The sequence below is a fragment of the Filicampus tigris genome, chromosome 18, assembly GCF_054856515.1.
Source record: "Filicampus tigris isolate MCC_2025a chromosome 18, RoL_Ftig_1.0, whole genome shotgun sequence".
Taxonomy (NCBI): Eukaryota; Metazoa; Chordata; class Actinopteri; order Syngnathiformes; family Syngnathidae; genus Filicampus; species Filicampus tigris.
In genome coordinates, this window is record NC_141234.1 from 12379157 (window position 1) to 12622949 (window position 243793).

At 39.0% G+C, this 243793-nt stretch overlaps 19 protein-coding genes, 2 long non-coding RNA genes and 2 other non-coding genes across 38 annotated transcripts in view; 17 read left to right on the forward strand and 6 right to left on the reverse strand.

Moving 5' to 3' along the window:
• scamp3 (secretory carrier membrane protein 3) overlaps positions 1-2884 on the reverse strand; it is a 7866-nt gene extending 4982 nt beyond the window's left edge. The window contains exons 1-3 of one of the 2 annotated variants that reach the window (XM_086014675.1): positions 2726-2884; positions 2504-2646; positions 2157-2237 (exon numbers count right to left, since the gene is read on the reverse strand). In XM_086014675.1, the coding sequence (XP_085870801.1) occupies positions 2157-2237; positions 2504-2557 (135 nt within the window). In that variant the 5' untranslated portion in view covers positions 2558-2646; positions 2726-2884. The remainder of the gene's footprint in view (positions 1-2156; positions 2238-2503; positions 2647-2725) is intronic. The other variant, XM_086014676.1, reaches the window with a different exon arrangement.
• A 3681-nt stretch (positions 2885-6565) lies between these two features.
• On the reverse strand, positions 6566-10894 carry LOC147132581 (cellular retinoic acid-binding protein 2-like). The gene is made up of 4 exons (XM_086013646.1): positions 10321-10894; positions 8579-8757; positions 7118-7234; positions 6566-7032 (listed from the first exon to the last, which is right to left on the reverse strand). The coding sequence occupies exons 1-4, from the start codon at positions 10601-10603 to the stop codon at positions 6982-6984; spliced, it is 630 nt and encodes a 209-aa protein (XP_085869772.1). The 5' UTR covers positions 10604-10894; the 3' UTR covers positions 6566-6981.
• A 1764-nt stretch (positions 10895-12658) lies between these two features.
• Positions 12659-13747, forward strand: mrps21 (mitochondrial ribosomal protein S21). Its single transcript, XM_086013647.1, has 2 exons — positions 12659-12809; positions 13319-13747. The coding sequence occupies exons 1-2, from the start codon at positions 12727-12729 to the stop codon at positions 13497-13499; spliced, it is 264 nt and encodes an 87-aa protein (XP_085869773.1). The 5' UTR covers positions 12659-12726; the 3' UTR covers positions 13500-13747.
• Positions 13748-13887: 140 nt separating this feature from the next.
• On the forward strand, positions 13888-22147 carry ciarta (circadian associated repressor of transcription a). Its single transcript, XM_086013645.1, has 6 exons — positions 13888-14442; positions 16777-17099; positions 17183-17258; positions 18268-18346; positions 18431-18584; positions 19859-22147. The coding sequence occupies exons 2-6, from the start codon at positions 16779-16781 to the stop codon at positions 20240-20242; spliced, it is 1014 nt and encodes a 337-aa protein (XP_085869771.1). The 5' UTR covers positions 13888-14442; positions 16777-16778; the 3' UTR covers positions 20243-22147.
• Positions 22148-23337: 1190 nt separating this feature from the next.
• rprd2a (regulation of nuclear pre-mRNA domain containing 2a) lies at positions 23338-41837 on the forward strand. 2 transcript variants are annotated; one of them, XR_015081965.1, is made up of 11 exons: positions 23338-23987; positions 33741-33870; positions 34296-34447; positions 34522-34574; positions 34715-34841; positions 34936-35111; positions 35538-35883; positions 36795-36998; positions 39170-39340; positions 39426-41269; positions 41599-41837. XR_015081965.1 is itself a non-coding variant. In XM_086013642.1 (10 exons), exons 1-10 carry the CDS (start codon positions 23813-23815, stop codon positions 41039-41041), a joined length of 3150 nt encoding a protein of 1049 aa, XP_085869768.1. In that variant the 5' UTR covers positions 23338-23812; the 3' UTR covers positions 41042-41837. The 2 variants fall into 2 exon arrangements, 1 of the variants encoding a protein (XP_085869768.1); XM_086013642.1 differs by having other exon boundaries at positions 39426-41837.
• Positions 41838-47800: 5963 nt separating this feature from the next.
• LOC147132585 (uncharacterized) lies at positions 47801-63429 on the reverse strand. Its single transcript, XR_015081967.1, has 3 exons — positions 63324-63429; positions 61423-61638; positions 47801-48788 (listed from the first exon to the last, which is right to left on the reverse strand). It is a non-coding gene; the product is annotated as an uncharacterized LOC147132585 (long non-coding RNA).
• celf3a (cugbp, Elav-like family member 3a) lies at positions 48244-80230 on the forward strand. 3 transcript variants are annotated; one of them, XR_015081966.1, is made up of 15 exons: positions 48244-48654; positions 49511-49662; positions 52444-52526; positions 67621-67669; positions 69856-69984; positions 71057-71136; positions 71407-71550; positions 72099-72243; positions 74103-74252; positions 74456-74515; positions 75707-75811; positions 76119-76262; positions 77040-77172; positions 77579-77676; positions 79813-80230. XR_015081966.1 is itself a non-coding variant. In XM_086013643.1 (14 exons), exons 2-13 carry the CDS (start codon positions 49518-49520, stop codon positions 77165-77167), a joined length of 1362 nt encoding a protein of 453 aa, XP_085869769.1. In that variant the 5' UTR covers positions 48244-48654; positions 49511-49517; the 3' UTR covers positions 77168-77172; positions 79813-80230. The 3 variants fall into 3 exon arrangements, 2 of the variants coding, with proteins under 2 accessions (XP_085869769.1, XP_085869770.1); XM_086013643.1 differs by lacking the exon at positions 77579-77676; XM_086013644.1 differs by lacking the exon at positions 77579-77676 and having other exon boundaries at positions 69859-69984.
• A 2494-nt stretch (positions 80231-82724) lies between these two features.
• cers2a (ceramide synthase 2a) lies at positions 82725-99771 on the forward strand. 3 transcript variants are annotated; one of them, XM_086014930.1, is made up of 11 exons: positions 82725-83162; positions 89726-89896; positions 89966-90083; positions 90672-90790; positions 92535-92592; positions 92731-92781; positions 92908-93000; positions 95963-96091; positions 96625-96731; positions 97315-97468; positions 98378-99771. In XM_086014930.1, the coding sequence occupies exons 2-11, from the start codon at positions 89727-89729 to the stop codon at positions 98522-98524; spliced, it is 1146 nt and encodes a 381-aa protein (XP_085871056.1). In that variant the 5' UTR covers positions 82725-83162; position 89726; the 3' UTR covers positions 98525-99771. The 3 variants fall into 3 exon arrangements, with proteins under 3 accessions (XP_085871056.1, XP_085871055.1, XP_085871057.1); XM_086014929.1 differs by lacking the exon at positions 82725-83162 and adding an exon at positions 83216-83236; XM_086014931.1 differs by lacking the exon at positions 82725-83162 and adding an exon at positions 88965-89072.
• A 1954-nt stretch (positions 99772-101725) lies between these two features.
• Positions 101726-103931, forward strand: LOC147132588 (cortexin domain-containing 1 protein). Its single transcript, XM_086015178.1, has 2 exons — positions 101726-101870; positions 103407-103931. The coding sequence occupies exon 2, from the start codon at positions 103471-103473 to the stop codon at positions 103651-103653; it is 183 nt and encodes a 60-aa protein (XP_085871304.1). The 5' UTR covers positions 101726-101870; positions 103407-103470; the 3' UTR covers positions 103654-103931.
• Positions 103932-105927: 1996 nt separating this feature from the next.
• LOC147132589 (histone-lysine N-methyltransferase SETDB1-B-like) lies at positions 105928-113689 on the forward strand. The gene is made up of 8 exons (XM_086015237.1): positions 105928-106161; positions 107650-107736; positions 107876-108166; positions 108509-108676; positions 109494-109695; positions 110883-110956; positions 112135-112325; positions 112425-113689. The coding sequence occupies exons 1-8, from the start codon at positions 106098-106100 to the stop codon at positions 112530-112532; spliced, it is 1185 nt and encodes a 394-aa protein (XP_085871363.1). The 5' UTR covers positions 105928-106097; the 3' UTR covers positions 112533-113689.
• A 156-nt stretch (positions 113690-113845) lies between these two features.
• On the forward strand, positions 113846-119877 carry setdb1a (SET domain bifurcated histone lysine methyltransferase 1a). Its single transcript, XM_086015236.1, has 9 exons — positions 113846-114047; positions 115557-115731; positions 116356-116462; positions 116571-117248; positions 117324-117491; positions 118303-118501; positions 118583-118656; positions 119095-119285; positions 119749-119877. Exons 2-9 carry the CDS (start codon positions 115562-115564, stop codon positions 119833-119835), a joined length of 1674 nt encoding a protein of 557 aa, XP_085871362.1. The 5' UTR covers positions 113846-114047; positions 115557-115561; the 3' UTR covers positions 119836-119877.
• Positions 119878-122714: 2837 nt separating this feature from the next.
• Positions 122715-122850, forward strand: LOC147132591 (U11 spliceosomal RNA). Its single transcript, XR_015082330.1, has one exon. It is a non-coding gene; the product is annotated as a U11 spliceosomal RNA (small nuclear RNA).
• Positions 122851-124014: 1164 nt separating this feature from the next.
• Positions 124015-127553, reverse strand: LOC147132592 (tRNA selenocysteine 1-associated protein 1-like). The gene is made up of 9 exons (XM_086015436.1): positions 127379-127553; positions 126821-126918; positions 126635-126749; positions 126511-126560; positions 126243-126374; positions 125070-125186; positions 124747-124945; positions 124609-124639; positions 124015-124492 (listed from the first exon to the last, which is right to left on the reverse strand). Exons 1-9 carry the CDS (start codon positions 127400-127402, stop codon positions 124332-124334), a joined length of 927 nt encoding a protein of 308 aa, XP_085871562.1. The 5' UTR covers positions 127403-127553; the 3' UTR covers positions 124015-124331.
• Positions 127554-129518: 1965 nt separating this feature from the next.
• sacm1la (SAC1 like phosphatidylinositide phosphatase a) lies at positions 129519-143969 on the reverse strand. Its single transcript, XM_086014800.1, has 20 exons — positions 143816-143969; positions 142103-142200; positions 141560-141634; positions 141346-141473; positions 139336-139485; positions 138805-138864; positions 138253-138286; positions 138043-138144; positions 137723-137808; positions 137525-137611; positions 137376-137444; positions 137219-137298; positions 135525-135623; positions 135263-135401; positions 135121-135190; positions 134966-135038; positions 134743-134836; positions 134302-134394; positions 134167-134224; positions 129519-132141 (listed from the first exon to the last, which is right to left on the reverse strand). Exons 1-20 carry the CDS (start codon positions 143842-143844, stop codon positions 132005-132007), a joined length of 1761 nt encoding a protein of 586 aa, XP_085870926.1. The 5' UTR covers positions 143845-143969; the 3' UTR covers positions 129519-132004.
• Positions 143970-144322: 353 nt separating this feature from the next.
• LOC147132594 (uncharacterized) lies at positions 144323-146870 on the forward strand. The gene is made up of 7 exons (XR_015082122.1): positions 144323-144474; positions 144611-144692; positions 144836-144930; positions 145627-145696; positions 145895-145933; positions 146652-146706; positions 146778-146870. It is a non-coding gene; the product is annotated as an uncharacterized LOC147132594 (long non-coding RNA).
• LOC147132595 (small nucleolar RNA SNORD52) lies at positions 145746-145814 on the forward strand. Its single transcript, XR_015082323.1, has one exon. It is a non-coding gene; the product is annotated as a small nucleolar RNA SNORD52 (small nucleolar RNA).
• A 662-nt stretch (positions 146871-147532) lies between the features above and the next one.
• On the forward strand, positions 147533-154412 carry c18h6orf47 (chromosome 18 C6orf47 homolog). Its single transcript, XM_086015372.1, has 3 exons — positions 147533-147770; positions 147997-149263; positions 152130-154412. The coding sequence occupies exon 2, from the start codon at positions 148377-148379 to the stop codon at positions 149253-149255; it is 879 nt and encodes a 292-aa protein (XP_085871498.1). The 5' UTR covers positions 147533-147770; positions 147997-148376; the 3' UTR covers positions 149256-149263; positions 152130-154412.
• A 1327-nt stretch (positions 154413-155739) lies between these two features.
• Positions 155740-163567, reverse strand: ppp1r11 (protein phosphatase 1, regulatory (inhibitor) subunit 11). The gene is made up of 3 exons (XM_086015382.1): positions 163295-163567; positions 161236-161344; positions 155740-158382 (listed from the first exon to the last, which is right to left on the reverse strand). Exons 1-3 carry the CDS (start codon positions 163370-163372, stop codon positions 158198-158200), a joined length of 372 nt encoding a protein of 123 aa, XP_085871508.1. The 5' UTR covers positions 163373-163567; the 3' UTR covers positions 155740-158197.
• A 341-nt stretch (positions 163568-163908) lies between these two features.
• On the forward strand, positions 163909-183710 carry vars2 (valyl-tRNA synthetase 2, mitochondrial). Of its 2 annotated transcripts, none has more exons than XM_086015194.1 (30): positions 163909-164127; positions 164299-164494; positions 164630-164711; positions 164825-164925; positions 165050-165177; positions 165319-165385; positions 166555-166652; positions 166744-166825; positions 167964-168083; positions 168413-168521; positions 168822-168910; positions 169085-169175; positions 169332-169459; positions 169593-169696; positions 170789-170870; positions 170971-171047; positions 171232-171319; positions 172474-172567; positions 173192-173262; positions 173344-173469; positions 174681-174785; positions 175424-175492; positions 176683-176761; positions 177094-177224; positions 178206-178358; positions 178503-178739; positions 179765-179876; positions 180013-180209; positions 181714-181863; positions 182059-183710. In XM_086015194.1, the coding sequence occupies exons 2-30, from the start codon at positions 164312-164314 to the stop codon at positions 182179-182181; spliced, it is 3276 nt and encodes a 1091-aa protein (XP_085871320.1). In that variant the 5' UTR covers positions 163909-164127; positions 164299-164311; the 3' UTR covers positions 182182-183710. The 2 variants fall into 2 exon arrangements, with proteins under 2 accessions (XP_085871320.1, XP_085871321.1); XM_086015195.1 differs by having other exon boundaries at positions 163909-164123.
• A 1576-nt stretch (positions 183711-185286) lies between these two features.
• mgat1b (alpha-1,3-mannosyl-glycoprotein 2-beta-N-acetylglucosaminyltransferase b) lies at positions 185287-194221 on the forward strand. Of its 3 annotated transcripts, none has more exons than XM_086015241.1 (4): positions 185287-185689; positions 186289-186384; positions 190542-191723; positions 192397-194221. In XM_086015241.1, exons 3-4 carry the CDS (start codon positions 190866-190868, stop codon positions 193096-193098), a joined length of 1560 nt encoding a protein of 519 aa, XP_085871367.1. In that variant the 5' UTR covers positions 185287-185689; positions 186289-186384; positions 190542-190865; the 3' UTR covers positions 193099-194221. The 3 variants fall into 3 exon arrangements, with proteins under 3 accessions (XP_085871367.1, XP_085871366.1, XP_085871368.1); XM_086015242.1 differs by lacking the exon at positions 186289-186384 and having other exon boundaries at positions 185312-185379; positions 185464-185689; XM_086015240.1 differs by lacking the exon at positions 186289-186384.
• A 6245-nt stretch (positions 194222-200466) lies between these two features.
• Positions 200467-203220, forward strand: polr1h (RNA polymerase I subunit H). Of its 5 annotated transcripts, XM_086014719.1 has the most exons (6): positions 200467-200716; positions 201068-201158; positions 202247-202366; positions 202444-202547; positions 202879-202988; positions 203057-203220. In XM_086014719.1, exons 3-6 carry the CDS (start codon positions 202249-202251, stop codon positions 203079-203081), a joined length of 357 nt encoding a protein of 118 aa, XP_085870845.1. In that variant the 5' UTR covers positions 200467-200716; positions 201068-201158; positions 202247-202248; the 3' UTR covers positions 203082-203220. The 5 variants fall into 5 exon arrangements, with proteins under 5 accessions (XP_085870845.1, XP_085870842.1, XP_085870843.1 ...); XM_086014716.1 differs by lacking the exon at positions 201068-201158 and having other exon boundaries at positions 200470-200716; XM_086014717.1 differs by lacking the exons at positions 200467-200716; positions 201068-201158 and adding an exon at positions 201871-201974.
• A 682-nt stretch (positions 203221-203902) lies between these two features.
• gtf2h4 (general transcription factor IIH, polypeptide 4) lies at positions 203903-219047 on the forward strand. 3 transcript variants are annotated; one of them, XM_086015362.1, is made up of 14 exons: positions 203903-204059; positions 204176-204331; positions 204441-204545; positions 205573-205704; positions 206930-207115; positions 208359-208467; positions 212503-212571; positions 212712-212795; positions 213704-213863; positions 214064-214194; positions 215775-215822; positions 215904-215982; positions 216674-216735; positions 218652-219047. In XM_086015362.1, the coding sequence occupies exons 2-14, from the start codon at positions 204216-204218 to the stop codon at positions 218760-218762; spliced, it is 1392 nt and encodes a 463-aa protein (XP_085871488.1). In that variant the 5' UTR covers positions 203903-204059; positions 204176-204215; the 3' UTR covers positions 218763-219047. The 3 variants fall into 3 exon arrangements, with proteins under 3 accessions (XP_085871488.1, XP_085871489.1, XP_085871487.1); XM_086015363.1 differs by having other exon boundaries at positions 204222-204331; XM_086015361.1 differs by having other exon boundaries at positions 203908-203981; positions 204222-204331.
• Positions 219048-220892: 1845 nt separating this feature from the next.
• On the forward strand, positions 220893-240090 carry sh3bp5lb (SH3-binding domain protein 5-like, b). The gene is made up of 6 exons (XM_086015366.1): positions 220893-221384; positions 224011-224073; positions 224210-224338; positions 227641-227802; positions 232513-232686; positions 236571-240090. Exons 1-6 carry the CDS (start codon positions 221121-221123, stop codon positions 237183-237185), a joined length of 1407 nt encoding a protein of 468 aa, XP_085871492.1. The 5' UTR covers positions 220893-221120; the 3' UTR covers positions 237186-240090.
• The last annotated feature ends 3703 nt before the right edge of the window (positions 240091-243793 follow it).

Genomic DNA, 243793 nt, shown 5'->3' on the forward strand with positions numbered 1-243793 from the left:
TTCACAATGCTTTAATCTAAACTGATAGTAAGGAAGTCCACATGGAGGATGCCTTGAACAAAATGGGAAGTGAAACACAGCGACTACAAACAAATGATTATGTACATATTCAAGAATCAGTTTAAAAGGTATAAGGGGCAAACAAGTTCATTAAAAAAAAAAATTAACTAATAACAGAGGGGTGAGTGTTTTCATAATGCCACCAGAGCAATCCAGTTTTTAACCTCCGCAATAAATATGGGCCCGTTTCCTGTCCGTTCCAGTGTTTCCTCATACCAAGCTGACGGTAAGCAAGCACAGACCCAAATGGTTCCTAAGCAACAAGCTTAAAAGGAATGCAGAAGTATAGTACAGTAACATGCATTATTTTCAGAATGAAAAATGCACAGGTCTAATGACTTCTGTTTGTACAAGTATATAGCAATGGGAAAAGTATAAAAATTGGAGCGGGGTGGGCGGAATAAGGCTCACTGCACAGCCATTCGAATGAAGCAGTAATGTTACTACTGCTTCCAATCACAATGAGATTGGCGCCCTAATAACTGAACCCAGAGTAATTACCAGATCATATTGTGTTTACAATGTTGACAAACCACCTTCCTTATCCAAGAGATAAGATTCACATATACTCACAGAGACCAATCAATGAATAATCTAATGAGGTGCTGAAGTGTGGAATCAATAATTCCACCTTAACACAGAAGATAATTATTTTGGACATCATCAGAGCAATAATAATTTACTTTACAATACAATTGCTGTATTGTGGTGCTAGCTACTACAACAATGGTCAACATGTCATTCGATTGTGCAATCAGTTGGTGAGTGTACTTACTGTACAGTACTATTCTGTACTGTGTAAAATGCCTTAGGCCACTCTAGTTCTTCGTTAACTGAATTGCCTTTTTTCCACAGCAGTCATTTTGATTATAGTACCGGTAAATAGCAGGATGGATACAGATAAAAGTAAAAATGTAAAATAAATAAAAGTATTTCACAAAAAAATACAATAACGATTTCCTCTAAACAACATTGAGTTGCCAGTAGATACAGGGATTTATTTTCATTCCCCCAAAGAACAATTATGGCACTGCCAGTCTTTATTTGCCATCCTCCATGATCCAGGAATTAGTCTACTCTACAAAACAAAAATGTACAAACACAAATACAGCACTTGACTCCATGGGTGTTTTCACCAGTTCACCTATGGATAACTCCACTGGGTAAACAATGCAGTTATACACCGTATACATATGAATTGCACCATTGCTTGAATAGGAAGTCAAACCAAACATATATTTTTTTATCAATATGTTCTGTGCAGGCCCAGTAGTTGAAACAAGACATTCTAATAAATATTGCGTTTGTGGAATTTGAGTTAAGCAGCAAAATCCACCTGTTTTTAGACATCTCAGGGGGCGGCCATTTTGTCACTTCTGTTGGCTGAAATTGACATCACAAATGCTCAGGGCTGAGACAACGACCAATCATGGCTCAGCTTCAGAAAACAGAAAGCTGTGATTGGTCGTTACCTGAGCCCTGAGACACTGTGATGTCATTCTCAGTTGACAGAAGTGACAAAATGGCCGCAGGCAGAGATGGCTAAAAACGGGTGGAGTAACTCTTATTCCACAAATGCAATATTTATCAGAATACCTTGTTTCAACTCAGAGGCCCGCATAGAACATATTGTTGAAAAAAACATGTTTGGGTTGACTTCCTTTTTTGGGGGAATTTTTTTTTTTTACTGAAAAATAATGATTTTGGATGTGAGAATTCTGCCAAACAGTAACAATATATCATATGGACTGATTAAACACATAGGAAAGTACTTTTCAAAAGGACAATTCATACCTCATTTCAATGTTAAAACTAAATGGATCAGTCACTCACCTGTGGGCCGAATGAGGATAAGCGTGTATAATAATAATGATCAAATATGAGCTTCACTTTTTTAATTGAACTACTGACATAAATCAGATTTTTCAAGAGATGCTAATTTATTGGGATTAAACTAATCTTTTCCCAAGCAGAATAACTAATAATATGCTAATATCATGGTTTCAAGTATAAGCGGTATAGATAATAGATGGATGATGGTTCCACTTAGTCAGTTTGTAATAATTTAATTAATTAGGTAACCCTAATTGTCATACCTCAACCGTGCCCTCAAATGGGTTGTACAGGTCCAAAGTGGCATAGCCGGTGTTGCTGCTGTGTTGGGTCACTGCTGGGTCCTAACAACAACAACAACAACAACAACAACAACAACAACAACTTAAAATGCTGCTTAATCAGAACATCAACCAAATCTCTGTACTGTGATGTCTTTGTTTATTGCTCATAGAAGCTACAACTCGGCCAAAGCTTGGAGAGGAAAAGCAACCACATGGTGTCACATGATGAGCGACAACTCGCCAGCCATTACACTAATGCCAAGTTTTTTTAATATTCCACAAAGTTAAATGAGCTAATCAGAGCTTTTTAATGACATATCACTCACCTGGAAAGGGTTGTGGTCTTCCATTGGCTCAGGAAAGCTGGTGTATTTCGACATAACGGCAAAAAACAGAAAATATACCTCACGGTAAGTGTCAACACCACTTGCTGCTAATGGAACGCCAGTGTCGGTACAGTAATGTAGAACTGGAAAAAAAAATACAGGCCATGCAGCTAGCTAGCCTTTAATTCGCATCGCAATTTGAAGGAAACACCATACACTCACACACGGAAGCTTTTCGTGTATTTTCTTTCTTCGGCCAGCCAAATGTATCCGTTAATTTTCCCTACAGGAGAGCAGGAAGTAATGAGCCAAAGTCATGGTCATGTGATCACTGCGGCGCAAAAAAAAAGGAAAGGAAAAAAAAGAAAGAGAGAAAAAGAAACCCAACTCGAGGGGGCGTGACCACGTCTCATTAGCATTTAACCGTGAAGAAGATTCTTTGGTGGGCATTTTATGCTGATTATTTTGATTATTTATTTATTGCTTTCATTTGTTATATTCACACGTGTTATAAATGCGCTATATAAATAAAGTTATATTTTATTGTATTAAGAATATGATATTGATCAGGCTTTGACTATATCATTTTTAAAATATTTTATGTCATCACATTTTAAATAGAGGCAATTGTGCTCTAAAGTAAAGATCTTAATCTACAAGCAGCCCTGTTCTTATTTGCCATCCAGAGGAAAAGTCATTTAAGAAAACGTTTATTTTTATGATTTAACAGTCTGTCAAAACTTAGTCATTGCAATATGTATTCAACAAGATCATAAATAACATAAAATAAATAACAAACAATAAAATAATAAATAACCCAAAACATTTAAAAAAGCAACAACATTGTACTGTGGTTATGAAAGTGGGAGCACAATTTCAAAGTCTTGGAAGCGTTCTTGTTTCTAGCAGCAGATATTGAGGGAAATATAGAATCTAGTTCTTTCAGAAAGATACAAAAATAGTCTTTATCTTGGCAAATTTACATTTGTTAATATAGAACTTTGCAAGAAGTATAATAAGATTAATTAAATAGTACAGTGAATACCCCACGGGGGATAATACTGACCTGGCCGACCCGCGAATAGTGAAATTCCGTGTACAATTGACACCCATTGAATAGCATTGATTTTTTTTAACCCTTCAGCTTGATCCTCACTCTCTTAATGAGGTGCTCTAAATCATTTGAACACGAAAGCAGTTAGTTACATTATGTTTAAAGTCATAGAGTCATAGTCACTATCAATTATATAGATAATGTGGGTTTTTTTTTAGCAATATATTTCTTTATTATCTTTTAATTCACACAAATTAAGTGTCTGGTGGATGAACAAACAGCAGTTGAGAACTCCTTTTTCGAGGTGAATTCACAGGATTTGAAAACACGTGCACTTTGACTGTTCTTACAGTAGATGTCACTCTTGCGCCTTTTGGGGTTATGGATTTAATATGTATGAGAACGAGCGAGACAAAGAGTGAGTGAGAAAGAAAGAGAAAGAGAGGGAAAGAAAAAGACAGACAGAGAGAGAGAAAGAAAGAGAGCGAATGAAACAAAATAGACATTAAACAAATACAAGTATGTTCTTCCTCTTAGCTGTACACTTTCACCGAGGCCAATGCAATCTCACTTTACAAATCAGCATCAACAAGGTACAGTATTACATAAAAATATATTCCATCTTCAACATGTAGTATGAAATTGTGTAAATTTGACTTGTCTCTAATATTTGTGTTACTTGGGATGGGCAATGAACATAACTTTGAGGGGGGAAAAATACCATCAACCATGGCAAACCATGGTAAGTGCAGAATTTTGACTACAGCTCTTATAGTCGGTCACATTAGATTTTGAAGGTGTACGTATTGTAATCCAAGATGCAACATCTTTCTTTTAGCTAGGGGTTATTGCACAATCATTGTAATCTATGCACTATTCCCCTACAAGTCACATGGGGTCACATGGGTGAGGGCAGTCATATGATTAAGGCACATATGAAGTCCATCCATTTCATATACTACAACGCTTCAGTTTGCAACATCTCAATTTCTTGGTATTTTCTAATTTCTAGAACATCTCGGCTCTCCATGAAAATGCTAAACAGAAAATAAATGAGAGTTGAAGACGTACACATTGAACACATCAGAAACATGGACATTTAAAAAAAATAGAAATCTAATTTCCATCTGAAATAAGGCTGCGCCTTTCCAAGCAATGTGCAAATAATTTGCAGAGAAGAACCACCCTTTCATATTTAAGACGCCAAGACGCTTGTGCATTTAATAGCTGGGCCTTCAGTAGGGACCTGACTAAATCCACCTACTAATACTGCCACGATCACGTCACAATTATAGAAATTATCAATCCCACCCAAAAATGCAGTATAGCTGAACATCTTTCACCTCTCTTTCAACATCAGTGGCCACTGACCTCACAAATATTAATCTGGATGAATGACCAAAAAGACAGATAGTGACTGCTAAGGAATGTGTCCAATCTTCCAATTAGCGTTCAATGCAGCCATTGAGTTTATGAATCACGAAATGGGACTTTTTTTGTCCACTTTGGCCTACTAATCAAGGTCATTTCATGTACTTGTACTGCCTTCTGTACTGATATGTTTGTCAGTTGACTCCTGCAACTCCCCTTTAACAGCCATGATTGTTTCAGATGGCCCCGAATCAAAAGTCGGCCTCCGGTGTCTGCAGGCTTTAAAACCGCAGCATTCCAAAGCTGATCGTGCTACTTGCAAGGCCCCATTACATCACTGCTAGAGGAATGAACTGGCACCACATTTGAGTTTGGAAAATGACCCGGTTAACAAGGAGGGACTGAATGGTTTCAAATTCTCCTCTGAGGATAACTTTTGATCAAGGGGCGTCATGTAGGCAGATTCAATAGGTGCCTGCCAATTTTTTTTTATTGAGCAAACGACTGAGAACTTTTCATCCGCCCCGGAGCGCAGTGGCATATCTGTGTTTTTTCTTCACACAGTGATGTGTGCTTCCGCGAGGCTCCTGAAATCCTTCACTTTAAAAGTGATGAGAAAACTTGCATACATTCAAGATGAAGACTCACACGTTCACTTCTTGAGGTCATTGAGTATAAAGCATTCATCTCAGCATTGTGTGCATGAACTGGAAAGTACGTCACAAGGTTACTTGTCGTCGCACTGTTTTAAAACCTGGAAGCTGTACTCTTCCCAGGAAAAGTCTGACAGTCCATTTTTCACTGCAAGCGAAATGAGTTGAGTTTTTCATTGGTGAACTGAAGGCCATACGGAATACTAAATTCATCACTTATACTTGAGGGCTCCAAATTTTTACACTTCATTTATATCAGGGGTCACCGACCACTGGGCCGCACAGATGAAAGTAAAAAAAAAAAAGGTACAGTACTTCTGGTTTATTTATGATCCGAGGCTGAAAAACTGACCGGATTCTCTCCGTTACATCAGGTTGTCTCCGTCGCGTAATGCTCATATTAAATGCACAAGCTAGCAAATGAGTAAAATAAACAGACGTATTTGAGAGGTTTGTATTGAATTGAATTACATCATTTAATTACCGCATTTCTTTACATGACTATTAATATGGAAAAATGGCTGTAATGTGTATTTTAATGAGGAAAAAACAGCCTTCATATTACTGTACTTTACAAAAACATACAGTAATGACATTGAATTGAAAAGCATTAAACCGTTTTTGTCACACTGCATCACTTGAATGGCTATTGTGCTACTCCTTCTGAAGTGCCTGCCTTAGCCACAGCGGGGCAGTGTAAGACAGGGTTAGGTGCATTGAGATTCTCAATGTCTCTGTCAGATCATCACGTTCCTCACAGAGGATAAATAATATATGACTGTGAGTACCGTTATATTGTCTGTCTTCATGTGTTGCTGCATTATCTGTGTTCAATGAGTTTCTTAAAGTGTTATAAAACTGCAACATAGATAGCATATAGTGTTAGCATTAAGCTAGCTGACTGAAAGACTACGCTAAGGCTAAGAACCACTGTATTTAAACTGGAATTGTCATTGATCTATATAATAAAAACATTGACAATGGTTTTGAAAATAAACGTGTATTTTGTGTGTTTGTTTTGATACATTAAGAATCCATTCAAATTTGGTTATACAAAAGCAGCTACTACACAGAAAAAATATTGGCACACCAGTCTTAATGGGAAATGACAATTGGTGAAAAAAAAAAAATAGAGCTCCACATGTTGAGATGTCCCCATAGCCGATCCAGGAAATAGTCAAATTTGTGAAGTTTCATAAACTGCCCATCCCCACTTCGCATGTCTGATTGAGGAAGTAAAGATATCAAGCAAATTTCTGATTGATTACCTAATTGCAGGTGGAGCTTTATCCAACCAAAATTGTCCTCTCTCAGAGGACAAAAAGAAAGGCATGGCGAGTAAATATGAACTAAGTATGAGGCACAAAGGAAGAGTATTGTATGACAGTCTTGCCATTTCCTTATTCCCTTTCATAAACTCGTGTGCAGACAACATCCCCTGCAGTCATTGTCTGGAAAAAGAAAGAACATTTGTTTGAACGAGAAGCTACGCAGCATCAGACCGAACAATCGTCATTTATCACTGAAATGATTTACCAGTATCAGCTCCCCGTCATTCGTCAGCTCTCGAGTCCAGGCTGTCTTGGGTCCCTCGCCTTTCTGTAAAGTTTGTTCACAGCTGATTTTGCTTTCTGATTCCCATGTAGGAAAACTCTTCAGAAAAAAACAAACAAAACAGAAATACAAATGTACATTAGGATTTTGAAACACACAAAAAAACTAGGGCTGAACAATTTTGAAAAATAATCAAATTGCGGTTTATTTTTTTCTTGCCTCAAAATTGTGATTGTGATTTAATACGCGATTGTTTTTTCAAGTCCTCTTTCCCATGTATTTTTGAACAAACATGCAATAACTTGATCTGTATAACAATAAACAATATCATATTTATTATTAGACAAAAATGTTTCGACGCGTTCACAACAACAAATTTCTACAAAGTTCTAGATTACAACAATAATATAAACAAATCTGTGGCATTATCACTTCAACTTTTCATGTTTCACATTCCATATCAATATATGGAAACGTGTGGACTGCACTTCTTAAAGTGGAAGTCAACCAAACATATTTTTTTCAAGAATATGTTCTATGCAGGGCCACTAGTTGAAACAATTCAAATCAGCATTCTGATTAATATTGCGTTTGTGGAATAAGGGTTAATCTCTGGGGGCGGCCATTTTGTCATTTCTGTCGACTGAAAATGACATCACAGCTACTCAGGGCTCAGGTAACGACCAATCACGGCTGACCTGTTTTCTGAAGCTGAGCCATGGCTAAAAAGGGGTGGATTTTGCTTCTTAACTCATATTCCACAAACGCAATATTAATCAGAATTCTGTGTTTCAACTAGTGGGCCTGCTGGGAACATATCCTTGAAAAAAATGAATGAAACAAATTAATTCACTCTTGATGGTAGCAGCAGAATGAATTCTGATGTCTACAAAACTTTGTCTGGCAATTTACAGAAAAATGCATCCAACTAATTGGGAGAAGGTTCGTGCAACAAACCCTGACCCAAAACACACTGCCAAAACAACAAAGGACTCCATCAGAGGCGGGAACAAATGGCCAAGATAAACACCCAACACCAGACCTTAACCCAAAAAAGTATGCATTTTACCTCCTGCAGAGGAGTCTGAAGGGAGAAACCCCCAGAAACAAACAAGAACTGAAAGAGGCTGCGGAAAAGGCCTGGAAAAGTATTTTAAATTAAGACAAAAACAGTCTAGTACTCAATGAAGCAGAGAGATTTCTGTTTATTTGTTTGTTTGTTTTTCAAATTGCGGCCTTTGCCGTTTGAAAATTGCACTCTACTGCATTGTGAGCCTTACCAAAAGCTCACTTCAAAGTTGACTACTGAATGAAGACCAGAGCCCGGCAAGGTCACACGTCCACTACAATGACTTCCATATGCTTTTTTTTTTCCTCCATGCAAGTGTTAGCAAATTCCCCACTAAGGGAAGAACACGTGCTCTGATGCTCGATGTTGGATACCGTGCAGGGGCGTCCGTCCACTGTGGTCTCATTGAAAGATTGACCCACAGTGAAGGAGACGTGGGTAGTGCGGATGCTGGTGGATGTTTTGATGGACAGACTCTCTCCCTGTTGGGTGATTTCCACTGCAGGACTGGAGGCCGCCGCCACAGCAATTTTCCTCACGAACATATTCACACCTGTGCAGAAAGGAACAAAGACATCTGGTGAAATGGGCCATCTGTGCTTTGCATCACTCCAAATATTGTGATTCCCAGTTCCTGTCTTTTTGCAGATTGTGGTTTTGGCTAACGCAGTGTTGTGTCGCAGTGACGATCAATGAATGTTAGGAAGGTGATCCATCCGTCAGATAAAATAATACAGTGGTACCATGAATGGACTCAGCTCACTTCACAAAAGAAGAAGTTTGGTAGATAGGGAATAATTCTTCTTCTTAAAAAAAGAGGCTTCAAGCTTAATTAATGCCACTCCCAGTTACTGTTTACTGTCATGCTAACATAAACAGAGAATTGAATGATGTGTATTTAAAGGGGAATATATATATATATATATATATATATATATATATATACTCTTCAGTAAAAGTCGATTTGGGGTGCGATACGGTTCAAGTGGAACGATTCAGTTCGATTCAGTAGGATTATAATTTAATTCAATATGGTACAGCTCAGTGTGAGAATGTATGATGCAATGACTTAGTCATTGTCATTTTACATTATGAGTGAACTTGTTGGCACTTTAATGTTCCACAAAGACAATTTGATATGTATCTCGATATATTGTAAAGTGCAACGATTTGATTCGGTTAGATTCAATGCACTCGCGCTTTAATCAAATCGAAACTGATTTTCTGATCTTTTTTTTTTCACCCCTAGCATATGCATGCAATCTATGTATACATCTGAGGTAACTTTGTGAAGCGAAGTTAGAACTTTGATTGCAAGGGGTAATTGACAACATACTTTCAGTGTTCCGTCCTGCTTATGCCATTAAGGGCAGCACTCACATGCCGCATTAGGTTTGGGTTGGGGAGGCCCCGGGTTGTGCAGGGAAGTCTGTCTCATAGCTGCTGACTGGCTGCAGGGGCCCATGTTGAGGCTCAGTTCCGTTTACGCTGACTCTAATTACATCCGCATGAGGAGTACCCTGCTTCAGATGAATCTAACATTCCACCACTGTTTGTTTGCCTTTTGATTTTTAATGGATGCCACTAGTTGGCCCCTCCCTGACCTCTCCTGTGCAGTTCTACCTAACAAGCAGTCTTGGCCTTTAAGTTGATGAGAATCATATTCGCTTTGATGTTATCATGCAGGTAAATGTAAAATTTAGATACGTTGAATTCAACATTATTTGCACAACAAATCTTGTTCAGGAAATTAACACTCATTGTACAAACGTAGCTGCTGATAAGTGATAGTTCACATTTAAAGTGGGACATATGTAGGGAAACTGTCACAGATGACAGTGGCACACAAGATTGCAATATTAACTCACAATTGCCAGTATTATTATTGCCTTTTTCTATCTAGTACGGTTGCAGACATGCAATAACACAATTACGTCCTATCTGAGTTCTCACGGTTTAATTATAATTTTAGATAGTAGGCTGGCTGAATAGATAGTCTGAATAAATTAATATATTGTTTGATTTGATGAAAGCAAGAATGTAACACGATCTGGTCTAGACAGTTTTCGGCGACAGTACACCAAATTAAAGGATCTTTGAAAGGTCTGTTACTCACCCAGCGCTTTCAAGAGCTCCTCAAAACTTTCCGAAGACTTCATTTTCCATTTTCCAGAGAAGTCCGGGATTTTCTTCTCCATCTTGACGATCTGAGTAGATGGTTTCTTTTTGCACAAGTTCTGCGTGTGTACGTGTGTGTCGCCGTTAAGCAGGTCTGCAAAGTCCACTCCTCTTTCTTGCATTTGCGTTTCTTTTCTATTGGCTAATAGCTCGCCTGGATGTGAAGAAGCTCCGGCCAATAAGAAGAGCAAGCAGGGTTTTGCTGCTGCACCCGCCTGCATCAGCGAGGTGAGACATTTGGATACGAGATGGAAAAAAAACCTGCCAGACGGGTAGCGTTCTTAAATATTAAAGAAAAGTGATCTTGATTAGTGTCATGACACCCGCAAACCCCTGAAATTTGAGAGATCTTGAATCCTATACAGAGACTTAATTCTGACGGCTTATAATAAACGCCAGAAGGGATTTCACTACTTGGCAGCAACCGGCAGAGGGCGCTAAAGTATTCTGGCCAAATTTTGTTTCCAAAATAGGATGCTCAAGGTAGTCTAACTTCTAACTAAAAAAAAGAATGTTACCCTGTAATTAGATATGCCAATAAAAGTCTGAACGGGAGTCCGTTTTACACTGTAATCGTGGTGTTACATTGCATTGCTACCCATAACAGTCAGAGGAAATATTGTAGTGCCCTTTAGAATGAAAACAACGTGAAATGATAGCGTCATGTTTCCCAGGCTAGTGTGTTGATGTATACATTATAATGCAAACATCTTAACAGTTAATTCATTCCATTTATTTTTTTGATTGTATTTCCAAAACCTGCTGATAAAGGACTGCCGATCCAGCCTTAAAATAACACTGAACATTTGCAACATCTGGAATGTGAAATCTGATAACCGGTTACGGTATACAGGTGGGGGCTGTTAAGAGCTTTTAATTGACAACTAGCAATAGATAAGACTTGCAGCTGCATTTAACCCACCATGGCTTGTTTGTTTTTGTGTGCTTACAAATTCCATGCCTTTAGGGCCAGATACAAGTCTAATAAAATAAGTAGTCTACATCCTCAGTGAGCCCAAAATGAAAAATATGTTTCTTACATATAAACACACTAGACGAATATCTCATCAGGTTTGGCTCAGGAAGTCTTTGGAAACTCAATGCGGTTGATGCATTTAGTCAACAACAGTCCTGGTGATGTTATCTGTGCAAGGCAATCTCTTAAATCAAGAATTATGTTTGCTTCATGGTGCAAGTCTGACTTAATTGAGAAGGTGGACGATAACTCCAGTCACAGAAGTACATAATCCTTTTCGGACTGGGCTCCTGTTCAATTTTCTTTCCACTACTCAAACAGATGTTTATTATAATGTCCCAACATCTGTGAAACAGCAACCAGAGCATTAGGAATAATGCTTTTGACATTTTTAAACACTCTTACTTCTCCAAGGCTTTGACTCAGTGTTTATCGCCTCAGATTATGGCAGCTGCTGTTTATGTATAGTCAGACCAGGTGGAGTGCAAGACGTTGCTAAGTGCTCAAAGTCATCTTCCTCTTGTGTTAATGGAAAATGCTCATGTCAGAGAGGTTCAGTTTCTGACCCAGCCTGGAGAGGAGAGGTCACCCCGACTTCTACAAAGACCTGAAGTGGAAGAGTGTGTGACGCGTATGCAATATGTGGTTCACAACATCATCAGCTAAACACATTAGAATGCTTCTTACATATTTCATGAAGTCAAGTCAATTTGATTTATATAGTACAAATTCTCAAAACAAGTTGAAGGCACAATACACATATAGATTACCAGCAAGAAAATCAAATGAGCAAGTACTGCCTGCCTTGATCAGTTGAGAGCCACGGGAGCCTGATGCCTAAACGCTCAACTGCGTCATTCTACTTTAATTCCCACCCCAATCGTAACAGCATTTTCCTTCAACAGTTCCTTGCAACTGTAAGCGGGTGAAGCAGTTTTTTAAATGGATGAACAGATGAAATTTAACAGTATATTACTGTATGAAAGATACATTTTCGTGATCATCACACACATCACAGCCGGAATGTGTTTTTTATTTCAATTTAATTGAGTCAGTAGACATATTATACACAAATATTAAGAGAAATAAAACAATCTACTTTTTACGATTAAATTAACGAAAAAAAGCTTTTGGGTGGTATTATTACTCGGCATGCAAGTCGTCACGTTTTAAAATTAAAATCCTGATTAAAATACAAATTCCTAAAAGATATGTAATTATATTAAGAAAAAAAAAACTTAAATTCATCTTTAAATTAAGTACTTAAAGTGTCACTTTAATGACCGTGATTTGTTGGACATGCGGAACTTTGACTAAACACTACCGTGTTTCTACACGGCTATTATTTTCAAGACGATTGGACACATCATGGCGAGACATCTTCGCTTCGTTGCCCGGACAGTGATGGTACAAGATGGCAACGTGGATGCAGCGTACAAACATCTCAACAGGTAATAATGTATCATATTGTAATATTTCTGTACTCTAAAATTGTCTATCGAGCAACAACGAGACGTTTTAGTGGTGTCAAGCTAACGTGAGTTAAGATACCCTTCCGCTCAATGTCACGCAACTGCGCCTGCGCAAAATAGACTCCTCTTGGAGTGGTTCGGCCCATTGAAACAAACGTAAGCGTGTCCGACATATTGAATGTGACAGATCTGCTCCGTAAACGAATGCAAGTCAATGGGGATTGAATTTTACAAAGCGCCTTTCTACTAAGTGCAACAAGTTGATGCCTCTCATTTACCCATTAACACGCACGAGATTGAGGGATAGTATAGATGTCCAACTGCATAAAATGTTGTCTGAGTCAAGATTATGATGAGAAAGTATTCTTAAATTCATTATATTTAGGTTTTTAGTTTTTAAAAAAATTAACTATGCTAGCAGTTTAGTTTCGGTTTAGTTTTTATTGTTTACCTCTAACATTGACACACATGCATATACTGTATTTCAGGGTCCTGACCCAGGATGGGATCATTGAGACGGTGAAGCGCAAGCGCTACTTTGAGAAGCCCTGCAGAGAGCGTCAGCGGAAGAACTATGAGAACTGTAAACGTATCTATGACATTGAAATGGCCCGTAAAATTGCCTTCGTCTCCAGGACAAACAGAACGGATCCCTGGCTTGGTTCTTAGTGAAATGGCAAATGATAAGAGGGATGGTTGAAATGGAATCTGCGTGGTGGAAAAACGAAACTCAGCCCAATAATTGTGTCACCAAATGAAGAGATGGAAAGAATGGGATACATTTTCTGCCATGTAGTCCCATCTTCTTTGTCATGGCACAAATGTTTGTCTTTGTGTGTCCTTGATTAGCAGATTTGTGCATATTTTGTGAATGCCGTCTTACCTGTTGTGTTTATAAAACATTTGTTTTAAATATGTATGGCATGTACTATTTTGTCACAAAAGCTCACAAAGGTTGTTTGTTTTCTTTTAGTTTGTTTTTACTGGCTCCCCAAAAATATTAAAAAAATATTTGAATACTGCTGGATACCAAACTGACAACTCAGTTTTAATAGATTGATTTGTATTGAGTCAATGTAAAAGTAAAAAGGCGCCCGAAAAATACTCAAGTAAAGTAGAGATACTTGAAATTCTACTTAAGTACAATAAGGAAGTATTTGCACTTCGTTGCTTCCCACCGCTTGCAAGCTGCGTTTCAAGCCAACAGAAGCAGGCTGGCTGCCTCGTGATGGTCGCTTCGTAACGAGGCCATACTCACAACACGTGCATGTGCGGGGGTTACAGCCAATCAGCTCCGGGAAGCGTGCTGATTGGTCACGCCTCCCAGCCAATGAAATAGGAGCCAATAATTCTCAGCCAATCGGAGTCGTGTACCCAGACTGCACGTGTATTCCCTGTTGCTCGAGTTGTACTTGAGCATGTTGGCTGTGGAGTATGCCGTAGATGCAACCACGATTAACAAGAAGACAGGACACTACTGCAATTATTTTTTTGGCGATAGTTTTAATTCGTTTATTTTTTATATAAGCCGCTGTGTGTCTTTCGTCTGCCTTGATCGTGTTTTTTAAATTTCATATCCACATTTCCAGAAAACCTCTTGTGCAGTTACAAGGTAAGACTCTCAAATTATATATGAAGTTAAAGTTGACTAATGTATGCAAATGTATCCTTCCTTCTTCCGTGCAATGTTTCTGTGAAATAAATACAACGTGCCTGTGTAATATACATCAGTCACGCCTTTACTGAAGATCTACTGTGTGTCGATTGGCGTTTTGTACATTTTGTAAAGCAAATATTTTGTTAGAATATTGTTAGGCTTGCCTGACATTCGCTTTTTATTAAAAAACATAATGAAAAATGTTATGCCTCCTAAAATAGGTTTAAAAAAAACAAACTGGTGCGCACGCATTTCAGCATGACTCGTGGAACGTGACTCAGAAAGTTTTCGGCACGTGTATAGAAGCGTCATATTCTAAGATTTACAATCACAAATTATTCATATTAATTGTAAACAGACATCATACATTGTAATGTACAGTATTTTACCACATTTTTAAAATGTCTAAATAACATTGCGCTCCTTACAGTGTTCTAACATTAATCCATCCTCACTATTTTTTTATGATAATGTCATGCGTTGGTACCATAAAAGTCAATCAGGTTCTAATAGCTAGGGTAACATTTTTTTAAAGAAACATTTTGGTTTCTTAACATGTCAGTGACATCATTTTGACCACTTGCACAAGTTTGTCTTCACATAGTTTTCTTAAATGTAAAGTTAGATGTGTTTTTTGTGCTTTGACATGTTCCTTTTTTGTTTCTATTCAAACACATTAGTGGTTCTTGCAAATAAATGTCATAACGTTTAGTAATAATACTTAACTCTGCCACCTACAATAAAAACCTATAATTGCTGTAACCTGTTTTGAGTTACATAAACATAAAGGAAAAAATTTCATAGCTTGATTAAAATTAAGCTTTGACTATGATTCAAATAAAGCTATGGCCTGTGTTGTGCACACAACAAATCTGTTGACCCTCCCATTTAAGATGAAACATAATTGATCAGTCAGTCAACACTGTGTATAATGCTCATGAAAAATCAGAAATGTTGAATAAGTTCAGTTTAAAGATAGCACTTGCCAAGAGGCTACCAGGAGCAATCACTTTTGTACTATTTTCCAGAGCTGGGCACTTGACCCTTTTTTGCCCGTCCAGCCGCGACCCTCCACCCTTAACCTGGGTACCCTTCCGGCCGCGACCCCCCGGCCATATTCATAAACATTGTCGGCGTCCGCCCCGTTCCGACATCCCACCGACCCCCCCTCCTCCATCCCCCAAAATAAATAAATAAATAAAACGTGCATGATGCCCCCGCGGGACAGATGCTAACGGAAGAGGTTTATTTAAAGACAATTAGCTGGCTAACTTACTATTCAAACCCACTGTGGACACGCTTCAAACGCGCCACTTACTCACGTACTTACCCAGCTGCGTGTACTAACTTCCATTGCGAGCCCTGGGATTGGTTTTGTCAAATTGTATAATTATTTGGGTCCAACAGACAACAAGTCTGCAAGCATTCAACAAGTTACTTATTTTCCACACTTCCCCTCCTTCACACTTCCCGGCCTTCAAAATAAAAGCATGTCAGCAAATCACTGCACAGCAGTTTTGCTACGGCACATTTCCGGAAGTAGGAAAGTGCCACACTTGAGTGCTGCGCGCATCTTGAATATACTCCCGGACACAAGTTGTTTTGAAAGAAGACTAAAAAGAATCCTTTCATCGAGTAGGCTGAGATGACATTTGACCGCCTCGCGACCAAGTCACACGCATGAGGGCCGATTAGTGGGCCAAACTAAAATCCACTTCCGGCCATGCTTAGTCTAGCCATTTTTTAAAATTGGTCACCCCCCACCCCTTCGCCCCAAAAATGGGCATCCGGCCGGGCTGGAGGGTCCGACCGGTCCGTCCCAGGGACGGACTGCCCAGCTCTGCTATTTTCTATGGGTACTGACTGATTAATCAGCCAGCCGATTTAATTGGCTGATATTAGCGCTTTTAAAATCTGCAAAAATCACCAGATTTTAGCTGGGTTTAACACATTAACACATTACAACATCAGACAAAATGACATTCAAAAACCCAACCCTCCCCCCAAAAATCAGCAGAAAATCAGCCAATTTTTTTTTCCGTTGTAAAGTTAAACAAATACCAAAGGACAAAGTATTCTAGTAGCCTGTAATTCATATCTTTATTGTTGTAAGCATTAAGGGACCAAAAAATAAATTATTTTATTCATTATATATTTTTAAATTAGTCGGGCGATTAATCCGTTATCGTAATTTTCCTGCCAAATATTGGAATCGACTTTGGTCACCAAAAATCCACAACGGTTGGTCCCTAATTTTCTTCTTCACCTCTGCCCGCTATTTGCCTCCAGATATGAATCCATTGGATGCTTCTCCTCAGTGGCCACCCTATGACCTGCATCCATCCACCCTCAACTACATTCTTAGTGAGAGCGAGCTAACCGATGATGAAGCCGACATTTTGTCAGAAGAAGAGGAGGACTTGGGGACTTGTAAGGTGTTATCAGGCTATGAGGGATGTTTCCGAGGTCGTTTGGATAAGATGTACTCAAGGTCCAAGAGAGCCCACCGCGCGGTACATGTTAGTGGTAGAACAAAGTATCACCTTTCTCCTGGTCCCCCCGCTGGTGGTTCATCATCACCTTCAGCAGGAGACCTCGCATTCACTCAGAAAGTTAGTACTCGGAAAATGCGCCTTTTTGTATGATTACTGTTTTCTACTAAGTGGATGATCACCAGTATTTCTCTATTTTCTAGTGTATAGATTTGCACAACTTCATCTGTCCTCTGATGGAGCTTCTTCACGGCCTTAAAACTGGCAGGTTTAATAAAGGTATGTAGTTGAGTTAAATAGTACAATGAGGTTTAAGTCTGCTTTATGGTTGTTTATTGTATATGGAATTTATAGTGGATTTGAAGGAGGCAGGTTGACTCCATACATCACATTTACTTGTAGGACACCCGTAACTGTCATACTAGTGTAAGTATAGTGGTAACTCAGCTTGAGAGTTTTTCAAAATACAAACCACTGTTTGGCCAATTTTTTGCCTCATGTTGAGAGCAGTAATTTGAGTTGCGACTCTTCACCATTAGATGGCGGCAGAAAACTTCACATCAAGCAGCTTGGCAGCTAGCGTAAACTTCCTTCAGTAAGTGTGCTCGCTTCAAGCTGTTTATTGCCACTCCTAGTTGAAGTTTGAAATTAAACAAAACAAACAGAATTTCACATTGTGTCTTTAGCCAAACCACATAACTTAGCTTTACAAAAGCAAGCTAAGATATTGCTAACACATAATGCAAAACATTATAGACCGCTAACAAAATTAGCATCAATGTCATGGTACTTCTAAATCATTAAACAACAAATATTTGAAAGTATATGGTTCAGTAACAAATGCGGATAGACACACTACTCACAGGCATTTATTCTTTATGCTAACAACTTACTGTTCTATTACTGCAGCTCGCTGAGTTTAGTTGTGCCTGTCTTCCTCTATTATTATTATTATTAATATTATTATTATGCATATATTATACTGCCCTCAAGTGGCCAAGGTGCACACTGTCCATTGAGGGGAAGCATGAAATCAAGATGCAAAAACTGTTTAATTCTTAACATTCCATTTAATTATTATCTTATTTTTTAATGAAGAACAATAGAGTAGATTACTATTTTCTTTCTTCAAAACATGTTTTAATTTTGTTGACATTGACAAGAACTATGTATAGGATGACGATAGTTCTGTTTGATTCAGATTTATCATTATCATCACTGATTTCACTAAATCAATTGCAAAAGCAGTTTCCTAGTCTTGACGTTCATTTTTTTTTTCCTGTGGCAGGTTTAACCAGTTTCCAGCAGAGTGTCGCCATGGACAGGCTGCAGAGGATTCTGGGAATTCTTCAGAGGCCTGAAATGGGGTAAGCTCAATAAGACTGTGATTCTGTTATCAGCTGCAGCACTGCAATTAATGTTTTTTCCTTCCTACCCATTTTTCCTTGTAGGGAGCGATATCTTCACAACTTGTTGCAGATAGAGGGGATGCTTAAACTATGGTTCCCTCAGGTAGCACCCCATCCCACGGTCACTTTAACCCAAAGCTTCAGACCCAAATTTATAACTCACTGGCGCCAAAATCAGCTCAGCATGCCAGTTAAGGTGAGTGCCATATTTAATTGTTGTACTACAGACAAAGTAGCACTGTGCAATTTTGGATTTAAAAACTGCGTATTTATTCAACTCGCCAAACCAAACTTTAAACATAACTTAAAATAACAACCAGAAAATAAATAATCAACAAGTAAACTAATATATTAAAATTCCTACTGTGCATACTTTGGCCTCTTACAGAGGCTGTGTGGTGCATGCATGGATATACACTTACATGAAGATAAAAAAAAATAGAGAAAGTGGCAAACTCTATTAATATAACCAATTTTTACAGATTCATTATTATATTATCTGTATGTGTTCCTACAGCATCTGTGTATGAATATTCGTTATTTGAGTAAATCTTGCCCGTTGGTGTCTAATGCTAATTTTTGTCAGCCGGTCAATAGGCTTTCCCATTCAGTGCTAGCACTAAACTGGCAATGTATCTAAAATGAAATATTTATTGTATTTAATTAATGAATAATGGAGGTAATTATTGTTGTTGTAGGTTTAGTTTTACAGTAAACTCCAACTGGGGTGTCAATAAACAGCTTGAAGCATGCTCAGGGAAGGCAGAAAAATGTACATATCACACGCTTGTTGCAAGTAACACGGTGCATTCAGGGTGCAATTACAGTGCGGGAACTTGCAACACTATGGTTATAATAGTTTTTTATTTTTTCCGTTTTTATTTCATTTTCACCTTTTTGTTTGTTATTTTTAGAATTCGGTTAGTTTTAATTCATTTTCTGAGCAGTTTTGTTGGTTTTAGTATTGGCTTTATTTTTTTAATATCTAGTTTAATTAAATTGTATAGTTTATAAAGTATTTTGTAATTAAATGAAGTAAATCAAAAGTCTGAAATAACTTTTTGACCTATTGACGCACAGCAATACCAAAAGGAATACATTTAAAATAACCACGAAAGCTCATGTATGATGTTTATGACAAAGATGAAATTGAAGGACATGTTCGCAGTAATTATAGTTTTATGAACGTAAAATGTAGTTTCAGTTAGTTGTATCTTTTTTTTTTTTCAAGCCCTCGTTTTTATTTCATTTGTCAAGTTTTAGATTGAGTTATTTTCATTGGCATACACACACCGCACCATTTGACACATGAATTGTCGTTTCTTTGATTATGTTTTCATGATCGTGAGAAGCCAAAATTGAAATCAAGAGTAAATTCTATCTGTATCTTTTACCCGCTGCCGTCTTTGTAAGCTTGATCAGTGACACTTTGACGTTTTATTGAGAAGCCACTTTTTTTTAACGTTCTAGAAGCGGAAGTTCACCTGGTCACATTCAGACTACACCGGAATAGATCCACCCAAGAAAAAGATTCACCTACCCGAAAGCTGCCCGTCCGTGATGCCATGCACCTTTTCACCGAGCATATCTGGAACAACGCGGAAGCAGGAACCTCCTGAGGATGGAAGAGTTGCGTCAACTGAAGGCAACTGCAGCAACAGATTTGAGCTGGCTAACAACACATTACGCCGTCTGTCATGTGTACATGTCAAAGAAGAAACACAAGAACATGAAATATCTTCCCCCTCTTTCAAAAGCTGCACAGTTACACAGGACAAGTCAGTATCCTCAAGTGCTGAGGTTAACGCCGCTAACGTCTGCAAAAAGGACACCGCAATGTGCCAGTCTGAGTGAAAATTCAAGGCCTCGATTCCATGCACTTAAGTCAAATCTTTTGAAAAGGGTTAGCAGTCCATGTTTGCTCTTCAAGGTACAGGCTACATTAAAGTACCATGGAGAGGGTGATTGCAGTCCCGGGTATCTATTTGTACATTTTACAGAGTCCAAACATAATGCAGTATAGTTCCCAAGCCTTCGTAATCAGCGCTTCGCATACAAAAGGTGGTATTCTATTCACACTCGACTATTTTCTAGTCATGCGGAATTAGAACCAATGCAGAAAGAAGGCACCCGATTGCTGCCATGCCTCAAGATATCTGCATTTTGGGTGTGTTGCTAGAAAAGTGTCATAGTCCCCATTTCCATATTTTTATTCTACAGCATTCAGTCCAGTCTTAAAGTGGAAGTCAACCCAAAAATGTTATTTACAATAATATGTTCTATGCAGCCCCAGTAGTCGAAACACAACATTCTGATTGATATTGTGTTTGTGGAATATGAGTTAAGTTGTAAAATCCACCCGTTTTTGTCCATCCCAGGGGCGGCCTTCTTGTCACTTGCTAGCAGCTGAAAATGACATCACAGTTGCTCAAAGCGCAACCAATCATGGCTCAGCTTCAGAAAACAGGTGAGCCGTGATTGGTCGTTACCTGAGCAACTGTGATGTCATTTTCAGTCGACAGCAAGAAACAAAATGGCTGCCTCCTGAGATGGCTCATAATGGGTGAATAACTCATATTCCACAAATGCAATATTAATCAGAATGCCGTGTTTAGACTAGTGGAGGCACATAGAACATATTATTGTAAAGAATATTTTGGGTTGACTTCCCACTTTTTTTCCCACTACATGTAACTCCTTGCAGTTGAGTATCTCCAAAACTTCCTGCAATCACACACCGATGACTATTGCACTATTTGACCATGTACAGTGTATTGAATGCCATATACATTTTATATTTTATGTATTTATTTCGAGGAATGCAGCACAAAAGCACTTAATGTGAAGCCAACACTAAGTTGTCTCCTATAAAATTACAAACTGGATTATAAAAGGGCAAAGGGGCGGGAGGGGGGTTGGGATTTTAAGTTGCTGCTGAAAAAGTACATTGCTATATAACATTTTCTATGCACTCCCTTAATAAATCAAAATGAGCACATGAACGCGACAATGAAAAAAACTTGAATGCCTTATTGTTTTGAAAAATATTGAACAGTTGTACTGCATTTCCAAATAGATTAATGAAATGCTATTGCACCTTAAAAGACGACCGTACTAGTACGTATTTATAAAATTTTGGCTTAAGAGAATCGGCACTTACTGATTAGCTGTGACTCAAACTGCAGACTTTTTTGTCATTTTTGTATATTGGTGTTGTACATTCACACTACAAATGATTTATGTTTGTATTTTGCATCACTTTGGCACAACAGATGTTCGGTTTCGCTAACATCCTTTTCCCTTTCCTTTTTATATCTTACCATTTGTGCAGAATTCCTATGAGCATTGCTTTTGTAGATGTTTTTATTGCTGCTGATTTACAATTCGTTATTGTTTTAATTGTAATATTTCACATAGTGTATCTTGAAGATGAAACCAACTCCTTGCTTTGATCAATTTTGTACTGCCGTGATTTAAATTAAAAGTCAACTCATGTTGAAAGGTCTACACATTTGACGAAAAACCTAACTGCTACTTTCATACATGAGCTTTGCGGTCTATTTAAAATGTATGTATTTCTGTATTGCTGTACAGCCTAGGGAGAGTGCGGGTGGTGGTATGCATGATGAGCAGAGAGTGAACATAGGGTGGGGTCTTGCCAGTGAGTTTAATACAACATGGACCAGTGAATTTGTCTGCGTAAGGGACCAGGGAGTACAAACAATCATAAATACTGTACAATAAATATCATTGCCAAATCCTCGTTGTTTCATCCACTTCCACTTAAAATGGTGTCATTTAAACTGATCCAACAACCCAATCGTATTCAATTGTGATATATATATATATATATATATATATATATATATATATATATATATATATATATATATATATATATATATATATATATATATATATATATATATATATATATATATATCAAAAGGTAAAAATATGGGCTGCTACTCGCAGTATGGGCTGCTACTACTAGCACTATGGGCTGCAGAGTTTCCTGAACGCAACATACTCATAGCTGCTCTACCATTGGCTATTACCTAGCATCTTCCTGGCATCCCATTGGCTAAGAGGGACCTCTACCGTATGTGTCTATGTGTGTAGATAGATAGATATCTGATAGATATGTCGATGCAGCATCCTCGTCATTCGCCCCTCGGGCCATGAGGTGTTCCGATAGTTTTACGTGAATTAGAAACGAGGAAAAGAAAAAAAAGGGAACATCGTTTTTTTTCCCCATACAAACAAAGCAAGAGATGTTAGAAATGTACGAAAAAGGTATGCGTTTGGTTGACCTCGCCAAAGAATATGACCGTAATGTATCGTTATTAAATCAGTTCTTTACAAAACGCCCGGCAAAAAACACTTCTGAGAGAGAACATGAACCAAAGAGGGCAAAAAGTGATGAGGACAGCAATTAAAAGGTAAATGACCATTTTTATTCTTTACTCTATTCTTTGTTTTTTACATTATGCATAACTCTCATTTATTGTGCAATAATCTAATTGTGACATGTATTTGTCACATGTTTTGATACATTTATATGCTTTATAAAACATTTATGTCTGAATATTGGGGGCCTTGGAACGTATTACGGCATTTACATGGAAAACACGTCTCTACTTACAAAATTTTCTACTTAAGAAATTTCCTCCAGAACCAATTAATTTCGTAAGTAGAGGTACCGAGGTACCATTGTGTGTGTGTGTGTGGGGGGGGGGGGGGGGGGGGCGTGCGTGCGTGTGTGCGTGTGTGTATATATATAAAATATTTAGTCCACAACAAAGGTGTGAGCAAGCATGCAAAAAACGTTTATGATCATGATGTCATGAAAAACATTCAGTCAGGTCCGAATAACGTCACAGACATCAAAGGATAATAAGAGGTCTTTCCAAACCAGGGTTGACATTATTGCAAGAGGTTGTTTATAGTTTGTCCAGTACTATCCGCATGACTGATTTGACAAGACTTTGACAAAAACTGTGAATGAAAACACATAAACATAACTTTCTTGTACCGTTAAATGTTTTAGGATGTAAACTACGAAAGACGGATATCCGCCTACGGTCGCGTTACAGTGTTTTTTTCCGGTTAGGAACGTGGAATTTCTGACTTCACAGTACAAAGTACTGCAACGCAAGCAATGTCCCTAATTATCTGAGCACGCTGCATTTTTATTTGAACTGATACCACACCCAATCGCTTTGCTTTCATTCACGCGTCGTTAGTGTGCAATTACTAGACGCAGAAAGTGAAATACTAAATATTGTCGCTTTCGTAACATGGCAATGGCCTCCCACCGCGACCGAGTGTATGCAACGGTAAGCTAGCCGGCTAAGCTAGTGCTAGCAATAGCTAACTTTGTTGCGTTTTAGCGAGGACAACGTGAAGCAAGGAACTCTCGACATGGAAGTGGGAAGAGGGCGCGATTCTGGTAGCTCTTTCGAGGCTATACTGGACAAAAAGTTACTAAATGTGACGAACACAATGGATTCCATTCAAGGGCTGTCAACGTGGTGTATCGAGTACAAGAAGTACCACAGCACGATAGTGCGACAGTGGATCAAGTGTTTAAAGAAATGTAAGTATTTTTATCTTTTTTTTTTTTTATCCCAGGATGTTTATGATCAGCTGGTGGCGCAAATTGCTTACCAGTGTAAATCTCAAATAGTATTAGGACTACTGTGATAACTAACTTGCAAAGACGAGTTTACGCTGCTATTAGCTTAGCCGTTTCCAAAGTAACCGCCTTGGTTGACAGTCAAGCACCGACTTTATGCACTTGGCTACTGCTTCTGTTACCTCTTCTGTATTCATAGATTGAGTGTGAAATGATTGCCCCATATTAGTTGCTACAACACGTAATAGCATTATTAAAATGTAACAAAATACTTGAGCTCATGTTTGAAATTAGTACCTCCACGCTATATGATTGTCACAGTGAGGTGGCTGTTTAATATCTAAAAAGAGAAGTGCAATCGAATTTTTACGGTCGAGCACAATCGGTGCTGTGGAACTGCTCAACCTCTGATTTGTCTGGATTTAACAACAGCATTTCCCGTAGTAAACAAGTTAAAGATATATTACGTGTTCCGGTATTAGGGGTGTCTTCATACAAACTTCATTAATTATACAGGCTAGGGCTGAACAATGAATCAAATTCAAATCGACATTACAATGTAGTAGAATGCAATTTTCAAGTTGCAGGGGCTATAATTTGCAGAAAAACCTGCTTTTCGGTCGGTTTGTTTCGGTCTCTAGATAAATTAAAGCAGCACTGGGCAAGAATTTTACCATAATGCATTATTTTCACAACTCTTTTGATGAAACATTGACAACAAGTAGTTGAATGGGACTTTTGTCATGCCCTGGGGGCGGTCTGTATCGTTTTTACTGGCACTAAGCAACTCCATTAAGGAGGATGGGAGCAACCCTGGCACACAAAAAAATACAAACGTCCTGAATTGCTTCACGGCATACTCACCTCCTTTCGCTATAAGGACAGAAGTTGATTAGAACATCTACACGCTATTGCTGGTGTCATGGCAGAAGCACCAAACAAAGAAGAAAAAAAAAAAAAAGATTTGTTCAAACAAAATTAGATTCATTACATCATCGCTATTCCTCTTTCACACAGCCACTGGAAATAGAAATGTGATTCAGTCCAACTTGCAGGCCAGCGAGAGCTCAGGATTTCACGACACTACGCGATGGCGCGTGTGGTTGACTTTTGTCAAAACACTAACGCTTTTGTCCACATGGCGCCGCCATAATCAACAAAAACTGACATGACACAGTGTTGCGTTAAGTGCTTGTATGGAAAGTTCATGTGATAATGCCACATATTTGTTTTCATAATTGTTGCAATCTGACTTGTGATTTGCTGACTTACGTTTATGCCACCCTTGTTTGGTAGAATTATGTCAAGTTGTAGTGAATGCTTAAAAGACTGCTAGTGAAAGTGTGTCGTAAGTTAACAACTCGAATTGAAGTAAATAAACTCTTTCATGATTTTGCCTTTATTTTAGCCTAGACAAAACATTTCAGTATAATAAATCTTAGTTTATTGTAACAGATGAATTTATTGCTTGTGTTTGTTAAAATATACATGGGAAGGGGAAAAATAATCGCATATCAAATCGCAATTGTAATACAGTGGTATCTCTACTTACGAATGTCTCCTCATACGAAATTTTCAAGTTACGAAACGCACAACAGGAAAATATTGCCTCTTGTTACAAAAGAAATTTCAAGATACGAAAGGTAAAAGTATGGGCTGCTACTAGCAGTATGTGCTGCGACTCGCAGCCCCGGAGTTTCCCGAACGCAACATACTCATAGCTGCTCTGCCATTGGCTATTACCTAGCATCTTCCTGGCATCCCATTGGCTAAGAGGGACCTCTACCGTATGTGTCTGTGTGTAGTTAGACAGGTAGATAGATATATATGTGATAGATACTGTATGTCGATGCAGCGTCCTCGTCATTCGCCCCTCGGGCTATGAGGTGTTCCGATAGTTTTACGTGAATTAGAAACGAGGAAAAGAAAAAAAGGAGAAAATCGTTTGTCCATACAAACCAAGCAAGAGATAATAGAAATGTACGAAAAAGGAATGTGTTTGGTTGATCTCGTCAAAGAATATGACCGTAATGTATCGACAGTCGCCACGTTATTAAATCAGTTCTTAACAAAACGCCCGGCGAAAACCACTTCTGAGAGAGAACATGAACCAAAGAGGGCAAAAAGTGATGAGGACAGCAATTAAAAGGTAAAGGACCATCATTTTTATTACTGATAATGATACTGATGCTATTTTGTGCCTTGTCTACAATACTTATGTACCCGGTGTCCATGGCACTCATATTTTAGGCCACTGTGGACTAACCCAGGGGGGTCGGCAACCTTATATACTCAAAAGACCCATTCGGACTGTCTCCCACAAAAAAAATAATAATAAAAAACTATAGCCGAAATTTAATTTCTGTGTGGGGAAAAAAAACAATATTTCCAAAAAAGAGATGCTTTGTTGAAGCTTACTTTCAAATCAAATAGTCACTGTCTGTATGAGCCCTCCACATATTTTGGAAATTAAGGCCAAAATTATATTATACACCTGCAACAAATTAAAATTGCAAATGAAAAAAATACTGCCTACTTTTTTGTTTCGTCATCATTTTATTGTGTATGAAGTCAGTCAGTCAACTGTCACCTTGCGTAACGGACTACTGTATTTCACTTCAATAAAGTGACGTGATTTCACTTATTTGTGAAATATTAGTCAATTAAAATGTATATTTTACCTGGTCAATGTGATTTATTTACTTATTTTTTATTTTTTCTCAGCGCCCAGTGTTGTTTTTTTTTTAAACTTGAGTATATCATAGTATTAAACATTCTGCTTTCTGAACTTTTCTTTTGTTCACATTATCCACGGTTTACCTAACGGGGGTCGAATTGCTCAATAAATCTTGGCGTCAGGTATTGCACATCGGTGACTGTGGCGCATATTTTGAGTGTCCAACAGAATGATTTAATTTAATGTCAAGATACCAGAATCGTCAAATTTAAAAGTATAATTAAAAAACAAACACGCTAAAATACAACGGGGAAAAATAAAATCTATTAAATAGTCATTATTTGTCTCAAGTCGGGCCTGGCATGTGTTTTTTCGTGGCCATAAATGTACGGCGTCCACATTTTCATCTGTTAAAGCCAGACAGATTGTGAAAAACATGTCAGACCTTGATCAGAAAGTGAGAAACTTGAGGGTCCCCATCAGAACATGGCAGGTCTGAAGACAAGTTACTAGCATCCGCTACTGGCAGATGGGACTCCAGTGGTCACCGGCACCACAGTCTAAATGCAGCATAAACATCTCTTGTTGAGGTTGAGCCTTCTTCTAGTTTTCATTAGCGATGGGTGAGTAGGGCCTTATTTGAAGGTATTGAGTACTCACAAAGGTTCCTTTTTTTGGAAACTTCGGTTCGGTATATTTTCGGGTCAAAAAACTAGATTTTTTTTAAAAATGTTTATTTTGAAAAGATGACTAGTAAATGGTACATTTTTTAGAAAAAATAAATAAAAGCGAACCATTCGGGTGATATTCTAAGAAATTACACCATAATAAAAAATACACTAACAATAAAGATCTCTTAATTTAGTAAATAGTAAAAAAATTTAAGACACTGAAATCCTTAAACACTCAGCAGCAAAAGCCTATGACACAGCTAAGTATTCAAGTTAAAGACAAGTTGTCATTACAGTACATGTATACACTTTTTGTGATAAAAAAAAATACATACAATAACAGTTACAATTATTGCTAACTATATTAAAACTCTTTATAATTAAACTTTTTTTAAAAAGTATTTATGAAATTGTATACACTTTTTAGGCATTGAAATCTTTGAATGTTCAACAGCATATTGTAACGAATGTGGGTATCTGTGTTGTGATCGGATTTGTGTGTTGCTGAGTTGTGATGTTTCCGAGGTTCATGAATGCATCGCACGGCAAGCGAGTGGAGCAGCGGAGAAAGAAGAGCGAGAGCAGTTGTACTTCGATTAAAAACGTGATAATTAACCTACGTCTGACAGCGTGTTCCTGGAAGACGCTACACTATGATATAAATCGCTATTTAAGCTTGACATTTTGGGCTAAATAAACTGCTTGCTTCCTCGTATAAGAAACATTCATAGTCGGATGATGCCGTGCACCTTAGACGCGCTAGCCGCAACGTAGCCGCCAATTTCATGTAGCAATGACGGCACACAACTGTCGGACTTATCCACGCACCTTTCCCTGTGTGCGATGGGGAACAGGAAAGCCAGAATGTTCCCAAACAGGAGACCGCAGTGTACGCGGGTACCTTCGAGTTCTGGCTCTCACTGTTGTGCCGCCACTCTCATCTCCCTCACGCAACAGTCAATAGCGTAAGCTCGCGCTAATAAGTGGACCGAACCGAACATGCCATATCGAAACGTATTAATGCACCCAAGTGTACCGTTACACCCCTAGTACGTATGTTTATTAGATTTATATTAATGCTTGAAGTGCATTAGTTTTGTGCTGCTACCAGAATGTGTTATTTACATGACTGACAACGTTTTTCTCTTTTAAATTCTATTCATGTCCATACACGCGTATGTCCATTAAGATGCAAGTTCTATAACTATGTTTCCAAGGTTTTCATTAATACTTAGAGTGCATTATTAGTGTTGCAACCAAAATGTATGTTTATTTGCTAAATGACTTTCTCCATTACGGTATTTCATACATATAGTTAGTTTACAAATTTACCCAGTGTCATCGACTGAACAAAACAGAATGTTATTTAGTGCATTAATAAGGACTACCATATTTTTCGGACTGTAAGGTGCACTTAAAATGCTTTTTTTATTTTCTCAATAATCGCCTCATGTCTTGATGTCGGCTTTTCAGTTCGTCATATTTAACTCATTAACTGACAGGCATTTTCAGACCCTCTTTTACTGTACCGTTTGAAAAAAATCGAGAAAAATATCAATAAATTCCCGGCGATTGAATAGCTGGACTGTGAAAAGACATATAAAAAACGTTTATGGCAGTGAATGAGTTGATCCAAATTCCTTCCTATTTCCATGCATCTAATTGCTAGCATGCATACATATTTTCGTCAAACCCGAACTAGAACTACTTCCTGCTTTTGTGTCTGAGAATCATGGCAAATGTAGTCCTACTAGCCTAATGCTGTTTCCAATGTTACAATTTGGGACGATATCATTGCCGTCTATGGGACCGAGAGGTAAACAATTCAGCCAGCTTCCAATAGCTGTCGGGACTGTCAACCAAATAGCATTTTTCAGCCAAAGTAATAACACAACAGCCGGTCACCAGACTGACTAGCGGTGTTCAAACTTTTTTTTTTCTCAACTGTAGGAAGAGTCCCTCCTCTTCTTTGCTCGAAGCGACCCGCGTGTAGTTAAACAGAGCTACACCTGAACCTAGCGTAATAGCGCTAAATCTATCAAATAAATAATAATGAAATAGTAATATTTATATGGTTTCACAGTCATAATGGCCCTCTGAGGCAAACCATAACAACAAAAATGAGTTTGACACCCCTGCTAAGCTCAGTGGCCCCTTCCCTCTGAGAATATACTGTACCGTTCGAAACCTTGCAATAGCAAGGAGTTGTTGCTATTGCTAGGCGTTGTCTTTGTCACATGATGTTTCAATATGAAGCGTAACATATTGGTTTATTCATGGGTCACCTGTTGAATTTGCTGTTCAGACCTTTGTTAGAACGTGTAGAATAGACCTTGAGGCAGTTAGTGTCTTTTTGTTTGTTTTTTATGGGAATGTTCTGAATATTGTGTTCTCTGATTAAGATAAATGTTTTAACTTTATCAACGTTAGCACGCCATCTAGTGGTTCTCAATCCTCACTTGACTACTTTGACCTTTCTCCTTGTCCTCATGTAGAGAGTTATTTTTGTAATTTTTGTCACAACTAAGCTTTATAACATGCGCTTTGTGGTCCCTTCTGGGATACAATGGAAAGCGTTGATTGTACTAAAATTTTATTTTGCATTAAAGTATATTAGAAAACCATTTTTGCCTCAGATTACTGTTTATTAACCAATTATTGTTTTTTTTTTTAAACAACAACTATTAGGCATTATCATGCGAGAAAGTTGATGCTGTACTTATCAAACTTTTCGAAACTGATTCGGTTATTGGTTAGGTCATTGTTTTCCAAAGTAAAAGCAGATGTTTGCCAATTTCTTACTTTGATTAAACACAAAAGGTAATCAGTTTTTCATTAAGCACTACAGAAATCAGAATAATTTTGACAAGCCGAAATCAGAGCTTTTTAACGATTTCAAGTTAAACAATGGCTCTAAACGATTACTCGATTGTTAAAATTGTTGTCCATATAATTTGCTCATCGATTAGCTGTCGATTTATTGATTAATTTTGACACCTTTAAATATAACGCAATAAAAAATAATCTGAGAGCTGCTGTTAATTAAATTTTACATAATAGTAGACATAGAAGTATGCATCTGGATAACACTTTCAAGTTCAACAAAATATTATAAATGACCACAGTTAGTGTTGCTAGGACAACCTCAATGTACAACCGCAAAATGTAAATAAAAACAGAATACAATAATTGGCAAATCATGTTCAACCTATAGTTAATTGAAAAATACATTTAATGTTGAAACTGATAAACCTGATTGTTTTTAGCAAATAATCATTAACTTAAAATTTTATGGCTACAACACATTCCAAAAAAGCTGGGACAGGTGGCAAAAAAAGACTGAGAAAGTTGAGGATGCTCATCAAACACCTGTCTGGAACATCCCACACGTGAACAGATTAATTGGGAGCTGGCAAGCAAAGATGGGGCGAGCGTCACCTATTTGTGAACAACTACGTGAGAAAATAATCAAACAGTTTAAGGACAATGTTCCTCAACGTACAATTATAGAGCCCGGACTGTTGAACAGCTGAAGCTGTACATCAAGAAAGAATGGGAAAGAATTCCACCTCCAAAGATTCAACAATTAGAGTCCTCACTTCCCAAAGGTTTATTGAATGTTGTTAAGAGAAAAAAATGATCAATATCAGTGGTAAACATGACCCTGTCCCGGTTTTCTTGGAACACGATGCAGCCATAACATTCCAAATTCATAATTATTTGCTAAAAACAATCAGTTTGAACATTAAATATCTTGTCGTTGTTGTGATTTAATTAACTATTGGTTGAACATGATTTTCAAATGATTGTATTCAGTTTTTATTTACATTTTACACAACGTCTTAAGTTTAATGGAATTGAGGTGGTAGTATCAAGCATGTTTTGAATCTCCTAAAACAAGTGTCTTTATAACTGCTATGAGTAGAGAACACTAGTTTGTAGAGATTAGTAGTCTGCCCTATTCTGTTGTGTAATGAGTGAAATTGTCAATTTTACACAGTGAGTCATATTCCAATGTAGACGATAAATGGAAAACAGACTCTGGTATTGAAAGAATAGTTTCTGATTACTGTAACCAGATTAAACTCACATTCATTGCTAACAATAATAACACTATTAAGATGTCTTTTGATGATCTTTTTTCCCCTTTTGTTTTGGTGTTTAATCCCAGAATATCAAATATGAGTCCAAGGCAAGATTTGAGGACAAAAACAAAAAGGACATTTGTTATTTTAAAGGAGATTCTCGGGATGCAATGGGTGACTGTTATGTTATTTTCCGTGTTTGTGACGGCAAACAGTTGACAATCAGCCGAGTAGTTTAATCAGAATATTGATTGATTGGTTAACCACAGAATGTTCCTTAGTCACTTGTGGTTTTTCCCACTGACACAACAATTTAGGGAGTAAATCAGTCAACATTGTCATCATCATCTACTTGTCCCAAATCAATCAATCAATCACATTTTATTTATATAGCACTTTTCATACATAAAAATGCAACTCAAAGTGCTTTAAAACATTCAAAGCAAAACATAGAATTATCTTCAATCAAAAGAAAAGATAAATTATTTAAAAGTTGTTGAAAGCCAAACTAAAAAGGTGTGTCTTGAGCTTCCTCTTAAAAATATCAACAGTCTCTGCAGACCTGACATCCTCTGGCAGGCTATTCCAAAGGTGAGGACCAAAATGGCTGAATGCAGCCTCGCCATGCATTTTGGTCCTCACCCTTGGAATAAATAAAAGGCCGGCGCCAGAGGACCTCAGGATCCGCGAGGGCTGGTATGATAAAAGCAAATCAGATAAATAAGATGGCCCAAGACCATTAACACATTTATAAACTAATAAAAGTACTTTAAAATCGATCCTGAAACACACAGGGAGCCAATGCAGCAATTTCAAAACTGGCGTAATGTGCTCCCGCCCTCTGGTTCTCGTCAGCACCCGAGCGGCTGAATTCTGCAGTAGTTGCAGTGGTGAAATGCTCTTTTTCGGGAGGCCAGAGAGCAGGGCATTACAGTAATCTAAACGACAGGAAATAAAGGCATGCATCAGCACTTCCGTGTTAGCCTGAGAGAGAAACGGGCGGACTCTGGCGATATTCTTAAGGTGATAAAAACCAATCTTGGTTACATTTTTAATATGAGGAATAAAACTGAGCTCAGAGTCAAAAATGACGCCAAGGTTCTTCACACAGTGTGAGGGATTAAAAATGTGTAGTTTTGGTAAAAGCTTCTCTCTCTGACCTTCGGGACCGATAACTAAAACCTCAGTCTTGTCCTCATTGAGCTGTAGGAAATTATCTGCCATCCATGACTTGATATCTAAAATGCAATTTAAAAGGGTATCAATGGGTCCTGTGTCATCAGGAGACACGGCAATATACAGCTGCGTGTCATCAGCATAGCTGTGAAAGCTGATGCCGTGTCCCCTGATGACATCCCCGAGGGGAAGCATATAAAGATTAAAAAGTAAGGGGCCTAAAATCGAACCTTGAGGAACCCCACATTTAATTTCATGAGTTTTAGAGGAACAAGTATCCATACTTACAAAGAAATATCGGTCTGTGAGATAGGAATAAAACCAGTCAAAAACAGTACCAGAGATGCCCACTAGATTTTTAAGTCTATTTAATAAAATTTGGTGATCTACTGTATCAAAAGCAGCGCTTAGATCCAGTAGCACCAAGACTGTGAGTTTTCTCACGTCTGCAGTGCACCTAATATCATTTAAGATCCTTAAAAGAGCAGTCTCCGTACTGTGGTTCATCCTAAAACCAGATTGATATTTCTCCAAAATATTATTTGTATTTAAAAAATGATTCAACTGGATGAAAACCAGTTTTTCTAAAATCTTACTTAAAAACGGTAAGTTGGATACGGGTCTGTAGTTATTAAAAACGCTCGGGTCAGAACCGCTCTTCTTCAGAAGGGGCTTCACCACCGCCGTTTTAAAGGCAGCGGGGAAGACGCCTGTCTGAAGAGAGCAATTGACTATATTTAAAATTTGTTCTTCAAAAAATCCATAAAATGTCTTAAAAAGAAATGTGGGAATTGGATCCAAAAGGCAGGTTGTTGGGTTTACCTGGGAGAAAACTCGAACAAGTGTCCTTGCATCAACCAGGGCAAAACTTTCCAGTGTTTCCTCATGTAAATATGATTGTCCGGGTTTATTAAAACTTGTGTTTTGACGGGCTAAAAGACTGGATCTTATGTCATCGATTTTACTTCTGAAGTGGTCTGCAAAGTCCTACATATGCTACATATTGATTCTCTTATGACCAGTATGAATTCTCATTCCATGCATGGAGTTCTTTCTGCTTTTCTTTCCTTTTTTTTCCCTGATCGTTTTGTCTCTCCTCCGACAGCTGACACGGCACACAAGCTGAACCTGTTTTACCTTGCCAATGATGTCATTCAGAACTGCAAAAGGAAAAACGCTATGGTTTACCGTACTGCATTCGCGGATGTGCTCCCCGAGGCTTTTGTGTTGATAAAGTAAGTACGGAGTTGAGTTGACGGGTCGAATTCCAAAATGGTAAATTCGCATTAAAATCCTCCAATATTTTTTTAGTGACTGTATCTCTGCAGGTGTCAATTTGCTACAAAACTGATTGCACCTTTAGAATTGATTCCAAGAAGCAATATTATTTTAACTGCCTTGTTTACATAAAAGACAGCGAAAGAAAGAAAAGCGCAAACCTCAGTGGATGCGCAGATTAATTCATTGTATCTTCTGCCATCTAGTGGAAGAAAATGTAATTGTTTTCCCTGTTACTATTACTGTATATCACTTGTCATAGGTAAATGAGCAAAGATACACTCATTGAGCGGTCCAAAAATTGTTTGACAAAGCGACTGGTCCACTGTCTTAGGAGTATCCTAAATATTTGTCCTTTCTTTCTTGTTTTTTGGTCACGTAGACAAGAAGGTGATGCAAAGGTGGTGAAATCGGCGGAGAGGATTCTGACCATCTGGCAGGAGAGAAGTGTGTATACAGATGCTCTGATTGCTGAGCTCAGGGGCAGCTTAGTCAAAGAGGAGTCCCCGCCTGTGACACCCGTGGAGCAAAAAAGTGAGCGCGTCAACATTACACCCACCGTCACGAGTGAAATTTAACTCCTAATTGTCATTTGTATTCGTTGAAAGCTCCAATTGAGTCCAAGGCAGATCTCCGATCCAAGATTGTTGCGGAATTTGTGGTAAGAAAGTTTGCGGACTCTAATCTTGTAACACAAACTAATTAACCCAATTGGATGCAAACTAGCGTTATTTAAAATATGATTTTGAATTTTAGATGATCTTTTTGTTTAAAATGTCACTTTTCCTATGATTCTTCAAGCCCCAGTCCTTTATTGAGCACCTGTCTAAATACAAGAGGTCTCTGGAGGATGTGGACCTAAGGGAAAAACAGTTGGCAGCTATGAGGGTCGACATCTGCAGCTCCGAAGCCCTCAAGAAGCTAAAAGGTCCCAAAATGGTTCCACTGCCATTTCATCGAGAGCAACACACAATTGTTTGATTGTAGACTTATTATCCCTTTTCCCCACGTTTGTTTTTCAGACAAGGCAGGAGGAAAGAAATTCTCCAGGGACTTTGAAGAAGGCAATACTCAGCTACAGGAGTTTGTCAAGTTCTTTGACAGACAAATCAAAACGGGACCTCTTCTCCAGGAAGCCCTGAGCAATGCAGATATTTTCTATGAGATGCAGTACAAAGAGGTCAAGATTGTTGCTAATGTAAGTGGAATCGTCAAAAACCCCACTTTTTAATGTGCAAACCTATTGTTCATAATGTAACCGTTATGTAAGATTAATTTTGCAGTCATCTCAGGGGGGGGCCATTTTGTCACCTGCTCTCAATTGAAAATGAAATCACAGTTGCTCAGGCAGGGCTCAACCAATCATGGGCCAGCTTCAGAAAACAGGTTGTGACCTGAGCCCCGAGCAAGTGTGATGTCATTTTCAGTCGACAGCAAGTGACAAAATGGCCCCCCCCCTGAGATAGGAAGAAACGGGTGGATTTAGCTGTTTAACTCATATTCCACAAATGCAATATTGATCAAATACTAGCGGGGCCGCACAGAATATGTTATTGTAAAGAAAATGTTTGACTAGACTCCCCTTTTAAAGCTGTTGCTATATCTTCGTATTTCTTCCCTCAAGGCCTACCAGACTTTTGCTAACCGAGTGTCCAACCTGAAACGCAAGCTGGACAACCTAAAGTCTACCTTACCAGACCTGGACGAGTCGCCTATTCCTTCGCCCTCTGCCGACGCACCGTCCCCAACAGGCTCCGAATCTCCTTTCCACGACCTAGACCTTGCCAAGCCTCACCCAGGCGTGGACATTTCCGCTGCGGATGACGAAACGGAACCTCCCGCTCCAAGTCCCCTGTCTTCAATTGGAAATTCCCCAAAACCAGTGTCAAATCTCCTGGACGATAACGTTAACCGTGAAGTGGAAGACATGGAACTGTCTGACGATGAAATAGTCAGCGGTAGCATCATAGGTGAGCAGTCAGAGCTTGAATTTTTATTTTCATCCATCCATTATGCAAGTTGAATCCAAGGGAGATTTAGAGACCAGCATTTTCTGTTCATTTTTTTTCCTATTTATAAACCAATCTGTGTTTGTATTATATTGGTACAGTAGTGTAGTGCTCTAAATGGAGAGTTTGTTTACCCTGTCAAATGACATCATAAATCTTGGCTTACACAGGATTTTATAGAAGTATATATAATATATAAACGCTTTCACTTTTGTCAGCCAGTGTCAGAAGCCTTAAAGCGGAAGTCAACCCAAACATAATTTTATCAAGAATATGTTCTATCCAAGCCCACTAGTTGAAAGCATTCTGATTGATTTTGCATTTGTGGATTGTAAAATAAGCAGCAAAATGCACCCGTTTTTAGCCATCTCTGGGGGCGGCCATTTTGTCTTCTGTCGACTGAAAATGACATCACAACTGCTCACAACGACCAATCACGGCTGACCTTTTTTCTGAATCTGAGCCGCGATTGGTCGTTGTGAGCAGTTGTGATGTCATTTTCAGTCAACAGAAGTCAAAATGGCCGCCCCCAGAGATGGCTAAAAACAAGTGCATTTTGCTACTTAACTTATATTCCACAAACGCAATATTTATCAGAATGCCCTGTTTCAACTAGTGGGCTTGGATAGAACATATTCATGAAATAATTATGTTTGCGTTGACTTCCCTTTTAATTTAAGGATACACATATGGATGGCATTACATTGTTTTGAAAGTCATAGTGCAATTTGAGCTCTGATGGAAGGCAGGTTTGTCAAGATAACCATTAATAAATACTATCTGCAATTGGGTAGACTGCATAGTCTGTCATCTTTAGCTGACATAACCACATTCAAGTTCACATTGCCGTTTTTTTTTTTTTTTTTCTACAGTTGAGGATCAAACGAAGAGCCCCGGCCCAAAAGTGGACGCGTCCGATCCCGTTCCCAAAAACACGGAGCCGTCAGTAGAAACAGCGCAGCACGCCTCACCTGATGCGGCATCTGTAGCAACCCCGACAGGCAGTTTGGATACTGTTGACCTGGGTAAAATAGGCTCCATCCTCAGCAGTTTAAATGCGGCCATGAAAAACACAGGTGAGAAGACTGGCCATAGTACAAGTCCTAATACAAATGGATAATTGTTTGAAATTGGGATTTGCTGCCATTATCACAATGTACAATACCTTTGGCTATTTATGCTCCAATCAATTACCGTAATGAGATGAGAGTCTGAATGTTCTGCACTTCTATTTACGATAGACTTGCCGTCCGCGTGTAGCCACGGAGCACATGCTGCAGTCACATTAGCATTATGGGAATTGAAGGAATCGTTTGCTTTCCTTTTTTTTTGAGGGGGGGGTGACTTGATGTAATGTGACTCAATTCACTTCACAACAGAGTGCAGTTTGGCATATAGAATGAATATTTTTCAAAAAAGATGCTATTGACACCTGCAGCTCAAGGTTTCCTGATCCTTAGGTTATCTGAACTCAAACACATTTGGACAGATTATATAGAAATATACAGAGGCATGTTTTCCGTATCCATTGTGAAGACCGACTAATAGTGCTGTACTGAGAAGCCAAGAGAGGAGCTAAGTCTCAAGTACTGTATTATATATATGTATGTCTTTCTTGTACTGCCACCAGGTGGCCAGGGCGCGAGATAACAACCATCACGGCTCAACAGTTTACTCCCATCTGTGGTTGGAGTCGGCAAGGTTGTTAAAAAGCTCCTTGGCAACATATTTTAATTGTTTGCAAATGTACAAGTTCTTCCAAATGTGAACTGTGCGGATTGGAGTTGTAGGGAGGAGGGGGTGAGAGGGTAAACGGGGCTTTGGACCGACCAATCGCGCTCATCTTTGCATCTGTAAGGTTATGAAGTGTAACAATATTTGACTGGAATTTAATCCCACTGAAACGTAAAGAAGCATAATGTGGACATTTGTGGCAACAGTAATAATCCTGCCATTCATCAACGAGGTGACCTTACCTCACAGTACAAAAATGGCGTGTTCGCTAGCTAATCACTATGCAGCGTCTTAGCCTTTTATGGTACAGTTCTGTTTACGTTGTGACACAAAACGGCCAGCGTGTTAGCGTTGTTTATGTTCACCATGGAAACCGGTAGCCCACAATGCAGCATGACTTTGGCACTGCATTGTCGGCATCCAGTCGATGAATGTAAACAATGCTGTTGGCCACAAGATGGCACATCTTATTATTGTACAGATAATAGACTTTGGCAACTCAAACTGCGCAGCAGTATCACAAACACAACCGCCTTCCTAGTGTTGTGCCATGATTTCCTTATTTTTTTCAATTGTAGTTAGTTAGCTTTCTAGTTTTACGTTTCTTAGGAGCCATTCTAAGGGCTAATAAAGAGCAAAAAAAAACAAAAAAACAAAACAAGTATAAGGTACCATACAATGTGTGACACACAGAGCCAATAAATGTTTAACTTATTCACTGCCAGACATTTGCAGACCATTTTTTAGCCAAACGTTTTAAAAAATTTGAAAAGAATATGGATAAGTTCCTGGGGTTGAATAGCTGGGCTGAAAAAAACGAATAAATACGTCAATGGCAGTGAATGAGTTAATTGCGCGCGAAAAACCACAATTGATATTTTCACGCGTCCATGTCAATGGAGTTCACGAAAATAGTGCTCAACTCGTGTTTCTACTGTATTCCATTTTGTGGAGTGGAACTGGACAATTTGCTAAGGCCCTCTGATCATTTGTAAGGTACGCAAGAACTGTATTAAGAGTTTTGGTATGTTGACATACTTTGAGACGTAAGTTGTTTTCTTTTTTTCCCCCATCCTAACTCTACATTACAAATTGCGAATACAAACTGGATATGCTGCATCTTCTGGCCAAAGTTGAAGATATTAAAGCAAACAAACCCATATGTGTTATTTCATTCCCTCAGCCACTGAGAATTGATGAGGAATGTTGTTGATAATTTTCCCAATAGGAACTGCCAGATGACCAATTCTCATCCCTAATTGGCGTATAGCGACACAAATCTGATTTTCACCCTGACACTATCCAGTTTCGTGTTTTTAATTTTTTTTTGATTCCATTGCCATGGTTACCGAATTGTTATCTGAATTGTGCCACCTAAAAGGCCCAATTTGTGATTGTGTCACTCAAATCTTTTATTATAATTCTCCGAACGTATTATGATCAGTATCACCCTCCCTTTCTCAATATATTTTTAACAGAGTCGTTATAATTTTGTCCTACGTTTGCGATGCAGGACCACCAGTGGAGAGTCCCTCTGCAGCTCACCCCTACTCATCGGTTGAGATGTTACCTCCTGCCTCTGAGGAGGCCACTTCTTTGGTGGACATCCTGGCAAAGGTGGACATGAGTCCCGCCGAGCTCCTGAGTGCTCTGTCCAAAGTCCAAGCCCAAGGTGGCCTTGATGGTGAGTTTATTTTTAGTTTTACACGAGTAGCCCTATTTTCCATATTTATATACTGATTGCGTGCCCTTCACTTTTCTCTAATCAGGCATCACTTCTCTTCTGAGCAGCCCCACCGCAAATGTCCCAGCAGAGTCCTCCAATACAGGCAAGACTCCTCCCTTACCCTCATTCACATCAGCTTCCGCAGCTCCTAATCAGAGCTCCGCTCCCTCCTCTGCTGCACCGGCGCCCTCGGCACCATCAAACGCCACCGTACAGCAGAGCTCGGCTTTGCAAACGCTCACCGAGGGCAGGCCAACCCCTGCCCCGGCGCACGATGCACCCAGAGAAATGGGTTCGACAGCAGTAACGGCAGAAGTAGCGAAACCAGACAGTTTAGAATCCAAAATTCACAACTTCCTGCATGGCAATCCTGCTTTCAGCAACTTTGACCTTAGTTTTGCCCTCAACCTACCCAATAGGGTGGATAACTTGAGCCCAGTAACAGGGACCGACACACAGGATGGGACACCAGTGCGTGATGAAGGTGGAGGCACCCCAACCCAAGATGAGGCTATGGACGTGACAGTGGGGCTCCCAAAGTCTTTAAGCACAAACCCAGAAACTGGGATGCCAGCTCGCTTTGCCTTCCAGAAAAATACTCCTCAGAACCCAGAGAGCACCTCCTTGCAAGGCCACTTGCAGCCAAGTGCGGCCCAGAATGGGCAGCGGTACCAACCGTACCCATACGGTGAAAACAATCTGTCAGATCCTGCTGCACAATATCAGCCGATTTCTACTCAAGGTGGAGACGCTGGAGCCCCGGGAAGCGCAGGTAGCACACAGACCATTGAAGGCTTTCCGGGGATGGGTGACAGGGGTTGGTATGGGGAGACGTACCCGGAGGGGGGCTTCCAGCAACCCACGGGCTACAATGCGCCGATGGCCGCTAATAACCAGACAGCGGGGCCGTTTGAGTACCAAGCACAACAAACTCCGGAGCCTCAAGGCTTTCAGCAACCTTCGGATTTCTTCAGAAACCTCCTCCCTCCTGTCCCCAAGTTACCGCCCCCTCCGAATATACTCGCACAGGTTTCGGGAACCGGCCACCCGATGACTCCCACAGAACAGCAGCCGGCACCCCGCGCGGACATGGGCGACCCTGATCGGAGCAGAGGTTTGCCCGCCATGGTGGTCCACGACCACGGACACAAGTCAGTCTTTCACCCAGACGAGTCGTCGTACGACGACGACGCCGCCGAAGACCAAGAGCGTTACCCCGATGATGTCCATCCCCACCCCGGCCCTCGCTTTCAGAACAGCCCTTACAACCACCCCCAGCCCCCTTTCTACCAACGGGGCAGCCCTCGACATAACTTCCCCAGAGGCAGGGGGCGCTTCGCTTCTCCTCCCTCATCCTCACAGGATGCTTTTCACAACCAGGATTACCAGACGCGGAGTCCCCCTCGGCCTCACTTTGCCCCCAGGCGTCCGCCGCCGCCGCCGCCCCATTTACAGATGCGTCCCCCCGGCCTGCGACCTCCTCATAGGGTTCCCCGCCCTGGCCCATACCCATTTCCCAGGGGTCCCCCACGTGCACCATTCCCTAATTTTCATGGGCCTGATCCAAGGCTAAGGGGCAAACGACCGGGTCCCATGGGAGGTCTAAATCCTGGTCCCATGTTTGCTCCCAAAAGACCCTTCCCACCCCCACGCTACTGACTGTACTATTGCAACAGAGGTTCCTTCCCTGCAGTGAGAGGTCAAATATGAAATGGCTAAAGGGGGCAGTCACTCAGAGACTGAATAAGTAAGCGCTGGCGAAGCGAAGATTGTGTCCAAATCGGAAAAAAAAAAAAAAAAAAAGACTGGGAATGAGAGCCACAGACTCCAGCGGGAAGAAAAGCAGAAGCTCCCAGAAGAGAAGACAGAAGATTAAAGAAATAAGAGGTGGATATATATATATATATATATACACATATTTCTTTTCACAGTTTGGAGCTTTTCACTAAATATATAATCGATCGTCAGCATTTGGTCCGGTTCAGTGTGTGCGTGAGTGTGCGTGCGGTCAAGCGTCCTAGCCACAGAATGTTCATTTTCGTGAGTAACTTTAGCCTGGAGAGTGACAAAAAGGATGTGTTTGATGCTTTATTTCTGCTGCCATTTGTTTTCTAGTCAGCAGTTCTCACTGCTTCATTTCATACCAGCCATTCTTGCAGATCAAAGCAGCCATTCGAGGTTCCTTTCGGGGTGAAAATGATGTATATTTTTTACAGGTTGTGCTCCACCTACGATACCTTAGCTATTTCACAGTTGGAACTCTGTTTATAGTTGTGAAGCGACGGTCCCTTCGTTCTAGTTTGGCCGCGTTGAGAGCGGCCCCTTTCTACTTAAAAGGATACGAGGAGCGAGAGATTTCTTTCGGCCTCCCACCCGACGCAGAAGCGGTGACGTTTTCGGAAGATACTTCAGTTTCCTTTTATTTGTACTCTCTAATAAAATTTTGATTTTGAAACACGGTGTTGTTTCTGCTTGACCGCCATTCTTGGTTCTCATTGCACCATTCAGCCTGCCATCAACTTTTCAGCAAAAACGAAGAAACGAAAATAGGAGTGTGCTGTTTTCTTTTGAATTTGACACATCATGCAATCAATACCAAACGTTAGCAGGAATATTTTATCAGCGCAAATAACATTTGAAACTCAATTTCAATCTGCTTTATTGTTTTAAAAAAAATGGCAACAGATTGTATGTTTCTGGAAACTATTATAATTTATTCACATCAGTGCTATGCAAACTAAACACTTTATTCAGTCTTGAATAAAATGTGTGCCAAACCCCAATTTATGTATTTATTTATTGATTATACTGAGGTCAAACCATAGTAATATTTTCCTTCAGCCGGTCTGGGACGACCTGGAAAACAGTTTGGCCGCTGTTAAAATAGGACTCTAATGTACTCTTAATTTTGCACATCATTGCTGTCCAAGCACCAATTTGTAATTTTGCTTCTGTTTTATTTGAAATGAGAAGAAACCTTTCAGAGAAATGTCAACTTTTGAAATATGGAGACAAATGTGATTTATTTATATGACCTTATATAGATTATTAGAGCAGGTCCTCATAAAATGCAAACACACCAGTTTCAAGCTAAAGTGCCTTTATCTCTGAATTTTGTACTAGCTTTTAACAACATAGAATATATTTCACTCTTATCTATGAACTTCGGACAGGTCAAACAAGCCACCAAAATAGAATGCTAATTGTGTGCAAAGATTCCTTCTTTTGCATTAAAATTATTTAGACAATATACAGCATTGGAACAACAAGGTCAATTAATTTTTGTTGTATCCTGAAGATTTAGGTTTCAGATCAAAAGATTAATATGAGAATTTATTATTATTATTTTTTTTTTACAATTCCAACTTTTATTTCATGGTATTTACATCTCCATGTGTTAAAACAACTCAGGTCAGAGCACCTTTGAAGTCAACTACTTTTCAAGTGAGCAAAAGTATTGGAACAGATGATTAAATTAAGGTGAATAACATTTAATATTTGGTGGCATTACTTTTACGTGCAAAAATTGCTTCAAGCCTGTGGCTCAATGCCTTCAGTTGAAATGCTTTACTGTAGCCTCTTTCAGTTTTTGTATGTTCCTGGGGGTGTTCTGCTTTCACTTTCCTCTTCAGGTACTAAATTGCATCCTCTATTGGGTTAAGGTCCGGTGTTTGCCAGTCTAAGAATTTCTATTTTTGCTCACTTGAAAAGTGGATGGGTTCAAACAAAAGGTGCTTTGTCCCGAGTTGTTTAACACATCTAGATGTTAATACCATGAAATAAATTTGGAATTATAAACTTTTGTCTCATCTGAAACCCAAATGTCTTCAGTATAAAAGAAAAAAAAAAAGAATTGACTTTGCCGTTCCAGGACTTTTTGAGGGGACTGTACTTAAGAAAATATACCACTGATTAGAACTTGCACCCCTTTTCGTGACAGCTTTCAGTATAATACACGTTAAAAAGCCGAAAAAACATACGAACCAAATATCAAAGTAGCGAAGTTCCTCCCAGATGACATTTCCTTTGCAAATATTTTTTTTTCAGTGATTAACCGACTATAATTTAAAAGTCATTTTAGAGGCTATAGTGTGCTGTAGCCTTCCGAATGAACTTTAAATTATATACAAAAAACACCCATGGATGAAAGTTATATCAATGGGTCAGTCATGAGTAAAAATCTAGCTAGCTTTTATTTTTAGGAGCATTCCTCTTTCATGACGAAAGAAGTCACCTTAAGACCGCTGACAGGGCGATGATGTACATCCTTTGTTGTCTTCTACAATGATGATGTGACCAAGTGGTGTCTCTTCTATGCTGTGTGAAGAATAATATAAGCTTGATTCTGTGTTGTATGACTCCATTTGATCCTGCTTGAATGCCTATTTCCTGTTTCATCACCCTTCCTCCCCTCCTGTTTTCATCCTCAGGGCCCCCACAGCCACACTTTGAAGTGTCACATGTGATGGGAACCTTATTCGGAACATCTTCCCTGATGCAGGTGTGTGTCAGCGGCGCTATAGTGCTTCCTCTTTCAATCCTCAGCCTGTAAGCCTCCATCTTATTGCATCACTTGTCTTGTCAGCAATTGAATCAAAGTGAATTGTTTGTGTGTACTGAAATCGGGAGTGGAGAATTTGGCCACACGTTGAATTGGTTAGTAAGTATAGAAAGGGTCATTTGATTACCTATTTTTTTTTCACTTGTTTTTCTGAAAATGAGCCCCCTTTAAAAAAACAAAAAAAAAACATACAGTAATTGCTTCTTCAAACGTTTTTTTTTCGTTTTTTTTTTTTAAATAAAAAGCGGTCTGCAAGAAGATTTAGCATATTTCATGTTATTTGGTTTACCTCAGCTTGGATCAAATTGGAGGCCACACACCAGACCTAAAAGACTATGCATGTTTTCTCCCAGCCATCCAAAGTGTAGAAAGGCAATGATACAAATTAAACTGGACAGAAACAAATTTACAATAAGATAACACATAGATAAAATGAAATGAATAAATAAATATTAAACGTTTCCAACACTCTTAAAGAGCTATGCTAATATGAACATAGCGTGTGTTTGTGCGTGTGTGCACATACAATACACGTATATACACAAATACATATATACATATGTATATGCATATACTATATATATATATATATATATATATATATATATATACATATATATATATATACACATATATATATATATATCAAATTATGTTTATTGAACACGTATATATTATATACATATGTAGATTTATAATTTATAAATGTATTAAATTATGACTATACTATATATATATGTATAGACAACGTAAGTTTTATTGTTGTTTATTTTTATATATATTTTGATATCTGGTCATAATATACACGTCACTAGGTGACAAGCAGCTTTTCGTCACCAGATGTCGTCGTGGCTCTTAAAAAAAAAAAAAAAGGGAACGATTGTTTAAAGGACACAAACCACGTCCAGTACTTCATGTTCCCTTCCTCAAAGCGGACCGCGATCCACATCCTGATGGGCGGATTCAAGTGTTCGCCTCGCCTATACGCCGTGCAGGCTTATGAGGATTTAGGGAGCAATGGCAGATGGCGGTCTTAACGTTAAAGAGCAGCCGACGTGTTCCCTTGTGGCAAATAAAGGATCGCCCGTGGATCCATGAGAGAGTTGTAAGCCAGCGAGTCCAGATCGTGACTGTGTGCGAGGTGTCGCTGTGCGCATGTCGGCCGTGTGCAGCCTGCAGTCATGTGGCCTCTTTGTTTACATGGAGCCACATTGCATTTAGGGCGTGTGTGGGTGACACGTGAAATCACAACTTTGTGTTTTCAAGATCACACGAGCGCTCTTTGCTGTCTCACTGCATTGGGATGATGAGGGCTAGAAGTAGTTGAAGCTTTTCAGGACCACGGCCAGATCCACGACCAGAACAAAAGACGGATTTGCGTGGCTTTGGGTGTCAGGGAGCGTCCCTAAATGCACAGTCAACCTGAAGCGAAGATGGAGAACTCTCAGCTGCTCCTCATGACGGTTTATTTTCTGCATGTATGGAAATATTTTCTTGATATTGGCACATCAAATTACTGTTTGTATGGGACTGATTGTACATACATGTGTCAGTCTAGAATTGTAGGACTATTTAGGCACCGACCTTTTTGAGAAACGGACAATCATAAAATCATGTGATTAGATTCGACCAACTCAACAATCAATGGTAAAAAAATAATAATAATAATTGACAATTCATTAGCCATAGGTTATGTTGGGTGCAACCTGTTGAACATATTCCATAAATGTTGCTGAATAAATTATAGTTAAATTTGATTTTGATACTAATTTTAGCATTACTCTAATTACAGTAACAAAGCTAATCTTAATTTTCATGCTATCTTTGTTAGCTGCTATCAATTCAGAACAAACATACTGAGACAATAACAAAACAAAAACTTTGGTATTCATATTTTTTTCTGACAACGTGAGTGTCACTGTTGCATTGGTATGAGTGGTACACTCCATTATGGCTCGAAACATACCGTAGGTCAAGCCATGGTCAGAACAATGAGCTTCATGATGTCATTTCAGATGAGTCATGTAGCTCTTTTTTCCCCCTCTTTTCCTTGAGTCTATATGGGTTAAAAGGGTTCAGTATCAGGGTTGGTTGTATGCTGGGAGACAAAACTTCAGGGCACAACTATTACTATATAGAATATGGCTAATATAACAAAATGCTGTAGCAGTTGCAAGAAACACAAAACAAAATCACACCACAAAGTTGATTTAAAATCTTATAACTATTGGACAACCATTATTAACCCCAATTCTCGAATGACCCACACATTGTTCAGTATAATTTCAAGCTGTGTACTTCTATTTCTATACATAATTACAGAATTTGTTTTTGTAGCTTGCTGCATGTTATGTCATATCTATGTATATTTGCTATCTATCTATCTATCTATCTATCTATCTATCTATCTATCTATCTATCTATCTATCTATCTATCTATCTATCTATCTAACTATCTCAAATTTCAATAAGCTGCATAAAAAACTAATTTTAATGTTTTCTTTTTTCCCTTTTTTCTCTTAGGGTGAAGAATTCACTCGGAACGAATATGTTTGAACACTGTCAAACAAGAATGTGCAAAGACATTTATTAAAAATGTGCAAAGCTTTGTGAAAGGTCCATAGAATCTATGTGTGTTTGACTATGTTCTTGGAATATTGATCAATAAATATTTTATTTTTCATCATGAAGCCTCTTTAACAAAGGTGTGAAATCCAGGTCCAGAAAGTAAAAACCCTGCCACAGTTTGGCTTTACCCTCTGGTGCTTCCACTCAACAGCAGTTAAATAGCTGGTTGAGTAGAAGCACCTGTGGCTAAAGGCAAAATGTAGCAAAGATTTTACCTTCTGTACCTGTTAGACTGTTTGCACTATGTTTCAAATACAATGACTTTCTTATGAATTATCTTTAAAGCATAAGTAACCAAGGGGTGCACCTGAAGCTAGCTTGTGAGCTAGCTGGTGGCTAGCGCCTCTCATCGCAGACACAAAAGTTGCTCGACGAAGTAACTCCGATTTGGCCGTTCGGTGTGGTTTCATGTTTTGAAGGGACATGCCCGCAGCATTGGAGAGTGTTGACCATGGCTTGATTTTTCACAATTGGAGATTTTTATTAAACGTTCAAATTTGGCAGGATTATTGACTCCTATGTGATGTGTTGAATTTGCAAGACAATCATTTTATGAACGAGAATTTCTGCACGAGAAACTGCAGTGCTTCTCAATTATTTTCTGTTACGCCCCTTCTAGGAACAAGTAAACATTTTGCGCCCCTACTCTCCACAGTGACTATGAATAATATAATTTGTGTAAGAAATTGTTAAGTACACCTAGGCATAACATTGTGCTTACATTAAAGAAAACAAAAGAAAAAAGACAGAAATATAGATAAACTTTCAACAAAGTATAACTTTATTATGGATGTTTTTTTAGTCTGTAACAGAAAAGGTTTTAATTTCATCAATTTGCCTGCAATTACAAACGTAAAATGAGAGTGCAACTGCCACCTACTGTAGTGGATATGCAACGAGACGGAATGCTATACAGTGACTTTTAAGTACACTTTCCAGTCTGTACTTTTTAACATTTACTGAAGTGTAGGCATTCAATCTTACCACTTGTACTTTTACCAGTCGCTTTTTTTTAACAGATACACAAGTGTAAGTAGGCTACTAATTATACTACTTACTACTTTACTACTTATTATAGTTAGTCAAACAAAATAACTAGAACTAAAATTGAAAAAAACATTTTCATTCACGAAATAAAATAAAAATGAATATGCTTTGGAAAAAACAACAAATTGAAACTACTTACATTTATGAAACAACTTAAAACTAACCATGATTATAGCAAAAATGTATTTTGTTTTCGTCTTTGTCAATTACCATGCATGAGCTTTCAAAGGTCATTATGAATTTATTTCACTCGTATTGTTTACTTTCTTAATAACTTTTTTAAAAATCGACAAATACTCCATGTGTTAAAAAATAGTAAAAACTAAACAAAACCGAATCATTAAAAAAAAATGATACAACTAACAAAGTTGCTATGAAAACTAATGAAAACTAACTGAATTGAAAAAACAAAGCCAAAATCAAAACTTGTTATAATGGAAAAACCCAAACGGTTTAACCCTGCTCTCGAGGTGAGCATTATTACCTTTGTTAGGACCGTCTGCAAAACGTTTTATGCACAGTATCGAAATAATAATCACTGTTAGTAGTTTATTGACGGTCCCTGACGGTTGACTGGCCCCGCCCACTGGAAGGATGGAGTGAGATGGACAGGGAGGGAGACACCGGCTTACGACGTCAAAGGAGTACACAAACGCACACGCTCACACGCACAACCACTACACACTCAACACACGCTCGGAGGATAGGACAGGAGAACCAACAGACTGCCAATTCCCTGCGCTCCACTGAAGGAAACCGAAATACCCATCTGTCCCAACACATTCGCGTTAGCCGGCGAGACATTTGGTTGATTTGTGTCTTTGGAAAGAAGAGGAAAAATCCCGGGAGCGTCACGCAAGAGGGGCGAAAACTCGCTCCTTCCCGAATGAAGGGTTGTTAAATTTGCTTTCAAAAAGGATTTCAAGAGCCACCAGTAGTCAAATGAACTGAATCGTTGAGACTGACCAAGTCTGAGGCGGAAGACAGGAAGACGTCCACTGTTTGCGTCGATTCTTTGCCTAGAGCAGCACCACAGGTAGGATTTCCAACTCTTTCTTTGTTATTGTTTGGTCTCAATTTAGTCCAAACGTGTGAAAAGAAGTCGTCGTTGTTGTCAGCATCTCTTGACAAAGACTCTCCAGCTGTGGTGACACCCACACTGTCATGTTTCTGTTAGGGATTAAATATTGTCATTATTATTACACCGACATCACCATCTGTGAACATGGACGCTCGTATGTTATCAGTATGGATTCCAAATGTTCATATCTTACATTTTCTGCATTTTTATTGCGATAAGTATCAATGCAACATAAATGACAATTGTTGAAGATGTAAATTTCACATTTACATGCAGATATGTTTGTACTATCCCCCCCTAAAATAATGAGACGTTCTCTTTCCACAGATTTGGCAGTAAAGCATCATAAAACATTTCTATATATGGTGCCAATAGGATATGATAGTACCCGACATAATTATAAATCAGTGTTGCTAATGTGGTCTACAGTATAAACAGTGAGTAATATCAGCCCATAGAAATGGAGGTACTGGGTACTCGCCATAAAATGGTTGTAGTTTCTCTATATATTTTTTAAACCTCTTATATCACCCTTCCATCACATGTTGAGTGTTGAAGTTCAAATCCACTGGAATGACAATGTGCATAAATGCAAAATCATAAAAAATATCATTCTCTAGCTACTCCTCCAGCTAATGGCATGAAGGTTTACAATCGCTTTTTTTTTTTTTTTTTTTTTACTGAATCCTCCCATCTGCACCTCCATGCCCAACCTCCTGTTTGCACCTCCTGTGCAGTGTGAAGTCAAGCCCGCAGGCACCTCCTCGCAGCCTCCGCTCAGTGTGTTTGTGTGTTTCTTGCTCCTCCACAGACTCTCAATGAAGGAGCCTGACGCAATCAAGCTCTTCATTGGGCAAATACCCCGAAACCTGGAGGAAAAGGACCTGAAGCCCATCTTTGAGCAATTCGGCAAGATTTATGAGCTGACGGTGATAAAGGACAAATACACAGGGATGCACAAAGGTAAGGGAGGTGGTGAAGTTGAATGTACGGCATTCTGTGTATAAATACGGTCTGTTGGTGGGCTTAGCTGTCATGTCAGATTATATAGATATGACAGTTCACAATATTAGGTACACCTGCGGATTCTAATAATCCATTCAAGATGTGTGTAAAAAAAAAAATATATATATATATATATATATATATTATAGAATCCTATTGCATCATATTCAGAGGTGTTTACTGGAAATTATGTTGCCAGCAGGAATTAAAAAATACGTTTTCACTAAATGTAAAATAGCCATTTAGAATATTTATTTTACCAGGTTGATGTGATTTTTTTTCTCCTGAACCTCAACAGCATCGGCACATGAGGGCGGTTAAACGTCACCTTTATTTTCACACACAATTATAAGCGGTCATCTTTGAGTGGTGAGCGGTGTTTGTTTTTAATAAAATGCATGTGTTTTCTGGTTTTGTCAGAAACTTTTCTCTTTTTTGGGATTTATTCCTGGTTTGTCAACCGGGGCCTATCTAATAGCTTAAAAAATCTTGGTGACGGATGAGGCACACCAGCCCTTGCTATGCACATTTTGAGTGACAAAAAAACCCGGTTATTTTCATTATCATTATTTTCCAAGAGCACTATAATCTTCAAATTTAGAATCACATTAAAAAAAACAAAAAAAACATTTAAATCGAAATAAAATACTCCTGATTTATTTTCCAAACTCACAGAGAGCCCCAGCATGAGGACGATAGAACCACATTTGCCTCTGGAGCCGCAGGTTGCGGACCGCCATCAAAACCGTGCACGATTGTAAATGCGAAGATTTCAACCGTCTTATGAAACACTTCAACAGGTTTCTGGGACCGAACCTAGACAGCCACTCCACCACTTGAGTATAAACCCGTAAAGTACATTCCACAGCTGCTATGATAGACAGAGTAAAGCTGTTAGGTTAATGATTATCCTGGCTGTCATTTCAAATGCAAATCTCAGTGTGGAAAACAGAGGCTTCATATAAATTCACATAAACCATCAGTCACTTGGGAGACTTGTAGGCCAGGTGGTATCGGTCCTCCAACACCTATGACACCTCCTCCGCATATATTTACATATTCATGATTGGTAGGAGCCCGAAAAGGTTAACGAAGGCCGTTTTCTATTATGAGGGACGACATACGTTTAGATCCAGTGGCTTTATATTCAATACCCATAAGTTATTTTGCTCTTAGTTGCAACAGTTTGCCTTATTTCATATGGACAGAAGTATTCAATACACTTATCGATGTATTTATCAATCAATCAGCAGTTGCACAAGAAGCCCTTAATTCCATTGAATCCTAATTTGATGTGGACCAGTCGCTAACTTAAAGAGAAGGAAAGCCCTTTCTGTTTGTTCAACTAGACTGGCCCATTCCTCATTTAGGGTCACCATATTTTGCATGTTTTGGTTTACTGGCGGTATGGACTCTAAAAGAGGAAGTCAACCCAAAACATGTTTTTTTTTTTTTTCCAGAATATGTTCCCAGCAGGCCCACTAGTTGAGACAAGGCATTCGGATTAATATTGTGTTTGTGGAATATGACTTAAGGAGCAAAATCCACACACTTTTAGCCATCTCAAGGGGCGGCCATTTTGTCACTTCTGTTGACTGAAATTGACATCACAGTGTCTCAGGGCTGAGATTGTAGACGTCAGAATTCATTCTACTGCTACCATCAAGAGTTAATTAATTCATTTAATTCATTTTTTGTTTGTTTGTGGAATATGAGTTATGAAGCAAAATCCACCGCTTTTTAGCCATCTCACGGGGCGGCCATTTTGTCACTTCTGTCGACTGACAATGACATCACAACTACTCGGGGCTCAGGTAACGACCAATTACGGCTCAGCTTCAGAGAACACGTCTGCCGAGATTGGTTGTTACCTGAGCCCTGAGACACTGTGATGTCATTTTCAGTTGACAGATGTGACAAAATGGCCGCCCCCTGAGATAGCAAAAAACGGGTGGATTAACTCTACTGATTCCACAAACACAATATTTATGAGAATGCCTGGTTTGGGGAAGTCAACCCAATCATTTTTTTCAAGCTCACTAGTTGAAACAAGGCATTCTGATTAATATTGTGTGTTGTGTTTTGATGTTTACAAAATGGTCCGCCCCCTGAGATGGCTAAAAAGGGGTGGATTTTGCTGCTTAACTCTGATTCCACAAACGCAATATTTATCAGAATGCCGTGGGCCAACCAGTGGGCCTGCTCGGAACATATTCTTGAGAAAATAAATGTTTTGCATGACTTCCTCTTTAAGTGGAATCTTTTAACAAGCCAAATTATTAGTAACATCTTGACCAATCTATGACAGTTGGGAACATTTTGAAATCACAGATGGATAGGAATTATAGGTCCCAAATGGTCTAGACATTTGGTCACCATACATTTTTTATTTATTATTGTCGTCCATTGTCCATTTTTTGTACTGTATGTGGTAAATAAATTAAAAAAAAATAAAACGTGTTGTGTAAGGGGATTTTTACAATATTATTTTTTTTAATGTTTTCCTATGACATTTTACTGCTCATAACAAAATTGCTAAACCGAAAACTCGTCTGATGACGATGACCCTAAGCTACAGTAAGCCTGTATATGCTAACGTCCCGAAGAATGTTTGTGCTCAATCCGTATGACATGACACGCCCAGTACTGACATTACACATTGAGTAGCACACAAATTTGACATTCAAATGACACGAGTTTAACATTTGCTGATCTCCCTCTACTTGTCCTCGTTTCCAGGATGTGCCTTCCTGACATACTGCGCACGTGAGTCGGCCCTCAAAGCCCAGAATGCACTGCACGAGCAGAAGACACTGCCAGGGGTGAGTGGTGCCTTTGTCTTTTTGGGCCGTGCCAGCTCACATACACGTAAAAACAACGACAACAACAAAAAAAAAAAAAAGACTCAGACAGTCCCAGAGTGACGCAAGGGGAAAACTAACCGCGTTTGACTTGGACACCCCCAACTTCCTCTTAAGCAGATAAGCTCCAATCAAAGGTCAAAGGAAGCTGCTCACCCTCTTATGTTTCGCACGGGATGCAGGCAACATGCATCCATGCACTTTTTCGACACGTCAGTGCCGCGAGGCATATTTATGTGTGTCTCTTTCAACATGGCGCCTCCTTCCAAATTGGAATCAAAGTAGCTATATTAGCATAGCCAGGCAGCAGGTGTGCCAACATCTCCAGAGCTAAATATGACATGACAGCCACGTCTCTATAATAAGCCACTATATGAGAGATGAGGCGACAAGGCGAGGGATGACTGAGACTGAGCGCACACCCAACTTGCCGTTGCTTCCTCTTTTACTAACAAGACTTTATAACCCCCCCACACACACACAACTATTTCCTTTTTGTTATTTTGGTGGGAATTGACATCCTTCAGTTCTTTTTTCAACCTTTCCTCCTCTTGAATGTCCGTCTAAAGGCTTGTTCTACTTTTTGTTTTTTCATTTTACCAAAAGCTGATGACTCATTTAAAATAAAAATCAATTTCTATTCATTTATATTGTCATGATCAATTTCTGGTTTAGTAATACTGTATACAGTGGTGCTCCAAGAAGTTTACTGTCAAACTAGCTTTGCCGTTGGAAAGTCCGTTTAGCTTAATGCTAATGGACAATGCAAAACGCCATTGACATGCTAACAATTAGCATCAATATTTGCAGTTTTAGAAGCAACAGATATTTGAACACAAACGGTGGCGCGACACATATAGACAGATAATAAATAAACACTCACTGGCATGGCTAATATTACAGTATCTTACAGAGTCACTTAATGTAAAAGTACAGTCGACCCGTGCTATTCATTCGGGATAGAGATGGGGCCGACCCACGAAAATCTGTGTGTAATTGTTGCACATTGTAATAATGCATTGCGAAAGATTCGTTTATTTAATTCTTTTAACAAACCCAAGAATTCTTCCAAAACCGCTGACAAACTATACATTTTCCACGACAAATGGAGGGTAAATGGTGTGGGGTGGGGAGCCATCAAGGAAAAAATAAAAATACAAAAACATGAAAAAAAACCCCCACAAATTATTGATAATAAAATGTTTTTTTAATTCACGGATATGCAAATCCACGGGTGACGAACCACAAGTATGCGGGGGTTGACTATCCTATTCTTTTTATTTATTTATGCAAGACTGTATTATACTGCCTCCTGGTGGCCAAGGCGGTAACACCAGAAAGAGCAGCACAATGAATTGGATTGTAGCATTAAATCAGGATGCACAAGCTTTTTAATCCTTTACGTTTTACATAATTACTTGTTAATACTCTCTTATATAGAGCACTCTTTTTACTTATTAAAAAACACAAACATTTTTTTGGGGGGGGGTGGGGGGGGGGGGGGGGGGGCCGGAACATATTTATGACTTGACTTCCACTTCAAATGTTATAACAGGTAATAAAGTTCAGGCATATGCAGGTGGTGGGTGTCTACGAAGATGTACAAGAAATGGTTGATCCAAATTAGCATTGTTCAGCCTTGGTGGAGGTCCACTCGTGCAATTGTAGCTGTATCTATTTATTTACTTGTCACTAGGGGAGTGTTATTATAAACGCAGGCCGTTGCCTATTTTGGTATTTTGGGAGCAGTTTGACAGGGCAGGCTGCTAGTATGGTTGTGACAAAACTAATCCCATTGTTAGCGTGACAGTAGTGTGACCTTCCTGACCTCTCGTAGGGGATCAGCAGGTCCCGTGGCTAAAGTCCCCCAACCCCCCCTCCTCTCCCTGCTCGTCTATCTTTTTACTCTACCAGCCCAACATGTCTTCCCTCTCAAATGTCCGGAACAAGCTTCTGTGTTCGCTAACCCACCACCCCTCCCCCTCCCCCTTTTGTCTCTGCTTAAAAAAGAGACTAAACCATCTTATTAGCTCTACACAGGCCAGACCTCCTCACTCCTGCTCCCAGCTGTGGCGTAATTGTCATCTAATTGCACCTACACTGCCTAAGAATAATGGACTCGGGCATCTCATGGCCAGGCCTGTGCAACAACAACAACAACAACAACAACAACAAAAAAAACATGGATGCAATTACAGAACCGAGGGGGAACGCACACCTGAATATAGAATACTGTGAGCTATGTTTTCAAAGCTGTTCTCTTTGCTGGTAAATAATAGAACACGCTCCTCGCTATTTCACTGATTTAGAAACTAATGTCGTAATTTTTTTTTTCCTTTAAAATAAATTAAATGGTACATTAGGTAGTAATTACAAAAGTAATGTGTCTTTCATTAGCTTGGCAATCCTCGGTTACTTACTGCAGTTTGACGCTACTATAATCTACAATCCCAATAATAAACAAATACTGACTGTGTCAATAAAGTATTGGTAGCTTTGCAAAAAAAATGAATTTTCACTTCCATTGCAAGTCATATGGTAAAGAAAGTGTTTTGTTTATCTGTTGATATGGGGAATAGTACAGTATTGTAAAACAAGTACGTCAACAGTCCAGTGCAGAGAGAGAAAATCATTTCCTCTGAAAGAATTGGACAAAGTGTTTTTGTTTGTTTGTCATTGGCCAATGAGCATTGAAGTTCTGCGAGATGGTAGGAATGAATCAAATCAGTGGTATTACGATTCGATTCAATATGGTCCGGCTCAGTCCGAGAGGGTATGACGCAATTACTTTTTTGTTGTCATTTTAATTTGCCATTTTTTTTCTAAGAGATGTATCTCTAATAAAAGATGATTTGATACGTATCTCAGGATATTTCAAAGTTGAACGATTCGTTATGGTTCGATTCGATTCACTCGTATCTTTTAAATTTAAAAACGATTTTACGTTTCAAATCATTATTTGTTGACCCCTAGTATATGTACATATCGTCGCTGTCATGTGAAAAACACCTATCTCCATTTTTTTTCATTTTCTTATTTTTACATGATTAATGTACAGACATCGCATTAAAGTGAAAATTAAAAAAGTTTCCAAAATCGGAGATAAGTGTTTTTCACAGGACAGTGGACGATATATCCATCCATATAGATCTACATATATATAGTGCTTTTTTTTAAAAACTAATTAATCGGAAAATTTTCTATAATTGATCGCAATTAATCGCATTTTTCATCGACTATTTTTTTACGAAGCTTGGACCCGATATTTACTTTACTTGAGTAAAATCTTGAAATTGATGTGGGAAAAAAAAAGTATATTTCGATTCAAAGACTGTTCTAATAGCTTTCTTTGAACCTTGAATACGATGCTTTATCTGTTGAACAATACACCAAAGACGTACAACTAATATGGTATATGAATTTGGCTTTGCAAGATGTGCACATTATTTTGGCATTATCCAAAGAGACACTCAAGCAACTTTTTAAAGCAAAACTACGTAAAAGTCCGACTTTGCAGTGACTCTCCTCTAAGTTTGGCTGCACAGTGAACAGAGGTGCAGAGCTGCTACAGGAAGTAAATAAAAACGGAGTAAATTTTTTTTTAGTGCGTCATGAAATTGAAATGAATCTCCATAGTCTATGGAAATAATTAATCTCTATAGTCAATGGTTTAATTTTGACAGCCCCAATATAAATAAATAAATAAATATAAATATATATATATATATATATATATATATATATATATATATATATTAGGGGTGGGAATCTCTTGGTACGTCACAATTCAATCCAATTCCGATTCAGAGTCCCATGATTCGATTCAATTCACATTTAGAGGCCTGTGATTTGATTGGATTCTGATTCTGATGCATCACTACATTGGCTTACATTTTATTTTTTTATAGATTTAGAATTTATTTTCATATACCGGTATATTTTTTATTTTTTAATTTTTTTATATATTTCATAGTCCATGCAAATCACTGGTACCTTTTTAAAAACAAAAAAATCTCAAGGAAGATCAATGATTTATATTTCACACTTTGACTCTGCGCTCGTATGAGGCTTTGCTTGCTCCGCCATCTTGTCACGTACTAGCTTAGCCTAACACAGACATCTGACGTACAAACGCACTTAATCACTTACGGGTGCTTTTAGTTTTTTAAATTTAAACTTTAAATATTGATTATTAATATGTATGAATCGATTCAGGATCTTTTTAATACGCCGAACGATGCATCGAAAAAACGATTAGCGTTCCCACCACCGTATGTACAGTATATACTGGGGATATATATTTTTAATCTATCCATCATTACCTCCCATAACGTCATTGTATCGTTGCTTAAAAGTCAATTACACTTGAAGGCGGACCCTAGCAGCCAAATAAACCATGCTCATAATCATTCTTTGCACTGCTTTAAATCCAATTTACTTGCCCCACCGCTGGTATTTTATGGCGTTTATCATATGGTGGGGTTTAAGCCTCGTGCTTACAATACATTAGAGAGTCTCAACAACCCCCAACACGAACAAGTCGAGGCTGACAGATGGCAAACAACAGCACCTGGCCTTGTGTTTCATTTCAGGTGAGAGCGTGTGAATCTACAAGTGCGGTTGAGAAAGCCCGAGAGTGGGGAGGTCTCGTCCTATTCTGGACGTTTGTGTCGCGCAAACACATGTTTATCCCACGTTAAGAGAAGCCATTATCGAGCAGCAATGCCATTTGTCACTGTTGGGCGAGCCGGTCGACCACATATTGTCTCTTCTCTGCTCCATTAGAAACGCCATATATTGCCCTCCATCAAAAGTCACTTAACTGAATTAATATTTGCTGCAATGCCCCGCTCTTCATTTTAAATGCAATCACTTTTAAATCATGTGACGAGCGAGAACGCGTTGCGTTTGTGTGCGCGCGTGTGTGTGCGCGAGGGGGGAAGGGAAGGTGGGCAGGTGTTCACACTAACACAGTTTAATGAGGGATGTATCGCTTTTGTGTCTGTGCCCCTTTGCTTTTGTGTAGCGCGCACGCATCCCAAGTGACGAGCACGCTCATTCATAGATAAGGGTAGATGGAGGTTGCATTATGGGATGCCTTTCCTCACGGCGCACTGTGCGAGTGCGTTTGAGCCGTCCATATGAGAGCTAAGCTACATCGGAGTGGAACGTGTGACTAATTGTGACGTAGTCAGCCATAAGCATCCAGACGGAGCAGAGGGGGGGGGGGGGGGGGGGGGGGGGTTATCAATAGTCTAAAATAAATACCTAAGTATAGCACAGCCTTTTTATGGCACGACCACACCATATGACATGATGATTTATTGATTTTTTTTTTCTATACAGGCAAAGGCAAAACACTTTTAGGTTCAACACATCAGCTCCGTAGTACGCGTGAATATTCAGATACAAAGACAAGGCAGGGCTGTGACATCAAGAAAGGTCACTTGTCAATCTGCGGCGACTGTAAAGATGAACGCCGATTGGATTTAAGAAGGCTGAACACGGGCGGGTGTGAACTCGAAGTGAAATTGGGCACACAAAGGGGGCGGGCTACGTGCTGGAAATGATGAAATATTTGACAAAATGAACAGCGGGTTGCAATATGGGTGACGGTGTGGGGGGGGGGACATGCATTGAGGCAGTGTGTTTATCAGCTTAAATACAGACATCTGTTACTGAGAAATAGTGTGTTTTGGGGTTGGTGGGGGTGGGGGGGGGGTTGTGTGCGCGTGCAAGGGATTCACACAAAAGCGGAAGGGGGATGTGGCGGGGCTCTTGGAACGTTGGCATTAGGCTGGTAATCTAAAGTGCGTGTGTCTACGCATTGCACGGTAGAGTTCTCATGGCATAAAGAAGATCCAGTTGAAAATGAGCAGAGTTATCCGTACTCACATACCGGTACTGTACTTTTGTGAGGGAAATCTGTCCAACACTCCTCTCTGCTCCACTGAGTCGAATCAAACAGCAGCTGACATGAATATTTAACAGACTGAAGAGACGATAGTTTTCTTCTATTAAGGAAGTTATTTTTCATTACGGTTTGTTTACAGGCGCACGCTAAGGTTGAGCACAATCTGATACTGAGCCTTCAATTTGTTTGTGTTTCAAAAATGTTTTTTCCCCGTAGTAGGAAATAATGGAAAATAATGGAAATCGACATAAAGGGTTACCAAATTACTATTTGGTCCAGTCGGACAAAAAGACGGACGGCGGAGGGGTGCCCCGGTCGGAAGACGATAAACGGATCGATAAAGCCGCATACACTATTTGTTTGCGTTATTGTTGTAATCTAATGTATGATTTACTGATTCTGTTTACGCCGTACTTGTTTGGGAAAATTTTGTGAAGTTGTCGTAGTGAACGCTTAAAAGACTGCGAGTCAAAGTTGAGTAAGTTAACAACTCTAATTGAAGTAGATAAAAAGTCTTTCAATTCATTTTTTTTTTTTTTTAGCATAAAATAAAATAAAATAGATAAATTAAATCAATCAGACTACATTTATGTTTAATAAATCAGATATATTTTTTTGTGATACAGAGTAATTTATTGCTTGTATTTAAAATAATGAAAAATAATTGTCTATTAAATCACAATATTGATATTATAATTAGGGATTTAACGATTCACTCAAACCCCGATTCGATTTTCGATTTGCAGTTTCCGATTTTCGATTGATTCTTTCAAAATCGCGACCATGCTTGTCTCTGTGCGCTAGTGTGGTGCAGCGGCCATCCACAAACGCAATACGCAAATATGTTTGGTGCAAGCGCACAATTCGATCTACACATTCAAAATGTGCTATGCATCTGGAATGGAAAAAAAAATTAATGACATAATTTTTTTGCTAAATTAGTATATTAATGAAGTAGGTATGTTATTTCTTTTGTTAGGTGTTGCTGTATGGGACTTGCGAGTGCTGAGATGTCCGGGTTCGATTCACCTCGATTCGAATCGATGAATCGGTTTGACAATACAATTATTTTTCAAAATCCTTCAGCCCTAGTCAATGGGTGTATTTTGTAGTGATGTAGAACTGCACTGCATATTGAAAATAGTTTCGACTTTTTGGCATTTGCATCAAAGCAAGAGCAAAAATCGGTGACGATTTCGAGTCACCATATCATGATAACGATCATCATCATCAGCATGAAAAGAAATACTCTCCTGCAGCACTCGGCAAAAATGGGAAGCTAATGTAAGCGCAGAGACCTCCTCTTCGCATATTGCACTTGAGAACGTAAACAGTGAAGAACCTGGGCAGCGTGATGTCATTTGAATATAAATGGCGATATGACGCAGCTCTCATTGTAGCTCTACATCGAAATACAACCAAATGAGTGACGTTGTACAGTCTGGAGCTGCGTGCACAACCATCCAAACTCCGTGGGATTATTGGAGATTCACCCCCCCCCCACAATTGAAAGTTGATCTTTTCCAGTGATATGACTCTTAAACCTCCCGGCTTTGATTGTGATCTGATTTTGACTGGAGAATGAACGTCCATGAGCATTAGACCACAGTGATGCAGCAGATTTGATGCTCCGGACTGACTCGAGTGATTGAATATTATCGAACCGTGCGCTGACGATCTGTCGGTCTGGTTGACATCTGGGCTTTGTCACAGAAGCCCGATTTACGGTACTGCTCTTGCTCCCGCGTGTGTACAACAATAACCGGGGGCACTAATGCATCCCTTGCCCCCCCCCCCTCCGTCTTCCATGCTTCATTCCAATCTTCACACGACCTTCCGCCGGCGTGTTTATCACCTTTTATACTTGCATTTTCCTACGTGAAGATATCAATTTCCACCCGCGCCTTGTCTTTCTCCCTGGAGTGTGTCGACAAGGATGGAGACGCAAAAGCGGCAGGGACAGGGGAGGAAGCGAGCGGGGAGGGAGGGGGAGGTGGCAGGTTGATTATGGTCGCAGGTCTCGTTGCCTGGAGACAGCTGGGACAAGGGATGCCAGGTTGCTAAGCGACCCGCCGCGATGCAATGGCCAGCGCCGCTATGCGATGGAGCAGAGTGGAGGGAGGGCGATGGAAGGAAAAATTGTCTTTGTGCCCCGCAGCCCCACCCCTCTAAACACTCGCCCCAACCCACCTCCCGAGTCTGCCTCCGCGCCGTAAACGCTCTTGAAAGAGCAAAGGCGATCCACCGATATTAGCCATTCAGAGCATCCAGACGCAAAATGGAAGAGAACGGAGGCGAGAAAGATGCGACACAGGCGGAAAGAAGTCCGATTTCCACCCGCTCTCCCCCGTAATAGAAAGGGAAGAAAAACGTGACTGCAAAGTGACGCCCAAGAGGATGAACATTTGCTTGGTGTTGGGCTTTTATGATCAGAAACTGTGATATGATTGGAGAATCTGTGGACGTAATAATCCCGGCAAAATCCCCTGCGCGTCAAAATGATGTCACATGTGGACAGTGCGTACTTAGGAGAGGATGCCAAGGGAAGATGGAGCGGTGTGCGTTGGGCCCTTGTGATCGATGAATATAGAACAACAGCGCGTGTGTAGTGCGCGGTGTGATGCTGACGAGGTCTCGGCACCATATTTTTGTAAACAAGCCGTACAGCGGAGGGGAGGGGGAGGTAGCAACGGGAGGAGGAGGAGGGAAAAGGTTGTAAAATGTGTTAGTGATGAAGGCTCGGAGGGAGATCTGCTCTCAAGGCTAACATTCAACAGGCACAAATCTGTATGCCCCCCCCACCCCCCGCCCCGCAAATGCCATTTTCTTCCCCACCCTCCTTTTCCACACAAATCTAATCCTCCACCTCCCGATTCCCGACCCATAAACACCCTTTGTCCTCTTTCATTTGTTTGTCTCTCATCTCCTTGGCGTGCTGTTTACCTGATGGGCCGGTGGTCCTCATCGCAGGTGTTGTCATGGCGATGGCCAATGCGAGCGAGGTAGTCATCCGAGCCCGGGGGCCGGTTGCCGTGCCGATGTGGAGTGGCTCAGCCTCGATGGCCTCCACTTCTCGCTGTTGTCCCTCTTGTATATTTGGATTTCTATCTTGCGGGGCCATCTGCTGCGCCGGTCTTATCGCTGCCATCGCGGCCGTCACTGTTTGCCACCACCGGCGTTTAAACATGACACTGGAAATGATGATGTTGCACTAATCGGATCCCATTTCGCCCTACTTTTTGGTTGGAATTCTCTTTTTCATGTTAGCTATGGTAATGATGAAAACAAGGTTCGATTCCTATCAAGTCCACCGATATATAGTTGTCTTCAGTTTTGCCAATTTAGAGATATCCTCGCTGTATTTTGTGACTTTTCCAACCATTCTAGAAGCTATTTTTCCCCCCTGAAATAACAAATAGCACCAACGCTAACTCTGCTCCTCATGTTACCAACATTCTTATTTCTTGCATGGCGGAGGTAAGGGTAACTGAATCTTCCCTGGTAATGGTTTGGGAGTCCTAACTAAGAACGACGGAAATGAGTTAGTGGCTTGTGCTCATGATGCCAGCACACTTTAAAAACTTTTATTATGGATTTTTTCTCTCTCTCTCTCTCTCTTTCTCTCTCTCTCTCTCTCTCTCTCTCTCTCTCTCTCTCTCTATATATATATGTATGTATGTGTATGTATATATGTACACATACATATGTATGTATACATACATATATATATACATACATATATATACATACATATATATATATACATACACACACATATATATACATACACATATATATATACATACACATACATATATGTACACATACATATATATACATATACACATATATATATACATATATATACACATATATATATATATATATATATATATATATATATATATATATATATATATATATATATATATATACACACACACTCACACATATATTGATATTTGAAGAGAAATAATGACTCACTGCACTTTGGAAGCTTCACAACCTGGTCCCTCACTCAAACGAATGGCAGACTAAATAAAAGATGGTCTCATTGCCTAGCTATTTTCAAAATTTTCCCGCCATAAGTCAACCGTCAGCAAAACGGGCGTCCATCAGTCACGGAGACGAACCGGTCCGTCACGTGGATGGAATGCCCAACTCTCATATACTGTATAAAACTATATACACTTTATATCAGTGCATATAGTTCATGTACACAATGATCATAAAATATTTGCTTTGTCATCATTGAAAGTCTCTCACTGGCCACAGATTGTACAAAGCAAACATCAGCTAATTAAATCTGCCCCCCAAAACAAATCCAATAACCTTAAATCGGAAGTCAACCCAAACCTTTTTTTTTTTCAAGATTATGTTCCATAAACATTGCGTTTGTGGAATAAGTGTTAATCCACTCGTTTTTAGCCATCTCTGGGGCGGTCGTTTTGTCTTCTATCGAGTGGTGTAACGGTACACGTGGGTGTATTAATACATTTCGGTATGGCATGTTCGGTTCTGTCCACTTATTAGCGCGAGTTTACACACGGGCCCTATTGACTGTTGCGTGCGGGAGACGAGACTGGCGGCACAACAGTGAGAGCCAGAAAAGAGTCAGAACTCGAAGGTCCCCGCGTAAACTGCGGTCTCCTGTTTGGGAACATTCTGGCTGTCCTGTTAAAATCGCAGATGGGGAAATGTACGTGGTTGAGTCCGAAAGTTGTGTGCCGACATTGCTCCATGAGATGGGCGGCAGGTAGCACGTCTAACATGCACGACATCATCCGATTGAATGTTTCTTAGACGAGGGAGCAAAAACGTCAAACTTAAATAGCGAGATTTACCATATTGTAGTGTATTCCAGGAACACGCCGTCAGACGTAGGTTAATTATCACGTTTTTAATCGAAGTACAACTGCTCGCGCTCTTCTTTCTTCGCTGCCCCACTCACTTGCCGTACGATGCATTCATGAACCGCGGAAACATCACAACTAAGCAAAACACAAATCCGACCACAACACAGATAACCCAATTCGTTACAATATGCTGTTGAACATTCAAAGAATTCAATGCCTAACAAGTGTATACAATTTCATAAAGACTTTAAAAAAAAATCATTATAAAAAGAGTTTTAATTAGGTTAGCAATAATTGTACCTGTTATTTTATGTATTTTTTCACCACAAAAAGTGTATATATGTACTGTAATGACAACTTAGCTTTAACTTGAATACTTACATGTGTCATAGGCTGTTGCTACTGAGTGTTTAAAGATTTCAGTGTCTTAATAGTTTACAAAATCAAGAGATCTTTATTGTTAGTGTATTTTTTATTCTGGTGTAATTTCTTAGAATATCACCCGAATGGTTTGCTTTTATTTATTTATTTATTTTTTCGAAAAAAAAAAAAGTACAGTTTACTTGTCATCTTTTCAAAATAAACATATTAAAAAAAAAAAAATCATTTTTTATACCGAAAATATACCGAACCGAAGTTTCCAAAAAAACCGAACTGAACCGAAACGTGATTTAGCGTACCGTTACATCCCTAACAAACCCCAAACAACAACCAATCATGGCTCAGATTCAGAACACAGGTCAGCTGTGATTGGTCGTTGTGAGCAGTTGTGATGTCATTTTCAGTCGACAGAAGACAAAATGGCCACCCCCGGAGATGGCTAAAAATGAGTGCATTTTGCTGCTTAACTTATATTCCACAAACGCTAAATTAATCAGAATGCCGTGTTTCAACTACTGGGCCTGCTGGGAGCATATTCTTGAAAACAGATATTTTGGTGTTGATTTCCGCTTAAAAATGATTTCTGCCTATTTAACTAAGTATAAATTATAGTGACATAGGCCTATGTATCATAGCTGATTGCATCTTCAAATTCATTATTTCAATGTCCTAAATGTGAAAAATACAATGACTGAGTATCGGATAATGTATATTTGCGAAGAAATTTAGCCGGTTGTTCAACAGCACATAGACAGTAGAAATGTTACGTCTGTATTGGGCAGTGGACTTGACAAGTCGCCTACGCGGTAAAGATGGCAGCCACCAGTATTTCCACGTATTACTATAATGTCCTGTTCTGTGACATGGCTTTAAGTGGTCCAGCACGCACAGAATCGGAGGTAATTGATGTCGAAGCAAACAGTGGGCGAGGAGACAATTGGTCGAGGCTTTTAAGATCCCACCAACAACAACACTGCATGGGGCTTAATTGAAATTCACCACATCGGTTTGTGACTATTCAGATGGGCATGAAATAAACACAAAGGCCACAAAGGCAGGTGTCCTCACAAACAATGCTCCCTCTAGGCTGTGCGCGTGTGCGCATGAACAAATAATTCAAACCCTGAGCTGTAATGGCATTTTCCATTTTCATATTTGCCTCATACAAAGAAATTGAACTCTTTATTGGGCACGTGTGGTTGACAGAGCGGGAAGAAAAATGTGTTCAAAAAAGATGGTGAAAAGTGTGGAAGCATTTCAGGCTGAAATACGCACCGTAAAGACACCCACTAGCTTCATTTTGGCTATAATCGGTATAATTGGTTACGCCTGTAGCACATGATGTTGGAAATAAAAAGGGGGAGTCAACCCAGACATATTTTTTTCAAGAATATGTTCTATGCAAGCCCACTAGTTGAAACAAGGTCTATATTGTGTTTGTGGAGAAAGAGTTAATCCACCCGTATTTAGCCATCTCAGGGGGCGGCCATTTTGTCACTTCTGTCCACTGAAAATGACATCACAACATACCCAGGGCTCAAGGAACGACCAATCACAGCTCACCTGTTTTCTGAAGCTAACCCGATCAACTGTGATGTCACTTTTCAATCGACAGCAAGTGACAAAATGGCCGCCGCCTGAGATGGACAAAAACGGTTGATTTTGCTACTTAACTCACATTCCACAAACGCACTATTGATCAGAATGACGTGCTTTGATTAGTGCGTCTACATAGAACATATTCTTGGAAAGAACATTTTGGGGTTGACTTTGACCCCTTTTAAAACGAACAAAAATAGCTACGATGTATTTGACAAACATAGTCAGAGCCCCCGAACCCCCCCCCCCCCCCCCCCCCGCCCCCCAAAATCTAAATTTTGACGAATATATACTTTGAATATTTTGAAATTTAAGAAAATTCACACATTTAATGGACAGGGTATTTTGGGCTAATTCACAACATAAAAAGTGGCATAAAATCCTCAATCCTTGACCAATCCTTAGAAACTCAAGCTCATTTTTTTGGTGCTACAAATCTCTATCCAAAGATATCCTCTATTTTAAGATATTGTTGTGTTGATATTTGTTGTAAAATACCTACATTGTGTAACTTATTTTGAGCTCAAGTTTTGGAAAACTGTGATGTAGTTTTGTCTGATGTTGCTTTACGAATGCTCAAACTCATGGAAAAAAAACGGAGAGAACATTGCTCACAAATACCGCTAAGGATGATGACTTTGTATCCGTGAGCGTAGAAGGGATTAACTCCACAAATTTGGCTTTTGCGTGTGTGTGTTTTTAGAACCAGAATTTGAAGTTAGAATATTGTAGGAAAGTGCTATCCACATCTCTACCCTGGCTTCACAACAAAAGTGACTACGTACATTCGGGACCTTGCTCAAGGGCACCAAGACCATACTGAGGAAGCAGACAAAGATCGCCAACAATCCCTCCTTTAGGTTTTGCAGGTGTTACTAATAAAGTGTCCAGTTCGTAATCGCACGGATGAACAATGACCAATGAGCAATTTCTGTATAATTTGAAGACTTTGCCCCTCCAGCAACTTTCCCCTTCCCGACTAATTGGTGCAATCAATGGGACCCCCCTCAGTGAGGAGACATAGGGGCCCCTTGCAGCAGGTGTTGGTGTTATTTCAGCGTGGAGTCAAGAGCAGTTGTGCATGCAGGTCCTGGAGGCCCAGAGCGATCAATATTGTCTCCTGGTGACCGATCACAGCAGATTAATCAGTGACACAAGATCAGTGAGTGGCTGAAATGTCACCAGCTCCATAATTAAGACCTTCATTAAGCCACAGTTAACAGAGTAGCGCTCCGCTACATGCGCCCCCTCCCCCCTCCCCCACCCCCCCAACACAAACACACTTCACACACATCCCCATCCTCCTTTCCTTGTCTCCATATGCTCCATTCTATCCCTCAATCTGCATTTCTTCCTTTAAAACCCCCTACTGTTTTTTTTTTCTTTTCCTTTTGCGCAACATCCCCTTTGCCTTTTTGGGCTCTCTATATTTGAAAGACACTCATGTGTACAATTTCATATATGGCTCGGCTAAATAAAAGAGGGTGGGGGGGAATCATTTCAGCAGCTTGTCACTTGATGAAAAGCAAGTTTAATCCTGTGTTGTTGTGCTAGACCCCTTTTTGCTCAATCTTTCATTTCCACTTACTCGCCCCCCCCCCCCCACCCTATAACCCCGTACACCTCATCTCTGCCTCTCTGTCAAGCACAGAATATCTTGGCTGTAGTCTGATGCTGCATGCTCCTGTAATCCAGATTAGCCGGCGAGTGTTCTTAATCTCATCACTTGCCCAATCCCCGTGTGGGTGGGTGTGCTTTTCCTGGTTTTGGCGCAATAGGGGCGGAAGCAACGATAGACTCGGGATTAGAGTAGATTCTGAGAGAGAGTCATTGGAGAGAAGGTAAAGCGGAAGAGCCTTCAATAATGCACTCATGGGAACACTTCATTAGGTGCACCTAATAACATCTAATGGGCGAGCTATACCGCTCAAAATTGATTGAAACCATTACAGAGGGAGACCTTTTCTATATTTACCCTTTTCAGATCGCCAAAAGGGGAAATAATAATGGACCGTCTCCATGACTGCCATCTTCAGCCAGATGAATAAATACATACTGTAAATGATCAAATAAACATCACTTTTCTTCGTAAATATAAAATCATGAATATGTCTCATAGATTGGAATCGATGTAGATGTACCTAATGTTGTGGCCAGGAGTGTATTGCTAAGTAAGAAAGAAAAAGGGTGAAAAAAAGAAAAAGGATTTTCTTACATCCAATATGTGTATTTTTCTTATTTTTCTTGGACTCTCATAATCTTCAAGCATTGAAACTGACTGCATCACGTGTTTATTTATTTCCAGATGAACCGCCCAATCCAGGTGAAGCCGGCAGACAGTGAGAGTAGAGGGGGTAAGAGACACTTGTGCACACCCACAACACACACATTCACGCATTTGGTCAAACTGCACAGATGAATGACACTGGCATCTTTTCTATCCATTTATCAGGCTAGCAGCAATAACATAAGATGAGTTAAAACTGGATTTTAATTGAATTTGTTGATCATAAGAAAAATGCAATTGAATATAAAGTGGTACCCAAAGTTACAAAGTAAATTTGTTACGTAAATAGAGGTAACTTTTACCATGGAAATGCAATTAATCCGTTCCACCCCTTTAATTATCGTAATTGTGTGGTTAAAAACCAATAAAGTACAGTATAAAAATAAGTGAAAATATACTTCATTATGGAGAAATAACATACTAAACAAGCATAAGTGAGGAGGGGAAAAGGAGAATAACCATTGAAAAATAGTCTCCTTCCAAATAGGGCTGTTAAAGTTAGTGTTAACTTTGGAGATTAATTTCAATTTTATAGTGTTAAAAAAATTAACTCAGTTAACTCAGTTTTATTTACTTCCTGTGGCAGCTGACCTCTGCTTACTTGGCAGCCAAACTTAGAGGACAGTCACTGTTACAAAGACGGACTTTTATATGGTTTTACTTTAAAAAGTTGTTCGATGGAGAAATCCCAAATAACTTGTGCACTTTGCAAAGCCAAATTCCAAAAACCAACTGTTGTATTTTACAGCAAAAGAATCGTGTTCAAGGATCAAAGAAAGCTAATAGAACAGTCTTTGAATTGAAATACACTTAAAAAAAAAAATCCACATTAATTCCAAAAATTTACTCAAGTAAATATCTATTACAAGCTTGGTAGAAAATTGTAGTTGAAAAATGCAATTAATCGCGATCAATTATGGAAAGTTTTGCGATTATTTAGTTAAAAAATTGTAATCGCTTGACAGCACAAAAAAAGCCCAATCTTATTCAGATGTTTTTTCTTTTGTCTATATTCTAATTGAGTTTTTACTTTACACACAAAAAAAAACGATCCAGGGAATCTTGCCTTTTTTGCGATGGTAATCAGAAATCCAGGCGACCGCTGTTAAAATTGTGAATGGAAAAATTGGGATCAACATTTTCCCCAAAATTTTAGATTTGGTGCCACGGAGGATACACCGAATTTTATGCGGGTTTTTGAGCCGTTTACAGCAACAGTAACCTGTAAATCATTCTGAGGTCTAATTAAGAGTAAAAAAAATTTCAAAAACGGCACAACAAATATAATGAATTACAACAATGCTGGTTAAATGTGCGTCACTTGAGAAAGTTTGTAAAAATGGTCATTCATAACTTAGGTTCCACTGTCATGTGACTATAAAAAATAGAATCTCCCAAAAAAAAGATAGTAGTAGTTATGTAATTAGTACTGTAATATAGTTGCAGTCCTGAAATGCTTTTCCTAGTCAGTGACAGTGTAGTATTGGTAGGTAACTTTTGTATTCACATTGTCACAGAAATCATGTTATCGGTCTTGAGCAACATCTGAATATCCATAATGTGTTTCAGTTTTATCTTCCCTTATGCTGACTCACTGTCACGTTACTGGGATGCCGCCTTCTGCTTTTCCTTGCTTTGACAAAATACCACAACTCAATCTACTGTACTAGTGTGTTTTGTTCGCTCTCAAGGAACCGTTTTCACAATGTTAAATCCAATTTTATGTACTGTACATTAACAATGGCCTTGTGCAGAATGAGCCAAAACATGTAGGCACGTGACGTCAGAGACTGAGCCATTACTGAAAGAAAATGTTCTGCCGAATCTCGAGCCACTGCCAGATGCTGTTAGTGTGTTTTGCTGTGCGTTTGCGTTACTGCACTCTGGTGGTGATTTTAAGTATAGCAGACGGCCACAACATTAGGTCCACTTGCACAATTCAGTATAGTACAAATGTCTGGCTATTATTATTTTCTGTTTTGACACTGATTGAGCCCTTCATAATGACTTATAATAATGAAATGATGACGTACATCAAATCTAGTAATACCAAACAAATAGGTTCCACCTGCACGCTCAAATGAAATCTGTTAGAAGTGCCGAATCAAATATCAAAACGGAGAATTATTTTGTAAATACAAACGTTTACTCTCCCATCTTTTCTCATTGACTATGTCCAGCCTCCACTCATATTATCTAATTTTTGCTTTGTTTTATCTCTTTCCTCCTCTTGATGCTCTCCTTCCTCCTTAGAAGACAGGAAGCTGTTTGTGGGCATGCTGGGCAAGCAGCAGACGGACCCTGATGTGAGAAAGATGTTTGAACCCTTTGGCAGCATCGAGGAGTGCACGGTGCTCCGCGGGCCCGACGGTACCAGCAAAGGTAAACAACTTGAAAATGTGAGAAGGGCACACGCTGAGCAAAGGGAAATCTAATAAGAGAAAATCAGGGGAAGTCAACCCAAACACATATTTTTAAGAATATGTTCTGTGCAGGCCCACTAGTCTACCCGTTTTTAGCTTGCTCAGGGGGCGGCCATTTTGTCACTTCATTTTGTGACATCGAAGTTGCTCAGGGCTCAGTTAATAACCAATCATGGCTCGGTTTCAGAAAACAGGTGAGCCGTGATTGGTCGTTATCTGAGCCCTGAGCAACTTTAATGTCATTTTCAGTCGACAGAAATGACAAAATGGTCGCCCCCGACATATCTAAAAAGGGATGGATTTTGTTGCTTACGGAAGCCAACCCAAACATATTTTTTTCAAGAATATGTTCCCAGAAGGCCCACTAGTTGAAACACGGCATTCTGATGAATTTTGCGTTTGTGGAATATAAGTAAAGCAGCAAAATGCACTCGTTTTTAGCCATCTCCGGGGGCGGCCATTTTGCCTTCTGTCGACTGAAAATGACATCACAACTGCTCACAATGACCAATCACGGCTCAGATTCTGAGAATAGCGCAGCCGTGATTGGGAACATATTCTTGGAAAGAATATCTTTGGGTTGACTTCCACTTGAACTGTTTGCTATTTCAAAACACATACAAGCTAAATCTGATCTCCCTTCAGTTTGCAATGTTAAACAAAATGATGACTATGAACCCACAGCGCTCACATGAATGAGAGTGACTATTGTGCGTAACAACGCTAATGATATTTGCCATGTAAATCAAAGTGTGACGACAGTTCAAACATAGACGTGAGGTTTTCCTGCGTCTGTTGCCTGAGGCATGACTAATGGTGCAATAGGTTTTATGGGTCATTGCTAATGACGCGAGTGGCGCTTTACAGGCTGTGATTGATGAAGCAATGAATGTTTCCCAGACCATGTTTAATGATACCAAGGTTACTGATGAAGCGCTCGAATTAAAGGCGGCGCCAAATGTATTTTTAAATGGAAGTATCCAGTGTGTGCGAGGCCACGCTTTGACGATGTGTCGCGTTGTCCCGTCTAGGGTGCGCGTTTGTAAAGTTCCAGAACAACGTAGAGGCCCAGGCTGCTATCAACGCTCTACATGGGAGTCGTACTCTACCAGTGAGTCCACACACACGCGCACACACATTCACACAATTGACATTTTAGACTTTGTGTGTCAGTGGAACCTCCTTCCTGATGTTTGCTGGGGCTTTATAGAAAAGCTGAAGGAAATAATGAGCACTTCCAAATAGCAGTCAGTGTGGGCACAAAATCTTCCGACTTCTGCTAGAAAGCAAAACAAATGTCAGGGAAATCCTACTCAAACAATTTATCTGGGTCGCATTGGTATCAGCCTGTTCAGATTTTTTTTTCTTCTTTTCCTTCTAGGGAGCTTCATCCAGTCTGGTCGTTAAGTTTGCCGATTCGGAGAAGGAGCGGGGGCTTCGGCGAATGCAGCAGGTTGCCTCTCAGCTGGGAGTCATCAGTCCCATGACCCTGCACCTTGGGGCCTACAACGCCTACACGCAAGCTGTGAGAAACACACTTGCATGCATGCACATACACACCCCCACAAACACTCACCGGTTTCTTTTCACACTTTTCAAAGAATTCAAGTTTTCAAGTGAGAGCGAAAGAGCTCAAGAGGGCCGATACAAGAGCTGGCTGTCTTTTTAAAGACAATAATGCTCAGTTTGGAATTTGGATTGACATTGACAAAGACGTAGTCATTTAATGATATGTGTATTATTAGGGAGGGGGTTTTTTTTTGCTGTAGAATTCCTTTTGAAATTTGAATCTCATTACAATGTGCAAGTGGTAATGATGTTACAATACAATGCGATTTCATTTCAACTTTACTAAATGTTAAGTGAAATTTCAAATTTTGTTCAGGTTGACAATATCATTACACAGTCTAAATTAAATTTTAGGGTTGTGCCCATATTTAACTCTTTTAAAATTGCGAAAAATTGGTTATAATTTTTTTGTCGCACAATTGTTGCTGATTGTTTTTGTTTTTTTTTAACACACAAATTGCCTAATTTTTGCCTCCTGTCAATGCCAACCTCTTCACCCTCCAGTTGATGCAGCAGCAGGCCCTGGTAGCCCAGTCAGCCTACCTCTCTCCTGTTGCCACGGTGGCGGCCGTTCAGATGCAACAGCTGGCTGCCCTCAACCCCAGCAGCATCATCGCCACGCCGATCGCATCCATCACTCCCTCCTCAGGTAACTGGAGACGCCTGGTGCGGCCATTCATGCATGATTAGATTTCTGCTTGAAATATGACAAATGCACAAGAGGGTTGGACCTATGATCACAAGATAAACAAAACAAAGGTCTCATCTCATTTACCATGTAGATGTTTATTATTTCATCGAGCTGTTATGTAGCCAAACTAAAACTACGTAATGTATCAATGTACGGTGCTTAAGAACATTAGTAGAAGTCATAGCTGCCCAACAACATTGGTAATGCATAAAATTATTTACTTTTATTTGATAGTTAATACATACTGGTATTCTGGCTGCTGGTGTATTTTTTTTAAGAGAAATTATTTTTTTTATGGTAATTAGGCTACTAATATTATCCATGGGTTTTCAAATGTTCAAAGAATGCAAATGAATAACGAAGTGCAAGATGGCTTTAAAAAGAATAAATCAGCGATTCAATTATTGATTTCATTAACTCATTCACTGCTAGTGACGAAATTATTCGTCTTTTCACACACCAGCCATTCAATTCCAGGAATTTATTTATATTTTTTTCAATTTTTTTCAAACTTTAGTGTAAAAGGGGGTCTGAAAATGTCTGGCAGTGAATGAGTTGCCCGCTGCATGAAGTAAGCGTTTTGCTTCAATCCAATATTCAGAGCTGAGCAGTCCCTGACCCTCCGGCCGGATGCCCATTTTTGGGGCGGGGGGGGTTTGGGTGACAAATTTTTAAAAATGGCTGGACTAAGCATGGCCGGAAGTGGATTTTAGTCTGGCCCACTAATCGGACCTCATGCGTGTGACGTGGTCGCGACGCGGCCAAATTTCATCTCAGCCTACTCGATGAAAGGCTTCTTTTTAGGCTTCTTTCTACTCCCGCGTCGGCGCGAGCGACAACTGCTGCATTGATTCACGTGACCGACGCGTCTGCAACAGATGCCACACACACATCAGGAATTGTTGCTGCTCTGATCAGTCCATTATGTCACATGTTGCGATGACATACAGTTTTCCACACGGAGAGGAGAGAGAGGATGCAGCGCACAGCTCGTTGCCGCTGCAAAAGCAAACTAGTTTGGCAATAAAATTAAATGCATAGTCCAGCCATCTGGGTCCCTTTACGGTTGTAGCAGTTACGCTATCCATTGTTGTGGCTGTCTTTTTGAAGCGACGCCCCCCGACTTGGAACTTAACTGTTTCAAAACAACTTGTGTCCGGGAGTGTATTAAGATGCGCGCAGCACTCAAGTATGACGCTGCCACATTAAGGTGGAGTTCATGCACTTCATCTGGTGTATTCCCTACTTCCGAAAATATGCCGTAGCAAACCTGCTGTGCATAGTGGTTTGCTGGTATGCTTTTATTTTGAAAGGCCGTGAACGATGGGAAGTGTGGAAAATAAGTAACTTGTTGACTGCGACTTCTGGCCGACTGTTGGATCCAAATAATTATACAATACGACAAAACCAAACCCGGGGCTCGCAATAGAAGTAAGCACACGCAGTTGGGTAAGTAGTAAAGTACTAGTGGTGCATTTTGAAGCGTGTCCACAGCGGGTTCGAATAGTAAATTAGCATGCTAATGATCCTTAAAAAGCTTCTGCCGTTAGCATCTCTCCCGCGGCGGCGTCAATCACGGGCTGGATTGCGGGGGGGCTGGACGGCGGAACGCGCGGGGGGGGGGGATAATTTTTATGAATAAGGGCGGGGGGTCGCGGCCGGAAGGGTACTACCCAGGTCAAGGCAAAAAAGGGTCAAGTGCCCAGCTCTGCCAATATTATTGACTTCCCTTAAACTCACTCCTGACTGCATTTGACGTTTAACTCCACTTTCTTTATGCAAATTAGGCATTTAGATAACTGAATTGCTGTCTGCAGGTACCAGCACTCCACCCTCCATTGCCGCCACACCTGTTCCTGCTCTGCCTCCACCAATCGCAGTGAGCAGCTACCCCACTGTGGCCGCACCACCCAATGGCCAATCAGCAACAGAGGCCTTGTACACCAACGGGGTCCATGCCTATCAAGGTACTGCATGACCAAAGCATCCTAGCCTGTTTTTTTTTTTTTTGGGAATGAAATCCCTCTCCTCCCGACTCACAGGCTCCTGCTGTCATATGCCACAGCGAGAGTGTAATTAAGAGCAAATGTAACGAAGCGACAGAACTGCACGTTATTTGGAGCGTGCTGATGTGCATAAAGCGATTGGTGATGATGTTTTTGTGTCACAGCTCAGAGTCCTGTGCTGGACCCCCTGCAGCAAGCTTACACAGGCATGCAGCACTATACAGGTGAGGCTCGCTCAGCAGTCATTCAACAGGTGCATGATGTGGAACTTAGAATGTTCTCATATCGTGTAATGTGAGCGTACTTCCTGTTCTGCAGTTTTTATAATGCAGCACACCATCATCCATGAAAAGCTAATGGTTGAATGTTTGATTATTTTTTTTTGAAAGGAATACATTTCTAATGACAAAAACAAAAAAGGTTATTTGTGTATTTCAAGTGTACAATGCTCTTCTCTCACAGCCAAATATTAAACATCAACATTCTGGCTCTCCCTTCCATTTACACAGGATGTGTGACCTGAATACAAAAACCTGTTATGTAATGTAAGACTGCCAAACAACCTGTGCATTGCCCCATTTCCAGCAAACTAACTCTTTAAAGTAAACATCACAATTTTCTTTTTATTTTTGCAATTGCTTTTATTGCACAACGAGTCATATTCAAGTGACTGTTAAATGTTGTATTTAGTTGCAATTGTGTGTTGTAGTCATATAAACAAAGTATATATATATATTATATATATTTATTTTATCACATGACAATGTTATAAAATTCAAATATTTTTTTTCCACATTATTAAACATTCCAACTAGGTTAGATAAAGGATTTTAGAAAGATTTTCAGCACAGTAATGTACTATATGTAGGTCATGCTATAGTTCAACGTCTTAAATTTTCCCCCTTGTCATCACACTTGTTGCTAGGCAGAATTCTTCGGACACTGTCGTATTGGTATCATTATCTGCAGTACAGTGAATTTCTTCAAATAGTAGCCATAACATTGATAGGTGACGAGCTGCTTGATTACCAATCGGTTGTCAGCTTTAATGAATACACCGCCGACGAAATCATCCGCAAGGGGAGAGCTTGCAGTTTGCCAGCCAATGTCATGCGCGGACCCCAGAGCTTCTATTTCTGTTTCCGCAATCTCAAGCATGGCGTACTCGGGACTCATTTTGATGCAAATGAGGGATGCCAATTCGGATTGGCCGGGAAAAAGCCAAGTAGTAGTAAAGTAAAAACCGCTCGGTCCGTTCCCATGTACCTTAGTACCGTGTCAGTTGGCCTGCTTTACCATACCGAGATGTCTACCATAACACTCAGAAATGTTACAAATGTTTTTTTTTTAGTAGCAGTTAAGTATGTTCTAATTGCTCGTATTCTTACGTAATGATCTTTCTCTCTTTCCTGCAGCCACTTATCCTGCTGCCTACAGCCTGGTGGGGCAGCCGTTCCCCCACCAGCCCACCCTAGTAGCTCAGCAGCCGCAGCAGCCGCAGCAGCTACAACAACGTGAAGGTAATTTCTAAAAAGTGAATGTAAAATAACCTCAGACGTGTTGGCCGACACGTCATTTGGCACAATTCGGATTACGGATTATCATTGTGCAAACAATGACGCAGTGCCGCTGCTTTGTCGGTTCTTGACTTTATCAGCGTCACTTCTCTACCTTGCTTTACATAATGATTACTTCTGCTTATGTGTCAGTAATGTCATTTACTGAGGTACGATGTCATTGTAAGCACATTATAATACCGTCTCAACCTACACCACATGGAGTGGATTTTAGAAAATGTTTCCTTCTTTTTCCTCTATTTGTGTAAAGGTCCCGAAGGCTGCAACATCTTCATCTACCACCTGCCTCAGGAGTTCACCGACTCTGAGATCCTGCAAATGTTCTTGCCCTTTGGAAATGTCATCTCAGCCAAGGTCTTTGTTGACCGTGCCACCAACCAAAGCAAATGCTTCGGTGAGCCGCAGTCACGCCGATAACTATTATTATGATCGTTTTTACCAGTCGTGTGGTATTTAGAAACAAAAAGATGATTTGACACAAGTCACTTAATACACTAGCTCAGTTTTCCCCAGCCTTTATTGAGCCAAATCATATACTTTATTTTACATTAGAAACATGTATTTATTTTTTTACAATACTTGTTTTTCTTTTTCATATACTCTATTTTACATTAGATACATATCTTTTTTTTTTTTTTTTTTTTTACAATACTTTTTTTTCATATACTTTATTTTACATTAGAAACATTTTTTTTTTTAATCAAAAATGTCAAAATCAAAAATGTCACAAGCAAACAGGTTGCCTGTCACTGCGAGCTCTGTTTTCATGACCAGCACAAATCTGGCATGGCGAGCGGTAAATGATTTTTTTCAGGCCGTTTTTTTCTATTGTTTTTTTTTAAGTTCCTGACCCGATCAGCTTTTTTTTAGACACACAAGCAAAAGATTTTCCATTTACTGGAAAAAGCATTTGTCTGAAAAAAAAGAAACTTTAAACCTCTTTTTAAAAAAAGATAAGATGGTAATCAATGCAAGATGGTATATTTTTTTCAAAAAGGCCAGTTTGCGCCGTTGAGGGCGCGAACACTAGCTACTTCATTTGCTGCCAATCAAACCCAATATAGAATGAGGTGGCAAGAACGGGCAGCAACTTCGATATGTCCATGGACCTCATGCAAGTTGTACTTCAGCAATCTTTTTTTTGTGTTTGTTCGCTTCTCTCTTTCCTTAGGTTTTGTGAGTTTTGACAACCCATCCAGTGCTCAGACTGCCATTCAAGCCATGAATGGCTTCCAGATAGGCATGAAGAGACTGAAAGTGCAACTGAAGAGGCCCAAGGATGCCAACAGACCTTATTGAAGGAGGTGAGCTTCAAATGAGGATATGGGACGGACAGCAGCTAATGCGTGTGAAGATTAGCCATTCAGCAAGTGTATATGAGAGCTCTGTTCATCTTCCGTGGCTGATTTTCATGTGGAACATGTCAATAATCTTCAGTAGATTAACTTTAATGAGGTTGCAACACTTACCGTCTTTTATGGATACATTACAGGCATCCGTTTTAATGTTTGAAAGTGTTGTTTTTACAGTAAGTAGCTGCAATGTTAGTGAATATATTCAGATGGAATATCCTGTTTTAACAAGTGTTCTGTCACAGCTTTGGATGCAACTGCTGTCAGTCATTAATTTTCCTTTGACCTTTCATTTATTGTTTTTGTGCTTTGCCATATGCCATTTTTCCTGAAACAAAATCATCACACCACTCTCAAGACTGTCCCGTCTACATACATAAATCATGGAGATGTGCGTCGCTATGGCTACGGTTGCTTAGCAACCGCTAAAACCTCCCCCTTCCTTCTCACTGCGTTGTAAGTTAATTGGCCTGTGTTGGTTGCTGTGGCGATATTGCCTGTGATGGTTGCCATTAGCAATTTTTCTTTTGGGGCCGTTGCCTTGATTCACCATGCTCAACTGCATGGCGGGTTACTGTGGCGACCGTGAACTGTGTTTGGTGCGTTGTGAGTTTCCTCTTATTATTTTGTCGTGGTTTCAATCCTTGCAAACACTGATCGATAAAAAGTCACTTTTGACCTCAGCATCTGTAAGTAACTGATTATCATGACATGCTTTTTTTTTTTTTTCCCTCCTGTTTTAATCCTCCAAATTTTAAAACAAACTGTCAATTAAATAGTAGAGTCCTGTCCCTTTTTTATTATTATTTATTAGTTGCCTTTTTTTTAATCTGTCATGATTATCATTCTTACACTTTCCCTTTGTTTAGTTGGATGGTGTGGTAGTTTTCCGTGAAGTCGTGAGGGTTTGTTTTGTTTGGTTGTAACTCAATTCCATGTGACTTTGTGCCTGAACTTTGGTTGTTGTTTGTGACACTGGAAATGTAATGAACATATTTAGCTATAAAGTACATAAATAGTGGACACTATAATGTTTGTCTATGATGGTAGGTGTGAAACTAAGTGACATTTTGAGTGTAAATGTCTGTGTGAAAGCTATAATAATAATGATAATAACAATCGGGTGTCTATTTTTGAGACACTAACGTGACTTTCAGAAGTTTTGGGTTAATCTGTTTGGTTCCTGTGACATGTGCTGCTGGCAGAGGAACTATATTCCTCTTTAGGAATTCTGGGGACCAAAAACATAAGAAATTTCCCACTAATGTGTTTATCTGAAATTTGTAATCTACATCAAGCTCATAGAAACAGTTTATCTGCAAAGCACCGGCAAGATGGAAGTAGACGTAAAAGTCTGAGATTTTTATTTTTTACCACTAATTGAATCAGGCCTGTGCAAATAGGCAACCTTTTTATTATTTCAGGCTCATTGCCAAATGGAAATGAATCCTCTTTCCATTTACCGTTAATAAGATACTTCAGCATAAATGCACTCAAATCAAAATAAAATAAATCCATTAAACTTATATTGAAATACAGCAATTACATTTAAATAGGTAATACTTAATCAAAATGAATCTTCCCCTGAGTGAAAAACTCAGCTTTATGGTCCAAATGCCAAATTCATAGTCGATATGTCGATCACAGCTCAATACATTAATTGAGACCTATTATGTAATTTAGTCACAAATTAAACCTATTCCCAGGTGTCTTCATAAAAGGTCTGTGACTTTCCAGCAAAATCCACCCATTTTTAGCCATCTCAGGGGGCGGCCATTTTGTTACTTGGCTGAAAATCATAGTTACTCAGAGCTCCGGTAACGACCAATCACGGCTGACCTGTTTTCTCAAGATGAGCCGTGATTGGTCATTATCCGAGCCCTGAGCAACTGTGATGTCATTTTCAGTCGACAGCAAGTGGCAAAATGGCCGTCCCCTGAGATGGGCAAAAATCACGTACCACAAACATAATACTAATCAGAATGCTGCGTTTCGACTAGTGGGCCTGCATAGAACATATTGTTGTTAAAAAAAAATTCGAGGTTGACTTCAAAGTCACATTTATCTTTGGTCCAAAAATGAATAAATACAATTAATTAAATAAATTGTATGGAACATATAGTGGTGGGATCACAATAGGTGGCAACAAACAACAAGAGGTTTTTACGAAAATTTGCTCCTGATTTAAAAAAAATGATATAATAAATGTCTGCAGATGCTGTTTTGAGCAACCCACTCAAAATGAGACTACCTGGCGGATGATTTTGACTTTAAAAAATCTGAATGTCCATAACATACGGACAAACATTGGAGTCAGTGCCCACCAGAATTCCTATTGTGCATGTTCTGAATTAATTTGCCTGCCAAAAGAGATAAAAAGCTACTTTTGTCCAAACGTGCATACACTTGCAGCACTATGACTGCCACTGTTTGAGTTGCATGGACACTATAAGTGAATAGTGATGCACCCCTGCAGCATCAGTGCAAGCAGTGGGTAATGACTGCAGTTTTTATTTTAATGAAATATATGAATTTGTACTTATTTCATGTGCTTTAAATATTTTGTCTTTTTTTTCTCTTTCTTACCTCCAGGACAATTTAGGAGTTCAATCAAGAAAACCACCTCGGGATGTCCCAGCCTTGTTTGGTTGTTTGACCAACCATAATAGCACATAGGAGCAACACCTCACACACAAAAAAAAAGACAGTATGACATTATTTAAATACACTTGCTAAAACACGAGCAACTGCAGTAATATCATTAACAAATACATCGGCAGCATTAGTATCAGAAGTGCTCCAAGAGTTCCTATCATTCCATAGCTGGATTCATTTATATTATGTACATACTATGTCAGCAACAAGTTCTAATCTACATGTTAAAAAAAAAAGAAGAAGAAGAAGCATATCACTTATGTGATTCTACTGAACAGGGTCCTGCTGTATAGTGTGATTTGTGATCTAGAAGGTCGGCTCTACACAGTCGGGAGGGAAAAGAAAATATATTCTGTATCATTACCACTGGTAATTTTGTTATGTAGAAGTAGTTTGATTATTTATACGTAAATTAAAATAATGGTTCTTTAGCAGGAAGAGAATTGAATGGGTTTCCTCACACTGTACATACCTTAGTTGTGTGTGTGTGGAGGGTGGGGGGGTGGGGGGACGATGGTCAAGAGGGATGAGTAAAAGCATCTTCAAAATATCTGCTGCCACTACTTTTCAACTATATAAAGTGGAAAAAGGGGTTAGGATTTTTCTATCTTAGTTTTTTTTACGTTTAATTTATTTGGTAATGAATTTGATGGGAGGGATGTGATTTGTTTTTATTTATTTTAAGAGTAAAGAGGACTCATTCCTTCAAGACAATGAATACACTTATTATAGAGTTTTTAATTACATAAATGTAAGGAAGTTAAAAAAAAGCATAATGTTTCTTTATTTATTCTCTACAATTGCTGTTTTAAAACATGTCTTTAAAGAAAATAAAGTACAATTTAGAAAAAAAGATGTAAATTGCGTCAGTGTTTTTTTTGTTTTTTTAATGTTTTTTAACAAGGGTACCATTCCCTCCATGAATATAAATGAGTAGAGAGAAAAGCAAGACAGCTAAAATAAAGAAAATAAGACTGTTGTGTATCACGATCCTGAAGCACACCAGTGACTCAACTACTAAAGTCTTGTATTGTGGGTTAATGACTACGCTGTATGAATATGGAGTAGATGGAAAGGTGGAGAGACAGCTGGTGTTTGCAGATCTAGACTGCCAAAGCATTCTGGGTTGGCCTGATGTGTCTAAACATGCTCACTTCTTTGGCATGTCTCAAGTATGGATGATTAGGGCTTCATTTTTTTAGGCTGCAAACTGTTGTGAAAGAAAAATTTGTCACGTATTGTTTGCATTGCTGTTGTTAGGTGAAAGAGGTACACTGTAGAATTATAGAAAACACTCACTAGCAGTAGATTTAAAGTATGTATAAATAAAAGACGGAGAGTAACATTACTACGACAATTAAATGCAACTACAAATCAGAGCTTGTGTTTGCATGGTCAATATGCAATTTGACTTTACATTTACAAATACGCTATTTGACTACATTTCGGCCCAATTGTATGGAACATATATATATATATATATATATATATATATATATATATATATATATATATATATATATATATATATGTATATGTATATATATGTATGTGTGTGTGTACATGTGTATATATATATGTATATGTGTGTATATATATATATATATATGTATACGTGTATATATGTGTGTATATATGTATATATATATGTATATATATGTATATACAGTATTTGTGTGTATATATGTATTTGTATATATATGTATGTATATACAGTATATGTATATACAATGTATATATGTGTATATATGTGTGTATATATGTATATATATATGTATATATGTATGTATATACAGTATTTGTGTGTATATATGTATTTGTATATATATGTATGTATATACAGTATATGTATATACAATGTATATATGTGTATATATATATATACACAGTATATGTATGTATATATGTATATATATACATATGTATATGTATATATGTATGTATGTATATATATATGTATATACAGTATATGTATATACAATGTATATATGTGTATATATATATATATATACACAGTATATGTATGTATATATATATATACATATATGTGTATATATATATATACATATATATGTGTATATATATATATACATATATATGTGTATATATATATATATATATATACATATATATGTGTGTGTATATATATGTATATGTACATATATGTTTGTGTGCGTGTATTGATACACATATTAGAACAACAGTTCTAATGCATATTCTAATTTTAAGAGGAATTAACATATATTGCAATAATTAATCAAAAATGTTAACACAACCAACAGATTAAGATACATTACAGATAAATCATGGTTACATATGTAAATTTGTATAGTACACATGTTATTGTACGTAATATTGATGTACAGAAATATGTATAAAATTATGGCACAGCATCCAGGAAGTATTTATGTTGAACCCAGTGGAGATTTGTATTATAGATTGTTTGTATATTATATTGTTTGTATTATTGTAATACTTGACAACTGATGGTCTTATGGAGAGCTTTTTGAGCATTTATATGGATATAAAGTTGTCTGAATCTGAATATTCTTAAGGTCAATTAGTTACTAGTATGCGCTTTGTCCTCACAAGACAATTTAGTGCACTAGTAGAACTGTGTCTTACTAATAACGTTTTTCTCCACACGACTAGTGCTCTAGCCGTTGTACTAGTGCGATTAATTATCTTATTAGTGAGGGCAAAGAGCGTACAGGTACATTGATATCAATGCTTTCTAAATTACTATATATCAGTGGTGTGTTGAAATTATCCGGTGGTGTAATTGTTTCTGGCGCCCTTTAGAGGCGGAAACGTGAAACCCATCTTCACTGAGACAGTGTTAGCCTTCATACGAGTCTCACGTCATTTTTACCAGCCTGCTACCCGCCCCCCGGCCCACTTTAAACATTCTAATACCAACCGTAATATTGACTACGTCCACACGTTTGCGTCCGACTTGATAGGTATCCGTGGCCACTGTGATATTACACAGAAAGTCAACATATCGTCCCTCTTTCACTTTAATAGGCTTGAAATCCGCACTTCAAAGGAAGACTACTGTGGAGTAAAAAGTGCGACAGATTTCCCCAGAGAATGAGACGAACCTGAGCTGAAGAGCGAAACGGGCTGTTGGCAAATCATTGAATGTTCGCAAGTGCCTCGAATGGGGAAGCGTACATGAAATTCACTCCGCTTGAACAGGGTAAGAGGACGGAGAAGCAGCTGCAGACACCGCCAAACATTAGGGAGACAGCACAACCTGGCCGTACAAAGTAAAGTCTGAGAAGGTAAGTTGGCGGCAGCACCGTTACACGATGGACGCTTTCTCCAATTCTCCCTGGCCACTGATTCCGCTTTTAAAGTTAAGACATGAGTTCCTTTGGAGCATGTTCGCAATTTTAGAAATGATCAGTGGTGTAGTTTTATTAAAAAGATGCGTTAGAACACGCGTGACAGTTAGCTTGCAAACGAACTAGAGGCGGAAAAGAGCTAAACATCAAAGTTGAGCTAGCTAACAGGCCCAAGCTTGTCGTCTTTTCTGTTTGTTCAGGAGAACCGCGATAACGCAAGTACACTAAAGTAATTCTAGGTTATAGTTAATGGCCCCCGCGGCGAGAACGATTTTGTTGGGGTTGGAAAACTGGTCCATTACGTTCATTCGGTTTACGCAAAAAGTTTTATTTTTTAACGTAAAGTGCGACGTACCGCTTCAAAATTACTCGTCTTTTTCGCCTGACATGGCCATTTAGGGCAGACAACTTGTTTTATTGCCGTGTCATTTCTCAATGTCTGGTTCCGCAGTGTCCTGGGATACACCCCGCGGCGCCACGGTCGTGTGTGTGTGCGCGATTGTCTGTCTTGGTTGCTTTGGACGGAACCACTCCCAAATCATTTACGCAAAATGCGTAGAATGCTGTGACTGTCACAGCAACTACTACTACAGTACTACAACTACGTACTAAAAGTCAGAAGTAGGAGGAGGATGCTGCAACCGGGTTGATCTCTAACAAATAATTAGATACAATTACTGGTAGTAAAGTTCAAATTCAGCAAATACTGTGGCTTGCGAGCGTATTCGGCCCCTTGAACTTTTTGACCTTTTGCTATGTACATTTCAGGCTTCAAACAAAAAGATATCAAATAAATAGCAAATAGCATCATGTAGACCAAGGAACACACCGTGCAGGTCCAGGATAGTTTAAAGCAGCATTAGGTTATAAAAAAAGATTTTGCAAGCTTTAAACATCTCATGGAGCACTGTTCAGTCATATTGAAATGGAACTAGTATGACACCACAGCAAACCTACCAAGATTCGGCCGCCCCAATAAACTTTCAGCTCAAACAAGGAGAGCACTGATCAGAGATGCAGCCAAGAGGCCCATTATCACTCTGCAAGAAGTTTACCTCCCCACAAGACAGTGATCCTAAACATAAAGCAAAATCTACAGTGGAATGGTTCAAAGCTAAACATAGTCAGGTGTTAGAATGGCCAAGTCAAAGTCCAGACCCGAATCCAATTGAGAATCTGTGAAAACTGCTGTTCACAAACACTCTCTCTCTAACCTTACTAAGCTTGAGCTGTTTGGCAAGAAAGAATGGGCAAAAATGTCACTCTCTAGATGTGCAAAATTGATAGACATACCCCAGAATACTTGCAGCTGTGATTGCACAAAAGGTGCTTCTACAAACAACTCAGAGGGGACGAATATTTTTACACGCCCCACTTTTCAGTGTTTTATTTCTCAAAAAAAAAAATATATATATATTGTATGAATTTAGTTCCATTTGACATGTCTTACTTGGTGTTGATTCTTCACAAAAAAATCCAATTTTCCAATCTTTTATGTTTGAAGCCTGAAATGTACCAAAGGGCAAAAAGTTGAAGGGTTCCGAATACTTTCGCAGGTCACTGTATTTTCTTTGGGATTTACATCAGTATTTTTTGAGTGTGCTGTGACATTTCTGGTTCTGCACAGCGAGCATCGTTTGCTTCATTTGCGTGAGGTGTAATGTTTTGCATCATCTCTGTCAAAAGTTGTGGTACTACTACAGTCAACCAAATCATGGAGATCTTTTCCAGATCCACCTGTGACAGAAACATGTTATAAAATAGTTTTCAGTCCTCGCATGCACTGAAAACTTATGACAACCCATTTAAAGTATTTCTTAGTGCAAATTCTCACTCTCTTGCTGTCATGAAATGGGAGGCAATCTTATAACATCACTTTGACAAAACGAAAAAAGACTCACTCTGGCAGTCCTCCAAAATAAGAGGCACAGCATGCTTGCATTAAACTATTTGTGAACGAATTCAAGTATAATGTAAAATTGACTCAACCAACCCATGTCATTTCATCTAATGAAAGTCCACAATCCTAATGCTAAATTATAATGTGAGAATCAAACCACTGCTACAAGTTACTGGCATGTCATTGCAACAGGTAGCTGTAACCACAAGAGTGATTTCAAGACAATAGAGAATGCTTTTCACACACTGAAAAGAAAAGTGACAGCGTCAAGACCCACAAAAAAGTAGCAAATCGACTGCAGCGAAAGCCTGACAAATCTTAGAATTTTGAAGTCCATAGGGTCCAGACTTTAATCCATGCAAGTATTCATTGGTTACAAATGATTTGCATCCAATTATTCAAAACAAGTGTATACAAAATATATTAATGTACTCTAATTCCTAAATTGCAAATGGCATATTTTTAGGAAAGCTCACCTATTGATTGCCTAAATTCCAATCCATGGTTGTGGTATATAAAGGCAAAAATCAGTTCAGGACCTGGACTTAGTGTTAGGATCTGCATTTTAGAGCACTACAATACAATGAACTGTTTTCAAAACTGTTCTAAAAATACATAGGTCACCTACGATGTTGGTTTTGGAAGTGAACAAGACCTTAATTTCCAGTAGCACATGAATCATAATAAGATCATGTTTTCAACTACCTAGCATTGTCATCTATATCAGCCCCAAAATTTGAAATTACAAATGAATGAAAAATATTTTTCAAATCAGTTGTTCCAGATTAAACTGTCACCATCATAAACTTTTGAACTGTTCAGGTCACATTTTAAGAATCAAAAAATGATAACCCCTATCTACTGAAAAAACTTGCCCCTAAAGCCCATATCTCACTGAGCGACGAAGGTTGGCGAGTGTTTGCCCATGGCCCGATTTGTTGATTTGCTCAAGGTCATAATGATGTTTCATTGCGACAAGAACTGCGTGTGACCGTTAAAACTGTTGGTGAATGTCTTTGCGACCTTGACCGAAACCTAACAACAACAACAAAAATATCAACATTCGCTACATTTGCTAACACTAGCACACTTTCGCTGCTCAGTGAGATGTATGGGGATTAATGACATATTCATTCTCCTGTTTGCGTGTCAGTCCTTAGCACTTAATGTGGACTTTCCCATCCAGAGTTCTAACACACTCTACAGCGCGTACGTTGGGAAAGCTAGCTAGAAACCACGCTGCTTGTTACAGCCAACGGGAATTTATCTACAGCACCAACGGGTGCAAAAAACAACCTTGGGTTCTATCTTTGGACACGGTTACAGCAAGAGATTCTCATAAAAGTAAGCCATTTTAAACTAAAAAGGGAAACTTTTCCAGAGCTAAAAGCAGCTACCACAACACGTTAGTGGCTCTGATGCAGTAGTTTTGAACTCAGTGGATATGAGGCTTGGTAAAACACTTGAAAGCGGAAGTCAACCCAAGCATAATTTTTTCAAGAATATGTTCCCAGCAGGCCCACTAGTTGAAACACAGCATTCTGATTAATTTTGCATTTGTGGATTATAAACTAAGTAGCAAAATGCACTCGTTTTTAGCCATCTCCGGGGGCGGCCATTTTGTCTTCTGTCGACTGAAAATGACATCACAACTGCTCACAAGGACCAATCGCGGCTGACCTGTTCTCTGAATCTGAGCCGTGATTGGTCGTTGTGAGCAGTTGTGATGTCATTTTCGGATGACAGAAGACAAAATGGCCACCCCCAGAGATGGCTAAAAACGAGTGTATTAACACTTCTTCCACAAACACAATATTTATCAGAATGCCCTGTTTCAACTAGTGGGCTTGCATAAAACATATTCTTGAAAAAAAAATGTTTGCGTTGCCGCTTTAAGCACTCCATTTACTATTTTGCTCAAATTGGATATGTTGGACTATGACTTCTTTCTTATTGTCAATAGCAAATTGAGATTTCGATGGCCATTCCGAGCTTGAGTTTTAACCAAAGAAAGAAAAAATGTGACAGTGGCAGGTCATTTAAATACATTTGATAGCTTTACGGAAGTCTCTGCTAAAACATTTTTTCGTGCGGCTTGTATTATAATTATCCAAAACTTCCTAGCGAGCTTGATTTACTACAACGTCTGAAGCTTGTAAAAGGAAAAACTCTTAAGTCATTGTGCCAGTATGAGGAAATATGACGAGTTCTGAGGACATAACTGCATTTCATGTGTACGGTCTTTCATTTGCTTTTTAGTTTAGATAAGATAACCTGACAGATTGACTTTTTGCGTTCAAAGGGTCCGGTGTGCTTCTTGGGCTCGAAGGTTGCCTCACTGTTCCTTTAGCGCGACAGGAAAACGTTCCGTGTGTACGCCCAGATCCCGTAATTCCCCTCAGGTCTGAATAAAAACACTGCAATCATTTACATGTTGAAATCTAAACAGCAGAGGGACCTTTATCCGCTCTCCTGTTTGGTCACTTGTACCACATCGATGGACCCAGATTATTGATTTGGACGATGACAAATGGGATGCAGTGGGGAGGGGGGGGGGTCAATGAAATCCTCATGATGATTAACTTAATGAGATGAACAGCAAGAGTCAACGGGCAAGGGGTCATCGTGACTTTATAACTGGCATTTAATGGGTTTTAAAGTCCAGACTTTGTTAGGATCCGAATCGGATACTAGGATCTCTGATACCACGACTGTCATTAATTTAATTAATAATTAAAGCGGATCTATCATCAAATTGATAAATCGGAATGCATTTTCATATTTAGGTATTTTTGTGATTTTTTTTTTTTTTTTTTTTTTTTTCACTTTTGAATTATGATTAAAATTAATTCATATACTGGAGAAAAATTTAGCAAGAGTCAACGGGCAAGGGGTCATCGTGACTTTATAACTGGCATTTAATGGGTTTTAAAGTCCAGACTTTGTTAGGATCCGAAGCAGATACTAGGATCTCTGATACCAAGACTGTAATTAATTTAGTTAATAATTAAAGAGGATCTATCATCAAATTGATAAATCGGAATGCATTTTCATGATATTTAGGTATTTTAGTGATTTTTTTTTTTTTGTTCACTTTTGAATTATGATTAAAATTAATTAATGTACTGGAGAAAAATTTAGCAAAGTTTCCTGGTAATAGAACATGATACGTAATTAGTGTAATTGTGACTTTGCTTTATCTTCAAAATTTACCTCACCACCTCTTGAACTACAAACTTGAACTAACATCCGTGTCTGTTGTGCACTGAACTGATAAGATTGAAAAAAAATCATGAACAATATAGAGACCTCTTTTAATATATTACATGTGTTTCGTGGGGATTAAACCTATTCCGTCGGTCTCTGTGCTACTAATATGCATATTAGGAAAAAAAACTATACATGCATAGTAGACAACGTATCTATTATGTTTGTCCTTTTTCTATTTTAAATTATGACAGTTACATTTGAAATGTTATTTTATAAATTGAAAACACTGTTAACAATGCTAATGGATTTCGTTTCGTGAGTGTATGTAAATCGTAATCAAAAGATATCACATGGTACTTTATAGTAATGTGCATGTGGCATGCCGGCGGCAGTTTGTTCAGGGAGTTACTTTTTTTTCAGAGAACGAAATGGTTACAGGCTCACATGACGCCATGCTCATACCAAAGGGCGTCTTTAAAACATTTTTTTTTTAAAGATGATGTTGGAGGCAGTCTTTAAAGGCCATGTGGTGTTCCTGTTTGAATCAGAGGCACTCAGTACAAAAAAAAAGACTGTCTTTCATCTAGAGCAATTGTAGATGAATGCACTGCGCTTCGTCGTGGGTGCAGTCTGTCAAGTGCCAGTATCTGTCCAACTGGTTCGCAATTCAAGCTGCAGAGTGCAGATAGTTAATTAAATGAATGCACAAAAATTGTTGGATTGTCTCCACCAAGGCGGTAATGTTTTCTCCAGATTTTTTCATTTTGTTTGAAGAAATAATCTAGATTAGGGGAATTTGTTTTCAATTATTTGTCTTGGGGGAGATTTGATTTCATTATTAGTTTTGACCCACATACAAACGTGAGGGAAAACCGGGATTGAAAAATATGTGATTCCTATTCAAGTGTTGTCAAATGTGACGCGTTGCACACAAGTGGCAGTTAATGACATTGACACCTGACACCAACCAATCGCCGCTCACCTGTTTTCTGAATCTGAGCCGTGATTGGTTGTTACCTGAACCCCCGAGCGGCTGTGATGTCATTTTCAGTTGTCAGAAAGTGATAAAATGGCTGCCCCCTGAGCTGGACAAAAGCAGGTGGATTCTACAGCTTGACTCATGTATGCATTATTTACATTTCCTTCATTCTGAGAATAAATGTTTGACGAATTCACAATCACATTCACAATTTTTATTGCGAGACCTTTCGGTTTGTTTGAGGAAGAGGAAGGAGCATATTTACACATGCCAGTGTCAGATGGATACTTTAATTATTGCCCTCCAGTCAATCAGGATAATAACAATCCTGTCACAGCATACCTTGCGGGTTGGATAAGAGTCAAGGAAGGGTTCTTTACAATGCAACATTTTGTCTTCTTAAATCTCCAGGATGTTGTCTTGGCTAAGTGAGCATCTATGGGCAGACTGGATTTGGTTTCCTGAAGGCTTTGGTTGGGCCGACCTCAAGGACCCCGATGTGGTCCTACCTCAGTTACCGGACCTTTGGGCTTTCATCCCTATTGCTATCGGTTTCCTGGTCATCAGACCGATATTTGAAAGGTAAGTCGTGGTCGCTGGTCACCGTTTGCCCGCTAATCTTTTCTGACAAGTTTGCGTTTGACTTTTCAGGTGGGTAGCAATTCCTCTGGCATCTCTGCTGGGAGTGAGGGACAAAAAACGCGTTAGTCCTCAATTGAATCCCTTACTGGAGGCCCACTTTTGCAGCATATCGAAGCATCCCACACAGGTAAACGGCTACGTACTAGGAGTGGGCCATATATATCCCACTCGATATTATCGTCAAGGTTGCTTTCACCGTGTGCAATTTTACATTCTCAGCTGGTGAAACTGGATGAAATAAATTGTCAAGAAATGTTCACCACAAATCTATTGAAAATACCATTTCTCATTCCGATAGCTGTAGTAGTTGTCGGTGGGTGGACCGGCGCTTACTGCAGCTCAAATTATGATGATATCTGTCATTAGGGAGTAATAGGAGACATTTAAGTGACATAAATATTCACAAAAATCAATATATAGCCTGAACATAATTTGGAGTTCTTCCTTGTTAAAATTAGTTGTAGAATATCGTTGTACAATGTTTTTGCAGATGTATAAAGACATTTAAAGACGCTGTCTATCCATATTTGTTCTGTGAATCAAGTGCACATTTACAGTATTTGTTTTTTTGTAGAATATCGTAAATTATTGTTAGTTTTTTTTAATTATTATTATTTTTTTAATATCTCCCACCCCTACTAGATACTGTTGTGTTATTAGGCAACAACACAACCACCAAGTGATGTTGACATAGTGTCTAAACCCTTGTTTTCAGAGCTCCTTCGAAAAGTTAAGCAAACAGACAGACTACTCGGTGCGACAGGTCCAACGATGGTTCAAGCAACGGCGGAACCAGGACCGCCCCAGCAAGATCAAAAAGTTTCAGGAAGCCAGGTACCTAGAATCTTCTCCTGTGTCATGTAAAGCAAAAACTTCCATATTTCTGTTTTATCCATTACACTTCAACAGACATTTGAGTGTCATTTCCCCAGTGGTTTTATGTCTCTATGGCTAGGTTCACACCGCACGTCTTAATTAATGCTCAATTCGGATTTTTTGAAAAAAAAAAAAATCTGATTTTTTTGTGTAAGCGTTCATATTACATTATAAATGCGACCTGGGTCTTGTCTGCTGTATGAACACATGATTCGTCAAACACACCCGACGTTGTGTTTGCGGAAGTAAATGTGGTCCAGCGTGTCGGGGCATTTATACAGCCAAGCGATTAGGTAGGAGGCAGAAATGAATACAGTGTTTGGGGGAAATGATGTGACGAGGCTTTGATATCTCATTTCATGGCGACGTCACTAACGACGACGTCACCTCTTAACCGTGCGTAGAAAAAAAGGAATCCATCTGAGCCGCGTGGCTGAATTACGATCGCCATAAATGTACACTTTATGCTTCATGTTTCAAGGTGGATTCAATTAAAGTAACCCATAGTCAATAGTATTACTCAAAACAACTTTGTAGGTTCGATCCCCTGCTGCCAGCAGGTTGCCTCTGCCTGCGCGAGTCCGGATGATGACAATGTCGGATATATGCGACCTGGCCGTTCAGACCGCGGACGTATTGGAATTGATCGGATACGTATTCGATCTAGGACTACATATGAAAGCGACCCAGGTCGCATTTGAAAAAAATCGGAATTGCCGTTCATACTGTCATAAAAAAAATCTGATACAGGTCGCATATGGGCAAAAAAATCGGATCTGGGTCGCGTTTTCCTGCGGTGTGAACCTAGCCTATATGACCTTACGTTAAGAATGTTACAACTTCGGACTGGCATCTTCCATCACTGTCGGGGCCAACACATCAACAGTGGCCGACTATATCGATATACATCTAGTCGGAAACCTCATTCCACGAACCTTGAGGCAGCTTCTGTAGTCGGAAATTGGTGCCCACCTTCAGCCGCCACCCAGCTCACAATGCACCCAACCCTCTTGAAACCAACACAAATGTTTTTAGCAGTCTGAAAGCAATTCATCCTTTTTGGTGCTTTCCATTGGCCCAGAGACAATGTTGGGCTTTGCCAGTCTGACACGTTTTCCTTCTGACGTAAAGTAGAAGGAAGTTATTAGAGGTAAGTCGAGGCGAGGAGTAAGATAGTGTTTCACTTAAAGCGGAAGTCAACGCAAACATATTTTTTTCAAGAATATGTTCGCAGCAGGCCCACTAGTTGAAACACGGCATTCTGATTAATTTTGCGTTTGTGGAATATGCGGGATCAATAAAGGCATTCTTATTCTTAAAATCCACTCATTTTTAGCCATCTCTGGGGGCGGCCATTTTGTGTTCTGTCGACTGAAAATGACATCACAACTGCTCACAACGACCAATCACGGCAGACCTATTTTCTGTATCTGAGCCGCGATTGGTCATTGTGAGCAGTTCCGATCTCATTTTCAGTCGACAGAAGACAAAATGGCCGCCCCCCGAGATGGCTAAAAACGAGTGGAGAACACTCATTCCACAAACGCAATATTTATCAGATTGCCCTGTTTCAACTAGTGGGCTTTCATAGAACCTATTTTTGAAAAAAATATGTTTGCGTTGACTTCCGCTTTAAGTGCTAAGAATGAATTTTTGCCTCAATGTATAAAATGTGTGGTGTGACAACTACTTTCTCTTCCAGTTGGAGATTTACCTTTTACCTTTTTGCTTTCTTTGCTGGCCTGGCAACCCTTATTGATGTGAGTCTAAAGTTATCCTTTTGGAGAAACTGTCGTCATGGCAACACGTATATTGATCGTCACTCAAGTGGAACCTAATGGATACACTTGCCCACAAATGTCCTGGCTGGATCCTAACAGTTGTCTCTCCCCTCTCAGAAACCATGGTTCTATAATATGAAGAGGATGTGGGACAACTTCCCAAAGATGGTATGCTAAGGCTTGGGGTAGTTGGGCTACTTTCTTACTCGATTGGTGTCAACTCTTGAATTGCCTGTGTTTTTATGAGATGATGTTTCTGGCATCCGGAACATGACTGTTTGTCTTTTGTCCTAGCCACTCCTGCCATCTCAGTACTGGTACTACATGATTGAACTGGGCTTCTATGTTTCCCTGCTTGTGAGCGTCGCGTCTGATATCAAGCGGAAGGTAGGCACGCGGACGGTCTCCGAAACTGAACATAACAACCAGGGAGTTTGAGCTCGCATTTGCACAGTGTTGACTGTGAGAATGCCAAACGAATTTCCTGTTCCACAAAGTCTTTTCTGCGCCGCATCAGCCGATTCGAGTCATGAGAGGACACACTTGGCTGCTGATGTGTTTCTCTCACGAGGCGCCCCGTGGGTTAATGTGTGACTGGAGCCAGCGTGGCTGGAAAGCGTCCTGTGGCGCAGACAGCCATTGCCATTTTTGCATACAGGACAGAACCGCTCAAAGCAAATGGGCGGGTCGTCGGCGACAACAATTGTTGCATTACCCAAGAGCGCTACCTCGGAGTGCCTCATTACTACATTAATGAGCGTAAATGGGCTTTAAAAACATGATTACACACTGTTGTATTTTACACAGTGTATTTTACATGAAACCATTCAGGTCCAGTTGAAGTGCAGACTTTAGCTTTAATTCCGTGGGTGCAACAAAAAGATGGCATGAAACTATGAGGATCCTTTCTGTGGTTCAAAAGTAATTGGACAAATAAAATAAATGTGTGTGTTCATTTCTAAAACTTGCTGGCAATGACATGGATGTCACCAGTTGCTTGGTTTCCTCTTTTTTTTTTTTTTTAATTAATTAATTTATTTTAATGCTTTCAGACATTTACTGCAGTAGTTTTCAGTGGCTGTTTATTTGTCTTTTAACAGGTGATACGGTGATTCGCATTAAGTCATTCTCTGCCAGACGTTTTCAGACCATCTTTGACACTACCAATTGGGAAAAAAAAAAAAATGGAAAAAATAGAAATAAATTCCTGGGATTGAATGGCTGGACTGTGAAAAGGCAAATAATTATGTCACTGGCAGTGAATGAGTTAAAAGTAGCGGGATTCGATATTATTTGAGGGCATCCGCTTAATAAATGAGTGGACAAAAGTGTTGGTCCCCCTTTGTTAATGCACATAAAACGACAGTGGTCAAAGAAATGACCTGAATCTGACAAAAATAAAAATGTAAGGAAAATGAACCAATGAAAAACAGACATTGCTTTTGAATTGTGGTTCAACAGAATTATTTTTTTTTTTTAAAACTTGATGGTACCACTAGAACAGATTGAAAATGATGTAGACATAGTCAACCAAGGTGTGTCCTCTTATTTGCACCACAGGGGTCTTCAAACTTTTAAGTGGCGTGTACCACAACATGCGTCAGAGGAAGAGAAAGTTTTCTCAGGAGATAAGAAAATTATACACAAGCACATTGAAGGTGAAGGCTTTAAGATCTCCAGCTTGATGTTCCCGTAATTGCAGGTGGACATAGTCAGAAATGTAAGATCCACGGGACTGGAAACAAACTTCCTTGGACGTGGCTGCAGAAGGAAAATTGATAACAAATGGATGAGGCAGATAATGTGAGAAAAAGAAAGAAAGGGCTTTCAGTTTTGAAAGGCTCCATTTGTATTGAGCTGTAATTAACGAGTGACATCACCGGGCGTTGTGCTCAGACACTGACAGCCTCGGCATGTTGAGAATTTGTCTTTGAGCGTTTGTCACGTGATTTTACTGCACTCGCTCAAAAGTGACATCACTGATACGGATGCGATTTTGTCACACGTGATTTCAACTTAACTGTCTCTGTGGTTTTGCGGGATGCCATTGTGTTGAAACAGGATCGACAACTATTGGGTCAATTGACATTTTCCTAGAGCTGGGTGATATGACTGAAAAGTATATCACGAAATAAGTGTTTCATATTGGTGGATATCGATATATATTGAATTTATTTTCTTTCTTTTTTTTTTAAACGATTGAAAATAATGACCCGAGGAAAAATTTATTTAGGTTATTTTATTTTAACATAATACTTAACCTTTAATAAGAGGTCAATGTAACTATGAAAGGGTGAAATAAATTCCATTTTAAAGATAATGAGCTTGGAAGGGCTGAGAAATGTTTGAGAAACTGTCACTATCTAAGTATTTCATATCAGTCAATATTGATAATTATTGATTTTGTTTCGAACCTTTTCTTTAAATAACAGTTAACTGCTTTTTTTGTACATCGCTATGTAGTGCAATGTGCAGTTTGACCTCCATCAGTGCATTGTAAATGCTTATTTGCCTAAGGTCTACCCCAAAGCAGTTGTTGACACATATATTAGCCTTCATTCAATGTTCATCCAATGTAAGTGAACGAATACGTCATCGTTGACCAATCGTCTTAGGACTACTTTATCTTTTTAGCGGACTCATTATTGCCGTAGTCCATTCATATTTGACTTGCTCGATTTTACCTTGTGCGATGCCGATGTCGGATAAGGCTAACTACTGCTAGCATGTCAAAGACAAAGAACTCCTCTACTTGTACACCATGGCTCCATCCGCTGGTTTTTAATAGGGTTATCATGCATAATATAATTTAATTGTAAGAGTTGTACTGAGTCGAGTGGTCATTTCTTTGAGCAAAGTTACGGCGCTCGCTCGCTGCCCGCGAGCATAGCGCACCGCGAGCGTGCTCAATTGAGTTAACAGCTTCTTCTTGTTGGTTTAAACGCTTCTTCCCCCTTTTGGTTTAAACACTTCTTCTTCATGTTTGGAGGGGGAAGCGCGCTGCCTGCATCACGCACCATGCTGAAATCGGATTTGTTTTTCTTTTTCTTTTTTTCTGTCGAACGTTTTATTTTCTGTTGGTCTTGATCACGTGTCTTTCGCGATACATATCGATATCGAATCGTCGGCGCAGCCCTACATTTTCCCCCATTTCATGTCGATTTGCTGGTGTTCCGCACTGCTGTCCGATCCACGATAAGGCCGAAAAGTGGCAGTTAATCATTTTCAAAAGCAGAACATGAGCGAGCTGCCCATCAGTGACTGATCTTTACAGTTTGACCAATAAGTCACCAAGCGCAGTACAATTAACTTTTTTTTTTTCTTCTTGCTTTCTCTTGTTTCTTTGCAGGATTTTAAAGAACAATTAGTTCACCATATTGCCACCATTGTGCTTGTTGGATTCTCCTGGCTGGTCAACTACATCAGGGGAGGAACTTTGATCATGTTAGCGCATGATGCCTCTGACTATCTCATGGAGGTATTACACCTTGCGCTCACTCATGAGAGTTCACGTCAGCATTTTTGGTTTTCAGTTAATTTAATGGCTCAAAAGATCTCTATAAAGATTTCTATAAACTATCACTCTTCACCTCGCTATGTGGTTTGCATCAATTTAATGTCTTATATCGTCCTGTGGAAAAACAGCTCCATTTTTTTTATTGTTAAAATTTTTACGTGAATATTTTCAACTCATTAACTGCCAGACCTTTTCAGACCCTCTTTTACCCTAACGTTTAAAAAAAATCTAAATAAGTTCCTGGAATTGAATGGCTGGACTGTGAAAAGACATAAAAACGTTTTTTGGCAGTGAATGAGTTAAAAATCCCAAATTGGACATCGGTGTGTAATATTTAAGTGGAGCTAATAAGAGGTCAAGAGTGTTGATTATTTTTCATGACATTTTCGGCCAGAAGCTGTCGCATTGCCCAAAAGAAAAATCAACCGGACAATTCGTCTCTTATTTTGTGTTATGTCTGCCCCGCCATGTGATGCGTCTCCCTATCTTCTCAGTCAGCCAAGATGTTCAACTATGCGGGTTGGAAGAGGACGTGCAACTTCATCTTCGTTGTCTTCGCCGTTGTTTTCATCATCACCCGCCTCGTCATTTTCCCCTTCTGGTAAACATCGTCTCGCTTTTATCAACCACAAACAAGGTTATGATAAAAACTACTGACTTTGTCCGTCTTGCGAAAGGACAGTAGATTGGTTAAAGCAGTCTGTGTACATATTTACATCCATCCATTTTCTGTAGCGATTGTGCTGCTAATGGATTTTTTTGAGGTCGATGCCAATACCCATATTTGGCAGGAAGATTCATCATCGTGTGATTATTTAAAAAAAAAAAAAAAAATGCCTAATGAATATAATAACTTCTTTTTGGGGTCCATTAACGCTTACAGCACCCAAGATATCACTTACGGGCAGAACATTTGACAGTACTTTGGAATTTTCAAGTGCAATTACAAGCCCAAAAAAGCGCCAACTGATGAATTTAAATACCTTGCAGTTACGTGCAAAAACGGATTGAAAAATGAAAAAAAAAAGGCTCATTTCTGCAGCGTGCACTTTAGTTGTGTGCATTCAGCGGAACAATTTCCATCATAACAACAGGCACATTATCCAGCATCCTGGCGTGTCTCAATGGCCTTTTGATGGCGAGTGTGGGCGGTTGTGACTGCGCGCTCTTGTTCTTGTGCGCAGCATCATACACGCGACGTTGGTGTACCCCCTGACCATCTACAAGCCCTTCTTCGGCTTTTACTTCTTCAACGGTCTGCTGTTGTTGCTGCTGGCTCTGCACATCTTCTGGGCGGCGCTCATAGTGCGCATGGTCATCAAGTTCCTCCCCGGCAACGTAAGAAGCACCGCTGTTTACATGCCATAAGTAGGGTTGGGCGATTATGGGGGGGGGGGGGGGGGGGAAATAATAATAATCGGGATTATGTTGGTTGATATTGAAATCACGATTATAAACACGATTATTCAACGATTTTAAAACGTATTTAAATATAACTGGAAAGAGCAATCAGAAAATAAATTGGTAACAAGAAAAATGATAATATATTAAAATAGAAGCAATAAAGAACAGGAAAGAAAAATTGGTTCCCGCTGCCTTGACATTTTAGGGCACAGGTGTCAAACTCACGGTCCGGGGGCCACATCCGGCCCGCCATATCCTTTCATGTCGCCCGCCAAAGCAAATTATGTGCATTGACGATGTTTCCTGCTAAAATACCAAAATTGCAAATTTCCTTCACTTTTAAGTATGTTGAGATATTGCAAGCATGTTTGTTACCAGTTGTCCTTCTAAAATGAATGCAGTATTTAAAAAAAAAAAAACAAGTTTTTATTGGCCTCTGATTTCAAAACTAGCTATTCGTCAATTTGTTGTGTATATAATGGCCGTCCGAAGGAAACCATAACTGATGCGGCCCGTGACAAAAACAAGTTCGACACCTGTTTTAGGGGTACACATGGAGTTACAATAAGATAAGAGAAGAAGAAAGTCACGATTGAACCATATTGATATCATTTATCACAGGTTAGGAAGAATATATGCCTTTGTGTCCTTCAGCAGTTGCGTGTCCATCATTCATTATTTGAAGGAATGTCACTCCCGGAACTCGATGCTAATGTTCGATTAGTGCATCAATTGACTGCCACCATTTTTGTGTCACGAAACTGCTTAAAAGCACGCTCAGTGAGGGCAGAAGAACAGACACGTCACACACACCTTCCGATTCGGTTGTGATTTTCTCCGCAGGACATCGTTGAGGATGAGCGGAGCGACAAAGAAGAGACCGAGTCCGAAGACGAAGACGGCAGCGGCGAGCGGAATCGAACGTTGAAGAACGGTCACGTTCACAACGGCCACGCCCCGCTCAACAACAACCGCCCAAAGATGGACTGAGTGGACACTGAAAGCACTGCAAGGTGGGGAAGCCGGACCCTTGCGTGCGTCCCTCGCTTGAAATCCAAAGAATCGGAGTGTGGCATGCAGAGAGACAACACAACATTTCTTACACGATATCCACATGATTAAATAAGTCCCCATTCTCAACACTGGAAATTGACCAAGGAACAATCGAGACCGTGATTATGTGCCTTTGGTGCTGATGTCTGTTGTTCTCCCTTTTTTTTTTTTTTCTCCACTTCACCACATTTAGTTGTTGCCACACTGTTTGTAGCTTCACGGCTTCTTACTGGAAGTGTTTTGTTCTTTTTGTCGCTGAGGTGCAGACGGGCCCTCCTTGTCTTCCTGCACAGCGTCGGTTAACACTCCTCTTCGTAGTATTGCCTTTCAACCTGACTAATTTCACTCAAGCCAATGGGACAAAGAAGGCAGTTCTTAGTTTGGACCATTTCCTGATTTAAGTCAATTTACTGACACGTAGTTGTAAGTTTGTTGCAATAATGTGCAAAGCAAAGTACTGAATGGCAAATAAGAATATTAACCGTTTGCGAACGTGAGCTGCCAAGGTCGAATTGCGCCTTTATGGAAGCAAGTTGTAGTTGCTTTGCCTTTTCGGCAACAAAACATGCGCGCGCAGTCCAATATCATTTTAACGTTTATTTGTGTTCATGCTAATTATATTTTTAGTTTTGTGATTTTATTTGCTTTATGTTTTAGTTGTTTCCAGTCCTGTTTAAATGAGAAAAGACAGTAGAGGATAACCCAAACCTAAATAAGGTGTTCCTTCTTTATGGGCTGGAACGGAGTCAGCAAAATATATTTTCAGTGTTTTCCGTAACCAAAGATGCACTTTATGGAGCCATTTAAACGTAGTCAGACCGTATGTACATTTGGATCCCAATCTGATTCATTTTCGCCAGAGGTTTGGGTCCTGATTTGCGTTTTCTCTTTTTTTTTTTGTCAGTGTTTTGGTTCAATGTTAACAAAAAGACTTTCATTTGTTGAATCTGATGAAGAGGTGTATAAAGGAACCCGTCACCAAAGTGTGGTTTACAAGTGCCTTTATCATTTGGACTGTGAGTTGTTACTAAACGCCATCTTTGTGCCCCAACATGTCAACCTGCTCTTTCCAAACAGCTTTGCCTCTAAAAAAAAAAAAAAAAAAAAAAAAGTGTTTTATAGTCTGTGTTATGTGTTGCTGATGTGTAATATCATAATGATGATAAAAAAAATGTGGAAAATGATTCTTTTACTGTTTTATTGGGATTTCAGTCTTGATATGTCTTCGGGCTGGGCCTCTCAATGCTCCAAGCCATAATACTGTCACGGTTACAAAAAGGTTAAAAAAAAAAATGTCCGTTTTTATTTATAGCAGAAGCAAGAATGCATACATATTCTTCATTATTCATTGAAAAACTCCTGTTGTTTCTTTGTGCTCAGGCAAAAGCAATACGTTTAGCACCATCTGGTGGCATCTTGGTGTCAAGGAAACAATTTGAAGTTCTTGAGCTTCATTTGGACAAAAGTAGTCATTTCACACCATCCTGCGGTATGTATAGTTTAGGCTACCCGTTCAATGTCAGTTACTTGCTAATTTTCACCGTTTGCAGCAGGGCGGGAGTTCAGTGTATTTCTTTTTTTTGGGGGGGGGGGGATAATTGAAAAAAGTAATGGACACAAATCGAGTATTAAAAAAGTGTTAGGTGCAGCCCTTGTGTATATGAAAAAGTGAGAAAATGTGTACACGCAGCAGTGGATCAAATATTTCCTTCACTATGTACAAATATAAATATTAGAGATAGACCGATATGCTTTTTTTCAGGGCCAATACCGATTATGAGTCGTCAAGGAGGCCGATAACCGATATTTGGAGCCGATATCATCAGCATCAAAATCTAAAGAAAAATTTACTCTTAACTTTGTTGCAACGTCTTTTAGCATGTTTATTGAACAATGTTTCAGGTTTGTATGATGTTGATTTTTTTATTTTATTTATTTATTTTTTTTTATAGAAATGTTTGACAATACAAGTTTTCTACTGTTAATGAAAATTTCAAAATGACAGAAATGGTCAACTTTCACATATCTCTGTTTTGATTTCCACAGTTTTAAATTGATTCATCATCAGCCAACAGAGTTTTAAAAACGGCCGATGCCGATATTCGTCAAAAAGCCAAATATCGGTGCCGATAATCAGTCCATCCCTAATAAAGATCCATCAGTCCTTGCTCACAAAACTGTGGTACTAAGTACTACTTGTAAGTTGTGATATACAATTTCACTCAGTATCTAGCATGTTAATTACGAGTGGTAGAACAAGCAGGCTATTTAAAACTAGCAGAACACACCAATTGTTTTGCATTTTCGATTAATGTCTCATTAGGTTGCTTTGCTGTCACTCTTCCCTCCAGTGAATCCCAAACCAGCTCGATGGGATTTAAGATTGGAAAGTGCCTTTTTATAAAATTCTCAAATTTCCATTGTTCCTCAGTTTTGCGTAACCTTACCTGTTTTTTTTTTTTTTTTTGGACAGACAGTTCACCACTTACCGTGAAATTTCCAACTATTCAGTGGACTTGAACTGATTGACTGTCCAGAAATTGACAGCTGTGGGGAAAAAACTCAAAATAAAAAGTTCGAGAAAGTTGAGCATGTTTATTCTTCGAAAACCAACAACCAGTTTTAATTTCCTCCCGCCTCTCTTGTTTTGGCACGCAACCTAAAATGCCTTCTAGGCTGATTGCCCACAATGGCCGATCACTTTACACGCATGGTCATCAAGGCTGTTCATTTTAATGTCGCGGAGTCAGTTTCTACCCCGCTGACTCCACCACGTCAATTGGGATTGCATCTCTTGTTTCTTCCGTCCGTATTATCTTTACTCCTGGCAAATCTGTGGTACCTAGTTCCTCTTATGTAACACATAAACTCGGCGTCCCCTCAGTGTGAAGTCTAACGGACAAGCCTCCTTTTGACAGGAGAACAAAAGTGTGCGGGGCTCTTGATTCACTTGCGCGCTGTCGACGTATCGAATTCCCACTCACGTATTAATAAGGGTTTACGGGTCCAGAGGAGGCCGCAAGATGTGAGCGCTCGCCATGAATGTTGCAGGAGCGCGAGTACCCAATATCCCTCAAGTTGTAGGGACATAAATCTGTTCACACATGCACCATGTTCTCTCAGTACAGTGTAATGTTCCCCAAGGTGTGTGCGAGCAAGCTTCGGGCCTGCTCGTTTTCCCGCGTCATGATCTTGAGGGGAAGACGGTAAGCGTAAAAAGGCGAGAGACCCAACGCAAGCATGTGAATCTTTTCAAAAGTATGGACACATGCCGAGACACGTGGTAAGTTAGATGTCTTTTCATGCATGTCTTTTTTTGTTTTTGTTTTTGTTTTGGTGCTTCCTGAATACCAAAATGAACGTGTGAATGTATCCTTCAAAATATAAATGCAGTGAAATTATATGTAAAGTAATGCTGTAGAAAATGGTGAACTGAAAAATATATCGTGTCGATAACTGTAGCTCTCCATACATTTAGTCATCTCTATCGCTACCTCTTTATCTCTCTTCGTCTGTTTTCTAGCTATCATATTAGCTATCTCGATTATTGTTATTAGCTGCGGCAACATCAGTGGAGATGGTCACGAGCAGAGGGGTTACGGTTGACGGACGACTGCTAGAGTGTGTCAAGCTGCCAAACTAGATTAGAAAAATGATAAGATCTAAGCTCACTGTCAACGCTCATTGGTTAGTATTCGGGACCTGGGCAGGAGAAACAAAAAAATGTTCGGCTTTCGATTGCATACACCGGGGGGGCATCTCCATCGCAAATTTCCGGATTGAATTTTGAGCCCAGTTACGTCCCTGTTTGTAACAAAAAAAAAAAAAAAGATTTGAATCGGAAAATCTGGTGTGATTCATTTAACCTAATCAAATCGTTACATACTTGAATATACATCAGGTATAAATGAATATAAATCGGCAGAGGTGGGCATTCCGTCAGACTGACGGACCCTCGTTTTGCTGACGATTGATGAGTGACGGGACACCTTTTAAAAATAATGGGCTGATGAATGACGGACGTGGGTTTTCATCGGTGCAATTGTCACTAACATGATTCGTCACTGGCGGACGCCCGTTTTTCTGACATTTTTTGGAGCGACCGACGATTACGATTCAGTTCGCCACGAAAAATAAAGGACTGACGAATGACTGACTAGCAAAATTTTGTAAAATGCCCACCTCTGTAAATTGGCTTCATATTGTTGATGATTTGTTGTTTCCTTGAATTTAATTCAATAATTTGGGCTTTGGATAGCTTTTACGTTATGTAGTAATAAACATGACAAAAGCTACAGCTGTACCAAAACAAATCGTAAGCTTACTGAATCAAACAGAATTATTCCACAAATGAATCACTCTAGAATCGTATTCGTGCCTCATTTATTGAGATACGCATCAAATCATCTTTTATGTGAGAAATGTCCACCCCTTTTATAGGAAAATTATACTACAAAGTTAAATTGAACTTTCAAGTACCACTCACAACTGGTACTAGCACCACACTTTTATTAAAGTCTCCACTTTTCCATATTAGGACAAAGCTCCTCGCGGTTTTGGGCATCGCAAGCAAACGGTGGAAATTCTATATCGAAAGCTTTTCACCGTAAAATAAAATATCACAGCTAAAATACTGTAATAGTGAAAATGATTTAGCACGGGGGCAAAACGAACAATTTATGGAAACGGAGGGTGGAAAAGTTCACCTAAAGGAGAAAGTTAGTGGGGCATTGAAGATTAACCAACAGACAAAAATGTCATCACATCATAAAAAACACTCGTTAACATTCTTCATCTTTGTCTCTTTTGTGGCACGGAGGTCATCGGTGTCTCCTTAGCATACATTTGAGCTGGCACTGGGAGGAATCCGCTTCATCAGCCCCATGGACCACGGGACACTTCCTGCGCCCCCGTTGGAGGTGGATGTGGATCTGGGTTTTGCTCTCTTCTTCCTCTTCTTTCTTTGCTTCTTCCTGCTGGTGACGGTGGTTCGCTGTGCCCAGACGGTGGTCGACCCCTACGGTTCCATCTCCACTTCCACCTATCAGGAGGAGCAGATTACCTGAAGACTGAAGACATTGGCAATTCGCTTTGGACTACACACTAAATGAACTACAAAAGCAAAATCCTGAAAATACTCCTCGTCAATGTGTGTTTTAGTGTTTGAATTAAATATATGGCGCTTAGTAGTTTCAGTTGAGCACCATCTAAAGTAAGATTTCCTTAAAGTGGAAATCAACCCAAACATGTTCCCAGCAGGCCCGCTAATTGAAACACGGCATTCTGATTAATTTTGCGTTTGTGGAATATGAGTTAAGCAGCAAAATCCACCCATTTTTAGCCATCTCAGGGGGCGGCCATTTTGTCACTTCTGTCGACTGAAAATGACATCACAACTGCTCAGGGCTAAGGGCTAACGACCAATCACGGCTCAGCTCCAGAAAACAGGCCCGCCGTGATTGGTCGTTACCTGAGCCCTGAGTAGTTGTGATGTCATTTTCAGTTGACAGAAATGACAAAATGGCAGCCCGCGGAGATGGCTAAAAACGAGTGGATTAACTCTTATTCTACAAACGCAATATATAATAATATAATTCTTAAAAATATATATGTTTGGGTTGACTTCCACCTTAAACCACACCCTAAAATAACAGCATAAGATGGCATAATTGTGGTTGTGTAGGGAAGATCTGAACTTCATATTATTCAGTTTGTCATTTTTGAATAAACGATGTGTCGGGACAGGAGGATAGTGCACAGTGAGAGAAATATTCAGGCCCAGCCTGATTTTTCCAGGCCCTCCCATTAGCCACATTCTGGCTCCGCCCCTGGCTGTAAGTAAGAAACGATGAATAAAAATCAATAGACAAGGCATAGGAGTTAATTTAGCGATGACATTTTTTTTTTTTTTTTTACAATTGTACGGGCACAACATAACCCCCTCATGTGATATGCTTTGCAACAGTATTTTTGTGTTTTGTGTCCATCACACCAGACCAAAGCACGCTCCATTGACCGGTCAGAACATACACCATTTCTCCAGCGAGACTTTAGAGCATATTGATTACTAATCAGGGCACAAATCTTGACCAGGGTCCAGAGAACATTCACCATTGGCTCCTCTGACGTGACCATTGATACATGTGAAATCAGGCCAGTTCCAAACGTTTGATGTCTACTCGCGATAATGCCAATGAAAGTCGTATGTTGTTTTACAGAAATATTTAGGCGATAGTCAAAGAGAGACTAAGCGAACTGACGGGAAAGCATTAGTCAAAGACAGTGCTGTTCCCGATATCTTCACCACACAGTGTGAACAACGATCCCCACGCAAACCCCTGACGCCAACCCTGATGACGGTGCTGCCGCTAAAACCAGGTGCCCGAACATCTTGGAGGACCACAGTTACTGTCAAGCTCCACGGTGCAGTGGGGGACAGAAATGTGCACGGGTAATGCGTGTACTGTCGCATATCGTGCCTCACGCAGGCAAGGCTGCAAGATGGCGCCTGTCGAGCGAGTTGGACAGACTCTTTTTGTATAAGGCGCTAGGAGCTATGTATAATTGAAAAAAAAAAAAAAACTGCAAAAAAAAAGATAAAATCCCATTTCATCTCGTTTTTGAAAGGTGATGATAAATGCTCATGAAAGTTGGTTTCTAACCACCATGGCAGAAGAAGAGGGAGAAGGAAAAGAAGCGGAGCAAGTGAAATGTTAAGTTTTTAGGTTTGTGTTTTGACGAAAGACTAACATGGGCGGAACACATTCAAAGCATTGTCAAGTGTAAAAGAAATATATTTTACAAATGATTGACCAATGTAAAATGTTGAAAATGGCTTGGACTCTTTGGACTCTTTGACGATTCAGTTGTTGAACAACCAGGCCGTTTTGGGGGTTTCCTAGCTGATTTTGGAAGTACGAGGATTCCGCCGCGGACACGAGCGATATAATCGAAAATTTGAAACAATTATATTGAGATTAAGTTTTGGACATTATGGTTTTAACAGCTTGCTATTAGAATGAAAGTACACAAGTTGCAGATGAATACGAAAGAGTAAAATGTATGCATTGTAAAAGATATGAGAGAGAAGGAATACAGTTGTGATCTTAGTAGAGAAGTGTTTAGATTGTATGTTCTACAAACGGATTCAGGAAATAAGTGTTATAGAATATTATTTCAATATCTCAGTTAAACACAGCTGATATGGAGAGTATATTGTTTATTTAATTTTATTTAGTTTTATTACATGCACTACAAGTGATATACTGTATACAAGTTTATATTGTAGTCCATAACCCCTAACCGATAGATGGCGGAAACAGCCTAAAAAAGGTCACAGGTAGAAGACGAGAGAACGAAGAAGACAAATAGCAAAACCACGACGAAGAAGAGTACGACGACGACGACGTAGCATTCCCGCTAACACATTCTTGCCGCTTTATCGCTATTTTATGTTAGTAACTGGTAGTCAAGGCGGCGACGCTTTGATCTTATTTGTAACGTGCTCTTCATGCTCTTAGTGCTACAAAATCGTAGTCCCAAAGACTCTAAAGGCGAGGGCTTCGTTAAATCGGGTAAGCTAGTCACATCTACCGCATTGCTTAATGCATCCTTTTATACTTGACTTGTGAGGTCAATTCAACTTTCGACTACGGCAGCGGTCACAATAAATTCAAATCTGTAATTTTCATCGTGGGAAGATTCCATCCCTTCTGTCGTCACTGTATGTTAAAGCTGATGATGCTAGCCTTTGAACGGCACCGGTCAAATGTAGAAACAGTACGGTTGAGCCTTTATTTGAGAATTTGAGTGTTGGTAGCAACTTGACTTTAATCACACTTTTGAGAGATGCGTCGTTATGCAGTAGCCGTTTATGTTCATTAAAAAATGTCAAATTCGATTCAATTTTGGGGTTCTGTGCGTGACGTTTTTACCGAGTACTTTGTTCCCGCCTTGCTTTTTTGCGTAATATTAATGCAACCAAAATGAAACTACACGCAATATTTTTGTAAAAGTTACCTTTTTTTGACAGAAATAAGTGTTATAATGATGTAAAAAGTATATGTTGTATTTGCAAAAGAAAATAGACCAATAATAATACATAAATATTCTACTCCACGGAAAGAGACTTATCTAGCTCAGGGGTCTCAAACTCCATTCCTCGAAGGCCGCTTTCTTGCATGTTTTAGAAATTTCCCACCTGCAACCCACCCGATTCAAATGATCAGCCCATCAACAGGTTCTGCAGGGGACTGATAACGATCCCGATCATTTGAACCAGGTGTGTTGCTGGAGGAAACATCAAAATCATGCAAGAAAGTGGCTCTCGACGATCGGAGTTGAGACCCCTGATTCGAGTTGCTGCAGCTGCTGACTCCTTCACTAAGTAAAAATAATGTACTTTACTATTTTCCAAAGAAGTAATCCACAATGAAAGCAATTATATTTTATCAATAAAATAAACATAGCTGATACCACATACGTGGACAGTTACTACTATTCTGTTACAATTAACCCCCCCACACACACACAATGGACTCTGGGGGAAAAAAAAGTGAAAAGAGTAATTATAGATACAAATTGTAAGCGCTAACAAGCAGGCATATTCGGGGCTGCTTTTTTTTTTGTTTGTTTTGGGTTGCATTTTTTCGCATCCCAAGTCTGCAGAGTGCAAAGAAATATAAAGGTATTCGGGTGCAAAATGTGCTTCCCTAAAAACACCCAGTCTGGAGAAGGAACTTTTCAAACTTGAGACCACTGAAACATTTTGCTCATTAGGAGTGAGCCAAAATACCTGTCAACATGTACATGTGTCAGTAACAGATACAAGAAATAAGTTGTTGAAATGCACCAATTAACTTACACGAAGGGCACAGTCATTTTTTTTTTCTATTCCAGTTTCATGAATTAGTTGTTTTGAAAATAAATCCTTTGGAAGAAAATATAAAATAAATGCCTGATTTTTAGTAGCGGTAATATTTATTTTTGCTTAATCCGTTTCAAGCTTTTATGATGAGCATTATTCTTTTTATTTACTGGCTCGTTGTTTCTCTGTTTGTTAGTGAGGATGATGGAGATGGATGATCAGCTGGAGGTGACAATGTCACAGTCTGAAGAAACCAGCGCAAAGAGGGGGAGGTTTGAGTTTGGTAAGTTGGGTGGCAATGTTTTACATGAAATTAAAACTACATTTGTGTTTACTTTTCTATATATATTCTGGTATTTTGTTTGTGCGTGTGTTGCATATTCCGATTTTATTCTTATTATTTTTTTAAATTTTCATTTTAGAAAACTTGCCTGAATCCCAATGCGAGCCGGGTCCTTCCACAAGTGGCTCTCCGTGCAAACGGACGCGTTTGGAATACGGGTTATTGAAAAGAGTGGAGGTGTCGTTGGTCAGGCTTCCTGACTACAAGATCAGCGCTCTTCGACCGCCGACGCCGCCGCAGTTTTACAGCGAAGATGAATCGCAAAGCAGTTCGGATTCCGATATGGAGCAATTTGAGGAATCCAGTGATTCCGATAATCAATCAGCAAACCGATCGAAAGCTAAGAAGAAGAAAAAAGTCAACAATATGGGTAAGTACTTCATATCCTATCCTCGAAATAATATAAAGATGATGTAGCCACTTTTTTCTTTATTCCGTCTCAGGGTTGCAGGTTAGCTGTACCCTCTCCAAGCAGACTTTGGATAAAATGTGGGGTGCACCCTGGCGTGGTGCATGGTCACATAGCTATTGGTGGCACTGACTGTACCATATCATTTTCCAAACTTTTCAGCCCTATTGATTGTGGTTGATTCACCTGATTTTCATAGCCACTGTGTATTGGTGTTAATGGTCGATGATGGGCTTCATCTCTCCAACCGGGTCTAGAAAATGGACGGATGTTCACATGTTGTGCTCCTCCCGATGTTCACAGATCACACTCCCATAATTGATTCATCAGCATTTGCCTACGTGCCTCAAGAAACGACTAAAACTCGCCCTGATCTGCCTGAGGAGGAAATCGCCGTAGGCGCGACCGTACTGGCCAGGAAGAAGAACTTAAGGTGGCAGCGGGGACAGATTGTGGAGGTTGTTACTAAAGGTGGGAATAATTTAGCACTCACTTTTGAAAGGTTGATATAATGTATCGCGATCTATCTGTCCCTATGGGAAAATTAAAAAAGAAAAGCCCCTTAACCTGATGACTTTTTGAGTATGTTAGCATCTCAATTCTGCAAAACTGAGTTGTTGTTCGGCAGGGATACCCAAGCATGCTCGAGATTGAGTGCACAACCTGATGGCGTTACGTTTCCTCGCAGGATTTTGTGGTAGACGGCACAATTCATAGTTTCACATCACAGAAAGTTGTCCAGGTCCTGAAGATGCAAAGCAGCCCCAGACCACCACATTGCCGTCAGGCTTGACTGTTGATGTGATCGTTTTATTATTATTATTATTATTTCTTTTTGCCAGATGAAACAGACCATGCATTTTTCAAAAGGTTCCGACTTTCCAAGTCCACGCAATACTTCTCCAAAAAGTCTTTGTATGATCAAGATGTTGACTTTGCAAATTTAAGATGAGCCCATTGTTCGCCCTAGAACTCTCCTGTAGATTAACTTTTTGCCCCCTTTTTTTTTTTTTTTTTTTTTTTTTTTTTTTTTTTGCCTTGATTATGAACACTGACCTCAACTTCGTATAAGGTCTGTCGTTCTTTTCATTTTGGGTTCTTTGTGACCTTCTGGATGAGCCGTCGTTGGAGTCCGGGCAGATTTGGTTGAGCAACCACCCCTGGGAAAAATCACTACTGTTCCCAGTTTTCTCCATTTGTGGATAACGGCTATGAATTGAATAAATCCCGTGCTAATCGGGCCTGATCTGACTGGTATATTGTATTTATGTATTTATTGTCCTTGTAGAAGACGGACGACTGAAGTACAAGATTATGTTTGAAGAAAAGGGAAGGAGCCTGGTGTCAGGACACCACATTGCTTTTGAGGTCACACCGAGGCTGGAGCAGGTGTACGTCGGCGCACGCGTGGTCGTCAACTGTCAGGAGGACACGATTCCATTCCGAGCGGGTATCTTGGCAGAGCTCCCCAGCAGAAAGAACCGCTTAAGGTGTGTGACAGGTGCATTTAGACAAGAATTTGAAAATAAGTTCCAATTATTTTTGGAAAGTATTTGCTAATAGTGCGTTCTTCATGATGACATGTGAACTGTTCTTAATCGGTGTTTCAGTAATTGATTATTTAAAAAAAGCTGTTAGAACAAAAACGCGAAAGACAGAAGTGCAAGTGCCAATTGGACAGGAAATGAGAAGTACAGCCGTGCCTGATCATAGCATCCGCAGTAGTGCCGGTATACGTAATTGTTTTGGACTTTTTATTTCGTGTTGACTTTTGCTTTTTAAATAGTTTAAATTCGTTTTTAGAGCAGGATATTTTCAAAAGTGCTTCGTTTTAGTTGAGTTCTTATTAGTGTTGGTGTTAGTTTTATTTTTGGTTTTGAATACGGCACATTTCGGGTGTGCATGGTTAAAAAATGGTCACTGAGTATTGCGCAATAAAATAAACTACAATTCCCAAACAGCTGTTCGACCTTCGTCCTTTGGGGCCGAACAGTAATACCGAGATTTAAATAAATACATTTAAAATAAACCCCGAAATCATGGATGAAAATGATTTACAAAAATGAAAACAAAGGACATTTTCACTATAATTCCAATTTTTTTATTTTATTTTAAAAATATAAAATCTAGTCTCTTGTTTATTTATTTATTTATTTATTTATTTATTTATTTTAATGAAAAGGTTCTTTCAATTTAATTTTATTTTGTTCATTTTTCTTATCTATAATACCCTTGGAAGAAACATTGGGAACTTAATATTCTTACTAACTTTTGGTGAATGAAAACTGATATGTTTATGACACCATGCGCTCATCTCATAGCTCCTCTCACTAGCACAATGAATACATGATGAGGATAAATGGTTTCAATTTTTTTTAAATATTGGATATACCAATTATTTCATATACTGTTTTGGAATTGGTAATCACACCGTATGTAAAATAACATTTATTGGTAAATATGTCAGACATTGGTAATGGAATTGACGAATAGTGCTCTGAATAGTAATTGAATCAAATCGTGAGGTACATTTTTAGATTTTTAGATAGAATGTTTAGTTTTGCAAATCGGGTTGGGGTGTTAAAGAATGTAGTGCCAAAGAGTTTTAGGTCATGTCTTGTGATTTTACGTAAGAAATGGCATTTTCAGGTAATTAAATCTTTGAATCCGTTTTTAGGTTTTTGGTGTTCCTGGATAACCACAGACCCGTCTATGTTGGCTTAACATTATTTTACCTGGTGTGCAGACCATGTAAGTTTGACACGTTCACACGTTTTTTTTAACCTGACTTTATTCACACATAGAAAACAAGTGTACCAATCCAAGGTTTCATTCAATGATTTCATAGTCGTCTTCTGCTTTTGGTTTCAACTAGAGCTGCCCCCGACTAGTCGGCATAGTCGACGTGGCCGATGACGTAAATACGTCGGGGACGCACAACATACCGTCGACGTCAAGCGCCAAAAAACCTAGAGGAAACACTGGCCTGCTAACCATAGTCCGTGACTGTACTAATATATAATGTGTGCTTTTTCATCGTTATAATACTTTAAGCGGAAGTCAACGCAAACATATTTTTTTCAAGAATATGTTTTATGCAAATCCACTAGTTGAAACAGGGCATTCTGATAAATATTGCGTTTGTGGAATAAGTGTTAATCCACTCATTTTTAGCCGTCTCTGGGGGCGGCCATTTTGTCTTCTGTCGACCGAAAATGACATCACAACAGCTCACAACGACCAATCGCGGCTCAGATTCAGAGAACAGGTCAGCTGTGATTGGTCGTTGTGAGCAGTTGTGATGTCATTTTCGGTCGACAGAAGACAAAATGGCCGCCCCTAGAGATGGCTAAAAACAAGTGCATTTTGCTACTTAACTTATATTCCACAAATGAAAAAATTAATCAGAATGCTGTGTTTCAACTAGTGGGCCTGCTGGGAACATATTCTTGAAAAAAATATGCTTGGGTTGACTTCCGCTTTAAGTATGCACTGCTTTATCTGTTTCAGGATTAAGCAAACTGATGTTATTTATTTTTTAGTTATTTATTTTTGTTAGTTCTTTTACTTGGGCTGTTCACACATGCACGCACACATTGTTTTATCGTTATGTATAGATAAATATACCTCATTCATGTTCACACATCATGATGCCTTCCGAAAAGAGATGTCACTGTTCATTCAATTTCAAGGTTGTTTTTTTTTTACTTAAATAAACAAAGAATTTAAATAAGCTTTCAGAAGTGTTTTTTGGAATTAATAAGCGTCACGTCGAAAATAATCGCTAGATTGGTCGAAAAATTAATTGTTAGACTAATCGTAAAAATAGTCGATAGATTAATCGGGAGAAAAATAATCGTTTGGGACAGCCCTAGTTTCAACTTGGATACTTGAGTGTTTATTACAAGACTGCTTTTGTCACCCATCAGTACCAGACCCCACAGACGACATTCAGGACGACACCCACAAGCGTTTTATGAAGCAGTACATCAAGGACTGGCCGTACCCTCATTTAACTCAGTACAAACCTGGTCAGAGCGCCTCCGTGGAGTTTAACGGAGTCCAGCAGAGGTGCAAGGTGGAGATGGTCGATTCCAGCTTGATAATGGTGGTTTCTGAGGTTGGTGGCAGCTTTTACACGTCTGTTTATCTAATTCTCGTCGTCTTCTTTGCCCGATTGGTTTGGATGACACTTGCGGTTATTTTGTCATGCCCTCAGTGTAATCAGCAGCACAAAGAGTGGATTCACCGTGGCTCCATTCGGCTGTCACATATGCCAAGGTTCTTGGAACTGAGGAGAAGAGAAGCTGAGGCAGGTGAACAGTAATGTGACTCCAGTTACAAGTCCATCATTGTAACAAGACTCAAACTTCTCTGTAAAATACCTTCTTTTCTCTTTTTTTTTTTGGCGGGGCCATAATTGGCTTACTTTTTATATTCTTTAGTTAGATTTCTCTCCAGTGAATTGTACAAATGTGCTTGGTGAATTTTTGGGTGGATTGCGACTTCAATTTAAACAACTATTAAAAACAACTTTTTTTCAGTGTTTAGTGTTTTAGTTTTTCCTGAAAAGTGTAAATTGTGTATATAGTTATTCATTAGCAGCTCTGTTTTAGACATCGACCACATGCATTAGTTTAAATGCAAACTGAGAGAACCCAGTAAGAATAGAGGTTAGTACATCTACAAAAGTGTTTTTTTCCCCTTTTAAATACAGGAGTATAGGTGAAGATGAAGACTAATGTTCTCAAAAAAAAAAAAAATGCTTTTTTTGTCTTTTTTTTGTTTTTAATGTTTTACAGTGAAACCTTGGTTTACAAATGACCCGTCTACGAACATTTTCGGTTTTACGAACATTTTCAAAGAAAAATGACCTCTGTTCGTGTACTGTTTTTGGTTCACAAACACTCTTTGCATGGCTGCAGAGTCTTAGTTGTGCTTCTTGCGCCACATGAACAACAGTAGATGTTTGTTTGACCAATCGCAGATGTTATTTTTGGTCTAAATTAGCCCTCAGTCTACTTCTAAATTCTAAACAGGGAAAACTGCTAGCGACATACATGAACAGCAATCTATATTGCACATTGCACGGCGATTTGCTAGTGCACACTGCATTATTTCTTTATACCGGTAATTGTGTTTTCACATATTTCTATATTGTACAGTATTTATTGTTAACCATACAGTAATAAGGTTAATAATATAAGTTGGCTCTGGGGCTGGAACAGGTGAGTTGCATTTCCATTTATTTCAATGGGAAACATTGCTTTGCGCAAACGGTCACTGAGCGGATTACATTTGTAAACCAAGATTGTACTGTATTTAAATTATTTCATTTTGTTTTAGTTAAATTTTGGAAAGTTGTAAAAAAAAATGTTTAAATTTGAATTGTACGCAGTTCTTATTCCCTTATCCATCAATGCTATGAATATTTAAATGTATGCTGCAGCATTTACAATATCTTAATAAAACGAAGTAAAAGTGTTTTTAATCTTGAAGAAATTGTCATTTCTGGAAACAAAAAACGTCTAAGTAGCGACATCAAATGGTATTGTTTTGGAACACTAAAAAGACGTGTTATTCGTGCGTTTGACCACGGGGAGGCAGCAACGGTTTCAACATGAACGAAGAAGACGAAGACTCACATCCATCACGGTATGTAGTTGTTCGGAAAGAACGTACAAGGTGAGGCGTCTGTCGTGGTTTAATTTGAATGCGTTACTCCTCGTAACTCCGGACTTTGTGAAACCTATCATATCTGGACAACGTATCAACAACAGAAAAATTACTGGGAATACGTACTTGGAACTTTTACGCTGCCTTATCCTACCGCCATTTTAAGGTCAGTTCAGTAGATATGTTGACCGTAATTCAAACAGTCTTAAATATCGTAATATTCGTGACGTTTTCTGGTTTAATTTTATACACATTTGTTTCGTGATGCTGATATTGTGTGAATTTGAAGGAAACGATATGGCTAAACCATGATTGAGTTGAGCCTTTCTGAAAACTCAAAATTGACAAAACTACATTGAGAACATAACAGCGTTTGACACTATAAATGATTGTAAATTCTCCCTTGGCATTTATTTACTATATTTTAAGTAAGTAAGTAAACTCCAAAAGTAATGTGACAGTGATGCCGGACATTTATTTTTGCTACAGACCCAGTACGTTTGAGTTTCACATTAAAAGTTGTCTATGAGATGAAAGCAACATAGACTTTTGACCATTTACATCCAGATCCAACTTGCAAGTGAGCCAAATGATTGCAACACACAGATTTAAATAGATGAACGTGAACAAGACATGGTGAATACTAGTGGTGCACTGAGGGATACTGATCTCTTAATAAATGTTTGTGCATTATCTGCTCTTGTCATTTTTTTTCAATAAAGGGATGTAAATTTGAAGTGAATGTTAAAAAAAAAAAGTCAAGATTCCTCAATGAATCCAAAAAAATACGTGATAGATTAATAGATTATTAAAAATAATTGCTAGTGAGCAGATCTGAAAATGAAAAATGTGCCACTACTCCATGTCATCGGTATCGTCCGATCTCACTCATTGATGATCGTGCCGTCATCGGCAGAATAAAACCCTGATCGGAACACCCCTACTAGATAGATGCACGTCGACAAAATTGTTAGTATCCCTATAGAAGTGAAAGAAAAGCCCACAGTGGTTACAGCAATAACACAAATCTGGCAAAAGTAAATATAAATACTATAATAAATACTTTAATAATTCTGTTTAACCGCATTGTCTGATATAAATACAAGTTTCATGAAAAATAACTAATGAAAATAAGACATTTTGAATTGTGATTGAGGGCTGTTTCTTCTTTTTTTCTTTTTTTTTTGAATAATTCTGTTTAACCGCAATGTCTCATTTTCATTGGTTCATTTTCATTAAAGGTTTATTACTACTTTTGTTAGATTTCAAGTTTCTTCAGTCACCACTAAGTTGTCTTTCATTAACTGAGGGATACTAACTGCTTTTCTGCATTAACAGGCCTGTGACTAACTATAACTTTGTGCCAGAAATTGTCAGGCTCATCCCTGTACTTCTTGAAAATTCAAAGCTTGGCCTCCCTGTGTTTCTTCGTAATGAGTGGTTCACATCTTCTGTTGGATCCTGTACAACAATGATATTCGGAACTATTTATTGTTTGAATAATCACTGTACAAAACACACCTGTCCAGGGTCCATGTTTCAATATTATGCTCAGGCAAAAAAAAAAATGCTGGGTATAAATAAAAGTATCTATATTCTCCTTGGAAATAACAGTTGAAATGTCGTGCTAAAGTCTCAGTTTCGAAATTTGATAACCACAATGTAACATTTGCAGTGATTATGGAGGGGAATGAGTTGGAGATGACACAAGAAGAGCTCCAGAGTTGGATTTTGAAAACTGTGCAAAAAATGGATGTGACCCCTCCTGGGGTACTGGAGCAATGCAATCTTTTGAAGTCTCTACTGGAAAAGTGGGACAAACAAGCTGACCGACTCATGGAACTCAGCAAGTGAGTGGACTGTGACCTGGTGTACTTGCAAATTATTCTTTGACAAATGAATTGGAGCAGCAGTCATTTCCAAAATCTAGAAATGTTTAATAATCATCCTTTGAATGGTGCGCCGTTTTTCCAAACAAATTCTCTGTAAACTTTTCCTAGTTGATCAATGGCTATGCAATGCTTTGTGGCCCTTGTCTTAGATTTGTTGCTTCTTTAAACCGCATCATCTATTAAGAATCAAGATCATTGCAAGATATGTACCCAAATGCAGCGCATGTCATCAAAATGTGATGCGTATTTGGAGGAAAAAAAACAACCAAAAAACACTACGAGCAGCCCCACTTCTCCTAACTCAGCAAATGTATCCTTCTATAATAATATGTCAGAGTTTAATGAGAAAGTCACTGAGGATTCGGGGGGGGAAAATATTCTCACATATGACATCACCATCGCAGAGGAAAACAAATCGGGATTAGATTATTTTCCCAAATTGTTCAGTTTTACTTCTTAGGTGGTGATTAATGCGAAGGGCTACCAGTTTGACTTACACTTTTAAATATCAGATTTGCTCAAATTATTTCAGACTTGTTCTGTTTTCCTCTTTTCTCCCCTTGGCGCATTGGCGCCTCGCAGCTCTGCGGCAGCACATGAAGCCGTTGTGAAGGAACTGTATGGTCTTCTGGGTTGGGAATACACCGACATAGATTCTGATGAGGATGTCATCGAAATCACAAGCGATGGTAAATGAGTTCATGGATCCATCCGAAATCCAAAGCCCACATATCCATCAAGCGAGCTACTTTCATTTGGCTCGGTTTTCAATGCATTTTCGTTGTTTGGCTTTGCAGGAATCTCCGCTTTGTCGTGTGATTCTGAGATCGACGTTTGTGGCACTCCGTCAAGAAGTTGCACCCCCGTACCAAGCAGCAACTTAAATGACACTGCCAGACAAGTTTGTTTAATTAGACAGGCAAAGGTGGTCTTGACCAAACTGAAGAAAGGCGAAATTTGGAGTCTATCTGGAAAAAGTCCTGAGAATCACAGCTGTGCCAACGAACGCTCAAGTCCCGATGCGTCCGAGTCGGACAGCAGCGCAGACGATTCCAATTTTGTCGCGTATGAGTCCGATGTCATTGTGGAGCCGTCACCAAACAAAAGACGACGTATCAGGATTAGGTGGCCTACGAAAACCCGCGCGAGGAAAACATCAGGACCGCCGCCGCCGGACACAAAGACGAAGGACGCCAAACAATCACCGTGTAAAACACGCCCTGTAACAAATGACACTGCGGGCCGCGCTAAGACCGCGGGTACACAAACATCCTCATGCGAAACCAACTCCGCAGGAAATAACCAAGTGCGCAAAACCACCTCAATTGAAAATAACACTGTGAGTAAACCCGAGTCAACTGAAAATAGCACTATGAGCAAAACCAACGCAACGGAAATTAAAACTGTGAGCAAGACCAAGGCAACAGGACCAGATGCCGGAAAAGCCGCGCCCACCGCCCAGCCATCTCGCCCAGGTACAATTATGATCAGAATTGTTTGTTTACCACCGAGTGCACGGACCATTTGAAATGTCCCTTTTGCACTCGCAGCCGATACTGCAGTGTGCATAATATCAACGTGCTGCCAGTCCACCGAGGGTTCCTTCAAGACGCCCATGAAAATGCCAGAAACGAAGATCGAAGTCGGTACGAAGGTCTTGGCCAAGAAGACGACAATGTGTTGGCAGTATGGGAAAGTGAAGAAAGTGATCAAAACGGGTAAAGAGAATTTACATTCTGGGTTTGTACAAGTTATGAGTGGAGCAAGTGACTGAATTGATTGCTTACATGTGTTGCACTGTCAGGGAAAAAAAAAAAAAAAGACTATAATTTTATAACATTTAATTGTAATTATTATCAAAAGTTGAACTGCTCTGCAGCTTCAGTTTTCAGTAGAGATGCTTTATAACCGGCTGTTCTAAAACAATATTAAAAAAATGTGATGATCGAGACTCAGTTTCTATTAAACTATTAAAATAATGAAAGAGCTTTTGACTCATTCTGACATAAGGCAAACCATTCACTCTGCAATACAGAATTTAATTTGGATTTAAAGCGCAAGTCAACCCAAACATATTTTTTTTTCAAGAATATGTTCTATGCAAGCCCACTAATTGAAACAAGGCATTCTAATAAATATTATATTATAATATAATAATATTATCATAAATATATTAAGCAGCAAAATCTTCCCCTTTTTAGCCATCTCTGGGGCGGCCATTTTGTCACTTCTGTCGACTGAAAATGACAACACAACTGCTCAGGTAACAACCAATCACGGCTCAGCTCTAGAAAACAGGTGAGCCGTGATTGGTCCTGAGCAGTTGTGACGTCATTTTCAGTCGATGGAAGTGACAAAATGGCCGCCCCCTGAGATGGCTAAAAAGGGGAAGATTTTGCTACTTAACTCATATTCCACAAACGCAATTGTAATCAAAATGCAGTGTTTAGACTAATGGGAGCACATACAACATATTGTAAAGTCCCTCAATTCTAAATTATTTTGACGTATTTTTTTCCCCCCGCCCAGCCGATGACAAGCTCAAATATTTGGTCCGGTTTAAAGACAAGGCCAAGCGCCTGGTCTCCGCGCACCACCTCGCCTTCAGCACCACATCCCAGTTAGAGCACTTGTACGTCGGCGCGCGAGTGGTGGTCGGCCGCAACGACGACGAGGTCTTCCGCTCCGGCATTTTGGCAGAGCTCCCAACCAGAAAGAACCATCAGAGGTATGTTGTATAAAGAATGCTTGTCGCGCATTCACTTTCAACTACTTGTGTAGGATCAATTCTGATTGAACATATGTTTAGGTTTCTGGTCTTTGTTGACGATCAGACGGCGTTGTATGTCGGCTTACCTCATCTTCACCTGGTGTGTGCACCCTGTAAGTTTTCAAACTTCAACTGCCCCATGGATAATTTATTATTATTATTTTTTTTATTTAAATGCAGATTCGTGTATGTTTTTGTTATATTTTTATAACAAAAGTGGACCTTGAGAAAATAGATTGCGTGTTAAATCGCAAATTTGAAAGGAAAAAAAATATTTTTCGAAAATCGTTCAGTGCTATAAAGTGTGACACCACGAGTTCACTGAATGCTGAACTTTTTCATAGTTTTCTTGGACAGAATTTTGTTTTTATTATCCCTAAGCCATAATAAGCAGAATTACACGAAACAAAGGCTTGAAATATTTGAATTTACTGTTGGCTGTCATGATTCTTCAGTATGACTTTTGACTTTCTGTAATGGCTGACAATAACCGCATGTAAATTTGGAGCGGTTTGACCTGACTTTTGCCCTCTTTGTTTTTCTCGTGACAGTGAGCAACCCTGTTGATGACATCAGCAACACTTCCCACAGGAAATTTGTGAAGGAATATTTAAAGGTCTGGCCTTACCCTCCGCTTGCCCAGTGCAGTCCTGGACAAGCCCTTAATGTGGAGCACGATGGAGTTCAGCGTAACTGCGTGGTTCAGTTGCTCGACTGTAGCCTGATGCAGGTCGTCTTTGTGGTCAGTATAATCAAAATATTGCTCTTCTGAAAGAACCCCAGCCTTGCCACGAGTAGTGAACATGTACAATATCCATTTAAAGTCGAAGTCAACCCCCCCCAAAAAAATCTTTACAAGAATATGTTCTATGCAGACCAATCATGGCTCAGCTTCAGAAAACAGATGAGCCGTGATTGGTCGTTACCTGAGCAACTGTGATGTCATTTTCAGAAGTGATAAAATGGCCGCCCTCTGAGAAAGCTAAAAACGAGTGGATTTTGCAGCTTAACTCATATTCCACAAATGCGATATTAATTAAAATGCTGCGTTTGGACTAGGAAGGCAGAGAGAACATATTATTGTCAAGATCATTTTGGGGTTAACTTAAGGGGGGTTAAGTATTATTTTAGTACTATTATTAGGAAATACAGTTTTTGTTGTTTCATAATTGTACCCTGTAGTCATTTTGCGTTGTTATCTTTAGGAAAGTCAACTTACGGAATGGATCTACAGGGGTACGTGGCGCTTGGAGCACATGGCTAAAATGAAGCAGTTGAAAACGGGATCTTAATGTTGCTGGACAATAAAAGTCATGTGCATCTTGTGACTTATACATCTCTCTCTCTCTGTATGTATGTGTATGTGTGTATATATGTATACATATATATGTATATACATATATATATGTATGTATATATTTTAATTGATTCCCCCATTTATTCAAAAATGTATACTTGATGTTACCAGCATTTTTTGTGATGACATTTATTTATTTTTTTTACATTTCACTGGCCTTTTAACATGCTTTGTGATGTGCGAAGTTATTGTTACGTTTTTTTTTATATAAAAAAAAGTCATGTTCTGTTTTGAATAAAATTATGTTTTCTAGTTTTCCTCATGCCCAGTTTGATGCAACATTAGGTACTCCTGCAGCCTCGCTTGCTTTTTAGGCAGTACATCATTTTCAGTCCAATTAAGTGAAATTGGATAATGACATCTTAGACATCTTAATTTTCTATTTTGTTGCCTGGAACGAGTAAGGAAAAGTCTAAAAACAGTTTTATTTTCAATTTTTAATTCTAAAACGAAAATAGAATACAGCACGTGACACAAATCAAAATACGGCTCGTATATCTGTTTTAGATTCCCGGAGGTTGTCACCGAAAGCATTTCTCCGAGTGATCAGGAGACGGCGACAGCGTAGCGCCTGAAGACGATATCGTGAACTGTATTGTCACCTGGAAAAATGTATCCACTGTTAAAGAAATACTGTAATGATAATATAATATAAGAAAAGTAATAAAAACAAATAAAACTTGAATGAAAACTAACTTATGAAAATCAGAAATAAAAACAAATAAAACTTTAATAAAAAATAACTAATGAAAATCAGAAATAACTATTGAATTATAGTTGAACAGCGTTATTTAAAAAAATAAGAATCATAAACTTTTTGGGAAAAAAACGACCATGTATAGGAAGGGTATAATAAGGCGCTTTTTGTGACAAAAACGTAAGGCGTTTTTTGGGAAAAATATAACCATGTATAATAAGGTGTTTTTGTGTGAAAAAAAAAAACGACCATGCATAGTAAAGCGTTTTGGGGGGAAAAAACAACCATGTACACAGTGTACAGGATAAGCGGTTTGGAAGATGACACGTGACTTTTTTTCCAGGTTACAATAGAGTTCACGATATCGTCCACAGGCGCTACGCTGTCGGCATCTCCTGGTCACTCGGAGAAATGCGCCATCTCCTGGTCACTCAGAGAAATGCTTTCGGTGACAACTTCCGGGAACCTTTTTTTTTTTTTTTTTTTTTTTTTTAACTTTCAGGAATCTAAAACAGATATACGAGCCGTATTTCGATTTGTGTCACATGCTGTATTCTATTTTCTTTTTAGAATTAAAAATGGAAAATAAAACCGTTTTTAGACCTTTCCTTACTCGTTCCAGACAACAAAATAGAAAATTAAGCTGTATTTCAATGTTGGTGTTTGTATTTTAAATTCAAATAGCGAGTTATTTTTCCATTTTTCATATTTGCTTCCAAACATAAAATCCAATGACCAAAAGAGACACGGACCAGATTAGATGTCCCTTCCAATGACTTCACCACTTGCAATGCAAATATCCTCTACCTCCGTTTGATGCCTAAAAGTAGGAGTGTCAAACTCAATTATTCAAAGGGCCGAAATTTAAATCACTAAACCAAGACCAGAGGGATTAACGTGTTGTACGTTAAAGTAATGAGAATGCTATGGATCAACATTTGTGGAAGCCCAAGCATATATATTTTTTCAAGAATATGTTCTATGCAGGCCCACTAGTCGAAACACCGCATTCTGATTATATTGGGTTCGTGGAATATGAGTTAAGCAGCAAAATCCACCCCTTTATAAATTACTTGGTTAACCTCTAAATTGCAAACTGATCTGCAAGATGATGTGACTTAATTTGCAGTCAGTGGTAATAGTCCAATTGATAACAATTTTTATGATCACTGGGAGAGGTGTGGTTTTATGGTTCTCTCCAAGTCAGATTTCCTAGAGCTAGCCGCTAGTTAGCACCAGCGACCCTAGTGAGAATAAGCGGTTCAGAAAATTAAAGATTGAATGAACTGTCAGGAAATGAAAATTTCTTCAGGCACATATTTAAAAGAAGGCTATGGCACCTTTTTTTGGCAATTTGAAGGAAGCATGACGTCAGAATGAATCGCTTTATCGTAACAGCGACAGGAAAAAATAAAACAGTTTTATAATTTTCCTTACGATTTCAAGTAACTCGTGTCATGTTACGGAACTTTGTGGCAGTACATTTCTGACACAACATTGAGCAAAAATATGCGTGATAATTTTACAAATAACGTGATTTTTACAGAAACGTTGCAATGGTCGTTTATTTTTATTTATTTATTTATTAAGAGACTAAATGGGGCTGTGCTAAACCATTCATATATGTATACATATATATATATATATATATATATATATATAAATGTATATATATATAAATGTATATATATATATATATATATATATATAAATGTATATATATATATATATATATATATATATATATATATATTTTTTTTTTTTTTTTTTTTTGAAGTATCCAATTCATGTGCTCCTTGTTCAGAGTATACGTTAACCCATCACCAACCAATCACCGGGCTCCTTATTGTCAGTAAAACTAACCAATCAAAAAACAAGAACAGTGCTTGAATTCTTACCCACAATGCATTGCGGTAGCGTTTTCATCCTACAAATACAATCACATATTAACGATACCGCCATTACTGGTGGAGATTATCCATGTCTTAATATTCATAATACTATCACCAGTGTTATACAATTTTGAATACAGCTGATTAAGTTTTGCCACCGTTGTGACACCGTGACAGAGAGTTGTTTTACCACTACAGATATGTGAAACGGTACCGTATAATCATTAAAAGGGCTTCAACAACGTCAGTGTTTTGGATAACAACCTTAACGGGGCGTTATTCGCGGAATCTTAATCAAGAGATTTCGGAAGCACAATTTTTATAACAGGGAAAGCTGGTAACCGATTGTTCCAGTGTCCCATTTGAAACTGTAAATATCAAAGATTGAGGTAGCACAAAGAATTTACAACCCAAGAGATCCAGTTAATGGCGATGCATGACTTGCGTACGAATCCAAGGATATGTTTTTTTACCACGCAAATATACAGGATCCACTACCCGGGTCTAACGCACACTTCGAGTCAAAATATTTTTGATTCTGTTCTATTCTCTAATGTTCATTGCTTCTTTTGTGTGGATTGCGGAGTCTAATTTCGCCGTTTAACTGCGGACGTGGGCAGAGTATTTACAATAATAATTTTTAAAAAAAGTGTGGATTTCACTAAATTAACTAGTCTTCAGTGAGTGTTGAAAGATTCCCCGTTTCACCTAAACCATGTTGACTGGGCACCTAACTTTAACCTGGATGTTTTCCCGTGATTTCACACGCTTTGCATTAGGTTTCTTGCAGTTTGATATTCACAAATGTAATTGTGGAAAGGGCGGCACGGTGATCGACTGGTTAGAACGTCCGCCTCACAGTTCAGAGGTCGTGGGTTCGATCCCGGCCCCGGCCTCCCTGTGTGGAGCTTGCATGTTCTCCCCGTGCCTGCATGGGTTTTCTCCGGGTGCTCCGGTTTCCTCCCACATTCCAAAAACATGCATGGTAAGTTGATTGGACACCACCCTAGGTGTGAGTGTGGATGTTTGTTTTGTCTCTGTGTGCCTTGCGATTGGCTGGCAACCAATACAGGGTGTCCTCCGTCTACTGCCCGAAGACAGCTGGGATAGGCTCCAGCACGCCCGCGACCCTTGTGAGGATAAGCGGTACAGATAATGGATGGATGGATAATTTTGGAAAAGTCAAATGAACTTTTTGTAAATTTATGAAAGTAGGAGGACTGTGTTTTATGTCTATAAACGCTGCTAAAACCAAGAAAGCTAAGCCTAGAAGTTGTTCTTCCATTTCAATGTTAACTGAACATTTGTCAATGAAAATTCAGAGATTGTTTTAATTATTTTTTTTAGGAAGGCTGTAGTGCGCCATTAAAAATAGATTGTGAAAGAAAATAGTTTTGAAACAAATCTGTTGAGGTGTGTGTTGAGCACTGCAGCCTTTGAGCAAAGCACCGAAAGCCCTCCTTAGCTGAATTCAGCATTCTTTAACAGGTTTGACTGCACATTAGATCACAAAACAGAAACAGAATCCCAATTAAAGATTTAATGAGCACAAAAGAAAAAAACATAAAAAAAATACATGCAACAGAAGTTAATTTTTCAATTTAGTATTTTAACACCAAGCCTAGATTAAGTGGCAAGAACCTTGGAAGCCAACCTAACACTAATAAAAAGATGACAAAGCATTTTCAATTGTCCTACAAAAAAACGTCTGCCCTGCTAGTTTCACTTGCATCTTATGAACAAGTACCACAAAATATGTCCTTTGTTCAAAGAAAAGTCCATCCTGTCGAGGCTCCGGCAGACGGCTGTAAATAAAACCTCAAGGAACGACTGCATCCAGGTTTAGTAGCAAACCGGATCTGGTATGGTTAACATCACTTGGTCCTGCTCTGAGGAGAACTCTGCTGATTTCCACTGACAGTCAATGAGAGCGTCATACAGTTCTTCACTGTTCTGTATGAACCTCTTGTTTGTTTCCACCACATCCAACTCTGCCGATGGATCTGCAACACAGAGAGTTGCTTACTGAAACACACAACTCTTGAAACGCTCATGACACTGCAATTCAAAAGGCTGATCCTGAACAAATATGCTCAGAGTGTGCAAGCAAAATACAAACCTTCAAGTCCATCATCCTGAATATCGATTTCCTGAATAAAATAAAGAAAAATAATGATGCCATGATTTCTTTTTGCAAAATATATATGTTGGATAAAAATAAATCAATAAATAAATAAATAAAATAATGAGAGCTTACTTGTGATTGGGCATACTGGGAGTAATCGTACTGCGGATACGTGTAGCCGTACGTCGCTGCAGTCTGATCGTATCCCCAGGTGGAGTAATAGTTAGGATACGCCTGTTGCTGGTACTGGCTGTACTGGTCGTACGCTGGCGTGTAGGTGGTGCTTGCTGGCCAGGCTTTGGTTTCAGGCTGCAGCGGTCTGTTCCTTAAACTGCACCGGAGAGAACCACATAGGTAACGGTAGGACATTTTGGCAGCAGAGTTGCAAAACTTCTGTTGTAGATTTGACGGATATCCGTTTCTAGTTCCATCATGCAAAAAGTCCCCCAACTTACTTGCTAGCTGCTAAGCTTAGCCGCAGGGGTTTACTCCCCAGTCCCACAGCTCCTTGACACTCGTCCAGTGCTCGCTTTTGCAAGCGCTCGTCGGGAAACTGAACAAAGCCGCAACCCCTACAGCAAAAGATGCAATGTCTCAAACTCAATTGTGCATTTGGATTCAGAAGTATAAAACATGGACTTTTAATAGGTTAGCTCCTGAAATGTAGCAATTTTAATACAACTTTATTTTTCAAAACATTTTTTTTCTGTAATTTATTCTTTTTTGTGTGCGCTAAGGGCTGAACAACTAATTGAATTCAAATCGACATTGCAATGTGATCTCGTGTAATTTTCAAATCACAAAGATTGCAATTTGGAGAAAAAAACCCCTACATTTCGGTCGGTTGGTTTTATAGCATAGTATATCGTCGCTGTCCTGTGAAAAACACATGTTCAATTTAATTTTTTTTTTTAAATGTCCACGTTAATGGAATGTCTGTAATGTCAAAACCAATTCACATAAAAATGAAAACCCAAAAAATGTACATTAAGAACAACTAATTGAATTCAAATCGACATTGCAATGTGATCTCGTGTAATTTTCAAATCACAAAGAGTACAATTTGGAAAAAAAAAACCTACATTTCGGTCGGTTGGTTTTATAGCATAGTATATCGTCGCTGTCCTGTGAAAAACACATGTCCAATTTATTTATTTTTTTATGTCCACGTTAATGGAATGTCTGTAATGTCAAAACCAATTCACATAAAAATGAAAACCCAAAAAATGTACATTAAGTGTTTTTCACAGGACAGCAACGATATACAAGTTAAGTGCATATCCACATGTTTATATATAATTATTTCATGAAACATGAAAAGTGAATTGAAGCAGATAACTGTCGTTCATATTAATTCATTTGCCTTTATTTTAAGATTGAACTATAAGACTAAAACATGTATAATGAATTTGATGTTGTTTATTGTGATACATATTAATTTAATGCTTGGGTTTTGTTAAAAATACATGGGAAGAGGACCTTAAAAAAACAATCACATTAAATAACAATTGCAGTTTTGAGGTGAAAAATAGCGAGATTTTTTTCTCAAAATCATTTTTCTCAAGCGTGGGCCTAATATTTGCTCAAAATATAGCTCCATACTGATCAGCGACATGATAAAAACTTACTTAGAGTTTCCCATGCTGTCCAGCACGACTTTTCCTCCCCGGCACGAAGGGAATCGATTGTAGAAGAACTCGTACAGCATCCCATCATCTACCTCTGGAGTGAGATCGCCCACAAATAAAGAGTACATCTGACTACAAAAGATGAAATGGGATCGATTATGACAACGCACGATGTGGCAACATTAAAATAAGGCTCATAGTAGGCCTCATGTGGTTATCTTTCATATTCAAGTTACAGTTGATACCCTGCTTCTTCACTACGCCTCACCCTGTTTCTTGTTTCCCAAAGGTAGCTCGGTTTAACTTGAATCTTGTAGGCTGTAGGAGAAAAAAATCAAACATGTTACCCAACCAGAAATAATAACGACATACTCCCCAGCAATTCTTCATACTGGACTGGCTCCAGGTAGGGATTTCCCATTGATTTTACGAAGACACCTCTCAGCTGTGGCCTCATCCGCCATTTCCACAAAACAATAACCCAAGGCACTGCTGGACGATGGCGCGCTGTCAAAAGTTAAATTAGAATCACAGGTACAGCAACAACAGCAAAAACTACGCAAAGTTTAGACACTCACCCTGTAACCTTGCTGCGTATGATCCGAACACTGACCGCCTGCTCACCCATGGTAGAAAAGGCTCTGGTGATGAACTTCTCGTCCATATAAGAATCCAGCTACGGAGCAGCATAGCAGTATTCAGAATAGATAGGGAGCGATTCAAAGATCAGATCACATTATCAAAGACATATTAGTTCATAGTGATTTGGCTGATGAGAGCCAATACAGAAGATTTTTTAAAAAATGAAGTTTGTAAATTGTAGTTTTAACAGCGATTATAATTGGATGTTATTGTTAGTGGCGATAACGAAAAAACAGCACATGGAAAACAGCAAATGGTGATACTTGAAACAACCAAACGATAAAAATCATAACGCTATCGTTAGGACTACCTAGTATAATATATTGAAGACAGAGTGAGGTCAAACTAGAAAATAAACCGTTTAAATTGTGTATCGTTAGCTGTTGGAACTATCGCGCGCAGTCCATCGCCGTATTTAGACTAGCTAACATGGCCGCCATGCTGCTTTTCAATTCATTTCTCACAATATTAAAAAAAAACAGATATTAGCTTACATTTCCCATCCATAATGTACTCATGGTTCGGTCAACAATGTGGACTTTAGAACTTGAGTTTACAAGACAAACTAAGTTCGAAATATACGAGTTAGCGTCCACATGCTAACAAGAAGGCGCAGACGTGCTAGGTGTACGTGATGTTAGCAGGAAAGGATGTAGAAATGCGTCACTCGGGTCACTTCTTCCTTTAATTTACTGGCGGGATTACGTTTCTGTGGTGTATACCGCCACCTATTGTACAGGAACTGCAAAAGGACTACCTGCCTATCAAACATAACACAAACGGCGTCATGGAGCCAAAGGAATACACTAGATGGGTCAAGTCTTAAATTGTGGAGAAGTTTAAAACAGGGTTAGGTTATTCCAATTTAAAAAATAAATAAATAAAAAAAGATTGGAACATCTCACAGACAACTAACTACTCAAGCCAACATCTGAAAATGTGAAGAGCGCAACTGCAAATCTACCAGCGAATGGCCTTGCTAGTAGTTGAAGTTACAGCACTAGTGATTATGAAGGCCCCAGGCTTAGCATATGCACACGGAAATGTAATTGTACAAAAACAGGAAGCTTTATTCTCATTTTAACTGGTATAATAGAATTCAAAGTGTTTCCCACCATCAGTGCAAAATGAAGCATAAAAAGGCTAAACTAGGCAAAATAAACAACAAATACTGCAAGAAGAACACGACAGAAACTAAATACATTTGTTGTTAAATCAAGCCAAATCGCACCAACACCTAAAATAGTATGGTTCAATAGCAGCATCAGTTGGTTTGTCTTTGTTCAGTATACTGTGTTTATTACAGTTTATAAAAACCCTCTGAATCTTAAGTATGAAAGTATTAACATCAGGGTGATTGCGACAAACATGATTTGATGTAAAATAAATATGTTTTCTTACTTTGGGATTCCCCCCCCCCACTGAATAAACGCACTCATATTTGGATTTGTCGTTCTTTTGTTTAGGTCCGAAATGATTTAAAAAAAAAAAAATTGAATTCAAGCGAAGCAAAAGAACACGTCTTGACCGGGGGACCAATAATTATGTAGGGCAGTGTACTATACATCCATTTTTTGGAAGACACACATTTTGTAACTCCTCATGCACTTCCAACGAACTGTAGATGGTTCTTGTGGCAAAAAAATGATGTTGTTTGTGTACCTTTGAAATTGGTGCCGTATTGGCGACTTCTGCTAAAATCTTTTACGGCTAATACCATCTCCAAGCAAACTAGGCAGGTAGATTTGCATTTAAATTTGGTTAACATATGGTAGAGGAGTGAAGAGAAATGCAGGAATGAATGAATACAATTTTATGGGAACCAATATAATTTATGTAATAAATGTAGGTCAGTTCTTCTGATAGTGTTTAGGCAGTAACTACTGTAGCTGTCCTATGGACAATCTTCTTGAGAATCCTGGATATACTTTACTAGCAAGGCTGAGGAGCGCGAACCCCTCGTAGTTGGAACAAACCCTTCTTCCAAATGGGGGCCCATCATCTGTACTTGCTGTACCTATCAGCTGCCTAGAGGGCCCCACAGGACAAAATGATTTCTTCTTCAGTTTGACGGCCGCTTCAACAATGAAAGCGTCATAGCACACTTTTGGTCCGCCTCCCCGAGGATGTGGTCCAAGTTCTGCTGAAGGTGGGAGTTGAATTCCCTGCGCCATAAATTAAGCAGACCCTCATAATACATTTGGTTCTGTGGAACTCTACAAATTAAAATAATAAATAAAAAAGCTTGTTTCATTGACACATGGACTGGTGCTGATTAGCGGGTCTGAGACTGTGTATATAATGAATTCTGTATGTATTTAACCTTTTTTCTGAAGATGAGCTAATCGTGGCTCACCTGTTTTCGGAAGCTGAGCCGTGATTGGTTGATACCGGACCCCTGAGCAACTGTGATATCATTTTTAGTTGATAGCAAGTAACAAAATGGCCGCCCGATGAGATGGATAAAAACAAGAGGATTTTGCCGCTTAATTTTTATTCCACAAACACAATATTAAACAGAATATCAAGTTTAGACTAGTGAGGCTGCATAGAACATATTATTGTAAAGTACATTTTTGGGTTTACTTCCCCTTAAAGTAACCGTTTAAAACAAAAGACTGTGCCACAAAGGAAGTCAGTTCACAGTAGTTTATTTAGTCTGCCTGGATTCAAAATATTATGTACTATAAATGCACAGTGAGATTTATTTGTGATACCATAAAATATCCCATGAATGACCAAGTTGACATTTTTAAGTCACTAGCTCCACTGAGCGGATGAGACATTGATTCACAGCAGAAACAAATACATGTATGATCATACAACCGTCTAGCTATATTAATGCTGTATATGAAAATATTTATCACTTATTATTATTATGATATAATTATATAAAGTGTGTATATATATATATATATATATATATATATATATATATATATATATACGTATATATATATATATATATATATATGATATATCAATATTATTACAAAGCACAACACACATTAGAACTGTAAATACAAACCCTAAGTCACACAAAGACATTCTTGACCTGGGAGTCAGTCATATATGCAAAATATGTCAACAAGAAATTATGTACAGAAACCTTCCATTGGGTTTAAACAACATCGTCTGTGCAAATTATAATGGACGAATACGAGTCGTTTTATTCTTTCGTGTTAACAGATTCCATATTCATATAAGTTATCAAGAGAAGGAAATATGCAATTGAGTAGCTTCTTCCAAAAATGACACTATTTTGTTTACAAATAATTACCTTGGACAAAAAAAAAAAAAAAAATCCTGTTAAATTATAACTACTAATAAACTGAGGCCAATGCGACCCAGATCAGATTTTTTTGCCCATATGCAACCTGTATCTGATTTTTTTAAGACAGTCTGAACGGCTCAATTCAGATTTTTTCGAATCCGACCTGGGTCGCTTTCATATGTGGGCCTAGATCGGATACGTATCCAATCTTTTCCAATGCGACGGCGGTCTGAACGGCCAGGTCGTATATATCCGACATTGACATCACCCAGAGCCCAAAATGCGCTGCGCGCAGGCAGAGGGAGAGTGCTGGCAGCAGGGGATCGAATCTGCAAAGTTGTTTTGAGTAACACTATTGACTTGATATTTTTACTTTAATTTAATCCCACTTGAAACATGAAGCATAAAGTGGACATTTATGGCGATCGTAGTAATTCAGCCACGACTCAAATCGATTCATTTTTTACGCACGGCTATGACGTGACGTCATTGTTAGTGATGTCTCCATGAAATGAGACATCATAGCGTCGCCTTGAGATTTTCCCCAAATACTGTATTTATTTCTGCCTCCTAACTAATTGCTTCACTGTATAAATGCCCAAATGCAAAAAAAAAAAAACGATTAAAAAAAAAAAAAAAAAAAATCAGAATTGAGCATTAAGACCGGCGAGGTTAACCTAGCCTTAGAGAAATTAAAATCAAGATTCATGACTTTGTGATAAATGTAGCAGTATAACAAGTCAACTAAAGCTTGTGTAGAGCATGAAAAAAAAAAAAAAGTTCAGTATTGTACTTCTATTGGCTGAATTAATATTTATTGATAGTATATAATGTAAAAGATGCAACAGTTTCATACAAATTTTACATTTAGTAGTGTTCTAGCATTTTTATAATCAACATCGACAGACAGATACACTTCGACACCAAGGAATAAACATTATACAGTATGACAAAATAAACGTACTATCATTTGATTCGTTTCTGGAATCTTGTTAAGGTAACATCAACCACCATTGTAATTTTTTTTTTTTTTTTTAATTTATTAGATTTTACAAAACATCATAAGCTTTACAAATGCCTCAAACGACCAGTGTGCAGTAAGACCCGCAATTTTTAGTTGCAAGATTGACCAAGCACAGTGTGTGAAAGCCGTATATTTGCGTTTCAGCACTGGCAAATTGGCTTACTCGAGAAATTTTTTTTGGGGGGGGGGGCGGTCAGACCTTGTGTTTTCGCTGTTTTGACACCGAAGCAATACTTCTACTGGTTTGGCGTCATCAGGTGGCATCTTGGTGCAAACAGAAGAATGTGACGAAGATCTTGAATCATACAAAAGTAGTAATTTGCCGCCATCGATAAACATGCCGCATGTTGGCGGCAAATGACTACTTTAAGGTAGAGGTGGCAATTTTCAATTTTTTTTCACCATTTGCGGCAAGGCTTCCCCAGTGAATAGTAAGGGTTCATTGCATATAGAAAATTACAATGGAGACCACAGAGTCCTGAAGTATGCACATAAAAAAAAAAGGAGAAGGTGTTTGAAGAATATAGGAACAGTAAAAGTTGACCGCGGACGGTTTCCACTCAACCAAAAGTGTTTTTGTAGTTAAGAAAATCTGTTAAATTAGTAACCGTTAAGCCCGACCGAAATATAACCCTTTTGACCACATGCGTTCTGGAACAGATTAGCCAGAATAAAAAAGAAACATCTTCAGGGAAGTATGGACACATCAGACAGCACATCCTTCATATGTGGATGGAGAATAAGGACAATGATTGACAAGGTATCTTGGTCTGGTACTACAGCTGAATATTGTGTACCCTTACATGTGCAGACACAACTCACTCAGTCCATTTTCTCTTTGTGAACAAGTTTCGGAGCATCCACAAAGTCTTGCCCGTTAAAGAGGATGATGGTGGCTGTAATGGCGCTGCAAGCACCCCAAAACATCACATAAGCAAAAGTCTCTGTCCATGTGTCGCCTGAAAGACAATAAAGCATACAGTAAATAAAATCATTGTGTTTGGTATGCATCTGTGCATGATTTAATATGCACACAGAGAGCATAGGTATTGAAAGATTTTTTTGTTTTTGTTTACAAGAAAATGTTCTATGCAAGCCCCACTAGTCTAAATATATCATTCTGATTAAAAATTGCGTTTGGGGAATAGGAATCAAGTAGGAAAATCCGCCCATTTTTGTCCATCTCAAGGGGCGGCCATTTTGCCACTTGTTGTCGACTAAAAATGACAATTACCAGAGCAGCTGTGATGTCATTTTCAGTCAACAGAAATGACAAAATGGCCACTGAGATGGCTAAAAACGGGTGCATTTTGCTGCTCAGCTCATATTCCAAAAACATAATATTATGTTTAGACGAGGGAAGGCGCATACAACATATTATTGTAAAGAAAATTTTTGGGTTGACTTGTTTAAATGTACTAACTTTCAAATTCAACATTTTACAATTTTATGAGCATTTTTGAGGTTTTGTGTGCCAAAGTTACCATGGCAATTATGCTATTCTCATTTTTACAAGCTGGGGGATACTATCCAAATGATTTTTAAATGCTATACCCACTGAATTCTAAGTATCTAATAGCCCTGATTTACAGCGGAGCACACACATGGTTACAATCAAGCCAAATGAGATTTTTTTTCTCCCCTGCCTTGTGTTCAAAGTCAGCAAAGATGTGATTCTCTGATGTCTCAGAAAGATTAGCTTGATTAGCCGGGGTGCTTGTGGTAGTTGGTCGAAGTTGATCAACAGAAACGCGAATGGAAGCCCGTTTACAATGCTAGGCGGATCGGGCTATAGGCGATTACTATTTGGTCCGGCCGGACAAAAAGGCGGATGGACGGACGGCCGAAGGGTACCCCAGCTGACGGTGGAAGGAGATAAACGGACCAGGAAATTTTAATAGCATGCCCAGCTCTGGTTATATTAGTTTTTGATTTTTCATTATAGTTAGTTTTGATTTCGTTTTGACTTTTGTTTTTTAAATTCAGTTTTAATTCATTTTTATCACAGGTTTGTTCATTTTAGTTAACTGAAAATGCTTTTTTTTTTTTAGTTAAAGCTCCTATCCCACTGAGTGGCCAAAATTTGTGAACATTTGCAAATGTTGTGAACTAATTATTTAACATTAAATCATGTGTGCCACAATTACTAGCCCCCGTGATGCTAATACTTGGTAGAACTGTGCGATTTCTCCCAGCTAATCGATGAAGAAAATTAATATCAATAGTTTAATGAAAAGTCGTACTGATATCAGACATATGTAAAGGTTGAAAAAAATGTACTAACAGAACAAGGGACTTGAAATATATGACAACTATTTCCGAAGGTTAAAATTTAAATTTGACAACTACTTTGATGAGTATATTGATGAGATATGTATTTACACATCTGACTTGTAAGCAGATCGTTTTAACACAGCAAAACATGGCTTTTAGTTTGGGAGTAAAATATTGTCACATGTATGGACTGTAACTTTTTTTTTTTTTTTTGTATTATTATTATTATTATTATTGTTCCGGCGAGTTTGCGCATTGTCAAACAGGAAATGCAACAATCTGTAACTGACACAAGGGTGTGCTTGGTAATAAGTGCTCATGCTAATGGAATGTCATAAGGCAGGCGATGTGATGCATATGAAGAAGTCATACGAAATGTTCCCTTCCTTCCCAAGCGATAGTTTATTTATTACTAGCAGTGACTGTACCATGTATCTTAATTAAACTTTAACCTCTCATTGCTTACTACTGGTATACAGTATGCTGCTGGATCTCATCCACTTCAACTATTGTTATATCCATGAATCTTTTTTTTTACTGCCATTTGCTAGTGAGGTTATTATAGTTTCTTTTTACACTACAAATGTGATGGTCAAGCAATATCGATCCCACTCTTGTCTGGTGATTCACTTGCAATTTCAAAAGATGTAAAAATAAAATAGTCGTTGACATGTTAAATAGTAGAGAATTAACAGAAGTAAAGAACTTACCAGCCATAAGAAGACATACAATGCACATCGAGAACGCCACCAACATTATGATAGGTAGCTGTAAAACAGGATTCAATGATTACATTGAGGTTAATTTACTTCTGTTGCAAACTGACGAAATATTGACCAACTGACCGTGAGGAACTTCCAGTCTTTCTGCACTCTAAGAGGACCCTGGCCGTCTGATTCATCAATGGTAAAATTACCCAGAAACAAGTCAATTGAATCCTGAAACCAAATAAACAGTGTTTTCATATACAAAGACAGATAGAAAATGCTCGTGAGAGTCGGCCGAAGTTTGCAGTCGGAATCGCTAACGGACGCTCCGGATTAGAGCCGAAATGGGCAAGATGAGATCGGTCTAACAAAAAACGAGTTTTTACATTTTTTTTTTCCCGTACAAAAACTGTTATACGGCGTATACACAATTTGAAATGATCAAAAAACGTATAAAATACGGGGAAAACGTACAAGTTGACAGGTATGTAATGATTGTTGTCAACAAAGTTACAAATATGTTCAATTCATTGTTAGCACAGCAAGCCTGCTTATGATGTCACAGGGTACGAAACATACTTGTCGGAAACCATCAGAGAAGTTGTTTTTGTAATAGCGGATCATGGAATTCCAACCGTCCATCAACAACCCAAAGTGTGTTCTTTTCCCGGTCCTGAGAGGGTACAAAAAAAAAAAAAAAAAAGAAACTTCTGTCAAAGAGAAGCTACAAGAATAATTGAAGAATTAGCAACACAGAAAACACCATGTTAGTCACTTATGTGAAACATGAGTGTTACTGTACCTTGTGAAGTCTGTTTTTAATGCACCGGTTCCTGCGTACTGTACGGCACATGCATTGGCATTGTCAGCCCATGCTGATTGGAAAGCACACAAGATGTGAGGGTATGCTCACGTCACACGGGACATGCTAACACTCAGATACTAGTACCACGTTACCGTTTTTGTAGATCTTCTCAAAGTCGGCCTGTTCTTCAAGACGCTGTCCTACATTTAGAACACCCATTCTCTGAAGACACCGTCAGATACATATTGTAAACCTCATTCAGTGGCCTTTTTTTTTTTTTCAGTTGGTGTTTACCTGGAGCTGAGACTGCAAGGAGCGGCGTGCCAAAAGGCTCTGGATGACATTGGTTCTGTCCAAGCAGTCCATACAGTTGCTCCGGAAGACACCTTTCTGCTGGGCTAGTAGCCTTCCCTCCGGGTTCACCATGAAGTAACTTCACAGACAGGGAAAAATAAATAAATAAATAATAATAAAAAAAAAAAAGGAATTGTCCCCTTCTTTGTCGGATTAAACTTCCATATTGCCTTACACACATTCACATAGCTGCCGTGTGTACCTGTATTCATCTTGCGTTTCAGCTACAGCATCCACCAAGATCTGGAGACGATCCCATCTCATGTGGCTACACTCTTTATGGAAGTCAAAGGCTATGTAACTGAGGATGGAGAATAAAACGTTCTGAATAGAAGATGACACTCAAACCTTTTGGGGGGCTTGGTGTGTGTCAAAATTGTTCAGACTTTTCGGGTGAGTATATGGTGATAAGTTACACATTAGATTTGTATGTGGAACTGACAAGTGACAACAAAGCAATTTTGTTTTTATAGGTTATACTGACTTATTGGTCAACACATAACATATTCATCAGATAATTCCTAAGGTGATCAAACGTTCACATACAGTACAAAGATCATGTTAGCTGCAGCCTTTGTGCTCCACATCAGTGTACTTAACAGTTAAGTAAAATTCTTCATAACACATAAATAACATACAATGGATTTAAGGACCATTGTAATTTGAACAAAAGTATGCAGATTAAGATTTACATTATAATTAGGATTATTAAAATTTTCCCATGGTCGAACCCTCACAAATCTGAAAATGTTCCATATAGGATTCCAGTCAACTTTTAGCCGTTGTGAAAGTACAAAATGTTATATAATGTTACTGTAACCAGTAACCAAGTAAGTCTCAAGTCTAAAAGAGGAAATAAACCCCCCAAAAATCTTTGCAATATGTTCAATACGCCTTCACTAGTCTAAACATGTTATTCTGGTTAAGATTGAGTTTGTGGAGTATGAGTTAAGCAGCAACATACAACCGTTTTTAGCAATATCAGAGGGCGGCCATTTTGTTACTTTCTGTCCACTGAAATTGACATCACAGTTGCTCAGGGCTCAGGGAACAGTGTCAAAATGGCCGCCCTCTGAGATATACAAAACCAGGTGGATTTTACTGCTTAACTCATATTCCACAAACACAATATTAATCGGAATGCCGTGTTTTGACTAGTGAGGCTGCATAGCGCATATCATTGTAAAGAAAATGTTTGGGTTGACTTTTGCGTTAACCTTCAAGTAACAAATCAAGCAAGTCTGTTACAGTGGCAAAAATTTAAGTCACTTCCCTTTACATTTCAAGAAAGTTAAGTCATTACGTACTTGGATTAGGCAAGTCATAAGTCAAGCCATACAAGTCACAATTGACTCTAATGAGTCGACCCTGCATGTGTTGCGTTAAGAGTTCAATGAGTGCCAACTGATTTCTGATTGGATGTCCAGGCGTGAGTGTAAGGAGGGAAAAGCACGTATGCATATGAAAGGTAGTAGAAAGTGACAGCAGACAACTAAAATAGCTATGTGCACAGCTTTATTTCGGGGCTGGTACGGATTAATTGCATTTCCATTCATTTCAATGAGAAATATTACAAATTATTCATATTATAATATTGCCTCGCTTTATAAACGTTTCTAGTTACAACTGGGCTCACGGAACCAATTCAGTTCGAAACTAGAGGTTCCACTGTAATGTATTTGGTAAACGCTGCAAAGGTACAGTCCCGTAGGAAGTGAACGTGTTACAGAGTTAATGCTCAGAGCTGAATCATGAACGGACTGACAAAGCACTGAACAAATCGTTTTAATGAACTCATTCTAGTGATTCAGTCCAGTTAAAAGAAGTGCTGTTCGCATCACTATCACTGATGCCATCGTAAAAGTATATTCGCACAAAACAAAGAGTACCACTTACTTGAGCATACCGCTGTTCACACCGGCCACCATCTTGGCAAAAGCCTGTTCAAGAGGCTTTTCAGAGCCTTTCTGATTTACCTGAAAAACAATACACGCGTATATATCCCATTTTGAAGACCTCTACATTTTCTCTCTCCATTTAATTTGAGACTCACCAGGTTAAGAAGAGTTTGTTTCCCATAGATTAGGAGCTGAGAGTCAAAATGTCTCTGGAAACCATCCAACTGAAACATATTTCCAAGTGGTTGGTATCAATTTCCCTCCACCGAAAGAACAACACAATAACGAACAACAATGTCCTTACATGACTGGTTGTTTTGCTGATAATAGGTTTAGGTTTGTATTTAAGGTTGGGCCTTTGACTCCAGTAAAAAGGCATAGAACCTCTTGTCTGTGGGACAAAAATATCATTGTGAAATTATTCATCAACTTTTAATCATGCTCACAATGACTGGCACGATAAAGCCAATCACAGATAACCGGCCACATTTATCATACTTGCCTGCACAAACGAAGCTTTGGCTCCCTCATATAAAACTATCTGCTCGGTTTCAACAAAGTTAGCAGCATGGCCTTCTGAGTCAATGCCTGGAGAGTAGAGCACAGAGAAATTTAATTTGTCTGCAAAAGGCACATTACATATGCATCTTGTGATCGGATCAATGATTGGTTATCCGTTTTTTTAACCTCAGCGATTGGCCCCAAAATCCCAATCGTGTGAAGCCTAAGTCATAGCATGAGACTTGCGAGAGTTTGAAACACTGGACAGACACACACACAAAAAAAAAAAAGAGAAAGGAAAACACTGGACAATTTTGTTACCTCTGACATAGTATCTGACACCAGCCCGGAAGCAGCTTCTCCGAGATATGAGGATCCACTCAAAGATCTTCCCGTTGATACGACACGGTTTCATGACAATGACTGGACCAACAGATCAAGGAAACAAGCCTGTTAAGCATTCCTTTGAAGTATATAAGTGAACATTTCTTACCTCTCTATCTTCAGTTAAATACATTGTAAAAAGGATACAGCCGTGCACAACAGGGAGAGCAAACCTGTGGAGCTATGGGAAGTTTGATTGGAGGTTAAAATGGATTTTGAAAATACAGAGCTATTAAGTTAAAGGGTAAGTCAGCCCCCCAAAAAATCTTTACAATAATAATATGTTCTATGCAGCCCCACTGGTCTAAACTTGATATTCTGATTAATATTGCGTTTGTGGAATACAAATTAAGCAGCAAAATGCACCTGTTTTTATCCATCTCAGGGGCGGCCATTTTGTCACTTGTTGTCGACTGAAAATGACATCACGGTTGATCAGGTAACAACCAATCACGGCTCAGCTTCAGAAAACAAGTGAGCTACAATCGGTTGTTACCTACTGTATTGTCATTTTCAGTCGCCAGAAAGTCACAAAATGGCCGCCCCCTGAGATGGAGAAAAATGGGTGGATTTTGCTTCTTAACTCATATTCCACAAACGCAATTGCAATCAAAATACCGTGTGGGCGCATACAACACAAAGAAAATTCTGGGGTTGACTTCCCTTTTTAATTTTGGCCTCAGATGACAGTCATCTTACCTCTGGCTCTGCTGCCAGCTCTCGGAGGAGATTTGCATTCCAAACAAACCTCTGATCAGCCTGAAAAACATCAGCCACACACTTCTCATCTTTTTTTTTTTATTTATTTTTTTTATCAGCTCTGGTTTGTGAGCTGCGAATTTCCAACTCCCTAAATGTTAGAAGGTTACATTTGATTAACAAGGCAATCACTCGTCATTAGCTTTGCCAAGGAGTTTATCTTCTATTCCACTTAAGTCGTTCAAGGTTGCGTTCAAGGGTCCGCCCTGGACTGGTCACCAGTCAATCGCAGGGTACATATAGAGACAGACAAAGATTCACACACACACGCATTTGCTCCGTCACTGAGTGGGAAGTGAACCCGTACCACTATAACGACAACTCCTTAACCACTTTCCACCATACGCCACATCTGTATAGTTCATCAATTATAACAGGAGTGAGGAACAATCACACTAGCTAAAAGACATCACAGAGAGAAGAAATTCTCTTTGATCAGAGGCATGTTTTTTTTTTTGTTGGATCACTCACCCTCTCCAGCAGGCTCATCTCCTGGAAGTCGGGGCTGGTATTGGCCAGCCGCTGAAGAGTGTGTGTCAGGTCATAATCAGTGCAGAAGTAGAAACCGTCTGTAGTCAGCACATTATTTAGCATGGACAGGAAGGTCTTATTCTCCTGAGACTAGAAAAGGACAGAAAAATAACATTTTACAGGAGTTGATGATATTATGTACTAGCAGTGAAGTTTGACAGACGCACAATGAAGTATATAATAATGTGCACACCTCACTTTTTGTATTGTTTTATCCAAGCTAAGAGCATCACATCTTCAAAACTAGGGATGCGCAATAAGAGTTTTTTTTTCCCCACCAGTGCTGATAATTGATAACTTTCTGCTTCTCCAAACCGATATCTTTTTTCTTTTCGACCCTGTCGTCTGTCTCGCCATCTCAACCCAACCTTTCCAGGTATCTGCAGCGCAACGCACCTAATAGGGCTGGGTAAAAATATCGATGTATCGTGATACATTTTATGCCCATGGCAAGTATCGATACGTTGATGAAGTATCGATACGTTTGATACCTCATGTTATGTTATGTTATGTTTTGCATGTTCTATGACATACTTTTAGAAGATTTGAGGTCCTTAAAGTTGAGCTTTGTGAATGGAGTTTTATTTATTACACTCCTATGTATCAGGAACAGTTACTGGACCAGTTTATGCACTTTTCAATCGTGATACTTGAGTATATTTCAAATGGCACTTGCCTCAGTTTTGTTTTTTGTTTTTTTAGATATATATTTTTATAATATTTAAGTATCGCAAACCATATTGGATCGCAACCCAGGTTTTGGGATCGGTTTTGGATTGTGACAAAAGTGTATCGTCAAATTTGTTGAATTTGCAGCATTAGGAAGTTGCATTTGAGATTTCAAAAGCTATTTCAATCAAAAACATCTTAACAGGTCAAGTCACATTTTAACACGGGACCTCTTATTTGATAGCGGCTTCAAATTTATTTGCAGGCTATCCGAATAGGGAGGTTTGTTTAAAAACATTCAAATGATTTTCTAACAGTTGATGACATGAAAATTATGCTGAGTGATGAGAAAAACATCGTTTGCATAATAACTAGGAACACACTGCACTTTTTATAAAAAGGTAGCATGTTATCATTTGTGTTTGCTGTCTGCTTACCATTTTTAATGGGTGTAGGTTTGGTAAAATTCTAATTCAGGGCTCAAAACAGCTCTGCACCGAGCTGTCATTGTATTCCACACTTGAATATGCACACTCCGCAGTAGAGAGGGCAGTGATAAGTGGCTCACATCGCAGACCATATTCCCAAAGCAGTTTTATTTCAACAAGAGAGTTAAAAGAGGATGATAAGTGTGCTGCAAATCTTGTCCTTGGGTTATTTCAACCGTAGCATGTCACAAACATTCTATTAAGACATCTGAGAAGTGTTTTAATTAATCATGATTACGATTATGTTTTTAAAAGTGAGTAATCAAATCTACGTGCAAAGCTTTAGTAAGTGGCCTTAAGTGTAAGTGCAGTGGTTTAAGCAACAGCAGTGAATATTGTATTAGAATGAGATGCATGCTTTCTGGGCTTTGTGTGTCTCTGTTGGGATAATAGGATAAGACTGCTAAGCCAATTTGCTCAGCAGTGAAACCTGATGTGAACTGCCAATAGACTGTATGCTCTCTGGCATTGTTACCACTTGATGTGCGCTTAAGCGCACTGTTTTACTTTTTTTATTATTGTATATGAATTGTGTTTGATTGAGCACGATATTGTACAGTTACTCATCATTTTTAACGCACATTTTAAACATTTTCACCGAGACAACTACATCTTTAACCGGAGGAAAAAAAAAAACTACCACCATAACTGCAGTTAATAATGACCTGCGACGCTTTGTTTTGCAAACGTTTTCAAACCACTACTGCCTGACAATATCACTCTTCATGATTACAATCCCTGCTTTACTGTGTTATGTTTGCACAGTTTCCTGTCTTTGCATGAGTTTTTATACCTGGATCTCTGACAGATGCAAAATTGTCTTCTTGTAAGAGATGATATCAAAATCCACGGCTTTCCACACCGCATGACCCATGAGGCTGCCCACATTTCTCTTCCTTGTGATGACGATTAGGTACATCCCTATGGAAAGTCAGTTGGCGCGATATTTGTTATACTGAACGACATACTGACCATACTCCAATTAAATACATCTCTACAGTATCTACCAGCAACCAGGCGAATGGTCCCCATGATGCCACAAATTGGCCTGGTCACCGCTGAGGCAGGGATATCCTTTTTACCTGTGACAACACGACAGATGAGATGCTTTAAAAAGAGGTTTCCAACTCTTTTCACTGTGAGAGATGCTTTGACAAAAGAAAAATAGCTGAAAGCCACTCCATGATTATGGATAAATGTGACAATGTCACCTGTCAAGTCAAAATCAAGTAGTCCCTCAACATTAGAATAGCACTGATAGACGCAATTATACAGGACTAGTCATTCATTTTCAATAAGTAAAGCCCCTTGACAGCTTTTTTTTTTTAATTTTTTTTTTTTTTTAAATGGCACCGTAGGAATAGAATGTATATTAAAGGCAACTGAATCGCAGCAGAGTTTAGTAGTTGTGGTAGTAATCTTTGAGTAATCTAAAGATAAAAATGTTTACCTGTGGACAGCAAATATATTTTTAGTTAGAGTAGTTACGCCAGATGTTTTGCTTAGAAACACACATTTGTCTTATGTAGCTTCTGTAAGAGGCTTCTTACTTGTGAGGGTCATCTCATATGACACCCTGTCAATAGCCAGGACGGCATCAGCCCCATCATCACAGGCTTCGATGAAAAATTTTTCTGGGGTGGTGTGTCTGAAAAGAGATTGGGAAACGTACATTTTTTCAGGTATGTGTTCAAAATACAGTAGCTGGCAGCCGCTGCCTCAAATATGCCAATAAACAGCTTTGGAAAACCCATTTTTCGACAATAATCAAATATATATTGTAATTTCCATCCATCATTTTTCTATAGCGCTTATCCTCATTAGGGTCACGGGGAGAGGAGGTAATTTACTTTCAATTTAAGCTTTCATAAAACGGCACAATCATAAAAATGCAGATTCTACTTATGTCTCCTATTCCTACAGCTGGAGTCACTTGAAGGCCTTAAATAAAAACAACAAAGTAAAGGTAGAATTAATTCATGTTCACATAACAGCTCTGTATACTTCTTGTGCGTAAATATTTAATACTGTAATACCCTACAAAGATGAAGAAAGATGTGCAGGTGAAAGTAAGACAAAACATTTTTTTTGCACTTGTTCATTTTGTCAAAATAATTTAATAATAAGCCTCGGTCCACATAAAAGGTATCAGGAGTCCACTGAGGTCACACCCATATGTCCTGAAATCTAAGGGCGCAATGAGCAAGAAAGAACATAGCAGTAAAGACATTATGAAAATGTTTAACTCATTCACTGCCAGACATTTTCAGACCCTCTTTTACCCTAACCGTTAAAGAAAAATGAAAAATATATATAAATAAATTCCTGTGATTGAGTGGCTGAACTGCGAAAAGTCAAATAAATTTGTCAATGGCAGTGAATGAGTTAATAATGATGGCTCCCTTGAAACAAAAAATAATGCTCAAAGAAACAGATCAAGATCCCTGCAGTGGAAAAATGTGACCTGTTGTTTAGCCACAGTGACAAATTGAACTGAAGATATGTACTGCATGTAGTGAAACAGTGTTCTAATGAGAGAGCCGTACAAACAGCCTATTGTTGCCCTTTCATAATCCAAACTAGACTAATGTGACCAAACTAATACTGCCAGACTCTTTCAACTCTTCTAGACTACATCATCGAATAATGACAAAACAGTGTGAGACAAGTAACGATTCCCAACATAGGGATCAATAAAGTATACCTAAACTAAGATTTGCCATTACCCTGACATGGTGCAGTTTGAAGAAAAAAATAAAAAAGAAGAATAATTATATCAAACGTTTCCTGGAATGTTACGAAAGAAAGGCTGTTGCAGGTTATACTGTAGGTCAACAAATAGGCTTGGGATGCCATACATGGAATAAACATTTCTGCCTTACATTTCGTTTACTTTCATGTGACAAGAGATGTTCTCCAAGACCATGATAGTTCCACTGCCACGGGGAAAATAAATATCGGTGCTACTAAATAAATTATAAAACTACATTGACGACAAATATGAATTTGTCTGAAAGATACAGTGAAATAAATTACAGGTCCCTCCTTGTCGTCGTGCATCATTCTTAGGGGTTTTAACTTCAGTACTTCCTGATGAAACAAGACTCACTCAGTGAACTTTAGCTGTCCTGTCACTTCGTTAACAAAAGCAAAATTTCCACCCAGGTTGTAGCTACCACCGCCTTGAGGCTTAGCTTTCTAGATGCAACTCAACCGATGTCGAGATAATGTGTTTCAAATTAAACTGTGTTTAATGTACTTACAAATTGTATCGCTCGTAGGCGGTCGCCATCTTCGCTGCGTCGACCTAACCAAAGCGACCCAAGAGTGACAGCGTCTGAGCTTGTGTTGCCAGCTGTCAGATTAGAAGGCGGAACAAACCTCCGTGTTTAAATCGTTTTTTTCGACGTAAAATCTGGCAACCACGAAAGGCGTGACTACAAGCAGATATCTCCTCCCCAAATTAGCAAACCAAGTGCCTGTATGGGCTCCTGTCATTTTGGTATCTGTGAGGATCTTAACAGTATTTTTCATTGAAATTAAGTCACTATTAAAATTATTTTAAAAACTAAAATTTCTTCTTTCTTTATTTTCCTTAAAACAGCCGATCAAATCAGTAATACCTAATTTACCTTGAATTGATCATTATGTAAATAAATGCAATTCATGCAACATTTTTTTCTCTGTACGCTTTAAATGTGCCCACATATTCTGTGTTTTATGAGTACGGCACTTCCTGTCAGGCACCGATGTCACTACCCATCTCAAACTGGAAGGACCCCGCTTTATAAAGCTCCAAAAGCCGCCAGTTCTTCCTCTTTTCTCTTCCGGACGATGGGTGGGTTAACATGTACCAAGGAGAGCCAGTATGTCAACCTATGCAAGGAATGTAGTGTTTTATACGAGAGCTCTACAATGAACGGTAATTACAGTTTAGCTAATCCTACATTATAATAAATTCTGTCTAAGCGCTGCCTCGTGTTGCTCTTGACTGTAATTTGGGGAAGCACGTGGCGTAGAGTGTTAGCATTCATTTTCTTTGGTTTATTTGATTTCAGAAATTAATCACGAAGATTTCCTGATGGCTTTCAGCTTGTCTATTCAAGACCAAGAATCCCAGATCGGAAATGGGTGACAAAAGTGAGTGAAACTTGCATAATGCGTTCGTTGGTGTCGAGTTTGTCTGTTACAAGTTTGATTTTAGTCTCTTAATTTGTTCAAGATGACGTGTCTTGCTTTTCGCTTTATACATTTCAATACAGAAATGTAATTTCTTTTTTCAGGTTTACTCTGGTGGATGTAATACTCTACCAAAGTGTTGGAATTCCTGTAGTTATACAGAGCAATGTTGCTACAGAGTAATGCAGCTGTGTTAATGGTGAGTGTTTGCTGATATTCCGTGAGTTAAGGCCCTGCTAGACCAAAAAGACGCAGGCCAACAGTGACGGACGCTTACCCCCTCTGGCATCCGGCCGGCTGTCGGCACGTCACACTAGCAAAGCACACCGCAAAGACAGACAGCAACGCTGACCATTAAAGTACCTTCTGCGCATGCATAAGATGTAATACCCTTCCATACCATCTGCGGCGGTAGTCACCATTTCTCATGGTTAGAAAACTCAAACCAGAAAGCTGTTGGCTGGGGGTGGATTATAAAAACGTAAACAATGCATTCAATGCATATTCTTCGCTCACGATGAACTCCCACGCGAAGTAAACCATCAAGTTCTTGACATGGTATTGTGAAATGCTTACATTGTCAACCCTCTTGTAAGAAGATTAAGGCAGTGGAGGCGTAGACGCCCCAAGATGCTTACAGACAGGTTACGACACTGCGAAGGTGGCCACTACACAAAACAGACGGCGCATTCAGACGCAATGACGCTTCACGACCCCCGACGTCGGTTTGGTCTATCAGGGCCTTTACATTCCTTATATTGCTGCAATGATGAGTCACTAGACTAGAGTCTCTGATTATACAATGAAGCTCTTTCACAGTGCACTGACAATGTATGCATTTTATTCTGCAGAATTTGCATAGATGGACCACATTTTTACTCTCCTTTTTCTTCAGGTGTCAAAAGACCTGCAGTTGATGTTGCCAAACCATGTGATCAAAACCCTGCATGTTTGTAATGTTTATGGTGAGTATTGGTTAACGGCCTTTCACCAAATTTTGAATTATCCAATTGCTGCCATGATGATTTACTAGACTAGAGTCTCTGATTTTCAAAATGAAGCTCTTTCACAGTGCACTGAGCATGCCTTTTATACTCTAGTCTGCACATGTATTGTAAGTGAAGCACATTTTTACTTTTTTTTCTTTTTCTTTCTTTCTTCAGGTGTCCAAATCGCTCCAATGTAGCAGGTTCCTCTGCAAGGTATGTGGACTCAATATGGAGTGGTGATTCAATATCTCTGATAATCCTAATGGGTTGCATGTGATAACATGCATGCAGTATGAAGAGTTTTTTTTTTTCTTTTGTGCAGGGTTTGAGTAATAGACAAACCCTAAAGATGTTTTTAAATGGTCTGTTTTGTCAATGATGATTCATATTTGGTTCTACTGATGTAAAACTGAAGTTAACTCGCAGCGCACTGAGACACTCAGACCATTGAAAGTTTGGGAAGTTAACCCAAACATGTTTTTTTTTTTTAACCAGAATATGTTCTATACAGGCACACTAGTTGAACAACGGCATTCTGATTAATGTTGCGTTTGTGGAATATGTTATGGCGGGTGGCCATTTTGTCACTTCTGTCGGTTGAAGTTGATGTTACAGTTGCTCAGGGCTCAGATAATGACTAATCATGGTTCACCTGTTTTCTGAAGCTGAGCCATGATTGGTCATTATCTGAGCCCTGAGCAACTTCGATGTCATCAGTCGACAGAAGTGACAAAATGCCCGCCCTCTAAGATCGCTAAAAACGGGTTGATTTCACATATCCCACAAATCAGAATGCTGTGTCTAGATTAGTGGGCCTGCATAGAAAATATTTTTGAAAAAAACGTTTGGGTTGATTTCCCCTTTAACCCAGGAATTTCATGAAGAGCAAAACTGATCCAACTTTTTTTTTTTTTTTTTTTTTTTTGTACAGCTGATTGTGAGGCACTTAACTTGATGGCTGTTGGACTACAGTCGATGTGAAAAAGGTTGGTATTATTTTGGTGTTCATTCAGTAATTTTGAATTACGTGTCTGAAATGTTAAATTCTGTCTTACAGATGCTGAAGCAAATTTTGGGATGTTTTGTTGAAGCTGCCATCTTGTCTGCTCAAATGAATTTGATAATCAAATAAAAATCTGACTCAAGTGTATTTGGTGTGCTGATTTAAACTTGTAATTACAGTGTTTGAACTTTGATTCATTAGTTTTTGCCATGAATACAGAATTTGTCTGCACCATATTGGTATGTGCTTCAAATTTGTCTATATTCCCCAAAATGGTCCCAATCACTTTTTTTTGATAGGATTGGCACTTTAATTGGTTGATTTAAATGGTATTTTGAACACTATGGTACTGTTACTTAAAATTAAGGTCTATTAACTGGAAAATCCATTTCAAGATAAACCTTACTTGGGACTAGGTGACTAGTGAAACGTGTCATTACAAAAATTAAAATCTGCGAACAATGTGAGTTTTTTTTTTCTAGCACTATGATATGTACTTAAATTATGTTAACTGGACCATCCATTGCAAGATAAACCTTACTTGGAACTTTAGATAGTTGACAAGTGAAACGTCATTACATGCATAAAATCTGCAAACAAGTAATGCGAGTTTTTTTAATTGGTGGTTCAAATAGAGTATTTTTAGCACTAATGTATGTACTTAAAATTCAGGTGTATTTTAACTGGACCACTCGTTTTAAGATATAAACCTAACTTGCAAATAAGTAATACAATGTGAGTGTTTTTTTTTTTTAAACAAAGCATTACAGTCGCACGGCGTTAATTTTATTTTGAAGGAAAACCGGTAGTCCGCCCTCTTTTGTTCTTGTGTTTTGTGATGCACGATACCTTCAATTCACTGGCAAGAATCGCCAACCTGCTACAGGCCGTATTGGGACGACTTGGTATTTTCTCCCAAATTAAATCGTGGCAAGCAAAGGACACGACACCCCACAATCACCGATTGGTGACTTGTCTCGGGGTGAGTTTCGAGGAGTAGAAGCTACCCCAAGAGCTAGCAGTGACACCCAGCCAACGTCGATGAAGGTGATCTTTCATTCTGAGAAGTTACGGATGCTAATTTTTGTGAAAATGTTCGTTTTACCACATACCGTGGCCGACATTTACGTAAGGTGTTTTACAATGGTAGTCAGAAATAGCCTTAGCAAATTACCTAACGTTACCGAGATGTGACTGCAGCATTAGCTACGCTGTGCTGTCTACGTGGACGGAAATTTTCGAGACTGAACATTTCTTCCTTTTACATTTACAGGTAGACGGAGTAAAGCAGGGTCAAAACTCTGGAGAAGTTGGTCAAGCTTGCCGAACAATAACGTTGGCTACATGACGCCTAAAACGCCAAAACAGCGCATTAAACTGGTCTCTATTTACTTCCGCATTTCACGAAACTGAACAGCAAGAGTTGTGAAACCAATATATGAAGACAAGAACCGTGATGAAATCTGCATCACTGCATTTAACTTTCAAGCCACATAAGGGTGTAGCATAATTTTACAGAGCTGCGCCATCGTTTTGAGAACTGTTGGCTGTTAATTTGATTTCCCAATTAGCTTAAACAACTGCCCATACAATTTTAGACAAAAAAGCCAGGATTTTTTTTTTTTTGAGCTGCAAAAAGTTCCTCGAAGAACCATGACAGCTGTGGTTGGAAGAGCATGGGGGTGGGTGCGCTCCTGGGCTAGGGGTAGTGCTGCATCAGACACAAGTACATTGGATAAAGTTGACATCAAAACGCAGACTCGCTCCAGTGAACCGAGAGGGTTTGATCGACAAAAAGACCAAAATAGTCCAGGAGAGGATGAGTTCTGGGAAGCTCAGGAGAAGCTACAGCCAATGGAAATTGAAGATCTATGTGCAGGGAAACAAGAGACGGAGACAACTGTCGAACATGTTCCAAGATGGTGGAATAAATATCTTCCAACATCTTTTCTCACCTGGGGAAGGAAAACACAGCCAAGTGAACTCAAGCAAAAGAAACGTCACAATAAAAGCGGTGATCGTGATATTGACGGGGACTTTTCAGACTATGGAACACCTCCTCCGTCCCCGACTCCGCATTCCCACCTAGCATCCCCGTTTCGTCTTTTTGTGCACAGCTGGAATGTGGAATTGTTTCCTGAGCACTATGAGATCTGCTTCAACTTCCTCCGCCATTTGTTCGACCTGTTCGTGGTAGGGTTCCTGTGGATTGTGTCGCCTCCCGTTAAGTTGATCTTGGAAATTTTGGGGATCCAGGGACCACTGAGGCTTTGGCTACATGGCATGGCCATGTTTTTTGTGTCCACAGTAGGAATGGCTGGACTCCTCTGGCTGATCCAGGAGCATCTCCCAGAGTTTGCTTTTATCTATGGTATTGTGCAAGCATTAGTGATCTCTGTCAGCCTGAAAAAGAGTGTGCTCCTTGGATTGGAAGAAGAAAAACCTCAAGTGGAGGAAAAGAGCAAGAAAACTGAGGTGACGGATGGAGACAAAGAAATGCTTTGTGCAAGTGACAAAATGAAGACAAGCTAAGCTTCTTGGTAAGTAATAGTTTAGGAAAGTCATCTCAAAGGTGTTTCTGTTTGGCTAAAGTGAAACAAAAAGTATTTGACGGTTTCTTGATATTTAGGATTAATTCATGACAAAGCAGATAGGATGACCTTAATAGAAATGCAATAAAATTTGTAAATATGGACCTCCACTCTATGGTAATTTTATAGTAATATTTTCTCTCATGAAACAAAATACAATAATCACACTAGTTGGCTCTAATTATGTTTAATACAGTAGCTTGGTTATCTCGGTGGTTGAGTAAAAAATGCCCCTGGCAGCTGTAAAAAAAAAAAAAAAAAAAAGCGTTCTAAATCTTGATTTGAGACATGGCCAGCTGACGAGGAATTCTTATGTGTTAAATGCAATGATAGCATTAAAATCCTTCACGATCCATGGCTGAAATAAAATGAATCGGACGTCCCAGAAAGGCTATTGCGGTGCAATGTAGGCAGGTTGGTTTACCATTGAAAATCAAGTGTGCAACCAACTTCAACCACTGACCAAAAAAAAAGACACTGTTCTACACATAATCAAATGATTTGTGATATGTTTGCAGCGAACTTTACAGCGATGTTAGTCAGATACCACACAGATAGTAGGAGTTGAACAAGTCATGTGCCACAAAATGAAAAGTGTGCTTGCTTGTATTGAACATATGTACATCACAGTATTTTAATACAGTATGTTTTATGCTCAATGCATCTACAAAATTTCCAGCCTTCAACAACGGAGGGTTTGAAAAATCAACATCTCAAAAAATACATACTGTCGTTCCCAAAGCCCAAGTTCAAAGAAACGGCACAAAAATGCAGAACAGCAAGGCCAAAATTAAGTGTAATAACTCAAACTAAATTATTAGGCCTATTCCCATTGTATTATAGAGCATTATAAGACCTGGTGCCACAACTAAGTGATGTCTGCCAACTAGTGGTCAGGGGTGATATTACAACATAAAACTATACAGTGGACCCTCCGCTTAAGAATCTTTCATTGAGCACTTGACATTACACATTTGATATATTTCCTAATGAAGAGTTATTAAGGAGCATATTTCCTATGTCGATAACAAATCAATTAAGTCATAACAATGAGGACTGACATTTCTGTGTCCAAGGTTTTCAGGCAGGCTGTCTTCGTTTTTTTAAATTTTTTTTATCCAGCAAGTCTTGTCATGCAATGCATAACTGCAGTCATGGCAATGTTAAGAACACACCGAAAAATTCCCTGGGAAGTTTGTGTTGTGTGGGAAAGATCTGTCAAAAGTGCCAATGATACAAAGTGATTTCACAAGCCTATTTTTACATGTAATAATTGGCTATACACTTTATTGTGTAGTGTAAAGGAGGCCTTTTTTCGTACAAATGTTGTGTGCGGGTAAAGGTAGATGTGCTCATGTCCGTTGAGTGGTCGACTGATAATTATGGAGAATTTCGTGGGTAATGGAATGTGCCACATTTGCACTTTCTATTTTTGTGACCTTTGATTCTTGAGATCCAGGGCAGGAGTGGATGTTCTTCAGGTACTCATCCACAGTGCAAAACGTTCTTGCTTCCTTCCTATCATTAACGGAGTGCAGTTGGTTTTAGAACTTATTGTTCCTTAGGTACAAAAAAAAATACACACTTTCTAGATTTAAATACAACATGTACTTTGTTTTAGAAACGTCGACAGTGCTAGTTAATTGCTTTGAATGGGAAATCCTATTGACATGCTAATAGAAAATTAGCATTGAGTTCCAGGAGTGAAATTCCTTCAAAAAACAAATATTCACATCCTGTAGTAACACTGGCATATGTTCTTCCTAATTCTGTGAGAAACGAGTTGTTAATAAAGTTGAATCGCAACTTTCTTCTTTTACTCTTTTTTTAATTTATTTATTTATTTTTTTCAAACGAAATGTGTATCTCCATGCATGCACTGCACCAACTGCCCCTAATAGGCCAAGGCACACACAGCAGGCATTTGTTTTTATTGATTGTTCTCTATTGCTACTATTTTAATATTTTATTATTTTACATGTTGTTACTCATTTATTTTCTGGTTGTCCCTTGTAATCATATCTAAAAACCAATCACGGCTCAGCTTCTGTATGTAACATGACCAAACCCAGAAAACAGGTGAGCCGTGATTAGTTGTCGCAGCAAGTGGCAAAATGTCCGCCCTCTGAGATGGATAACAACGGTGGATTATTTTGTTGCTTAATTCATATTCTACAAATGCAATATTGAACTGAATGCCGTTTTTAGACTAGTGGGGGGTACATATAATGGAACATTTTTGACTTGACTTCCACTTTTATTTGAGGCCCAGCATTTGTTTGAATGGAGGCCGTTATCCAGAAATAATGCTTAAAGTGGAAGTCAACCAAACATATTTTTTTCAAGAATATGTTCTATGCAAGCCCACTAGTTGCAACAAGGCATTCTGATAAATATTGCGTTTGTGGAATAAGAGTTAATCCACTCGTTTTTATCTCTGGGAGCGGCCATTTTGTCACTTATGTCGACTGAAAATGACATCACAACTGCTCTGGGCTCGGGTAACAACCAATCATGGCTGACCTGTTTTCTGAAGCTGAGCATTGATTGGTCGTTACCTGAGCCCGGAGCAGTTGTGATGTCATTTTCAGTCGACAGAAGTAACAAAATGGCAATCCCTAGGGACGGCTAAAAAGGGGTGGATTTTGGTGCTTAACTTATATTCCACAAACGCAATATTAATCAGAATGCAGTGTTTCAACTAGTGGGCCTACTGGGAACATATTCTTGAAAAAATGTGTTTGGGTTGATTTCTTGTCTAAATATCGTTTGTCTCCCACTCCAGATTCACTCACCTGTGTTCTGTCCTCCACAGGTGGTGACATCTAGCTGATACTGTACATCATTATGAGGTATTGGACATCACAGCAGCAAGAACAGCGGATTTTCTTGCGCCGCTCGCTTAAGCCGTAAGGCTTGAAAACTGTGTTGCACATTTATTACAGACTTGCACACGTCTTATTCAAGTCACCTTCAACACTATTCTCCTGAACCTTGTGTTGTCATCAGAATGTGGACACTGAAAGGTGGACTATCTACCACTTTAGGGGAATGTTGAAACGCTCCTTCAGCCAAAGATTTGTTGGACTTTTTTTTTTTTTTGGGCAGTTTTGTGTCTGCTTTAATTTGTGTATACTTTTTCATGAGTTTCAATGACTCTGTGTGTGTGTGTGTGTGTGTGTCATCTGGTGGAATTAAGAGCTAGACAGACAAAAAGCACCAAGCGCACCAAAGTAATAGCCACTATACTTCCAACATCCCAACACCTTATTGAGGAAAGAGGCAGATATGCAGAAAGTTTGTGATTGTTGTTTTACTGAGTCATGACCTGCAAAGTCAACAAGGAACTCAAATCTAGGCTTAACGTGGTAAAATATCAGACAACAGATCACACGTAGCAGTGTCACACGCTTGTTGACTTCCAGGTTCTCATTTCAAAGCAAAAATTCCCATAGGAGCTCATGCTTCAATTAGCTTTTCACTATTCGCGGCAGGCAAATATACTTTAGTCACAGTGGCGTTTCATTGTTTATTGCTGGAGGAAGTCAACCCCCAAAATTTTCTTTACAATAATATGTTCTATGCAGCCCCACTAGTCTAAACACACCATTCTGATTGATATTGTGAGTGTGTTAGTGAGTTAGCCCGTTTTTGTCAATTTCGGGGCGGCCATTTTGTCACTTGCTGTCGACCTAAAAATCACATCACAGTTGTTCAGGACCAATCATGGCTCACCTTCAGCAAACAAGTGAGCCGTGATTGCTCGTTACGTGAGCCCTGAGCAACTGCGATGTAATTTTCGGTCGACAGAAGTGAAAAAAATGGCCGCCCCCTGAGATTGCTAAAAACGGGTTGATTTTGCGGCTTAACTCCTATTCCACAAAAAACAACAATCAGAATTGTATGTTTAGACTAGTGAAGGTGCATAGAACATATTATTGAAAATAATTTTGGGGGGTTGACTTCCCCTTGAAGTATTTTATGTCCATTTTTGAAAAGCTACACAAGAAGCAAAGCAGGAAAAAAAGCTGGCTTCAAATTATACCACTTTTGGTGCATTCAACTCAAGAGATTCCACTGTATTTTTTTTTAAACACATGCATTGTGACACTAACTTCTTGTTGAATATGCAATAAGGGTGACTGTATCAGCGCTTCACAAACATGTCACCACCCTTAACCCTAGAACACTAACGTCGGATGATTTTCACCCACACAATTTTTTATGTGATATTTTGTATTGAGAAATTAAAGAAGACAACTTACAATTTGGCATACAGTGTTGTACTTTTATATAAATTGATGAAAACTGTATTTTATCGTAGGATATTATATCGGGTTAAATGTACCAGGCGTTAGTGATGGTGTTGCTAATTTTAATGTGAGTGATCTAGGGTCAAGAGTATGTCTGACGTCTCTAACTATGATTACAGATCTCCACTTCATATCTCTTCAAGTAATTGTTAATTGTTCTGTTCATTCTAACCTCATCATAACGATTGAAGTAGATATGATTTAGGTATTAAAGTAGGGTCTAGTTTTCCGACTTTATGGCAATAGTCGCCTCATTAGTTAATTGTGCATTGTTTAATAAGTGACTAGAGACAAAGGGGATATTTCGTTAGTGTACTCTGCCAACCCTATCTATGACTGAAGCCATCACTGTCCTTTGAAATGTCAAAATTCCATCCACCTTTCTGACATAAATTTGTTTACTAAATTACTTAAATGAAATTAAGAACAAGTTCACAATATGCATGTAATGCTGGTATCACTTTGTGATGGTTGTATATGTTCTTTTTATGAATGAGTAATGTGTAGAGAGGCCAAAAATATATAAATATACTCTACATAAAAATAAATAAAAAGTCTGGTGGCTACAAAGTTGATTATCTTAGAATAATGCAATCCCCTATGAAAAAGAGTTATTCTACATTTTGCAGATGTGTGGCATAACAATGATGTACAACCAATTGACTAAATATTACGGTTATCTAATTATACAGCCCCTTCCAAAAGTATTGGAACAAGATCAATTCCTTTGTTTTTGTTGTATACTGAAGACATTTGGATTTCAGATTAAACGACATGACACAAAAGTTCAGAAGTGCATCTTTTATTTCATGGCATTTATATCTCAAATGTGTTAAACAACTCGGGACAGTGCACCTTTTGTTTGAAGCTACCCACTTTTCAAGTGAGCTAAAGTATTGGATGCAGATATGAAATTAACTAAAAGTGATTAAAGTTGTGGACCCGCAGTTGCGTCCTGCATGACCGCAACTGTTTCCCAGCTGCCTCTTTTCTTTTGTTCCACCTCCCCAACGACCTGGCATTGTCTCGTTGAAATAAGAAGGGATGTTCCTGAAAAAGACTTGCTTGGATGACAGCATACTTACACCAAAACCTGTATGTACCTTTCAGCATTAATGGTGTCTTCACAGATGTGCAAGTTACCCATGCCTTGGGCACTAACACAACCCTCTATTTTTTTCAAGAATATGTTCTCAGCAGGTCCACTTGTTGAAACACGGCATTCTGATTAATTTTGCGTTTGTGGAATATGAGTTAAGCAGCAAAATGCACTCGTTTTTAGCCATCTCTGGGGGCGGCCATTTTGTCATTTCTGTCGACTGAAAATGACATCACAACCGCTCACAACGACCAATCACGGCTGACCTGTTTTCTGAATCTGAGCCGTGATTGGTTGCTGTGGGCGGTTTTGATGTCATTTTCAGTCGACACAAGACAAAATGGCCGCCCCCAGAGATGGCTAAAAACGAGTGGATTAACACTTATTTCACAAACGCAATATTTAACAGAATGCCCTGTTTCAACTAGTGGGCTTACATAGAACATATTCTTGGGAAAAAAATGTTTGCGTTGACTTTAAGGAGGTTGATAAATTTCATTGATTTAAAAAAAAAATGTTTTTTATATTAAACAAATACAAAATCGGACGTGTTTTTCACAGGACAGGGACGATATGCTCAATAATTTAATGCCCATGTGGTTCAATAAAACAGATTTTTCTAAATGCATTTTGATTTTTGGTTTCAACACATTTTTGTACTTGGCTATAGACACATGCATTTATCTATGTATCTTTACAATGTAGCCTACTGAATAAAATGGATAGAATTAGTTTTTGTAATGTGCAGACATCTTCAGTATTAGTTGGGCTGATAATGTTAATTTTAATTTTAAAAAAACCAATAGCTCTAGAAACTAAGTAAACATCCCATTAACATACGTGTTTTCATAGAAAACATGACATAAAACAAATCTCAATACAGTACTGTACTTGGTTTTAAGTTTCGCTTTTGTCTTTTTGACTTGATGGTATTTGCCTATTCTTCCGCTCCAAATAGTTCCTCATATATGCACTTACAAATATGATATTTAGTAATACACATAGACAATACATCACAGTTCAAAACTTTAATTCACATTCATTTGGATCTCATTATACTTAATTTTATTTACAGAAATGTGCATTACCAGGACAACACCGATGTACCATACATACTGTATCGCTGTGCATGTGGGCACGTAGGTATAATACAGAAAAAGTTTGAATAAAATAAGCGCGTGAGCCACAGAACATGTCGTGATGTTCAGTGAAGTGAAATCTCTCCGAGCCAAGGCATGAGAGCACAAAGCTTGGGCCAACAGTCATGCACCTTCACTGTTCATTTTCTCCTGTTTGACATACAGTGATGGATGTCTCATCATGGAAACCTCTGAGAACAATCCAAAATGACGCAATTTCAACACCGCACGGCAGAAAAAACACTGTCACCCTTTATCTGTGGAATGTACCTGTAGGTGTTTATTAAAGCATGTTTCAGAAATGATTAATTATGCAATGGGTTCAGTAAATGAGCAGTTACTCACTCCAAAATGATCACACTTCTCACGTCGCAGTCTGCAAAGTCTAAAACCCCCCCAAAAATTTTCATGCAAAATGTCAAAATTTGTTGGACTGTCTGTCTGAAAAAAAAATCACACGCAAATGAACACTTTTAAAAATATCAACAATTCAGTTCATTAAACCTCACACAATCAGAAAAAAAAATGAAGTGACGTGTAGGCTATAAATATAAATCGCTGTCTAATGAAAGCATGACTACTGGCAAAATTAACAATCAATTGATTGTCTGTAAATGGTTTGAATAAAATGGGATAGTTATCCCTCTGAAAGTTATTTTGATGGAAACGTTGTACTGTACAAAATCATGTGTAGAGGAGTTTCATGTTGTCCTTTAGACAGAAAAACGCCGTTGAGAATGACTTAACAGTGCTTCTGCTCCACATTGCATCATTGCACATTTATCAACAATCAATTCCACACAAACATCAGACTACTACCTTATGACGTTTCATACCAAAATGGTAAAATATTTAGTTAAAGGCGGTCCTTTGTTTGTATTGTCAATTTTTCATTTGCCATGTAAAGCACCATTGTGTTCCTGAATAGCGCAGTATAAATCCATCCATCGTTATACTTTCATATCTGATTTTTACTCTGCTTTTACTTTACTTTAACATATTTTATTTTTAATATCACTACTTGAGACTGCAGTCACTTTGCTTTAGAATATAGAGCAACAAAATAACCCATTGCTGTAGTATATCTCTGTATGATCAAGCGCAAAAATACACAGCCGTTTTTTACTGAAAGTATTTTCCATCTTCATAAGTCTTAAAGTAGAAGTCAACCCCCCAAAAATCTTTGCAATCACTAGTCTAAACATTGTGGTATATAAGTTAAGCAGGAAAACCCACCTGTTTTTTCGCCATCTCAGGCGGCGGCCATTTTGTCACTTCTGGCGACTGAAAATGACATCACAGTTGCTAAGGTGACGACCAATCACAGCTCACCTGTTTTCTGAAGCTGAGCCATGATTGGTCGTTACTTGAGCCCTGAGCGACTGTGTTGTCCTTTTCAATCGACAAGCAAGTGACAAAAGAGGGACAAAAATGGGTAGATATTACTGCTAAACTCATACTCCACAAATGCAATATTAATCAGAATGCTGTGTTTAGACTAGTGAAGGCGCATAGAACATACTACCGTAAAGATAATTTTGGGGTTGATTTCTCTTTTAACATACAAAACTACATGCTACCTTCTACAGATGTGTGTAAGTCCGAAATATGACGTCAAACTTCATGGCAGTTTTTGTGTGTTGTAGTCTTTTTTTGTGACAAATCAATCGAAATTAAAACAATAAATGTTTATTGAGACTCCTGTTGGTAGCAGGCAAGAAGGCTCTGACTAGAAAATAGCTGAATCGAGCCATACCTACAGATGACTGGATTGATGTTGTTTACAGTATGTGTATTATGAAGAGAATCACACCTACACTGAGATGTAAAATTGAAATATTTATTGAATACTGGTCGAAATGGCTCACCTGTTTTAACTTATCAGGCTTTATTTTGTATAATCATGTACCCCTGCTAGGGGCATACCTGCATCTTTATCGCAAAGAAGAGAATAAATATTGACCATCTTGATGTGTGTATGGACTAAATGTTAGTTGAGTGATGGATCCTAACCCGCCGCTAGTTTTATTGTTTTTATTTGTGTTGCGTCTTTTTGAAAACAACAACAAAGTACATTAAAATAGTCATCTCGACAACACATCTTGGCGAGATTGTCGCATTTCTCAGCTTTATAGATGGTGGAAAAGAGCGAGCGCATTTTCATCCGGGACTCTGTTTGCTTGATGGTAGCATGTGCGGAAGGTAGCATGAAGTTTGTCTGTCTTTCTTTATGATGGAGCTTAACGTTAGACTGTAGGCCTGTGGCTATGTTGTGATGAAGAACCCCTACCTCCATCTAAATACCCTGCCACTCACCCATTTACAGGGCTACCTAGTGAGCATGTGACCTTCCAGACTTCGGCGGCGCCGTGGGTCCCCCGCCCCCCCTCTGTCCGTGATCCCTCCGTCCGTGGCCCAGGATACAGTGCGCGCTGCCACACCCTTCATCGTCATCATCTCCCTCGCTTTCGGAGGATGACTCGCCGAACTGTCGGGGCTTCTCGTAAATACAGCAGCCTGAATGAAACACAGCGCGCGGGGTTAGTGCTGATCAAGGCGAGCCTTCAAAATGATGCCAGACTGTCAGAAATACACCTGCAAATGTTTGTTTGGTTATAAATATCAACCAACGGGAGCCTGTGGTAAAAATAGCATCTAAGGATGTAATCATGCTGTGCAGCACAATACATTTGTATTAATCCACCTTTCTCTGTGAAGAGCCAAAATATGTGTAGAATTTAGAGCCATTATAAATCCATTGTGGAAAAAAAACGTTTTTTTACACCCAAAAGGGTTTTTTTTTTTTAAAAGGTCATAAAACCTCCAATAAGCTGTTTCCCATGAAAAAAGGCGGGTTGGCTCCACACAAATTAAAAAAAATAAATGTTGAAAAAAACCTCTGGTTTCCTCCCACATTCCAAAAACATGCATGGTAAGTTGAGTGGACACTCTAAATTGCCCATAGGTGTGATTGTGAGTGTGTGTGATTGTTTGCCTCTGTGTGCTCTGCGATTGGCAACCAGTTCGGGGTGTCCCCCGCCTACTTCCCGAAGACAGCTTGGATAGGCTCCAGCAGTCCCCCGCGACTTTTGTGAGGATAAGCGGTATGGATAATGAATGGATGGATGTTGAAAAAAATCCACCGCCTCTCAAAGCGGTCTTAGTGGAACTGTAACTCCCGAACGAGATTAAACTCAAATTCCCGTCGAGCCGTTAAGAAAGGACGCCCCCATTCCCTGTTCGTCTCCCCCTTGTCCTTAAAGAGGAAATCAACACCAACATTTTCTTTACAATAATATGTTTAATGCAGCTCCATTAGTCTAAACTTGATATTCTGATTAATATTGCCTTTATGAAATATGAATTAAGCAGCAAAATCCATATGTTTTATAGCCATCTCAGGAGGCAGCCATTTTATCACATGCTGTCGACTGAAAATGACATCACAGTTGCTCAGGGCTCAACCAATCACAGCTCTGTTTCAGAAAACAAGTGAGTTGTGATTACCTGAGCCTTGAGCAACTGTGATGTCATTTTCAGTCGACAGCAAGTGACAAAATGGCCGCCCACTGAGATGGATGAAAACGGGTGGATTTTGCTGCTTAACTCATATTCCACAAATGTAATAGTAATCAGAATACCATCAGAATGTCGACTAGTGTGCCTGCATAGAACATTTCCTTGCAAAGAAAAATTTCAGGGTCGGTTTCCTCTTTAACCCTGCTTTAAATCTCTCCACAACTTCCCTTTTTTTAAAGGGTATGAATACTTTTACTTGGCACAGTATTCCAGCTGACTGGTCACCAATGTAGGGCACATATAGACAAACACCTATTACTACTCACATTCACACCAACTGAATTTGAGTCTTTAATTAACCGAAGAAACACGTTAGAAACCTATTGTGACAGAGCGCTAGCATAGCATTAGATGTGGTACAAGTCTCTCTGTCCTGTAAATGTAAAAAAAAGGCAGCCCAATTTGGTGAAACTGGACCCTTGCATTAGCCTTCCAAGCTAGTGTTTTTTTTTAAGGGGAAGTCAACCCGAACATATTTATTTCTAGAATATTCTATGTTCTATGCAAGTCCACTAGTTGAAACAAGGCATTCTGATAAATATTGCGTTAGTGGAATAAGAGTTAATCCACCCGTTTTTAGCCATCTCTCGGGGCAGCCATTTTGTTACTTCTGTCAACTGGAAATGACATCACAACTGCTCAGGGCTCAGGTAACGACCAATCATGGCTGACCTGTTTTCTGGCGCTAAGCCGTGATTGGTCATTACCTGAGCCCTGAGCAGTTATGATGTCATTTTTAGTCGACAGAAGTGACAAAATGGCCGCTCCCTGACATGGCTAAAAAGGGGTGGGTTTTGCTGCTTAACTCATATTCCATAAACGCAATATTAATCAGGATGCCGTGGGCCAACCAGTGGGCCTGGTCGGAACATATTCTTGAAAAAAAAAATGTGTTTGGGTTGATTTCCCTCTTTAAAAGGGAAGTCAGCGCAAACATGTTTTTTTCAAGAATATTGAGAGGATAAGCAGTATGGATAATGGGTGGATGGATGGATGTTCTATCCAAGCCCACTAGTTGAAACAGGGCATTCTGATAAATATTGCGTTTGTGGAATATAAGTTAAGTAGCAAAATGCACTAGTTTTTAGCCATCCCTGGGGGCATGCCATTTTGTCTTCTGTCGACTGAAAATGACATCACAACTACTCACAACGACCAATCGCGGCTCAGATTCAGAAAAAAGGTCAGTCGTGAATGGTCGTTGTGAGCAGTTGTGATGTCATTTTCAGTCGACAGAAGACAAAATAGCCACCCCCAGAGATGGCTAAAAACGGGTGCATTTTGCTGCTTATTTTACAATCCACAAACACAAAATCAATCAGAATGCTGTGTTTCAACTAGTGGGCTTGGATAGAACATCCATCCATCCATCCATCCATTATCTATACTGCTTATCCTCACAATATTCTTGAAAAAAAATATGTTTGGGTTGACTTCTGCTTTATGGCCATTTTTTTAATGCATGACATTTAAAAACAAAGATGAGTATCCAGTTTATTATTTTTGTGATATAAACAGCGTTTACCTTTCATTTTACTTCAAAGACTAAATTCTAACATGAATAAAGGTTTTCATGAGTAAATTGTGTGCATTTTTGACCAGAGTCATGTCATCTGGGAAAACTGAGCAAGTCCAGTTTATCCCCACAAGTCACCAACATTCTGAACGAGTTGGCTTTGTCTCAAAAGCCTAGAAAGGAACCTGTTAAATGAGTACAACTGCATTTCTAGGTGTTGCAGAAATAAGAACTAACAATGATACCACTGATATGTGAGCATAAGAGGTACTCACATTTGGAAGATCTTCTCCCCAGGTGCTCATTGTCAACCGTGTCACTGGACCATTCCACCTTTTTCTCGGTTTTCCTCTTCCTTAGCTTGATTGTCAGACTGCGTCCCTCCTGGAAATATGCCAGAAATTCACCACGTGGACAACTGTAATAACTTTTGACCAATGATAGTTGACTTCACCCCTTCCTAAATACAATTTCTCAGCATTGTGTCACATTTTTCACAATGGTAAACACAAACCCTCCTCCTTCCAAGTTGTGTAGATTTTCTGCAGGTAGTCCGAATGTTGTATGACCACTTTTAAATCAATAGACTCCAGGTCACCCTCTCCCTTAGTGAGCAGTACAGAAATGGATGTTTTTTTGCCCCCAACAGGAACAAACTAACACTGAAACTAAATGAAATATCTAACCAGTCTTCTTGACACTAAAGAGCCTCAAGAGCCTAAGGCCTAATATCTAATAGGTAGGCTAGTAGGGATTGGCGTATCGATCCTTTGGTATCAAAATATCAATACTCACAAGCTAGTCATTTAGTATCGATTTACTTAAACAAACCATACAAACCTTTTAAAAAATTGGGAGACCCTCGCATCATTTTCAACAGTTTTTGGTGGTTTACTTCACTATGCAATTGCGCCGAAACCCCCATACCTATTAGAAGATTGGACTGGTCTGTGTCATATGACCAGGAAACGAGACGTGACGTGAGAGTCAAACGCCCGGTCTCATATACGTAGAAGAGACGCGTAAGGCATGGCAGAGAGGAAACGAAGCACGATGTTATTTTTCAACCGTTGATAAAGTTAGTGCAAAGTGCAAATCGTCTGATAAACATGTTGCATACTGCAGAAACACAAGTATTTTATACAACACGTAAAGATAGCACATCCCGAGAGCCAGGGCGAGCTTGAAGAAAGACAGGCTGCAGCAAAGAAAGACCAGTCTCCTGTGCCAACCGATTTCCGGCAAATGACCCTGTTTGAGAGTTTGCAAAAAGTCTATCCAGTTACAAACTGTTACCTTTGCCAGGGCAGTGATATGGACAATGCCTGTATTGTGTCTGTTCCTGAGTCCTTAAATATTATGACCACAATCTAATTTTAACATGTCTCGCACACACACACAGGTAAAAAACATAATAGTAGTTGATGCAAAATTTACACGCATGTGTTGAATATGCATGTATTTTCAGGCGTCTTAAAGCTTGATTAAGACATCTTAACCAAAAACCCAACATATTTTACTATATGGCAAAACTACAGAAGGGATTAGTGTCTAAAATATGAGATATACAATTATGTGGATTTTGCATGGCATTTTATTTTTGCACTGAAAAGAGAATATTTTAATTGTGATGATTTGATATTGGTCTTAATCTGTAGCACGCTTTCTTACATCTAGATGATGATTTTCACATTTCCTTAATTACAGTACTGTCGATCACAAACCAGGAATGTGCAAATGTGCATTATTTTGTTCACATGTATTTATTATTGAGTTAATGTACTTATTTATTTATTTTATTTGTTTTGTTTATTTTACTTTGGTTTTATTATGTATTGCACATCATATGCACAAAATAAATGTGTTATAAATGGCCTTTATTTGTCATGTGACTTGCCTGTGTAAAAATAATTTGACTGAAAAAAAATGACAAGAAGAATTTATCGGTATCAATTATACTGCAAGAAAACGTAGCGTTATCATATCGAATCTTTAGTGCGTGATACAGTATTGCCCATCCCTAGTAGCTAGATGAAATGCAGCACAATTCGCAGCCAAAGGTGGGGATTGTCATGTAATAAAAATGCGGTATATTGTACGGCGGATTGTGACCTAATCTGCCCCAGTATTTTCTAACAATATAATAGATGCTGAACGAATTCTTCCATGTGCGTGTCCATTTTAATATGCCGTATGGCTTGATACAGAACATTTAACATATTTGCGGTTATTTGCAAGAGCGGCCTTATTTAGCAACTAGGATGTTTATTAGCCAGTGAAATGCGTATTGATCACAAACTAGATGTTTTCACGATCAGTCTTTTCATGGTTTACCTGCTGAGGCGGTGGCGGTGTGCTGGTTTGAACAGTCTCAGTTATCGTCTCACTTGACGTCCCAGGAACCTCCGCCATCCCTGGAGCTCGTTTGCTAACGCGAGCGTCAGCTAACTTTTAAGATGGACGTCTAAAAATCGCTGTCCAACAGCGTATTCTAAAAGCATCAATAATAACCCACAATTATAAATAAATCCAAAAATAGGAAGAAACGCTGATGAAAGTCAGATTTGAGCTGTCAAGTACTCTGAAGGGATGGGATGTGGCCAACCAAAATAGTCAATTTTCGAGAATGACCAATAGTTAGCTGGAGTCGGAACGGAAATGTCTTATTGAATGTCAAAAATCAATATTTTTTTAATCATAACTTCTACGTATGAGTCCAAATGTATTGGGTGTTAAAAGAAAACGTAGTTTAGTGTTTTATTTGCTTTTCTATTACAACAAATACTTTGTTTTAGCTGTGCTTTTAAAGTTGTACGGTGAGAATGCTTTGTTTTGAAAACCAACAGGATCATCTATTTCCGTTTTGTGTGTTTACTGTAATTTTGACGTGGGGGATGATATTTGCAGACGGACAGCAGGAACTTCTTTCCTGAGTTCCTATCGTCCGTTATCCAAAATAGACCGTCACCAAACAACAATCACATGCTGACATAAAGTTTCCTTTGTATTATTTATCTTGCTAAATATTTTCAAATGACACGTTTATCACGGGACTATGCCAACTTAATGTTTAAAAGCATAACAAGTAACATTACAGAAATGCAGGTTTTACAAGGAATGAGGATTTAAAGGTCGTTGAAGGCGTTTCTCAATACTTTGACAGGCAAGTAAGTAATCCATCCTGTAAATAAGAAGTCAGCTCTGATAAGCATATATATGATATTGAAAACGTATTCCTGTTTTTCATTTTCATTGTTTGAAATGATATCAGTCATTGAGAGGCGATGTTATAACATTAAAACATAATAAAAACATTTTTTTCCGGGCTCCGTGTGTAGCTTGTCATTGAGGATGTGGTCGTTAGGTCCTGCTCAAAGGCTCACAAAGAGTAAAGCGATCAGGTTCTGTTCCAGTAATTCGCCCAAGCCTTCAACATTATCCGCCCCCAAGTCAAGCTCACATTCTCGTCTCCAAATTGAAAAACAGAAGCGGAAAAAACAGAGGGAGAACGCCATACTATCCACTCAACACCTTGTAAGTAGGAACATTTGTCCATTGACTGCCCCTTTCAAAAGCATTCACAATCATCTTATGACCTCCAAACATTTGTTAGGTTTTTGCTTATTATCTAATCTTCAGGTTTTATTCCAACTATGTTTTTGTTTCTAGACTGCTGAAGAAGACGCTATAAAATGGAGTGAGAAGGAGAGATTTCTCTACACTGCTCATACACCACCTGGAGCAAAGAAAGGCAAGTTTGTCCTGTTACTCCAACACCCCACACCCCCAATATCAATTTTCTTGTTGTTGTCATTCTGCAGGACTGAAAAGCATGTTTTACTACTTGTGAATGTGTTTTGGCAGACACAAATTTACCATTCCCAGCCTCATACAGTCCAGATTATGTGGAATCCAGATGGTATCAGTGGTGGGAGAAGGAGGGATTCTTCACACCTGAGCACCATGTGAGATATTTTTAACATCATGCATCATGTTGGTGACCCCTGAAGTAGATGCTAACATCCATTTTGTTAGGTGTTTGTCGATTTAGGTCGTGGTATGTATTACGTGACGTGTTGTTCTCTTTAGGATGTTCATGAGTCATCTCATGCTGTGGATCAGAACTTCTCTTTGTGTATACCACCACCAAACGTGACAGGGACTCTGCATCTGGGCCATGCTCTGACTGTAGCAATAGAAGATGCTTTGGTTCGATGGTAAAAAAAAAAAAAACAGATTCAGAATGTTGTCTTTTTTTTTTTTTTCTTATGAATGTATGGGTTTTTTTTTGCTATAATTGTAATGCTGTTGGATGAACGATTGATCAGGTTTACTCTATGCTTTGTTCAATCCACTAGGAGAAGGATGCAGGGCCAAAGAGTACTTTGGGTCCCAGGGTGTGACCATGCTGGTATAGCAACACAGGTAAAGAAGTTCAGTTTCTCACCCCTCTTTTGTCATAATTGAGTATTTAAGAGGGGATTTTCCTAACAGTGGTGCAAACTTGAAGAAGTTGGTAAATCAAATCCGTTGATAATTTACAGTTTTACCAGATGAGGTTGCTCAGGAATCTTGTTAGGATGCCTTCTGGACGCCTCCCCGGTGAGGTGTTCCGGGCATGTCCCACTGTGAGGAGGCCTCAGGGACGATCCAGGACACATAGGCCTCTGCGTCCTCAAGGATCCTTTGCAGGCTGGATCCTTTGATGGATCCTCCTCAATTAGCCACTAAACCATGGCAAATTTGGACACCAATTGGTATTGTCAAGGGACATCTCCTGAATAGAAAAAAACTCAATGAATTCCAGGGGTGGACTCTTCTGTAAGTCCTAAACTAGGGATCATTCTTTCGTCATAACATTTCACTTTTTTCGGGAATCCACGTGGTGCTAGCATGAAGCAGAAACCAGTGCCCATGAAACATCTGGGTGGATTTTGCAGAATGTATCCATGGTAATAACTTGCTGGAATGAAATCTATGTGCAAACAATTCTGTCAAATCATATATGTTTTCAAAATGTCCAAGTCCCAAAGTAAGACCAACAAATGGGCGTGGCCAAGTTTGCAGGGAGGGTGTTATTGGTCATACTGAGTCATGAGTTTTCTATTCCAGCCTCATCACTTCAAAACTGTAAAATATGAACATATTTGTCAACCATGACTTGCAACCAGTGTCCTGATTAAAAAAAAGTCCCTCTTAAAATTTCCTATCAGTGTGCCATTTATCAGTTACAAAAACAACTCACCCAAACAACTTCTAACAGTGGTTTTAAAAATACGATTAAAGATAATGATTCATGAAATGAGGCGGTTGTTTGCTTATTACTCATGACAACACTGCAAATTACAACAGTGAATATACTCTTGTTGTCTCTTAGACATTCAATCAAAACTATATGATTAGCTTTTTAATGGCTTTTTTTTTTTTTCACTCAACTCAAGTGATGGATCTCGGTGGAATGAGCAAGTGACGATAGTGTAGCTGTAGCTTGAATTGGATGCTCATGATTAAAGCCACCAGTCTGAATCATGAATAAAACACTCTATATATTTGTTACTGAAAAACTGCATCTTAAATTTATATGTTTGAATCAGAGTGTGGTGGAGAGGATGCTGCTTCGAGAGGAAGGGAAGCACAGGCAAGACTTCACTAGAGAAGAGTTTTTGCAGGAGGTTTGGAAATGGAAAAATGAGTGAGACTTCCTCTTTATCTCTAGCACAGTATATCACTATGTTTATGGTGTGGTCATTTTTGAATACATGTTTACGCTGGTTTTGTGTCAGGAAAGGAGATGAGATATATCACCAGCTGAGGAAACTGGGCGCTTCCTTGGACTGGAGTAGAGCCTGTTTCACCATGGATAAAGTAAGGCACGTTTGAACTGTACTGAATAAAATGTAGTCTACTGATCGGGAAACAGAATGGTTCCACATTTTAACTACGCAAGCATGTGGATTGTAAAGTATTTCCTTTAATTCACATAGTCATTTTACAGGGAAAGGAACAATATTTGGGACCTCAAACTTACATCAAAATTGAGACCGTACTTACATGAAATGCTTCCAGAAATAGAATCATAAGATAGATTTAGACAAATCGTAAATGGATGGGCGTGGTGGATGATGGGGTTTAATAAACTGTAGCTTGGGGTTTGAAAGGCCAGCAGACCTTAAACAGTGACTTAAAGTAGAAGTCAACCCAAAAAATGTTTTTACAGTAATATTTTGGATGCGCTGCCACTAGTCTAAACACAGCATTTTGATTACAATTGCGTTTGTGGAATATGAGTAAAGAAGCGAAATCCACCCGTTTTTTTTCTATCTTAGGCGGCGGCCATTTTGTCACTTGCTGTCGACACAGATCACAATTGCTCAAGGTTCAGGTAACAACCAATCACAGCTCACCTGTTTTCTGAAACCGAGCCGTGATTGGTTGTTACCTGAGCAACTGTGATGTCATTTTCAGTCGACAGTAAGTGACAAAATGGCCGCCCTTTGAGATGGACAAAAGCAGGTAGATTTTGCTGCTTAATTCATATTGCACAATTACAATATTAATCATAATATCAAGTTTTGACTAGTAGAGCTGCATAGAACATATTATTGTAAAGACATTTTTGGATTACTTCCCCTTTAAAGATGACTCAACCTGCACAAAAATAAGGATCGCTCAGATTTGGATGGCGTCCTACTTTTTAAAAATTGTGCGATAGTATAATGGTTACTAATAAAATTATGATTTTATTGTGGAACAAAGTATTTCTCAGAACTCTGTGCACAAAGGCACACAGGCAAGTGCTTACTAACAGAAGACAATCAAAAATTTAAAGTAATTTGGCATGGCGGTAACAGTACTTTATGTGTGCCACTGAAACGCTCTTGAAGATGTTATTTTTAATTTTTCAACATTATTTTTAGTGGTAACAATATGACATTCTATATTTGTCCATGACTATCATTGTGAAAATGGTAGCTGTCCTTTATTCCTGTGTCTTTTGTTTCAGGGTTTCAGTAAGGCAGTAACTGAGGCCTTTGTGCGTCTGTGTGATGCCGGTCTGATCTATCGCTCCGAGGGTCTCATCAATTGGAGCTGTGCTCTGGAGTCCGCCATCTCAGACATAGAGGTGGTAAAATATATACCTTCTGTGTACAATGGATACCCAGTGCTGTTAAAGAAGTTCACTCTGCGCTTGTGCAATCAAACTTGAAAACAGTCTGCATATGCACTGTAACTGTATCTTTTTGGTACCCAATGGTTGCCCATTAATGTATTATATTTCCTGTTCCTGTATTATGGCCCACAAATCAATCCATTTCAACACCACAAGATGGCATTAAAAGCTTTGGAATCATGTGATGGTTGTTCACATTTTCCTCCCAGTCAAATTGCTGTTTTGATTCTCAATAATGAAAATCGGTCCACTTTCTTACCAGATGTATTTTTTGGGCTCAGGTTGATTCGAAGGAGCTATCTGGGAAAACCATGCTGTCTGTGCCGAACTATGAACACAAAGTGGAATTTGGAACCATGCTCACCTTTGCATACCCTATAGATGGTCACAGTGAGTATTGATGGCAGACAGGAAATACTTTCAGTTATCCATCCATCTGATTACCAAGACATTTTGGACGATCCAGTGTTTTGTGAGAATGATTTTGTCAACATGATTGTGCCTTGTTGTAAACGCAAGTGCATAGCTGAATGAGACTGGTTTGGCAGTCCTTAGGTCCACAGGCAAGCTGTTTCACAAACATGGACCATAGTGACAAAAAGCTACCGAACTGTGTATTTTAGTCCTCACTCTGAGGATTGTTAAAAGGCCAGACATCACTCCTTGTGTTCTCTTTTTCAAACCATTCAGATGGAGAAATAATGGTCTCAACAACCCGTTCAGAGACTATGCTGGGAGATGTGGCTGTAGCTGTTCACCCTGACGATCCTCGATACCAGGCTAGAATTTTTTGATTGGAATTTCGATTCATTGGAATTTTGGGTGACCCATGGTATTCTGTCAAAATGCAGAAACCATGTAGATTGTTGACATATAAATGTCTTTTTAGTAAACATATTTAGGAGTTAAAAAAAAAAAAAATCAATTTAGTTTTAATTATTTTTTTGTTCCAGGATTTTCATGGAAAGCAATGCCGCCACCCCTTCAGTGACAGACTGCTGCCCATCATCACTGATGCAATTGTGGACATGGAGCTTGGCACAGGTCTACTGCCTATTTTAGACACGGTCACAAGAAAATAAAACAGTTCAACATTCATAGTAACTTCACTGCAGTTTCCATAATATTGTTTACAATTTGTGTGCGGGGGAAGACTCTTGATTCCTGTTGACCTCTTTGCTGAACTCTCTTTGTCTTTAGGTGCTGTAAAGGTTACTCCTGCTCATGACCACACAGACTTCCTGTTGTCACAGAGACATGCTCTACCACGCCTCACTGTGATTGGAGGAGATGGGAAGATGACTCCGCTCTGTGGACAGTGGCTGGAGGTGCATGAACTTTACTGTCATATTCCCTTAAAAAAAAAAAAGTTTATAGGAATTTATTTGGAGATGCTGGCGGTGATTTATTCTGTAACAGCTCATATTATACTTCATATTATTTCTCTTTGGATGTGTTAAGGGAGTGAAGCGTTTTGATGCCAGGCAGCTGGTAGTAAACGCTCTGGTTGAGAAAAAGCTGTTCAGAGGAAAGAAGGAGCACGCCATGACCTTACCTATCTGCAGGTACGCCAACACCATAAACTGTCCGGCTATTAACATCAGCTACACAATCCTAAATATTTAAAACAATAACATTATCAAAAAAAAATGTCCTAAGTATTATAATGATCCGTTTTTAAAGTAGTAATTCTAATTTAACAACATATTTATTCATTGGCTTCTAATATCTGTTGAGCTTGATTGCCCTTTGACAGATGCTGCTGTAGCAAACAAATGAAATATGTTTTATGATGACACAAGTACTGATCATATTCAAGATTGAATGCCTCTATGTGGATTTTATTATTGTGGGTTTTAATTGATGGGATAACATCAGAAGACAGTTTTGACAGTTTTAGTAGGCAATAGACAAAATGCCATAACATCACTCGTAGAGCTCTGTACAGCACAGCACAGCACAGCACACAAATTCATTCTCATATTTTTTTTACTGCAGTAACATTGATCATAATCTCAACCATTAAGATAATAGCTAAACATTGGTCTGTTATATGGATGGGCATTTATATTATCTTCAAGCTGACTCTAAGATAACCCCTATTTGTGGTCTGGTAAAAATAAAAAATGTATCCACCCATCCGTGCCCCGTGCCTCTTATATATAAATTATATACATTTATTTTTAACCGTGGTTTTATCTTCCAACAGTTTATTTCTGTCCATGTGAGATGACGACCTTGCATGGCTCTCTGGAAAAACTGTAGCTTAAACCTACTCCTTGTCAAAAGAGGGAATGACACATGTTATGTTAAACTGGGGATAATTCAGATTTTTGTGAAACGCTGACTTGAAACGCAGAAGGGCAGACAGGGACCCTAAAGGCATAAACAATGGCAGCTTCCTGATTTGAATTGCATGCAAGCATGTCTATTGTTTATGTGTCACGAACCAGGGAGTCCCCAGATCCTGACATGTGGCTACAAATACTGACTCAGCACCCACTTGTTGAGTGAGGCCAGTATACTGGGCTCAGTGGATGGAACGAGTGTGGGGAAAACAAACCTTATTATTATTATTTTTTTAACAAAATGCACATATTGTGAAGTAATGTTGTGTTTTTATCATGTTTTTCCAAATTATTTCCCACATTTCTAAGCCGCTCAGGGGATGTGATCGAGCCTCTTCTAAAGAAGCAATGGTTTGTCCGCTGTCACGGAATGGCTCAAAAAGCTATACAGGTAACATTGGTAATATTGGTGATATGATTTTTTTTTTCTTGGTAATAGTGGCGCTGGCTGATATCTGAAACACTCAGTGTCAACACTCTTTTATTGTCAGGCTGTTGAGGATGGTCAGCTGCAAATCATCCCTCACTTTTACACTAAAACATGGAAGAACTGGCTGTCCAACATCAGGTAGGCTTGCCCTGACCTTTGACTCACATTGGCTAAGTTCACATAATGTAACATTTGTTGAAATGTGAACAGCTGTGTGTCATCTATTGTTTCGTGATGAGTTTGAAATAACACGATTCATCTGATGAATGCATTCTTGTTTCATTGTATGGGTGTGAACAATGCAACTCTGTTTGCTTTACAGTGATTGGTGCATTTCCAGGCAGCTGTGGTGGGGGCATCAGATCCCTGCTTACAGAGTGGAGTTTCCTAGTACTACTGACAAACAAGAGGTTGGGCTTTGCTATCATCATGGCTATCTAACCGGACTGCTTTATACCTGTACACTCTAAAAACTGTTGGGTTAAAAATAACCCAATTCTGAGTCAAAGATGGACCGATCCACTAGTTGGGTCAATAAACCCTAAACCAAGTTTCTGTTTTATGCAAAAACAACCCAAAAATTGGTAGTTTTGCACAAAACGACCTAAAAAAATGGGCTGTTTTGTACAAAACAATGCAAGAAAGTGGGTCAAATTGACCCAATTAGTGGATCGGTCCATTTTTTACCCAAAATTGTGTTATTTTTAACCCAACTGTTTTAGAGTAAATGTGTGGTGCTTTGAGATACGAGTGACCCGACTTATACATGTTTGAGATACGAGCCCTCATTAGGTCGATTTTGTGCTTTCACAGGTCAAACTTGAGATTCTTGATATACATGCATGCATACATACATACATACATACATACATACATACGTCTGTCTTATACTGCCTCCAGCTGGCCAAGGCAGGCAACAGCACATTGAATTAAATGAGCGCTTGACAAAAATTGTTAAATAGAATAAAAAAAAAAAAAATCATCGTATATGTGTTTATAAAGTCAAATCATATAGTGTTCTATTTTTATTAAAATAAAAAAAAACTTGCAATTTTTTGGGGTATATTGTTTGGGGATGCAGGAACGGATGAATGGAATTTCCATTTGGGAAAGATGATTTGAGTTGCAAACATGGTCATGGAATGAATTAAATTCGTATCTCATTTTATCTAATATTGCATGACAGAGTCAAACATATTTGGCCCTTCTCTTAGTATGATGCAGTACAATTATGGGCTGTTGCAAACTACAGCTACAAAAAAGAAACAAAAATATGATTAAATGGATACCTCTCTGAAAATGTTGGTCAAAACTGAACACTATAATTATTACTTCGTAGAGGCAGAATATTTTATGTGTTCCTTATATTGCATATAATTATATTGTGCAAGTGGTCATTAAGTTGTGGTTGGTGCGTGTGTGTGTATATATGTATGTACTGAATATGGTATGACATATAGTGTGGAAGAGAAATATGGTTTAGAATTTGTGTAGCGGTGGTACAACAGTATTAAGTTTTTTTCCCATCCAAAGGTGGAAATATTGTTGTTTCTGTTCTTATTAGGACCAATGGGTCTGGGGAAGTAACGAGGACGAGGCCCGTCAGAGAGCAGCTGTCAAATATGGAGTGAAACCACAGGACATCTGTTTGACTCAGGGTACACTAACCTCTTTAATCCCATTTTTATATTGTATAAAATGAAATATTGGTGTTTTCATTGTCAAAAATTGTGTAGGCTACCAAGAGAACAGATTAGAACATTGCCAACAACTTATGCTTTTTACATTATTTTTAGACATTCATTCGGAACCATGTGAGCACTTTTTTAATAACACAAAGAAACAATAAATTTACTTTGTCGTCATGTCAACATAGTAACCGTATATTACGAGTAGCACAAAACACTGGTCAATGTGCCATGAGTCCTTGTTGAATTAATTAGCATATCAGGTCACACATTTATGCCATTGACTGAGCTATTGCCATCGAGAATACCCAAAATTACAATGCAATGCAGGTCAGACTTTACTTTACCCTTCCAAACTGTAGCATGGCAAATTGAACTGCACTGCATACTTGCAGTTGCAGAAATGCTGCTGCCACAATCTGGATACTCGCAGCACATAAAAGATCACAGTCACAAAGGGAGCAGCACAGATTTTTACCTGTCTCTATTGAAAGTGAGAAACACCTGATTTATTGAGAAATTGTGAAAGTATAATCAAATATGACACTCATTTGTTTGATGAAATCTTTTTTATGGGCATGTTGTGTGGGTCAGACTCTGATGTTCTGGATACCTGGTTCTCCTCTGCGCTGTTTCCTTTCGCTATGTTGGGCTGGCCTCAAAAGGTAACGCTTCACCTCCAGCAGCCCGGAGTCATTTATGACATCATTGATGGTATAGACTCTAATTACACCCTCCTTCTACAGACTAGAGATTTTCAGCGCTTCTACCCAAATTCCATCCTGGAGACAGGCAGTGATCTAATCTTCTTTTGGGTAGCGAGGATGGTAATGCTGGGTACAGAGCTGACAGGCCAGTTGCCTTTTAAACAGGTACTTGGACAATGAGTGGCTCAAATCTGATTTGATTTCATCTGAGCTTTATTTCGCTCGAACAATCGAAACTCAACAAATAAACAGAGACTCTACAAATGAAGTTGGAGAAGGGACAGAAGGAAGCAAAAACTTAAATTGCCATGCCCCGTCCTTACGATCTAAATGATCACTTATGGTGGGACCTGGGAAAAGTTCAATCTGCACATTTCATTTAAGTCCACCTCTAAAAGCTGCTGCAGCTTCTCCCCAGAACAGTTTTTGTATTGTCTCCAAAAACAACACATTTCAATTCATCAGGGTCCCAAGATTGACCCCTGTGGGACACCAGAGCTAATGTTTAAGCACTCTAACTTGTAATTACCCAACTGGACAAATTACTTCCTATTAATAGTGAAGCCTTTTAGCCAGTCAAGTGCCACCCCTCTACATCTTCATCTTTGTGAGGAAAATCTCATAATCTTATTAAAAACTTTCTTTTTAAATTCCCACTGTATATTTTTTTGTTTTCTTTACATCCCTTTATCTCCTCTACTTGCTCCATTAATGCCATAGAAGTTGATCCATTTAATCTCAAACCATACTGACCCCCCCGTTATTCATTTTCCTTTCAATGAAATTGTCTGTGTCAGCACAGTTTTCCAATATCTTTGAGAATTGTGATGACAAGGAGAAAGGCCTTCAAATAGCAAACAGCTATATCAAAAGGAATAACTTGCAACTTGTATTTTGTCAGGAAATGTTCATGATTTGAATGACAAGTTACATATACTGCATGTTGTCATAGCTCAACAATTTCCTTAATTATATTCATTATCATGGGCATATTGTTTCCATTCCCGTCAGTGGAAGTTTTACTCATGTACTTGTTTACAATATCTATCATTTCCTTTTTGTCAAGAGTCCCCAAGGACAGCGAGTGTAACTTTCTCCATAGTCCTCCTCAGCAAATTTCTTCCCCATGCAAACTATTCCTTTTGCTAGTTTTGGACCCACATCGAGAAAAAATTTAATTCCATTAACCGCATAATTCATAACGCTAATTTTCCTGTCCTTGTTAGTGTAATATTCCGGGTAATTTAGATCAGTTTGTCTATTTCTAATAATACTGTTAAATGTTCCGTATTCTTTTGGATTTGTTTAATATGTTCCATATTTAAAGTGCTATGTACAGTTTTTTTTAAACATTATTTCTGTTTCGTGATTCTCAGGTACTACTTCACTCTCTGGTGAGGGATAAACATGGTAGGAAAATGAGTAAATCCTTGGGAAATGTCATCGACCCCTTGGATGTTATACATGGAGTTTCCTTGGAGGTGTGTAACATAGCAACATTTCTTCTGTCAATAACCACCAGTCTTTCAGTTGTTCCAAATGTATCACGCAGTGTCAGAAAACCTTATATCAGACGTAGGTCACGGGTCCTCTAATAAGATAATGTCCTTGTAACACACAGTTTAAAGAAAAATACAATTTTTAATGTCTAAGAAGAAAACATTGGGCCCTAAATCCTGTTGAACATCTGTGGAAAACGCACACTTAAAACCCAAGACAGCCGGAGCAGTTTGCTCATAAGGGTAGGCGAATATTCCCGCTGACAGACGGATATTCCCGCTGACAGGTGCAGAAGTCTCATTGAGAGTTACTGAAATAATTTGATGGCAGCGATTGCCTCAAAAGGTTGGTCAACAATTGTCAACGACATTTTTGTCCTTGGCAGTTTCATGACTTTCATTTTCAATTCTGCTGGACCGCAACTCAAATCCAGTTCAATGATTTTCTTTTAAATTTATTATTACGTTTGTCACTTTCAAGTTATTTCAGTGGCCTTTGTTTTTTTTCTTTCTTTTTTTTGTGGAAGGGTAAAACAATTTTGTCCCTGTCCGAGTTGTAGTAGTAACAGCAGTAGTATAAAAAAAGTCCATCTATATAATTTTTTTTTTTTTCCTCTCAGAGGCTTCAACAGAAAGTTAAAGATGGGAACCTTGACCCCAGGGAGCAAGTGGTTGCCATGGAAGCTCAGGTCAGATCCCCTCGTTCTGAATCGTATTTCCTTTCCGACTGAATGTGTGTGCTCTTTATTTATTTATTTTTATTAAACATACTTGATTGAACATGTTAAAAAAAACAGGGATGAACGGTGTGAACGGTATGAGCAAACAAAAGCTAAATTAATCGTCGGCCAAAATAATATTGTTCATGTTTAAAAGGGGCAGGAAGAAGCCAGAAGCTTTTCAAGTCATGTCCCTTAATACTGACTCAAAAACAAAAAAAACAAATTTTTCCGTTCAATCATTCTATAAAGAAAGTAAAAAGAAAAGGAAAGGAATATGAACATTTAGAAAAAGAAATAAATAACTTACAAATATATTGGCTTTATATGGGCTGTTAAAGCGTTCACTTTGGAGATTAATTTAAACGTCATAATGCGTTAAAAAAAATTAACTCAGTTTTATTTACTTCCTGAGCCAGCCAACCTCTGCTCACTTTGCAGCCAAACTTAAAGAACAGTTACTGGCACAAAGATGGAGTTTTACTTTAAAAAGTTGCTTGACGGCTTATTGGAGAAATCCCAAATAATTTGTGCACTTTGCAAAGCCAAATTCAAATACCGTATTAGTTGTACGTCTTTGGCGTATCGTTCAACTGTGTACGTTACAGGAAAAGAATCATATTCAACAGTCAAAGAGAGCTATTAGAACAGTCTTTGAATTGAAATATACTGAAATTTTTCTTCCACATTAATACCAAGATTTTACTCAAGTAAATATGTCTGTTGCAAGTGTCGTAGAAAATTTTAATTTAAAGATGCGATTAATCACGATCAATCATGGACAAATTTAAGAAAATATTAATTAATCTCTTGACAGCACTAATATATACATATATACATTATATGTATATAGTATACATATATATGTGTGAATATATATATGTGAATATATATATATATATATATATGTACATGTATATATATATATATGTGTGTGAATATATATATATATATATATATACATATATATATTCATGTATATATTTTTATACATATATATATATTCATGTATATATATACATATATATATTCATGTATATATTTTTATACATATATATATATTCATGTATATATATATATGTATATATATATATACACACACACACACACACATATACACACGTTCTCATCAATCTAACTACTCCATCTGCTTCCCTCAGAGGAAAGACTTCCCTAAGGGGATCCCTCAGTGTGGAACTGATGCTCTGAGATTTGCCCTTTGCTCTCACAAAATGATAGGTGAGTGAATGTTTTGCCACACTTCGAATTCCTCAGTGTTCGCTCCGCTTTTCCGTTTTGTTGCACACTACACAGAGAACCAGACCACTCACAAGCAATCAATCTTATTTTACATTTGAAAATAATCTAATTTCTGTTGCTAATTAAAGTATTCTTGAAGCATAAAAAGATGAAGAATAAGAAGAGATACTTTCTGCATTTCTACACATCAGAAAGACTGTCAGTTAGAGCCTCTTTAGTTTCGGACTTTGTTAAATTTCAAAGATACTAGAGCAAACGAGGAAGCAGAGTACATGTTGAAACAATGTCAATTTTTTTCGTCTTTATTTTAGGAGAAGATATCAGTCTATCAATATCTCAGGTCCTGAGCTGCAGACATTTCTGTAATAAAATGTGGCAGACGCTGAGATTCACGCTTGGCGTGCTGGGTGCCAACACTGCACCAGTGGGGAACCTGGAGGAGGTACAACCAGCTTTTGCAAATGTTGAGCAACATAGAAAACATTTTTTTAAATTTATCCAGTATTATTACTACAGTTTTACATTATTGTTAAATGACATTTGTTGTGTTTGCAATTCAACGACCGCAATTCCAATGAAGATAGAATGCTGGGTAAAGCGTAAATAGAAAAAGCATACACTGATTTGCAAATCCTTTTCAACCTATATTCAATTGCACTACATCGACAAGATATTTCATGTTCTTATAAACTTTCCCTTTTTTTCGTCAAAAATTCACTCCTTTTGATAAGGCTGGCAGCAATTGTCACAGTGCACTGAAATGACCCGGGCGCACAGAAATGCAGAGATGAAAGAAGTTTTGTCATACGCAATATTATTAATGGCTTCAAGTCAAATAGGGCTGCAACTCACAATTATTTTAATAATTGATTCATCTATTTATTGTTTTGTCAATTAATTGATGAATCTGATTTAAAAAAAAAAAAACATGTTTAAATTTTCCAAAAAAGACGTTATTTCACTTTGACAGTGCACAAACAATTATAATTCAGTTACTGTTTTGAAATATAGCATGTCACAAAGTAGGTAAAAATATTGATTTGTTTTGATTCAATACAAAGATAATCAGTTTACTTTCATGGAGTACTACATAATTGGATATTTCATATTTTGCCCGGTTGTTAGACCAGCTTCCGCATCATCATGCTATATTGTGTGCTTGTGCAAACTTCCCAAAACTCTAAAATGATCGCACACTGTTTATTTCAGCAGATTATTGTGGGTATTTATTCATAGGTTTTTTTTTTCAACAGAAGGGTGACCCTAGTGGCTCAATTATTCTGTACAAACTGCTGCTTTTGGTTTATTCCTAAAGTCAAAGTAAACAAAGAATATTATAGCCTTTGGTGACCCCAGAAATATATCCTCGCTCCAAAAAAACATACTAAAATATTTTTCTTACTTTTCCATTTCTGATCATTAGGTGTCTCATTTGAGCAGTATGGACCGGTGGATCTGCTCCCGACTATACAGCACAGTAGCACAAGTAGAGAAGGCTTTTGAAGAATATGAGCTGCACGCTGTCACTGCTGCTTTGTACTCCTTCTGGGTCCACAACCTGTGCGATGTCTATATGGTGAGGACACACACATAACAGTATTCTATAATTAAATACAATGTATAAAAGATTGATATAAACAGCAAAGAGGGAAAGATGACTGTTGTTGTTTTTTTTTTTCTTTTTGTCACGTCCCTTTGTATCTGTGTACGCGTTTTGTAGGAGAGTGTGAAACCTGCGCTACAAAAGCAAAATGAAGGAACAGGGTTCACGCAGCCCGGCGGCAGACCGGCAGCAAGTGTCGTCCTCTATCACTGCGTGTCTGCATCTCTGGCCCTCCTCTCGCCAATCATGCCGTTCCTTACTGAGGAACTGTGGCAGAGACTCCAGCCATTCAGAACTGAAGCTGCGGCCCAGAGGAGCCTGTGTCTCCAGCCTTACCCCCGCTCGTCTCAACTGGTACCACTACTACTTTTTCACTTTTACTTTCACTCCCCCCGCCCCCTCCCAAGGGAAGCCAAGTTGTCTCTGTGGCGAAACGCTAATATTAAATGCACAAGCTAGCATTTCCGTCGGTGCGTAGGAGTGGAGGAGCTCGGAGAGGTACGCCGGGGTGAGGCCATTATCAGGATTTGTAAACGGAATAGAAGCATTTTAAAATGAACCCTAAAATGCACTGGGAGCCAGCGAAGGGAGGCCAGAATTGGTGTTATGTGCTCCGTCTTCCGAGCTCCAGTTAGGAGGCGAGCAGCAGCATTTTGGACCAACTGGAGATGCTTCATGGAGGACTGGCTGACTCCAAAATAAAGTGCATTACAGTAATCTAGCCGAGATGCAACAAAGGCATGGATTATTGTTTCTAAATGCTGATGAGAAAGGAGGGGCTTTACCTTAGCCAGCTGTCTAAGATGAAAGAAACTGGACCTAACGAACAACAGCGCTGATTTGCCGGTCCAATTTACGATTACTGTCCAATTTAAAGTCCAAGTTTGAGACTGTTGGCTTTAGACATGAAGCCAGGGGGCCCAGGTCAACAGGGTCGAATGTAGAACAGCCACTGGTACCGAACACCACAACTTCTGTTTTCTTCAACCACCATTCGCTATTTAAAAAATAATAATAATAATTAAGTGTCGTAAATGGTATCAACATGGTATCGCAAAATTCCCATGGTGTATGAACAGTGTCTACCATTAAGCTTTTTAAGCCTTTCATGCAAAGTGGTCACTACAGTGGACAGCTATTTAAAAGTTGCTTTCGCCTATATTAATTAATCTAAAAAATATATTTATATTTTAAATAATAACATTAAAAATAAACATATTTTTAAAAATTTAGATTGATTAATACAGGCGAAAGCAACTTTTAAATAGCTGTCCACTGTAGTGACCACTATGCATGAAAGGGTTGACGTGTAATTAATTCATTCTGTGCACAGCATTGTGGGCCAAAATTGAATTCTGTTGTCATTTGCATCCTGCCAGGAACACTGGCATTTTCCAGAAGAGGAAAGAGATTTCCTCCTGGTCCAAGAAGTGGCTAGAGTGGCTCGCTTCCTTAGGGCTCAGTGTGGTTTGACCAAAGAACAGCCCGATAGTAGGTCATCACTCGTAAGCAGTTTAACACCATCAACAATTAGCCGATAATTGGTACTAAAATATGATTTGTGGCTGCATTCAGATTATGGGGGGAAATTCTAAATTTATGGTTTGTATGTCCCTGTTTGTTTCAGTGTGGGTGGTATGTTCACCAATTCAGGCCCATATTCTCCTTCATTTTGGATCTGCCGTTTGGACTTTGAGCCGAGTCTCCCGCTTCAATATCTACTGTCCTGAAGAAGCTCTCGCCGCTGTCTCTTCCACTCCCCCACCCAAAGGCTGCCTTGTAGGTGTTGTGGATCGCACGTGCCAGCTGCATCTTCCTCTTCAGGTAGTAATCAGCCTCTTATCTCAAAAGAAACTGGCCAGTATACGTTTGACTTCATATTTTGTTGCACAGCATTTGAAGTCAATTGCTGGAGTCAAACAATTTCTACTTCACTCTTTGTTACAAAACTGCTCCAGCTGTGCCTTTTGCTGACTGCATGTTTCAACTCCTTCCATGGATGGTCAATAGGATTTAGATCAGGGACCTTTAAAATAGTCCTGAATTTTGTTTTTGAGCAGCAGGGTCATTCCATGCCAAATCACACAGATAGGTTTAACTCATTCACTTTCAGACATTTTCAGATCCTCTTTTACCCTAACGTTTGAATTTTTTTTTTTTTTTAAATATATAAATAAATTCCTGGGATTGAATGGCTGGACTATGAAAAGAAATTAGTAAATGTACTTGTCAATGGCAGTGAATGAGTTAAACAACCGGATTTTAATTTGAATAAAACTTGCTGTTCTTGTTGGTAATGATGACACAACACTAGCGATCACTCCCTGATTCGAACTGGAGTGACGGATTAGACCAAGTGGTGACATCTGCGGCAAAGCGCTGGAGATTGGCTGGATGGCCATCGTGTTCACGGTGGTGGAAAGATTCTGAATAGAATCCATAATCTCACCCCGGGAGTTGCTCATGTCTGCCGAGCAGTGCTCCATGAGCGCCGGACTACTCACGTGCGGAACAGAATATGGACCCAGAAGCAGACAGGACACGGACGTGGAAAAAGCAGTCTTTATACAAAAATGCTAAGTGCTCCATTTTAGCGGGCGGCCGTTTTGCTACTTGCTGTCGACTGAAAATGACATCACAGTTGCTCGGGGCTCAGGTAACGACCAATCATGGCTCAGCTTCAGAAAACAGGTGAGCCGTGATTGGTCGCCCCTGAGATGGATAAAAACGGGTGGATTTTGCTGCTTAACTCCTATTCCACAAACGCAATACTGGAGGCACATAGAACATATTGTCAAGAAAATGTTGAGGTTCATTTCCCCCTTTAATTCATTCCCTGCCATTGTCTTATTTATTTGTCTTTTCACAGCCCAGCCATTCAATCCCAGGAGTTTATTTATATTTTTTTCAAACATTAGGGTAAAAGGGGGCCTGAGTTAAGTGGGTGTGTCAGTTCAAAAACATATTTTGTCTCACACTGAGTTTGTGCTCACAGTGGGAAGAATAATTATGACTCACTCTCGTCATCTTTAATCTTAATTATTTTGTTTACCAAGACATTTTCGACAGTTTTATTCCAACTCCTTGCGAACAATTTGGGGAAGGATGTTTTTTCTGTTCTATTGTGGCACGTTTTTGTGGTTTGTGGTCGGTTTTGCCCTTCATGATTAACTCATTCAGTACCAGACTTTTTCAGAACAATTGTGAAATGACATATACATATGTCATTGGGGTAGAAGCGGTTAATTGCCCCATGGGGATAATCAAAGTTTCTGAATGTGATGAGAATAAACACACGAATAAATTATCCATTCAAATGTTCCCCCAGAGTGCCATGAACATTAACAAACAAGTGGCCCAGCTCACTCAACGTAGAGGCAAGCTTGTGCCCAAGCTAGATGAGATCCTTGGCAAAATCCAATCTCCAGACTACCTGACTAAGGTCCCAGCACACATCAGACAGCAGATGGAGAGTAAGGTAAGCCCTGGAATGGCATGATTGGACACTTAGCACTTGGTTATTTACAAAAATAACATACTAAGCAATAAATAACATACCAAGCAATGTTTGCCAGGAAGATTAATTGAGTGTTCTCTCTTTTTTAAGACATGAAAAATATTCTGTTTTTTGGTTAATTCATTCCACGTGTTGCTTCCTCTTCTTGAATTTTAGATGTCAGCCTTTCAGCAAGAGTTGAAGACTATTGAGGATCATCTTAAGGTGCTGCAAATGACAGAATGTCCCACCAGCAGCGATTCCAATGGTGTTGAGCAGTGTCATACACCAAGTTCTTAAGGACACATCATTTCAAAAGAACAACAATCATGGGTTAACAGAAATAACTGTAGTATAAGTAATGCTCTTTTTGCTCTCACATTTTCACAATGGTGTCATATACCTACTGTCAATGTACCGGCTTTAGCCATTTAGATTATGTGTGTACATTATGTGAATGGACAGACAGTTTTATGTGGTGTCCCCCTCCGTCAGCAATTTACAAAAATTTATAGGGAAATTGAGCTCCATTGATTAAAAAGTAAACATTAAAATAATCCAATTATTATAATATAATATATAAAAATGAAAAAAACTAATACATCATGTTGTCAAGTATGCATGTATAATATGCAATGTATTTTTTGTCTTTTCACACAAAGAAAGTGCATTTAAACCTATCAAAGCTAAATTAGCAACTACTTAAGAGTATGAAAATAAAATGCATTTATTGATATTTTTAAAATGTGTGTTTTTTAACAGTTGCATGAATGTTTAACAGCTACCACATTGTGACTGAAGATGAATATTGAAATTTTTTGATTGCACCTCCACAATCATCACTTTTCAGGAAACTCCAACCATTATTATTATTGCATCTTCAAAGAGAGCTGCCATGTTGGAGGTTGATGTATTGTTTTGTTCTTGTGATTATTGAGTGTTTGAGTAGAAAAATTGATAGCCAACATCAAACAACCCTGAATTACTGTGTGGTGTTTGGCTGCCAACACAAGTGGGAGGGGAAAAGTCCCATTTCACCGCCCATTTTAGATCAGGGCGAGAATAAACATTTGTCAGGAGGTGTGGACAATGTTTGAGCTATTAACAAGCACCCTCTAAGACCAGTTGGTTAAAATGTTAAGGGTCCTATATGTATAAAAGGCTCTAAGACATTGCATTGTTGTAGTGGTGTAAATATTGTAGTTTGCATTGATCACGCCTTCGCCGCGTATAGCTGTGGCTCCTCGTGTCATGTGACTGTGTACGTGCATGTTATGACGCTGTGCTCCCTGAGCAGTTAAGTAATGCGGAAGAAAGAGCAGGTTCACGCAGTTGTGTTCTACAAGGTCGATAGAGACGTTGAAGTTTGTTTCGGTTGCAGAGTTCATGACCAAAAACTCTGTCATCTGTCATCAGTCGTCTGTCATCTGTCAGCAGTCAGCTGTCATCTGTCTAGCACCTTTATTATTATCATCTGTAATCCATCCCTTACAACCTGAGTGAAGAACCCCAACTCAGCAACAAACCTGCCTCAAGTATTCTGACCGATACGCCCTCCTGTACCCTGTATACACCCATATTGATCCAGTGAAATAGCCTCCCCAACACTATAGGCAAGTGTACATATTAACATGGGATAAGACACTTTGCACTTAACAAGGCAAATTTCTCAAAAGCTGTTAAACCAGAAACATGTTAGGCAGCTAACACGGCACTTCACATTAGCGCTCTTATTTGAAACCTATTCACACAACTTCCGGGGCCCTAATTAGTGCATGGAGGCTTTCCAGCATGCTTTGTTCCCATTAAAATTCAACCTTGTGACTGTGTCATGCCTCAAAAGGTGTTATTTTGTACAAACAGGGTGTGTAATATAGTTACAATGGTGTTGTATCTAGCCGTGAATTAAATATTGTGACTTTGTGACAACCTCAATAATAAAGGTAGTGCAGTCAATGCTATATATAATGGCCTAACTGTATGAGGTAGGTAGTAGTACAGTATATTTGTACAAGAAGGTGATAAAGTTAAATGTCGCAAATGCACTTTATTTGCTGATTACAAAATTGATCTGCCAGTCAGAGGAAGTTAATGTGCAGGCTAAAATAGCCAGCACATTTAGCAGACCTGCCCACCGGGAAAGCACCAGATTGTCCAGCTGACCACTCCAGGCCTGTGAATCAGAATGTTGTTGAAAATTCTTCATTAACTCATTAAGTACTAGACTTTTTCAGACCTTCTGTGAAAAGATGACATATAAATACCGGTTTGTCATTGGGATAGAATGGGTTGATATGGGATGAACCCATTGAGATGCAACAGCTCATTTGCAAGACACAATAAATACAACAAATAGGGCAGCAATCCATAATACCAGAACACCAGACAGCAAAAAACAAACAAACCCAAACATATTTTTTTCCAGAATATGTTCTATGCAGGCCCACTAGTCTAAACATGGCATTCTGTTTAATATTGTGCTTGTGGAATATGAGAAATCCACCTGTTTTTAGCTCGCTCAGAGGGCAGCCATTTTGTCACTTTTGTCATCCCTTTAAGACAAAATTTTTCAAACTCTTTGCCGAGATATTGTCAGGTGGGAAATGATCTAATTTGTGTGCCTGTGCGGTCTAGCGCCTGGCAGCGCAATCATGTAGTTACTACATTGTAGTACTCTTCCATAACAGTAGGTACTAGGTAGCAGCAGCAGGTAGCTAATTGTCTTTGTTTAGAGACAAGCGAATTAGTGACACGTTTATCCAAACAGGCACCCTGAGTATCAATATGAAAAATTATAAAATACTTTTTTCTTTGTGTTTATTTAATTCCTATTCAATGTTTAAAAAAATGCTTATATGAACAATATAACAATTATATTGTTAAAATAGCTTCTTTTTTTTCACAATTTCAGCTGGTGGTGAGCCCCGAGATTTTTTCAATTAAATTAATGTGCCTTGGCTCAAAACAGTTTAAAAAACACTGCTTTAAGAAGCATCCGGGTGGAGTGTTTGTTATTTAGGGTGGCATTTAAATCTTGTGTCAATGTTGTTTGCACGCCACTGTCCTGACCTAAAACTCCAACATGGCGGACAAATAAGTACCGATCAGGTGATTGAAAACTATCTTTTGTATTTACTTATGTATGGTAAGTATGCCTCCCCTTCCCCACAAAAAAAGTAATAAATATCTTGAGATGTGCATAATTGCCTAAACTAGAGAACCGTACCTAATTTAGTATTTAATATAAGACTTCTCTTGCAGTCAATAACAGAATTAGTACAGAGTAGACTTTGTAGGGTAATGTCAAGATGGCTGTTGATGGCAATTGGAGACTTCGGCTTGACTCGGCTCTAATCGTGACACACGAGTCAGTAATCCGGAAGTGTAGTCAAGTGAAAATGTGTTGCCGTCCTCATACTCAAGTGCTGGAGGTAGCCCGTGGCACAAGCAGCTGGAGCATGCGAAACTAAAACCACGACAGTCTACCGACCCCTCACTGTAAAGTAACATTGTGGATACACGGCAGCCACTAACGCTAACACTCCGTACGGGGAAAACTCAATATTCCCCGTTAATATTTAGCAGTCGGTCTGCGGGGCCAGAGGTGGATGCACAGACTGAGACAGAGACCGTGTAGGAGACGCTGTGTACCAGCATCGAGATGAGCTGCGAACGTGATAGCGAAGCGGAAACGAGGGTGGCTAACGTTAGCTAGCTACAAACGAGCCGAACTGGACTTGATGTGAACCCGATCACCCCCACAACATGCGAGGCACACCGTTTTGTTGTTGGGAGCGGCGTGTACGAGGTAAGTGACTTCCCGGCTGCATTCCAAGTGTCCTCGGGCTGATCGGCTCGTGACTCGCAACACCGATTGGTGTTAGCTAGCAGGCTAGGGGCACGTCAGCATAACGTATTAGTTTGTTTGTTTGGACTTTTACTTTCAGGACCTCGGTCGATGATTAGGAGAGAGATGACTGACACTCCTGACATATAAAAAGACCCTTGATGCTGCTTCGGCATTGGCTAGCTTAGCATACCGAATGCAAACGTAACAGTTGGGAGTCATCACAGTCGTGTTTGGGTGGCCAAATGTTGGCATTGGAGCGTGATATGTATAACAATTCAATTTCAGTTAGATTATATCCTGTATGACAACATGGCAGGAGGCGGTGCCTGGTGGTTACTAATTGGCTCTGCCTCGGTGGGAGTCATGAGAAGCAAGCATTTCTCACTGGTGCTTCACAGCTGGTTTGTGCAGAAAAGCTGCTGTCTGCTTCTTCTTGGCAGCTCAACGTCTCCGAGCAAAGCACAAGGGGGTGTCGAAGGAGAATAGAGTTTCAGCTGGTACAGTTTGCAAAGCAGCAACAGTTCCCTCCCACTGCCCATCCTCCCTCTTGTTCACAGTCATCCGCCTCTTGTCTGCAAATCTGAACTTTCAACAGCTTTGCAAGGGTCGGACATGTCATCTGTGAGCTGCTCCCAGGTCCGTTACAGCTAAAGGTTGGACATATTTTGTTCCTCGTCTCGGATCTCGATTAATGTTTTGATTTCCCTGACATTTTCTACCCCAACTTAATCCTGATTTATGTATGCGGCTGGTGGAGGCAGTTCAGTTTGGCCTGCAGGTTTATTACATGTCGCTGATTTTGTTGGCTCAGGCATTAGTTTTCTTGTCAAAATCCAAGCCTACCTAAACCCGATTAAAAAAAATAACACGTGTGTTATTTTCACTAGACTTTCAAACAAAACTGCCAACGCCTTGCAGAAACATTAGCTATATGTACTGACTGGTGGAGTAGTATTATTTTTCAATTTGTATTGTGACTTGTGTAAGTAGTTCTTTGAGCATATGAGGAAGTGATATGAAACTGTTCAGGCTCCTCATTAGTGTACGTAATAGAAATGTGATTTCCCTCAAATGTCTGTCAAAATGCTAAGTCTGGTTGGAATGGCTGCTTCAACTGAGTACAATCCACCAAGAATTTTGTAAGTCATGTTGGGCTCAGGATAAATGTATTTTTTTTTGTATGGGGAAAAAAATTGCCCGTCAGGGGAATGTTTTTGTTTCTTGTATTAAATATATTAAATCTGGTTAAAAAAACAACCTTCAAATTAGAGTAGAACAGTATAATTTCAAGGATTTTAACAGTTAATCGAATCGCAATGTAGTAGAATGCAATTTGCAAATAAACTTTGCTTCGTAAGATTATTTTTCAAAATCGTTCAGCCCAAAAAACTTCATTATTTCTCCACAAATCTCTCATTTCATCTGCTACTGAGGGAACCACTTCTCTGGTTTGCTGACAAGTTTCAGTTTAAAATATCTATCACCTACAGGCCAAAATTTGGTGGGATTTGCCAACATCAAAATGTTTGTGATATTTCAATCGCCATCACTTTTTCCTAAAACTTTGACTTCAATGGCGCAAGTGGGGTATTATTTGTGAGAAAAGCAGTGTGAGCAATAGTATAGGTCATGAAGTTGAGTCAATTCTTTCCCCAGAATTTGTCTTGGAGCATTCTAGATGTGTTTGAAGTGCTAATTCCTAGTTGTTGTTTTTTTTAATTAAAAATCCACACATATGGTAGCCAATGGTCATGTTGCTAATTGTGCAACAGTAGGGTGTCACTGTTGAGTATTTTTTTATGGATTATACTATTGAAACTGGAGCCTCTCATCTGACATCGGCCAAAAGGACGACTACTACCTGGACTGGCTGTCATTCAATCAAAGCTAGGGCTGTTCCGATCACGTTTTTTTCACGTCCGAGTCCGAGTCTTTTGATTTTGAGATCTGTGATCTGCCGACACCCCGATCCGATACCGATTCGGGTCCCGATCAGGTCCGGTAGTAAACAGCATGAACAGCAGCTTGACCAACAATATGAAATGTAAGCAAAAAGAAAAAATGCCACTGTACTGGCACTAGTCCAATCAAGACTTCAATTTGAGCATAGTGCAACTTTAGACTAAACAGTCCAATAAACAGTTCAGTGCTAGACAGTATGAAGAGCTTGACTTGAAATATGAAATGTAAACAAAAAGTGCCACTGGGCTAAGAAGCGACATCGGGGCAAGGGAGGAACTCCAGATATCGGTTGTAAAGGAGATGCTAGGCACGTCAGCCATCAGGACACGCAATCAATCAGGCAATCGTTTGTGCACCTCGGGAATGCCTTTCTCGGTGATGTAGCGGCGTGAGGGTATTTGATACCGGGGCTCCAGCTACTCTGTATAACGACGCATTCCAAGTTGTTCGACAAACGAAAATGGCCGGTCGTTTATCGCAGTCCACTCCGCTATCAATGAGGTAATTTTACGAGCTTTTTCGCTGTCTTGGGGCATCTTTGCTCTCTACTTGAAAGCCTCCTCTAATGTCGGCTGGTTCTTGGTTCTGGAAACTCGGCATGTGCTGCGGGATGTGTATTTTTCAAATGGCGGATGAGGTTGGTTGTGTTTAATACAGACCTAATTCTCCCACCCCTCGAAATGACACGTTTACAAATGGAGCAGATTGCAACTGCGTTGTTGTTGTCGTCGACCGAAAAGTGTTCCAAGACTGCCGACATGATCGCGTGCCTTCCTTTCAAGCTGCTTGTTCAACTGAGTGATGTCATACACACATCCGGCGTAACGTTAGGGTTACCTTGACGTACATTTTGTAACATGTAATTTATTCATTTTTTCCCCCTAACATTTGTAGCCTACATATACAAAAAAGCTGAGACGTTTTTGAATAAAATAAATATGCAATATATCCGATTTCTGATCGGGTATTAATTACGAGTCCGAGTCGAGTCTGCAACCACGTGATCGAGGTCGCTATCCGACACGTGATCGGATCGGAACAACCCTAATCAAAGGGCATATTTATTTTAGTGACAGACCTGACTGACTGGGAACCGAACCCATGCAGCCCGCATAGAAGTCTGGCAACTGAATCATTACACCACATCAGCAAGTTAAAATAAAAAACTTTGTTTACTTGATAACCCAAATCTTCATTGCTGGGTTGAACAGTTACAAAACGCTGCCGTTTTTTGAATTCTCTTCGACTCTGAAGTTAGCATAGCCAGAACAGTCCTTGATGTATTCTTTGATAAGAGTGTGACTTATTGGCACCTCTTCCCAGAAGAAGTGAATCCGTATGAGCATTGAGTTACATTTACATTTTATATTTCTATTAATTTTGATGGTTCCTAAACACGAACAAGCCAGCCCTGACCTGCAATATAACAATTGCCCACCCTCACACATTATGTGTGTTATCAGTTTAATCATCTGTGGGAAAACAGATTTCGTCTCGTCTCAAACCAGTCGACGGCAGTTCACATGCATCCTAACAAGATTACTGTGTCTATATTTACCAGCACTAATTGGTTTATAATGTTAATGCTGAGGATCTCCTGTGGAGTGGTTTAAAGTAATGCGCAGTGATGTTCCGCTAACCTACTACTGTCATAAGAATACAACATTTTGCACCAATGCCATTTTTACAATTTGTACCTCATTCCCTGCTAGACATTTTCAGACCCTCTTTTACCCTAACGTTTGAAAAAATGTGAAAAAATATATAAATAAATTCCTGGGATTGAATGGCTGGACTGTGAAAAGCCGAATAAATTAGTCAATGAGTTAAAGAACACTTTTGTTCAGAGGTAAAGTTGAACTTTAAGCAGCAACTCTGGTATTGGCAAGGCTAATTTCAGTTTGTCTGTTGGTACTCTATTTTAAAAGCGGAATTACCGGTATATCTGAATTTACCGAGGATCTTTTTTTTTTTTTTTTTTGCGCCTGTCTTTACACGGCCTTTAAAAATTTGAATACTGTCAATGTTCGGGTTTTAAATGGGTTATTGATTGCATGTAAAAAGTAACCTCACTTCTCTGGGTCTTGGCTCACATGTTCTTCAGAAAATAGCAGAACGTTAGATGATACCCTTATGAATTCCCCTGCAAAGCTGAAGGCTTGTTGAGCGGCTTGAGCCTGTAGAATTTCTGTGTCACTCTTGCATTTTTCCACTTTGCTGACATGGCATTTAGCAGTATTTATTAGCTGTAATGCCTGTTCATTCCCAAATCCTTTTCAGAGAAGAGACATTCACAAAAAATAAAATAAAATAGCGACCACCGACAAGTTTTCATTTGTTGATTTGAAATAGTAGGGGTGTGGTAACCTTAATGCATATACATTCCATTCCATTTAACCCTAATATCAAAATGACTTTGAAATCTCATGATCATGTTTCAACAGTGGTTTCACTTCCTTGTGAAATTAACCAGAATAAAGAAAGTTAATCCTTGTGATAGATCATGCATTTTTTTTCCCATGTCTGCATCCCATGTCTTACATGTGCAACAAAGATAAGCATTCAAATGCAATTAACATTTATGTTTCAAGAGGAACCAATTGACATTTTTTTTACGGCCTAAAACTGAATACTTAATTATACTGTTGTTCGTAACAGTCTAACTGCGCACATTTGTTACTCTGATGTAGAATGTTATTTTTTTATTTGAAATATTTTCACTATTTGCCAGACGTTTTCCTTGCTGTCTTTCAAAGTGTAGCTGTTTAGATCGGCCAGCCACCAAAGAAAGGAGAGACTGATTATATTTGTATTTTTGCTGATATTGTTTTTTCTGGTCTGTTTCCAGGATGATGGCTGAAGGATAATGTACAAGGAGTCGCCTTCCCTCAACCCAAAGTGACCCAATTTTTCCCCATTTTTCTTCATCATCATTAATGGGATTGATGTATTTCACAGTAAGATTGTGTGAATTTGATTGTCCAGTTCTCCCCTGGGCACCCTCATCAAAAGAAGACAGGGTTGGTCTTTAATTTGGTATGATGTGATCAGAATTTAGTTCCTGACCGACAAAGCTCTCCGCTTGGATCTGTAGGACTCTTTCTCGGGCTCCAATACGTGTTTCCCTAGTTTTATCCTTTTCACAACCTGCCCCTATTAGTGTCCTTGGGCCATGGTTCGAAAGAAAGGTTCCCTTATACTATGCGGTGCTTTTCTATTTGTTGCGTGGAATGCTTTGCTTTTACTTTACCTTTGGGGACGCCCACCGATCGGCCGCCTCGGGGAGGGTGGCGGTGCCGAACCAGGAGGAAATGAGGAGTGGGGACTGATCAGAGGCAAGGGAAACCGGATCAACCTGGCTGGGAAGGTGATCCAGCTGGCGGAGGAAGTTGAAATTCAGCTTGAGACCCAGAAAAAGCTGTTAAAGCAGATTGAAAGTCACAGGGCAGCATGGTCCAAGCGGAAAGATGTTCGCAAAAGAGAAATGGACGTTACAAAACACGTGGAATCGGAAGCGGTTCACCAGCCCCAAAAGCCTCTGCTTCCTTCGAAAGACAATGCGGATACCAAGGATCAAACCCTAAAACATATTCACAAGGCTTTTGCTTCAGTAGCCCCAGACGCTCAGCGTCAATCCAAAATAATCCAGACGGACAACACAGACAACGATAAACTATCAACTGGTGTTGCGAGCCCAGAAGTCGTCATTCCTATCCTAGTTATTGCTTGTGACAGAGTTACAGTAAAACGGAGCCTTGACAGGCTGATCCAGTACCGTCCTTCTCAAGAACTCTACCCGATTATTGTCAGCCAGGACTGCGGCCACGCTGAAACGGCGAGTGTCATTGGCTCATATGGCAATCAAGTGACGCATATTAGCCAGCCAGATCTCTCAGATATCAAAGTACGGCCAGAGCACAGGAAGTTCCAGGGCTACTACAAAATTGCCAGACATTATCGCTGGGCACTGAACCAAGTGTTCAACACTTTCTCGCAGTCCACTGTGGTTGTCGTGGAGGATGACCTTGAGGTGAGTTCTTGGCTGCCTTTGCCTTATTCCAATTGCGTTCCCAAACCAATGCGTAATACCAAAAGTCGCTGATCTGAACATGTAAGCGTCTCTCCAGTGGCATGTGGTTCCACTTTAGAACCAAAGTTTAGTGTTCACTTGCCTCTCGGTGATTGTGCAAAGCTGTCTCTATAAAGCTGTGTTCGCACTGCAGGTCAATTATGATTTTTGTTGTGCGATGTGAACCAATTTTTTTTTTCCAATCTGACCAGGGTCTCCTCCATTATGTAGATTAATCTGTAGTATGAACGCTCCTCCGTACGTATACGACCTATTCGTCACCAAAATCCAAATATGCGCTCCACGCGAGCAGGTGGACGCGCTTGGGAGACTACTGACGATTGTCCGTGAATCTGAAGGTTTTCATGACGGTGAACGGCAGAACGGACTAGATCATGAAGATTCAGTATGAGCGCGACCACGGACAGTTTATATTGGTGCACTGTGACGTTCAGAAATTTCATTGGTCAGATGTGACTAGACTATCGCTAAATGTATTGGGGGCATGAGGGTCATGAGAAAAATCCATAAATGAACCATGTCACAGGGTTCAAAGAGTGGGGTAAAAAATAGTGGCTTATAGTCCAGAAATTACAGTAATCGTACGGTAAATTACCTTTTTGTCCTTCTTTAGGTGGCACCAGACTTCTTTGAGTATTTCCGTGCCATGTACCCAATCCTTCGGTCTGACCCGACCTTGTGGTGTGTGTCTGCCTGGAATGATAACGGCAGAGACGCCTTGGTCGATCCATCCAAAGCTGGTCTTCTTCACCGGACAGACTTCTTCCCTGGTTTGGGCTGGATGCTGCTAAAGGAATTGTGGGACGAGCTGGAACCCAAATGGCCTTCTGCATTCTGGGACGATTGGATGCGTCTGCCAGAGCAGCGCAAGGACCGCTCATGCATTCGCCCGGAAATCTCACGGACTATCACCTTTGGCCGAAAAGGTGTCAGTTTAGGTCAATTCTTTGACCAGTATCTACGCTACATTCGACTTAACACTGAATTTGTGCCTTTTACCAAACAAGACTTCTCCCATTTGCTTAAAGAGAAGTATGATGAAAAGTTTATCAAAGAAGTTTACAATGCCCCACTGGTGAAGTTCGAGGAGCTACAACAGGGGGGAAGTTTAAGAGGACCTGGTCCGTACAGAGTCAAGTACTCTAGCAGGGACAGTTTTAAAGTCCTTGCGCGGAATCTGGGGGTGATGGATGACTTGAAATCTGGAGTCCCACGGACAGGCTACAGGGGCGTTGTCAGTTTCCTGCACCGTGGTAGAAGAGTGTTTTTGGCTCCACCAGAGGGTTGGACGCAATATGATGTCAGCTGGAGTTGAGACTGATCCGGTTTGGATAAACAAAGTGTTGATGAGAAGAGTTATACTCGGAGGTGCACCCGACTGCATCCTTATGGTTCAAGAAGGAATTCCAACAGCACACCAGTGGGACTGTGAGCTTGCCTGTTTGCCAGGAAGCTTCTCAAAATGAGGCGCTCACTCAGGATCAGATAGCAAAGAGGCCACCTATCTCATGAAAGAAAGATTCTACTCTTGAACACAGCTTAAACAGCTTTTGGCAAAGTGCCTTTCTTTTTTTGACCCATTAAGTTGGGTGTATTGTTATATTTCGTGACTATAAATAACCTGACAAATCCACATGTTCACAGCAGCTGTAAATAAACGTTGGCAAGAGAGGACAATTTGGATTTGAGTCAGCCAGGACGTTTCATATTACTATGTCAGCGGAAAGAAAGTGGAAGCCAAAAATCAGTAGACTTGGAATTTCTGTCAATATGCACATACGAAACTAAGCATTAAGGTAAATAATGCAATGATTGTTTTTCATGCGGAAGTCAACACAAACATTTTCTTTACAATATTACGTTCTATGCAGCCCCACTAGTCTAAACTTGATATTTTGATTAATATTGCGTTTGTGGAATATGAATTAAGCAGCAAAATCCAACTGTTTTTAGCCATCTCAGGGGGCGGCCATTTTGTCACTTCTGTCGACCGAAAATGACGTCACAGTTGCTCGGGTAATGACCAATCACTGCTTCAGAAAACAGGTGAGCTGTGATTGGTTGTTACCTGAGCCCTGAGAAACTGTGATGTCATTTTCAGTCGACGGAAAAGTGACAAAATGGCCGCCCCCAGCCATGGCTAAAAACGGGTAGATTTTGCTTCTTCACACATGTTCCACAAACAAAATATTAATCGGAAAGGCATGTTTCGACTAGTGGGGCTGCATAGAACATATTGTAAAGACAATTTTTGGGTTGATTTCCCGCTTTAAATCTGTGAAATAATCAGATATGATGATACTTTGCCTCTATGGGATAACAGTGTTGAAAAGACCTATTCCTTCCAGCCAAATATCAGAGCTGAGGTGCTGTGTCCTGCAACCCGAGTGTTGAAATTCAAGATTCATCAAAAAGTAATAAACTGAAGCTAAAGTGAATTATAATTTCATGAGATGCTTGAGTTTAAAGGAGGTTCCTTGATCAGTGCTACCTTTATTACCTTCTGCAGTTCACATTTTACCGGTGGAACAATTGCAATAACCAAAATGTGCCATGTTTCCACCAAATGGGACAGTTCAGTTTGATTTGCCAATACATAGTTTATCACAGTGAACATTTTTATTATTTGGCATTGCTTAACTATTTTAAAACCTGATGTCACACACAGCTTACTGTAGTGATATTGTGAATTAACTGTCGATTGTATCGTGCTTTCTAAAATACTTAGCTGCAAAATAGAGCTGTGCAATTAATTGAAATTCAATTCATGATTATTACACTCTATGATTACAAAATTGGCATAACCATAAAAAACGATTATTAATATGCATTTATGTTGGATATAAATGCATAGAAAATCACAGTTTAATTTATACAGTTGTACTTTTCATTTTATAATAACTAATTTGATACATTTTGTTTGGTCCAAATGAAACTTACATATAGTGTTTCAAGCTAATTTATTTGTGTTTATATTTTTTTTACGTTTAAACATTTAATTATTTTGTACCAAAAAAAATTAATTATTTTAATAATTGTGATTTCAATTACGTATTATACCAAAATAATCGTGATTAATAGTTTTTTTTTTCATAATTGAGCAACCCTACCGCAAAAAGATTTTTCTCTTGCCCCTGGAAGGCGTTAATTGACAATTTGTTTTTGTGGCCAACTCAAAAAAATTTTTTTCTATGTATATTTGTATACAATAATATGTTTCCTTTCTTCTATTCCATGCTGCCAAATATTGTAGACATCACTTTTACCCAATTGGATTTCAATATTGTATCACAAGGTATTTTCCCACCACTATTTTCTACTGTTGGGTACGTACCCAACCGCCGTATGTGGGATGGCGATAGGTGTGTCAACTATACAAATAGCAGCAAAATTATTTTGGAATTTGCAAAAGAATTCATGTTAAAGGAATTTCAGTATGGGTCAACTCTTGATTGGTCGATAGAAACAGAAAAGAAGAACTGAACTGAGCTGTACTGCTTTGTGGAAACAGAGCCTCAGAAAAGTAACCAGTACTTGATGATGATGGCAGTTGTGAAAATGCAGAATGAGTACCTATGAGAATCATATGACAGTCAAGGATGCAGGCGGGGTGGATATTTTTTATTTTGATTTTTTTTTTGATTGTTGCTTGAAATTTGAGCGCTGTTGTCCTGAGGGCACTTCTGAAGCAAAACCGTGTGATAAATCTACCAGTGTCTGTTTTCTTCTGCTTCAGACTGACTCATTCCCGTGTATTGTTCATTTCATATCTAAAGAAAAAAATCCATTGTGTCCTTAAAGATGGGAAATCAACCCAAACATATTTTTTTCAAGAATATGTTCCCAGCAGGCCCACTAGTTGAAACAAGGCATTCTGATAAGTATCGCATTTGTGGGATAAGAGTTAATCCACTTGTTTTTAGCCATCTCAGGGGGCGGCCATTTTGTCATTTCTGTCGACTGGAAATGATATCACAACTACTCAGGGCTCAGGCAACGACCAATCACGGCTGACCTGTTTTCTCAAGCTGAGCCGTGATTGGTCGTTACCTGAGCCCTGAGTAGTTGTGATGTCATTTTCAGGCGACAGAGGACAAAATGGCCGCCCCCAGAGATGGCTAAAAACGAGTAGTTTAACTCTTATTCCACAAACGCAATATTTATCAGATTTCCTTGTTTCAACTAGTGAGCTTGCCTAGAACATATTATTGAAAAAAAATATGTTTGGGTTGAATTCCCCTTAAAAATTAAAACACAATGACATGTTCCGACATACCAGTGCACATGCTCTTTGCAGTGCCATATAATTTAATGTTATTTGATAAGTAGTGTAGTGGAGAAAAATCCAAAGTCTGCCACCTGTTGCATTTCTTGATACGGCGCTGCTCTAAGTGGGTATGTTTGATTGATTATTCAGTTTGGTGTAAGTATTTAAGATACTATTAGATGGACTGACAATCTTTTTGTTCGATGCATTTAGTTTGAAATTGTGTCTACTGTTCTTTTTTTTTTTTCTTCATTCTCTCAGTAGCATTTTTGATTAATTTCCCTTCAGCTTGATTGTCAGTTTTCTGAGTGTTAAAGAATCTGCAATGAACCACTTGCGACAGTCGACTGAGTTTCGTCCGTCTAGAGATATTGCCACAATGGATAACGATTTTGTAAGTTGTAACTTTACTCTTGAACTTGAAGTTTAAAACTTTTGCCAAGCAGAGTGACATTTCACCTTGATGCCCTGATACAGGGCCGGTTGTAGTTTTCATCCAAACCATGGTTTGGTCATCTTAGGTTTGTTGAAAAACCGAAATGATTGTCTGCTATTATTTTTTGTTTGTTTGTTTGTTTCAGCTATAAAAAAAAAATAAAAAAAGAACTAAAAGGCTGGTTAGTGTCAAGGAATCATCACTGTACTGTATTAAGATTCGGGACGGTGTCAATGAAATTGACTGACATGTCTGTTTGGCGATACGAAACACTGCCTGTGTTTAGAACTTTAATACATTATGAATAAAATCAACTATTTTGATATCTGTGCAAATATTTGAAGCTTTCTTACTTTAATTCAACTGTATGTGTGTGTGTGTATAAATGTTTAGATGAATTCAGTAAAGAGTTTTTTTTTTCTGATCAAATGCTAAGAGACAAGAAATGAAAAAATGTATACATATATTCTGATCACCTCCTGCTAAAATGCTCACATAGTTCTCAAATTGGGGTCCACGAACACCCACGAGTCTAAGCCATAGCTTGGGGGTCCGCAAAATAATTTCCAATAATTTATGTTGTATCATTCATTACCAAAAAAAAAAAAAACATACCTGCATATGGAAACCGGTGAGCCAATAAAACAAACATACAAAACCAAGTACTCTTCCGATTTCAGCTTTAGGCCAATAAAAATTGTATGACAGATGAATTCTGACATCCCTGCGTATGTGCAGCTATTCTAGCTCACTCATGCATGTATGTAGACTTGTACCGGTTAGGCAAGGTGACCTCTGCAAAATATTTGTCGCTTGAAAGTACATTATTTGGGTGATTTTTTTTTTTTTTTTTTCCCCCAACATGTGAATGAATTTTACTGTTTTGCAACCTTTACATGGGCACCACAAAGTAACAACTGTGTGCTTCACATGATTAAAAGTACATTTAAAAGCTAAGTAAGAAAGACGACCGACTAAAATTTACTAAAGGAATCTAAAATGTCACCATTCTGGATTTAAGCAACACTAATAAAAAGCATGAGTGAAATTTGTTGTACCAGTCACATTTTTTTTTTATTTGAGCAAATAGAGAAAAAAATATGGAATCATCTTGTTATCTGGAGTTCTAAAACTGCGGTTCAAGACTGTTGTCTTGGGGTGTTTGTTCACAGCTCCCACAATGTTTCTGTCATCAACTGCTGTTGATACCCTTGACTGACCTGTTCAATTTCTGTCGCTCAGAACACCAGCAATTTTTTTCTTTTTCAGCGCATTTCAAATTGTTGCATTGGCTATGTCTAATGTTTGTGCAATAGCTCGGCTAATTTTTTCCCCCATCTCTCAGCTTCAAAATGATTTGCTTTTCTCCCATAGACAACTCCCTGGTCTTCATGTTACTTAACCCATTAAGGACTAAAGCGCCTGTCTCAACGGCTCCTCAAAACCTAAGGTCACCTTTGGAATTACCTTTGAAAATCTGAAGTTTTCCCAGAAATTCAACACTTACAAAATGATTAATATCTCAGCCCCTGTAAGATAAGATAAGATAAGAAGATAAGAATGCCTTTATTGATCCCACAGTGGGGAAATTTTCATTGTTACCGTAGCAAAGATATAGGTCACACAGGGGCGGCGGCATAATGTGGCCATTAATGTATAACATTGACGGCAAACATTTGTAGCTGACAGAAACATAATTCCAAAATAATTAAAGATCTTAGACATGTGACTTTCACACAGGCATAATTTATTATTATTTACTGTTTCAATCGATGATGTAAAAATAATGTGTCATTGCAAGCGAAGCACCATTTAAAAAAAATAAATAAATAAATAAATAAATTAAAAAAAAATCGAGTGGTAATTACCATCCTCTATTCTGTTACAAAGACGTCAATATCGTCATTGTCTACAAACCATATCATATCACGTTCGACTGGTTCCACTGGTCGTGCACGTCGTCTATACATCACTGCCGTTACTTTACTCAGAGCTCCGGGCGATCGGCGGCGTTCGCCATTAGCCTACCTACGGCTCGAAAAGATTCCACGATATCCTCCACGGTCTCGCACCACCCTCACGTGTATATTCTGATGCATTAAATTGGCTAAGTGACGGAGAATTGGATTAAAAGAAGACACCGACGTATCCACTCTCCCGGCTTTAAAGGTAGAACGACGCAACAGCGCTCCCGGCTCTAGTGGTAGAAACGCGGTTATGCGCTCCCGTCCTTAATGGGTTAACAGCGAATGCAGTTTACAGTGGTGAAACCCAATGCCAAAAACAAGCACGAGCTAATGATACAAGAAATAATTTTGTCCTCAGATTTGAATGGTTCCATTTTATTTTCCTCTACGTTATCTAAAAAAAAAATTACAAAATAAAATGTGACTGACTACAGCAATTTTCTTTGTTGCTTTTTTTGCAGTATTTCTTAAATCCCAAATTGCGGAATATCTGTAATTTGCCTTTTTCCCCCTGCCAAAATTAAACATGTGTAAATGATCATCCTCCAAGAGCGATGATTTCATAATTTTTTGTCCGGGGCTGTACTTGGGTTGCTTTTCGTCAGTTAGGCAGTATTTGGGAGACCATTGAACAGTGAACACGATTTTGGCCCAGAACCTGCTGAGTTTCCAGTATTTGAGTAGTAGCAACTTTTCGAATAACAATGAAAAGCTCTACCAGCAAGCAGTGCAATGACCTGCCACGACAAACATCCTCTGAACAGTCGAGAAGCTGTGATCAGCATTTATCTCCCTGGTTCCGGTCAGTCATCCTGTTAGATGCCTGCTCAACTTCCTGTTTCACACACTGCCCGAAAACATTTTCATTGTCATTCCACACAGTGCGTTGTGTCTGAAGGGCACAAGCCTTTAAGCTTTAGAAATGGATTTGACTAACATCAAATAACAGGATGAGAAAATGACATTGATGATTTTGAAAAATGTATTGTTTTCATCATTCGGTATTGAAAAATGCTTTATAAAGGTGAAACATGCACATGAAATTTAAGTAACTCACTAAAATTGGAAGTCAACTCAAACATTTTTTTTCCAAGAATACATCCTATGCAGGCCCACTAGTTGAAACAAGGAATTCTGATAAATATTGCGTTTGTAGAATAAGCGTTAATCCACCTGTTTTTAGCCATCTCTGGGGGCGGCCATTTTGTTGACTGAAAATGACATCACAACTGCTCGGGGCTCAGCTAACGCCCAATCACGGCTGACCTGTTTTCTGAAGCTGAGCTGCGATTGGTCGCTACCTGAGCCCTGAGCATTTGTGATGTCATTTGGCCAAAATGGCCGCCCCCTGAGATGGCTAAAAACAGGTAGATTTTGATGCTTAACTCATATTCCACAAAAGCAATATCACAATGCTGTGTTTCAACTAGTGGGCCTGCATAGAACATATTCTGGAAAAAATAAGTTTGGGTTGATTTCCACTTTAACTTTAAGTTTAAGTTGTGTGTCGTCATGCAGTTTGGCAAATTCCAGTCTCGCTTTTTAATGATTTATTTTCAGCAGTGGTGTCCTCTTTGGCCGTCTCCTATGAAGTCCACTTTGGCTCAAACAACGATGGATGATGCAACGTGACACTGATCTACCTTGACCTTGGAGTTGACCTGTCATTTCTTTGGGGGTTGTTCTGGGCTCTTTCGTTACCATTTGTACTAGCTGTCCCTTTAATTTGTCATCAATTTTCCTTCTGCGACCACATTCAATGAGGTTGGCTGGAGTCCAGTGGATATTAAATTTCTGAATTATATGTACAACTGTAGTTACAGGAACATCTGGCTTCTTGGAGATGTTTTTATAGCCTTTCCATTTACCATGCTTGCATATAATTTTCTTTATAATCCCTTGAGACAACTCTCTCCTTTGCTTTCTCTGGTCCATGTTTTGTGTGGTACACACCACATCGCCAAACAGCACAATGACTACTTGTCACCCTTTGAATAGGCCGACTGACTGATTACAAGTTTGCAAACACCTGTGATGCTAATTAGAGGACACAGGGGTACCAACCATTTTGCCTATGTGTGTAAGGGTATGTACGTGGGAAATCAGCAACTCATCTACCTCAACGTCCAGTGGTCTCAGGTTGGGAACCCAGCTCAAGCCCGTTGGTGATTGCATGTTCTTGCCGTAACACTAACTTCTGGTCTAAAGTCATCTGGCATAGGCTCCAGCTCACCTGCATCCCTTATGAGGACAAGCAACGCAGGTATAATAATGGGTTGTTGCAAAGACAAGACAGTGTTGTTTGTGACTAATTAATTCTCAATGGCAGAGGTACTTCATGAGCTGTAAAAACTAGTTTCACGTGGTGTATAAACATTTCCCTTGTTTTGCAGGATACAAGGCACTTGTATGTGACTGAGTCTTAAGGTCTCGGAGCCAATTTTCAATGAATTTTTCAAATGTATGCCATAGTGAAATCCTACTCTAAAACAACTTGGAGAATTACTGTTGATTCCAAACAAATCCAATCTCGACACATTTAAAAGTTACAGAACAATGAACAGTGCAAGTGATAATGCTCGTGCACTGCCATGTATTTGTGTGCATATGTTAGTGACTTCAATGAACTTGGAATGTGGGAAGAAACTGAGATGATTGTGCTAACCACTTCACCACATTCAGTGCCTGCTTTCGCTATTATACAAGTGAGTAAGAGGAGCTATCAAGTGAATATAAAATGTCCACATCCGTGTTCAAAATGTCAGGTCTGCGATTTAAAAATACATTTCAAAACGGATAACACCATCAAAGTGTGATGTACAACAGTTGAAAAATATATATACTTTTCTTTCTCTGACAGTGTCAGTTGAAACTGAGCAATATTATTTTTGTGACAGCAGATTTTTTTTTTAAAGTTTTGTCGCTGATTCCTGCTAGATCACATTAGTTTTTGCACGTTATCAATGTTGTGATACACTCGCAGGTATAGTAGCCTATTGTAAAATAAAAATGTGTTGGATGAAGTACTTTATACTGCAGAAATACATGGTCCTATTAATAGTTTTAAGTCGGAATGATCACATTTATTAAGAAATCATGGGGATTGACGTCAGAAATATTGAACAATATGACGAAAGTATCTGATTCAGTTGTCATGGTAATGAGTTAAATTGATTTATTTTGGTCAATTTAAAATTCCCTAATAAACATACGCACAAGATAAACTAAGGAAAAATAAATAAATGCAGCAAGAAATAGGGCACTAGCAACGAAAGAAAAACAGAGGACAAAAGGTGTAGACACCATCAAATATATTTACCAATGATTGTTGTAAAGGTCAATTACTAACCAAATGTATCAATTTTAACACGGTTAATAATTTTTTAAAAACGCATAACGGCGGACTTGTGTCGTCATATTTGTGCGACGCGGTGACTAAGGGCGGAAGGCATTACAGAGGACGCTTAACATTTGTCTATAACGTTATTTTCGACAACGGAAAGGTGTAAGAAGCGATTGTGGTACGAATTCCAAACCGCGTACTTTAGTGTTATTAATAGTATGTAATTTTCAATTGCAGTAGCATTTGTATCGCCACGTGCTAAACTCATGCTGTCCGTTTGTCATTTTCATACACAACTCTTTCTGGCCATACAATCGTGCGTTATTGTTTGCATTTTGTTGGGAGGAAAAACTACCAGCTTTATGGGTGAATTCTATTGTAAAGCAACGTTGAGGCTGGCGGTGTATGACTTGTTAAAAGTTGTTAATCACATATCTTCTCATCATACAGACATGTCATGTTTTAGTGGTGATCCCAACTTCTGTCCAGAGTGTGGAAATGTTCTTCCATTACCAGGGATGAGAGACACAGTCTGCTGCCCTCGCTGCTCCTTTTCCATCCCTATATCAGGTAATGCTGTACCGCTCACATTTGACAAAAATAACACTCGTTTAATAACCACTGTGTATTTGTATTTTGCTTTCTAGAGTTTTTAGGCCGAGAAATACGTTCGACAGTCGTCTTCAATCCAGTCGACAAGTCTTCTGTGGTTCTGGAGGGTAGTGATGACTCTGAAATGAAGGGTCCTGTGGTAAGATGGAACCTCCTTCTGCCTGACTCTTAAATGCATAATTAGGGTCCTCTAGACCAGGGGTGGCCAAGTCCGGTCCTCAAGAGCCACATTCCAGCCTGTTTTAGGTTTATCCCTACTACGGCAACACACCTGATTCAAATCATCAGGCTCATTATCAGGCTTTTGCAAATCTTGCTGATGAGCTGATCATTTGAAACGGGTGTGTTTCCAAAAGGATAAACCTAAAACAGGCTGGATTGTGGCTCTTGAGGGCCGGACTTGGCCACCCCTGCTCTAGACCATTGTTAATCACGGTATGGTATGCATGATTTTTCATTTTATTTCCCAGATCGACAGACGCTGCACTCGGTGCAATAAAGAAGGCATGATTTATCACACAAGGCAGATGAGATCTGCAGATGAAGGCCAGACCGTCTTCTTCACGTGTATACACTGCAGGTAAAAATATGAAATCGCCTAAATTTAGTAATTGTGTGGTACTTGCTCATGATTGATGATTGTTACAGGTATCAAGAGAAGGAAGACTCCTGAGGAAATTCTGCAACTTTTCTCTCTGTATTGTTTTCTACAGATCTTAGTCACCAAAAATGTAGATTTTTTTTTTTTTTTTTTTTTTTTTTTACATCTTGTAATGATATGCGTATTTATTTTTTTAAAAGACAAACCTAATAAAATACAATTGAACTTTAAATTTGTGAGATGTGTTGAGTGGTGGAAGATTTGACCTAACTAAATCATGATGGAATGATTTGCTATCAACAGAAGGGTAGTGTAGTGGTTAGCATGTTTGCCTCACAGTTCTTTGATCTCTTAGACATTCTGTATAGGAAGTGATTGGGTGGATTATTTGCTCTCAGTAGTCAAGCAATTTATTCATTAAGAGACTTCTGTATCAATAAGAATGCAAACCTAAGCCAGCGTAAAAATAGGTTGTATACCGTTTAATGACACCTAAATCTAATTTTTGACACTGACTTCCACCCATGATACTTTTTGGTAAATCTATGGAAATGTTTTTGTAAAAAAAAGTTTTACAGTGCCATTATATCAACTTGATGTTGACTTTAAGACAGATGTTTAAGAAAAGTATTGCCCTAATGGGATTTCTGTAAAACGTTAATATTGGTCTGGATTACACACACAAAAACTCATTTTCACAATGTTCCAAATTAAAAACCGTAAAAAACAACAAATACCACAAGTCTAAAGACCACTGATTTTGTCAGTTCCAGCACAGTTACTAAATATACCTCTAGATGGCAGTAGTGAATTCTACAAGGACAACGACCCGGGTCCCAATAACGAAGAAGGATGCCGAACCAATAAGAGCGCACAAAGAATGTCACGTGACCCGGTAGCGGTAATGCAGTTTGCAAACAGTACAATATGATCCTGTTAAATGGTCGGCAGATGAAGCCAACAACAAGCCGGGTGACAACAATGTTGCTTTTGTACTGTATTTTTTTCACGTTAAAATAAGGAGATTGTGGAAAACAGAACAGTTTCTCGGTAAATAAAGCACAAGTTTATTTTGTTACCGCAACGATTGCATACATTCGTTCCGACGAGCTTCCACAGCTATTAATTGTAACTTTTGATTTATTACTATTCTGTGTATCGTGCAGATATTTTATGTGCCTTTTAATTTAAGTTAATTTTTACAAAATGAAGCTGCGAGTCCAGCTGCAGTGCAAGAATTTGCATGAATACCTCAGAGAGCTGAGCCCAGAGATTTTGGACCGTCTATACAATCATCCAGCAACATGTCTGGCTGTTTACAGGTGATCTGACGCTAATATTTACTCCTGGCAACGTCGTCATCGTCATTGTGATTTATGATGTTAACAATGTTAACATAAAGTTAATTTAACATGTTTTTAAACTGCGCAGGGAGCTTCCCTCTCTGGCCAAAAACTATGTGATGCGAATGCTGTTCCTGGATCAGCCTCTTCCACAGGCAGCAGTGGCATTATGGGTGAATAAAGAAAGCCAGAAGTGAGTTACTTAACTTTCATGGGCATTTATAGTCATAATTACAGGTTGGCCATTTTTATGTTTGTCATGCATATACATGTGTACGTTTTTGGCATTTGACCTGTAAAGATACACTTTGCATGTGTTGATGTCTCTGTGATATGTCGTTGCTACCCAGGCAATCTCTTGGGATGCAACCTCAAGTGGATCGCGAGCACATTAGTATTGGAACTGGTCAACAATGCTGATACATTACTGATACATTACTGCTTAATGAATACATGTTGAAAAAGCATTGTTTATGAGGCAAAATAGAGAGCTGGAGCTGCATAGGTACAGAAAAGCGCAACAAGGCTCCACATGCTCCATCTGTTTGTTATCAGTTTCCTTAAAATGAAATTGTTTTCTTGGAATGGGACAATACTCTAAAACTTTGCAGTTTGCACAGTACAATATGCACTTATAGGTTAGGATTTTGGGGGTTTTGTGCTCAGGCTACGCACTCAGGGCGATTTTTATGTGGTTGCTGGCTTACCCCAAATTGTCTCTTCCACTAACAAAAAGCAAAACCCGATACCCGATACCAGCTGTCGGGATGTTTCTTGTGCAAAACCATAGTGAAGTCCTCCTCACCATCCCTAATCAAGATGATTTGCCAAGCTACTTGTTTTCTTCATCAAGGAACCATTCTATGTTCATTCACTTCAAATTCATTGGACTCATGTCCTTTAGATGTTTTTGAGAAACTTTGGCCTTTTTAAGGCAGTGGCCTGATTTCATGCTATTTACTTATTGGAGAAAATACAGATTTTCTATTCATTTGCGCTTATCTTCTACAAAATGGACAATGGAAACTCTGCATGTTTTGGATACCAATGTAAGGAAGGTTACACTGTGTCAGACCATGGGAAACAAAAGTGCACAAAAGTTCAAATAAAAGTGCCTCCAGGTTTTAAGATCAAATTTCCAACGGGAAAAATTGTTGAGTAACTTTTTTCCATTGTCTCTCCGGCTACTTAATCACCCCTACTACCACCCCACCCCACAGGAATCATGATGAATGTGTCTCAGTGCTGGCAGGACTCCGCCTTTGGCACAGTCAGCAGCTGCAGGGTGGTCTACAGGGATATATCCTGAATCCAGTTTTCAAAGACAACCTGAGGATAGCGCTGCTCGGCGGGTACGTCTGCTCTCCGTTTCATCGCATGACTCTCTTTCTCTCACCGTCTTCATCATTGCTTTTTAAAAAAAAACCACCAAGTTCACGCTGAATATATTAAATATTAATATTATATTTAATTTCTATATATGTAAAAAAAAACCATCAAGATTTGTGTTGTAAAAAGTTACATTTTTTGGTTTTCTGCTTTTCTGCTTGTTCACGCCAGGCCGTGGCCAGCCTCCATCTGTTTTTTTTCTTTTGAGTTGCAAATAAAAGGTGGAACAACACCTGTGCATCATTTTGTATGTTACTGCAAATTTCACTGAACACACATTGAAGAGAGTTACCTTTGAGAGGTTGAGAAATTGGGAGAAACAGATCACTTGCTAAAGCTGTTTCCCGACATTTTACTCTGTTAAACATATTGATCCAGACCGCAATATGCTCAAAATTACTTTTTTGTCTGAATACATAATAGACCTATTGGCATTATGACCATAAATTAAATGTTTTTTTTGTTTTTTTTTGCGGCCTTGATATTTTGTTGCTGTACATTTTACTGAATAACTTCATGCAGGGAGAACGCAACAACAATACACGTGGACAAAATAGTTAGTACCCCCTTGTTAATGAAAGAAAACCCCCCAGTGCTCACAGAAATAACTTGCATCTGACAAATGTAAGAAGTAAAAAAAAAGTTACGAAAATTAACCAATCAGAATCAGACGTTGCTTTTGAATTGTGGTTCAACAGAATTATTTTAAAAACTCATGAAACAAGCCTGGGCAAAAATGATGGTACCTTTAGAAAAGAATGTAAAATAATTTGACCATTGGGACATGTTCACCTTCCAATTAGCATCACAGTTGTCTTCAAACTTGTAACCAGCCTGTCTGCCTATTTAAAAGGGTGGCAAGTAGTCATTGTACTGTTTGGCGACGTGGTGTGTACCACACTAAACATAGACCAGAGTAGAGAGTTGTTTCAGGAGATTAGATGGATATCTTTAGATTTAGATCAATACTCATAGAAAGCCTTTCAGAATACAGTAGTCCAATGTAAAACGTGGAAGTACTGTGTTGGTTACTTTGCTTCATGGTAATGTTGCACGGTGTTTTAAATCTGTGAGGGGCACAATAAAATATTTTCATCAATTAATTTCCAGTAAATGTGTCTTTGTTTTTGTCATTGTATTTCTATTCCAGTGACAAGTAATGATTCTTAAGTGTGTGTCATTGCACAGGGGCCAAGCATGGGCAGACGAAGGCAGCAGCCTGGGCCCAGACCGCCACGCTCGCGACATTGAGAGTCTGGACCGTTATGCCATGGAGCGCTGGGAGGTTATCCTGCACTTCATGGTGGGTTCTCCCAGTGCTGCGGTCAGTCAGGACCTCGCTCAGCTGCTGACTCAAGCAGGCCTCATGAAAAGGTGGGTTCAGATTTCTTGATGGAGGAATGGACTGATTTTTCACTCAGCCAGGAAATTACTGCCTTCCCAGGAGTGTGTCTTTTGGAGTGACTGGTGTGAATATTTATGAAGTACAAAAGCATGTGTGTGCATTTTTTTTTTTTTAAATCCAATAGCCTACATGAAATTTGCCTGTAGAAATAACTGTGTGTTGCTGTGTCACACCATTGAGGAGTTCGGAGGTTTTACTACCTTGCCCATGGGCAAACTTAAAATCTGCAGAGGGTTTTAATCCTTTTACTTTTTGGCCTTTTCGGGTTCTTTGCTACCTCCAATTATTACAATATTATACAAATCACTCTGACAAGTGCACTAAAACTTTCTTTACTGTTTTCCAATACATTAAAAAACATGATACATGTAAGATCATGTTTTAATAAGCAAGCAGATAAAGCACCTAAAATAGGTGTCAGAGTACTGGTCATTAAAATGCATATTTACACACCAAAACATTTGTTACAAAACACGAGTTGCCTTTCAAAATCCATATTTTCTAGGGCATACTATAATTTGCAACACAATGCTCCCTCAAATGTGAGCACCCAAATATTTTTTTTTTTTCTAGCATTCATTTAATGTTGCAACAAGTAACAACAATAAAAGTTCAGCAAAGTTAAATTCCTTCTGTAAAATAATCACATTTTCAAATAATTCAGCCACAGGTAAGCCTAGTCATCAAATACTGTCCTGTATACACTGTAAAATTAATACAAATTTACATTTCAATGGTTATGTACTCATTTATGTTGAGCACTGTCCATTCTATAGTGTTTTATCACATGAAAAAAAGCCTGGACCTGTATGCATGTAAATTCTGTTGAAATCCAAAACAAATGTCAAAGATGGTATCTCCCTTATTACTAGTATCGGGGTCATCAACGCGGTGCCCATGGGCACCATATCGCCCCCAAGGACCACTAGCGTAGCCCATGGGTCTGTACCAAAAATAACGCACCAATGATGGGAAGAAGGAGCCAGATGGACTCTCATGGAAAGACAAGCCCCTGCATGGTATATACCATCGTCAAATTGAAGAAGTGGCTGACATCGATAAACATCCCAGGCCTAAACACAAGATCAATAGAGGCAACATATTAATAATATATTAAAAACTGTTGGAAACGCAGAGATTACTTTTGGATTGGATGTATGATTGTTTTCCACCAGTAAATGCTGTAATCGCGTTACCTTCAATGTTTCACAGTGAGGCAGGAGAGGCCCCCTCCATCACTTCTGCTGGCTTCCAGTTCCTTCTGCTGGACACAGCCTCTCAGTTGTGGTATTTCACCCTGCAGTACCTCAAAACTGCTCAGGTAACCATCTAACACCCACACTGGCCCTTTCCTACTTTAGAATTCAGATGAGCTATGCGCCACTGTGTCTTGAAAGCCTGTCATTGCTCTGATTAGCACATGCTCAGGTGGAGAGGCCACTGTATTAAGCGAGGGCCTACAAAACCTGGCTGATATAAATGAATTGCTTTCTAATGATTAGTTGCAAAACAAGCTACCTGAGGACACTTGCATCTTACAGTCGCAGGTGAAATAAGCGGTCATTTCCACGGCAAGTTCAAAAAGAAAGTGAAACTTTGATTTTTTTTTTTTTTTTTTTTTGGCATACCCAATCAGACCCGCCTGACCATTGCTGACAAGACTCGTTTAAATACAGTATAATGACTTGGTTATGCTCCACTTTCAGCAAAGGCGGGAAATTAATGCAGAACAGGGGTGCCCATTAAGTCGAACTTGATTGACTAGATGCTCACCGAGAGAGTGTGGGTCGATCCCATGGTATCAATTTATTGACTGCCAGCTCTCCCAGTTTCATACTGTTGATAAATACAATCGCCGCCTGTCAACAATGTGCAAGTCATCCGGGTAAAGGACAGAAAATGTAGTTGCATTGTGCAATATGTGTTCATGCACTTATGCGAGCTACACTAACATAATGTACATATGAAGAAGTTTCATATATACATATACAGTATATTTTGCTTTTGACTTGTTGTATATGAATTACATCGACCGATTAATCTGCCAGCCGATTAAATCAGACGACATTAGTGCTTTTAAATCGGCTGATTTTTGCTTTTTTTTTTTTATTACGCTTACAACATAAAACAAAGATGAATGACATTAAAACATTCCCCACCAAAAGAAAAAAGAAAAATCCCCCCCAAAAATGTATCAATTTTTACGGATTTTTCTCTCTGTTGTAACGTTAAACACTAAAGGACAAAGAATATAAACCATTCGACTCTTCTCTCTGTCATTAAAATTCGTATTGTTGCAACCATTAAGGCACTAAAAAATAAATTATTTCATTAATTATATAGTTTCAAATTATATCTTCTGATTAATCGTATTATACAGGGTGACCCCCAAAAAAAACATTTCATAATAAAAAAAAAAACAAAACTGAATCAAATGCAGCTTGAAGTGTCACTTGTTTATTGTGTTTAGGACACCAGATCAAAACATTATACTCATTGGCCTTTTCGTCTTCATAAATCCATTTCAAATTTCCAAATCTTCTTTCGGGCCTGTTTTTTTGGGGGTCACCGTGTAAATCTACCAAATATCGGAATCGACATTAAATATCGATCAGGCCCTAGAATCGCGGACCTCTATCTCTGCAACTGAATGATTGATATTTTAAAATGCAGTTCCAGTAATCTACAATTTGATTTTGACTCACAATTGCAGTGTAATCGATATATTTTTAATTGATATGTCACTTTTCGGACATCTTAAATCAAGTTTTATTGAGGTGAAATGACTTTGTAGATTAAATTATAACTAGACAAAATGATGTCGATAGAAATGACTGTAGATTAAATTGTATCTAGAGAAAATGTTGTACATATCTCAAACTGGAGTTAATATTTACAATTCAGCTGCATAGCTGTAAGTCTCCATATTATCTGAAAATTAGACATCTCAGACACATGAATGGTAAAATCATTTGTCCTAGACAAAATGACATTGGCGATATACTTGAACAATTGAGTGCAAGACTGTCATTATAATCAGAGTACATTTCTTTGTAGGGAGCCCAAGAAGTACAGAAAGTGTCACACACTGTTCTTTCACTCGCCAGCTTGGCTGTTAGTTGCCTAACAACCACGTCCAAGGCTGCCACTGAGTAGTTTCTTGTTTTGGACGGGTGTATTTTAAGCTTTTTAGCATCCTGTGGGGGAGTTGATTCCGACGATCATTTTAAAATGGCCGTCATTTACCATCTTCTTGAAGTGTCAGAATACCTGCTTACCCAAGACACGATTTAAAAACAACTCCTTTGTGTGATTATTTACAGTGATGCTGAATAAGTACATATTAATAAATAAGCACTCCAATCATTTTGAAGGCACTTTCTTCAACTTTCATCTAGACAATGTAGATGATAGTTACATTTGGTTGATTAAGATATAGTGAACCCGCTAATATTGAACAACAAAGTTACAAACTTTAGAGGCATGTTTTCCCCCCAAATTGTTATAACCTCAGATGCAATTGACTTTAGATATTCTACCGTCAGTATCTCATGATGTCAGAAACATGGAGCCCTATAATATAGTAGCTGCATTATTGTCTTTATTTGTCACTGTTATCAGTCATCATTTTCGATGTCTTCTTGCAAGTGTAATTTAAAGCGGAAGTCAACCCAGACATATTTTTTTTCAAGGATATGTTCCCAGCAGGCCCACTAGTTGAAACACGGCATTCTGATTCATTTTGCGTTTGTGGAATATAAGTTAAGCAGCAAAATGCACTCGTTTTTAGCCATCTCTGGGGGCGGCCATTTTGTCTTCTGCCGACTGAAAATGACATCACAACTGCTCACAACGACCAATCACGACTCAGATTCAGAAAACAGGTCAGCCGTGATTGGTCGTTGTGAGCAGCTGTGATGTCATTTTTAGTCGACACAAGATAAAATGGCCGCCCCCAGATATGGCAAAAAACGAGTGCATTTTGCTTCTTAACTTATATTCCACAAACGCAAAATGAATTTGAATACCGTGTTTCAACTAGTGGGCCTGCTGGGAACATATTCTTGAAAAAAATATGTTTGGGTTGACTTCCGCTTTAAAGTTGTTTGACTATTCTTTCTTTCTGATTAATCACAATTACATTTTTAATAGTGTGATTTTAAATTCAAGATATCTGTGACGTAATTGTGACTAGTTGAAACGACAGAGAGAGACCTGTTATTCAGTTTTGCCTAGTCAAAACTGAATTCCAGATATCTCCAAATGCCATTTTGTCTAGGACAAATGATACCACGTTGATACCATTCATGTGCATGAGATGTATTATTTTCAGATAATATAGTGAATTACCTTAACTCCAGTTTGAGATATCTACAACATCATTTTCTCTGGATATAATTTAATCTGCAAAGTCAGTTCACCTCAGTAAAACTTCATTTGAGATGTCTGAAAAGTGATGCATGAATTAAAAATATGTTGATTCCACTGCAATTGTGAGTCAAAATCAAATTGTAGATTTCTGGAACTGCACTTTAAAATATCAATCATTCAGTTGCAGAGATAGATGTCCGTGATTCTAAGGCCTGACCGATATTTAATGTCGATTCCGATATTTGGTAGAATCACAGGGCGACCCCCCCCCCCCCCCCAAAAAAAACCAGGCCCCGAAAGATTTGCATTTAGAAATTTGAAATTTGTACAGAAATTTCTGAAGTAGAAAAGGCTAATGTTTTAATCTGGCGTTCGAAACACACTAAACTAGTTACACCTCAAGTTGCATTTGCTTCAGTTTTTTTTAATTAAGAAATTATGTCTCTTGAAAGTTGGGGCCCATTTTTTAGGGGTCACCCTGTATAATCCGATTAATCAGACGATATAATTGCAAACTATATAATAAATAAATAACTTATTTTTTGGTGCCTTAACGGTTACAGCACTATGAATTTGAATGACAGGGACACGATTCGAATGTTTTACATTACTTTGTTCTTTATTGTTTGACTTTACAACAGAGAGAAAAATCGATAAAAATGGATCAATATTTTTTTTCCGGATTTTTCCTTTTTCTTTTGGTGGTGAATGTTTTAATGTCATTCATTTATGTTGTAAGCGTAATTAAATTTTTTTTTAAAAAAAGCAAAAATCAGCCGATTTAAAAGCACTAATGTCGTCTGATTTAATCGTCTGGCAGATTAATCGGTAATGATGTTGCAGATATCTGAAATGTCCTTTTGGACTATGCGAAACTAAATTATAAATATCTGCAACACATAGCTAGCTTGTTTGTTCAATGTTACAAAATGTTATGGCCTGTTTATGATTTAAATGTATGTCATGTATTTTTTTTCTCTTGTAGTCAAGAGGGATGGGCCTGGTGGAGATTTTGTCCTTTTTGTTCCAGCTCAGTTTCTCAACACTGGGCAGAGTGAGTGCACAGTAATTAACTTGCGTGCGTGCGAGCGTGTGCCCATGCGCGCGTGCGTGCGTGCTCAAATTTATGTTGCCAGTTTCTTGCTTGGTTTTACTTTTTCGATGTTATTGAGGATGTGTTTCTGTTGGCCTCAGGATTACTCAGTGGAGGGCATGAGTGAGTCATTACTCACATTTCTGCAGCACCTTCGGGAGTTTGGACTGGTCTTCCAAAGGAAGGTAGACACTGAGAGGGAGAGGAAAGGTTTTGTTACGTTCCCTTCAAGTACTATTTCCTTAGATGAGAAGCGACATGATGACCCACATGGGGAAGCCGATTTATTGCTGCAGTAAAACGGCGCCGGCTTCCATCACGTCTGCCTGCTTCACTTCTGGAATGTAAAATCCTAATTCGTGACAGCAAAAAAAATGTCTATATCTAACTGTAATGAAAGTATGGGGATGTAAGGATTTTGCTGTTGTGAAAGCGATGTCTTGACCGTAATTTGAGTGATTTAAATAATTAACATAAATACTGAGCCTTTGCGCTATACAATATATATGAGGCACATAGTATTGTAAAGAAATTTTGGGGGTTGAAGTCAACCCAAACTAACTAATTAACTAACCTATTTTTTTCCTCAAGAATATGTTCTATGCAGGCCCACTAGTTGAAACACGGCATTCTGATTAATATTGCGTTTGTGGATTATGAGTATAGCAGCAAAATCCACCCATTTTTAGCCATCGCAGCTGTTTTGTCACTTCTGTCGACTGAAAATGACATCACAGATGCCAAATGACACCAACCGTGGCTCGGCTTCAGAGAACAGGTGAGCTGTGATTGGTCCTTACCTGAGCCCTGAGCAGTTGTGATGTCATTTTCAGTCGACAGAAGTGACAAAATGGCCGCCCCCAGAGATGGCTAAAAACAGGTGGATTAACTCTTATCCCACAAATGGAGTATTTATCAGAATGCGTTGTTTCAACTAGTGGGCCCGCATAGAATACGTTTGGTTTGACTTCCACTTTAAGTCTCCTGGTTTATATTTAACGCAATGTAAACTCATTATGACTGTATTAGGTTTGGGTTTGTGTGAATTTACTGTGGTATAGTACCTGAAAGACTGTGTTGGTATTATTTCCAGAGGAAGTCAAGGCGGTACTATCCTACCAGACTGGCCATCAGTCTGGCTGCGGGAGTCACGAGCAGCTCTTCTTCCTCTTCCAACTTGGGCTCCACTCCTGGTACTGGCGACGCAGGCTTCATTGTGGTTGAAACAAATTATCGCATCTACGCCTACACAAGTATGTCGAGGATATCTTTTAACTCTGCCCTACCGTATCATCAGATGGCTGCAATGTTTTGTATCCAATTTATTGTATTTTCTCGAGTTCATATCTGATCATGGCGAATGGCGTCGCTTGATGTCGTCGTTTATATTGTCATGTTTTTTTATTTTGCTGGAGATGGAATTAATAACTTGGTTGCTGTGTGGTCCCCCTAGACTCAGAGCTCCAGGTTTCTCTGGTGGCGCTCTTCAGTGAAATGTTGTATCGCTTTCCCAACGTGGTGGTGGCTCAGGTCACAAGAGAGTCGGTGCAACAGGCCATCGCAAATGGCATCACTGCACAACAGGTATGCCCAAACAGTACTTGAACAAAAGGAACATAGTGGTGGATGACAAAACTGCCAATTCAAAACTTTCTTGAAAGATTCGCCAATTTTTAATGTTGCAACATTACTGTTGCTCTATTGTGCCAAAGTAATGGCCAGCCTACTCTCACTGGTTAAATTTGATCTCCTTGCATATATAAATCCTGTATCAAAATGTGTGCTTTAAATACCAAATGAAGTATTTAACTCATTCACTGCCAGACATTTTCGGACCCTCTTTTACCCTAACGTTTGAAAAAAAACAAACAAAAAAACCCAAAAAAACATAAGTGCCTGGGTTTGAATGGCTGGACTGTGAAAAGACAAATAAATACGTCAATGGCAGTGAATGAGTTAAATTGGAAGGCAACCCCCAAATTTTCTTGACGATGTAGCCCCGCTAGTCTAAAATGGCATTCTGATTAATACCAAGTTTGTGGTATATGAGTTAAGCAGTAAAACGCACCCGTTTTTGTCCATTTCAGGGGCCGGCTATTTTGCCACTTTCTGTCGACTGAAAATGACGTTGACATGGACACATTTATTCGGATTAAATGCCCGATCTGAATAAAAATGCTTCATGTACACACCCCATTCGGAATATTCTGACCCGATCAAGCCCATTCCGATCATGATTTTATCCCGAACAAGAGAGGTAGTTTATGTCAGTTGTTAATCCGATCGGCGCGCATGAAAACACTTATTCCGACGTTTCGGAGCAAACCGTCTTTACCGCGCATGTCTGTGACATCATTATACGCGTTTCTGTTATTCCTGGAAGCTAGGATTATATTGTTTGTTGTTTGATTCAATAAGGTTTGAAAGTAAAAAAAGGAAGCAGAGCAAGCGAAAGATATGGCAGGCGCAAGATTGAACTGCTACATTTGCAGCTCTATTAGGAAGTGTTAACTCGACGTAACAGCGCAAACGGGAAAAATTTGTGACATAACGCTAAAGTTTAAAGTAGAAATGGACGGAGCGATGTTTTGTTGACACAGAAGTCGCTACAGCTCCTTCTACTACTACTACTACTTATCAATCTGTGCATGTCAAAATGATTTGTTCCGCTCAAAAATGTGATGCATGAACACGGAAACCCTAATCGGATCAATATTTTTAGTGTCCATGAGAACAGTGCAACCGATCATAATTTTAATCCGAACTCTGACCAGATAAAAAAAATTTTTGTCCGCGTAAACGTAGTCACTGTTGCTCAGGGCTCAGGTAACAACCAATCATTACTCAGCTTCAGAAAACAGGTCAGCCGTGATTGGTCGTTGCCTGAGCTCTGAGCGACTGTGATGTCATTTTCAGAAAGTGACAAAATGGCCGCCCCCTGAGATGGAGAAAAAAACGGTTGATTTTGCTGCTTAACTCATATTCCACAAACACAATATTAATCAGAATGCTGTGTTTAGACTAGTGGAGGCACACAGAACATATTGTAAAGAACATTTTGGGGTTGACTTCCACTTTAATATGTATGACAATAAAAACTGTAGGAATGGTTTATTTTAAACCCGAATCCCTTTTATCAAAATGGCCTTACTTCAATTTTGCAGATCATCCACTTTCTGAGAACCAGAGCGCACCCAATCATGCTGATGCAGGTAATGATTTGTTTGATTTAAACGAAAAACACATCCATCAAAACAAAAGTGTTGTCTTCACCTGACCTCTCTGTGCTGCAGACACCAGTGCTTCCTCCAACCATAACGGATCAGATCCGACTTTGGGAGCTGGAGAGAGATAGACTCCAATTCACTGAGGGTGAGCCGATTCACTGATCTTGGTACTTGTGTGCGCGCGTGTGTCTGTGCAACTGCGCATGCATCAAGAGAATTTATGGGATTGCAGTCTGTGGTGTCAACGCCAGCCACCAAAGGAGATGGGGTCTATTACATTTTACTGAACCCTTCAAACATTATTCAGAGACCTTTATTCTGTACAACTGCAAAATCTATATTATATGATTTTTGCCAACAGCCTAGAAGTTCTGTCGGTTGAAATATTCTGTTTGGTTGCCGTTGATGATTGATCATTAATGGTAGTATTATGTTTTTTGTTTTTTTTAAATTCTGCTGATAGATTTAATGAATGCTAAATGCTCAACATTTAATTATGTGTAAATTATATCATGCCATTAGCGGAAGCTCATAGCAAAGGCTAAACATCCTTATTGACTTTTGGGGTTTTTTATTTTTATGGGAAAAGAAACGATTGAAGCTGAGTTGAGGGGAAAAAGCAGCAATAAGAAACAATAATGATGATGATGCTGACATGGAGTGCATATTGCATTTGTATGATACTTTGTGAATAGTATTGCCTAGTTTTCTGGCCTCAATTACATAATTTTCTTTCATTGGCATTTCAGCTTGGCAAAAATTCCCTTAGCCTTCATATGCTCTTTTTAGTTCCTAGTTAATAGAGCTGTAACTTTTTATCCCCTTCTCCCTTTCAGGTGTACTCTACAACCAGTTTCTCTCCCAAGCTGACTTTGAAGTGCTGCGAGACAGAGCTCAGGTTGGAATTAGGTTCTTTTTTTTTAAGGTTGATTTTGTATCTTTGTTTATTTTAGTATATCGTCGCTGTTCTGTGAAGACACTTATCTCCAATTTTGGAAACGTTTTAAATTTTCACTTTAATGCGATGTCTGTAACATGTAAACATGATTCATGTAAAAATAAGAACATTTAAAAAAAATGGAGATAAGTGTTTTTCACATGACAGCGACGATATAGAATAATGATTGTGCTTCGCTCAGTACTGTGCAAGAAACTTGCTTGTGGTAGCTTAAACTAAATCAAAAAGGACTGCATACTTTACCGCTACATGATTTCTCCCCCTAATTTGCAAAAAATACATATAATGGCAAAGTTCTAAGATACCGGTAAATATATAACTATTTCTTTATATTCAATGTATTTATTATAGTATAAAACCTGGGTATTTAATTTGTATTTTAAATGCTTGTACATGAATCTGGCCACTGTGGGCATTGAATTAAATTCCAATTTCATTTGGTTGTCTATTAAAATTCATAATCCATAGTTTCATTATTAAAGTACATCGTACATTTACCTTAATTATCATTAATAAAAAAAAAAAATGGAAGAACAATCTAAACATTTGTCAACGAATGTTATCATTGCAAAAATCCAACAAGTTGTGAGTATTCAAATGACTGACCAAAACAAAACATTGTAACAGTCTTTGTAATTAATCTTATAGTGATGAATATTTTAAAGGGAAGTCAACCCAAACATATTTTTTTTCAAGACCACTAGTGTAAACATGGCATTCTGATTAATGGTGTGTTTGATGAATAAGAGTTAAGAAGCAAAATCCACTCGTTTTTTGCCATCTCAGGAGGCGGCCATTTTGTCACTTCTGTCTTCTGAAAATGACATTACAGTTGTTCAGGGCTCAGGTAACGACCAATCATGGCTCGGCTTCAGAAAAGAGGTGAGCTGTGATTGGTCATTACCTGAGCCCTGAGCAACTGTGATGTTATTTTCAGACTAGTGAAGGTGCAGAGAACATATTGTTGCACAGATTTTTTGGGGTTGATTTACCCTTTGAAATTGTACTTGAGGATTATCTAGCAAGTGAATCGTCTAAACTCTATTACTGTAATTGATCGAAATCATTGTCATTTAATAATCATTTAATATCGTTGACCAATTCAACTGTTTCCTCTCACGGTGTCATCATTTTAGTTTGAACACTTCCAAAACTTTTACTAGTATAAGGAATATTTGTCTTATTCCAAGTTATCTGGTCTAAAATCATAAACTCACAGCCATGACCCGACTGTATTATGTTGCATGCTAAAGTGCTAGCTGCTCAAGTGAAGTTGCACGAAGATTAAAAACTTTTTGATGCCTTGTTTTTGATACAAGAAATGCTAAGTGTAAGTTTAAAATGTATATTTCTTTGAATTTGTCCCACTGAAAATGTTTCTAGACAATAAAATGCAGCAATGCACAAAGTGAAGAAATAAATATGTGGATTATATGAAAAAGGAAACCAATTGGTTGTTCATTGTTATGTGAAATGTATGAAGATGGAGTTAAATTAATACACAATTGTGTAGAATTTTCAGTAGGATACTCGAATGCTGAAATATTCAACACCTGCAACCCTGCATTCAACCTCCCTGTTATGTTATCATATTTTTTGAGTTTAATAAAACATTTGTCCCTGGGTTTAACCTGAAAAAATGCTCCTCAAAATGACTAAATTGCTCCTCTAATGAAATCATTGATTAGCCAAATTGCTCCACAAAGAATAAAATCCTTTCGAGCCTTGCACAGTGTTGGTCAGCTATCCATTCTGTGTACCGCTTTTTTGTCCTCTTTAAAAAAAAAAGGCTTTCTACAGAGGCTTTCGATTGAATTCAATGTAAGTGATGGTCTAATTGAGTGTTTTTGTCGCAGGGTCTGGATTGTCTGGTGTGGCAAGATGTAGCTCACAGGGTGATGGTGGTGACACCTCACGGCCACAGTGAGGTCAAGAGGTTCTGGAAACAACAGAAGTCTCACACATAACAATGAGCCGAGGAAACAGAAATGATGCTATCCAATGATTAAGTCAGCACTTCTGATGTACTTTTACCTTGATCGGTTCTGTGAAGCAGTTGCTCTCAAGTGTTCGTTACGCCGGGACCTTCATTTTCCAATTGTCGCCAAATCGTGACCCCCTTTTGTATAAATTAAGAGTGATGAAAATGTATTCTTAAAAAAAATAAACCTTTACAAACATGAAAAATGTGATGCTTACATGCTCAACGTACCTTTAAGAACACATTATTAATAAACAGAGGAGTAACATAAGTGCGTGTTTACCAATGAAAATTTAAATATCAAAATTTCACCTATGGGATTGATATTTTTCTCGAGCGGTCCATGACCGACCTGCCAGTTGAGGATCACTGCTCTATACTGTACGATAGACCTATAGCTAATGCCACACATTTTTTTGTGTGTGGATGGATCACAGGCAGGTTTTATGGGTGTTTGGATTTTGTTCAAATTTTGCTAGCGGCAGTCAGGGGTGCATCCAGGCTGGGAAAAGTGATGACGAGTCTAAAGGCCCATGACAGACAGGCCCCAGAAAATAGCATTTTCTCAATTTTTGCTGTGGAGGAACACCAAAATAAGATTATTACAGGGCTCCAAATCCCTGGCGGCGTCACTGATAGCAGTACTTGAGAGTTGAACATGGAGCCAAAATGGGCACACACCCTTCCTCCTCCCCCAAATACGATTGGACCCCCCCCCATGCTAGGCCAGATAATACATTTTTGGCTATTTTGTGATTTTTTTTCAGTAATTAGTTAATACAATTCCCTACATTCTCCATAGAGAGCATATAATTAATCTCTATATGTGATTTCTGAACATTTTTTTGGGGGGGGGGCGGACCCCCTGAGATGGCCATGGCCCCCATGGATAAAAGTCTAGCTCCACCATTGTCAACGGCTGGATTGGAACGTTATTAGGAAAAAAAAAAAACTGCAAGTGAAAATAAACCAAGGAAGTTTAAAGAAAAAAGTGATCACAGGCAACAAGTGTTTTTGTTTTTGTTCAGATTTTGTTTCCTTACATACAATTGGCTTGTGCAGGCGGTTACAGTATAGCAGCCTGTGAGTACTGTATAATAAGAAAATAATTCAGTTAATCAGAACAAATAAATCAATAATGGAATCTGCTGCTGTCAGTAAGGTTTCGAGATTGGCGTCACTAAAGAATTCAAGATTTCAAACCCCAAACTATGTTTTCTCCTTGACCAGCAAGTCATAGAGGTCCTGTGGCATTTGCTTTGCTCAGTGCATAAGACGAGGCCAGATCTATGGCAGGACACTCCTGCTCACAATGCTCTGAGCATCGGACAGTTCCTGGCAGAAAGGAACATCATCATGCTGGAGCTTGGAGCTGAGAACAACTCATCTGACCTGGCTTTGTGATTTTACACCCCAGCCCCCCCCCCCTTCTTTTCCCCCTCAAGCTTAATTAAAGTTGATGTTTTGATAGTGGAGCGATGGAGGATCCTGGAAGAATCCTTCCTGGGGTGCATAAAGGTGTGAGAGTAAAAGCAGGAAATTGCATTGGAATTCAGGGGGAGGAGTTTGATGGAACTTTTCTGACACACTTAATATACGCTGTAAATGTAGTATACACTATGCCCGTTGGGATACAGGGTCATCATCTACGACCATGCATTTGTAGTATTTTTTTCAAGCAGTCTTCTCCCATATATTATGAATTAAATCTTAATTGATGTACATGTTGTGTTCCTTTTTTATCTTTTCTTCAAAACCAAATGAACTAAATAAGCAAGTGACTAATCACTTCGATGGTAAAAGGGATGGGATGGGACTCAAGTTTTGACCTTAGCTGTACATTGCACATTTGTAACTGGCAAAGTGAGCTGTAAACATTACAACAGTATTAGTTGGTGGACACATCTATAATGTTGTTGTCACTCTTCCAGGACATTCCTGTCCTTGTTTATTGACATTAAGTCAAAAACATAGACACGTTTTACGACTTAATTTCGGATCATAGACAACCATCCCCAAAAACATAATAATGATGAACACCAGGAGCTACATGTACAGTGCAACTGTAATAGTTGACAAGATGACACCAAAACGAGGAAGAGTTGTGGGGAGTGATGTGCAACCATTCTGGGTACACCGTCACTCGCGCAGCTTTATGGGATGGAGCGCGTTTAGCTAGCGTTAGCAAGACGGCGAAATCGAGCATGGAAGCCTCAACGCAACGTTCTAACGGGTGAATACAAAGTTTCTTCACGAAAACCCCGATGTAGGATACGCACAACGCACGCCTCGTTACGTGGCGATCTTAACACGGTCCGAACTGAAGGCGAGCGACAGGCCGCAAATGGAGCCCGAAACCTCGCGTAAAAGTGCGGCCGACGTGGGATGCGCCAAACGGTCGGACTTGAGGGAGGAGACGCCGGGGGAAGAGGCGAAAGGCGGAGACGGGAGCACAGTGGTGTTGAGGCGAAAAGGAGGAGACGAAGCAGTCAAATGTAAGGATGTGAAATCTGAGCGTGGATGTGGCGGAGAAGCTGAGCATCAGCTGAAAACTGGAGACCAAGAGAATGCAGGCAAATATGAGGAGGAGCTGGATCCAAGAATTCAGGTAAGATGCTAAGAGAAGCCCGCTCGCCCACCTTGGTAAATCAACCTGTCATATCTCCAAAATATTCTAGTTTCGTATTCTCCCATGTTGGTAATTTATTACAAAAAAGCTAAAGTTGGCTTTAGGTATGAATTTTGGCGTGGGCTGGAATTTGCAACCTCGAGAACAATTTTAACTCCAAATCATTTCAACTGACATTATTCTGCTCATTTCTAAAATAAGAAATTGGTTTCACTGTTCCAATGCTTTTGGAAAGGAAGGTATACAACTGCGCCTACTCATAATTTAAAAAAAAATCTTGACTTCCAAAGGAGAAACTAAATTTGAAAAGGAAGAGAATCAGGAATATTTGGGGAACAGCCATCTACCTGTATTTGGAAATTTAAGAAAAGCGGATAGAGCAGGGGTCACCAACCATTTTGTAACTGAGAGCTACTTTTACTGGATACTACACATTAATGCGAAAGGCTACCAGTTTGATATACACTTCTGAAATCAGAATTTTTCTCCAATAACCTTTTTTAATGTTATCAGTATATATGAGTAATTAAGAATATTCATTTATTTAAAGACACTGATCATGTAAATGATTTTTCACAAGTAAACGGGTAAATATCAATATGCATCTCTTTATTTTTTATAACTCTTTGCCAGTGTTTACATTTTCAAATGGTCACTTTGACAACATTCCTAGAAAATCACAATGTCCCATCACTGGTGAGCTATTTTTAGAACAGGCCTGCTGGCTACTCCTGTGGTCATTGGAGGATACCTGGTGCCTGGAGGCTCCATGTTTTTGACCCCTTGGATAGAGAGGGTGTTAAATGTAGGGAGATAGATACTGTAAATCAGGGACGGGCAACTGACGGGTCACACTGAGTGGCCCCTTGATGAATTTTCAAAGTTCAAAGGTTTCCCCAAACCTAAATCAATTCTCCCCAAAACACAGATAAATATTCATGATATGTTTTCCACTAATGGTGAAGAAAATCCTGGGAAGACCCTCAAATATTTTATATATTTTTTAAATCAGTGAATATGCAAATTTGTATGTGCCCAACTGCAAATATGCATCACCTGCAGTTTAAGTTGGAATATCACCACTCACCACTAGAGGCAGGCATGGCTTAGTGCTTATGCGCTTAACCCAGTCCTTATACTGCCCTTTGAGTAGGCCTAATATTTTTGGAGGATTTAGAATGATATGCAGGACAAACATATTAAGTCCATGTTCTGGATTTCAGGTGTGTTGGTACGAGGCAACAAGACAAAATATAAGCGACAATGGAGGACAACAATGCGGTCTTTCTTCTGGTCTATTATTTATTTGTTTCAAGAAGAAGGCAAGCGTTGTTTAGGAAAAACACATTTTGTGTTCTTCCATTCTATTCAGTCACACAAAAGTGACCACTCCCGATTGACCATCAATGACTGAAAGGATACATGCATTTTTACAGCATCTTTGCCATTAATGGTAGCATGAGGCTGTATTTGCAATCAAATAAGGTTTGCTGTATAGTGTCAAGATAGTAAAGAAGTTAACATTCAAATACACCAGGAGCCTGCTCATGCCCTGATCCAATTCTGGGTGGAGATCCCCGAGCACACTGATCATCATATCATTCAATCATTCGATGTACCAAGTACAAACCGATACCACTAGTACTGTTGATACATAAAGTTTCTAGAAAACCAATGAGAGATCATTTTAAAGAAATACCTTTCATTTATTCCTGACACCAGAACAGTCACTCTTCAATAGAGAATTTAAGTTCAAAATAAAACATCAACAAGTCACTCTGATTTAGGATTCATTTGTAATAAATTAACCAAAGTGCAAAATGAAAGTAACACCTCCATGAGTTTTAGTTTTTGTTCAAAATGAATTGAAGTGAAAAATGTATCACAATGTAAGTATTTACATACAGTCTGAAAAGTTTCAAAGTTTATCCAAGCTTACCTTGTTAGTGCCTTTTTTCACCTCAGTTATGATTAGATGCTGTAGAAGAGGGCTTTACAAAACAAACAAACATTTGTGTACTTTACCAAAAATAGAGATACATGTATACTATTACCTCCAGTGAAAATAACAGTCATAGTTATAAATAGGTCATTCGGACGGCCTTTACTATGTGCTAAGCATAATAATGCTAAGCTAACAACTATGCTCCATTACATTTGAAGGGACTCCCTCCCCTGTTAACATGGCCGCCACGTCAGACCATACATTGTTTTGATGGGGAAGTCGTCCTTACCAACATGGCCGCCATGTTGATGTGCTTTTTAGCCTACTCTAGTCTACTGTAAAGTCTGTTCATCTATGACAAGAGAGCAGCACAAGCCGGAAACACGTGATCAGTCTCCGTTGTCCATTGCGCGACAGCGCAGTTTACCGGCATTGTGGCAAATTGCAGCCATTTCTGGAACTAACAGACTGAAAGGTACTGTATACAAAGGGTGTTTTGAGTTGACTGGACACTATTTTGTGTCTGTTGAATTCGGGGTCCATTGATTCCGGGTCAGTTTATTTGAGGTTCCACCGTACTACTATTTTGAGTACAGTTGACAATGATGGTCAATATATATGACGATTTTCATACTCATTGCTTTTTTTTGCGTTTACCAGGAGGAACTGGAGCACCTCAACCAGGCCAGCGATGAGATCAACAAGCTGGAGCTTAATTTGGATGTGAGAAAGTTGTTTATTTAACACTACAAATACATCTACCAGCTGCCGTCACACCGACAGTGTATCTAAGTTTTTACTGAGTGTCATATCGTGGCTTTTCATTATGGATGTATTCTCTTGTGTATACTTTCTTCAGGATGCCAGGTCCAGCTACAGGAAAATTCTCACAGATTCTGCCAGGAAGCTGAACGCTCAGGGCTCCCAACTTGGTTCCTGTATTGAGAAAGCCCGGCCATACTATGAAGCCCGCAGACTGGCCAAAGAGGTGTGTGTATTTTATATGCATCAAATACTCTATATTGTGCTGTATTTTGCTGCATAAGTTTGTTTCATTTTTTGTACTTGTCTTCAACCTATTGTCAATGACAAGTTGGAAGCCTACCGGAATTTTGGATGCATAACTGCACCAAAGGGCCTCACGCTCGATGATAGCATAACCCCACCAACACCACGGGCTACTTTTCTCACAAAATAATTGTTTCACATCCTCTCCAAGCAGATGAGGTATACAATTTCCCTACTACTTGCTACACCTGGATCTGTGAAGATAACACTGATTCAGATTGTCACGCCTTCAAAGGTGCGCCTTTTCCCCCCGCACAAGTCAGTTGCGCTGGCATGCTATAACAAGGTCCCGACTCTGGTAAAGCTGATGCACAATCATTCTTTTTTTTTTTTGTTAAATAAATTTTGCATCCATGAACTGTATCATTTGTTATCTGGGTGGACGTAATGTTGATATGAAAAAGCATAGGGCAGGACATTTCCCGAAGTTAGCACACCAAGGGCCTGACTTACCTTTCGCCTGCAAAAATGCTTCCAAACTTGAGTGCTCATGCAAACAAATGTGGAAGCTAATGTCGTAACTAGGCGCACCCATTATTGCATCAGACAAAACTGCGCTAAAGCTCGTTTTCCCATTGCTGTGGAAACTAGGGATATCCCCATCGCATTTTTTTTTTTTTTTGCGCCTGAGTCTGAGTCACAATCCGATATTTCACTGCACTGTATAGTGAAAACAGAAAATTCTCAATTTTCTTAAAGGACGGCTTCTTTAATTTTACATGTGTGGCGTGACTGGTAGTAATTAATTAGTTAAGCCTGGAAAAGCTTACTGCTGGACAATAGACACACATCGGACAATAAAGCGGACACAAAGAAAAACAATAATGACATAATGCATTGCAAAAATTTGCAAGGGGTTGACCAGAAACAGCAAACAAGGTGCACACTGGCAGTTGACATTAAAAACCAACGCTCTACCGAGTATTTTTAATGAGCCAGGGGCGGGCTGACCTACACAAGGGAGCGTCTGTGCTTCCTTTGAGTCTCAACCCTTTGCAATCTCCAGCGACGCTGGTGGCTGCTTGTGGGTCGTTATGGCCATAATGCGAGCGGAGCCGCGCTCGTAAATTAAGGGGCTGAGTCACCGGACCAAAGCAAAAATCTGTTCGTTGTGCGTGCAAGGTAGGAGGAGATATTATCTCCAGCATTGCCCATGCGTGTGTAGTTGCTGCAGTTCCTGATCCACTCGTTCTCCAAAGCGCATTTTGTGCCACCAAAAGACTCTCTGGCTCTGCATCTTTCACATCAAAAGTGCAATCTTTATTTGTTAGAAGCTAAATTATTGAGCTGTTTGGAAGGGATGAAAGGACGACACTTTATGTGATAGGTAGATGGTGTCGTAAGCCTCCTCCTCTGTTTGAGATGTTTTTTCAACCTTCAACCTCTCTCATTCCTCTTTCAAACTGTCTTCTCTGTCCAAACTGTGTACATTTTTTGTCCTCAGAAGAGCATGTTTTCCCTTTTGAGGCAGTCTTGACCTGGAGTTGGACTTTCTTTCATTTATTTGTTATGGACTGCAAGAAACACTTTCAATTTCATTGTTTTATTACAATGACAATAGACATTGTAATCTGTAAAGTGTCAGATTTGTTCTTCAATTAAATTGAAGAGTCTATCATTTGGAGAGAGACGACTATTCCTTGTTTGCCATCTTTTTTTTTTTCTCCCTGTGTTACTTGGCCAAGTGGTGTGATATGAATTTGAATTTATATTGTTGTTTGGTTTGAGCACATCATTACATTAGCACTACAGGATGTCTCTCAAATCCATTGGTTAAAGCTCCGCGGTGAAGAGAATGCATTGGAATGAGGGCAAATGCATTTTCACAGTCACATCTTTGTACAGATCCTATCCAAAAATGTCTGATGAAATGCATAAAATGTTTGACACAGAAGTCTGGACATTCACACACAATGTATCCCCCCCACACACACACATGTCAACCTGGTGACACAGTCATGCTATTAAAAATACACAATTCATACACAATGTATACCCCCATACAAACCATTCCTGCTAATTAAATCAAGTTAACCCGCCCAAAAATCTTTACAATAATATGTTCTATGCAGTCCCACTAGTCTAAACACGGCATTCTTATTGATATTGTGTTTATGGAATATGAGGTAAGTAGTAAAATCCACCTGTTTTTGTCCATCTCAGGTGGGCGGCCATTTTGACACTGTCGATTGAAAATGGCATCACGGTTGCTCAACAACCAATCATGTCAGCTTCAGGAAACAGGTCAGCCGTGATTGGCTATTACCTGAGCCCTGAGCAACTGTGATATCATTTTCAGTTGACAGAATTGGCAAAATGGCCACCTCCTGAGATGGATAAAAACAGGTGGATTTTGCTGCTTAATTCATATTCCAGTAACACACCACTAATCAGAATGCCTTGTTTAGACTAGTAGAGGCGCATAGAACATATTATTTTAAGGAACATTTGGGGATGTCAACCAAAACATTTTTTTTTCAAGAATATGTTCTATGCAGGCCCACTGGTTGAAGCAAGGCATTCTGATAAATATTGCATTTGTGGAATAAGAGTTAATCCACGCGTTTTTAGCCATCTCTGGGGCGGCCATTTTGTTACTTCTGTTGACTGAAAATGACATCACAGTTTCTCAGGGCTCAGGTAACGACCAATCGCAGCTCACCTGTTTTCTGAAGCTGAGCCATGATCTGTCGTTACCTGAGCCCTGAGCAACTGTGACGTCATTTTCAGTCGACAGAAGTGACAAAATGGCCGCCCCCTGAGATGACTAAAAACGGGTGGCTTTTTGCTTAACTCATATTCCACAAACGCAATATTAATCAAAATGCCATGTTTCAACTAGTGGGCCTGCATAGAACATATTCTTGAAAAAAAGATGTTTGGATTGACTTCCGCATTAAATTATAAAAACACAGTGGTACCTCTAATTTGAATGCCGGAATGGTTCTACAATTTGGAAATTCAACCAAAATGTTTGGGAAATACTTTTTATGCTTAGTTGCACAAAATCATAGATGCTGAACAATAACAATTGTGATGTCTCACCCATCTCAAATATTAACATATTGTTCACCGTATGTATTTAAAATATGGAAAAATAGGTGTGTGTACTAAACTGTATTTACTTATAGTAGTTTTTCTCCTGTACTATTTTGTTTTGCACAAGCAGTCACCTTGCTGGTAATAAAAATGACCAAACCTTTTTTTTTTTTCCTATTTCAGGCGCAACAGGAGACCCAGAAAGCTGCTCTAAGGTATGAGAGGGCTGTGTCCATGCACACTGCTGCCAGAGAGATGGTGTATGTGGCGGAACAAGGCCTGTTGGCTGACAGGAACACCATGGATCCAACCTGGCAGGAGATGCTCAACCACGCAACTGCTAAGGTATGCCCGCTGAGTGAAAAATATTATTCACATACCGTAATTCATTCATTCTCAGAACCGCTTATCCTCACTATGGCCACGTGCATGCTAGAGGCTTCACCCGCCGTCATTGGGCGAGAGGCAGTATATTATAAACTCGGGGTCAACGGCATGGTGCCTATTTAAAGAATAGCTTCCTTCTGATGGGACATTGTGATTTCCAAAGAATGTTGGAGAAGTTATCATTGAAAATGTAAACACCTGCAGTGAGCTGTAGAAATAGTGTTGCATATTTATATGATGTATATCAGAGCTGTGCATACCGCCTATATGACGGACCGGTCCGCCTATGACGGACGCCCATTTTGTAGGTGATAAATGATAGATGGGAAACTTAAAGCGGAAGTCAACCCAAACATTTCAAGAATATGTTCTAGGCAAGCCCACTAGTTGAAACAAGGCGTTCTGATAAATATTGCGTTGCATTTGAGGAATAAATGTTAATCCACTCATTTTTAGCCATCTCTGGGGGCGGCCATTTTGTCTTCTGTCGACTGAAAATGACATCACAATTGCTCACAACGACCAATCACGGCTGACCTGTTTTCTAAATCTGAGCAGTGATTGGTCATTGTGTGCAGTTGTGATGTCATTTGCAGTCGACAGAAGACAAAATGGCCACCCCCACAGATGGCTAAAAACGAGTGGATTAACACTTATTCCACAAACGCAATATTTATCAGAATGCCCTGTTTTCAACTAGTGGGGTTGCATAGAACATATTCTTGAAAAAAAATATTTGCGTTGACTTCCGCTTTAGAAAAGTTGTTGGACTAAGCATAGTCGGAAACCCCCTTTTTTTCTGTCTATGTAATCGTCAATTTTTTAAAATGTATTTATTTTTATCATCATCATTGCATATCTCATGTTATTAAAACTGAAGACATTTGAAATGTTGATATTTTGGCAAGAAGCAGAACACATGAATAACGTGGAGGGCCAGATCGGCCCCTGGGTCTTGAGTTTAAAACCTGTGATGTACAGTATGACTCTAACCTCTTTAACACCTTTGGGATGAATGACACTAGAACGCAAGTCCAACATTTATCTGACTTTGCAAATGGACAAATCGCTTATGCTGTACACACTACAAAAGCTTGTAGATATTTTTCCCATAATGCAAAATTTAGAACAACACTTTATTGTTCTGTCTTCAGCAGCTGCCCGATTTCACAATAACTATGTCCCTTTAGTGCACAACTGACTACTTTGTTTAAGGAGGAATATCAATTCGCTTCAAACTGAGTTATCACTTTTCATTAATAAAGTTAACTCATATTGCGCAATCTCTTCGTTGAGAAAAAATATATATAATTTCAGGTTTCAGCTTTGCTTTCAATTGTGATAGTGGGTCTGGCCATTTCTGTACACACTGTATGGATTACCTGTATAGATTGTGTGACCTGAATCGGAATTCCTCACTTTGCATTCTCACAGTGTCTCCTCCTGTATTGCAGTGGTTCTCCTTTGTTTCGCTATCTTATTGTTTCATTTACTTTGAACTTTTCTCTTTTCCAAAGACTATTCAAATAGCAGAATAAAAAAAAAAAACAAGCTGAAACACATCTAAATCATAACTCCATGATTTATATGTATTTGTCTAGATTGGTTAGATAAAGGGGATTTAAACAGCATTGCATTCACATCACACGCTGCCATTTACCAAAGAGACAGAACAAATGCAGACACCCTGCTGCAAGGACACCTGCCTGTGAGCAGTGACACTTTGCATGTGTGATGGCTCGCAGGCAGTGAGCATGAACACCGTATTTCAATATGATAATTGCACACCTATCGACCAACATGTTAACAATTGTTTTAACGGACTAATATCTCGTATGTACAGTCTAGAGTCAATTTGGAAATATATTGCCTACCTTTGAGTTATGAGCAAATGCAGCTAGAAATGTCTCGAAGATGCGGCGAACAGGTTGTGATGCCGTATGTGAAGTATAATGAGCCGGTCCGTATACGCTCTAAGCTTAATCCACTAAATAAATAAATAAAAGAACATTGTCCACACATAAGCCGTACATATTACACATACACATTCACGAGTGTACTATTTGTACAGGGCAGTAGTGTGACGGATACAGTTGATTACTGATATCGAAAAGAAATACGGTGATCACCTGACATTTACGGGTATAACGACATATAATAAATAGCAAAATTCCATGAGTAATTGTGCAACCCTAAAAAGGTTTAGAATTGCCTAAAGATGGCAGATGAAGCAGTACCTTTGTCTAAATGAAGCTCCTTAATTCACTTTAAACGGGAAGTCAACCCCACAAATTTCTACACTTTTTTTGTCCATGTCAGGGGGCGGCCATTTTGTCTCTTCTGTCTCAGGGCTCAGGGAATGACCAATCATGAGTCACCTGTTTTCTGAAGCTGAGCCATGATTGGTTGTTACCTGAGCCCTGAGCAACTGTGATGTCATTTTCAGTTGACGGCAAGTGACAAAATGGCTGCCCCCCGAGATGGACAAAAAACTACTACTTAACTCATATTCCACAAACACAATATCAATTGGAATGTCCTTTAGACTAGTGGAGTTGCATAGAACATATTATTGTAAAGAAAATTTGGGGGTTGACTTTACCTTTGACATTCATTGGTACCAACATGCCAGAAGATGACCTGAACACAAAAACATTGAGTAGGTGAGTTTTTCAACAAATAACTGATAGGGATGGCTTGATATCACATTTTATAGCCGATTCTATACCAACTCCAATATTGCAGCTTCGAGGATCGGTCGATACAGATCCTATACGATCCGATTTTTTTTTTTGGTCAGTCCTGCAGTTCTGTTTCATCTGAACAGAATATATGCCTGTCGTAATTGTTGTGCTTTTGTTACAGTAAGTTTAAAAATACCACAATAAAAATGCTGATTTCCGAACGCCCATCCAAGGCGTTTCCTCATAATTAACCTAAAAAGTTTCTGTAAGTGCACATGCTCAGTGTCATATTCAGAGGTTGTATTTCATCGCTGTCCTATGAAAAACACATACCTCCAACTTGGGATTTTTTTTTTTTTAATTAAAAAAAAATGTTCACGTTATTGCAATGTCTATAACGTGGAAACACTGTTCATGTAAAAATAAGAAAAATAAAAAAAATGGACAAAAGTTTTTTTCACAGGACAGTGACGATTTGTAAAATAGATGTACTGTATGAGTAAGTATGGGCCAGTCACTGGTTTCAAAGCATACCAGCGTTTTAAAAAGTCACATCTTCCAAAATAGCCCAAACTGGAAACATGTCATGTCATGTCATCTTCCAAACCGCTTATCCTATATAGGGTCGCGGGGAGTTGCTGGAGCCTATCCCAGCCGTCAATGGGCGAAGGCAGACTACACCCCGAACTGGTCGCCAGCCGGTCGCAGGGCACACATAGACACTGTCACTGAGCGGGAATCGATCCCACGCTGCCCGCACACAACTCAGGCGTGTGTACCACTACACTATCAGCGGACCAAACTGGAAACATTTAGGACATAAACACAAAAGTACAGATCGTCATTAAGCACACTGTCCAGTAGTGTGGTAATTCAGATTCATCAGCAAATGATGCAAAATCGTGAAGTGATATAAATTGTCGATTAGTGCTGTAATACTGATAGTCAACGTATGAGCAAATGATGCAGAGAGTCATTAAGAAATACACATCACGGCAATATTGATCAACAATAGTTATGGAAATGATGCGGAGTGACAGAGCTGCAACGATGAATACAGTCGTAATGGCACTATGGAAATGTGCAAAGTTGGCAAAGTGTCACAATAAAATCTGTTTAAAAAGTTAATGGCAAGGGGAAAGAAGCTATTATGGTGAAAAGCTCTGTTACGTTTGTTTGTTGTTCAATTTATTTTGACAAATTAAACACTTCCCTAATCTCAAATAAGATTCTGTGTTTTTGTATACAGTACAATAGTGTATACAAAGGAATGGTTTCACTCAAATATGGAGCTGCTGCATATTGGCCGGTAATATTTATGGACTTCTGTATATGTATGTTGACCCTGTGTGGACTAGAGAATATTCTAATCATAATTCATTTGTTTTTTTGTACATTGCATAATCATTTTGTATAGTCATTACAGATTAGAGAAAGGTCTCTTCAAATAAAGTAGAAATCTCAAATGAACATATAGTGTAGAATATCAAATGTGTAAAATGTTGGTATTTTTTGTAATACTAGGCAAGTATGGGAAGAATATACAAACTCCTGTCATTATAGTAGTATCCTTAAAAATGAAGTCAAACCCCAAAATGTATTTACAAGAATGTGTTCTATGCAGGCCCACTAATCTAAGCACGGCATTCTGATTAATATTGCGTTTGTGTAATATGAGTTCAGCAGTCAAATTTACCCATTTTGTCCATCTCAGAAAATGACAACACCTGCACTCAGGCAATGACCAATCATGACTCAGCTTCAGGAAACAGGTGAACCGTGATTGGTCGTTATCTGAGCCTGATCGACTGCGATGTCATTTTCAGTCGCCAATAGTGACAAAATGGCCGCCCCCAGAGATGGCTAAACACGGGTGAATTTTGCTGCTTGGAACATATTATTCCAAAGAATTTTTGGGGTTGACTTCCCCTTTAGACTTATATGTGATGATGTAATGTATGTGATCATGAGTTTTGCTTATCAGGTGAACGAGGCTGAGGAGGAGCGTTTTCGCAGTGAGCATGAGCACCAGCGGGTCACACAACTTTGCCAGGACGCTGAGGCGAAAGTCCAAACGCTCCAAAAATCACTGAAGAAGGTCATACTCAAGTCCAAACCCTACTTCGAACTAAAGGCTCAGTTCAACCACATCCTGGAGGTATGTGCCTCATGATCTGTTTTTTTTTTTAAATTTAGATTCCGTGTAGTTTTGTTTCATGTGTGTTTGTGTTCCAAGTTCATGTCAGCTTTGCGTTTCAATCATCAGCCCGGTCCCTTGTGTCTATGAATCAGCTTCCTCTGCCACTTGTGTCTTGTGTTCAGGTGTAGCTCGTTGTCTCATCAGTTTGTTTGGATTTAGCTCCCTGTATTCTGTCAGTCCGGGTCACTTCATTGTTTTACACGTCACACAGCCTTTTGTGTTTATGTTTTCCCCGTGATGGTGAATGTTGATTCTTGATTTGTCTGACTTGCTTAAAGTGGGAGTCAACCCAAACATATTTTTTTCAAGAATATATGTTCTATACAGGCCCACTGGTTGAAATGATCCAAATCAGCATTCTGATAAATATTGTGTTTGTGGAATAAGAGTTAATCCACCCGTTTTTAGCAATCTCTGGGGCGGCCATTTTGTCACTCCTGTTGAGTGAGAATGACATCACAGTTGCTCAGGTAACGACCAATCACAGCTCATTTGTTTTTATCTGTTATCTGTTATCTGTTATCGTTATCTGAGCCCTGAGCATCTGTGACGTTATTTTCAGTCGACAGAAGTGACAAAATGGCCACCCTCCGAGATGGCTAAAAACGGGGCTTTTTGCTGCTTAACTCATATTCCACAAATGCAATGTTAACCAGAATGCAGTGTTTCAACTAGTGGGCTTTTGAAAAAAATATCTTTGGGTTGACTTGACCACTTTAAGGAGAATATGAAGTTTATCACACCCAAGACTCACTGCCCACACTGCTTTCTGTTTAAAGCAATTGTCGTGACGCGCTGACGTCGGCATGCATCTAATTTTCCAAATACTCAAAATTACAACGTGTGAAGAAGCACTTTGAACACTGCAGTGTCCCAAAAATGTCACGGTTACTGCAGATTGAACCTTTTTTTTTCTCCCTCTCCATTTTGACCCTAATTCCATGTTTTAAGTTCGAGGTGAATGATGCCATACTTGTCTGACTTTTTTTTTTTTCTCTCCATATCAAGACTGCAGAAATGCAGAAACAAAGCCTAGGTTTTGCCATTTTCAACAACATTATTTTAGACATTGACTGGGAAGAGCCTTGCGCAGTGTCACATTTTTTTTTTTTTGTCTTTGTGCTCTTAACCTCAAGCTATTTTATTCTTCCAAGTACGTCGCTTCTACTTGCCACGGTATGCGATGATTTTGCTTGTGTTTCCACTGCGAAGTGCGTAGGTGGAAAAGCGTAAACAGCATTATAGCACTGTTTATTACAAAACACATTCTTCATTCACTCTTACTTTGCTTCCATCTTGTGTGTCAGTCTTCTTGTTCCTCTTGTCTTTTTTCTTCCATTGGAATTATGTCTTTATTTGGTGATGATGCAGGCGTATTCCTCAAAGAGAATGACAAAAGTCTCTATGCTACAATTTAAAAAGTGCAGTTCAGGGAGGTTGGGTCATTTTTGCACAAGCATTGACCATCGCTCGATGGTCTGGAGTTGAGATGTAAGCCCAGTTTAGAATCTTTGGGATGGTTGTGATTAGTCACGATAAAATGCTCATTAGTCACTCATTATTCACGCTCCATTGGTATATCTTGAGGACAATACACAACACACACATTTGGAAGTGATAGAAAAGTGCTTCACTGTTAGACGGCGGTCATGTGGGTCAATGCGTGGTTCGGGCTGGAATGTGAATTGATTGATGTGCTGATTAGTTTGATTAGTTTCATTTTCAGTAATTAGCAGGCAAGCGGAGAATAGTGTCACATACACGCCCATCCATTTGTTCATTAAGCTTGAAATAACATTTTTATCTGGTGGAATCTGGTGTGTGATTTTTTTTTTTTTTTTTCTTCCTTTGTCCTTGCATTGACCTTCTGCATGACGTAGAATTTCTTGTGTATGGTAGTTTAAAGATATCTCCCCCAATTCAAATGGCTTTCTCAACTGCACATGAGAAGCCTGCTTTAAATGTTTGAATGTTCAAATGTGTGTTTTTAATTTCAGGTTTTTGTACAGGAACTCACTGGCCGCAGTTCAATAAAATCTAATACGTGAGCAAGTGAAATCCATCCGCCCATTTTCTTATCTACTTATTAGGGATGGACAGATTATCAACCGGGCCGATTATCGGCGCTGATATTTATCAAAATGATAAATATCAGCGCCGATAATCGATTTTTAAAAACCTGATGGACGATAACAAATTAATTTAAAACTGTATTGAAATCCAAACCAAGATATGTGAAATTTTAACATTTCTGTCCTTTTGGAGGACTTTATTTACTGTAGAAAACTATATGGAGCTATTGTTTAAGTTTTCATTTAACTTTTTAAGACACGCTGACAACTGCGGGTGCTCGCTGAATTTTTTGTTAGAATTTAAAACAAAAATGAACATAATACAAATCTGAAAAAAATGTTCAATAAACATATACTAAAAGATGTTTTAACTAAATTGAGAGTACATATTTTTTTTTTTTTTACGTTTTGATTTTTTTCCCTTTTTATTGAAAATGATTATCGGCTCCAAATATCGGTAATCTGTATCGTGTCGTCCCTGAAAAAAAAAAATTGGTCAAAGGTAATCCCTCCATTCACAAGTTCCCAATTGACATGTTTTGTCCATATAGTTTAGATTTAGACGTATAAATTGCTTTTCCATTACAGGTTTCAGAATGGCCTGTCCCCGCTCTGCCTGGCTTGGGCCTGGCCTGGCCTCTGTTGCCTCTCCATTCCAACAGGCACCAATCAACAGGGGTGCGATCACCTGAACTGTGCGAGCTCCCACAGTACACACGCAATGTGTGAGGTTCTGTCTGATCTCGGCCACTGGTTTGGCGGATTCGCAATATGAATCGATGTGATGACATCGCAAATTATATCCCATCAAATGCACAGGAGCTTTCACACAGATGAAAAATCATTTTTCGGGTCCAAGCGAAGGAGACACAGTTGCCTGGTGCCAAGGCATGAAAATACAGTTCGCATATATTGTGCTTTATAACAGTACTAAACCATATTTACAATTTCATACAGTATGAAATACTGAAGCTTGTGGTGAAATATTTGAGAGTTGCGCGCCGCTTGCAAAAAAATTGACCACAAGCTTCACCTTTCATCCATTGGAACATGAAATTGTGATTATGGTTAACAATTGTTGTAAAAGGCATATTTGTTTACTATACTTTATTGTAATGACTTAGTCGCGGCCAGCTGTCTCGCTCCGATTAAAGTAGAGTTCCTTGCTGCATCGCATAAAGAATCACCTTCATCTGTCAGCCAATTACATGACAAATGACTTCACGGCCCACCTCGGCATGTGTTCTAGAACCAGGTTGGAAGAAGTTCGGAGGAACGGTTCCATTGCAATCACGTGGCCTGGAAAAAGTATAATGGAAAAGCAACTACCGGTACACAGTTCGGAACCAGGCTGTTTCAAAGAACTGGTCCAATGGAAAAGGAGATACAGTTTGAATGAATACTTCTCTGTCAGTGTCAGTCAACTCTCTCAAGTTATATATTTTTTCAGCCTGGTTGCACCTATTATAACGGTTGCGTCTCTCTTGACGTTATGCTTCTGTTAGTGTCACATTCATTTTTCTACTTCATTGATCTAATAAAAATATGCACTATAAATAATGGATGGTTGTCTTCCAAGGTATAATTAAGTCTCTTAATGAAAGGTTTCTTAATGACTCTGCTGCTGTTTTGTCTGTGTGCAGCTGCTCTGCCATAATTATCTTCATGTACATTTTTTTTAACATCTTCAAAATGTAGTCAAATACTTATGAATAAAATGCTCCCTCGGTTTCCGTATCTAATTTTGCATCTTCGTTGATTGTCTTTCAGGAACACAAGGCCAAAGTAGTTCAGCTGGAGGAGCAAGTAGCAAAAGTAAAAACACGTTATTCTGTGGCTCTGCGGAACCTGGAACAGATTAGTGAGCAGATCCATGCACAGCGAGGCCGAGTCCGTGCTAGCAGGGGGCGACTAGCTACGCGTGGTGGCCGTAGTTCTCCAGTTGGTGCCGAAGCTGAGACCAGAGTTGCAGTGAGGATTCCGATCGGGGGCTTTGTGGGAATGGGTAAGGTAGAAAATGACTGGGTAGATGGTGAGAAAACGCGGCTTTGGGTGGAGAAGCACCGGCAGAACGGCTGGGGTCAGAGAGAGGAACTGGAAGCGGAGCACACCGGTTCAGACCGCATGTCCATCATCAGCCTCCAGACCATCGCTTCTGACCTGGAAAAATGTGATTCGGTAGAACACCTGGGTGACTTCAGCGATGGCGGGAGTGCGCTGGGTGAGGAATGGGACTGGAATAGGAAGACTCCACTGAGGCCCGGCAAGGAGGCAAAAGTGACCGATGGACCCCAGCCGGTCCAAACTCGGCAGCAGAACGAAACGGGTAGTCAAGAGAAGCAGGAGAGCTTCGTCAAACAGCACCACAGAAGTGTGAGTCTCTAATGTATGGAGAAAGCCAGAGAAATATTGTACACACACACACAGTACGTTCTGTGCATCCAGATAAGTTTCTAATGGCAAAATGATTTAAAAAAAATTATTATAAATACAAAACTAAGAAATCACATGTAGGTACATTTTCACAGTCTTTGCTGAATACCATAATTTCTGGACTAAAAAAACGCACCTGATTAAACAGCTAAATTTTGCCGAAAAACAAATTTGTACATACATTGGCCGCTTCATATTAATAGGTGTCTCCACATTATAACATTGGGATACAGGATTTAAAAAAAAAACTTTTATTTACCGTAAAAACCGATAGATGCTTTTTTTTTTTCGTCACGCGAGGCAAATTGACAGACGAGCTTCACCACGCAGCAGTGCAGCCTTTGGAAACGAGTTTGTTACCTGTTGGATGCACATACTTATTAAGTCCGTGAAGGGCCGGACATGCTGTCCCCTCGTCCATTACCGGTGATGGTGGGAGTCGGCCGTCAAACAAACCACAGAAACGGACCGGGTCGCACTGCAGACGTGGCTGTATTTATGGCACTCGTTCCCTATGCTCATTAAACTCAATTTAAGATTCTTCTTTTCGCTCTCAATTGGTCCTTAGACAGCAACTTACCGCTACAGACTTCCGCATTTCTCTCTTCAGGCAGCCCGCTCCGCCCTCGGGGCGTGCGCACACCAACCGCAAATGACTCGTGAATATTCAGTATGAAGTTAGAGTCGGACAGTTTCATGGGTCCACTGTGACGTGTTCGGTAATTTCATTGGTCAGATGTCACGGGACTATGGGTAAATCCGTTGGCAGCTTTTGAAACGAAGAAGCCTTGCGATTGTGAAAAAAAATTAGGATTGTTTTTTAAAGTTTGCATGAGTTATTTCCAGAATACCACTACATTTTAGAAAATGTTTGCAATTGTTGCATCATGGTCTGTAAGGCTGCTCAAGCAAATTTCTGATATTCTTCAAAGCATTCTTATTTTCGACATTAACCCATTAAGGACGGGAGCGCATAACCGCGTTTCTACCACTAGAGCCGGGAGCGCTGTTGCGTCATTCTACCTTTTAAAGCCGGGAGAGCGGATACGTCGGTGTCTTTTTTTTAATCCAATTCTCCGTCTCTTAGCCAATTTAATGCATCAGAATATACACATGAGAGTGGTGCGAGACCGCGGAGGATGTCGTGAGTTTTTCGAGCCGTAGGTAGGATAATGGCGGACGCCGTCGATCGCCGGGAGCTCTGATAAGTAACGGCAGTGCTATACAGACGACCAGTGGAACCAGTCGAATGTGATATGATATGGTTTGTAGACAATGACGATATTGATATCTTTGTAAAACAATACAGGATGGTAATTACCACTCGATTTAAAAAAATAAAAAAATAAAATAATGCTTCTCTTGCACTGAGACGTTATTTTTACATCTTCGATTGAAACAGTAAATAATAATAAATTCTGCCTGTGTGAAAGTCACATGTCTAAGATCTTTAATTCTTTTGGAATTATATTTCTGTCTGCTACAGGCGCTGAGATATTAATCATTTTGTAAGTTGAATTTCTGGGAGAACTTCAGGTTTTCAAGGGTAATTCCAAAGGCGGCCGACGGTTTTGGGGAGCTGTTGAGACTTTAGTCCTTAATGGGTTAAGAGCTTCTACAGGCTTATCGCATGTTGTAAACAAGTTCCTTAAATAGTATTAAAGATAATATGATGTTATGTGGAGACAGCGTATTTTGCCGTTTGGGTTTCCACTAGACTCACTTACTCAGTGTTTTTGTTATCGCAAGCTATTTATTCAACGTTTTTCTGCTTTACTTCGCAACAAGCTTTTATTAAAATCTGTTGTATTGTTTAGTATTCTAAAAAAAAAAAGAGCACATGATCTTTTTTACAGGTATGAGTGATAGGCCTTGATAGATTCGAGGAGTCAAATCACCCTGACTAGATAATTGAACATCCCCCAAACTTCAATGTATTTGTTTCCCCCCTTACAGGCTTCATTTTGTTGCTTAAAACACTCGTGTGCCTTTTTTTAAATTGTTGTTGTTGCTTGGGTGTGGTTCATAATCACAGTGGTGAATATTTTTCACTTGACACTGTTGGTCTCACTTTCTTGTGTTATTTCCATCTTAATGATACCAATTGACCCAACAGAAGTGTACTTTTATGTCAGAATCTGGTCCTCGGTACGAATCATTTTTAGCCTGTACATATGCTCACCGGGCTCTATATTCCCCCAAGGGTTGCATAAAAAACACAAATAATTACACTGGTCAACAGCTAATTTTAATCAGAGTTGGCTTTATGTGTACCTAAATGTATTTTTGACGATGATTTTAAAAACGGCTTTACTTTTTCAGATACTGTACTGTATCTTTTTTTCTTTTTTCAGATATTTTCATTTTTTGGTTTTAAGTTTGACCCTATAAAAGCTTGTGCAATATGGATTTTATCATATGTTGTAATTTATAGCTATGATGTTTCAGAAAGTAATTCCACCTGCTTCTATCCTGATGTGCTGGAGAAAAAAACAAGGGAAGATTCGGAATCAGCAGTTGAGTGGGCAAAAGATTATTTTTATCTATAAACATATGTTGTTGTTTTTTTCTTTCTTGCAGTCCCTGAGTTAAATCTGACATTGTACCGATGATGTATTTTTATTTAATATATTTATATTTTGGAAACATGCTAATATTGCATATGTTCCAAAAGTTGTTTTGCACTAATGTGTCTGCACTTTGTCATACATTTGTTTGGTCACTGGTGTGCAGTTTTTGCAGTTGTCGAGCATTATTCTAATTGTTCCAATTGCATAGTGAGTTGAAAGAGAAACAAACCTTTAACTGTGAGATTTAAATCAATTGTATTAAAAAGTCACCTTTATGGTTACTGTTACCATGCTTCACTGTGTCATTCTTGAAATGACTCATTTGAGGATGGTTTGGAAATGATGCAGGATTTTAAATGTTGGCAACTTGACATAAATGTGCGCCATATGGGTGGGAATTGTAGAGTAGCTTTTTCACCAACAATATATAGAGTGATTATCATGTATTTATTGCAGAAAAAAGCCTCTATCAAACCTCCTATTTACTCAACTGAATAAGGGAAAAAGGGACTTCTATTCACATTTAAAACATAATTCAGGAATTTAACAAGTAAATAGAACACAATTACTACCATAGTCATGACCCATGGCTTTTTTTTCTTGAACGAGAAAATTCGGACATATATCTAACTTGACGCAATGACATGTTTTCAGCGGTTGTTGATTTGCTGTGTTAATTAAAATGCAGTTCGTTTCTAAATTTTACAGCGAGCCAATACAGTGAAACTAGCACCGGGGGAATATGGTCCCTTCTCGCTCTAGTCAGTGCTCAGACCACAGCATTTTGGACCAGCTGGAGAGTATTTAACGACTCACTCGAGCAGCATGCTAAGAGAGTTACAATAGAAGTGACAATGAAAGTAAACAAACCGTTTAATTTGGCCTGAACCATGGCTTTCCTTTTCCCCATTTAACGTATAAAATGCGGTGATGTTTATGTAGGCAAGTGACTATACATCTTCATCGTCCTCCAGCCTGTCTGCTTACATGCAGTCACATTGGCTGATATCCAATTCATATTGGATTTTTATCCACAGACAGGTGGGAAACAGAAGGCCACGTTATGTCGAGTAGGATGCGAGAAAATGCAGGAGGAATATTAAATGAACTAACAGAAAAATATAGTACATTATTAAAACTCATTCACTGCCAAGGACATATTTATTTGTCTTTCCACAGTGCAGCCATTCAATTCCAGGAACTTGTTTATATTTTTTTCAATTTTGTCATAACGTTATGGTAAAAGAGGGTCTGACAATGTCTGGCAGTGAATGAGTTGAATAAAAAATGCATTGTCTCTCCAACAGTCTAGCACGCAGGTGTAAAACTCCGGTCTGTATCCTGCATGTTTTAAATGTTTCCCTCCTCCAACGCACCTGATTCAAATGATCAAGATCGTTATCAGGCTCCTGCAGAGCTTACTGATGGATCGGCCCTCGAGGACAGGACTCCTGTGATCTAGCACATTCAATCCACTGAATTACAGGAGTTAATTTTAACATAGTTTGTGTCCAAAAAAAATGTTATGCACTGAAGTAAAAACAAATCTTCAGCGCCTCCAACTGAAAGACTATTGTTTTGCATCAGAAAAGCAGAGCGATTGTGTCAAGAAAATGGCGTCTTTTGAAGTACAATAATAAGCACCTTATATATTCACCGAATTAATAATAAAAATTTTTTTAAAAAGTAATATATTTTTTTTAATTACAATTTTCTAATTTGCTTAGAGATCTGTCATGAAAGATTTCAACCAAGTCACAACTACAACATCGATCACAAAATTACAGGACAACAATTTTTTTTCCCACACAAGAACCGTTGACAGTTCGTTTGAAATGCATGACGATTTATTAAATTTGAGTCCTCCGATAACATGAATATATTCAATGCTTAAAATAGTGTTACAAATGCACAGAGCTGGGCATTTTACCAACATTTCCCGGTCTGTTTATCGCATTCCGCCTGCAGCCGGAATACCCTTCCAGTGTCCGTCCATACACTTTTTTGTCCGGCTGGACCAGATAGTAATCGCCTATAGGCCGGTCCGCCTATCATTTTAAACGGGCTTCCGTTAGCATTTCCGACTACCAACTTCGACAAACTACCACTAGCATCCTATCGTTTATCGCCTACAAAATTAGCGTCTGTCATAGGCACATAGACGGGCCGGTCCGTCACATAGGCGGAATGCCCAGCTCTGCAAAAACATTTGAATTGTATCAATTATGTAGTTAAGTACAATATTATCGAGTGCTATTTTTTCCTCGTTAAAATACACATTACAATAATTTCTGTTGGTTTTTTTTGCGGTGCATACTGCATACTGAATTGTAAATGAAACTACTCATGTAGACACCATGTAAAGTGGACAATGATCTTTAAAGGGTCAGTAGTTGTATAATTTTGCCTTTGTGTAAGAAAATTCCAATTTAGTCAGTATTTAGGATTTGCCACGTGCACACAATTAGACATGACACGCAGAGGTACTTAGATGGTCAAAACACTAAGGAGTCATTGCAAATGATCACTGGAGTCGAAAACATTTGCTACGGTTTATTGAGCAGCCACATGTAGGCAATAGTGGAATTGCTGCAGCCATTTTGTGCTACCATCTGATCACATCATCATGCCCTTTCATTTATTTAGTCATGGAAATAATTGTTTATTACGATGAAAACATCCTGAACATCTATCCGGGCAAATGCTCCCCAATAGAACAATATGAGAAAAATCTCTTTCGAATTGTTTTTCTCCTACAAGGGCCAATGCAAGCTAACAGAGGAATTCATGAAACCATTTTAGTTGATAAATCGTGTCTGGTCTTAAATTGGACACTGCATTCTCACAGTACTCGGCAGCAGCCCTTAATCTTTCGATGAATAGGTTGCACATTTCCCTGCCACATGTTCAGCGCTTTTCCAGACACACAATCTTTCTGGGGACAGATGTGATAATGAGTCCCGGCCATGAGTGCAGTAATGCGCTGTGTGAACAATGCCTCATACTTATATTTGCATGAACATGGCCTGTCCTCTAGATTTTGAAAGATATGAAGAATAGACTGATGGTCTTGATTAATTGCTTTCCAATAAACTGGTAAGAGAACGTGATCACCAAGAAGCAGGCATGTACAGTATAATAAAATGCCCCCATTATCCCAATACAGCAAATTTATTGTTTTGCCCTTCTTGGATTTGCAATATCAATACAACCATCTGTTGTTTGACAGACTGCTCCATTTGTGTTCGCAGACAGATCTGAAGCAATTATACGGACGGACACTAGAGTTTTATTTAATAAGGATGGACTGCTTTTGTTGACTCCCCCGCAAGAAAGGTGTGTGGTTTGGGTGAGTAACTCAAGATGACATTATTGCAAATTTTCCACTGATAATATATCGTGACCAAGGTTATTACTTAACGAATTCTAACACTAAATAATTACAAAATAAATGAAAAAATATGAAAATGAGACTGTTTTAAAAATAACGCTAACTAATTGAAAGTACATTTTACATTTATAAAACTAGCCAAAACTAACTATAGCGAAAACGTCATTAGTTGTCACCTTTGTTCAGTAATTTCATACATGAGCTTTCAGGATTTATTTGAAATGGAGCTACTGTATTTCAATATTTCTGTCCGGCCCTACAGAAGAAAGAAGGTTAAACAGTTGTTTGGGAATTGTACTTTACTTTACTTTACTTATTTTTTTAAATCTTGCACTCCATACTCTATACTTAAAGTGGAAGTCAACCCAAACATAGTTTTTTCAAGAATATGTTCTATGCAGGCCCACTAGTTGAAACAAGGCATCCTGATAAATATTGCGTTTGTGGAATAAGTGTTAATCCACTCGTTTTTGTCGTCTGTCGACTGGAAATGACATCACAACTGCTCACAACGACCAATCACGGCTCAGATTCAGAAAACAGGTCAGCCGTGATTGGTCGTTGTGAGCAGTTGTGATGTCATTTTCAGTCGACAGAAA

Excerpts from the sequence above, each read along its gene's own strand:
- LOC147132581 (XM_086013646.1), bottom strand. The coding sequence starts at position 10,603 with ATGCAGGCGGGTGCAGCAGCAAAACCCTGCTTGCTCTTCTTATTGGCC. Across the intron at positions 8,758-10,320 it reads GGAGCTCTTGAAAGCGCTGG|GTGTGAATATGTTCGTGAGG; the intron begins GTGAGTAACAGA and ends CTTTCTGCACAG. Across the intron at positions 7,033-7,117 it reads ATGACGGGGAGCTGATACTG|ACAATGACTGCAGGGGATGT; the intron begins GTAAATCATTTC and ends TTCTTTTTCCAG.
- mrps21 (XM_086013647.1), top strand. The coding sequence starts at position 12,727 with ATGGCGAGACATCTTCGCTTCGTTGCCCGGACAGTGATGGTACAAGAT. Across the intron at positions 12,810-13,318 it reads GCGTACAAACATCTCAACAG|GGTCCTGACCCAGGATGGGA; the intron begins GTAATAATGTAT and ends ACTGTATTTCAG.
- ciarta (XM_086013645.1), top strand. The coding sequence starts at position 16,779 with ATGAATCCATTGGATGCTTCTCCTCAGTGGCCACCCTATGACCTGCAT. Across the intron at positions 18,347-18,430 it reads CTTCAGAGGCCTGAAATGGG|GGAGCGATATCTTCACAACT; the intron begins GTAAGCTCAATA and ends TTTTCCTTGTAG. Across the intron at positions 18,585-19,858 it reads AGCTCAGCATGCCAGTTAAG|AAGCGGAAGTTCACCTGGTC; the intron begins GTGAGTGCCATA and ends TTAACGTTCTAG.
- rprd2a (XM_086013642.1), top strand. The coding sequence starts at position 23,813 with ATGGAAGTGGGAAGAGGGCGCGATTCTGGTAGCTCTTTCGAGGCTATA. Across the intron at positions 23,988-33,740 it reads GATCAAGTGTTTAAAGAAAT|CTGACACGGCACACAAGCTG; the intron begins GTAAGTATTTTT and ends CTCCTCCGACAG. Across the intron at positions 34,575-34,714 it reads AGATTGTTGCGGAATTTGTG|CCCCAGTCCTTTATTGAGCA; the intron begins GTAAGAAAGTTT and ends TGATTCTTCAAG.
- celf3a (XM_086013643.1), top strand. The coding sequence starts at position 49,518 with ATGAAGGAGCCTGACGCAATCAAGCTCTTCATTGGGCAAATACCCCGA. Across the intron at positions 52,527-67,620 it reads AGCAGAAGACACTGCCAGGG|ATGAACCGCCCAATCCAGGT; the intron begins GTGAGTGGTGCC and ends ATTTATTTCCAG. Across the intron at positions 71,137-71,406 it reads ATGGGAGTCGTACTCTACCA|GGAGCTTCATCCAGTCTGGT; the intron begins GTGAGTCCACAC and ends TTTTCCTTCTAG.
- cers2a (XM_086014930.1), top strand. The coding sequence starts at position 89,727 with ATGTTGTCTTGGCTAAGTGAGCATCTATGGGCAGACTGGATTTGGTTT. Across the intron at positions 89,897-89,965 it reads ATCAGACCGATATTTGAAAG|GTGGGTAGCAATTCCTCTGG; the intron begins GTAAGTCGTGGT and ends TTGACTTTTCAG. Across the intron at positions 96,732-97,314 it reads CTCGTCATTTTCCCCTTCTG|CATCATACACGCGACGTTGG; the intron begins GTAAACATCGTC and ends TCTTGTGCGCAG.
- LOC147132588 (XM_086015178.1), top strand. The coding sequence starts at position 103,471 with ATGGACCACGGGACACTTCCTGCGCCCCCGTTGGAGGTGGATGTGGAT.
- LOC147132589 (XM_086015237.1), top strand. The coding sequence starts at position 106,098 with ATGCTCTTAGTGCTACAAAATCGTAGTCCCAAAGACTCTAAAGGCGAG. Across the intron at positions 107,737-107,875 it reads GAGGGGGAGGTTTGAGTTTG|AAAACTTGCCTGAATCCCAA; the intron begins GTAAGTTGGGTG and ends TTTTCATTTTAG. Across the intron at positions 108,677-109,493 it reads TGTGGAGGTTGTTACTAAAG|AAGACGGACGACTGAAGTAC; the intron begins GTGGGAATAATT and ends TTGTCCTTGTAG.
- setdb1a (XM_086015236.1), top strand. The coding sequence starts at position 115,562 with ATGGAGGGGAATGAGTTGGAGATGACACAAGAAGAGCTCCAGAGTTGG. Across the intron at positions 117,249-117,323 it reads CGCCCAGCCATCTCGCCCAG|CCGATACTGCAGTGTGCATA; the intron begins GTACAATTATGA and ends TTGCACTCGCAG. Across the intron at positions 118,502-118,582 it reads ACCAGAAAGAACCATCAGAG|GTTTCTGGTCTTTGTTGACG; the intron begins GTATGTTGTATA and ends ACATATGTTTAG.
- LOC147132592 (XM_086015436.1), bottom strand. The coding sequence starts at position 127,402 with ATGAGTACATTATGGATGGGAAAT. Across the intron at positions 126,561-126,634 it reads CCCTACCTGGAGCCAGTCCA|CCTACAAGATTCAAGTTAAA; the intron begins GTATGAAGAATT and ends TTTCTCCTACAG. Across the intron at positions 125,187-126,242 it reads GACAGCATGGGAAACTCTAA|GGGTTGCGGCTTTGTTCAGT; the intron begins GTAAGTTTTTAT and ends CTTTTGCTGTAG.
- sacm1la (XM_086014800.1), bottom strand. The coding sequence starts at position 143,844 with ATGGCGACCGCCTACGAGCGATACAATTT. Across the intron at positions 137,809-138,042 it reads TGTCAGATACTATGTCAGAG|GCATTGACTCAGAAGGCCAT; the intron begins GTAACAAAATTG and ends TCTACTCTCCAG. Across the intron at positions 132,142-134,166 it reads TGTATGTCTTCTTATGGCTG|GCGACACATGGACAGAGACT; the intron begins GTAAGTTCTTTA and ends ATTGTCTTTCAG.
- c18h6orf47 (XM_086015372.1), top strand. The coding sequence starts at position 148,377 with ATGACAGCTGTGGTTGGAAGAGCATGGGGGTGGGTGCGCTCCTGGGCT.
- ppp1r11 (XM_086015382.1), bottom strand. The coding sequence starts at position 163,372 with ATGGCGGAGGTTCCTGGGACGTCAAGTGAGACGATAACTGAGACTGTT. Across the intron at positions 161,345-163,294 it reads CACCGCCACCGCCTCAGCAG|GAGGGACGCAGTCTGACAAT; the intron begins GTAAACCATGAA and ends GCATATTTCCAG. Across the intron at positions 158,383-161,235 it reads GGGGAGAAGATCTTCCAAAT|GCTGCTGTATTTACGAGAAG; the intron begins GTGAGTACCTCT and ends TGTTTCATTCAG.
- vars2 (XM_086015194.1), top strand. The coding sequence starts at position 164,312 with ATGTGGTCGTTAGGTCCTGCTCAAAGGCTCACAAAGAGTAAAGCGATC. Across the intron at positions 168,084-168,412 it reads CCGCCATCTCAGACATAGAG|GTTGATTCGAAGGAGCTATC; the intron begins GTGGTAAAATAT and ends TTTTGGGCTCAG. Across the intron at positions 173,263-173,343 it reads TGTTGGGCTGGCCTCAAAAG|ACTAGAGATTTTCAGCGCTT; the intron begins GTAACGCTTCAC and ends CTCCTTCTACAG.
- mgat1b (XM_086015241.1), top strand. The coding sequence starts at position 190,866 with ATGGTTCGAAAGAAAGGTTCCCTTATACTATGCGGTGCTTTTCTATTT. Across the intron at positions 191,724-192,396 it reads TCGTGGAGGATGACCTTGAG|GTGGCACCAGACTTCTTTGA; the intron begins GTGAGTTCTTGG and ends GTCCTTCTTTAG.
- polr1h (XM_086014715.1), top strand. The coding sequence starts at position 202,063 with ATGCTGTCCGTTTGTCATTTTCATACACAACTCTTTCTGGCCATACAA. Across the intron at positions 202,163-202,246 it reads AAAAACTACCAGCTTTATGG|ACATGTCATGTTTTAGTGGT; the intron begins GTGAATTCTATT and ends CTCATCATACAG. Across the intron at positions 202,548-202,878 it reads CTGAAATGAAGGGTCCTGTG|ATCGACAGACGCTGCACTCG; the intron begins GTAAGATGGAAC and ends TTTATTTCCCAG.
- gtf2h4 (XM_086015361.1), top strand. The coding sequence starts at position 203,937 with ATGATCCTGTTAAATGGTCGGCAGATGAAGCCAACAACAAGCCGG. Across the intron at positions 212,796-213,703 it reads GACTGGTCTTCCAAAGGAAG|AGGAAGTCAAGGCGGTACTA; the intron begins GTAGACACTGAG and ends TATTATTTCCAG. Across the intron at positions 216,736-218,651 it reads TGCTGCGAGACAGAGCTCAG|GGTCTGGATTGTCTGGTGTG; the intron begins GTTGGAATTAGG and ends TTTTTGTCGCAG.
- sh3bp5lb (XM_086015366.1), top strand. The coding sequence starts at position 221,121 with ATGGAGCCCGAAACCTCGCGTAAAAGTGCGGCCGACGTGGGATGCGCC. Across the intron at positions 224,339-227,640 it reads CCCGCAGACTGGCCAAAGAG|GCGCAACAGGAGACCCAGAA; the intron begins GTGTGTGTATTT and ends TTCCTATTTCAG. Across the intron at positions 227,803-232,512 it reads TCAACCACGCAACTGCTAAG|GTGAACGAGGCTGAGGAGGA; the intron begins GTATGCCCGCTG and ends TTTGCTTATCAG.